The 229,429-nt window shown below is 39.8% G+C and overlaps 35 protein-coding genes and 1 long non-coding RNA gene across 81 annotated transcripts; 14 read left to right on the top strand and 22 right to left on the bottom strand.

Moving 5' to 3' along the window:
• Window positions 1–8,419: 8,419 nt before the first annotated feature.
• LOC111604635 (RAC serine/threonine-protein kinase) lies at window positions 8,420–14,032 on the bottom strand. Of its 4 annotated transcripts, XM_023322775.2 has the most exons (8): window positions 13,936–14,028; window positions 13,629–13,875; window positions 10,711–11,593; window positions 10,451–10,648; window positions 9,499–9,888; window positions 9,194–9,427; window positions 8,990–9,136; window positions 8,420–8,923 (listed from the first exon to the last, which is right to left on the bottom strand). In XM_023322775.2, the coding sequence occupies exons 3-8, from the start codon at window positions 11,236–11,238 to the stop codon at window positions 8,840–8,842; spliced, it is 1,581 nt and encodes a 526-aa protein (XP_023178543.1). In that variant the 5' UTR covers window positions 11,239–11,593; window positions 13,629–13,875; window positions 13,936–14,028; the 3' UTR covers window positions 8,420–8,839. The 4 variants fall into 4 exon arrangements, with proteins under 4 accessions (XP_023178543.1, XP_023178545.1, XP_023178541.1 ...); XM_023322777.2 differs by lacking the exon at window positions 13,629–13,875 and having other exon boundaries at window positions 13,936–14,032; XM_023322773.2 differs by having other exon boundaries at window positions 13,629–14,028.
• Window positions 14,033–14,793: 761 nt separating this feature from the next.
• Window positions 14,794–48,769, top strand: LOC111604637 (unconventional myosin-XVIIIa). Of its 6 annotated transcripts, none has more exons than XR_003944138.1 (19): window positions 14,794–14,927; window positions 16,357–16,841; window positions 16,900–17,694; window positions 17,764–17,907; window positions 24,441–24,845; window positions 24,944–25,130; window positions 26,119–26,187; window positions 26,442–26,608; window positions 26,673–27,580; window positions 27,640–28,243; window positions 28,309–28,503; window positions 39,712–39,846; window positions 39,904–40,131; window positions 44,097–44,462; window positions 44,526–44,804; window positions 46,362–47,320; window positions 47,382–47,765; window positions 47,825–48,123; window positions 48,465–48,546. XR_003944138.1 is itself a non-coding variant. In XM_030222898.1 (19 exons), exons 2-19 carry the CDS (start codon window positions 16,392–16,394, stop codon window positions 48,655–48,657), a joined length of 6,627 nt encoding a protein of 2,208 aa, XP_030078758.1. In that variant the 5' UTR covers window positions 14,794–14,927; window positions 16,357–16,391; the 3' UTR covers window positions 48,658–48,769. The 6 variants fall into 6 exon arrangements, 5 of the variants coding, with proteins under 5 accessions (XP_030078758.1, XP_030078759.1, XP_023178548.2 ...); XM_030222898.1 differs by having other exon boundaries at window positions 47,825–47,983; window positions 48,465–48,769; XM_030222899.1 differs by lacking the exon at window positions 26,119–26,187 and having other exon boundaries at window positions 47,825–47,983; window positions 48,465–48,769.
• On the bottom strand, window positions 29,376–30,735 carry LOC111604630 (lipase member H). The gene is made up of 3 exons (XM_023322761.2): window positions 30,661–30,735; window positions 30,352–30,578; window positions 29,376–30,289 (listed from the first exon to the last, which is right to left on the bottom strand). Exons 1-3 carry the CDS (start codon window positions 30,733–30,735, stop codon window positions 29,446–29,448), a joined length of 1,146 nt encoding a protein of 381 aa, XP_023178529.2. The 3' UTR covers window positions 29,376–29,445.
• A 1,638-nt stretch (window positions 48,770–50,407) lies between the features above and the next one.
• On the top strand, window positions 50,408–57,305 carry LOC111604647 (NACHT and WD repeat domain-containing protein 2). The gene is made up of 14 exons (XM_023322803.2): window positions 50,408–50,585; window positions 50,655–51,064; window positions 51,125–51,269; window positions 51,333–51,558; window positions 51,614–52,055; window positions 52,151–52,351; window positions 53,206–53,792; window positions 53,882–54,143; window positions 54,207–54,599; window positions 54,653–54,966; window positions 55,017–55,120; window positions 55,183–56,295; window positions 56,362–56,561; window positions 56,616–57,305. The coding sequence occupies exons 1-14, from the start codon at window positions 50,483–50,485 to the stop codon at window positions 57,297–57,299; spliced, it is 5,184 nt and encodes a 1,727-aa protein (XP_023178571.2). The 5' UTR covers window positions 50,408–50,482; the 3' UTR covers window positions 57,300–57,305.
• A 64-nt stretch (window positions 57,306–57,369) lies between these two features.
• LOC111604646 (protein mini spindles) lies at window positions 57,370–68,841 on the bottom strand. Of its 10 annotated transcripts, none has more exons than XM_023322792.2 (17): window positions 68,716–68,836; window positions 66,494–67,256; window positions 66,359–66,435; window positions 66,194–66,301; window positions 65,346–65,665; window positions 62,768–65,289; window positions 62,045–62,282; window positions 61,464–61,984; window positions 60,726–60,827; window positions 60,024–60,440; window positions 59,781–59,970; window positions 59,470–59,723; window positions 59,067–59,397; window positions 58,816–59,004; window positions 58,619–58,757; window positions 58,327–58,529; window positions 57,370–58,223 (listed from the first exon to the last, which is right to left on the bottom strand). In XM_023322792.2, the coding sequence occupies exons 2-17, from the start codon at window positions 67,180–67,182 to the stop codon at window positions 58,143–58,145; spliced, it is 6,381 nt and encodes a 2,126-aa protein (XP_023178560.2). In that variant the 5' UTR covers window positions 67,183–67,256; window positions 68,716–68,836; the 3' UTR covers window positions 57,370–58,142. The 10 variants fall into 10 exon arrangements, with proteins under 10 accessions (XP_023178560.2, XP_023178562.2, XP_023178561.2 ...); XM_023322794.2 differs by having other exon boundaries at window positions 58,327–58,505; XM_023322793.2 differs by lacking the exon at window positions 68,716–68,836 and adding an exon at window positions 68,485–68,646.
• Window positions 68,842–68,959: 118 nt separating this feature from the next.
• On the bottom strand, window positions 68,960–69,887 carry LOC111604640 (methyltransferase-like protein 23). Its single transcript, XM_023322786.2, has 2 exons — window positions 69,651–69,887; window positions 68,960–69,580 (listed from the first exon to the last, which is right to left on the bottom strand). Exons 1-2 carry the CDS (start codon window positions 69,786–69,788, stop codon window positions 68,984–68,986), a joined length of 735 nt encoding a protein of 244 aa, XP_023178554.1. The 5' UTR covers window positions 69,789–69,887; the 3' UTR covers window positions 68,960–68,983.
• A 452-nt stretch (window positions 69,888–70,339) lies between these two features.
• Window positions 70,340–73,616, top strand: LOC111604649 (inhibitor of nuclear factor kappa-B kinase subunit beta). The gene is made up of 6 exons (XM_030222834.1): window positions 70,340–70,550; window positions 70,879–71,145; window positions 71,471–72,672; window positions 72,727–72,908; window positions 72,976–73,362; window positions 73,426–73,616. The coding sequence occupies exons 1-6, from the start codon at window positions 70,421–70,423 to the stop codon at window positions 73,457–73,459; spliced, it is 2,202 nt and encodes a 733-aa protein (XP_030078694.1). The 5' UTR covers window positions 70,340–70,420; the 3' UTR covers window positions 73,460–73,616.
• A 749-nt stretch (window positions 73,617–74,365) lies between these two features.
• On the top strand, window positions 74,366–75,409 carry LOC111604632 (protein takeout). Its single transcript, XM_023322769.2, has 3 exons — window positions 74,366–74,514; window positions 74,570–74,944; window positions 75,003–75,409. The coding sequence occupies exons 1-3, from the start codon at window positions 74,427–74,429 to the stop codon at window positions 75,311–75,313; spliced, it is 774 nt and encodes a 257-aa protein (XP_023178537.2). The 5' UTR covers window positions 74,366–74,426; the 3' UTR covers window positions 75,314–75,409.
• Window positions 75,410–75,517: 108 nt separating this feature from the next.
• On the bottom strand, window positions 75,518–78,010 carry LOC111604648 (protein takeout). The gene is made up of 3 exons (XM_030222780.1): window positions 78,007–78,010; window positions 76,028–76,316; window positions 75,518–75,956 (listed from the first exon to the last, which is right to left on the bottom strand). Exons 1-3 carry the CDS (start codon window positions 78,008–78,010, stop codon window positions 75,518–75,520), a joined length of 732 nt encoding a protein of 243 aa, XP_030078640.1.
• A 1,903-nt stretch (window positions 78,011–79,913) lies between these two features.
• On the bottom strand, window positions 79,914–94,672 carry LOC111604623 (GATA-binding factor A). Of its 3 annotated transcripts, none has more exons than XM_023322751.2 (4): window positions 85,439–85,849; window positions 81,453–82,040; window positions 81,111–81,381; window positions 79,914–80,770 (listed from the first exon to the last, which is right to left on the bottom strand). In XM_023322751.2, the coding sequence occupies exons 1-4, from the start codon at window positions 85,463–85,465 to the stop codon at window positions 80,106–80,108; spliced, it is 1,551 nt and encodes a 516-aa protein (XP_023178519.1). In that variant the 5' UTR covers window positions 85,466–85,849; the 3' UTR covers window positions 79,914–80,105. The 3 variants fall into 3 exon arrangements, with proteins under 3 accessions (XP_023178519.1, XP_023178518.1, XP_023178520.1); XM_023322750.2 differs by having other exon boundaries at window positions 79,917–80,770; window positions 81,444–82,040; XM_023322752.2 differs by lacking the exon at window positions 85,439–85,849 and adding an exon at window positions 94,304–94,672 and having other exon boundaries at window positions 79,918–80,770; window positions 81,444–82,040.
• A 9,864-nt stretch (window positions 94,673–104,536) lies between these two features.
• On the bottom strand, window positions 104,537–112,888 carry LOC111604621 (box A-binding factor). Of its 2 annotated transcripts, none has more exons than XM_023322749.2 (6): window positions 112,713–112,888; window positions 106,966–107,339; window positions 106,028–106,901; window positions 105,460–105,967; window positions 104,812–105,172; window positions 104,537–104,748 (listed from the first exon to the last, which is right to left on the bottom strand). In XM_023322749.2, exons 2-6 carry the CDS (start codon window positions 107,337–107,339, stop codon window positions 104,652–104,654), a joined length of 2,214 nt encoding a protein of 737 aa, XP_023178517.2. In that variant the 5' UTR covers window positions 112,713–112,888; the 3' UTR covers window positions 104,537–104,651. The 2 variants fall into 2 exon arrangements, with proteins under 2 accessions (XP_023178517.2, XP_023178516.2); XM_023322748.2 differs by lacking the exon at window positions 112,713–112,888 and adding an exon at window positions 111,266–111,749.
• LOC111604626 lies at window positions 111,393–113,515 on the top strand. The gene is made up of 3 exons (XR_002751761.1): window positions 111,393–111,429; window positions 113,054–113,179; window positions 113,247–113,515. It is a non-coding gene; the product is annotated as an uncharacterized LOC111604626 (long non-coding RNA).
• Window positions 113,516–119,831: 6,316 nt separating this feature from the next.
• On the bottom strand, window positions 119,832–144,847 carry LOC111604620 (box A-binding factor). Of its 6 annotated transcripts, none has more exons than XM_023322745.2 (7): window positions 133,416–135,548; window positions 127,373–127,790; window positions 127,071–127,296; window positions 125,168–125,376; window positions 124,246–124,410; window positions 124,017–124,176; window positions 119,832–120,987 (listed from the first exon to the last, which is right to left on the bottom strand). In XM_023322745.2, the coding sequence occupies exons 1-7, from the start codon at window positions 135,386–135,388 to the stop codon at window positions 120,878–120,880; spliced, it is 3,261 nt and encodes a 1,086-aa protein (XP_023178513.2). In that variant the 5' UTR covers window positions 135,389–135,548; the 3' UTR covers window positions 119,832–120,877. The 6 variants fall into 6 exon arrangements, with proteins under 6 accessions (XP_023178513.2, XP_023178515.2, XP_023178510.2 ...); XM_023322747.2 differs by lacking the exons at window positions 119,832–120,987; window positions 133,416–135,548 and adding exons at window positions 122,586–123,880; window positions 144,223–144,847; XM_023322742.2 differs by lacking the exons at window positions 119,832–120,987; window positions 125,168–125,376 and adding exons at window positions 122,586–123,880; window positions 125,820–125,992.
• Window positions 144,848–147,461: 2,614 nt separating this feature from the next.
• LOC111604624 (diamine acetyltransferase 2) lies at window positions 147,462–148,861 on the top strand. 2 transcript variants are annotated; one of them, XM_023322753.2, is made up of 5 exons: window positions 147,462–147,537; window positions 147,770–148,054; window positions 148,123–148,174; window positions 148,232–148,307; window positions 148,513–148,861. In XM_023322753.2, exons 2-5 carry the CDS (start codon window positions 147,980–147,982, stop codon window positions 148,823–148,825), a joined length of 516 nt encoding a protein of 171 aa, XP_023178521.1. In that variant the 5' UTR covers window positions 147,462–147,537; window positions 147,770–147,979; the 3' UTR covers window positions 148,826–148,861. The 2 variants fall into 2 exon arrangements, with proteins under 2 accessions (XP_023178521.1, XP_023178522.1); XM_023322754.2 differs by lacking the exon at window positions 148,232–148,307 and having other exon boundaries at window positions 148,513–148,721.
• LOC111599768 (trafficking protein particle complex subunit 10) lies at window positions 148,830–153,263 on the bottom strand. The gene is made up of 5 exons (XM_030222888.1): window positions 153,161–153,263; window positions 152,881–153,104; window positions 150,152–152,749; window positions 149,754–150,096; window positions 148,830–149,139 (listed from the first exon to the last, which is right to left on the bottom strand). The coding sequence occupies exons 1-5, from the start codon at window positions 153,183–153,185 to the stop codon at window positions 148,910–148,912; spliced, it is 3,420 nt and encodes a 1,139-aa protein (XP_030078748.1). The 5' UTR covers window positions 153,186–153,263; the 3' UTR covers window positions 148,830–148,909.
• Window positions 153,264–153,583: 320 nt separating this feature from the next.
• Window positions 153,584–156,742, top strand: LOC111599765 (small G protein signaling modulator 3 homolog). The gene is made up of 3 exons (XM_023315522.2): window positions 153,584–153,810; window positions 153,886–154,411; window positions 154,467–156,742. The coding sequence occupies exons 1-3, from the start codon at window positions 153,745–153,747 to the stop codon at window positions 156,284–156,286; spliced, it is 2,412 nt and encodes an 803-aa protein (XP_023171290.1). The 5' UTR covers window positions 153,584–153,744; the 3' UTR covers window positions 156,287–156,742.
• A 98-nt stretch (window positions 156,743–156,840) lies between these two features.
• Window positions 156,841–157,659, bottom strand: LOC111599766 (DNA-directed RNA polymerase II subunit RPB7). The gene is made up of 4 exons (XM_030222890.1): window positions 157,566–157,659; window positions 157,190–157,510; window positions 156,994–157,131; window positions 156,841–156,936 (listed from the first exon to the last, which is right to left on the bottom strand). The coding sequence occupies exons 1-4, from the start codon at window positions 157,575–157,577 to the stop codon at window positions 156,886–156,888; spliced, it is 522 nt and encodes a 173-aa protein (XP_030078750.1). The 5' UTR covers window positions 157,578–157,659; the 3' UTR covers window positions 156,841–156,885.
• Window positions 157,660–158,076: 417 nt separating this feature from the next.
• LOC111600268 lies at window positions 158,077–159,815 on the bottom strand. Its single transcript, XM_023316316.2, has 3 exons — window positions 159,471–159,815; window positions 159,216–159,369; window positions 158,077–159,145 (listed from the first exon to the last, which is right to left on the bottom strand). The coding sequence occupies exons 2-3, from the start codon at window positions 159,341–159,343 to the stop codon at window positions 158,191–158,193; spliced, it is 1,083 nt and encodes a 360-aa protein (XP_023172084.2). The 5' UTR covers window positions 159,344–159,369; window positions 159,471–159,815; the 3' UTR covers window positions 158,077–158,190.
• Window positions 159,816–160,344: 529 nt separating this feature from the next.
• On the bottom strand, window positions 160,345–187,408 carry LOC111600296 (exocyst complex component 4). 11 transcript variants are annotated; one of them, XM_030222944.1, is made up of 20 exons: window positions 187,253–187,408; window positions 184,217–184,399; window positions 167,613–167,663; window positions 167,483–167,546; window positions 167,093–167,421; window positions 166,951–167,022; window positions 166,755–166,763; window positions 166,534–166,539; window positions 166,154–166,266; window positions 165,931–166,093; window positions 165,671–165,866; window positions 164,241–164,341; window positions 163,601–163,941; window positions 162,793–163,546; window positions 162,599–162,723; window positions 162,219–162,530; window positions 161,755–162,156; window positions 161,088–161,691; window positions 160,823–161,029; window positions 160,345–160,766 (listed from the first exon to the last, which is right to left on the bottom strand). In XM_030222944.1, the coding sequence occupies exons 2-20, from the start codon at window positions 184,307–184,309 to the stop codon at window positions 160,590–160,592; spliced, it is 4,119 nt and encodes a 1,372-aa protein (XP_030078804.1). In that variant the 5' UTR covers window positions 184,310–184,399; window positions 187,253–187,408; the 3' UTR covers window positions 160,345–160,589. The 11 variants fall into 11 exon arrangements, with proteins under 11 accessions (XP_030078804.1, XP_030078803.1, XP_030078808.1 ...); XM_030222943.1 differs by lacking the exon at window positions 187,253–187,408 and adding an exon at window positions 184,849–185,057; XM_030222948.1 differs by lacking the exon at window positions 187,253–187,408 and adding an exon at window positions 184,849–185,057 and having other exon boundaries at window positions 184,244–184,399.
• LOC111600297 (protein jagunal) lies at window positions 185,569–187,216 on the top strand. Its single transcript, XM_023316352.2, has 3 exons — window positions 185,569–185,808; window positions 186,180–186,552; window positions 186,617–187,216. The coding sequence occupies exons 1-3, from the start codon at window positions 185,720–185,722 to the stop codon at window positions 186,746–186,748; spliced, it is 594 nt and encodes a 197-aa protein (XP_023172120.1). The 5' UTR covers window positions 185,569–185,719; the 3' UTR covers window positions 186,749–187,216.
• An 858-nt stretch (window positions 187,409–188,266) lies between the features above and the next one.
• LOC111600238 (katanin p60 ATPase-containing subunit A1) lies at window positions 188,267–193,409 on the top strand. 5 transcript variants are annotated; one of them, XM_023316270.2, is made up of 5 exons: window positions 188,267–188,509; window positions 191,198–191,481; window positions 191,532–192,157; window positions 192,442–192,916; window positions 192,988–193,409. In XM_023316270.2, the coding sequence occupies exons 1-5, from the start codon at window positions 188,394–188,396 to the stop codon at window positions 193,311–193,313; spliced, it is 1,827 nt and encodes a 608-aa protein (XP_023172038.1). In that variant the 5' UTR covers window positions 188,267–188,393; the 3' UTR covers window positions 193,314–193,409. The 5 variants fall into 5 exon arrangements, with proteins under 5 accessions (XP_023172038.1, XP_023172039.1, XP_023172036.1 ...); XM_023316271.2 differs by having other exon boundaries at window positions 188,271–188,509; window positions 191,544–192,157; window positions 192,988–193,405; XM_023316268.2 differs by lacking the exon at window positions 188,267–188,509 and adding an exon at window positions 189,264–189,695 and having other exon boundaries at window positions 192,988–193,407.
• A 157-nt stretch (window positions 193,410–193,566) lies between these two features.
• Window positions 193,567–195,458, bottom strand: LOC111600240 (histone acetyltransferase type B catalytic subunit). Its single transcript, XM_023316275.2, has 4 exons — window positions 195,307–195,458; window positions 194,963–195,116; window positions 194,399–194,900; window positions 193,567–194,340 (listed from the first exon to the last, which is right to left on the bottom strand). The coding sequence occupies exons 1-4, from the start codon at window positions 195,382–195,384 to the stop codon at window positions 193,695–193,697; spliced, it is 1,380 nt and encodes a 459-aa protein (XP_023172043.2). The 5' UTR covers window positions 195,385–195,458; the 3' UTR covers window positions 193,567–193,694.
• Window positions 195,459–195,513: 55 nt separating this feature from the next.
• Window positions 195,514–197,550, top strand: LOC111600239 (26S proteasome non-ATPase regulatory subunit 12). The gene is made up of 4 exons (XM_023316274.2): window positions 195,514–195,702; window positions 195,796–196,835; window positions 196,897–197,053; window positions 197,107–197,550. Exons 2-4 carry the CDS (start codon window positions 195,802–195,804, stop codon window positions 197,407–197,409), a joined length of 1,494 nt encoding a protein of 497 aa, XP_023172042.1. The 5' UTR covers window positions 195,514–195,702; window positions 195,796–195,801; the 3' UTR covers window positions 197,410–197,550.
• Window positions 197,551–197,721: 171 nt separating this feature from the next.
• Window positions 197,722–199,125, top strand: LOC111600258 (histone PARylation factor 1-like). The gene has a single exon (XM_023316306.2). It carries the CDS (start codon window positions 197,824–197,826, stop codon window positions 199,114–199,116), a length of 1,293 nt encoding a protein of 430 aa, XP_023172074.2. The 5' UTR covers window positions 197,722–197,823; the 3' UTR covers window positions 199,117–199,125.
• A 79-nt stretch (window positions 199,126–199,204) lies between these two features.
• LOC111600259 lies at window positions 199,205–200,197 on the bottom strand. The gene is made up of 3 exons (XM_023316307.2): window positions 200,004–200,197; window positions 199,508–199,935; window positions 199,205–199,403 (listed from the first exon to the last, which is right to left on the bottom strand). The coding sequence occupies exons 1-3, from the start codon at window positions 200,102–200,104 to the stop codon at window positions 199,225–199,227; spliced, it is 708 nt and encodes a 235-aa protein (XP_023172075.2). The 5' UTR covers window positions 200,105–200,197; the 3' UTR covers window positions 199,205–199,224.
• Window positions 200,198–200,354: 157 nt separating this feature from the next.
• On the top strand, window positions 200,355–201,760 carry LOC111600260 (ARL-6-interacting protein 1 homolog). Of its 2 annotated transcripts, XM_023316309.2 has the most exons (4): window positions 200,355–200,469; window positions 200,526–200,705; window positions 200,812–201,177; window positions 201,238–201,760. In XM_023316309.2, exons 2-4 carry the CDS (start codon window positions 200,682–200,684, stop codon window positions 201,439–201,441), a joined length of 594 nt encoding a protein of 197 aa, XP_023172077.1. In that variant the 5' UTR covers window positions 200,355–200,469; window positions 200,526–200,681; the 3' UTR covers window positions 201,442–201,760. The 2 variants fall into 2 exon arrangements, with proteins under 2 accessions (XP_023172077.1, XP_023172076.1); XM_023316308.2 differs by having other exon boundaries at window positions 200,355–200,705.
• On the bottom strand, window positions 201,658–203,701 carry LOC111600257 (G-patch domain and KOW motifs-containing protein). 2 transcript variants are annotated; one of them, XM_023316304.2, is made up of 3 exons: window positions 203,411–203,696; window positions 202,628–203,352; window positions 201,658–202,554 (listed from the first exon to the last, which is right to left on the bottom strand). In XM_023316304.2, exons 1-3 carry the CDS (start codon window positions 203,554–203,556, stop codon window positions 201,899–201,901), a joined length of 1,527 nt encoding a protein of 508 aa, XP_023172072.2. In that variant the 5' UTR covers window positions 203,557–203,696; the 3' UTR covers window positions 201,658–201,898. The 2 variants fall into 2 exon arrangements, with proteins under 2 accessions (XP_023172072.2, XP_023172073.2); XM_023316305.2 differs by having other exon boundaries at window positions 202,464–202,570; window positions 203,411–203,701.
• Window positions 203,702–203,834: 133 nt separating this feature from the next.
• Window positions 203,835–206,001, top strand: LOC111600277 (T-complex protein 1 subunit gamma). Its single transcript, XM_023316326.2, has 4 exons — window positions 203,835–203,970; window positions 204,029–204,090; window positions 204,207–204,706; window positions 204,768–206,001. The coding sequence occupies exons 1-4, from the start codon at window positions 203,937–203,939 to the stop codon at window positions 205,804–205,806; spliced, it is 1,635 nt and encodes a 544-aa protein (XP_023172094.1). The 5' UTR covers window positions 203,835–203,936; the 3' UTR covers window positions 205,807–206,001.
• A 25-nt stretch (window positions 206,002–206,026) lies between these two features.
• On the bottom strand, window positions 206,027–207,293 carry LOC111600278 (methyltransferase-like protein 4). The gene has a single exon (XM_023316327.2). It carries the CDS (start codon window positions 207,116–207,118, stop codon window positions 206,051–206,053), a length of 1,068 nt encoding a protein of 355 aa, XP_023172095.1. The 5' UTR covers window positions 207,119–207,293; the 3' UTR covers window positions 206,027–206,050.
• A 133-nt stretch (window positions 207,294–207,426) lies between these two features.
• On the bottom strand, window positions 207,427–208,132 carry LOC111600237. The gene is made up of 2 exons (XM_030222779.1): window positions 207,541–208,132; window positions 207,427–207,449 (listed from the first exon to the last, which is right to left on the bottom strand). The coding sequence occupies exons 1-2, from the start codon at window positions 208,130–208,132 to the stop codon at window positions 207,427–207,429; spliced, it is 615 nt and encodes a 204-aa protein (XP_030078639.1).
• Window positions 208,133–208,669: 537 nt separating this feature from the next.
• On the bottom strand, window positions 208,670–209,808 carry LOC115482784. The gene is given in 4 exon segments (XM_030222778.1): window positions 208,670–208,970; window positions 208,972–209,301; window positions 209,303–209,360; window positions 209,793–209,808. Coding segments are annotated over 4 exon segments (705 nt in total).
• A 140-nt stretch (window positions 209,809–209,948) lies between these two features.
• On the bottom strand, window positions 209,949–212,211 carry LOC111600282 (mitochondrial thiamine pyrophosphate carrier). Of its 2 annotated transcripts, XM_023316332.2 has the most exons (4): window positions 211,865–212,211; window positions 211,547–211,796; window positions 210,676–211,347; window positions 209,949–210,608 (listed from the first exon to the last, which is right to left on the bottom strand). In XM_023316332.2, exons 3-4 carry the CDS (start codon window positions 211,224–211,226, stop codon window positions 210,134–210,136), a joined length of 1,026 nt encoding a protein of 341 aa, XP_023172100.1. In that variant the 5' UTR covers window positions 211,227–211,347; window positions 211,547–211,796; window positions 211,865–212,211; the 3' UTR covers window positions 209,949–210,133. The 2 variants fall into 2 exon arrangements, with proteins under 2 accessions (XP_023172100.1, XP_023172101.1); XM_023316333.2 differs by lacking the exon at window positions 211,547–211,796.
• A 93-nt stretch (window positions 212,212–212,304) lies between these two features.
• LOC111600281 (arrestin domain-containing protein 1) lies at window positions 212,305–214,773 on the bottom strand. Its single transcript, XM_023316331.2, has 4 exons — window positions 214,513–214,773; window positions 213,406–213,773; window positions 212,809–213,346; window positions 212,305–212,745 (listed from the first exon to the last, which is right to left on the bottom strand). Exons 1-4 carry the CDS (start codon window positions 214,622–214,624, stop codon window positions 212,372–212,374), a joined length of 1,392 nt encoding a protein of 463 aa, XP_023172099.2. The 5' UTR covers window positions 214,625–214,773; the 3' UTR covers window positions 212,305–212,371.
• A 346-nt stretch (window positions 214,774–215,119) lies between these two features.
• LOC111600246 (arrestin domain-containing protein 17) lies at window positions 215,120–226,766 on the top strand. Its single transcript, XM_023316285.2, has 4 exons — window positions 215,120–215,506; window positions 224,118–224,649; window positions 225,313–226,151; window positions 226,213–226,766. Exons 1-4 carry the CDS (start codon window positions 215,392–215,394, stop codon window positions 226,269–226,271), a joined length of 1,545 nt encoding a protein of 514 aa, XP_023172053.2. The 5' UTR covers window positions 215,120–215,391; the 3' UTR covers window positions 226,272–226,766.
• LOC111600247 (GTP:AMP phosphotransferase AK3, mitochondrial) lies at window positions 216,777–218,821 on the bottom strand. 3 transcript variants are annotated; one of them, XM_023316287.2, is made up of 2 exons: window positions 218,497–218,821; window positions 216,777–217,802 (listed from the first exon to the last, which is right to left on the bottom strand). In XM_023316287.2, the coding sequence occupies exon 2, from the start codon at window positions 217,768–217,770 to the stop codon at window positions 217,117–217,119; it is 654 nt and encodes a 217-aa protein (XP_023172055.1). In that variant the 5' UTR covers window positions 217,771–217,802; window positions 218,497–218,821; the 3' UTR covers window positions 216,777–217,116. The 3 variants fall into 3 exon arrangements, with proteins under 3 accessions (XP_023172055.1, XP_023172056.1, XP_023172054.1); XM_023316288.2 differs by having other exon boundaries at window positions 218,595–218,821; XM_023316286.2 differs by having other exon boundaries at window positions 218,599–218,820.
• Window positions 219,509–223,538, bottom strand: LOC111600245 (tetratricopeptide repeat protein 14 homolog). Its single transcript, XM_023316284.2, has 7 exons — window positions 223,445–223,538; window positions 222,757–223,299; window positions 222,484–222,695; window positions 222,206–222,424; window positions 221,474–221,994; window positions 221,114–221,414; window positions 219,509–220,801 (listed from the first exon to the last, which is right to left on the bottom strand). The coding sequence occupies exons 2-7, from the start codon at window positions 223,237–223,239 to the stop codon at window positions 219,706–219,708; spliced, it is 2,832 nt and encodes a 943-aa protein (XP_023172052.2). The 5' UTR covers window positions 223,240–223,299; window positions 223,445–223,538; the 3' UTR covers window positions 219,509–219,705.
• Window positions 226,767–229,429: the final 2,663 nt, after the last annotated feature.

Here is a 229,429-nt window from a genome sequence, read left to right as displayed (position 1 = left end):
CTGGACATATAAGTCCGTTTTGGATCACCAGAAATAGAGTCAATAACAATTAGAACCTGAAAAAAGTGTTTCTATCTGAAACTTTACTTCTGTAAACTCTGATTTAATTATACGTATTCGGGTTTTGGATCGTTAAAAGTTCATAGAATTGGCAATGATATATGGGCTATTGAACTTAAACAATCAATCAGAACACTTAATGATTTCATTTTTGAATCATCACCAATTCTTTAAATATTTTATTTAATTTTAAAATTAAGTTGATGACATTTTCTATGTTGTTCAATAAATATACCATACGCTTTAATTCATTTTGATAAAAGTGCAAAAAAAAGTTCTTAAAAATGTACAAAAAAAGTTAAGAAATTAGTACATTGCACACAGCCCTATAAGAATGCATTACCCTCTTAAAAATAAACTTAAAATTTACATATATATGTGCAGCGTGTTGCCAATGAAGAAATTAACATGTTGCCGCAGACTGCAGTTATGTGTGCCCTAAAACAAGCAACAAGCGAGCGAACAGGTAGAAAAGAGAGAAAAAAATAGTGGGCAAGACACATTTAAGAAATGCGCCCAAAATATGCCGAGAACAAGGAAATGTTTACTTTGGGCAGTTAAAATGCCAGGTCCGAGTGACCGGGTCCAATAATTGCGGCCCAGAGAGAAGGTCCACTTGGCAGTTGGCAGTTGGCAGTTGGTTGTACGCATAAATTTAGCCTTAATTGGCTTTAATATTATGTTGTCAGTAAAAAGGAAATCAGCAAACGCCAATCAAAAGCAACATCAGCGACGGCAACGGCAACGACGACGACGAGGACAATCAGGATGGGCATCTGAATCTGTGTAAAGGGCCGCGGACAGAGAGAGGCTTAGCAAGTTGCCAAATGTGGCACGTTTTTGAATGTTGCGGTGTTGAGCTTAATCAGCGGCTTCCACGCAATTACCAAAAAAAAAGCCAGAAACACAAAGAAATAAAAATAAAACACTGTGCAAGAAATATGTGAAAGCAAAGAACTGGCCCTTCCATGTGAAGCCGCGGCATGGTCACTCAACAATGTCCAGCAAGCATGTCAATGCGCCGAGCCCAGCATTTGGGTCTTTTGGGGCTTTTTGGCGCATTAACAGCTAGGGCGAGAGCCACGAACACGGGTTCGAATTCAGCTTTGCGGTTCAATGCCACCCAAAGCGAAGTGCAATAAAAACAAACTGCCAAATTTGCAACAGCAACAACAATAAGTGAAGAAAACGTTTATAAAGCAATTACCAACACTGCTCGGTTTCAAACCATATGCAAGCTACCTCGATGTGTGTGCGTGTGTGAGTATATAGCATGCTAGAGATGCTTACGTGATATATTAAATAAATAATATAATTAATAAATCTGAGAAACATCGAATGTTTTTACTAAATAAATATTCCAATTAAACATTTATACATTATACATATTAAAATACAAGCTTTGAGTAGAGATAAAACAATTACAAAACTTATATTATATTTGTGTATGACAATTTTGTATTTAAAAAAAAAGAACAATAAATAAGAGTTGATACTAGAAAGGAAACCAAACTTGTAGCAAACTTTAATCAATATATATTATTAAATACATTATTTTCATATATTTTATATATAAAATAGGAACACATATATTACAATATATAAATATTACAATATGCAAATAGATTAAATATTGGTGTTTGCTGTTTATTTTGCTCACGCACGAAGCGCTCATCTCTCATGCCGTGTGGAGTCTGTGCTGCTCAGAAATGAACTGTATGTATGACCATGACTGTGGATAGGCCTAGTCTGACCATGTGGCAGTAACAGCATCAAAAGTTCATTATACGCGCCCGCGAATCGTGACATTGCATAATGGACCGCTGCAAGTGGCCAAGCGGACATGCAAGGCGCCGCCTCCGTCGCCGGGCCCCTGTCTTTGCGGCAGTCAAAGGTGGTGTGTACACATATATATATATATATATATATATATATATATGTATACATATGTACATGTTACGGCAGTGCCACACCTACAGGGGCAGAGAGAATATAACGTCGACAAGGTAAGCTGCAGGAAAATTGATTCTTTAACTAACGGAGCGCTGTCTGGCGCAGCTCATCAGCATCAGCATCAACATCGTCAGCAAACAGTCAGGCGACTACAGCTACCTCATTTATTGGCCATGGTCACGGTCACATATGCCTTCCAGTTGCCCAAATCCGTCACAGCCGGCTTCATGTCTTAACGCTGTCCAGTCTGCAATTAGAAACCTGGCAAATGTTTACCCTCCTCTTGCACCCCTTCCACATTTTTAAGGTGTGTTCACCGTTGCTTTGTGGCAAAGCCTCGGACTACATCTAAAACTCCCAACCCATTCCATTCCATTCACAGCACCACAGCGCATTGTCGGCCAAATGCTTTAGTTACCACAAAAAAGAATAAGATGAGGAGAAAAAAAAATGTGTTTGAGCATTTTTCTTTTTTAGGTTATCTCGCATGGAGCATGGACTCGTATAGCTGCATATAACTCCTACATGCTTCTCTTTTTGTCATACTTATAATAAAGGCGTTCCGTTCTGCGCTCAGAAAATGTCCAGCGTCTCTATTTGGCTAGTTATTGCAGTTGTTGTTGCTGGCGCATTGTGCAGCAAGTTGGTCAGCGGTGTCGGCCCAAATGTGAGTAGAACTACGAGCTGTTGCAATGTTGACCCGTTTTCCGAACTGGACCACAGTCACATGGGACATATGGGGCAAGGGGCAATCGGTCTGCCCCGTTGCAACTGGCGTTGACATGTGCAGCCAAGCTTATCCGCCAGTTGTTAACCACATTCATATCCCCAAAAACATATTCACAATTGTGGTCAAAGTTGAAAATGTTCGCCCAGGCAAAGTGAATGCTTTAGATAATCAAAAGCTGCTACCGAACGAGAAATGCATAAAGTTTATAATAATAAAGAAATCAATTGGCTACGATCAGCTCACTTGAAAGTGCTATAAAATGTTATAGAAAGTTGAATTGGGTTAGTTAGATAAGATATGGCAAAGCGAACAGACCGCACTCAAAACTGAAAAAATATTGTTGCTCAATAAGTGTATACCCATTTGAAACTATATTTAAGTTAAAACAAATTACAACAATTTTGAAAAGATAAATAAAGTTTTTTTAAGCAAGCCCAATTGTCATAGGTGATAGAATTAAAAGGCGGGAAAGGAACTCAGATTGATATATTAAATATATATAAAAATATAGAGGACTCCCAATCCAGGCAGATTTGCTGTTTAAAACAAACAGGTGTTTAAGCACAGATGAAGTGTCTCAGCTTTACTGTCTGATATAGAAATAGTTAGAGAGTTAGAAAATAGGTTTCGACATAATATGCTAAATGTAACAGACTCAACGGTAATCTCTAAAGAGACACTCAGCAGCTGGATACAGGATACTACGCATTTGGCCAATTGAAACGCACGACTTTCCCCACAGCCCATGGAAATCGTTTCGAGCACGTTCGTCTTTAAAGTTCCCATTGATTGGCAATTGGCGGCGTCGAACAGCTCAATCAACATCATGTTTCAACCTTAAAAGCCATAAACAAAATTGCAGCGAAATCTGCCAACAACTAAATACCTCGGAAAACAAATAATAATTGTCTGAACCAAGTCAACAAATCTCTGTACACCGAAAAGGAGTAACGCAGCAATCAGAGACAACAATGCAATAACGTTTAGACGATGACGATCCACAAAGCAACAGCAGCAGCAGCAGCACCACCACCACCACCAGCAATGGCAGCCGAAGCAGCAGGGTACGCAGCGATCAATCAATCAATCATTTTCACTCAAATGCCGCTGTCGATGTCTTGCCCTATAGATTTCATTATGGTCATAACCATAACCCATAAACACTGAGACTCCCGCCAAGCACTGAGAGACATTTCGTATATATCAGCTGCTCGACGCATGCACTAAGAAAAATAACAAACGAATATATTGAAAAACGAAGTTGAATAAGTATTTAAATAATTTTTTTAATATTATTTTTAAATCCGTATAAAATCTAGGATAACATGTAATTTTATCAAATATAATTATATCGACATTTTTCTAAGTGTATTCATGGACTCTCCCTCTCTGTCTGGCTGCTGTGCAATTAAATAAACGAAAGTTTTCATTAATTTCGATTGCAGCGACTGCAAGAGACGACACTAAGGCCAACGCTGAGGATGGAGGACGGAGGATGGAGCTGAGGCTGGAGCTGCCCCCTCGCTGCGCTCTTTAAACAATTCCAATTCATTAGCGACGCTTTTGGGCCTGGTTGTCAAACATGCCTCATGCGCTCCCAAGCCCGTTGCTGGGTATCTAGTCTTGGCCAGACTCAAAGCAACAGTTCAAGACTGGCTCTGGCTCTGGCTCTGGGCTTGCGTCTGGGGCGTGCTCTCGTGCTGTTCATAATGTCTGATGGATGTGACGTGCTTTGATGTATTTCACTTTTTAGTCAGCCAACGGTTGGTTTGGAAGGCAGGAGCGGCCGCTCGAGCTGTTAACTGCCAGCACAGCACAGCACAGCACAGCACAGCACACACATACGAGCACGGGTTTCTACTGCTCAGTCGCAGTTCCAGTGATGCAGCAGTTGATGCTGCTGTTGCCGCAGATGCTGCTGTTGTGCTGACCATTTTCTAGTTTGAAGACATTTTCACATCGCTATAAAGCAAACAGCTTGAACAAGAGGTGAAAATAGAAAAATCGTTTCGCAAATGAAAAGCGCGAAAAACGCATTACAAACACAGAAAACGAGATGCGGTTACCGTGTCCCCCCTTCCTCCTCACCATCTTCCCGCTTACCCAAACCTTAAATCTCTGCTGGTAATACACTTGACGAAGGGTATAATAACTTTGTCATAACTGCCTTTGCAGACAAGCTCAGTGAAAGTTAGAATCAACATAGTTTTACAAAAAAAAGTATGCAAAATAAATCATAGAATTCATAATTATTATTGTATAATTAATTTAATATTCTAATCTAAAAATTTTTGTAAGCAACTAGAAATAGGATCAAAATATTAAAAATAATAGAAAATACAAATATGAGAAAAAACACAAAAAAAAGTTTATAATTTCAAGGAAAAGGCCAAGTTAATACTAATGAACCTTGTCACACTTGCATAACAATTGTGTAAGAGTATTAATTATTCGGCTTGCTGGTGTTTCGCTTCTCTTAGACATTTCATTGGTTGCCATCCGTCAAACACGTTGCAGTATCAAAAGGGAAAGCACTAATCTCGCTTTGCCAAGTGCGCCTTTCAAGGGCCTGGCCTGCGCTGGGCCTGGCCTCTGAAGGATGCACTGCGTCCGGCTTAAGACCAAGCCCCAGTTCAATTATACTCATACTATATAGATTGATTTACTTTCGCTTTCATCATTTGGCAATTTTAATTTGGATTTATTTTTTACTGGCGCAAGTGTTAAAAATTAATAGCTTCATGTCACAGATAATATATCCGCCTGCCATTGCGACACACATTCTGTCTCTGTCTACATACACATTTGCAACACATACATTCGTGTGTGTGTGTGTGTGTGTGGCTTTACACACATCGCTGTTTGCTCGTTTGGGGAAAGCGACGGCGGCGGCTCTGTGGCCTCCAAGATTGTGTTGCAATTAATCATCAGACAAAACGCATTGTTCGCGGACGCACACACAACATATAAGGCGCTCAACGCACTCCCCCTGCCGCCTACTATGGGCGCGCTCCCGAATATTTAAAGTCGGTCAAGTCGCCGCATTTTCTGGGCTTGGACAGCGCATTCAACGCACTCATAGTTAACTCGACTCAATTTGCAATTTGCAGCCTGATGAAACAAGGAATTAAATTTTTTCTGCGTGACTCCAATTCCGGAATAGGTGTGTCAACTAGTTTGTAGTTTGTGGCAAGGTTTATTTAATCAAAAGCTTACTTAAACAGCAACAAACTGTTAAATTATTTTTGGGGTTTTGGTAGTTTTCATTTACAATTCCAATGTTTGTCCCTAGATTTGGTTCTAATATTGTTCTACATTTACATGGTTTCTACATTACAAAAATTATTATGAATAAAAACACAGAGAACATATCTCTCAAAGGCTTTGTTTTTTTCTATCAAATATCTGTTATATGTAAATTTTATTTATGCATTTAAATTATAATTGTTCTTCACATGGTTACATATGTACATACACATGTATATGGTATATGTATTTATATAAATATATATAAATGTGTGTGTGTATTATGTATGCATGTATGCGTAAGCGCGTATAAATTAATCATATCATATTTATGTAGATCGTATATTATCTACAAGTTCCTGTTCAGTTGTTGCTCTTGTTTTATAAACATATATATTTTATATTTATTTATCTTGTTTACATTATATAAATAAGCTTACTGTAATCATTAAAACTGTGCGAAATTCCCAATGTTTCGCTTATCAAAAATTACATCTAATCAAGATTATGTTTTTTTGGGGGGTTTTCAATATATCTTTTTTCATTTTTGGATTTTACAATAAAAAAAATGAACAATTTCGTTTGCTCGAACTGACAAGAAATTTAGTCGAGTTTCAAACCATTTGGTAGAACACATCGTAGTTAACAGTACTTGCATAAAAGACCAAAATCAAAATTGTTATACAACTGATCGAAAACAATATTTGTATTCTTCTCTCTTCTTTTCCTCTACTGGTTTGTGAGATGGCAAATGGAAATGCTGTAATAGTGGGCTGTGGACTGTGTTAGAATAGTTCAGTTCCCCATGGATTGGGGGTAGAGGGGATATTTTCTTCTAGATATTACCTAAATGTCTATGCTGCATCTAAATGATTTCGACTTCTCAATATTTCGATACGTTTTTTATATTTTATATTGTAATATATTTTAAAAGCTTGCCGTTTTGATGGCATTGGCAGATTTCAGTTGATTGTTTGGTCAGCTATTTATTTGCATTTTCAGTTGTTTGCTTGAGTCAAAGGATATGTATGCATATACATCATACATATAACATAATCCGTAACTCAAAACAAATATGTAACTGCAAAATTTGAATTGTGGAAATCGTTGTGTAGTCGTTTCTAATAAGCTTTGCTTATGAAAAGTTCAACTATAAGCTGCATATTTGATCCGTAATGGATCGTCTATCCTGATATTAGCTACCTATTTTTCTTTATTTTCTTTTTGATGTATCGAGTAAAAGTTACTCGATTCTCGATTTGATTCTAATTCGATTCTTCAAACTAATTGCCTTAAGCAAAAAGATTGAAGCCTACGCATGAAATTGTATACAATATACCTTACTAACGTATACCTTAATATGATCTGATGCAACTATCGTTTAGAACCTAGTACTTTCTCAACAAGTAATCAACTACTGCATTCGACACATTATGTATTTTATAAGCTAAACTCTAACTCACCTGTCGGATCTGTTCAATTTATCAGATGGATTTATGAGTTTACTTTATTCGCTTCGCCGGTTCTTTGGCATAATTATTTCTAGTTTAATTTAGTTTTGTTTTATTTTATTTCGTTTTACGTTTTTATTTAAGAAAATAGGGTTCGTATTTAAATCTTATGCTTTTGTTCTTTATATTTCAATTGATAAGTTTTTGTTTATTTATGTATTTATGATAAGTTTTTGTTTATTTATGCTTTCATTGTATATAGAGGAGATTATACTTTTATTGTAGATATTGTATTTAGTTGCAATGCCCGAAAATTATCCATTTTATTTTTACTTTTTATTTACATGTTTAATTCAATAGTTTCATGCTTTTATAAAAAAATATCAAATTTTATTTACTTTTATTTTGGTTTTAAGTATGAATTCTTTTTTAGTGGCATCTGATAGCTATTCACAACATTTCATGCTTAATGCTGTTTTATCAACTCTGCAAGGCCGACATACTCTTTATGACAAACATTTTTAGGCTTTTTTTTCAAATTCAAAAATGGAAATTTTGGTTTTTTTCTTTTTTTACATTTTGGTTAAAAAATTGATTTTGTTTCATATAAATATGTACAAATATTTGTGTAAAAAAGCATATGCAATATATAAATTTCTTTCTTATTCTTGTTTTAATAATTTTCTTAAATATTATTGGCGCACCTGCAGTTGAAATTTTGTTTTACGTTTATATTTATAGCTTTTAGTAGTTGTTTTTATTGTTGTGTTCAGCTCTTGCATAAAGCGGAGCACATCAGAGGCAACTTTACCATTGAATATAACTCGAATATGTTTTTGTTTTTTGCTTCTTTGGAGTATAATTAATGCGTTTCTTGTATGTATAGTATTGGTTATGTGTGTGTATTGGTGTGGGAGTGTGTATTTCGATATCTTGCTGCAGGTTTATAAACTTTTTTTACTTATATGCTAGTAGTGTATTGAATTTTGTGTATTCTTTTCATCTCTTTTCTGTTTCGCTTGATAAATGTTATACTTGCATTTAAAAATTAACTAATCATTTTAAGCGTTATGCTTAAAATGGTATATTTAAATGTATGTATAAGTATAAATTTATGTTGTATACTATATATTTTTTATATATCGCGCTCAACGTTCTCTTATCTCCGCTTGCTTTTTGCTTCAGCTATTTTTATTGTAAGAAAAATAAGTTACTATCATTCAATGTGTTATTATTGGTGTATAAACTTAGCGGTACAAATTTATTTCGGTTTTGCTCGCAATTTTACCCATTTCTATATAACTAAGTATATTACGGGTGATCATAGGTGATGAAGCAGAATTTGATGTATTTTTATTATGTATGCATGTGTTGTATGTGTGTGTTTGTTAAACTTGTTCTATTGCATCGATGTGAGACTTGTGGAAGTACTTATGTGCGACGACGTGCCCAATGTGGAGGCCATATCTCCTTGATAGCTAAACTGTAAATTGGAGATGAAATATTAATTTAATATTTAATTTAACAAATTATACAAAGCCCAATTTACCTGCGGAAAAAGTGGCTCTTCGGCTATAGAGCCTAATGGTCCCGTGGGATCCGGCGGCGTTAATTCAACGCTCTCGCCTGTAAACTCTTCGTCAAAATATCGAGTGTCTGTATCTGATGTGACTTGAGGCTTGAAAGGCGGCGTTATCTGTGTGAATAGAATTGTTAGTCAATTTTCGATTAAGCGAGTTACGAAAGCTTATACCTTTTTCTGCACCAGATCTGTCCAATTAATACTCGCAAAGAATGGATGCGCTTGTATTTCCTTAACATCATCCTGCCCTCCACCTAAACGATTTCTAGGATCCTTAGCCAAGAGACCAGATAATAGACTTTTTGCTTCATCCGTTATATTTCGAGGAAATTTCACATCCTCTAACAATATCAACGTGAAGAGCACATCGTGATCCCGATTGTAGAATGGTAGCCGTCCACAGATCTGAAAATTAAAGAAATATAAATACCTTTAGAGATCTGTATATTTAACATTCAATGTAGTCTCTTGCTCACCATCTCATACATAACCACACCGGTGCCCCACCAATCCACCGCGCGCCCATAATCATTATCGTCTAATACTTCAGGCGCTAAATATTCCGGTGTGCCACAAAACGTTTTTGTTGTACGACCGTAAGTGATGTCCTCTTTGCACAGCCCAAAGTCCGCTACCTTAATGTGACCATCTTTGTCCAGCAAAAGATTCTCCAGCTTTAAGTCACGATAAATTATACCCTGCGAATGCAAATATCCCAGCGCTGATATTATTTCGGCGCCATAAAAACGTGTTCGCTCCTCTGTAAAGATGCGCTCATGACTCAAATGCCAAAATAGCTCCCCACCATTCACATATTGCATAACAAAACAGAGACGGTCATTGGTTTGAAACGAATATTTCAGTGACTACAAAATAGAGAACAAGAAACAGTTACATTAGATACATTAATGATTAAGTCAACTTTTAAAATGATCCATACCTAAAAACAAATACGTATAAAATCGAAATTACAGTGCACTTTTCGGTTTGACACCTAGTTTTATTAAAAAATAATTTTCTCTATATAAATAAAAAATATTTGAATGCTATAGTTATCAACGACTGTAATTAAATAAACTAGTAGATGTATTATGCAAATAGGCAATATGTTTTTTTTTCATTATAGCCAACAATATATTACTTTCAATATAATAATTTTGAAGTAATCTGTTAAAAGATTTCTCAATGAAATCTATATATACACAAACGTATAGTGAATCTTATATTTTTACTGTCTTTTTCCTTTCATATTTTACGCTTAAGCTTTGCTTTCATAAGAAACACTAAAATCACAATTCATATTCAGCTGTCAAAAGCACTTTCATGGCAAACAAATCAAAGCGGGGAATTTCCCTAGTTAAAGACTTAAGATTTCGGTTTCACGCTGACGTAAAATTGTTAAATGTTATGAAGTAGGTTAACACTTACAATCAGGAACGGATGATTTGTTGACTTTAGCACACGACTTTCGGTTAGTGTGTGCGCGACCTCATCCTTTTGTATGATGACCTCCTTTTTGAGAATTTTGATTGCGTACAATTTGGCTGTAGCCTTCTCACGGCAGAGAATCACCTTACCGAAGGTGCCCTTGCCAAGCACCTTGAGGAACTCAAAATTCTCAAGTGTCTAAATGAAATAAGAATGAATATATATATATGGATATGGGAATCTGTATCCTGTGTACATACCACTTTCTTAACGCCGCTGCTGTTTCGTGTGGTTCCCTGCACTGAGAACTGCTCGGATAGTTCCACCTCTGCTATGCCGGCCATATCCACATCTCCCATGTCGGTTTGGGCTGATGGCGACATTGCCGTTTCGCCCACTTCGCACAGCCTGCTGGCCACATTACGTATAGCTTCCGTCCAGGCCTGTCGTTCAACTTCCGATTCGACGGCAAATGTGCGCTCGATTACTGTCGCAAAATGCAGGCCGCGTATAATGAATGTAAAGGGCTTCGGCCGATCGACGGCCATTATTTGACAGCCACGAACGGTAAACTTATTGAGCAGCTGGTCCGTCTGTGTATAATCTACGGGCCTGCTGCGATAACCCATCAGAGAGCCGTTGTCGCGTAGCACGAAATAACGTTGGCGCCAAGTCTTGATGTGCTCGCCGCGTTTCTGCAACCAACCCTCACGCACGATCTTTGGGTGGACCGTAACGAAGGGTTCAACGAGGCTGGTGGGCGATGTGCCCGTTACTGTCAAGGACATGATGGCTTCTGTTGCCGTCACTACTGGATACTGAGCGCCAGGCACTTCGTTGTTAAGCAGTGCGTCGCTCAGTTCCGACACGTTGCAATTATTTATGTTGTTGCTACTGCTGCTGCCGTTGCTGTTGTTGTTGCTGGCGTTGCTATTACTGTTGTTTCTGTTCAAGTTGAAGCCTAAACGACTGCCAGGGATCGTTAAAGTCGTTGGTGTTGGCGTTATTGAGGCAGATCTAGTTGCGGCGCTGGCAACCACAGTCGATCTCCTCTGCAGCGCAAATGGTAGGTAATTCGTGTTGAGGCTGTTTCCAGTTCCGGGTGCGCCGAGCTAACCAATTCCACACACTCCAGTCCAGGTTCTACAATGAGGGCACTTGTTAAAAAAGACGGGTATAAATAGTGCAACAAAATACTAATATTTCTTAGCATTTTTGCGATGCATAATGCAAATTTTTTTATAGAGATGGGAGCGTGAAAATACTTAGAAAGTCCCACGCAATTCCCAATGAATATAATAATTATAACAAACATTATAAAATTAATGACTACTAGATTTTAAATCAATAGGAAACCTTTCATCTATTTTAATTTTGACTGTTTTTCGAGCCCAAAAAGTTCAATACGCACCCATCTCTAAAATGCACATACATATGTGCACATATATTTATATATGTTTGTGCATATGCATATTTTGTTATTGTCTTTTGGCGTGTTTATGGCAAATTGCACAGCCCTTTGCTGCTGTTGTTGCTCGCGTTGTTATTGTTATTATTGTTGGCGCTTGCGTCAGCAGCTGCAGTAAAAGCAGCTGCAAAACTTATTAAAATAGGATCGATCGTTCAAAAAAATAATAATAATAAAAAGCAGAAAATCGAGCATTTGCAGCATTTCCGTAAGCCGAAGGGCTGTCGCGACGACGACGGCGACCGCCCTGGTGCTCTCTTCCACTGCTTCTCTCTCTCTCTCTCTCTCTCTCCCTCTTTCTTACACTTAGTCATTGCGCGCCCCACACGTAGAGGCGCCAGCACATTGGCAGCGCGGCTGTTGCAATTGTTCTTGCGGTTATTATTGTTGTTTCTTTTGCCGTTTTAGCTTCAAACAAAATTCCGCAAAGCGGGCAGCAGCAGCAGCGATACGAGCAAAATTTTTCGCGATTGCATTTACCGCGAAATTAAATCAAAACAAGTCGTCGGAGCGCGGCTGTTCATGAACTTACACGCATACATACATACATATGTATGTGTACGAATATATTTACATACATATGTATGCATACGTGCCAGTGCTTGCATGTATTCATGCATATATATATGCTTGCATGTATCGCACAGTGTGTCTGTGTGGCCCGCTGGTTGAGATCGCAGCGAGCGATAAAGGTGCGAGGGGCACGCGTGCATGTGTGTGTCAGAGAGTGCGGCAACGATCGCAGCTGAAAAAAATATATTCATTTGCAATTTGCGAAAATGTCAACTCCGTGCCTTGGCGGTCGCTGCCGGCTGTACAAATTTCGCTATCTAAAACTGTAAACAAATGTACATAAAATATAATCGACAAAATACACGCACACAAACACATACACACATATTTGCTTGTGTGTCTGCAATGCAAAGTGCGAGGCCGCGTCAAAAGGAAAGTGTGTGGGCCGGCCGGGAAAGTTGGCGGGCGAGACGTGAACATGTCTCGACAGACAATATGTACACAGTATCGTTTCTTTCTATTTGCCAGAGTACGTGTGTAGGTCGGCGCATCAAGTGATCAGCAGCGACAGAAAAAAAAAAACTGCACACCGATTCGGAACAGATTCACTCACTAAACCGAACCAGTTGCAAACCAGTTCAATGACACAGTTCAGGCACACATACATATTTGCATGTACATTGCTTAAGCATACATATTTACGATTTAATGACAAGAATTTTTTACAATATTAGTTACGATTACCCTTTCATATTGTTGTAAATTCTAACAAGAATAATATAAGCTTGCGCACGCGCCTAAACAATGGCTCAAACCGGCAAACCGAACCGCAAGCAAAAGTTTTTGAGTTTGCAGCCTTGTCAGCAACATGTCTAGACACTAATACAGTTATCAAATGCATATATATACATACACACGCACGCACACATATGTCGATTTATACGTGCATATACATACATGCACGCAAACATACAGCCCCACAAAGATAGATTACCATCGGGGGCAGACAACACCATTCACGTCGACGTCGACGTCGACGTCGGCGTCCGCGTTGACGACGGCGACTATGACTACAACGACGACGACGAAAATTTGTTAAGCGAGCGAGCGAGCAACAATAACAAAGGCCATGGCTGTTTAGCGGTATTTGGCATAAAACACTTGCATTTGAAATGCCACTAATAATTTGGAACCCACCTAATCGTGCAAAAGAACCGACTTTTGCATTTGAGTTTTACTCTTTTTCACAAATGTAAAAGGCAGACTCTGCTGCAGAATGGTGACGGTGACGGCAGCGACACTCACGTATGTTGTTTTTGTTTCTGTTGTGTGTTAACGGGTGAGTGTGTTGTGAGTGCTTGTGTGTGTGTGAGGTTTCAGACACACACAGTTCAATACGGATTCGCCACAAAATTGTTGAACTGATCGAATGTTGTCTTTTGTCCTGGTGCGCATAATATATATATGTTGAAATATTATATTTTTCATAAACACACGCACTCACACTTAATTTTCCATGTACATGCACCGTTTGGTTTTTACGCTTCACTTTTTTATTCTTGCGATATACGAATCATTTTGTGGTGGTCGGTCGAAAAGCCTACGGTGGCCGGCCGATATGATTCATAGCAACACTTGAAGTATTAGTGCTAGGATGACAATCAATTTTTTGAACGACTATATTCAATTGTATTGTTTTTTTCATGGAAGAGTCAAGTTTTTCTTGTGAAATATATTTATATATATATATGTTTATATTCATTAATTTCATGTATCAGCATGGACTCAACCGACAATGACTTCAGTGATCCATCCAAAAAGCAAAATATTTTCCCTCACTTAGGGACAGTCGAAGAGCACCAGATGGATTCAAAATATCCTAATTATACGAGTATATAAATGTCTGGTGGTCAATCATTTTTCTTAGAGAAGCGTTTGCAAAGGAAGCCAACATTTTTCGATTCAGGAGATTATCAGATGGCCAAGCAAAATGGGAACACTTCGAAAAACATATTCCATTCAATTGGGGTGACCATTCCAACTCCGGACACCGTTTCAGTACGTAAAACATATTATTCAAACGAGAGTAATATTTCTTCCTGGAAGACTTCTTCCTGAATCTCAAACTTTCTACTAACAAATATCTAAATTATTTTGATTTTAATATGTAATTAAATAATAATTAATAGTTTAATAAAAATATTTAATTCAAAATCACTGAATGAAATTAAATTTATCTGCAGGGGAAAACATTTTGCGTCTTCCAACACTGCTACAATATTTTTGTTTGCTTAGCTATTGTGTACACATTGGCCTTAAATTGAACATCGATATGTGTTTAAATATTGGTCCACCACTAAAACGCAGTTAGGTGCACACTGGCCGATCGGTTGTGGTCGTCGGTACGGTAAAATTTTGTAATTATTAGAATTTAAATCCAAAGGCATTTGCTTATGCCAAACGCGTAATTGTGCGCATTGCTTAAATAGCAAATAGGTAAAAGCCAGAATTCTTTAAGCGATCATAATACTGTTTGTTTTGTGTGTGTGTGTGAGTGCTTATCAAAAGAGACATAGAAAACTGCAAAAACAAAGGTGTTATTGACTTCGCTAGTGGCAGGCAGCTTTCTTTTTTGCTTCTGGCTCGTATCGCATTCCAGTTCCACCCTCTGTCTATTGGTTTTTTGCTGAATGGGCACAAATTGTATTGTATAAATAATTAGACTCAAGCTGAGGCCATTAAATTAAGCAACATTAAACAGCTAAATATGAAATGCAATCGAGTCTGGGGCAATCAATACAAACACAAAAACAAACTCAACTGCAAATACAACTGCAATAACAACGGGCCCCTTAAGTATCAAATGTATTTGTCTCTGTTTGAACGTATGTGTGTGTGCGTGAAAACAAAACAAAAATTGTATACAATATGGAAAAAGAAAGCGCATAATTGAATAAATAATAACAAATGGGGGCGAGCCTCAATGACAAAAAGCCACCGTTGGCATCAAAGCGAAATGCAAGATTAACAAAAATATGCATGCTTGACGCATTGTTTACGAGATTTTGCAATTTCATGCAAACGCAAACTCATACACACACACACGTGTAGACGTGCAAAAAACAGTTAACTGTTGTGGTTGTGTGCGGGTGCATTGGTATCAGGGTTTCTTTGCAGTGAAAGAAAAGAAAAGAGAGTAACCAAGAAAAATGCGAAACTAACCGCAATGCAAGGGGCCGTGGCTGGCCGGGACAGGGCAGGGCAAATTAAATTAGCAGCAGAGAACAAAAATGTGCAAAACTGTTGGGCACGCCCTTGAACTTGCGACATTCGCAACCCCCTCTGCCCGATAGGTACTTATCTGTAAACCGGCTCAAAGCCCGAAGTCTGCTTCGACGAGTGTTTAAAAATTCGATTTCAATTCAATTATTACTTAAGTATCTTCTTTTTTTATCTATCTGCTATCTTATCAACAAATTGCTTAAATTGATTTTAAGTAGTTTATCAATTATTTTTGAAGTGCGAACCCTGCAGTTCTTATCATACATTTACTCAAGGTACATTTGCTCAGCAATGGTACATTATAGATGTACCATTTGCATGTATTGAATAGCTAGAAAAGTGTTCGTTTTTTCATTATTGCTACGTGAAGTATATATATATATATATTTTCTCAAAATTTAATTCATTTTGTCTTTTGCAACTGGCTTTTTAAATTGAGTTGGCACATTTGGTACATTTGTGGCTAATGTAATTATCTTTAAATTTAATTGTACACAGTTGGCTTTCTTATACAAATGTTATCTCTGCTATGTGTAAAATGAGGGAAAAGCAATTTGTGGGGCTCTAAACGGCGCTGAGAGTGTGAATACATATTTAGCTACAAAGCTCATTTTTATGGTTTGATTACATTTATATCCCTAAGGACTTACATTCAAAAACACACACGAACAAATAAGGATGTTCAACTTTATGAAGAAGAGCGCGGGCGATGAGGAAAAGGAGCGTCGCAAGCGCGAAAAAAAACTGCGCAAAGAGGCTAAAGGCGGCAGCGGGGGCGGGGTAACTGGCAGCATGAGCACCGATGAGCTGCTGCGTCTGGAGGAAGTGCGTCGATCGCTCAAGATACGTGGCCGCCGCAAGGAGAAGGAAAAACTGCCAAGTGGGATAACAGCCGACTACAGTGCAGATTTCTTTGCGGCCCTTAATGCCGATGCAGCTAGCAGCAACGGGAATGGGAATGGCACTGGTAGTGGAAATGGCGGGCCAGAGCAGGATCGTGGCAATGAGGAAATTGTAGCATCTGTGATGACACACATCGAGAGTCGAAGCGCCGCCAACGGAGCTGGCATGGCCATTAATTTGAACTACGGCGAGGTTACACATTCCCTACTCTCAAGTGGACTGAAGGTGAGAATGCTTAGTCGAAGTTGATGCTTCTTAAATATAATTACTATTATACTGACAGAATCGATTTTTACCGCCGGTGCCGCCGAAGCCGCCCAAGCGTGGTATTTTGAAGGGTTCGCGCAGCAACATGACCAACGTTCATGAGGAGATTGTCTTCACCGGTGGCGGCACGCCCGAAATGCTGATGCGCAACACCATGCAAAATGAGCAACTGTTTGAGGGCAACCGTGGCGGCGGCAGCGGTGGCTCCAATTCCAGCCAACACGGCACATCCTTCACCTCCGTGGAGAGCCTGCGCAGCGATGGCGAACATGCACCACAGCAGCGTGCCATGACCCTGCCGGCGAATGCTCGCTATGGTGCACCACAGACGCCCACGCAGACTGCCCATTTGCATGTGCTGACATCACCATCGCCGAGTGCAGACAGTCTCACAGATACCACAAACTCCTCCTTTGCCACGCCTCCATTTTCTATGAGTCCTGTGGGCGAATCGCAGGGCATCGATCGCTGGGCCCGTGTGCACGCATTTGAGGATGTGCAGTTGCCGTTGCCTCCAGTACAGCTGGTGCAGCTGCCGCCGCCCCGGCAGTTGGTCATAAAACGGCAGAAATCACCGCGACATGACTTCGGTTTCAGCCTGCGAAAAGCCATATGCTTGGACCGCACCGAATCGCTGATGTCGCCCATCTTTCGACCGGTCATATTTGCGGAACCTGGTGCCGGGGGTGGTGCCACGGGCCTGCTGCCTGGCGATCGTTTGATCAAAGTCAATGGCACACCAGTGGGCGATTTATCTCGCGAGATTATCATAGAGATGATACGCAACAGTGGTGATGCTGTTACCGTCGAGGTGCGTAACACACGTGGCAATTTCAAGACATCCACACTAAATAGCTCTCCTTGTCTTTTACACATCTAGGTGCAACCAGTGGCTGAGCTGGTGGAGCTGAGCAAGCGCTGCATGGCGCCCAGCACGGCCACCGTTGAAGAGATCGATCATTCCATTAACAACGGCAACTGTAACACTCTTCGCCGCAGCGCCAGCAAACGCTTCAAGCGTCAGGTAAGACCACAAGTCAGATTCCCATCTTAATCCATTAGCAACGCAGTGATTAATGAAATTTGTTGTCTGGAACAGACGCAAAATCATAATCTTTCGTAATTGTTCATTAATCAGGTAATTTTTATAAACAATTAAACAGCGCACATGGAACTAGTGTCCAAGGTCGCAATAGGATTTTAAAAATTCTTAGTGGGATTTAAATTGAATTGTTAATAGGAATGATCTAAATTATCTATAGTAGAGAGGACTATCTAACAAGCCTTATTTTCTCCACATATAAAAATTGGAAATATCGTTTATTTTTATGAATTTCACAGTAATATACTATTATATGAAGATGGATTAAACATTAAGCATGTAAATATATATCTACTGTTATTGTTATAGTTATTGACAAGGCAATTCTTATTGAGGCTGGTCAGGAATTGGGTTCCTCTTGAATAGTTGAGCAACAGCTGTTAAAAATTCGTATGCTTTCTATAAGTTTATGCCAATTTAACAGATTAGTTATCTAATAACAAATTCTGAACTGTTTGACATATTTTCCTTATAAACTATAGAAATTCGATATTAATTATAACAATCAATGAAGACTTGCCCTTATATTCAAATTAGTTCCTTCATTATAAGGCTATTTTCATAAATCTTTGGATATGTCTTTGGATATGTCTTGCATTACTGGGAGCTTAGGGCCAGTCAAACCTCCATATATATCTATTATCGGATATTTAAAAGAAAACTAGGTAAAAGAATCGGTAAAAACATATGTATACAAAGTTTCCTGCCCAAGGCATCTACCTAACGTCTACAATCTCATAAAGTTTCTATAGGATCAGTGTATGGGAAATAAAGCTTTTTGATATTTATATAAATAAACCAAATAAATTCTTACTAAAGATGGTATTTCTCTTCTTCTTTTTTATTTTAATTTGATCTTTAATATTAGTTTAAATTATCCATGAATATTGATCGATGTTTGCTATTTTAAAAACATTCTTTTTAAATTGAAAACTTTGTAAGCTTTTAAGAAGATTTCAATTATGTTCTTAAATTCTTGACTTTAACTTATTGCATATGACATACAGAAAGAATTCAAATGCGACATATTATGAATATATATGTTCGGAATAGCTGCAACTAATTTCTAGGGTATTTTGTTTTCAATTACCCAAAGATTCAGGTTTTTTACCAGAAATAAGAAGATGAACAAGTTTGTTCAATGCGGGAATCCCATCGGAGTGGTCAACGTATCTAAAATAAAAGCATGCAAATATTGGCTCACTAAAGTAAACATTTCAAGTTAACTTAGAGGGGTTAAGAGTTTCAGAAGCGTATGATGATGATGGTATAATGATGAGGATCGGGAAATGAAAGTAAAGAAAAATATTCGAGTAACTTAAATGTATTTATATATATTTATATTTATATCAATATACATGTAATTTTCTTGACCAATTTGTCTATATGCAGGGTAACTACCTGTCGAGCAATTCCAATTGTAATTGCAGTTGAAATTCTTATTAACTTGTTGACTTTAGCCGCAGCTAGAAACGTGTTTGACATTTTTCACTGTGTTTATCTCTTGCAAATGTGTTGTAAAATTGTCAGCACCTGAGCGATCAATCGCTTGAAATTCCAGGCCCAGCCCGTTCCAGCTATATGCCTAGTCTCATTCCAATTGGAACATAGTTGTTGTTGTTGTGTTGCTGTGTTGTTGCTGTCTGGCTGAGTTCAGAAAGGCGTCGACATATTTGAGCGCCTTACTCACTTCATTCAGCAGACGAAAATAAAACGATTTGGCAACACTGTTGAGAAAAAAACTCGAACTGCATTTTAGTAAACATCATTAACAACATGCTGCACAGCTCCCCTTTGCTTCCAACTCGACAACACGAACAGCCGAGCCGTAGACAAGCAGCGAACATGGACGAAGACGTTGACGTCGACGTCAATATCAACATCGGCAGCAACAGTAACGGCAGCAGCTGCAGCTGTGTGCATTTTTCTACACCCACTTTGGACTGCGTCGGCTGCCTACACAAATAGCTGACGTCGTGACGTCGCAGTCGCCGTCGACGTCGACGTCTGTGGCGTTGCGCTGCGCTGCTTGCGTTTTGTTGCTTTTGTTTTTGTCGAGTTTTCGTTGTTGTTGCTTGCTTCGTTGTCGCTGTCGTTGGAGCTGGGCCGTCAGTACGCTGCAAACTCTGCCCAAGTTCGGTACGGAAATTGAAACGCGAGACACCCACTGTGAAATTTCTATGCGGGATTACAGCAACAACATAATTAACACCAACAATAGCAACAACAACGTCAACAATTCTTGTCATTCAAGCTGTCGTTAATAGTTAATTCATAACTCGCATTTGATTCGCGTTCGTGACTCGAGTCTTGCATTTCAATCAATCAATCAAACGGCGATCGCACGATGATTGGCCATTTTCAGCCAGTTCAATTGTCTCTAATGTCAAAACGCTAAGTGCCTGAACTCACACAGCCACATACATACACGCACACAAAGAGGCACAACAAGATTGTTCAGTCTGTGGTGCGACTAACGTTTCCAAGGTTTTGGGCGCGCTCCAGTTTCGCACTTATTTCCCGTTTCACGTTTGTGCGTCTCTGGCCCGGTCTGTGTGGGTCTGGTCATGCTCCAAGCTCTGCTGGCTGCTGGCCATGACAATTGTTTGCATTTGACTTACGATCTAAGTACCAAGTGATCACATAACTCGCACACAAGCAAACAAACACGCTCGCACTCATATTTTTATCATGTTTCTCAAGCCGAAAAACTTCGAGCAAACACTGCGTGGCGGCATTGTGCCTGCTGTGCCGGCAGCACCTGGCTCCGGCCTAAATCCATCCTTTCATCGTGGGTGCACGGGCAAGGCACATGCCTGCGGCACGAATAAGGCACAAAAAACAAGCGGCGTGCTAACTAAAACAAAAGCCACGCCAAAGGCGCAACGTAAGAATAGTATTAGCTCGGAAACGATCAGTGAAAGCGGCTCAGAGAACTCCAGCAGCTGGCCATCCACATCGTTGGCCACTGTTCCACCCACACCGCCACCACCCAAGCCGCCGCGTTTGGCAGCCACTAGGCAAGGAGTCAAGGAGACAACTGCTACAGCTGCTACTGCTGCTGTTACCAGCATCGAGCGGAATTCGATTCGCACGCGCAGCTTTCGCCAGAATGGCAAGATCAATACAACGCCAAGCACAACAACAACAATAATAAACGCACCAACGGCAACGATAACAACAACAACATCTGCTAATGCTGCAGCAACAACATTGATACGGCCGCCGTGGAACAGCTCCGCGATAGCGGTATCCAAATATGTAGCAGCAGCAGCTGCTGCAGCGCCACCTTCGCCTGTGCCCCATATACGCAGTTCTTATCGGCGGCGACGCGATGCCCAAAACGCTGCTCAGCAGTGGCCACTCATCTGGGCCAACTCACTGGCCTGCAACTACAAAAACTATGATGCAAGCATTAAGCAAAAGGTGCGCATAATATAATTACACTTGACTACAAAAAAAACCAAACGAAATGCGTGAAATTGTTTACTAATTATATATTTGAAAGAAAAAAATATTGGGCCACAAAATACTATTATTCTGATCGCAAGACTTCGATAATCTTACAAACCTAGATCTAGATCCTATAAAAACTAAATAACCAAAAATTAGCCGGCGTTGCACGGAGCAACAGACTTAGAAATTGCTTGAGACAACTTTTTGTTGAGGGCTAAATTTTGGAAAATTAATAGATTACAAATATCTAATATGTATTTGGTTTTTTTAGAACGTCAATATTACATCTCTGACCTAAAAAAAACCTTCTTTAAAATTCTAGGCCTTCTAACCTTTTTATATATCTTTTTATAAAGTTAAAGATCAACTATATAGAATATCTTTTTGCATACAATAAAGATTTTTGAATATTTCTTTATGAACATGTTTAGGTGGATATATCTTTTTATCTGACCAAAAATTGAAAAGCTACAGCGTAATTCTTTTTATAGATTTAAAAATATTCCTTACATATCAGATTATGCGAAGCATAAAGGAAATCCTTGTTTTTTATTGGCGAAAAGGATTACACTACTATAAACTTTTCTTATAATAAATTCACTATAGTTTTAGTCAATCTTATACATTGGAGAGTATGCATATAGGTTTATAAATATATTACTATTTCGACATACATAAACAATTTAGTTACCCACATAATTCATACCTTATTTTTGCTCGTCTTGCATAGCACCCATATGTTATTCTCGTTGTGCATCCAGTCGATTTTCGCTGGAAAAAGTGCGACCTAAATACTTGCTTACTTATATTCATGGAAGGTGTCTACATATATTCGCGAAGGTGGCGCATTTGTCATTTGGGTGTGTGTAGTTAAAAGCTTAAGGTGCGGTTGCACTTATAGCAAAACTTAAAAATTATCGAGTCATAACTGTGTGCTTACATATTTAAATAGTGTCAGGAGCTGTTGCTGCTGATCTTGCACTAAAATCTAATTGTTTCCGCTCAGTAAAAAGATGCTTAAAAATAAAATAAAATTTTATTTCTCATCTTTGTCGCTTAGTGTTAAAAACTTTCTAGCCCTTTATGACTCGATCGATGAATGGATCGATAGATCGTCGAACCGTGACCCAATGTACGATTCAGTTGTTAGTTATTTTATTATGCTCAGACTGTTGGCCAAGCACACGGGGACTGGGTAAGGAATGGGATTGGGATTGGGGATTGGGACGGTGCGTGGGCAAATGGTCGGCTCATAATTTACGACATGGTCGTCTTGTCGCTGCATTTATGGTTTTATGGCTCACTACGCAGACAACGTCGAGCGATGGACGCGCTGCCCTGTCGAGCGGAAGTATTCATTTACGTCGCTCGCTTTGTTGTTCTTGTCTCTCGCTCTCTCTGTGGGCTTCAGCTTGGACAGTTGCATGCCACAAAATAAACGATAGTTTTTAGATATCAAATCTTAACATTGAGTTGCGTTTGGTAAACCTTAGTCAGAGCTTAATTGACAGCCCGCCCTATGTTCTCGTTCCCTTTGCTCTCTGTTTTGCTTTTCGCGCTCTCTGCTCTTTGTCTCATAGCTCGCCATGCCCTATACATGTTAATTAGTCAGGTCTGTCTGCACATTCCTTGTCTAATTTGTACATCTCATCAACTTAAACGGTGGCGGGTTCATTGAACCGCAGCTGCCCCACCAATCGACGACTGCAGCTATTGATTGACAGTGGACAGACGCTTGTCAGCCCATTTGTTTATAATACTATATATATATATATATATATATATATATATATAAGTAGATGTGTATACAAATGTGGGTGCTGTTTGAGATTGGCTAAACATAAAATTATTATTAGATGAAGTTTTTGAAAAATCGTTTGTTCATACTCAAGATTTGATCCGATAGTGATTTTTGAAATTTGCAATTACATTTGAAGTTGATTTATTTATTATTTAGGTTTTTTTGTGAGATTTAAGTACACCCCATATATAGTTTTTAAAGAGCATTATTGAATATCTGACTGATCAGTGAGTTCAAGGTAATTTTCGCTAGAGTTTATTTTTAATCTCATCCAGTTTACTTCCAAACTTATTTTTTTTTTATAATTTTGGCTTAGTTATAGTTATACATACTGGTCTATATTCATCATTTGCACCAGTCAGGCATCGAAACATTTCTAATTGACATTAATGAATCCTAAAATTTATTTCCTGCTTTAAAAATATTGAAATCGGTATGAGCTAATTCTCGATCTATTAACAGTGCATAACTGAAAATGACTCCAATTCCGGGCTATTGAACCTAGCACAATATTTTCATAATTACGCCACAAAGTACGATTGCAACAACTGCAAGCTAATGCAAAGTTGTATAGATAGAGAGGGGAGCGGGTGGTGTGTGCTGAGGAGATGCGGCAGATGCATAGATAGCAGCGTACAAAAAGTAAACTGCGTCGGCAGCAACGAGTAAATGCCATTTATAGCTCCAAATGTGAACTGAACGTGTTGGCACCGCCAACGAAACGCTGCTGGCGACGTTGGCGAGTTGCATAACTCAGCCGCGCATCCACGGCTATGGCGAAGTAACATCAGCAGCAGCAGCAGCAGCAGCAACATCAACAGTCACATAGAGCATGTCTAGCCCACTAGCATTTGCATGGGAATGGGATTCGGATGGAGGGGAAATGGGAAAAGGGGCGGGCACTGGGTCTGGGCCTCGCTCTATGGGCTGTTAGTCTGGGCAACTAATTAGGATTTAGAAACATCAAATTTAGAAATGCACCAAAATAAAACGGAAAAACGAAAAGCTGACGTTGCGCTTAGGTGAACTGAATCCAACGGAGCTGAAGTACCATAATAAATGGAATAAATGCGTGAAAATGCGTGTGCCCAAAAATAGACAGAAATAGTACATAAAATATCACTTGAAGTTGCGCCCCACCAAATTGTTGACCCCGATATTCTTTGATATTCAGTAAATATATGCTTATATTTTGCAGAGTCGGCACGAGAATGGTACGGGTGGCATTATTGGCATAAACGATAGCGATGTGGACATAGTCGATGAAGCCGCACAGCCGGAACGTGTGTGGCTGGTGCATCGCGGTGGCTTTACTGCAGCGATCCGTCTGCCGCCCAGCGAAACGGCGTATGAGGAGCACAAGTTGAACGTGCGATTGCTGCATAATGGCGAACAGTTGACCGTGGATGAGGATGACATCGAAAAGCAGAACATCCCCGCATTGGATTTGGCTGAGGACATCTGCGAGCTGAAGTATCTGAACGAGGCGTCCGTGCTGCACTGCCTCCGACAGCGATATGCCAGCAATCTGATACACACTAAGGCGGGGCCCACGCTGCTCGTGGTCAATCCAATGGCACCGCTGTCGCTCTACTCTGAGAAGGTGAGACTGGTCTGGTTTTCGGGCTGTACTGGTTTGATTTGATTTGTTCGGCTTATTTATTATCTTGGTGTCTTTCTTGTCTGTTTGCTTGCTTGTAGGTTGTATCCATGTTTCGCGGTTGCAAAACGGAGGACATGCCGCCCCACGTCTACTCGCTAGCCCAGACCGCCTACAGGAGTTTGGTTGAAACGCGACGCGATCAAAGTCTAATATTCATGGGTCGTTCTGGTTCTGGCAAGACCACAAGCTTTAAGCATGCGCTCAACTACTTGGCGTTGGCTGCTGGTATGTCTAGACACTGTTGTTGTTATTGTTGTAGTTGTATCTGTCGCTGGTGTGTTGGTGTTTGTAGTTGTTGTAGTTATTGTCGCTGTTGGCTGGCCCCGTTTGGGCCACACCAAAAATCCAATCTGCCGTTCGATTAGCGCATTTGCATTTTGTATAAAGCGCAGCTGCAATTTGTCAAACCATTTCTCATTGTTCTATCATTGCAAAATGGTATAATTTGCGTTTTTCATGACGTAGGTTATACCATATACGACAAATCCTAAACGCAACTCTTATCAAATTGATCTTGAGTTGAAAGACAGCTACATTTGTAATCCATTTATCTGATTCTCGGCAAAAAGTATAATAAATCTTGGCATTCTTAGTGTTCAAACTTTTATATCTATTCTAGATCAAATTATATAGTTTCAGTTAAACAGCTTAATTCAGTAGGTTATGAGATATGTCAAAAAATTGTATTGTGTTCATATTTGATTTTAATGAAGCTTAAACTACGCTATATTTATATATACGCATTGCACCTGGTTTAAATAGCGCTAAACTTCAACATAAATGTATGTAATATACTTAATATAATAAAAGAGGCTGTATAATATGCAATTAAAAAGACGTAAGATGATATTCAAGTATAAAATGTCAAAATAACTTAAAAACAACTAAAAGCATGGAAATTCATATTAAAAGTTTTCCAAAATATGTTTCAGAATCTTTACTTTACTCTTGCTTGCTTCCCTTCCTTTATATTATTTTTTAACCTTTAAAAGGTTTAAGAACCGATCGAATGTATTATGAACTGGTGAAAATGAAGAAGGTAGAAGGCAAAGCCATCGGTCCGCTTCATCATAAATGTATAAGAAAGTATTTCAAATAGTAGATGCGTTTACTTTGGCCAATACACACATCTAGACTTCATTATTGCGCTTTGAAATGTTTATTAAGAAAGTGCATCTGGAAAAAAGGTTATTAAACAATTAATTTCCTATAGCAAAACTAATAAACCCAGTCGAAGCCCAGCCGTTGCGCAAAGTGCTCAGAGAGCGGAGCGACTGCTCACGTGAGTGTGTATGTATGTGTTGAATAGAAAAAGCGTAGAATGATGAAATATCAGCTTTAGTGTATCTTCTAGTCGGTCACTCCCGACGATAGCCCTGTAACTTGTATTTTTTCTCTTGGTAAAAGTTAAGATGTCACTTAAAAGAAATTTTTAATATTACTTAAATATCAATTATTATCAATATAGATTAAGCACAAAGTTCACATCTGTCAATTCGAAGTCTTAATAAATACTGTTATTAATTTGTTGTGTAGGTGCGTACAATAATTTTATTAATGCGGAAAAAGTGAGTGCATTGTGCACAATTTTGGAAGCCTTTGGTAATACGAGAACATGTCTGAACTCGAATGCGACGCGTATGACGCAGCTGCTCAGCTTGGATTTCGATCAGACTGGTCAAATAGCATCAGCATCTTTACAGGTAAACTGAACTAAGGTCACGTATAATTTTAATTGTCCCACTCACGCCTATTGGTTGGTTGCAGGTGCTGCTACCGGAACGACAACGTGCGGGACGGCGACTATCGCAAGAGCACAGCTTTCACATTATGACGCGGCTGTTGGCTGGAGCTGCAGGTCTGCTGCAGAAAGAATTGCATTTAGAGAACATCTCGTCGGAAGACAGCCATCCGTTCATATCGCTTTCGCAACGATTGGAAGATCGTCATCGGGCAGCCAATGACTTTTTGCGTACAGTGCAGGCTTTCGAGACTCTAAACATCGATGCCAAGGCTGTGCGGGGAATCTGGAGTATACTGGCTGCTATTTATCATCTGGGCATTGCGGGCATTACTCGAATGGGCACTGGAGCAACGGCTCGAACGCAGTTTGCCAATCCGACAGCAGCACGCAAGGCCGCTAGCCTATTAGGCGTCAATCTGGAGGATTTATCGGCAGCCGCTTTTGGTCTTACCCAACCCAATATGGGCGCAAGCTTGAGTCCTTCTAAGTCGCCCACCTCGGATGGGGGCCAGGAGTGGGCCTGGGAATGTCTCGAAGCGCTCGTCATTGGCCTCTACTCAGAAGCTCTGGCCGCTGTGGTGGCTCTGATAAATCGACAGATCTGCACTTCAGCCCATACTATTGCTTCAATAATGTTGATCGATACACCAGGCTTCCAAAATCCAGCCAGTTGTGGTCAACAACTGGGTGCCACTCTGGCAGATTTGCGTCACAACTATCTGCAGGAGCGACTCCAAATGCTTTTTCATCACACAACACTGGTAGCGCCACGGGATCGCTATGCCCAGGAACTGGTGGAGATCGAAATGGATCATGCCTCCGATTGTCATCCGGGTCCGCTGATATCACTGATTGACAAGGCTCCGCAGAATCATGTGGTGCGATCTTCACAGCGCGATTTGCGCGAGCATGATCGTCGCGGTTTGCTCTGGTGGGTATTTTTAGTAATATTTGCGATAACAATAATCTATTTAAGTGCTTAAATTGCAGGCTATTGGATGAGGAGGCCATCTATCCGAACTCGAACGACGACACATTCCTAGAGCGTTTGTTCTCGCATTACGGTGATCGTGAACATCACACTTTGTTACGCAAATGTGCCGGACAGCGTCAGTTTGTGCTGCATCATCTGCAGGGCACCAATCCGGTGCTCTATGCCGTCGATGGCTGGGTGCGAAACAGTCGCGAGCATCCTGGCATAAGGAACGCCGTGTCGCTGCTGCAGGACAGCAGTCGTGAAGAGATAAATCGTCTTTATATTGGCTCACTGACACGCGGCTCTGGTGCCATGGTGTTTTGCGGCTCGTTCGCAGGCCTGGAGGGTACACAGTCGTTGCGTCGCGTTTCCAGCATACGGCGTTCCTTCACTACGGCAGGCGTTAAACGTAACTCAATTATGCTGCAGGTGAAGTTCACCGTGGATGGCATAATTGACACGTTGCGTCGCACGGGCACTCACTTTGTGCACTGCTATTTGCTACAACACAATGCGGGAAAGCATGCCAAATTTACGGCGAATGGGTCGCCCAGCACGGCGTTAGTTCAGCCGGCTACCGAGGAGGAGCTGGTCAATGTGCCACTGTTAAGGAGTCAGGTGGATTAACGATATATAACAAACTCTCGCAGCAGGTACTCATGTATATTTATGTCTGCTTTCAGCTACGTGGCTCACAAGTTTTAGAGGCGGCTCGTCTGCATCGTCTGGGCTTCCCCGAATCTGTGCCATTACTAGAGTTTGTGCGTCGCTTCGGATTACTAGCCGGCGACTTGGCTAGCAATAAAGATATTACCGTGGAACAAATACTCGCTGTCAACGAACTGGACGTAGCCAGTTATCGCATAGGACCAAGTCAAGTGAGTTCAATACATATTGTCTATTTTGCTGAGTCAATTGTATATAAATTATTGCAAATGAGAGGGGCTCGACTAGCAGAAACTTGAATTTTATAAACAAGCTGTGATGTTTACAACTATTATTTTTTAATGATGCTAACGGAAAATATTGTTTATTGAACAATTTCTCTATCATTAAGAGATGCTTAAAAATCATTAGCACCATTTAGGAATTAGTTTTTGCTTTAAAAAAGGGAAAATCAATTAGCGTTTATTTAGATAAATGTATTAATATAGTTATACGAATAATAAGACAAGGTATTACTTAAATTTAAGGTTTAAAAACATTAGATATTTTTGTTGCTAATGAAATCTTTTGTTCAAATTTGTTAGTTTAATTTTATCTTTAAAAATCTATAAATTCTGATGTTGAATTGTGCCATGATTTGATCGATTCGGCTATTCGTGGTGATCCATAAATCCTAAAACAGCTCGCACAACGCATCAGCAATAAACTTCTATTTCATTTAGTTTCCATAAAAACAATCGTTAAAACTATCTAGTTTAATTTGCATTAACACAAACTTCTGAAGATCAAGTTCAATAGGGGTAAATAAATTAGCTTTTATTTATGTGATAAGTAACTTGCCATTTGTATTTTAGTCGGTTTAAAAAAAAAACAGAATTCTGCTTTCAATCAGTATGAACCGCACTAAATGTGCCGACTAAAAATGGATTTCATTACATATGTCATTATTTTTTTTTCGACTTGTTATTGTAATTGCGGTAAATTGCAATATTTTTGGTATCCGAAACAGGTTTATTTGGAGAGTGCAGTCTGAGTCTCTTATATATTAATTTAATATTTATGCATATCTCGTTTGAGTCCCGAAATCTTATAGGATAGATTTATAGCCTAAGGATCACTTTTTGGTTATTCGCCTCTGTTGCTCCTGTCTGCATTTAAGCAAATATTCGTCGCGTTTCCCTAATAGTTGACATTTTAGGTGGTTGCATGTGAACTAGGCCATCGGCGGTGCCATAAGGCGGCTGCCGTAGTGTGCTGACGTAAAAGACTCCCTTTTTGGGCTGAGCTGGCTCGCCACCCATGTATGAATCGGCGGGACATGCAACCGCACTGAACTTGGTGTATTTGGCGCTGTTGTTGCAGCCGCAAGTGAACTTTCGTACGCTCTTCAGTGAGTTGCAGCGTACCGCTCCAAAGAGCTTAGGCCGGCGCACAGACTCTACAAAATAGAAGAGGGAAGCAAAATGGTCGCAGCTAATGTCAAATTCTGTGGCAGTTGCGTTTGGGCAGTGCGGTTGGCCAAGGCCCCAGTTGGGAAAGATTGCTGCTTGGCTGAGCTCAGTGCCCTGCGGATTGCCGAGCAGCTCCAGATCCGTGTGTATAGACTCTACATAAATGGCATCCGTGGGTGCCAGGCGCTCAGTGGGTCCCAGGCCGAGTTGTGAAAGACCCGCTGGATCCAGCGCAAAGATGGCGCCCAGACGCGCCGGGCTCAGATGCTTGCCCGTTAGCCCGGCTATGTGGCTGCCTGCACTATGGCCCACCAAATAGATCTGTTCATAGGGCACGCCCGCACTGCTATGGAGAAAGTGCAGAAATTTCGCAACACTGGCAGCAATCGAACGCAACTGCTTGGACACGCGAGAGTAGTTAATGTCCATAGCCTGGTAGCTCCAGTCCATGATGATCACATTGTAGTTGCCGCGCGACAAATACGCATCCTTAATGGCAGCATTGTAACAGGTGGTGCTCTTGCCCGTCCAGCCGTGTATGGCGACTCTGTGTTCATTTGCAAAGTCCAAATATTATATTGGATACGCGAAATTCACACTTTACTCTACCTGACTGGCCATTTGCCATTGAAGTTTGATTTCCTTAGCAGCTGTACATTCCCTGAACGCAGAATTTGACGCTCTTGTGGATTGCGCGGCGTATAGAGATCGTACTGTAAAAGGTTGGCCTGGCTAACGCGTTCTGACGGGTTTGTCAAACGTCTTAAGCTCGTTTTAACCAAGCCCTCCAAGACGTCGCTTATTGCAATTTCGCACTTGCCGCGCTCATAAGCAAACAGACGTTGGCCAGCGGCAACCTCTAAAAGAAATACCACAGATTACGGATAAGATCTTAAAAACAATTGTCATTAAAATTGCAAAATCACTGGCCGACTCACTTCCCACTGGCAGCAGCAGCAACAACACTAATGGAATGCTATACAACAACTGCATTGCGTATAATAAATATGAAATTTAATAAAATTAAATTAAATTTAATTTAATTAAAATACCGATTCAAGCTTAAGGCGAGCGCGACAATTAATTAATGGACACGAAAATTTGACTCGGCTCACTAAAAATCTCACACCGTATATTTTTGAGCGACGCCAACACCTCCGACACGTTACAAGTTCTGAGCGAAATTCTAAACGGACGCCGAGTTAAATACATTGTAGCATAAAGCTAAGCACAGAGTGAGCCGAGGATCGGTGGGCGCCGATCGTATAAGCTGAACAGGGAGCCGGCCGGCCAGTCGGTTAAGAATTTCAACCTCAGCCCGGTCACTGTCATGACAAGCGCCCATTTAAGTTGCAAACTCGTTGAATTTTGAGAAGTTGCTGCTGCAGCAGCAGTAGCAACAATTGCAGATGCAACTAAGTGCAAGTAAATACTTAAGTACTCGTCTATATGCAGTGGGTTCTGGTGCTCAATTAACTTGCCAGCCACTTCCGTTGTCTAGCTCGACTAACTTCAGATGACTGCTCATTCTGATTGGCCACTTCTTATTGGCGTTCAAATCTTAAATTTAGCAACTCGCATTGCACAATGGGTCGATAGGCTTTCACTGTCTAGAGTCGAGGGGAAATGTTAGTTCATTAGCCTCGCCAACGTATTCATTAATGCGTGGCATAATTATGTATATTAACACAAAGTATATATATTTGAATTTGAAATAAGCTTGCGTTCAGGTTTTTTCTTCTTCAATTTACAGTTAAAAATTTGAAATTTTCTTTTGTGAATTGACTAATTTTAATTAGCCAATTATCGCGTTACTTTCGACGCAGAAGTGTTAAGCAATTCGAATTTGCATAAGACATAACTAATCGATCAATTTATTTAATCACAGATTTATTTAGTTATATATTTATATTTATTTAGTTGATATATTCTAGATATTTGATCAAAGTATTTATTAAGAGACGCATTAATACCTAGTTCAAATTTAACCTACTTTTCAAGCTGTTGTCAGTCGGTATTGGGTGTATACTTTCTGTAATACATTCAAAATTGGACGAAGTCATCGATTTTTTCTGTGCCATTTCTCATGGTCCGATTCAAACGCAGAATCTTTGTTAACTGGCCTAACTAAGTAATTATGCACACAAACAAAATTCATGAGCTGAGTCGTTGATCTTTGCTACAGCAAACTACTAACTTTTGCCACTGGGCTGCCTTTCTCAACTGATATTTATTGTGTGTGATCTTGTAGAATTGACGTTTACTATAAACGACTCTTCGTTATTATTTATAACAACTTGAACACATGTACTTATAGTCGCATTCGGGGTTCGGGTTCAGCAACAATTTTAAAATGTCTGTTTTCTAAACCATTTAGCAGGTCTTTCGTGTCGTAGCATAAGAGTGCGAGATGGTTTTATGTTTTGGCTTACGACACTTGAACGTTTGACTCCAGCATTTGAATCTCTTCCTCTTTGTTATTGCTGTTGTCACTTTTCGTAACGAGCACATTTAACAGATCGTTCAACTCGCTCTACACATGTTACACAGTTTATTGACAGGATTTACGTATGAAATCAACTGATGTGAGTTCATTATACGAGATGAGACTCAAACAGTATTGATCATATTGTTGTAATAAACGCATATGAATAAAGTGTTAAAGTTACACTGAAAGTATTCGAAATTCGACTTATGTTGTGCTTACGAACTACACATAAAACTAAAATAAACTTTACGTCGATGCTTTATCTATTAAAATCAAAAAGACCTTGTGCTCTTAACATGTGTATTCAACCAGCCCAAGTGTGCGGTGTGTCACGACAGTCGTACAGGGTATCTACTTGTCAATCAGCTAAATGTGACATACTTTTATACACAGTATTGTTATTGTGTCACGAAAGCTTTTATTAATAACAAAAGTTTTTAGTGTCTTGTGAAAATATTTTTATATCTTAGTCCACAAAGAAATAAGCACTCTTCAGTTATTTAATTTTTGCATACTATATTTATTTTGTTTATGTTCGAATTGTTGTGTTTATGTTATAAAAATAATCTGCATATTTTTGTAATTGCATTAAAAGCCAGCGAAACATTTCTTATCCGATACACAGTTAAATCGACACTTAAATTTTTTATCTGTAAACGTGTATGTGTGTGTTCTCATAAAGTTAATGATTCTTTTAACAGATCTTTAAGCAGCCTTTCCCTGTAAGTTATTACCTGTGCAGCATAAGTATGTGTAATTTGGCCGACAAGCATTGATTTAAATCAATTTAAAAATGTAAGCACAGCACATTCCATGTATTAAGGTCTGTTTACTTTTAGTTAAGATTAGGCATACTTTTTAGCTGTACTCCCAAAATGTCAAATTAGTCAAAATGTGATTGACTTGAAAGACCAGTTGTGCTATTAATCAACAGCTATAATTTAAAATCAAGTTAGAAATGCAAATGTCTTGAAAAGTGGAAAGAGTAAATCAAGTTCTTAGTATTTTGTATTTAAATTGGTGGGAAAGAGGAAGAATAATTACTTTTATTTTATATATAAATGATGGTTAAGATTAATATTAATTGTTTTTAACAATTTGTTTTTTTTACCAAGTGATATCTCATTCTTACATCGGTATGAAGAATTCCTTTAAGACAAACGTTTAATAAACTTAAATTAGTCTGCAATTAAGAAATAAATTTAAAAAAATTGAATTCTTCACTAATTAGCACATTTATTTTATGTGTACATTTTCACTTCCCCTATATAATTATCATTTTCACTTTCTATCAATTTTTACTTTCAATTGTTTGTGTAGATCTAATTTTCAGCAATTACGATATTTATTTCTTCGTATCATTCGATTTGGCCACTTCGCCACGTTTTGAAATTTTTCGTAAAGTGTTTCTATACAGCTGGACTTGGGTATGGCTCGCAATGCTTCGTAAAGGTATTACTTACTAGGGCTAGTTAGTTGACTGGTTGGCTGGTTTTTGATTTCCTGTTCTCATGCAACTGTGAATCCCTGCTGAATGCCCGTATTTGCCCACAAAAACTTTTGACGTCACATGTTGCAAGTCCACATTTTTTTTCTTCGGATTCTCAGCTCTGCTGCGATGACGCTGACAACTTTCACGGTCAAGTTCATCTGTGGAAGCTCTCGCTTCCATTGTGATATAGAATTCCGAGCTCTCGTTGTGTTTTGTTGTTGCGCTTGTAATGAGCTTTCCGAGCTCCGGGCACAGCATCTTGGTCTGATTCTGTCTGCTTGCTCAGTTGGTTTTTACAAATGGAGAACGTCGCAGCTAAGCTGACAAATTATTTTATCGACACATCAACGAAAACGAAATGCGGCTGGACAAATCCGATGTGTGTCTATTGACTGGCAACGAGAGTGGCGGATTAAACAGCTGGTTGGGAGACAGCCACGGCAATATCCACAGTGATTATTGGCCAAACATCATCGTGCAGCTTTGCGGGCAGCGGCATGCGGGACACGATATTTGGCGTCTCTTATTGCTAATCTATGGAATAGGCAGCAGTCTGTGGCTGATCAGACGCAGCGCACGCAGTGTACGTACCAAACCGAATCCACAAAAAAATTCAATTCCAAATCCAAGTCCGAAACTGAGCCCAACCCAATCCAACCGCAGAGCGACGCATGCGTCGTTGACTTTCACCAAAAAATGACGTTGCGTTTGTCGAGCTGCGACCCGCTGCAACCTGCAGACAACACCAGCAACAGCAACAGCAACGACAACGACAGCAACAACCACATTTGTCCAATGCACATTAACATTTTTTCCATGCAAACATTTAAAGTGAAATTTCCCAGCGTTCGCTTTCATTAGAAATGAATCGCAGTCGCCGCAGTCTGAGCTGCTTATAACTTGCGTAATATATTGAAGCGGGTTCTGTCAATCGTTTGGAAATCCAGTGAAAAAAGTTTTGAAATTGGCTGAGTCGAAAAATACACGAAAACTTCATTAGCGATTTGACATGCAAGCGGCGTCTGCCCAAAGGGGGCGTGGCCTTAATTAATTAACGCATTAATCTAAAGCCAGCCAATTGACCCTTTAGGCTAACTCTATGTAAACTCGTTTTCGGTTCGAATTATGAAATAACAATAAACAGGAAGCTGCCTACATGCAATATTCGTAAGAGCTGCTGCAGCCAGCTGTAATGCAGTTAATTAGTTACGAGTCGTGTTTCTTTTAGTAACCAAGCGCCAAACTCTTCCTTCTGTTCTACGAGTTGTTCGTAATCTGATAACTGACCGTAACGAGCGATTTTAATTTGAATAATTAATAATTTACTAGAGCTTTCGGGCATTGACAGCGGCCTGCAATAAGGAAGACACAGCAGGTTCTATAAATCATCGACTCGAAGTCGCTAATACTCAGATACTTTGAGATGCAAGTATACTTTATCACTATGATAACAGGCAATCGACATAGATCGGCGATCGAAAGTTAAGAGGATTATAGATTATAGTAACAATAGAAAAGAACAAATTTGGGCAAGTAAATGAATTTAGTACTCAAATGATGTTGGGCATCAAAAAGTGCTGCCCAGTGGTTAGCTGTGATTCGGAGTGCATATTTAAGAGCTGTCCAGATAGGTATACTTCAATTATATAATACACGCCCAGAACTCTTTCTTTAGCCAAACAAAAAAACGACATTCTTGGTTGTTTGTTGAGTGCGTTGTCTGAGGTTGTGCATGCTTTTGCCCTAGGGCAGTGCAATAACCTTTTCAACTAAACTAGAGGCACAGCAGATTCTATAGCAGAAGCACATATATCAATATTTGTCATTGTCATAAGCTGGTTCAGAGTGTTGCATATTAACATGCTTTACGCTGGCTTTAATGCTCTCTGAAGTCCAATTGCTGACAATGAAAAGTTCAAATCACAACATAAATGAGAAGAGCGACGGCTGCCAATCATTTGTGTTATTTTTCACTTTTCTTTATGTATGTATACATAATGCTAATGATGTTTAAGCTGATGATGATGATTACGATCAAGATGTGTGTGTGTGCGAGTGTGTGAGTGTGTGATTGCTGTAATGTCGCTAATGAGGCGAGCCAACTATAAATCGAGCATTTGAGTACTGAATGAAAAGTGTTTTGTTGGTGCTGGTAATTAGCATCGAACCTGCAGCTGCAACACGTTGCATAGAGCTGGGCTTGCCCCTTGGCTATGCCGTCGTGCCCCCTTTCGCTGTGTATGGCTAACCATGACCGCCGCCAATTACGGTAAGCCGCGACCATGTCCACAGCTCTGTTTGTTGATAAGCCACTTTCGAATGCACAGCGCACTTGGCTGTTGACTGTTTTGCTGCTGCTGCTGTTGCTGGCTGGCTGTTTGGCTTCGTCTGGCGCGGCAAGAAATTCAGTTGCGCCGTTGAGCTCAAAGAGAAAACAACACACGAATTACGCGCCAAGCGCCCAGCAGCTGTGAAAGTGTTGGCTGTGCTGGTGGTCAAGTGGCCGAAGCGCCCACCGTCGATCGAAAGGAAATTTCGCAACAACAAGAGCTATATGCACTTTTACTTGTTGCCAGTCTTTACATCATCATCGCTATCATCATCAATATCACCATTGTCATAATCATAAATAACTTATAATAAATCACTGCTGTCATGTATAAACACACGGTCAAATCAAAGCTGTCCCAGGCACGCAGCACTCCACCTGTGTCAGCTGCCACGCCTCAAAAGCAGGCGCATGGCCTGGGGGCTGGTAAGAAGTTCTTCTCCAACATTCGCCACAAAATCGAGGATAATCTAACGCCTAAGCTGAGCGGCAAGCTCTACTACAAGGGCAGCAAGCATACTCGCTCGATGAGCGCCCTCAGTCTGGTGGACAGCGGCGGCTGTGTGGGCGGCAAGTATACACCGAAGGCAGTAGTGACTCCTGCCGAGACGCCAGCCAGTAACCCGTTGATGACGCTGAGCAGCAGCAGCGTTTGCAGCTATGTGGATAGTGATGAGGAGAGCCACATGAGCTTGAGCCTGAATCTCACACAGCAATCGCTGGAGGATGAGATCTTCGCGGAGCTTGAGAAAGTCGCGCACGATGAGAGCAAACTACATGAAGTACTGCAGAGCTTCGATCAAATATTGCAGGAGTATCCACCGGTGGAGGAGTTAGAGGTGCAGTTGGAACAAACGCAGCCAGTGCCAGTGCCAGTGCTGCTGCCACCGCCGCCCGCTCAGTTCTGCGATCGGCAGCTGCTGTCGAAATCGCACAGCACGCTGAGCATGGCCTCGAGCAGGAGACAAATTTATCAGACTCCTGAGTTGGCCAATTCGATGCTGTTGCGCCGCAGCGACTCCAGCTCGAATCAGCGCTACAATTCGCTGTGCGACATTAGCCAGCTGAGCGGCAGTCGCATACCCATATCCAAGCACTCGAGCCTGCGCTGCCTGGAGAAGGGCAACCAGTCCAATAGCAAAGTTCTGCAGGCGCCGCAGCAACGACAGAAACAGCAGCGCACCAGGTCCATGCTGACATTGAACAGTCGCAACTGCAGCAGAGCCAGCCAGACGGCAGCCAAAGTAAAGCTACAGCCGCCGCCAGTGTCTGTTATGCCACCAAAGCGTGCCAACTCGACGCTGGAGCGCCGCCAGTTGGTAGCTAAGCCGCCGAGGCGTGCCAACTCGACGCTGAAAGCTGTGGCCAGCCGATCGCCCAATGCGCACAGCGATGAACTACTGGTCAAGTGCCTGGCCAAAGGTCATGACCTGCTGCGTCAGGTGGAGAGTCTAAAGGCTGGCAAACCGCGGCCCAGTCGCGGCGTTAACAAGGAGCACACACAGCTAATGCGGCACAAAAAGAAACAGCAGCTGCAGTACGCCAACGAAGAGAAAGTGGGCAAGCCCAAGCTAGAATCGTGCAAGATAATACCACCCAAACTGGGCGAAACCTCTGACAAAAACCACGAGCTGCTGGTCAAAGTGGTGCTACAGCAGCCGCCGAAGCCCATAAAAGCTGCTGAGCATAATTCAAACTCCGACTCAGATGATTCTGGCCACATAAGCAACACGGTTCTGTCATCGGCATCCAACTCCACGAGCAATTCGACTGGAAGCCTATGCGGATCCGAGGGCGATGACGAAGATGTTGAAACAGAGCCAGTGCAGAGCTGCTGTAGGCCCAATAAAATTGCGCAGCTATTGCAAAAATTTGAGGCCAAATCGCAGTGCCCGACGGACGGCAGCCATATGATCACAACGACAACGACGACGACAAAGGTGGCACAGGTGCGGGCGGTGCGCTGCATACAGACGCAGGTGGAGATTTATCCCACTTATACGAAAGAGGTAACTATGCGGCTGCACTAGCCAGCGAGTCCCCAGCAATAATGGTGTCCTACCATATCTTAAATCTAAATACGCTCTGGCTTTATCTATTAGAACTATTTCTTAACTATTAACTGGAATAAATATTGTTTAAAAACAAAAACCTTTACCGCTTATCTTCTGTTCTATATGCAAGTTTAACACCTGGTTTCGGTTCTTTGTTGAGTTTGTTTTTTTTTTAGCTCGTCTCACCTGAGCCCACCACATCTCGATCGTAAAACCCGCATATACAAACACACACAAACACATACAAATACACACACCCATTTTCCCGGTTAGTCGCAATTTCACATTGGTTTACTTTCATTTCTGATCTACGTGCGCTGCATAATTAAAAATTTCGAAATAGTTTCTCGAAAAACGTCGCAAATTCAGAGACACATAGTTGACACGCCCAGCCAAGGTGCGTCCGATTCACCAAGCCCAAGCCAAAGACATTTAGCTAACTAATTTGTAGTCGCAATGGAAGTTCGCGACTATGTCTCAGCTGCATTTGTTTATGAGGTCCGTCTGCCTAATGGAATTGACGCATTTGTTTATTTACAATTTTCTATTTTGTGCTGGCTTTGTATACCCATTGAAAGCCATTGAAAATGATCAAAAAGGGACAAATTGCTTATCTGCTTATGTAAGTAAAAGGCAGACAGAAGGCCGACAGCTGAACGATAAATATTTGGATATATTATGTTATAATTATGTTATTTTAATGATTTACATTCAATTTTACGATTTTTATAAAATCAATGAAATTTTAATCATGAAAGAAAAAGCGTGTTTTATATAATTGAATACATAAAGCAAAGCAAATAATAAAGGGTATTACCTAGTCGTTCAATATTAGGTTAAGCTCTCTTGATTTCTTTCACTTTTATTTTTCGCATCTTACTGCACAGGTGTGCAAATTGCTGTGCTCTGCTCTTGTCCAGCTCTTTGACTCTGCTGCTGTGTCAGCCACCTTGACCTTCACTTCCTTGATTTGATTAAATTTGCTTTGCTTTGTTTTCCCCCATGGAGTCGCAGCTGCCATTAAAATGCTCATACAACATTTTGATAGTACTGAGATCTTAAGTTGGTTTATAAGACCATTTGTTATAAACGTCGCAAATCTGTTTCATTCTCTGCTGCAATCATTGTGACATTTTCTAAGCTGAAAGCAGAAACGAAAAAGAAACTGGCAGCTGTCAAAGCAACTAAAGAATTGAGGCATTACAAAATCGGATAAAAAGCTCTTGCATTTAGTATTAATATCACGTTCTGCAGATTCGTCAGCTGTTAATATCAATCTTAGGAACCACTTGAATTCTGAAAGAAGTTTAACTTAACTTTGACTGTCTATTAAATTGCTCAGCGCAATTTATTATTGCCTGTTTAAGGACATTTCCTGTTGTAGGATTTGAATTAGTAAAATGTGCATATATTTCGAATATCTCATCTCTTGAATTTAATAAAGATTCAAATATTTTATATAATATACTTTTGAGTTTGGTAGTCACTTTTGTGAACATATAATGATATGAAATAGGTCTAAGCTTATGATGAGTACATTATTATATGTGAAACGAATAAATAGTTGTAGAAACTAATAACTTAACGTCGTTAATCCTTTTTGCAGATACTTTTCCGGTCCGGCGTGCTCAATGAGCTGGAAGCAAAGCGAGATGTGCTGCTATCGGATCGCATTATACAGCTGCAATCATTGTGTCGTGGCTATTTGGCACGCAAAAAGATGTCACAGCGACGTGTGCAGGTGAGTTCAATCTCCATGGGATGCTCCATAGGACTTGACTAAGTCTTGGTCTTGCAGGAGCTGGCAGTGCGTTGCATTCAGCGCAATGTTAAAGCCTTTTTGGCCGTGCGCGATTGGCCCTGGTGGCGTTTGCTGGTTCGTGTAACACCTCTACTCAATGTGCATCGCACCGAGGAGCAGCTGAAGATCGCCAATGAGGAGCTGCTCATGCTGCGCGCCAAGCTGGAGAAGATCGAGTACGATCGCAGCGAAGTGAAGAACGAAAATCAGAAATTGGAAGCCAAGGTAAGCGCACTTTCCACCTTTCGCTCGCGCTCTCACTCTCAGTCAGGGCAATTCTTTACGTTAATTTTTAATTAAAATTGCGCAGCCACAGATGACATGACATGTGGCTGCTGCGGCCCACGTTAGGTGAGATGACAATTATCTGGGGCGCCAAGATTTGGGTAGACAAGTGCTGCAAACATTCTGCAGACTGATGCTTCATGTTTTGCCCACTGCTTCTATGAATGATGTGTGCATACAAGTTCTTTGGCTGCACAGTGGAACTAAAGCTGATTTTCTTATTAGCTACAAAGTAATTTTTGTTGTTGTTTAAAGTAGTGAATGAAGTTAAGTCCTATCTTCTATCAGTTGTATTATTCATATTATTCAGAATGAATATATATTTCTCTAAAGATTATCTAACAATTCGGACTACTCCATATCTTCCATAGCATGTGATCATAGTGAATATATCAGGCAAAGTTGAGGTGTTCTCAACGTTTTCACGCTTTAATGCCATTGAAAACTTCTAAACGTCTAAAATGTATTTGGCCAATAGAAAGTGCGCAATGAGTGCATTCGCTGATAGATACGAATGAGTTAAGACTGCGATCTGGCGATATTTCCGCCTCTTGTTTGGTTTATTGTAAAAATATAAATAGCTTCTGGGCAATGCGTGAGTCCATTGAACACTGACTGGGTATACGTATTTACGTACAAACTCGCATCTTTATATATACTTTAAATATGTATATATGTATATATATACACTGGTGTATCTGTGCACTTAAGAATCGTGTGTTGTATGTATTTTTAAATGCTCTGAAAGATCATTAATAATACTTTATAGCGCTACTGTACCCGTGTTGCAACTTCTTTCCATATGTTGGTCATTCATTTCTATAAACGTTGAGCAAATCAACAGTTGTCTCTGCTTATTACATATATTTTCGAGATTATGTCAATATTAAGGCTATTCATGTTGCAATTCTTTTGGCAGACGATCGCTAGCTGTGCCACTCTCTCTCTCTTTGCATCTATCTCTCTGTCTGTCTGAGGCTGCTTAATATTTTGGCAAATAGCGCCTGCCCCGGTGAGCTTTTCTAGTCACGCATCGCCAGTGGCCGCCGTTTCCCAAAGAGATTCGGTTAGTTGCTGAGCAAACGTCGCGACGCGAACGCCGGAGGCGCCCAACACCGAGCCGTGCCGCGAGATCCGTATCCGAATTCGTATGCAAATCAGAATCCGAATCCGAATCCGATACGTTTGCGTGCGTGTGTGCTATAGGAAATCGGTGCCAAGAAAAAAATAAAAACATTGGGAAAACAGCAAGAAACCAAAAAAAAAAAAAGAAAAGAAGAAACATATTGGCAATTTGATGCTTAAGCCAAAATAAATGGGACTTTTGTGATAAATTTAAATATTTGCCAGCAAGCGATCTCAAGTTTTTGACAGCACGTAAAATCTCACAAAGATACCCCCGAACCACACAAAACGATCTATGAAAACGAACTCAAAACGAAATTAACGAATTGGCTCTACAAAATTTGCACACAACCAAAACGAAAACTTCCTCCAAAAAGCCCACTAACCCATTTCTGATTATCGCCTGATTAACACGCATCCAAACCCACTTTTTGATCCCTAACCAATGGCCCCGCTGGCGCCTGTTGATGCAGCCCTTGCTGACAGTGCTGACATTGCAGCGCCGCCAGCAGCCAGTGATGTATTTAAACATCAATTAGAGTCTCATCCGGAGCAGGAGAAGGAGACGTTTATGGCACGCGTTGTGGCCGCAATGAATGGTATTACGAGAAATAACAACAACAGCAGTGGCAGCGGCAGTGGCTCCTCGCTGGGCACACTGAAGCCACCCAAACCCCCAAGCAGTCAGGCACGCAAACAGATACGGCTGTTGCCCAAACAGCGCGAGCAGAGTCCTGTCCAAGTGCTGAGCAATGGGCACAGCAACACCTTAACACGCAACACACACCACAACACCAACAACTACACGCCACGTGCCACAAACTACAACAGCAGCACCTCGCAGTCGCTTTCAACGTCCGGACTGGGTAATTGCCAGCAGCAGACCACTGAAAGCCACTACGAGGTCTCGCTGAAACTGCCTCTCTCAACAGGCACAGGCACGAGTGCAGCGGCAACTGCATCTGCATCCGATGCTGCTGCAGATCGATTGCGTCTGCTGACACGTTCGCCAAGTCCTGCCTATTCGATATCATCGCGTTGCTCCACACAGTCCAGCGTTTCGCGCACCTCGCGGCTGGAGACGCCGCCGCGTCGCGTTTTCCCCCAGACCTACACGAGGGGCAGTGGTTTGGATCCCTATGAGATGCGTCAGCTGGAGAGTTCGCCGGTGGTGTTTGATGCAAATCTGTCATTTGTTTTGGGCTGCCAAAGGCAACCGGTACATCAAACTCTCCGACCGACTCCCTCGTTTGAGGATCCGCGTACCTCGTCGGCTTACCTCAGCGAAAAGATACAAAACTTTCTGAAGCGTACCGACCACGTGCAGGAGGAATGGACAGCTATGGGGCGGCGCACGCGACGCCAAAACAACAACAGCAGCAACGGCAGCATAAATGGAGCTGGGGGCGGCTACAGCAGCCGCTGCAGCACGCCCAGTGGCAGCTCGGCGTACTACGATGATTACGATACCATTTCGCTGATTGAGCGACAGCGTGAGCGCAACAGCATGGAACGCTGCGGCTCGGTAGGACGCACACGCTCCACACAAAACATACTGACCAAGGCGTTCCAGCTGTCCAAACAGCTGCCCCACACGCCAACGTCGCGTGGCAACTCCATGGCCAGAGAGTCATCGGTGGCCACGTCAGTAATGTCCAATGCAATCAATGGCGACGATGACGACGATCGCACCATACGTGAGGAGGATGACAATGAGTTGGATGAGGTAGCTTCTGTTGCTGATGTTAACCTTGAGCTTGCCGCTCATTTGATTTGTGATTTTTCTGTGTGTGTGGGCAGTTGACATCATTTCGAATGATGGCTCCGATCTGCCCAGGTCTTGTCTGTCTTAAGCATATAAATTTAAACGATTCTAAAGTAAACATATGGTTGAAATATTCCAATTCCATGCAACAACGCTGCGGCTGACATTGACAGCGGCATCCTCCGACGTCGACGTCGACGCCGACGCCGACGTCGAGATGTTGCTAAAGTTAGCGGCTCACTTCAGATGCTCAGATCAATCTATTTTTGGAGCACAACAAAAATGCGTGAATCACACAGCACGAATTCTTTAGGTGCTGTAGAACTTGAGGGAATATTCCATAGATACATTTGTTGTTTATGATGATTTAATATTTTATTGGTACTTATAAATCTCTTCTAAAATAGCAGGTGCAAGAGCGGTAGTAATAGCTAAGAGTCAATAGTAAATTCAAATAAATTTTAAAGCAATATATTTCACTATTTGAACTTTGAAGAGGTTTAAGTGCTTGCTTTTAACTTGTCTTTTAGCTTATCCCAGCTATATATGCAACACCTGTTATATATACAACATATATAATTTCATTATAAATATGCATATGTATATTTATATTAAATATATATAAATTTATTATATTCTATGAATATGTGAAGCTAAAATATTTTCAAAAATATAATATATAATAATTATGGTGTCGGCATTTGGCCATTTGGAATTGGTATCATTAACGTATAATATATACTCAGCTTTTAGTTCTCATTGAGAGCTTTCAACGGGTTCCTTTAACCCATTTTTGGGTTGAGGTCATTTGCGGAAACTTAGCAAGCCGATGGACGAAAAAAAAAGATTTTGTGTTTCCACTGTTTACAAATATTCCAAATGGAAACAATATTAAACACGTAAATCGAATATTTTTCATGCGTATTTCTGTAGAATTTTTCTTTGGGAATTTTGTAGAATTTAACACATTGTTATGCCAAACGATTGACTTTTCTCCCCTCTGCTCATCGCGTAGTTATCCGAGCTGACTGTTGATCTGGCGGAGGAGCGCTCCACGGCGCATATTGCCACCGAGCGCTTGGAAGCGGAGACGGCCGAACGCCTAAAGCTCGAAAAGGAGCTCGGAGACAACCAGTCGAAAGTTAAGAACCTGCAGGAGATGAGCGAGAAGCTGGAAATGGAGCTAATATGCGCCAAGTCTGACTTGAATGGCATCTCCGAGGACGAGGATGCCGAACACGAAGAGGGCGCCGGTGGAGTTTACAAGCTAAAATACGAACGCGTGGCCAGGGAACTGGAGTTCACCAAACGCCGACTGCAGACGCAGCATGAGCACGATCTGGAACAGCTGGTCGGGCTCAAGAAGCAATTGGAGAAGAAGGTCTGGACTGTCTATATGCAAACTCTGGGTAATACAATCTGAACTTTTCCATGACACTTTCAGCTTTCCGATGCCTACGAAGAAGTTGAGGAACAACGTCAGGTTGTGGGCCAATGGAAGCGCAAGGCTCAAAAGATGACCAACGAGATGAATGATTTGCGCATGCTGCTCGAGGAGCAAAATGCACGCAACAATTTGCTGGAGAAGAAGCAGCGCAAATTCGATGCCGAGTGCCAATCCCTGCAGGATGCATCGCGCCAGGAGCGGCAGGCCAAGGAGCGCTACGGACGCGAAAAAGATGTGCTCCAAGCTGAGAAATTCACGCTCGAACAAGCACTGGCGGTAAGTAAATGTTGTATATGTAAATAACTTCGGGTATAGCGCAGACAGAATTTTAATAAAATTATATATATAGACAATTTATAGAGGTCAATTGAAAGACAATTGAATTAAGTTATTATAAATTGGTCTTCAAATTCTATTTGATTATTCCTTACGAACACTTCGTGCGTGATAATCAACATGTATCATAAGTAAAGTGTGCGAATGAAAACTTGTACATCTCTAGTTGCGTTCACATAAATGTTGCCAACAAATGTTGCTAAACATTTGAGAATGTAGCGTAGCGCATAGCACGATTCCAGCTGAAGAAAATCGTCTAAAGAAGGCAGTACAAAATAAGTAGGAAACATTTGGTATTCGAGAGCAAGACAGCATGAAAACGCAAGCAGGCAAGCATACAAATCGGTTTTATAATCAGCTCTGGCAACAAGTGGCATTGCCAGTTGTGGCAGTGGCACATTCAACATTTTACGGCAGATACAGATATAGTATGTACATATGTGCAGTATCTGAAGACCTGCCTCTTTGAAAACTCGTTCAGCTTGTTTACCCACGCCACCGGCTGACTAACTCTCTGTCGTCTGCCTGACCGACTGACAGACAGTCTGCCCGTAAGATGCGTGTATACAATGGCAATTCTCAACTACCTGCCCACACCATATGCATGCAACATGCTATACCCTGTCGCATGCTCTTTCTCGTGCATTCTAAGAAGGTTTTCCCTCAGTTGTGCTCAGTTGAGTGCGAACTGAAGAGTGGTTCCGTTTGTCTACCTTAAGAGAATATTCTAGATTTGCCGCTAAATGTGCAACACTTTAAAAGAAGACGTCTTTTCGATCCCATTTAAGTTATTTATTCTTGATCAGTTTTATAAAGATATATGGAAACAACCGTCAAGTGAAAGTTTTACTATTGAGAATCGATAGGAGAAGCATTTTCGCTTGACTTTTAAAGAAGCAATTACTCAGATTTCTGTGAGGGCATTTGAACTTCGACTCGCGTGTTGTTTCGCTTGTTTGTTTTGGGTTCTCATGTTTTTATCGGGCTGTACTGGAGGCAGAGTTTGCGTCACACGTTTCTGCCTCTGCGCTTTGTGGCTTTCTTCAGCGACGATCGACGATAGCTGGCGATGACTGTGACCGGGGCAGTGGCTGCATGAACGTCGACATCGGCGTGCGATAACTGGAGTACGCGCATACAGACGAACGCACATCCATTACAAACCGACCAGTTCCACGAAAAAAAAAAGAAATTAAAAACAACAATAATAATAATCATAATAAGTAGAAGAATTTCGACTGGGGCCGCGTGATAACTGGCCGGACAGAGCTTTGCCCCGTTTTCAGTTATTTTTGTTTTGTAAAGAACCATTTCCATTTCCATATCCGAACGCTTATGTGATATTATTCGGTGTTCAAGTACAGCCATGAGTATCAGTGCCACATGTGCAACGCGACTGATTCAAGTATGTGAATTGTTAAAATGGGGCAAATGGGGCAAATGTTGCGTGACACTTGCTGTATCTATCCAAATATTGAATTGTTGTTTCCTTCGTAGGATACGCGTCTAGATCTGGAGCTGAAGGAAGAGAAATTGGCGTCGTTGCAGCGTGAACTGGAGGAGATGACCTTTGGTGGCGGCACCGAGGAAGAGTTTGCTCAGCTACGACGCTCTAAGAACGAAACGGAACGTCGTGCGAAGGAGCAGGAGGAAGAGCTGGACGAAATGGCTGGACAAATACAGCTGCTGGAGCAGGCCAAGTTGCGCCTAGAGATGACCCTCGAGACCATGCGAAAGGAGGCACGTCGGGAGTCACAGCAACGCGATGAGGAGCTGGAGGAGGTGCGTGGCAATGGCTACAAAAAGATCAAGGCACTTGAATGTCAGTTGGAAACGGAGCACGAGGAGCGTACGTTGCTGTTGCGCGAAAAGCACGAGCTAGAGCGACGGCTGTCGTCAATGGAAGATCGCGATCGTGTAGATCGGGATGCCGAGGAGGCCCTCAATCAAAAATTGCGTCGCGATTTGCGCAAATACAAGGCCTTACTAAAGGATGCGCAAACGCAGCTAGAGCGACAGAAGGCAGATACACCTGGCAAGACGCTCATCCGACAGCTGCGCAATCAGCTAGAAGACGCGGAATCGGCCCGCACGCTTGCCATGAAGGCGCGACAGACAGCTGAAGCTGAGTTGGCCGAGGTGCAAGCGATGTTCGAGGAGTCACATAGGGCTCGCAACGATGCCGAGGAGCGCGCCAATGCTGCACACCGCGATCGAGCTGAGCTGCAAGCGCAGATCGAAGAGAACGAGGAGGAGCTGGGCGAGCTGATGAAGAAGTACAGCGCCACCGTCAAGCAGCTCAATGCGGAACAAGTCAACGTTTCCGAATCGGAATTCAAGCTCACTGAACTCGAAGCAGAGCGCAACAATCTCAAAGAACAGGTGGCCGAGTTGCAGCATAGACTGGACAACGTGGAGAATTTGGGTGATCCTTCCATAGCTGTAATGTCCAAGCGGTCAGTATGATAAACATTTTTAATTCTCAAACATATACATAAAGCTGAAATTCTTTTGCAGTCTTGAAATGCGCACTAAGGAGCTGGAGTCGCGGCTGGAACTGGAGCAGGCGACACGCGCACGCCTTGAGGTGCAAGTGAGCCGGCATAAGGAGTCGTTGGAGAAGCTGCAAAACGAAGTCACCCAGTCGAAGCTGCGCGAAATGCAATCACAAGATGTGCTCAAAAAATCTCAAAAGAGTTTGCGCGACATGCGCGAAGAATATCATTCGCTGTCCAGCCGTGAACAGGAGTCACTGACGCGTCGCAAGGACTTGGAGAAGAAAATGGAAGTCATGGAGTCCGAGGGCATGGCGCTAAAGAACGATTTACGCCTGGCGCTGCAGCGCATTGCAGATCTGCAGCAGGCCATGGAGGAGGAGGGCGAGGAGGAGTTAAGCGAGAGGTAAATAAATTAACGATGTGCCTAATAAAAAGATAAACTAAATGTTTATACATTTGCAGCGAGGATAGTATGAGCTCGGTGGGCTCGATTAGCGATTTGGAGGACCGACTGCGACCCGTGCATGTAAAGCGGAGCTCACAGCAGTCATTAAACGGCCCCACTATCCCACCAAGCACCACACGCACGCTGATCTGTGAAAAGGACGACAACAGCCCTAGGTACGCTGATAACGAAGTCAACTCAAACAGCAGGCAGCACAAGCACTAAGCACCGTAGTCGCATTAGCTCGATAATACTTATGCATATGAATAACTATCACTAGTTAGTTAGCTAGCTAGCTAGCTACTTAGCTTGTAAGGTCTGTTGCTATTTGCCGGCTTATCTAATTAACATAATTACTTCATACATGCAAACTACAAACTACAAACCATGCCAACCACATCCAAAACTGACCCAAAAACAACAAACAAACAACGCCGCCTCCCGCCATCAATGCGATTAAAACAAAACAAAATCATAAAACCACAAAACTCAAAAAATCATAAACCGAATTGCTTTTGTAAATATCTTTATGCAAAACACATCCCGCCTTCCAAAACGTCCATCCAAAACCAAAACAAAACTGCGCCCTCCCTCTCTTGGTGTGCGTGCGTATGCGTGTGTGTGTGCGTGTAAACCATTAGCTTTTTCTTATTATAGAATAACAGTGACGTCGCCATCGTCGCCACATATACACAAACTGGCACTGGCGGCTAAAGCCATACCGGACCAAAAACCGGACACGAAATCTTCAGCATCCGCAGATAAGATTACAACAGCTACAACTGCAGCAGCAGCAGCAGCAGCCGCACCAGCAAAGATCCTACAAAATGGACTCGAAACCGCTGGCTAAAGTATGCCCTAGAAACGTCTCTATGCGTAGCAGTGGCAATTGTACGTGTTTTTTCTCTCTCCCTCTGTAATATTAATTAGTTTTGTTTTTTTATTATTATTTGATTACTGTTTAGTTCAATATGTTTAACTATTTATTATCGAAATATAGCTACATATAAATATAATAAACACAATATGTAATACAGTTTCCATTCGAATGGAATCGTAGTTAATTTAATTTGCGCGACAGTCCCTATAAACGAAAAAGTGATTAACATTTTTATCCTTCCTCAAAAAAGAAAACAAATAACTAACGTTTGATATATATTTAAAGAGAAACGAATACCTATAGCATATAATCCATTTTCCTATAGCCAACTTAAATGAAATTAGTTAAACGCGTTTCAAAATCATAGACGAAGTTTGCATAATAAGCGAAATAATAAACATTTTACTAAACTAAATTCAATTTTCAATACATACACATAACATTACAAACTGGCCAATGATAAATATTTTACATACAGCCGAATGCATCCGATATTCAAGAAACATTCTCCATCTAACTATTAAAAAAAAAAACAGAATAATATATATATTGGAATACGAAACTTTTGCATACTAAAATTATTCACAAAACCCAAAAAAAAAAACTAAAAAATAAAAACAGAAAATGACAAATAAATATATTGTTATAAAACCCATTAAATGTGTTTGCAATGGGAACTATATGAAAGGGTTCAGACGGTGCCAAAGAAAGGAAGTGGAAATGTAGACAGATGTGATCTGAGCTGACCTTATTGACCCAACTATAAATAGTAATCATGATCGTACGGAAATATCTTTTAATGAATTGCTTAAATCATATATAAAAGCTAGTGCTTAAAGCAAACTAGAACTCAACCCTTTAAGATTGCCCCAACTCTGAGGGTTTTAAAAAAGAATTTGCAGGTGCCGTAATCTGATTAGTTGTACCAGGTACCAGGCAAAATTGGTTGCAATTGCTTGACCTAAAAGGTGGGATTTACTCGTCAAATGTCAGCACTATAAATGGCACACATTGAACTCGAAATGTAGTTGAATTGAGCCACCTGCACCACATAGCCATTGATTTATTCGTCTAGGACCGCACGTCTCTAGGTCGAGGCCAATGATTGACAACTTGAAGAAACGTTAAGACATACCCATGCCCTACTGCCCGAGCTAAGGAGTTGAGTGATAGGGAGGGGGTGGCTAGAAAAGTCGCACCCAAAACCGATGGCCCATTAAGTGGCACCGTTTGTCAGCCGCCAACGACTTTGAAAGTTTCAACAACGCCAACGCGAACGTCTGGAAATGTGTGGCAAGCACGCAACTGTCGACGTCACGGTCACTGAGAGCGTCGAGAGTACTTGAAAACACTTGTTGTAGTACGTCGCAAGCAAAACAAAGTACGGCTAACATCAATCAGAACGCAGGCAGATGCCAGTTACAAATATCCCTAATAATAAAACCAAAACAAATGCAACGGCTTTCCAATCAAAACAAAGGCAGGCGCCGGGGCGCAACAGGTGTTGCCCCTGGCTACCACACTACCTACTTGGTTGTCGACTACACCCTGGCGTGTCAGTCGAGCTGAACTCAAAACAACCCGTCAACTAGGCGACTGTCAAATGCGCCACATATCCGTAATCCGTAATATCGACCAAACAGCGGCAAGCCATATAATGTGAACTTTAGACAACTTTCTGGGTCTCCGTTTGGTGCAGACATAGATTGGATTTCAACGTCAGCGGAACGTGTTAAACAAAAGCTGCTCCGGCAGTACCCAATTGCAGTATAATTGATCAAATAATATCCTAACCATGGACGATCGCACTATAGACTCGATATTCTTGGGCTCCCTCAAGTCCCTGCCGCCGGTTAGCTCGAAAATTGTGCGTATTTTTACCAGCTCTACTTTTACGGGTGTGTACAAGCGAAATGTTCTGTAACTTGTGTGTGGGTTCTTATGTAATCGTGTGTATTTCCAAACAGATACTACGATGGAACGGAATACACTGATGGCCAAGTGCTATCCAAGAATCAAGGATTACTGTCGTGAGAAGCATGGACTCGAGTTTCAAGTGGTGGACATGCGTTGGGGTGTTCGAGATGAGGCCACCGACGATCATATGACTACAGAGCTTTGCATGCGGGAGATCAAAAATTGTCAACGCCTATCGATGGGACCCAATTTTATTGTGTTTTTGGGTCAAAAGTACGGCTATCGGCCGATACCCACCTACATAGTCTCCTCGGAGCTGCAACTGATATGCGAGGAGTTGACCTCAATGGGCGTGGATCGTGCTCTCCTCGACTTATGGTATAAGAAGGATAGCAATGCCGTGCCGCCCATTTCAGTTTTACAGCCCATTTCATCGATTTTGATTAATTTCAATAACAAGGTAACTTTTAGTAGCTAAGAGCAAGTGGTCTATTTGACTGACTGACTGACTCTTATACAGCGCGTGCCCAAGCTCCAGGCAGAGGATCAAGCTGTCTGGTGGGATACCCTGAACAAAATGCAAAAGCTGCTGCGCAAGGCTGCCGCCTCACTGGGCGCTAGCAACAAGATGTCTAAGGACGATGTCCACAACTATTTTATGTCGGGTAAGTGGGAGCTATTAGTAGCATAGATCAACTGAATCATGCACTTATGAATTATGCCTTTAGTCACGGAACGTGAGGTGATCAATGGGGTTCTGAATGTGAAGAATACCAAGAACCATTGTCTGGCCTATGTGCGCTACATAAACAACATTAATCTGCAAAACTTGAAGAAGGCCTCGCTCTTTGTGGACATTATCAATCGTAGCTTGGACACGGAGTCGGCGAAATTGTTAGGTGACTTGAGGGACACGCGGCTACCCGCTAAAATCGAGTCAAGCAATGCGCAGAAGTAAATAAAGTGTTTACTAAATTAAATCATAATTAAATAATTCCCTTTTTTTCAGATATACTGTGGAGTGGATTGGCCGCGAGGGTCTGGACATTGAGACGCATGAGGAGTATTTAAATCATTTCATATCGCACTTCTATAAGAATGTTGTTAAGCTCGTGGATAGGGCCATGCGCAAGGAAGACTCCAGTGCACAGGGGCAGATAGTAACTGAGATCCTTCAGCATTTGCATGCTTGTAACAATTCGGTGAAAATCTTTTACGGCCGCGAAGAAAGTTGCGAACGTATCAAGCGCTATATGCTGGGGGATTCAGATAAGCCACTTGTCCTTTTTGGCGACGGAGGTTGTGGGAAAACTTCATTGCTGGCCAAGAGCGCCTCCCTTGTAGCCAGCGAATGGTTCGCCGACAAGCGACCCATCAATGTCATACGCTTCCTAGGCACAACTCCGGATTCGAGTGCCCTGACGGCCACACTCATATCAATATGCCAGCAGGTGATATCAATCCATTATTTTCAGCCGATTAACTTATTCATATCGTGTTTCTACTCAACAACTAATATATGTACATACATATATGAACAACGCAGATATCGTACAACTATATGCTACCCTTTGAGAATATACCAGATGATCTTGTACCCCTAACAGCACATTTTAAGCAATTACTAACTTACGCTAGCCCCAATCAGCCGTTAACTATATACTTAGATTCAGTTGATCAATTGACTGGCACCCAAGATTCAAACAAGGTATCCTGGATACCAACACGTTTGCCAGCCCACTGTAAGGTGAGTGCGAGGACTTATCAGTTGTTCTCCCCACTAAATATCTGTTTCCGATGCATGAACCTTACTATATATATATACTATATTATGCATGGCCTTCTGTAAATACAAACAATTTTTGAATATTATCTAACTCACTTTGTACATGGTTAAAAATTGGAGCTGAATATTATTATAGCATGGATCAAAAAATATCATCATAGATGATGAAACTTGTATTATTTCTTTATTATTTAAACTTCATTTTTGTCACATTTAAAAAAATTAATTGTGGCATAAAGTGAAAAAGCTCATTTTCTAGATAAATAAGATGATATGAAAACATAATACTTGAAGTTATATTCACTAATATTAGTATATTTCTAAGCATTAAAAAGATAGTCGAGAAACGTTTACCGCGTCATTTGCATATTGAAAAATCACTTGCACAGATAATTAAAATTTACCGAAAAGTATCATGCGCCCCTCGTATATAGGTGTTCGATTTTTAATTGATTTACTTGATAGGACTTAGCTTAGTATGCACTGCATGAAAATATATAAAAGAACCAATTTTTTCCTAGATATCTTTCTGTTTTGAGTTTTTGAAAGTTGCATGCTGCCCGTACCCAGGTATATGTATATACATTAACAATTTGAACATTGTTTTTCGAAGCGCTGTAAGTTTTTTCGATTGCTTGACATGTGCGTGCTAAACAATATCACTCGCAAATAAATTACTTTTGACACCCTCACCCAAAACCATTTCCCCCAAAGAAATGCCGTTCTGCATGAGGCATATCAGAAGTATCATTAACAACTAGCCTATCTGCACCGAGTTGTCTTAGATCCAAATGCCATTGGGATTGCTATTCCAGATTATCATATCGTGTGCGAATGAGCCGGCAAATCCGACTGTCTCCCATGAGTACCATGTGCTGTGCAAGATGATTGACGTGGAGGAGAACTTTATAGAGGTGACTGCGCTGGGGGAGGACCTGGCCATGAACGTCATCAAAATGTGGATGAAGACCGCGTGTCGCGATCTTAACAACTACCAGTGGCGTCTGGTGGCCAATGCGATTAGCAAATGCTCCCTGCCCATATTCGTGAAGCTGGTTTTTGCCGAGATATGTCGATGGCGCAGTTATACGCGTCCGCAGGAGACCCATTTGGCCAACACGGTGATGGACTCAATCATGTTGCTCTTTGAGCGTGTGGAAAAGCAACATGGTCGCATCCTGGTCTTTCATGCCCTCGCCTACATAACCGCCTCCAAATCGGGTCTATCCGAAAGCGAGCTCGAGGACTTAATCTCTCTAGATGACAAGGTCTTGGACGATGTCTACCAGTACCATATGCCTCCAGTGCGTCGCATACCCCCGCTGCTATGGACGCGCATCCGAAACGATTTGCCCAACTACTTGAGTGAACGGGAAGCGGATGGCGTCAATGTCATGAACTGGTACAGAAGCCGCGAAATCACCCAACTGCTGATTATGGCTTGAAAATGGGCTTGATATTTACATAATAATTAAAACATCATTTCCACAGGTACCACAGACAATTCAAGGATACAGCCAAGGAGCGCTACTTCAAGAACATGAATATGGCCATATACTTTCATTCAATGATTGCAGATTATTATTTGGGCATTTGGGGTGGTGGCATACCGAAACCCTTCAAATTCACGGAGATACAGAGACATCGTTTTGGTTTAGCTGACAAGGAAGGGTCCGCAGATCGCAAGGTGCCCATACAACCGCTGGTCTTTACCAGTAAGGATGGCCTCTCGAAGCGCTACAACTTGCGCAAGGCAAGTCAAAATATGCTCAACTCATTCTCAATCCTTGCTAAATCCTGATTATTCTCTTTGCAGTTTGGTGAGCTGCCTTTTCATTTTGTGCGCTCTAGAAGATTCAAAGATCTGTTTGAGCACGTGCTCTTCAACTATGAATGGCTGCATGCCAAGCTCTCGAGCTGTCCTTTACAGGCGGTGCTGGCTGACTTCGAAGATGCTTCAAGTAATACAGAGGACAAGGAGTCGAAGCGTGAGCTGATGCTGGTGGCGGATGCTTTACGCTTGGGTGGTGCCATTCTGGCCATATATCCCAATATGCTGGCACCGCAGTTAATTGGACGCCTGCTGCCTGAGATCGGGGGTAATCCTAATATCAAGATGTTGCTACGAGCCTGTGATCGTAGTGGACCCAAGGACTGTGCCTTAATACCAGTCAACCATTGTCTGCACACACCTGGCGGACCACTCAAGGTAAGTACAGCTTATGGATTCTAAGCGTCGCTCATTTCAGTCTCATCTGGCAGTACTCACTGGAAGGTCATCAGTTTGCAGTATTTGCTTTCTGTTTGACCAGCGATATGCGTTACATGGTCTCCATATCCACGCACTTCATCACCTTCGATTTGTCCACATCGGATCTGACGCGAGACGTCAATCCCGGCATTGAAGGCATTATGCAGCAGCTGGTTCTGAGCCCGGACAACAAGTGGGCAGCTGCTTACTCCAACAACAATCAAACGGTGCTGCTCAACATGCTATCCAGCGAGTTTGTGGTGATCAATAGTCCATTTGAGGATGACGACGGACCTGTTAGTGGCTTGTATCTGCTAAATCAGAAGTAGGTCTTCGCAGCTTGGCTGATGGACTCTGTAATTAATTGATTTTTAGTTTGTTTATCATCTGCAAGCTGCGCTGGGCAAAATTTGACATGCGTGGCAATTTGGTTGAAATCTTCGAAGCGCCGGGACAGAATACGGATTGGGAGATATTGTGTAAAGACCTCTTGCAGCTCCTTCCTTGAACATTGAATATATATCTCGAGTGTCACTTGCAGCAATGGAATTCTTCAGTCCACTGGATTATAATGTTGTTTTCTGGTCGGGCTCGATCAATGAAATTCGTTTGCGTTTGGACTCGCATCGCACATCGAATTGCTCCAATTCAGTGCACTTCTTCAGCGCTTTGGTAATGAACAAGGGACGCACTCGCGCCTATGGGTGTGCCAATAAGGATAATTTCGAAGTATCCGTTTATGACTTCATTGAGAATGAGGAAACAGGGGAGGTACACTGGGCTTTTGTCGAGCATCTACCGCGCTATGAGAACGACGAGAAGGAAATGCTGCTGCAGCTGCGCTTGGATCAACATCAGCAGGATCGCATGTTGCTTGGCACCGCTGGCTTAGGCTTTGTCATCTGGGATTTTGGCAGAAAAGAGAAGGACTGTGAGAGAGCGCCCATTTCCGAGGGCGCAATGTATCTGGCTCTTCCGCATGGTGTTAGGAACATCACGACTCGCATCATGCAATCAAATTCTATAATGGTCAGCTCCAAGCTGGACTATGCGGTGGCCGGGGTGCGTAAGAATCTCTATGTCTGGTATCTTCAGAGCGGTCAACTGGCCAAAGTGTTGGATGCTCATTTTGGACGGATCATACAACTGGAGCCGCTGACCATTGGCAATTGGAACAATTTGGTGACTTCCTCTATAGATCGCTCGGTCAAGGTGTGGAACATCAACAACATATTTGAAAAGGTTCACGTCATTGATCGGCATGAGTTGCAAATCGATGATATCAGCCTCTCTGAGGTGGATATGGCCGTGACAGTCACACGCAGCTGCGTTGGTGTGTGGGAGACGCGCTCTGGTCGCCTACTTGCCAAGCTGGCTGACAGTCCGTTGGGCGCCATTGTAACACATGCGGAAATCACTCCAGACGGACGCTACATTATCTCGTCGGAAACGGGCAAGTTTTTGATTTGGAACCGCGTGTCCGAGCAGGTCGTTTATCGCGATGATCAGCCGGGCATACAGCAGATAACGCTCATGGATTATGGCTATAAGGCGCTTACCGTGTCGGTACCCAACATTAATCACAGAGACATTCTAGCAGGATCCGATGAAACGAATCGCCTGACAGCCATAACAACGGTTCGATCGATTCCGGGTAAGTCGCTATCTAATGGTAAAATATTTAACTAAAATAAAAATCCTTTTCATTTGTATCTTCCAGAGGGGACAATTTTGTTTCGCTTTGATTTTCCCATGCGCATGGTAACGGGCATGCCATTTCGCCAATCAGTTATCACAGCTGACAAGGCATATATCATCGTGGTTACTTTGGACAAATCTAATAAGGATTGCTTGGGCGTTTATAGTGCAACAAATGGCGCATTCGTAACAAAAATATTGCTTAAAGGCTGTGCCATTAAGGTGAGTGGATCATGATTAGTTTAGACATTTATCCCATAATTATTGGTATTACAGGAGGTGTTCTCGCTGGTGCCCATGCCTCACAAGGCTAACCAGGTGGCTGTGATTAGCAGCGAGAAGGGCAGCATTATGGACATCAAGAGCAAGAAGCATGTGCGCTCCATTGCCAAATGGGGTGGCAGCCTCACCCGTGATGGTAAATGTGGATTATATGCCCCAACGAGAGGAGGCTTGGAGATGCTGGAGTTGCGCAAAGGCACCACAGTGAAAACCTTCATACCAAAGGTGGCTGAGGGCGTCTTCTCAGTCATTTGCATATTTACGGAGAATGACGAATATGTGGCCTATTATCACAGCGGCAGGAAGACAATTCGCGTATTTCGTACCGCCGACACAGAGATGATTGCTAACTACAGACTACAAGCTGAACTGACAGCCATTAAGAGCAGCAAAGATGGGCGTGCTATTGTGCTGGGCACAGTCGACGGTTGTATGTCAGTGCTGGCCATTGTGGACCCCAAAAACGAAGAAATGATTGAGTACCTAAATGCGCTGCCGTCTCGTGACGAAAACTGGAAGGCCAAACTGGCCAAGATGAAGGCACGCGTAGGCTTCAAGGCGGCCATAAGAGTGGCTACCATTTCCTCACGCTATGCTAAGCCGAAGAATGACGATGGCGACGGGGAGGATGAGGAGCTAACTGAAATAACAGAGGACATTGTGCCTGTGGCGGATTAGATGAAGTATAAATATAACATTTATTGTTGTTTGCATAAATAATGGGCATGTTACAAAAAATTCGTGTGTATGAGAGTGTATGTGAGTGTGTGTGTTAAACTAGACAGGGCTTATGCTAAATAACTGTTAAGACAAACGCCACAGCAACATAGTAAATTGTCCGTTATCTAATTACGAGCTGGCATGTAGTATGTTTCCAACGTTTCAAAAATAGTTATTTAAGTCGCAGAGCTTTTCTGCTCTTTGCTTGGCCAATATCAGTTGGTAGCAGCATAACAAGGTTCATACCATATGTTTTGGGGAAAAAACCAGTTCTCTTTTATTAATACATAAATCTTTAACATGTGGTAATTGCTTTAACTTTTAATTTTCACGCATTTCTAATAGAATGACCGTAAAAGATGCAAGGAACTAACTTAACGAACGACAAATAGAACATGCTGAAATTGTAATCTCAACTCAGGCAATCGAAATTCGAATACACATACCAAAATACATAACTCAGTGCTAATACATAGATAATTTGCTCTTGCAGTTCATATAGTTGGTAGTAAATAATATTAGTAGGATTGGTGTAGTATGCTGTTGTTACTGTTACTGTAGTAGTTGTTATTAACCTGACTTAAGTTTTGCTTCGATTTGTTACTAAACGTTATGATTATACCGAAAATCTATAAGCATATATATTTATGTTAAATAATAAATTGTGTATGTGGTTAATGACGCCCTAGAGAGCTTATCTCGTTGCTGATCGGCATTAATATGTAATATAAATATATAATAATCCATAGCAGAACAAGCTATACACTGCTAACTAAATAGTAAGACGGCTCTCGTTCATATTTATTGGGCATGATTCTCCTTTTTAATCTGCGCCAGTTTGGCCTGTATGTGCTGAAGGCGATTGGGCGACAATTCAGGTTTCTGGCCAAGAAAAGAATTTATTGAATTTTAATTAACTTTGATTTGAACTCAATGTAACATTAAAATTAAATGTTGATTGTTAATGAGTTTTGACGACACTCACCTCTTGTCTGATTAGCGACACTTTCTGTGAGTTCATCGAGTTTAAGCAGAGATTCTCGTCGGCTACCCGGTTGTCAAGCATATTGGAGCCATTGTCCCCGCTTTGCCGCGTGGACATTAAGTTCTGTAAACGGGCCATCCAATAATCCGGATCATGCGCGGTATTTTGGTAGTTGACATCTATGAGATAAGAACGTGTAGCAGCTGCCGATTGATCCAATTCATTTAAATTAGTAGAGGTGCGAGCGGTTAATATACAGATGTCGTGTGTTAGTTGTGGACTTTTAACTAACCTGTACGATTATCAGGCGCCTGTGTAGTGCCAGTATTCTGATTACGTTCTATTTCAGCAAGCCCCTCCTCAATGTACTTGTGGAAAGTGACGCTGGATCCTTGCAGAAAAGTGCTCAAATCTATATCAGGATTTTGCTGCTGCAATGGTCAAAGTTAACTTAATATTAACTCTGGTCAATTCGGTATCCAAACGTACCTTAAAGTCAAAAAGCTTTTGAAGTCCTTGTTGCTTGGTATCCTTGTCTGAGATCAGCTTGAAGATTTGCGATACTGTGTCGTGTGTCTGATGTGATATGCGCTTTCCGTCAACATCTTTAGAAGGGAACTGTTGACGCTGCGGCGAAACACCAGCACCGCCGGAAACCGTGCCATCTTTTTGGAAATTCTAAACAGATTTTTCATAAATTATCGTTGGTATGCATATAATATAAAGTTTTGATTGCATACCTTCAATATACGTATCAAATATGTGTGCAACTCTGAATGTGTCGGTATCTGATTGAGATGCTGTAATATGGCGTTGCCCTTCACCTTAGCCATGTTGTGTATTATCGTTTTTACGGTACGCAGCGGAGTATCCGATGGACGATTCTGCCACCAGGTGCTGGGCAGTGCCAGCATAAATTCATGTACCTCCAAGATGACTGCATCATAGTTAAGCTCGTTGGTTCGTTCCGGTAGCATTTTAATATTACGCCAGATGCATTTCATCAGCAAATCGGTGAATTTGGGCAAACCGGCAACAGGGCAGGTCTCTCTCAACAAGCGTATTAAGGCGCTGCAAGCAAGAAATTAGTAAAGTGCGTAAGTATTTGTTTTTGTATTTTAATTTAGTGTCACGTTTGTATACCAGTATATATTAGTAAAGTTGACTTTGTCTAGAACTTTAAGGCATATGCCATTGATGACTTTGTTGTATTGGCAATCATCCCCGCTGTTTAGCTTTTGATCAGCGAGCAGATGGAGCAGCGCAGACATGAGATTCTTAATACAAGCAATGCTTAGCGTTTTGCCGAGAATGTTAGCATTGAAGAATGTGTACAAAATGGACAGCAAGGGTTGATACACAACCTGTGCCTGTATTATAGGCATCTGCGAGAGATTCTGTAAAAATAATAATGTTTAAAATTATATTGATTTAGTTAAAGCGATACACCTCACCTTCAACTGTGCCAGCACATTTTGGATAAATATTTCCTCGTAATCACGCAACACCGCCTGCTTTTCGGGAGCCTCAATAATCTCTGTTAGTTCATTTATGGCCGCACGGGCCTTAAGCGTGTCTGTGCTGCTAACTGCTTTGATAATTTTCACTAACTGCGGATCATGCTTGGGCAGCACATCAGCCAAGCTGGAAAGAGCAAATTACTGAAGATTCTAGATGCAAAATAACTTGTAGCTTACTTGGGCATATTGTTTTCCAACTGAGTTTGACTTGTTAGATGTTGCTGCATTCGCATTGGACTGCGATAGGGAGAAACGCCGCTAGCCATACTAGGATTTGACTGCGGCGATGTGGTTAGATTTTGCTGTATGTAGCGTGAGCGCGCAATGAGTCGATCGAATTTATCCTGTGGATACTGGAAGCCATCGCGTGTAGGTATAACCTTAATAGGCTCGTAAAGCAGCGATATGTCCACTGTGGGCAGCTCCTTGAATACCATTTGATCGACTCGCACCCAATCCTTTTCGATATCAGCCATCACCTGCGGATCCAAGCCAAATGGGCCACTTGTTCTCTGTTGTGCAACCTGCTGCTGATGCAGTTGCAGCTGCTGCTGCAACTGTAACACCTGCGCAGAAGGTGCCTGATCAAATGTACTGTATAATGTGAAAAATGTTGAATTAGTTTTAATTTTAACATAAATCTATCTGCCCAGCACAGGCATTATTTGAATAGATATAGAATATGGTATGATACTATGATTGCAAATGGAATACATATTGTAAATATCGATACAACAACAAAGGCAAATGTAACTGAGCAAAATGTAGCAATAAACAGAGCACAAGCCAACAGTAATAAACAACATAGTAAGCAAACAACATATAAAGCAAAACAAATTGAGAATATTTCTATATATATAGAAAGGAACGCCACTTTACGCCTGTCGATTCAGCGAATGTAAGTTGCTTTCAGCGCTTGTGGCATTCCGCTCCGCCAGCCTGTTGTTTTGGCCACGCTCATTAAACTCTGGCTGCTGGCAGCTAGGTCACAAAATTAATAGAAAAGAAAATAAGCAAAATCATACAAATAAAAACTAGAGAACTTAAAACAGATTTTAAAAAATAATCACCAGGAATGGAAATTACTAAATATTGAACGACAAGCTTTTATAAAAGCAACTAAATTGAAATGTTTTCAAACTTGTTTTTGTCACAATTGAAATTTTTCTTAGCAATCAGCCACATTTGTTTTTAATATTCTATTATACATTTTCTTTTCATAGTTATAAAAATACGTTTGAATAATAAAAGATTTGTAAATGTCTACTGATTTAGTTTTTAAAAAACCGATATAACTTCGATTTTAATCACTTATTTATTAATTTGCAATATTAATTAACATTTTTTTGAATTTATTTTGCTTTAAAAAAAAAAACCGTTCGCTATTCATTTCTGTCTGTTTAAGTATTCGGTTTTAACTGTCTTTGGTCACTTAATGGAAATCTTTACTTTTTGATAGGAACTCTTTAATACCAAAAAGTATTTTGAAATACTCCAACAAAGAACAAAGCTATTTCCATTCCTGGAAAGCTGCAAACAAAATGTACTCAAGTGATAGCAGCGTTTTAGTAAAGTGCTTGATTGTTGTTTCCGTTCCCTGCTAATATGCACACTTACCCCTCCTCTTCGGGTGGTGGCAACTCTTCACAACCATTGCCCACAGCATCCTCTATCTCTATGCTGTCTTGCTGCACCACCTGCGCTGGTGGCTTTAGACCAGGCGGTATCTCTGCTGGTGCAGCTGGTTTTCTTGTCTTTTTGGCTCGCTTGATACGTTCGTCGAGCATGGATAGATCCTTCTCACTCAGATGTCCAATCAGTTTGTAAATCTTTTCCCCCGCTAAGAAATATGCCATTACAATGCAGTTCAGTGCCGCATTGCGTACTGAGTTGTCACGATCAGAAATTTGACGCGCTATTTCCTTTAGCGCTACCTGCTGCGATGGCTGACAAATGCCTAGTCCATAGTTCTCGATGAGAAAGGTTAACTCGTCAAGGCATTCGGTGCGCTGACGTGCATTTTTAGATTTAAGTCCATCCATCACATACGAAAAGACCTTGGTGAAGGGATATAAAAGGTTTATTTGTCGTAAGACACGACGCACTCCGTTTCGCACAGCATCCTTTGGATCACCAATCTGTTAAAATACAAGCAAAGTTAGAATTGCTGCCGCACTAAAATATGTATATCCCCTCACCTTTAGCAGTAGATGAGGCACAAAGCTGCTTCCCTCATTTTCAGCCATCATATACTCCATTTCGACCAGCATCTGGAACACTTGTCCTAGATACTCGAGACCCTTAATAAGCACAGAAGGGTTCGTATCATAGAAGCGCAACGTTAACCACTTGAGTATTAAGTCAAGATTACAAATCAATGCTTTGCTGTTATTTGGCAAATCCTCGCTCAACTGTTCAATGACTTTCAAATGATAACTGCAATGGACAAAGGAATTTTGATTGATTAGTACAGAACATATAATATTTTTACAATGTTCACAATGCGAGAAAAGTTTAAAATGTATGTAAATAAATATATATTTTACAATGTAGCAAAAAGTTTAGGTTTTTCATTTTTAACTTAATTATTGGTGGATGCCAATACAAGCTATATAATTTAAAATAATATATTATGGGACAGAATTTATGAATTTGAAATTTTAATTTAGAAATTGAAATTTTCCAAATTTAACTGCATCAGTTATAAAAAAATATATACGTACAAAACATAGGCAATATTTTAAAAATTTAAAATAGTTGGTATCTTAAAATTTTTGGTTGGTCTTCTTTTAACCTACGCCAAAGTCGATAACTGTGGATTTAGTATTAGATTCGGTTCGGGTTCCTTTTTGTTGGGATTCAGATGTTGCTATTTAGTAAGACTTAAATGATAATTATGATCATGTGTTAAGTTAACATACCGAAAGTCATCGTGAAACATGTTTGCCATCATTGCCTTATTCACATTAGCCGTGGTCATCTGATCACGAAGCAGTTCTGTAAACTCCTCGCGCGGAGTAGTAAATGTCCATTTGAGAACACGCATTTTTTGCTCATCGATGAGCCGCTGGTTTTTAATGTTGTTCACTGCCAGTAACGGCGACGTATCCACATCCTCCTCTTTTTTACGAGAAGCAGTGGTGGTTGAAGCTTTATCGCTAGAGGCGCTAGCTGCTTTAGTTGCATTTTGTTTTAGGGCAGCGGCACCACCGCCACCACTGCGCACCACCTTCTTTGTTTCTTCTGGGATGGGCGCTTGCTGTTTGCCTTTGGGAAGCGGCTTGACGGGTAAATTAGGTCGAGCCTTCTCCAAAGCGGCTAATATGTCCTTCTTTGATGCTGGCTTTTGTTTATCTAGTGCGCGAGCCATCGCCTCGTAACCCAAATGAATCATGATGGCTAGGACAGCTTCGTTTGCGTTTTTACGCACTTCCGCATTGCGATCACAGATGTGCGCATACAAATGTGGCACCATTGAGGTAAGTTCTTCCTTGGATATCGATTTGGGCGGCAGAAGTGGCATCTTTTCGGCCAACCATGCCCACAACTCAGACTTTAGCAGCGGCGAACCACTTTTTAAGGCGTCGGCAATCATTTCGTTCTCAAAGAACTCCTTGTAACCGCCTTGTTCGCCAAAGCTATTCATACAATTAAGGCCTGCAGCACGAACAAAACTTTTGTTGTCGCCTAGGGCATGCAAAAAGCCAGGAAAAAGTACACGTACATGACTACGACAGCCGGCGCCCATCGCTGTTGAAAGTTGCTCGCAAATGGAGAGCGCAGTTTGAGCTATTTTCGCATTAGAGTCGAGAAGACGATGTGCGAGCGCTGGCGCCAAGTCCCCAATGGTTGGCTTAATCAACTTGGATTCATTAATGATGGCCTGCAGCTTGGTGAGACCCTCATTCCGTGTTTTCCAATCCTTGTCGGACATTTCTTTTAGCAGCGATTCTGTTATTTGGCTCGATATGTCCACACGCGGCAGCAGATCGGCCAAATTCATGGGTTCCGGTGACGCTCTGCAGTTAGCATCTTCATCCTCGTCATCGTCCAAATTAGTATTACTACGTACTACGCCACGCACAGGCCTGGGCGGCTTCTCGCCCAAATTCTTATTGAATTCGACCAGAATTTGCGATTTAAGCGCTGGCTTCTCGCCATCGAAGAAAACCATCAATGAGTTCCCCATGTACATTGTCATGGTACCCACCAGCTGGATAGCGGCGCCGCGAACTGTTGGATTCGTGCTCTGTACACCCTTGCGCACATCATCGATTAGCATTTTTGGCTGTAGCTTAAAGCCAAATTCCACTATGGCCTTGTTAATCCAGTTAAAGGCCTCTGACTGTACTTTAGGTGACTTTTGCTCAAGGGAAAAGCTTAGCACTTTGCTAACGACATGCTCCAGTTTGGTTGCTTCGGATAAGGCGGTAAGAGCATCGGAAGCTGACCCACCGTTCTTGGCATCAGCCAGTTTCTCTGTTATTTCATTGACTACATGGTCTACCGTGATGGCTGTTAGTGGAAAGTTTTCGGCCACACTTCGTATCGCGTCCAACTTAAGCTTGAGCACTTGAAAGTTCATCTCCTTGAGTCCAGGTTTGCGTCCGCTAATAGTTCGCACCAAAGTTTGAGATAAGCCCGGTTGCTGGGCATCATAGCTGGGAATTTGCAATATTAATTGTTCCATAGCCGCTAGGCGATTTTTCCAGTTGCTGTCGGACAACCCATTTAGAACATCAGGTGGGAGTAGCACATCTGCTTTTTCTTGTACTTCTTCAGGCGTCAATTCACGTTCTGAAATTGTGGATTTGCTACTAGCTGCTCTGGATGTACCTGCAGACGCTGCGCCTGTTGCTCCTGTTCCTGTTTTTTTTACAGTCTTTCGAGCACCTGAGGTCGCGGGTCGCGTCACTTGTTTCGGTTCTGTAGTGCCACCGATTGGCTTGGTTGTAGCGGCTGCTACTTTAGTGGTCGGCGCCGTGGCGGGACGTGCTTCTTTTTTAGGTGCAGCTACTTTTATTTTAATCTCGGCTTTGTCGTGGCACTCTTTAATTTTGGTCATCTTGAGCGCATCTACATCGAGAAGCAATGGCGTAAGCGTCTTCTCGCTCATCAATTTCATAAGAGTGCCTAGTGCCTCAGCGCTGCTGTCGCGCACTGTGGGATCAGATTCGTTCAACGTTTTGACCAAAGAAGTGGTCAGTAGCTTGACAAGTTTTTTGTTTAATGCTGTCGGCTGGGTGCGACAAAGTGCACGCGCCAAGAACAATGCCGTCTCAGACTTGACGTTGGGATTCTTGTTGTTCAGTGCTTCCACGATGTGTTCCTGTTGTGCCTCCAGCGTTGTCGATGAATAAATTGAATCCATTGCCTCACGAAGTGCGGTTACCACGTTAGGCTTTTTTTCCTTAAATTTCTCCAACAGTGCCGGTACGCAAGCCTTTAAAAAATGTGGGATTGAGCAAAACGCTATGTTAGACAGTTGGCTTCACTCACCGTTGCGTAGTTGGAAAAACGCTTTGAGAGACCTTTTGCCAGCATGGCCATACATTTGCCAGCTAAGGCCACAAGTACCACATTTGAATCCTTAGAAATAACCTTCTTCAATGCACTGACCAGAGCGCCATATTCACCACCCTCTAACTTTGGATTTTCTGTGAGCAGCTTTTCCAATGCATCCAGCGACTCTTTACGCAAAGTCCATTTTTTCTCATCCAGTTTGTCATAAAAATCTTTAGGCATTTTGGACAGTATATCAACAGGATCAATAAGATCCATTGGATCCAAATCCTCAACCCCAGCTTCGCCATCTTCATCTGTATAAAAAATAGGAAAAACATTTTCATATAATTTAATATGAGATTAATATTAAAAAATAATACATTTCTTTGCTTTGTTTTATGTTCACGTTAGGTCGAAAGTTTTTTTACTATTAAATTTTTGTTATATATTTATAAAAATCTTATTAACAATATGAATAAATATGTGAATCAATACGAATTATGGTTTCAAAGGTGTCCATATTGGAACAAACGATATTGTTCCGCCATAAGGCGGAATCAAAATAAAATACCAGTTGCAATAATTTCGTTATACTTTCATATTAAATTTGTGTAAAATAGGTTATTTGTTTTCTGTTTAACAAAAAATGATACTATATTGTATCTGAAATATAATACATTTGATTATTCCTGTTGATAAAACAGCACAAATAAAAATAAGGTGAAAAGCGTTTAAAGTGAAACAATAATTTTAGAAAAGCAAATACGGTTAAAGCAAGACGATTACTCATAGACCTACGACTAGTAATAAATGAAATGATTATGAAGAAGTCGAAAATATACCTAGTAGGGGCGTGAATGCATACTTCGGTGACCCAAAAATAAATGTTTCTTTGATTACTTGCTTACAATATTTCTTGACTGATTTTCGGTTGGTTGGTGTTATATTTTCTGCTTATAGGTTTATATAGTAGACTTAAAAATATGTATGCTAAACTGCGTTTTTACCATCATACGTATCCTCAACGCTGGCAGCGGCTTCGTCAGCTATCTTTGCCTGTTTTTCCTGTTGCGATTTAAGGTATCTGCGAAGAAATATGATTTAGTTGTGGACAACTGACTTCTTAAGAGACAACTACTCACCTGGTTGGCTCAGCGCGCTCACTTTTTACTTTATCAAACTCGTCCTCCAACTCCTTAACGGTTACTTGTGGCAATGAAGCAATATGTGTCTTCATAACAGCACCTATCCAGCGATAACTTTCAACGGCCAACTGTTTGGTTTCGTCACGGACTGCCTTGTCGCGATCGGCCATGAGCGGAGCCAACTTCTTAATAAATTGCTTAATGCCTATTACCTTGGAGCCGAATTCTCGCATAGCTTGTGTTGTAGCTGCCACGCAGGCGGCCACAATTTTAGGATTTTTATGATCCATCCCCTTTACGAGTTCCTCTACCACCGCCTCGTGCTTCTCGATCTCCACATACATAAGTGTGACCTGTACAGAGAGTTCCTTTGTCTTGGTCTTGGGTGCGGCAATACATTTCTGAACAATGCCCGACATCACATCGCCAACAGTGCGCCCAGCTAAGCTGCTGTTCTCCACAAATATAAGAGCTGCCTCCAGACCCTTTTCCTGAGCAAGAGCATTTGAATCGACAACCATTTTCTTGATAAGACCCGCATATTTTGACCACTCGGGCGACTTCTCGTCATCCAGTTCGCGAAAAACTTTAGCTGCCTCCTCGTAGCCATCGACACGTGCCTTCCACAGTTTGTGTACGCAACGCTCTTCAATAGGTAGTTTTTTGTATTCGGTATCCTCGGCCATTTCTGTCTGTCTGTCTATGTATGGTTGATATCCAAGACTTGGTTAAGGGTTTAGCTTAACGAACACGCTACTAGCTGGAAGCGAAACAATCGATTTATATAAAAATACTGTTGAGAACGTTTTGTTCAAAGGTGAAATTGAAAATCAAAAGCAAATCTAACTCAATCGAGCAGAACTTCGCTCTCTGATGACGATGTTAATGTTTTAAAATTGAGCTTAATTGTGGATGAAATGCTTAGCCAAGGAATGCAGCCGATACGCTTGAAAGGCACTATTTGGAGAAGCGACAAATTTAAATAGGTCGCATGGCCATATTTAGAATTTGGCTTCATTAATGCTGCTAAATGATATTCGTATGGCATAAACACATTTATTTTTAACAATCGCAAGGATTGAGCACCGGGTACGCGCCCATGATGAACTCATACACCCATACACTAGTATATGAACAAACAGCAGCGCGACATTTCATAAATCAGACATGAAAATAACAGTTTCTCCCCTTAATAAATAAAACCTTTCGATGCACAGACACGCAACTATAGATACCGTAGAGTATTTAACGGTCGTGAATGTAGTTTACTCTTTGTCGGCGAGCGTCGCCAAGCCGAATCTTTCTCTCGTTTCATCGCACTCTGTTCTTGCTACGAGAGTATTACCTAGTGGAACGCTCGCGGTTTCGAATTAACGGATCAATCATATGTTTCTTAAAAAGCGTCATGCGTCAACTACATACCGTCGCCTACAGTTTTTTCTTGCAGACTATTAAATTTTTTTTTATAAATTTGAATTATATTTATATTTTTCTTAGGATATGGCCGAAACGCTACTTGGAGATGCAACGAAAACATAGCTATAGTTAATTTTATCATATTTAGAATGTTTCTTCATTAATGCTTACAGCTTTACAGCTTACATACATTTTTTAATTTAACAATCGCAATACGCATACGAGAAAAACGACGTCAATGCCTTTTACCCTTTTCGGCGACCGGAGCCATGCAGTGGATTTCGCTTGTTTCACAGTTTGCTCTTGAGTGACGCTTGCTCACTCTCTCATATTTTCGAATTAACGGATCAATCATAACAGCAAATGTTTCTCAAAAAGCGTCGTGCGTCAACAAAATGCCGTCGCTTACCGTTTCTTTTCACAGCTAATTAAATTTAGTTTTATTAATTTAAAGTAGCTCAAATTATATTGCCCTATACAACAAGCTACAATTAACGCCCACAACAGCAACAGCAAAACAACAGCAAATCTGCTTTCATATGAGCCTTATTAAATTCCATTGCAGCACTCACCATTAACGTAAAGCAAAATCCCATAGGGCGCACACAGCTGGGCAGCTGGCGCAACGTAATGCAATAACTTCGATTTTTCACAGGCGCATAGAAGGCAAGCCAATACACATACACATACTCGCACAAACCCACACACACACAAAAAGCCACTGACACACGGCTTTGTACGACACTAAGCGAAAACGAATTTCCAAGCTGGTGCGGTAACAACAATACTTTATACCAACCAACCTTTTAATGCTTTATCCCACTATTTTACAAAATAATATATTTTATTGTACGTCTTGAAAATAAATAATAAAACTGTGCACGACTTTTAAACGGCGACAGCGACGCTCGCTGTCTGTGAAATACTGTTGGACGTTTTAGTGTGAATGACAGTGGCGCATTTACTTACAGCAGTGCTCTGCTAAATGGAGGAGCAGCTCTGTTATAAATAACTGTAAAGAACAATATGAAGAACTTTTAGTTGATTTTTTGTTTTTTGCTTCTTTATTTATTACTCCGGTTCGTTTAGTGTTATCTCCAGCAGGTGTATCGTATGTCCACCCATAAATTCAAGCAAATCCACTCCGGACTGCTTACCAATATCATCCATATTGATGGTCGAAGCATGCAGCTTCCATTTCTTGAGCAATGCTTCGATGCACCAATCCGCGCTTCGTTCCTGGTAGGTGAATATGAATTTAGCACCACGATTTCGCTCTAAAAGGAACGCCACCGTAACAATTATGTCCTCAAAGACGCTGGGATCATAGAAGCAATCAGCAGCTATGATTAAGTCCAGAACAGGCAGCCGAAATACGCTGTTCAATAACAGTCCCCAACTGAGACCAACGACATCAATGTCCACACCTGGTTGCAGTTGATTGGTGAGGCAGGACTTCTGTATGTGTGCTAGGGATTTGGGAAGAATGCAATTGTCGCTGAGTACCACCCGGGCACCGCACTTGGCGGCCACTATACCGGGCAGTGCAGTTCCAGCTCCCAGTTCCAGTATCCGCTTGCACATAAGTGTTTGCCGTCGTTCCCACAGAAAATGGGCGAGAATTGGAGCACAAGGCCAGGTATAGAATGAGTAAGCTCCCTGCAGGATCTAAACTTAAACATTGGTTTAATTGAATAATAGATGTTCTTGGCAACACTTTAGGTAATTTTTTATGTACCTCAGGTATTTTGATTTCCAAGCGATCCTCGGGTGCATCGGCGCCACCTCCAAATACAAACTTGCGAATGTGCTCAGCACTGGCTGTCGCAGTTACAATATCATTTTCGTCACTGCTGCCGTTCATGTGAAAACGCATTTTAACACAAACGTGTACTTTAAAGGGTAACTTTTATTCATAAATAATTATTTAAGAATAAACAATTTTTGTTTACAACCTGTTGGCCTACTTTTTAGAGATGAGCAATAACACGTGAATTAATTATCGTGTATTAGTCACTTCGTTCATTCGTTGTTACTCCTAAGTAACACTTACACAAATGTAGTAGGAGTATGCCATACAAAACGGACACGCTCTATATATATGTAATGTTTGTCTACAAAATATTATAAACCAAGTTTTCCGCTTTTACTAAACAATTATTTGCATCTTACAGTAAATTATAACATTTTAAAAATATTTTTAATGAATTTACTAACAGAAAAATAATTTAAATTTTACTCAATTTAATTATCTATGCTAAAAATAAATACACGTTTTTAATCATATGCATTTCTATTTACTCATTTCATTATCTTGTGATTCAGAATCATTTCACTTGAGCCCTCAACACTGTAACACTTAATTTTGAATATCGCCCGTCTCTAGATACAATCGATATAATTGTTAAAATATTAGTCGAAGTGACGCCTATCGATCTTAACCTGCTGGAAATGGGTTGTTGCTATTAATATATTTTCGAAGAAGTCTTTAAATTTTTAGTAATTTATATGATAAAAACTACCGGCATGCCTTCAAACTCGTCGTGTGTTGATGGGTGGGAGCTAAAAGGACATCTGGGACAAGGTGGCTTTGGCGAAGTGCGGCATTGGAAAAACCGCAGAACAAACCAGGAAATAGGTATGCAATTAAAACATGACTACGTGCTGCGTAAAACATATATAGTATAGTTTTCTATATATATATTTATATATATATACATATATATACACGAATGCCCTAATATGCATACATACATAGAAGTGCAAGCCAATTCTTAGAATTTGCTGATTCAAGAAGTTGTTTGTTTACTTTAAATTGTCTTTGTGTGTGTGAGCTGAATGTAAGTAAAAATACATATCTACACCAAACGTTATGAATAAAAAAACAGATTTTGATTCCGTTTAATTTGGCGTCCAATCTCAAATTGAAATGATTTAAGAAATGTTTGTTTTTTTTTTTTAAACAGCCACTAAGCACATAAAGCATGACATACAGCATAAGATAAGCGTTGATCAGCAGGAAACTATGAAAAATCGCTGGCTTCAGGAATTTGAATGGTCGCGCAAATTTAATAAACCCTTCATTGTTGCCGGCATTGAACTGGGCAACGATTCTAAGTCATTTGTCGCGTACTTGAATGGAAATCACATTTGGAGCCTGCCAGTTATAATACTCGAGTATTGTAATGGAGGGGATGTACGAAAACTTTTGGAAAAGCCTCAAAATGCAAACGGTGAGCAGGAATGATAGTTTTGTAAACAGCTTAATTAATTTCCAGATTCCACAATTCCCTAAACGACATTATACGTCTAATGTCAAATGATTTTCAATAATTATTTTTTTTGTTTTAAATTTTAAATCTGATAATTTTTAGTGGTTTTATTTGAAAGTTCATAAAAAAATATTTAATACAAATCCATTAAACAGCTAAGTCAAGTCAGCTAAGAAAATATCGGAGTAACTTTCTGGGTTGCAATCTATAAAAAACAATGATTACAGAATATCACTTGGGTTTTATAACCGATTAGATTTTAGTACAAATATTTGAATTATTTTAGGCCTGCCAGAATTTGAGGTACGCGAGATTTTGTTTGCTCTTCGACAAGCGATAGACTTTTTACACAGCAACTGCAAAATCTGTCATCGTGATCTAAAGCCAGATAATATAGTAATACATCGTTCGGGCAATGGTCGCAAAATTTTCAAGCTAACTGATTTTGGCCTGGCACGCGATACGCCAGAGAAGACGATCCAGCAAAGCATCGTTGGCACAAGGCATTATTATGCACCCGAGGTGGTGGACACAGGCAAGTACAAGGAGACGGTGGACTACTGGTCAATGGGTGTGATTGCTTACGAGGTGGCAACTGGTGAATTGCCTTTCATACCCCACCAAACAGTTTTCAATATTCATATCAATATTGAACAAAAGAAACGTGATTGTATTGCCATAACAGAGGATTGGAAGAACCCGAATCGCTTCCTCTTTCATACCAATATTCCGATCGGCCACCATTTGAGCCAACCGTGGTTGGCGAAATTTGTAAAGTGGCTGCGCCTAGCGTTCGACTACAATCATTCAAAGCGCGGCGGCTTAGCGGCAACTGATGAAGTACAAGATGGAGTTACAGGACCTGCAATTTTCACACAGATCGATCGTATGCTGCAGACGAAGGTGCTGACAGTTTTTGCTGCGAGTATTTATAAACTTCTTGAATACGAATTGACGCCCGACATGACATTGCAGCAATTGGCAAAGCTAATTGAACGAGACACCAAATTTGAAATAAATACGATTTATTTTGTGCTACCTACGGGTCACCCACACAAGCGTCTGACAGCACAAACCACACCCATGGATCTCTATGTGGACGATTGGCGGGATACTAGCGAGGAATCGCGGAATCCACCAGTCATGCTCTACATTTTTAACGTAATGGAAAAGTTAAAATTTGAGCCGCCCACACCAAATATTCCCGATATGCTACAGCATTTCCTTAGCAAATGTGATATTAAGTTAGAAAAGTGGTTGGCTAGGCGTATCATATTGGAAATGCATTATATGCTTAGCACAGAGCAAGCACTCGTTAAAATGCTGCTTTGTGGGTGTAAAGAATACGCCCTCACTCTGGAACACGAAATTCTCGAATGTCAGACCATCATTAAAAATTTAGAAAGGCAAAAGGACAAAAGCTGTGGTGTCATAGAACAGTTCCATGCTCTGATAGCTGCTGCAAAAGAGCAGAACAAATTTCAATTGGTAAGTAGCAAAAAAAAAGTTTATTTTAGATTTTTAATACTCAAACTCTTGTAGGCTGATAACCAAGAATGGCAATCCAAATTGATGAATGTTGTCCGAAAACATGGTGAAATCGTCAATTCCATTGAAAGCATCGTCCATCATTATGAATCCACATTGCGTACAGTACGGAGAGATGCAATAAAGGCCAGTGAAGAGATCAATGACAAGATGCTAAAGACTGATATTTACAAGATGTACGTAGAAGTTATTTTTATTAGTTTTATTAACACCAGCATTCAAAAATTCTTATCATTGTTACAGCAAGACTTTTCAGCTGCTTCTCGGTGCCGATACCACAACTTGCTCAGATATGCAAAATATTTCCATTGAATTTGCTCAAGCTCGCTATGCCTTTCTCACGGATGAAAGCATAAAACAATTACGCATGACCATAAATGGGACACATTTTCGCTTTAGAAAGATTGCAAGTGTTACTCAAAATGCCGTAGAAAATCTAAATGCTGTTCAGGGGGAGTTGTTGCAACTGGAATTGGAAATGTTGCCACCGCCGGCCATATTTCAGCTGAATAATGCGATGAGCCGGATGAGTTTTCATGTCGATAATATTCAAGCACCAGCTAGTTTGGATCCTTTCGATAGTTTGTCCACCGATAATATTATCTCCCAGGCGATGGCCATCAGCCAATTGTGCGTAAATTAAATTCGAGATTATGTTTTTCACCGACTAATTTCTTTAATGTATTTTTTCAGAATGGATCATGAAATGGACATAGAACACAATTAAATTTGAATGCCTTCCAGATTACTGCTTGATATTTAGTGAATATATTGTTTTATCACTTTAATTTAGCATTTTATGACTGTAAGCTCGGAGCTATTTTTTACAGCTTAAAATTTAATCAATTATGTTTTTCGCTGTTATTGCTTTTGTAAAGCAACGTTAAATTACTTCACTATTTAATTACGTGTATAATGCGTTTTATGTTAATGTTTCTGTTTACTTTTTATAATGTGGATTAAGTATTTACTTAAAGATTTAATTCAACTCATCATATTTGTTTTACAAAAATATATATTATTATGTTTATGCCTTAGATATTCCTTTGTTTTTTTTGATTGATTTTTTTATGAAACATGATATTCTCGAATTAATTATATTTCTCCACAGGGCGCACAGAAATTTCTATTATAATAATAAGCTGAAGGTCTGTTTGGATTTGTATATATCAGAAGTTTCTCAGAAAAGAACTGGCTGTGTATCAAGCTACTTTTAAATGTAATGTAGGATTTGATTGTTTAATTAATTTATATAATTTTATTTATATATATATATATATATATATATATATATATAAATACTTATCCAGTTTAGGAGTTGCATCTACAGAAATTGAAGAAACGAATGTTATATTAAATAACTGATTTCATCTTATGTTTAATTTTATTATATATTATACTGTCTTATATACTTATATGTTTATGTTAATGAAACTGCTACTAAATAATTTAAAACTAAGCGTTATTAAGAAGTACATAAGGGCAACTCGATCGGAAAACATCTGTGTTGGTACGGCTTTGCAAATTTGCTTAGGATTGCAATGTCACGGAAAATTGCAGTCTGGCAGAATTGAATGCGTCAGCTTTTGGCCAGTTGTTCTCAGCTATAAAAACAGTGGAACAGTGGCTGAAATCCACAGAACACGCTCGAGACCAGTGAGAGGTACACGTACAGCAATCAACGCAGTCGACAAATGGAAAGTAAAGTATTCATTACGCTATTGCTGGTGGGCCTGGTAATCCAAACGCTAGCTAAGCCGAAAGGAAAGTCGAGTAAATTACGTAAGTATCTAGTATATATACGTATTGCATACATAGTGATTGAAGTCGTATGCAGCTGGGTTTCTCAAGGTTTGCTATCGCGACTCACCGGACTTGAATACCTGTGCTCGTGAGTCCTTCGAATCACTGGAGCCGCGTTTAATGGATGGCATACCCGAGCTATATATACCGCCCATGGAGCCGCTGCGTATTCCCGAGATTAAAATGGATCAGGATTCCGGAGCCATTTATTTGCATTCGGTGTACAAGAATGTTAAGATATCGGGCATATCCAAGCATACGCTACATAATCTATCCATCGTTCCCAGCCAGTTGAAGTTCGCGCTAGCGATTACATTTCCCACACTAAAGCTGGAATCAGAATATAGCATAAAAGGCAAGATCATGATGATGCCTATGCTCGGAGATGGAAACTGTGAAGTCGAGCTGAGTATGTTACATCAAACAATTGTAATGTTAACTGTTTCTAATACATTTGAATTTACTAGCGAATATCACAATGGCCACCGAGTTGTTTGGCGAGGAGTACACGAAGAATGGCGCCATCCATTTACGAATCAAAGACATAGAGGTCAAATACGAACTCGAAAATGTTCATATGCAGCTGGATAATCTTTTTAATGGCGACAAGGCGCTCGGACAACGTATGAACGATTTTCTCAACGAGAACTGGAAATCCCTGTCGGACGAAGTGCGTCCACTGATGATCAAAGCATTGGTGGATATTCTACGCGCATCCATAGACAAATTGTTCGAAGCTTTCAGCTACGATGAGCTTCTGCCTTCTTTGAAAATGTGAAGGTTCAATTTTAAATTTAAATAGAGTATAGATTTAATCATAGGTAGGCAGTAGAAACATATAACTACAGGCAGTAACAAAAATGAATGCAAAAAATAAATTATATATTATTTTAATATGATATATATATTTAAATACGAATATTCAAATATATATATTATATTTATAACACAATCTACGTAACTCATTTCACGGCAATCACTCTCAGAGCAGCCACAGCTTGGTGGGCATCTTTGAGAAGACATTGTTCCACAGGCCGTGAAAAATATCGGCTAGTCCCAGCTCCAGATCGGGGCGCAGCTCTGCTATAACTTCGTTACCGTTTTGATTGAGAAATGCATTAATAGACGCGGCCAAAATCTCATTGCCATTGAATAGATTCTTTAGGTGAATACGCATGGCGCCCACCTGAAAGCTGACTTTCATCTCATCAATGTGTATAATCTCATCGCCAGTTTGGGTTTCGTTATGCAGAGATATCTTCGTATAGACGGCCGTATGCACATTCTTTAAGGCCATAGCCACATCGCCATTGCCAACCAGAGGCAGCAACAATATGTTGCCCTTCAGATTGTATTTGGCTCTTATTCGCAGCCGCGGCAGTTCCAACTCAAAGTTTAGCTGCCGTCGCGCCAGATCCAAGCTAAGCAGAATATATAAGCATTCGATATACACTAAACATACGAATAAGAGTATTAATTTCAATTTAGTTACCTGGCACTGCGCACTGTCGCATTGGAGGGTCCGCGTATGACTAGATTCTGAAAGCCGCCGGCCAGAACTAAATTGCCGCTGCCCTTCGAAACGGACACCTGGTCAATGTTTAATGGCTCGAAGCTCTTCACTCCAATCTCTGGTATTCCGGCAGCCAAAGCTGGAAAGCAGCCCTCGAACAGTTTTCGGAAACATTTGTTCTCATTGGGACTAGATCGCTTACAGGTCTGTAGCCAGGACGCTGGGCAAAGCAATATAAAAATGCGTTCGAATATTATTAGATTCGGTTCTGCTTACTTAGAAGAATATAACTTGTTAATGTACGTTGGTCTTAAATGAATATTTAATTAAAATACATATTGATTTTAAGTAGTCTTTAGCATTCTTATATAAATAATAAAAATATGAGTAATCATACGAATTTATTTTAAAATCTGACAGGAATATTTAAGAGAGCTTTGATAGTTAATTAAAAATGTATATACCCATAATATGAATACAAGTTATCAGCTTTAAAATAATTCTTTAATGTTCGACTAGTTAAACGAAAGGCAAATATAAAAGATATATTACGAACTTATAAGCTAGATTTGTTTTCTTTTTTAATATACATTTATACATATATATATATATTTTTTTTTTTTAAATACAAAAATATTCTTGATTTGTTATTTTTGCTATTTTTATTATTATAATTTATAAGTTTTAATTTTCTGTTTAATTTTGGTTGCAAATAATATATTATACCCAAAATATTTTGGATTTATCACTTCCGGCCTCGAAGTAATTTTGTTTATTTCTTGTTTTGAGTGAATACCGATTCAAGCTTTATTCCATTTTTGGCAAACTTACGTCTCTCCTGCAGTGGCGGTTTATTGTTTAATATTTCCCGTGTATAGGCATTTGCACTTGGTATTAGATAAATGATAACACATAAGCTCCAACTCGCTGTGTAAAACATGTCTGACCACTAAATATCCTTGTTTAAACAGCTTCTTTTATTGGGCAGCTCGCGTAATCGAGATTTGAAAAATTTGTCCGTTGTGCGCGACCGTTGTCGACGGCGTTTCAAACCGAATTGCTGCGGCAGCCACGTGAAATGTTGTACGAAACCATGACATTAGTTTTGAGTGTGTATGTGTGTGTGCGCTACCACTTTTCGAATACTTTTTGTTTACATTTGCGCTTGTCCTAAAGATGCCGCAACCCGTTGCTGCAGCAGCAGCCCAAAGTAGTAACCAAAACTTGAAATCGTACTCTAGCTCCGAGACACACCCGTTTACTCCCGCTTACAACCGCTAACAAGCGCTTACACCCACTTTCCAACTGATCGTTGCAAATGACGACAATGAAGAAATGTCGCTAAATAACTTTAATGCCCTGCAGTTGGTTAAATGCTTGATTGGTTTATGATCAGCAACAGCAAAAATGATATCAAGTTTATTTTATTATTATATTATATATTTTTTGTTCAGTTCATTTAACTAATATATAATTATATAATTATATAATAATTATATAATATAATTTTCTATATTTTTATCAACATATAATTATCGTGAGTCCCATATCTCTGCTAATATGACTGTAGTCGAGTCACTTGGGCCTCAACCAGATATGCATTTAATCAAGCATTTGTTGCTTTGATATATGGATTTTTATTTTGTTTTGGATCGTACTTTCGTTCATTGCGTATACGCCACCAACTTGTTTTCTTCGTTGTTTCCATTGCGCCACACACTGTCGCTCGTCCGCCCGCTCCACTTGCTTTTGCCGCCTGGGCCCTGGAACAGCTTCACTGAAGTTGTTCACCTGTTGACTACTTCTGGTATTACGCATACAACGCAGCAAAGGGGCTTCATTGTCATGGCTGTTGGTTTAGCTTGGTTGCAATTTAGCTCGGTTGGCTGTCTGTGCTTCATCGCCTCTGCGTCCAGTTGCAAGTCTTTTGTTATGCAGTCACTTCACATTAGCATTACCCATATTGTGCGCGATCATTTGGCTTTATCTCTGCCGATGCTTAAGATAAAAGGTTGTCGTTTAAAAAAGCATTAATATGCATATACTGTGTGTGTGAGTGCGACTTTTTTCTTTTTCACTAATTATATTGTTGCATGTGCAGACCCAGACCCCCTGGCAAGGTTGCGATTGCGACAGTAGAGAGGCTAGTTTATATATACGTTTCTTTCCCAAACATTCACCATTATATCAGCATCTCTTCTCTGCTCTTTACATACTTCATCGCGTGCGGAAATTACCAAATTAACCGACTGTTGTAACAAAAATAAAAAACTATTTTTTATTAATTTTGTTTTTATTTTTGTGTACAGCCTCCGTTGCGTTATTGCTGCTAGCATTTATTGTCGCTTCCTCTCCGACTGCCCCAACGAATATGGCATTAAGCTCACGGGAACCGAAGTAAAATATATAAATAAAAATAATCCCGTTTATTATATAACTTTTCTTTATGACTAAAACATGTCCCTGGCTGTCTGTATGATGTGAACCGAGTTGCTGCCTTGAGTCTTGGTTCTGCTTTTACATTTAAATAAATATATATAATATAAAGATCTTTTTTTTAATATACCAGAACAGCTACCAGTTAGACTTACTTTATTGATGTTTTAACAAATTTACATATTTTATTTTTAATTCTCTTTAAGCTTTTCTGTTTCTGTTTTGCTTGTTGACGAATATTCTTATATTTCAGCTAACAGCTGCATAGCTATTCACGTAACTTTTCGACTTGCTCCCTTATTTTTGCAATGCCAAATTGACCTACTCACATAATACTCACTATAAACGAACCGATGAAGATGTAAGTAAGTCCAAACAAACCCAAATACACTTAGGCAAAGCACATGTTTACTTGGGTTCAATAGCTTCACCTGATTCCACTTTAATTAGTTATTTATATGCAATGTGTGTGACTGCAATGTAATCTGAAGTACCGTCGACTTATAGAGGCGACATTGACCGATTAAAGCGTCATAAAGCATAGTGTAAAATGTTTTTGCTTCTTTTTTACAATATTAAACGATTTCGATGGGATTTTCCTAAATAACCTAAAATGCAAGATTGTACTAAATACTAAACGCTCGTTTTTAATATAATATTATGATATAAATAAATTGACTTTGAAAGGATTTATGTATGAGAGACATTCGAAGAAAATTTCTTTTAGCGAGCTATTTATAAATATTTTTTCTGTGTTAAAGCTGGAATACATAAAATATTCAAAAAATTAGGGAACATAGTATATAATATATAATATTTAATATGTAATAATAATCAGTATATCAACTATTTTATTTGATTTAATTATTGAAAATACATGGCAAATAAAATTGATTTATGAAACGAGAAATTTTGAAATTTTTGTAATTTTCACAAATATTTTGCACATGACTTTTAATATAATGATTGTAATAATTATAAATATATAGTCAAAAAATGATACACGAGTATATAGCATAACAAAAGCTTTTATTAGTATTTTTTTGATTTATTGAAACCTAAAATATTTCTATTTATTTTTGTGCATACTTCGAAGAGGCCCCAGAAGTCGTATGATTTTTTGTGAAACATACTTTTCAGCGCACATTAAAATATACTCAACATTAACGCTGGCAAATGTGATCATATCGTAGTTGATCGCAATAAAACACAATTCCCAGAGCGAATATATATTTAAGTTAATTTTTATTTAAATGGTAATATGCAAGGACTTATGCGTAATATACTAATCGTATAGCTAAATGATCTATGATTGGATGTGCTTTATGTTTCATATGGATAATTTAGGCTAATTAGAGACAGAGAATAATGCAAACACTTTACAATTGTTACATAATAGCTAAACCTTAGTCTATTTGGATACTTAAATGAAACGGAACGAAGCTATAAACAAATATTTGTACAAAACTTTCGTGCAGTTATTTACAGGCATTACATAAAAGAACTAATTGCAACTGATTTAAACCTAATTCAAAGTCTTTTCAATATGATTCCAACGAAGCTCCAACGATGGTGTCTGCTGTGCGCTGTGTGGGTAAGAGATCACAGAGATCGCTTTCGTTCAGGATGTGGCCATCAGCTTGGCTGCCTGGATGACATTGTGCTGATGATGATACCCGGCCAGATCGCCGCTCGCCCCACCGGCCATTGCCGAGGAGGCAGCACCGCCCAAGGCACCAAACGAGGCGCCAAAGTAACAGTTGTTCACATAGTCATAATTGGTGGCACTTGCCTCTGTCTTCACGCCGTATGCCGCAGCTGCTGCTGCTGCGTGTAGATGATGATGCGCTGCTGTGGCATGGTGGCCATGCGAGCTGCTGGTCAAATGATGGTGTTGATAGTGCGGCGAGGGCGTGCCGTTGCTTAGTGTGGGCGTGTCTGCCGCATTACTGCTGTGCGTCGTATACGCAGAGGCAGCGGAACTGCTGCCGGGTGTATACAACTGCGAGCTGGCTGCATGCAACTGCCTTGCACTTAATTGCGATTGGTGGCCGAGTTGCTGATGCTGGTGTTGTTGCTGCTGCTGCTGTTGTTGCTGCTGTTGTTGCTGCTGCTGCTGTTGCTGCTGTTGCTGCAGGGCATAATGTGGAAAGCATTGCTGATGCGACGCCACCGGCTGCTGCTGCGGCTGCTGGCTAAGGTGCTGCCCCATAAGGCTGCTGGTCTTCATATCCGTGTGAAGCTTGCTCAGACTGTGGCGTTCCAGGCTAAGCGTGGGCTTGAGATCTGCAAGGCACGGAGAAAGCGAAATAAGCAATTAGATATATATAAATATATATTTCTGACCCATAAGCTCAAGTAATCAATAATTCAATTTGGTCTTGCAGTAGAGAAAGATAGAGTTCTAGAACTACAGAAGCTAGCCTCGGTCTTTTTGGTCTAAGTGAAAGCTTTAGGCTTGTATTAGGTCTGGTGGAAGGGGGTTTCATTCAAGTCAATCAAAGTCCAACATAGGCGTAGAACAAGACTTTCTAAAAAATACTAGCACCTTGATGGTCCGGACATTATGTACTTTCTACTCATTGGCTGTGCTTCAGTGTAAAACACTTTTGTTTGCTTTGCTTACCATGCTCCTCCTTGCACTCCTTGATGGTCTCTGTGGTTGAGCCCGATCCCGAATTAGAGCCCGCAGTGGAGCCGCTGCCTGTTTTCTTGGGCTTCCGCTTGCGGGTCTGAATGCCGTCCTTGCGCATAGCCAGCGGCCGATTGACGCCGTGCAGTTTGAAGTAGAGTCCACAGGCATTGCACACTGGCTCGCCGTCGTTGTTTCGTCTCCAGAGTGTGGTCGTGCGTGTGCCACAGTTTGTGCAGCACAGTCCTAGGCGACGTGTAGCGGTCTGTTGGAGACATGTAGGGATTAGTATGGCCATTGGCTGACAATGGAGCTGTGGCTACTCACTGCACTCACCAGTCGCTTGCTGGGCTTTATCAATGGCCGGTTCATGCCGTTCATCTTGTGATATAGGCCGCAAGCGTTGCAGAGATAGTGGCCGGTGCCGTCACGTCTCCAAAGCGGCGTGGAGATGGCACCGCAGTTGACGCACTCGCGCCCCTCGCCAAACTGAAAGTCCATGGCGCTCTCGTAAGGAGAGGAGCGCTGAAAGCCAGTTGGATCGTAGGCACTACGCCAGGGTGCCATCATAACCGCGTTTTGTGTATAGAACTGTGCCGGTAGCTGCGCATGCGCCGATCCAAAGCTATCCGTTGTCCAGGCGTTCTGGGCCGCTGCAGCACTGCCGAAATGCGCCGCCACGTGATTGTATTGCCGATTGGAGGGCACATAGACGGGCGCATTGACCGCTTGCTGATGATGATAGCCAGAGACGCCGGCGGCTCCTCCAGCTGCAGCCAAATCCGTATAGGCGGCAGCCGCAGCAGCGCTGCTGCTGTGATACATCTTGGAGCTGGCAGCGACGGCGGCCACCTGCAGCTGCACGTTGTGGTAGTCGCCGCTCAACTGCGGATAGTCACGCGTTGATTGTTGATCCGAGGTCGACTGCAAAACAGATGCCCACAAAAAACAACAAATTAGATCAAAGTAATAAATACTCCTCTCCTTCTCAGCTTCTTTCTTGCTCACTCTTTCTTCCTATCTCTCACTCTCTATCAACTGCCGGGCCAACTGGCTTTTTCTCTAACTCAATGCCACTCCCTCGCTCTTTGCTGTGCTTGGTCTCCCAGGTGCAGCTGCCATTGGGCGACACCCCGTTGCGAGTAGCCATTTTGGTTGCTGCTTCTTGCTGCAGTTCTTTTAGCTCTGCTGGGCTCCCTCTGCCGGCAACACACACACACAATGCGCTCTCTCTCTCTCTCTCTCTCTTTCGAACCCTCTCTCTACCTCTCAGAACTCGTTTTCTCAACGGCGCCCTTTCAGTCCATCTCATCTTAAATGAATGGCGCGCTGCATCTTTTGTGACTCGTCTTTGTATCTTTGTGCATTTGCAGCACTTACAACTGAGTTTCATGTGGTAAGCATGCGTAGGCTGCTCAGTTTTTTCTTTTCAAATATATATCAACATTAACATATATATATATGCTATATGTACGTGGGCATTCGACGTAGTTTTTCTTAATGATGGCCATAAGTATTATATGGGATGCATTATATCCATTATCAATAATATTAATCATAATTTTATTGGCACAAAAACCGGTTAGGGTGTGTCTTGATTGTTTGCGTGTAGAAGTTTTAACAGCACTATAGCTTTAACTATTTTGAGAGTCTTTAAATAGCACAGACAACTAAACTAATTACCATAGCTAAACAGAGAAGTTGGGGGTCAGTTTGGAAAGCCATGTATACGAGTCTACAAATTTATTGCAACTTTTAACGAACTTAAAGCTTAACAAATTGTTGCACAATGCTGTTACTGAATGAGAATTCGCATTGCTAAATTTTATGTTTACGAGATTGTAAGAGGAAGAGAATAAGAGAGGTCGTTCGAACAAGGCTTGAACATAAAAGCCAGCTTTTCAGTTTCTTACTATACTATTCATACTATTTGGACCACTCTCAACTTTTTAGCATTTCAATTTATTTCGAAACAATTATAATTTTATTTCAATTACAGTTCAAAACCAAAAGATAATTTCCCTCATCACCTCCAAAGTTCCAAAATCTTTCGTCCCATTTTGTAGAGCTTTACAAGTTATTTCTTAAAAGAACATTTTACTTCAAACAAATGCAACATTCAACATTTTTGCACCACATGAAATGTCTTCAAGTGCCGTTGGCTGATTTTCAATACATTTTCCGCATAGTCTTTCACTTTTGTTATTGTTATTGTTGCTTTACAAAAGGTTCAATAACCAAAAGGCAAACAAATATAGAAATCTGTTTTTCACATCAAAATCAATTAAGGCGCCAATTTCATATATTTGCTGTACTTATTTATATATAGATATATATATATGCATATACCGAAACACATTTGACGTCTTTATCTTATCCCAGAATATTAATGCGATGATGTATGAAAATTTAATTTCAGTTTGCGCTTTCAATCTTCGCTGATTCCACAAATCAAGCCACATATGGCTGCTGGTCCGAGGGTATGAGAATTTAGATGCCATCGCGAAGTAAATCTTATATCATTTTTCATAAACATCTCAATTGGACTTTATATAACATATTACTTAACATGAGAAAATGGCCACTACAGAAACATTTGTAGCCGGCGGCAATTTCTGTTTTCTTGCATCAAAAAAAGTTTTGATTAAAAACTTTTTTGCAAAAGCAGAATTTATAAATATAAAGAAATTTCTAAAAATTGTGATTTGTAACAGAATAAGTTAACTAAAATGGGTTGATGGCTAAATCTAATACATTTTATCTACACATACAATGCGCTAGTTTTTAGTTTGCTTCTTAATTATTTCTATCTAATTCAAGAAGGTTAAAGAAAGCCGTTTGCAACACTTCTTTTCATTAGCCACAAGATCAAGTGACGCACATTTTAACACAATTCTCCAAATGCCAACGAAATGTGCAGCGTTCCACAAACGCATTTAAGGGCAGAAGAACAGAATAACAAGAACAACGAGAATTCGAGCCATCAAAGAGTTGACCACGCGTGCATAATGACGTCGCTCCCTTTAGAAGATCAGTCGATCAAAGAGAGCGCCGTCCATTGGCGATACTCGAAGCGGTGCTTCATCAAAGGAGCGGCGACCACACGAAAAATTGTCAACATGTTGCAGCTTCGAATAGCCAGGATCGAGATCCGAATGGGATCAGTGCGCGATCGCAGGCATTTCGAAGTGACTGCAGAGGCGCTTATTAAAATGCGAGCAGAAAAACAAAACTGAAAAAAAAATAAAATAAGACGGAGCAGAAGACTGAAGGTGGAGAGAATTCAAATAAAGAGCAATAAAAAATCAATTTACTAAAAATGAGCCACAAATCGAGGATCAGCAGGTCGCGACGCCGAAGAGGACGATGAGTAGAACGTTAATAATTTGTCACTGCAAATGAAGGAATAAAAACAAACAGAGAAAACCACTTGAGCGGCGGCCAAGTGTAGGAATAAAACCAAAAAAATAACAGAAGAAAAAAACAAACAAGACAACAGCGAGGAGGGGTTCGGTAACACTTAGGATTAAAGCGGCGCTTTAAGTGGTTTTTTATAAGTCTCTCGGCTTAGGCTAAGTTGAAACCGGGTGCGCTCGCTCAGTGGCCGGCAGCGCCAGTCAGCCAGGTCTATGCCAAGTGGATCCTGTTTTAGGTAATTCTCTTCCCCCTTATTCCCCTGCTTCAGCTACACACACTTGACTCATTCATGGATCGTTGCTTTCTCATAACTCTAACTAGCGGATGTCAACTGAAGATCATAGAGTTTAGTTTTCCTGTAAACGTTTGTTCGATGTTATTTATATGCCAAAAGGTGGGCCGATTGCTTAATGATATACTATGTTAAAACAAGAAGGGTCCAATTTTTTATAATTACATATTGTTAATTAATATTTTCAATTTTGTATAAATATTGGTAATTAAGTAATAGAAAAAAAAACAAGAGTGAAATATTTAATATATTAAAAATGCCATCAACGTCTCTGGTAAGTTGGATACAATTTTATAGTTTTGATTTATCAAGGAATATCAAGGAAGCAAAAGTATAAACAAAAAGATTAGTTGACAGTGTATTAATCGAACTCTCATCTATTCAATTTGTTTTTATCTTAGCATTTTGATTAGAGAAGTCGTAAAACAATTAACGTAAATAGATCCAGTTCATAATTTGCCAATTAGTTTCTACAACTAGCTATATCATTTAGCCCAAGCATATACATTTCTAGAATTTAAATACCAGTTTAATTAAATTATGATTTATAGATGGGAAATAAAACGTGTATTCGAGTATGTGAATGGTATAGAATATGAAAAGCTAAACTTACATCGCCATCACTTAGCAAAATTCCCATAATTTATTGGTTTGATTTTTTGCACGATTTTCTGTTTGGCAGCTTGTTTAAGGTTTGATTTATGGTGGCGCGGAATTCAAGTTCAAATTGTATCACACAGAGGCAAAAATACGAAATTAATTGCAACGGACTTGGAACTGCCTGATTTGGTTACATTTATTATTATTATTTATACGGATCGATCGATGGATTGAGTATTTAATGGGCTTTGTTGTAAGCCTTTTGATTAATGCAGCTAATAAGGCAATAAATTTTTCGTATTAATCCAGTTACGAGCACTTAACAGATTTGAGTAATTGTTGCTTTTTTTGTTTATTGTTGTGATTGTTGTGACTGTTGTTGCGGAACGCGAGCACAACGAACCGACTTCCTTGAGGCGTGCAAACAAACTAAAAAACGCCTCAAAGTAAACAAAAACTTAATCCCAAAAATCCAGTTTCAGTTGACGCCGACGCCAACTTCGACTGAGACAGCAGCAGCAGCGGTGGCCGAGAGCAGCGCCACGCAAATTCGAAGAGAAGTCAACGGCAACAACATAAAAAGTCAATTTCATCAATGGGCAGGCAAGGCAGTCCGTCCGTCCGTCCGTCCGTCCGTTCGTACGTCTGTCTGCCTACTCTCTTCCTTCGAGTGTCACTTGCAGGCGTTGCCTTCACACAGACGCCGTGTGCATGCGAGACGACTGACAGAAGAGCGAGATGGAGATGCCGCCGGCTGAGTGACAGGTAAAAATTTGTAGGTGCATTTCAAATGCAGCTACTGCGAAGCCGACTGCGCTGCCGCAGCGAAATTAGTCAATTTGATGTAAGTCTCGAAAAATATGTATTGCCCCGCACTTGAAACCGAAAACAGGTTCGACACTCGAGCTACTTGCTCCTAGCTGAACGGAAGGCACTCAACTGCATGAGCCTGCGTGAAAGTAATCCGCTTGATCGATAGCCGGACCGGGCTTAGCTGCACGGATCGCGCTGACCCCGCTGCACACAGGTCGTAGTGTCACCAGATCGTTAGACCGTACTGTGGGCGTGAGCGAGTGCCCAAAACACTGAACCTATAAGAAAGTGGCCATGACAGAGATCGAGGGACTTAGTTTAATTAATTGACGGTTGTCCGTTTGTCTAGCGCCTAATAAGTATCTATTTATTGTGATGTCGCTAATTGCAAGGGATTCAAAGAATTGAGCAGGCAAATAGTAGTTAGGAGAAAGACTTCTTGCTTTCTCTCCGGAAAAAACGTCACACAAAATGATATATGTATGTGCATTTCAAAGTGGAGAAGAAGCAATTAAGAGACGAAACTGAGTTTTATATATTTTTAAAATATTTATTGGTATTTAAGCCTATTTAAAACCCTTTAAATCCTATAAAAACTAAGCAAATTAAATGCTCAGATCAGTCTTTTTTGTACTACTAATACTCTACATTTTACTTGCCACAAATTTTTCTATAAATGAGCTTTCATCATTATTATATTAGAACTGTTTTCAAATAGTCAATAAATCTATTGATGCAGTTAGTTGAGGCTTATGTTCTTTTAATATTTCGGTTACTCAAACATTTACTAAAGCTCGGAACTTGATAATCTTATTCAAGTCTTATTCTGTTTAATAATACCTGGCACTCTCTATATTTTTTAATAGGCAAATTACCGCTAAGAACTCTGTTGAAATATTATAAATCGTAAGAAGCTTACATATTTATACAGCTTACATATGTAATATTGTTATTTCTTTAGACGAGCGTCTGATGTGCACATTGGCTTTTTAGCCAAATCTAAGCAGAATTTTTTAATCAATCCAAGACCTAATTGTGCAAGCTGTTTTTGTCTGTGATCTATTTTTTATTCTATTGGCTTCTATTGGCCACTTATTCATTGACGATCATCAATTTTACAGATGAACACAAGTGGGCCAAACACCAGTCACAATATTGTTAAAACCTAGGGTTCGGATCATTAATCAAGTGATTTGCCTTAGTTTCTGTTCAGCGGGAATCACATAATTCACCCATCAAAAAAGGTTCGTTGGCAACCTTCCTCCCCAGCTGGATGCTTAACAAATTCTTTCCATTAAAATGCAAAAAGCAAGCAGAGCGAGTGAAAACTGAGGCAAATCAGTCGCAGGAGAGTGAGAGAGTCTGTTGAAGCAGAAGGAACGAAAGATGTCAAAACAAAAAACCGCAAGCCAGACAAGCGCATATTTCAATCGACGCTGACACATCCTGCTGCGCTAATGGACCTTAATTTGTGAACAGCTTTATATATCATGCGCCGGACCGTTAATGTGATCATCCACACGATCTCGTTGACGAGGCGCAGCCACCATATGTAGCGGGATCCGAAGCTGCGGTGATTAAGTTTTATGACGTTTATCGGGCGAATACGTTGAAGGAAAGGCCGCGATACGAGCACAAGCCTTGGCACGCGCTTTCCTGGAACCACAGCTGAAGCCAGTCACAATGGAAAACTCTTCGATTTTCAAAATTTGAATGAAAGTAAAGAAAAGTGTTCAAAGAGTGAGCTGAAAAATCATTGATATGCATATTATTTGACTGATAACAGCCAGACAAATGATAATTGCTCTGGCTCCACTAATCCTGTATACCCTTTCAGCTGCCCTACCCGAAACTAAGGAAAATGTCACCGAAATTTCAAAGTGGCGTCACCGCCAACGTCTATCCCAAGTATTCCATAAGTCCCTTAAGCGCTCTAGTGCATTGCATTTGATTACAATGCCTATTGATCGTCTCATGATTGTCTCACTCTCATTGTCGCTCGATCAATACGCGCTCTCTTTCTCTCCCTGTTGCTGTTGCCATCTCGCGCACTCCTTCGGCAATGATGAAAGAAATCTTTATTGGTTTTTGTAGTGATTTTAAGTGGATTTGTGGTTCGATTCTTAATGGCAAAGTACGCCAGCAGCAACAACAGCAGCAGCAGCAGCAGCAACAGCATCATCCACCTTCAACTCTACTCCGCTCCCAGACCCATGTCTGTTGGTTATATCGATTTTATTCAAATTTGTATGTTTATTTCTTCTTATGCGTAATTATGAGAATCTTTTCAGATGCAGACGTCGCTCTCTTGAGTGTTTTAGGCAGTTTGGAGTTGTAATTATTGCGTTTTTATGTAGCAAATGCATTCGTAGAGTGTATCAAGCGATTTGTGGGGCTTACATGCAGTTACTTTGCATATTGAGAGTTATATATGTATGTCTATGGTAGAAGTGTTAAACTGAGTGAGTGTAAAAAGCTTAGTGCTGCTCTTAAATTGACTATTATATTTCTAATATTCATATGTGTTGATTACAATGGCATACGATGAAGTCTAGTGAAGGATACAATTTAATATCGTTATCATTATAAGCAAATATGTTTAATTCTCTCTTATTAATAGTTCTATACTTGAACAGAGTAATGGAAATATATCTACCATAGAGATATGTTGTATAATAAACTTGTGTGAAGATCATTTATATATTTTACTGATCAATCAAGTCAATGATTTTGCCAACTAGGAACATGCTTTAGTAAATTTTACTTAGTATTTTATTTGCAGGAATGGAGAAAGGGCAAATGACTATCCAAAGGAGACAACCTATTCAAGATTTAAATTTAGCTGAATGCCTTCGATAAGACACCACAATAGAGAATTTCCTGATGGCAATAGGTGCTTTTGCGTATGTGGATATGTGTGTATCTGCATGGCTTATCGCAATGCAATTAGGGCTTTTGCCTGTGCGCCGCAGCTGAAGCAATTACTCATCGCCGTGACACATGACTGCACTGAAGCTATATCCCATACACTTGCAAGGGAGTTGAGTCGCTATCCAAGCGGCACTTGACAACCACTAAAACGCAATTGAAATGCGGCTACTTACACATGCACCAACAACACTGAGACAAAACTCAATTTGAATATTTCAAGTGATAAGCAAACAGCCTTCCCCCAAACAACAACAACTACAACAATAATGGGCGATATAAGCATGCTTGAGCATTTAACTGATTGTTCCAATCGGTGATTTTGTGAGAAGAATAGTGTTAGCCCATAATTCCATTTCATAGCTCATACTCGAATACTTTGTACTGGTATATTTTTCCATGGAGCGGCGCACTTGGCTTATCAACTGCTGAAATGATGGCGGAAATGGTGCTCTATTGTTGTTGTTGTTGTTGTTGGTTTTTGTTTAGAAATTGCTGATAATGCTTTAATTTGTATGCATTTTGTTTTATAATTAATTGTGAGTCGTGACAATGTCCTATTTCATGCTGGTACATCATGAGTAAAAGGCGTGCGAAACAAAAGACTTAAGTAACGAACTTGCTCGCAATATCCTTGCTGCCAGCTCTATGAGCTATGAGCTATAAACCCTGGAAATCTCGATTTGACCCTTCCGCTGGCGTCTATATTAAGCAATGCTTTCGCTTGATCTGTGCCGGCAACACGATTGATCTCAGACGCTATCTCTCCTCTCTCTCCTCCTCCCCTGGCTCGTTCGACCACACCGGCAGCAGCAGTGACAAGTTTTCGGCACGCGGGCAGACAAATTCCAACTCCATGCCTTTGCTGCAACAGGAATTCAAATGTGGCTTGGCCATATGTATATATGTCTTTTTGTGTGTCTGTCTGGCTGTCCATGCCCAAAGCTTTTAAGTGTCTTGGCGTCGGCGCGGCTTATGCCGTCTCTGTATCTACCACAGCCTTCGTCTCTCGGCGTCGTTTCATTCGTGACATTTACATTTGTGAGAGCATTGTCGGAGACATGGCCAGAGACGCGGTAACAATTAATAGCTGTGGAAAACTCTACATTCGTGTATTTGATTGCTTGGCGCTGACTGTGAAAAGATCTCGCCTAATTTTCCCTTGTCTTTAATTAATTAATTACAATCGTAATAATTTACTAAAAAAGAGTAGAAAACTTTTGAAAGTCGTGGCTTCCACGATTTCGATTTTTATGACTTTTGGCGCCAGTATTTAGATGGGGAATACTCTGATAAATCAGAAATATAAAAATTCTGCTTTTCTGGATTTTTTATCGCACGTTATGAAACCCAAGCTCAAGATTTACTCATTTGCTTATCGTTAAGCCTATAGGCCAGCTGCTTCCTTTCTACTAACGATAACAGCTTTGATTTTGTTTTGTGCCTTTCAGTTCCACTTGGAATTGTGTTCCTGATAAGTGAAACATAGTGAAATCGGTATGAATAATGCTAGCTTATCGCAGAAAGCACGATAGACGGCTTAATATATGGGCATATATGCTGCAGCCAATAATATTGAGTATACATTATTTGTATACAATATAAAAAAGTATGAAAATAAAAAATAGGCATAAGCATTAAGCTTTAAGCATATGAATCTTAATAATTTTAAGCAATAAAAATAATGGTTGATCGGATCGAAAATTCAACTATATATATAAACCACATAGAATCAATGATATTATGCAATGGTTTCCTTGGAAGAGCAGCTTGACTCTCTGAAATCCGCTACACAGCAAGCCACTCAGACTTCTGACGCCGAGCAATTTCTATTAGCTCGATACTCGAGGTCCGTGTCCAGGTCGAGTTCCTGTCTGTCAACCAAAAACCTCACGTGCAATTAAACTACGCCGCGTAACGCACGACATGACTTCTGTCTGCCCCTGCCGTTGTCCCTGGACCTGGTCCTGCTCCTGGCTCTCGTCCTCATCGGGTCAATGGGTCTTGGCCTCTACGTATTTCCTATTGGGCTGCCAGTCCATGTTCTTGCCCCGTTGACCTGCTTAGTGTGCAATTCGCACATACATATATCATTGACTGCTACGTTCAGCTTGTTATTTTCGAATTGCGTGCTTATATTTAATGTTTCTGTTGTGCTACCTGCATTAGTGAGTGAATGTGTGTGTGTGTGTAGGCTTGAAGTAGTTTCGAGCGAGTGTTAAAAGTTGCATAATTACGTTTGTTGCACTTTGCTGAGGGTTGAGCTGAACAGGGTTGCCAGGCAGCTTTTTAGTGAACTCTTACGATTGTTTATTTTTATTTATATTTACAAATACAAAAATGTATATATATATTTATGTATATATCATAATTTATTAGACTCTTGTTGCGATATTTTTTATATATTATATATATATTTTATTTTATTAATATATTTAAAAAATATCGCAAGTAGAGTTTAATAAATTACGATCTATTTTAACGTTAATTAATTTCTAGCTTTTCATCTAGATATAATATAATATAGATACGATAATGTTCAAAATAGTGCATATATGTTTGATACAGTTGGCAGCCCTATGCGTAACCCAATGACCTTTCCAGTTGTCTTGCTAAACGATTTTGGTCAAGATTTATGATGCAATTGCCTAAAAGGCAAACTATTGGCTTGGCTTGCCTTATTGTTGAGAAGCCGATTTTAGTTTTATTGCCTTTTGGTCTCATAAAAGTGTCATAAATTAAAAGGCGCTTAACTACGCACACACACACATATATAAATAGATATATATGTAGCATGCAACCTGTGCCACTGGTCACACGCAGAGTTTTGGACTCTCTTTTGGGCTATGCTGGCACAGTTTCGATTGCCTTTTGGTCCGTTTTTATGGTCAAAACACAGGCACACACTTGGCCCAGCTCGTTTATACTTCCAGCTAATGACTTTATTGGCCTTTTTGCAATGCACTTGAAGTGGAAACTGCAGTCATGTTGTGTCATTGTTGGCTTATGGCAATGTTCTGCTGTACCAAGCCATTGAGCCAGCATTGTTGTCGACTGTCTGTTGTTGTGCTTGGTGGCGCCAGCATTTAATTGCTAAGAGAAATGGCACTTGTCGCGCATGTGCCGAGATTCGGGCCCTAGACAAGAGTGAAAGTGTAGCAAGAGTTAAGAGCAGGCGTGTAATTGAGATAGGGCTCGACCAGTCCAAGGTTACAGCTGAACGATTGCAACTGGTGGCAAGCTCTTCTTCGTTCTGAGTGGCATAACAATTGTAGTAATGAAAACTAATTAACCTGCATAAGTTCTAAATAATTTATGAAGCGCATTTAACAACAGCTCGAGCTTATCAGCAGCTTACACATTGCTCTAATTTATGTGCATGTCATTAATGTTCGCTTGATGAATAATCATCAGTGTTTTCTATGCGCCAAGTTTCGAGCTTAAGTCTTTTGTTGACTTGTGGCTGGACTGACTTCTGGTTATCTGCAATGAAATTGTGCGAATAAATACATATGTATATGTACGTAGCCCAACTACTGTGTGTACTGTATGTAATTGTTGTATGAAATGTGATGAAAGTTGCATGCCAACTTTCCGGTTTGACGCTGTTTCGCACTTGGCCATAGTCGCCAAGTAATTGCTCATAAAAATGGCAAGGGAATAATGTATTTTGTTATCTCTGCAATACAGGTGATATTGGCCCCGACTTTCAGACAGTGAATGGCATATTCGGATGGAAATCCCTATGTAAAATGTCGCTGAAATACTGCGGACAAATTTATGGAATTGCTTACAAATATTCACATGGGAATTTATTGTATTGTTTTATCCATACTTTGAACAAAATACAATAGCTGACAACCAGCCAAATGCATAAATTTGCGATTGAAATTCAATAAAAAAACGTATAAAAAGCGAAATTAATTTGTTGTACAAGTCATAATTGAAATTAATTTAGCTCCAAATTTTTTTGAGGCTTCCAATTTGTTTTGCTTTGTTCTCGCCAACAATTTCAATTTATGGCTGCATTTCATTGATTTTTATTTTGTATTTTTACTCGTTCTCATTATAGCCTTAGAGTAGGTATTCAAAATGTTATCACTTAATGTGTAAATAAATATGGCAGATTATTGAGCTCTTGACATCGTTTGAGTAAGTTTCTGTTACGTACTTAAAACTAGTTTGGCTGTTAGAATATTATAATCTAAATACAATAGCTTATGTATACAGAAGCGTATTACAGATATGTACGTAGCCCTTTCTTACGATTCACTAAGGTTGATTTGAGTTTTCTAATTATTCAATTAAAGTTAAGCTCTCATATTTGCTCGGATTTCACATTTGTCAAGCATTAAATAAGACCTCAAAAGCCTGACTTGATCACTAACTAAGTTGATCTATAAACATAAAAGCTTAAATTTATGCGTTGCCCATTCGAAAATTAGTTTATTGAATCTAATTGAATTTGCTGCGCTGCTAGATTGCAACTTAATTGAAGTGATTCATGTACTAGATCAATAGCAAATGTGCGAGAATATCAATTACAAATTAAATTCTTAACTGCGTAACTAATTTTATAGCTCATAGATCGCATTTGAGACTGGCATATAGTAACTTAATCAATTAGTATTACATATTTGACACGGCCCATGTGAGCAATGAAAATGCATGCCTATAAAGCTATTAGTGTAACTATTTTTATTATTAACAATGGTTATTGTTACACTTGCGACTTTGGTATTTGTCTAAGAGAGTATGAGTCTTGGTTTCTACCCTCGTTTCTTGCTTTCAAGTTCAGTTCCTCATTTACCAAGGACTATATGGAATAAATATATATTTTCTAATTGAATCCATTTGGAAGAGCTCCCGGAGCTCCCAGAGCTCCCCTTTACTCATATAGTATTGATTCAAGTAACTAAATGCTTTATACTTTTCCTAATTGCTATTAAAGAAGACAGGCTTAAATGGATCTGTATCTAATTTCGTTGAAATCAATTTGTTTATAGCAATTTTATGCATCATATACAATTTTTATATCATTTGGTTAAATACCTCAAACTTGTCCGATTACATCAATGCCAAATATAAGCAAGGGCTTGACTGTCATAAAAGTTTTACGAATATATTGTCAACTTACTTAGCTTTATAATGCCGAGTCTCGTTCCAATTGATGCCGTTGATTTGTTATTTGTTGTATGCAAATGAGGCAACGTATATCAAGTGGGTTATTATTCTTTATAGCCTTTTTTGTGTATTTTTGTTATACGAATTTTAATTGCTTTTAAAACGCATTCATTGTCTCACAGAAAACGTTTTGTTCACTTTGCTAAACTATGCGATTTATATTAAAATGCGAGTGCACATAAATTTAAGCAAATGCCGTTTTTTAGTGCGTGCGCTATGACATAAATGACACGACACTTACAGATACACAGATACAGATAGAGATGCAGATACAGATATCAGTAACAGATACGGCTGCATAAACGGATACAAATACAAGTGTGTTTAGCGATACGCTGCACAGTTTAAAGATACATCATTTGCATAACGCTGGCGAAAATGATGGAAACAGAAAATAATTAGCATAACACACACCAACACTCACACTAACAAAGGCACAAGCGCATTAAACACATAATTAACAATAGAAATTTATCAGATAAGGCGACACGCAAATCGCGATGAATAGAGTTTACCAACAAGCAACAACTGTGCGAATTAGCAAATGGCTATTATTATTCAATTGGCTATTATAATACGCTTTGAATTATTTACACACAATTCACAATTTGCGACGGCTTTTCAACGCATTCACAATTTCACGCCGCATGCGGCAATTCTGCATTTTCGCGTATAAACGTTCAAAAATCAACTGAATTCACGACTCGAATTGCCAAAGTTTTGGCACTACAGCGCGCTCCTGTTGTTATTGTTGATGTTGTTTTCTGATTGGAATGGGGAAGCACACATGGGGCAACAAGATGGAGCGAGCAAGCGAACGCACGAGGTCTTGTGGTGAGCTTCCGGTTGGACGTACGCTGTGAGCGCGACTGTCGCGCCGTGGCTGCCAGTGGCTGCCGCAGTGGGCAAACAAACGAGTTTCCTTTAACGTCACACACAAGCACACACACACACGCACACATATGCATGCACACGCTATCGCGCTACGTCAGTGGGTGTTGCCTTTGTGGCGTTCGTTCGGTCTCTTTCTATCGCGTTCGTTTCTTCGCTCACGCGGTCGCTCGCTCGCTCTCGCTCGCGGGCGCTCGTAATCAAATTGTAGCCATATTAAAGTTTGCTTGATTTGCTGTTTAGATATTTGTGTGTTGTGCGCTGTGTATAGATGAGTGTGTATGAGTGTAGTTGAGCGTATGTTTGCGTGTGTATTGCGCTCTTGGGACTGCCCACTTTCATGCTCTGTGTTTCTCGGCTGTCGTGGCGTATGCGCAACATTTTGAATTATGTGCGCTCGCCATAATTATAACAATTTATCATAAAACACACGGCCGACCTAATAATCATTAATGTTAATATAAAATCTGTAAATTAACCATATTTGCTGCAAAAAATGCGTTGATATTTTATGTGCATTTAATTTTTTTTTATTTATCGTTGCAACTGCAGCTTATGAAATACTCGTGTATAAGTCTAATTGATAATTCTCACACCTACTTATCACGTGCATATTTAAGTAGAGCCATAATTAAATTGACTGTAAACACAAATAATTTATTTATTCGTAAGACTTGCAATCTTATTTAATTGAGCGGTCATGTCGCAGTTTTAATATACTTGATAACTATCTGCTAATAGTTTTTGATGTAATTCAATTGCTTACTTTATAAAATGCAAGTGCATTAAATAAATAAGTTATTGACAATGCTGCAAAATTTTGGCCTGGTTCGGTGCACGTTTTACGGTTTTGGTATGATAAGTCAAGGGGCATAAGCTTAGGCTAGGTGATTGGTAGAAACTCAGCCTGAACCTATTGCAAATGAGAATTAAATATAAAATAGATTTCCTCATATTTATGTATATACAGAGGATGACTGCCCGAATCCTCCAACTATATGTTTCTTTGAATAGAAATGAAAGCCTAGGTTAATCAGCTTTATTATTCTATCTGAGCAACCGTTCATCGGAATATCTGCTCATCCACCCATCCGTATTAGTAAACACGTCGATCTCAGAATCCAAACGAATTGAGTCTTGAAATTTGTAAAAATTTTACAATAAATAATGCGATATACCACATATTAAATGATATATTGAGATCATTTGGTAAAGGCCTCAGAAAGACGAAGACGATTTTTCCTATAAATATAAGCTTTATATCACAATATAATGCTTATTCCAATATATATATTTGTGTGAGTGAACTTGCAAACTATCTCTGAGCGGTGTCTCCTAGTCGAGCACTCTCGATAAGAGGCTTCTTACTTGTTTCGTAATATATTTGATTCATCTTTTGCTTCGAATATTTATTTACAGACAAATTTAAAAAATTTAACATATAATGAATATAATTAAGATTACTATTTAGTTAACTATGCTTTGTAATATTGTTTCCCTCAAAAGTGATTCAGTTCGGGTTTCTTTCAGCTAACTGTTTGATTTTATGCCTCGATTCCTAATACAGATTAATATTTAATCTAAAGTTCGACTCGTATACTGACTGACCTAGTATGTGTTAAAGTTACACCCTATGTTGATTGGTAGTGCAATAAATATATATTAAGTTTCGGCTAAGACTCTATTGTATTTATAAGCTTGTCTTATTTTAAAAGTATTAAGCCATATCACCCCATAAAGGTTATCTTTAAAGCTCTTTGACCCGTTGCTTTTTCTTTTAATTATATTATGGTTTCTCAACTGGTTAAAAGACTAGTATTTAATCTAATTAAAATGATACGAGCGATAAAAGGTAGACTACATTATAAAAGAGAATAATAGTTATAACATTAAATATCCTGATTAAACCTGATACCTTCACTGGCTTAATTAATGCAAAATAACCATCTCTCTCTCATCACATCAGGTACTTGTACAACAGTATAAAAAGCATCTACACACCTTGACAACAAAAAATTATGCTTCCTGCTTAATTAATAGCGCCGTGCAGCTAAAAATGTGTGCAATTAAATGTAGAATTTTATACACAACAGATTGATAAATGAGTGGTGGAGCGATAAGAGAAATCACTGGGCACAGTTGACAGTGTCTGCAGCAAGTTCAATTACCACAAATTACATTTATTAAATGAAAAGAAACCGAGTGACGATAAACCCCAATTATTTATAGGCGCAGCCAAAATGCGAGACGCCACAAATGTGACAAATACAAAAGAAACAAGATGTCCAAAAAAAAACAAAACAAAACTGCCTCATAAAAGAGACAAACGCCACACGACAACCCAATGTGGCTACCTGTTCGAAAAGCAGGCTCGAGTGTGTGTGTATATATAATTTTTATGGGAAAACTATATATAGGAAAATCTAACAAGCTCGAAATGAAATGGACTCGAAATGCGTGTGCGATACGCAGCCGGCCATAAAATGCCACAAACATGCAACAAAATTTATGCGAAACTTTAATGAAACGCAGACGGGCAGCAATGTTTTATACCAATATACACTCATGTACATACAAGCAAACACACACACACACTCAATTACACACGCAAGCATATATATGCAATGCATACATGTTGGGCTGGCCAATGAACGCGTCGCGTTGCATGACTCCACCTCAAAATGGGGACTCAAAAAGATTGCCCCGCACACGCAACGGGATGAAGTGCACGAAACAAGTTTCTCATGTGGCAAGCAGGCGAGGTCCGTGCCACAAAGGGACGTCGCGGCGTCCTGCTTGATTGCCAGGCGCGATAAATGCCGCGAGCGCGTGTTACCAAACTCGTGGTCTGCTGGCTCCTGGCTCTGGTTCTGGCTCTGGCTTTGACTCTGTCTTTGCCTCAATCGCTGCCTCTGGCTGTGACTCTCCGACTGGAATAGGAACTGGATCTCGGGTGACTGTGGCATATGACAGAGGAGGTGGCACAAGTAACTGCGCCAAAAGTGGTAGAATTTGTAATGGTGGCTAGTGTGGCAAGCAAGAGCTCAATCGCAAAGCAGTGGCGCCGTATTAAAAGGGGATTTATAAAATAAAGCTCATAATTATAGAAGAGTTTGAAATATTAATAAATTTCTTTTATGCAGCAATTTATTAATATATTATATACATTATTAACATTTTAATATCTATATATTTATTATTAATAGAATCTTGAATTTAATAAATAAAACTTTAGTTGTATTATGATTATTATTTTCACTTATTATTTTATAAAAAATTTATTTTAAAATTATATAAAAAAAATTTTGTGTTGTCCCCCTAAAAATGATTTTAGACACGTCTTTTGTGAACATGCCTCCTGTGGCGGCAAGTAAGTCGCCTTTATGGCGCCCGGGCACAAAAAAAATGGGCTGTGCTGGGCTGGTCACTGACTGGTTCTCTTCGCTTAGCCAGCCAGTCCCCTTCGACCTGCTCCGATCACCGCGGAGGTTGTCGTTTCTTGACCCATAGGCCAGTGCGGCATGACAGTTTTTTAGGCTTTATCCATGGCACTGCCATTGCAATTAATTTTGGCATTTTGACATTTACGCTTTTTGTTTGGCGCTATCTCAAGCATACGCAAATACTTTCTGTTCAGGTATGCTGACGGTCGATAAGACATTTTGTGTATATCATTTGCAATGGAATTTTCTCACGTTAAGGGCTTTCGGAAGTTGGCCAACGCGGCGCCACTACCCATACCCCAAAGACCTTTTAATTACAGACAGAGACAAGTCCTGTAGTCTACCCATAACTCGTCTAACAACTTTGTCAACGCGGCAGCATTTGAACAATTTATGCTGTCGATGAACTAATGAAAAGCCCAACGAGATACTCTAGCACTTAATTGAAGAGTATCCCAGTCATAGAGCTCGGCAATGGCTGCTCTCTCTATATTTGCCCAGGCACTTCGGTACGAGCTGAGTTATCTGAAACATGAAGTGGGTGCCGCACAAAGTATCCATATCTGCGACTCAACAACTTTGTAGCCTTAATTGTTGTTGACAAATTGCAGTTATTGAAATTTGGTTTGGCTTAGGTCACATAAAACGTATTAAAATTCCTTTTAATGTCCGACGCTGTTTGCGGAGTAATAAAGACTTAAAACTTTCTGAAGCAAGAATATCGCTATAGGAATCAACGTTAATGCAGCAAGCTCTCAATAACTTAAATACATCAAATTGTTTATTTGCATATAGGAAGCTTGTAACATTTTTTAGTAGAGTTCAAGTCTCAACAAAGTACAGCTTGATCATGTATATATGTATCATGGATGTAGATATCATGTATGTATTTAACAAATAACTCGATTTTGGGTTCGTAAACCTGATGACTTCGTCTTCAACTTATGAAAAACCGTATACATAAGAAGATGTTCCTGTAGTTATACTTTTTTAAATATAACTACAGGAACATCTTATTTATAAATTTATAAAAATTTTAAATAAAATAATTTGACCAAATGTTGTTCTTTATACAATTTAAAATTATTTCCATAAAGGAATATAAATCTGATGATATATAATAAAATAATGAACAGCACTATAATATTAGATTTTAGATTTAATTCAGCGAAACCATTTATAAAATTAAATCGAGTACAAATCATGTATTGCATTTTTTAATTGTAGTCCGTTTCGATATATGTCCTGGCATGACAACATAAACAAATCCTGAGACTGATACCACTAATTATTCCAATTGGATACACAATCGTCGTGCATGTTCGGCCATCTGCAGTGACAAAATAAAACTTGGAGCTCACAAATGGCCTAGAGGCAATATCTGACAAGCAGACCAGTCCGACCGTCCGATCTGATGTTGGTTCTTTCTCCCGTCTGCACTTAACCTCATCCCCGCACCAGCTGAGGTGACATTTAAAAGCTGCAAGTGCATTAGTGTGAAACAAGGATTGAGGCGCCGTCTAAATTACAGTGCCAGCCAAACACACACGCACAGATGGAAAGATATACACACACATGGCACCGTGATCAATATCAAGTACCATTTTCAACGCTTCCTTTGGCGCCACATTTCTGTTGTGGAAGTGGAATGGAACCTTTTCTCAGCTGCGATCATTTTGCCCATGTGCGTTTCGAAGATGCAAACAAAAAGTCCGCAGCTCCGACGATAAGCAAAGACACAGAAATATGCGCAGAGTGCTACAGGCTCCAGACTGCAGAGTTCCAGAGATCGTGCGGCTATCCTGCCAGCCAGCTGAACTCTTTTTGGGTTCGGTTGTCTCTTAGTTTTTTTTCTGTTGCCTTGTGTTTCTGTTTCGATAAGCGCCGCATCTTCAATCTTCCTCTACGACGGCGGCGGCGTCTGCATTTCGTTGCCCAAAGAGCCCATCATCATCATCAGTGATATGCTTTACGCCGCAGAGTATCCATTAGTTGAATCGCCGTTGCCATTGCCGTCGCCTTCGCCGTCGTCGTCTCGCATTGGGCAACGCAGATAATGTGATTTTGGGTTCGACCCAAGAACGAGAAATGGAACGAGACGCGCGTGAGTTGTGATAAGCAGCAGAGACAAGGGAATACCTTGCCTCATCGTTCCCGCTTCCCTAACCTGTCGCTGCTCTGAGCCAATCTCATTTTGTATTCCGTGTGAATTCGTGGAATTTCGATATTTTTCCCTAGAACTCGAACGATTGCGTGTGTGTTTCAGTTGACTTGGCTCTCGTGACGTCATCTGGCCAGGCTTTGAATTGGATGCACACTGTTGTAGACCGACTAAGTGGGCGTCATCTCAAGGTAGAAAGTTGTAAGTATGCTCATTTATACGCTAAAGCTGACAGTTTCCATAAAAAGTCATTTGAAATATGAACGAAATGAACGAACGAACATATTTATTTTCTTTTATTTACATACACAATGTATGTAATTTTATCCTTTTATCGATTGGAAGCCGAATTGAAAAAAAAATTAAGAACACACATATATCGAAATAGAATTTGGGTACTATTTTATTATTAAAATAAAAAAGCTCTTTTTATAAATTGTGGATATAAACTTAAATTTTTGTCTATAAATTGAGCTTTACCGATCATGATTTCTTTCGTCCTATCGCTCTTTCTCTCTCTCTCTCTCTCTTCAATTTGTCTACTGCTCTCTCACTCTATGAACTGGCAGCCTTCAATAGTCAGCGGCGGCGTCTACCTATCTTCTTTTATCTATTTTAACTACGCGTTGTTAAAGCGCATTTTCGTGTCGTTTGTCGATTTGTAATGCCGGACAACGATGATGGCAACTGGGATGGGATGGAGTTGAGTTGCAGTTGAGCCACTACGGTCACAACCGAGCAGCCAACCAGCCAACCAACCACCACCACCATCAACAACAGGCTAAGCTCTCACTCGCTCTTTCTCTTCCTCTGGGCAGCGGCTTTGGCGCTTTGAAGTTGCCTAAGTGGCGCCTGGATGCCCGCTTGGTTCGTGGCGGGTTCAAAAGGCCGCCTTAGTTGGTGGTCAACAACAGCACATGGCTCAACATGCTTCATCTGGCTAATTAAATGCAGCTCGTCGGACAGTTTGGACACTTTATGTTGGCTTTTATCGCGGCCACAGCTCCACAGCTGGTATCTCGCCCAAGTCTATCTAAACAATAAACAAACGCATCAGCTATTTATTATTATTATAAAATTGTGTGTGTGCTCATGAGCAAGTGCTTGAAATGCATTGCAATTAGCTTAATAAAAATTCAAATGCATGCACAGCCACAGAGATTAGCAAAGTGTTGCTACTCCCCCCACAGCCCGCTCTCGTTGGCTCTCTCTCTCTCCGGCTATCTCTGTAGTCTGGTCTCAATTGGCTCTACGTATAACAGTTGTACGTCTGTCATAATTTCTGCGATAGTGTCACCCGGCACAAGTGCGCCATGGGCTACGCAACTGACAGCGATGTGGTTGGGGCTGCGGCTGGGGATCTGGCTGTGCTTGGGGCTGTGGTGGAGGGTGAGGTGGTGTGTGAAAAATGGCGCCCCGCAGTCGTATCTTGTCGCTTGTCACATTGAATTATTATTTTATGGTCGGCTTGCTCGTTTTTTGCAGTTCTAGAATTGCAATTGGCCAAGAAGCCGAACTGGTTCGCTGGTAGCAGCAGCCGCATTACTGCAGCACGCTAATGTTTTAATTTGTTGCAGCTGAGCGGACCTGAGCCAAACAGGTGTGGCACCTATTCGAGACTATTGACTGAAAATGCTTCTCCAGAAGGAACTTTTAGTATAATATTTAACAGACAAGGATAACCGCACTAAACCTCTTAGTTCTTCTTGAAACCTTTTCTGAATATGTAAAGACTTTGATCGGATATTTGTGTGCTCACCCAGTCCAGGTGCAGCATCGGACTGTCAAGCAATTCTCATTTAGCATTAGTCTTTGTTTGAAGTGCTTATTCTTATCTTGGTTACATCAGCGATGCACGTAGACTGAGCTAAGATAGAAGCCCCCCTGACTGTTTTAACAAAATGTTTCGCAACTCCCACTCAGGGCAAACAAATAGCTTCTTCTGCGAGGTCCAGCACTACCAAGCACAACGCTGCGAAGCGCATAATTTGTGCAAACACATTCCAAAAGAGTCGCCGCTGGAGTCGGTGCTGGTGCCGCTACTGCGCATTGCGGTCTCTCGTCCGTCTCATTACTCATTCAAGCACTCGCATTCGCATACAGTCGCCGTCTTCCCTCTAGTTGCCAGCCGTGCAGCTCTGATCAGAGTCGGGGCTTAAGATACTTGGAGCGCCGGCCAGCGAACGCTAATAAAAGCGGTCGTAAAACAAGTTTGCCTAATTGATCGAGCGTACGCCAAAAACAAAAAACAAAAAAAAGATATGAGAATGGAACAGAGGGGCGAGGTAGGGAAGAAGCCCAAAGGCCAAAGAAAATCAGACAAAGGCAACGACTGGAACTGGAATTGGAACTGCAGCCGAGACCGATCCACGATCCACGATCCACGGTACATGTTCACATCAAGGCGTTAATATTATACCAAGCTTGCTCGGTTCGCAATCGGCCTGGAATTTTTGCCATACCATCGACGACACTTCAAAGGCAGCGCCACTTGGCGGTGGCGTTACTCCGCGGCGGACAGGCTTTTAAGCGATGACACCAAATCGCTATTTAGACACAGTCCGAGAGCTCGAGCCAGAGCGAAGCTGGGCTTTCTTTGAAGCCTTTTTACTTGTTAAGATTTTATGGTCTGCTGTGCTCCTCTGTGGAGGTCATTAAAATTAATTTGGATCAATTTGGCGAGCTGCCAAATTGTTGACAATGAAAAATAACAGGCTATCCAGCGAAGAGTAGAGTCATCAAACTCTTGAGTGGCCTGCGTTTACAACTTATTTATTTATGTAAAAACTAGATCTTACATATACAAAATCGTAGACATTTGTATGATTCTGTACTAAATTAGCTCTAAAGTGTTAAGATCCATTTATATACGTATCATACAAATATAATATTGTTGGTGTGTAATAGACCCTAAGTAGTGCCCACAAATCATTTCGAATAATTTGTAGCAAGTAGTTGGCTAAGGTGGCGGAAGACAATGAACTAGTTGCCTTGCAAATGGTGATATTATTCCAATTAGAAACAAATTAATATAGCGCATTTATAATCACCTAAACCCAAAGTTTATTCTAGGTTCATTTGTTTCAATATTATACACTTTTAATGTTTTGAACTTGTTCATTTATAACTAGTTCGTTTATAACTGGCTGAAACTAAACTTTATTCATTTGTAAGCTTATTTGTTCTCATATTAAACGCGTTCAATGATTTGGAACTAGTTCATTTTATTTTTTAGAACAGTTAGATTAAGCGCTAATGCAAATGATTATGAAAAGAAACTAGTTCAGTTTAAATTCAAACTAAGCTAATTGAAATGAAATATAAAACATTTACATATTTTCTCATTTGACAAAACGTTTAACAAACTGGAACTAGTTTTTTCATATTAATTATTTTTTAAATTAAGTTGAAAAAGCCATTTATATAAATCGGTACTAGTTCTTTTAATATACAAAAAGTTGTTAAGGATATTGCTTTTAAAGTTCTAAGTTTTTAAATTAACTATCCATGGACTCAAACAAAATCCTGTGTTTTTTTATAGAAATAAATATCTAGTTAGATAAATCTTTCATAAAGCTACTCAAAATTGAGCTCTATCAGATAAAGATTTGGTATAAAACCAATTATCTGCAATCTGAAACCGAATCGCATTAGGAACTGAAATTTGTTCTTTTCTCGAAATAATTTCACCATTTGCAACATTTTTTAACTGGGACTTGGGCATTTCTTGGCTAAATTTGGCTTATATAAATAATTGGTCACTATCGACATTTTGGTAAAGTTTACTTTAGCTTAAATCGTATGGCTTAGTTATTCGATGAACGTTCCGGCAGACCTGTGCGCGTTATGACAGTTGGAGTCAGCTCGCTATTGGAGCTGCGCCCACTTTCGATTGGAGGAACACTGTGAGCAAAGGAGTATAGATTAATTATAATAAAAATGGGCCCTTGCATCAGTTTAACTTACGATTGAGCAATCTGACGGTTCAGTGTGCTTGAATTGGGCAGATGTGGTGAATGGCTCTGTGATGGAGGCTGTTGCTGTTGCTGCTGCTGCTGCTGCTGTTGTTGCTGCTGTTGTTGTTGTTGCTGCTGGCTATAAGGCGAGTGGCTCTCGCTAGTCACATGGTGACGGGACATGTTCAAGGTGCCATCCGAAGTCGGCACCGTGGGTATCGCAATGGCCACCACATGTGCTCGGCCGGCGGGGCCAGTTGTGGACATATCGTGGAGCTCAGGGCTGGTATTCTGTTGGCTACCTAACAATCCCACCTGGGATGGATAGAGCGGGCTGCCACTCACCATTAGGTTAACTCCCTGTGACATGCCTGTGTAATTTCATACAATAATTTCATTAATAATTTGTTGTAAATCTTTAAAAAGAATTCTAAAATTATTTTCTTAAAAGCCTCTTATTATCCATAAATTAAAATAAAAATAAAAAATGGAAATAAAGACGTCGCCAAAATTAACTTGTAATTAACTTATAATTGGGCGCGCACGACTAGGAGATACTCTCAATCCAACTGTTCCAGCACACCTGAGCACGTGCACGGACTATGCTATTTACTTAATTGTTTCGATAGATGAGAATAGCCAATCAAACTTGACTTACTTGGCAGTGCTCGATGAGGCATAGGACCTCCATTGTTCTTTGGCTTTCGCTTACGCTTCTGTATACCCTCCTTCTTCATGGTGAGCGGGCGGTTCATGTTATGCAGCTTGAAATAGAGCCCGCAGGCATTGCAGACGGGGTTGCCCTCGTTGTTGCGTCGCCAAAGCGTCGTCGAGTTGGTTTGACAGTTGGCGCAGATGACGCCGCTGCGACGGTTGTTGGGTGCGGCGGCTGCCTTTGGCTTTTGGCGCTGTGGTACATGGCGAACCGCCTGTGTCCGAACATAGCTGGTGCAATTTTGACAATTGGGCCAGTCCGAGCCTTTGCGCATAAATGGCGTCTGGCAGGTCTCGCACTTGATCTCCTGCAAGCTGAGCGAAGTAGGGGGCGTCGCATTGGTCGCTGACATGCTGGGATCGTAGTTACTAATGCTGCCAGCTGGCGCCCAATGGCCAGCGCCCATGTTGGCCGTGGAATAGTCATCAATAACCTGTGGAGGATAGTTCGACTGAACGTTGAACAAGGAGTTAAGCTAAAATCAGTGTCTAATGCTAGGTGTCCTACTTACAAATGAAACATTTTGATATTCGGTACCGGGGGTAGTCCAGAGGCCGGTGTCGGTGACATTCGTGCCATCCAGGAAGGATATGGTTTGATACGGCCCGGCAGCCGTTTGCCTCAACGGATTCAAGTTTGGATCGCCTTTGGTTATAAACTGAGCTGTGCCCGGCACACTGTAAATGGTGTTGCCCTGCTGCAGTGTAGCCGCATAGCTGTTGCTGCTGTATGTCGAGTTGGGTGGAAACGCATAGGCATTGCCTAAATCCGCATAGGTCTTTGATTCGTTCGCCTGCACGTTGGCATCGACAACAGGCGCATCATAATACAGATTCGCACCAGGCGCCTCTGCATCGCCGCTGGCGGTGGCAAAGCGTCCGTCCTCGGTCACATAGCGCACGTGCGGGTGGCCAACAGCTGCCGCGGCAGCAGCTACCGCGTGCTGGTGCTGCTGCTGCTGTTGCTGCTGCTGTTGCTGCTGTTGTTGCTGGTGATGATGCTGCAGTGCAGCCTCACTGACACCAATGGCATCACCGTAAATCACGCCATTTGGAGTTGGGCATTGCTGCTGCGGCTGGTGCGCGTGTTGCTGCTGCTGCTGCTGCAGTTGCTGCTCGCCGGGCACATCGCTCTTCTCGATGGTCTCTATTTTGATAGGAGCCACGTCATCGTTGGCGCAAATAATCTGTCCCGAGGGATAGGCATACAGCGTTCCGGGTGGTGCATTGGCCACCTGCTCGCCCACCTCGGCAACATTCCGCGGCGCCATTTGAATATAATGTGGGGAGTGGTGCGCTCCACGCTGATACTCAATGTGGGTTTCCGAGCTGGCGCTGTTGCTATTGTTGGCGCTGTGTTCGCTCTCGCGCGTCTCATTCAACTCGCTGCGGGCGCAAACCAATTTTAACTTTACAGAATATGTTAAATGATAAACTGCTGTTTACTTACAGTGTTCCTGCTGTAGTAAGTATGCGTCGTTGTTGCGAACGCGGTGCTACGACATACTGCTGTTGCTGGTGCTGCTGCTGTTGCTGTTGCTGCTGCTCATCTGAGTCACTGGATTGACTGCTCGCCTGTACCAGGACGCCAACAGCTGTAGGTGGCTGTTGCTGCTGCTCTTGCTGATCCTCCAGCACGCTGTTCGCCTGTGGATCGCTGCCGTTGCTGGGCTCAATTTTGATTTTATCCAGCAATTGCAGCTGTTGTTTGCTGAGCACTTGTTGCTGTTGCTGTTGCTGCAGTTGTTGCTGCTGCTGCTGTTGTTGTTGTTGCTGCTGCTGTTGATGCTGTTGCTGTTGCTGCGGCGTTGTCTGCACTTCCATCTGCAATGACCAAAGCGCAAATGATGAATGAACAACCTGTTGACAGCTTGTTGTGAAAAGTGTGGCTCCAGTTCCGGCCACACAATGCGAACTTGGCCGGCCGCCTCTATTTCCGCCACAATAAGTCAAACAAGCGCAAAAACCAAAACCCAAGAGCAGCAACTCAGACCCAAAGCAAACAATGGCAAATGTTTAAAGGTGCCGCCCAGCTGAGCTCAACACATGGCTCACAACTCAATTTGTCGCCTACAAATCATAAAATACAAAATTCGAGTACAACTACGGACCGACTTGCGTTCTCCGGGCCTCCGCTCGAACCTCTCTGTTTGCTGTCTGCCTACTCATCGGTATTGTGCCAACACACACCACACACAACTCACCAAACGCCACACACTTTTCCCAATTACAATGCAACAAGCTGTGGCTTTTTTGTTTACTCTCAGAACTCAGTTTCAGTTTCGTTTTCGGTCTTGGCCGGAAATAAAATTTAACAATTTCGCGTCAAAAATAAAAAAAAAGGAAAACGAAACAAAAAACAAGTCTTACATGAAAACTATAAAAATATAAACCCGTTGCTCCGATCTTAACGTACGTCAGTTTGCTTGGTTTATGACCTCATTTGGTGGGGGTGGCGCAGCTGAGTGTCAACACTTGGCGATCGTCATTGTCACCTGATTCATGACGGTGCTTTGCGGGCCTAACTGTGCTTTACTCCTCACGCTTAACGAGTTCCATAAAATTTCAAAGCTTTTAGGCGCGTTTTTATGTCACTTCGGGGAAAGTCCCAAGTACAATGAGCACTAAGAACACTATATTTATATATGTATATAGTATATACATAAAAATCGTTCAGGGCTGCCCGCACATAAACTTAATATTCGAATAAAAAGTCATTGAGCAAAAAAATTGGATACATTTACGAAAATACTTCAGCTTTAGTTAATAACTTTGGAATAGCTAACTAATAAATTCGCATAAAAAATATATATATATATATTTAATCTGAATATTTTATATATTATTTATTTATTTTTTAGTTAAATAAAAAATTAATTTATCTATCTAGAAGTAAAAGTTAAAATTAAAGGATATTTTTGGAGAATACATGTAATATAATTGATGATATATGTTAAAGCTAAAGGCACAAATAATTTCGAGGTAAATGCAATGAAAATTAAATAAATTATATTATTTGATTAATAACGTTTATCTAATATCAAATATTTTTTTAGATTTCTGTGACATTTCGTTTAATTGATGTTAAGCTATTTGTTAAGTCTGTATTGAGTCAATATGCAAACACGGTCAAATGCAGGCATTTTCAACAAATTTATTTATGAAATTCCACTAAAATAAATACAAATTTTGCTTTACTTGACATATATGATCGATTTTCGTAGAATTACAAACGTTTTTCAAAATGTTTCATAATCAATGATTCGGGGTATCAAAGTCTCATTGTTAACTTATTAAAATGAAATATTGGTGCTTATATTTAATATTAATTAAATATGCGTCATATATATTTATATATACATACACAATATAGAATGATATATATTAAGGAAAGCTAAGAAAATATCAAACAAAGAAAACTAAATTTTTATAGCCGATACCAAAAAGTTTCAGCTGAGCGCTTCAACGAAGTGTGTAAATGAAAAAAAAAAACGAAAGTTCAATGAATCTCATACGGAGATAATATAATGTAAAAATGATTATTTTTAATCTAGGATGTGCGATTTGATACCCGCATACGATATGCTTTATTCACGTGCCAATGTTTGCGCTTATGTAGCACAATGTGTGTGCATACATATGAAACAGAAAGTTTAGTTAAGATACTGCTACCAAACGACAATATCTTATCCGTTAACTGCTATCAGCATGCAATCAGCTGTTCCAACTGCTGCTGCTGCTGCTGTTGGTGCTGCTGGAGCTGGGAGGTCAGCTCGCCTTGATAGGATACGTCATCGATAGACATGGAGAGACATGGAGATACATAACTTAAGCGGTATGCGATTTGCCGAGTATTTGCTCGGCTTTCGTCAAGAGTTCGTCATGGGTGCGGATACACATTTATGAATGAAATCTGTGCAGTCACACCTACAATGCTTTTTTTTATCTATATAAACAAAAGATATTGGCTTTATGCATAGTCGCACCTCTTTTCGCTTTCGTTGGCAAGAGGCGTGGCGAAAGTCAAGAGCTTGGCGCTGCAATTCAATGCGTGAGCTATATAGGTAAATTATAGCTATTAATTGAAGGGCCTTCTGTAATGCCTGCTTCTAATTCAATGTACTGACTTTTTATATAGTTCGGCAGATAAGATGACCGTTGCCAGCTGCATTTACAACTCCATTAAAATGCCGTCAACTGTAGTAAATGGCGTAAGCCGCTTTGACCCTTGAGCTTATCAGAACTCAACGTCAACTGTCAACTGGCGACGCGTGTCTAATAAAACTATCTGAGTGCGAGTATCTAACCCTGCCCTGCATCGACTATCGCAATCAATTGCTGCCGCCGATGCCGCCATTGACCAACTGTTAACTGCTCCTCGATTGCGATTGGCTGACTCTGCAGCACTTCCGCTGCAGATTAGACGCAACCCCCATGGCACTAAGGGTTGGCAATTATTTCATTCATAAGGCATTTCACTTCCACATCTGATGATGGGCTCATCCCTTGCCTGGCCCCGAGCTCAATGCGAGGCGATAAGATTCACATAAATTTCACATTACTTTAGGTCTAAAACTAAAAAAAAAAAAATATATATATATGTATATATATAAAATTGACCTTTTCATGAATGAAACAACTGCGCGTGCTGTGCCGAGCTCGGAGCTAGGTCCACTTTTCCGCTATCCTCGATTTCTCGATGTGTGCGTGTTTTTTTAAGGTATTTTAACGCCAATTTCGCTCTTGGCTTCATAAAGATAAAACATCTTTCCACATTTGACTTTTTTAATGCATTTCGATACAAAAAAAACCTATTTAAAGGCTCGAATTGAGCTCAGTCGACTGAGTAATGCCCGCTCATTTAAGTCATCAGCACACTCTTCTCTTTATATACATGAAAAATCTAGTTCATTAACTGTTTAGGCCACATACAAATATATATTGTCTTCGAGCTCAGTCTACCTAACCAATATACTCGTTTCGCTTTATGAACGAGTATACCAAAACGTCGCATTTGTGGATCTGCCTGCAAGCAGGCTGATGAGTCATTCATTATAAATCAATTTGGCTTATCTCAGTGACAATTTTCTTTGTCTGTCTCTTAAGAATAAAAAAAAAATTCAAGAACAAAATCTGTTAGTCTGGCCTGCCTGCCCCTGTTTTGAGTCAAGCAAAATGGTTAAAGTCGATTGAATAACAATAATTCTTAGCGATATTCAACTTTTACTCAAATAATTTTTTATATCCAACAGCTTTTATAAACTGCGATCGACATATACGGCAGCCACTTGGAAACTACGCTCAACTCATTAAGTTAAATACACTCTATAATTTATTTATGACAAAAACATAAAAGGTTTATAGTTTATGCTGCGGCTCATTGGTTGATTATCGATATAACGAACCGATGTGAGAAACCCAGGGAAACTTTTTATGGCTGCTCCCAAGTCTTTAGCTGCATTGTAAAAATATATTGGGGTTTTAGATGGACTAATTTCAAATGAACTGAACTTTTTGAACTCAAATTTTATTTGAGTTAATTTTTCACGTTGGATCTAGATTTGACAACTGGCAACAAAATATATAAAATATATATGTTTTTAGGAAAATTTAACTTTATATGGAGAGCGAGGTGCACATTTGGGACTTAATTAAATGTGGGAAAATGAATTATTTTTGTGACATTTCACTTTATTATTTTGGTTAAACTTGGTTTTTTTTAAATATTTATTTGTCGTCTTTATACGAACCTTCAACTGCATCTTGATATCGACTATGTCAACACTTTTGCAAACCATCAAAATGTTCGTTGTTTTTACTTTTCGCTTTCCCGTCAACTGTTGTTTAGTTTTATCTAAGTTTCGTTTCGTTTTATCACTTGATTTTTTGTTTTAAAAAATTATCACATACACGGGTAAGTGTTCTCTGTTCTTTCTATGTTACGGAAACACCTGTTACAAAAGCGCGCGCATCGACAATGTGTCTATCAATTGTTAAATGTCATTCAGATTTAGGCTGAAAATTGTGCGCAATTGTTGTGTGGGCGAAATTAGAAGTGCGGGCTTTTGGCATCCGTAGAGCGTTTTTCGTTGTTTCCCGCGCGGCATTTAATAATAATAATAAGTGCTATTTTTTCGAGACCAACTCGAGCCCGGGCTGATGGCGACGACAACACCGACAACACCGACAGCACCGATACCAACACCGATGTCGACTTCGACGTGGACGCAACGCATTGCGGTGCCTGCTCCGTTTAGCACCTTTACCACAGTGCCCAATTATAAAACACACACAGACGCAGTTTGCAGCGCTTCTCTGCGATGTATATAGCATATAGCACATATTCGGTTCTATATCTGTGTGTGTGTGTGAGTTGCTGTGTGTGTTTGTGTGCAAGTTATGATTTATTTCTATACTATTGCTGCGCTCTGGTTGTAGCTGTCGTGCTCTGGTATTGGTTATCTTATCGCCCAGCGATAAGCCTGCAAATGTATGTGCCTGTGTCTGTGTGTACCTCTGTGTGAGTGTATGTGTGTACAGCAAACAATAACAGGCCACGGTGACAACGTCAGCGATAAGTATCTTATAGATACAAATTGCGCATGCGTGCTCAGCCAAAAACCAAATTAAAAGCCAGCCCAGCCACTTGTAGTATAGGTACTTAAGGAACACAGCTCAAGTTTCTCCTGCGCCTCCTGCCTGCTCCCTCCCATTTTGTATTTAGATTCGAGTGCAGGCCGCGTTGTTCAGCCAGCCTTCTGTCGATTGTGCAATTCTAGCCCATTTTCTAATTGCAGTCGTAAAACACTATTCCGGCAAACTCATAAACCGTATGGCAAGTTAGTCAACACTTTGCGCCACAAGTTGGCCTGGCTCTAGGCACCTGTCCGGCGTGATGGCGCAGGCAGAGTTGTGGGAAGCTCTGCTCCACTTCATGAGTGTCTCAAGTGTCGTAGCAAATGGCAATTGACAACAACAAGTGTTGTGTGTTGGACATATGAGTACATGCACATACTATTTTTATAACTACTATAAACTCAAGCTCGTGCCTTAGCATGCATAGCAAACACACGTGGTTGAGTATCAGGCTTACTGGAATTACAATACATGTTACTAAGTTAAGCGATCAGTATTATTAAAATTGTTAGATGTTAGACTATGGCTATGGATGGCAATGGAAATGTGAATTGCACTTACTGTGAGCTGTGTATATTCCTGAGATGTGTCTTGGCCAAATTGTGAATTAACGTTGAATATACGTAAGAAATATATTTGAAATTCATGTGTTAAAGCATCGACAGTGCAGCTCCTCTTACGCTTAATATTGTTTTATTTAAGTTTTATTTTTTCAAATTATATTATTTATTAAGCAAAAGCTAACTAAGTTTCTCAGTATTTAAGGCAACTTCCAACCCACGAACTTGATTCATGAAGAAGAGTTCTTTCACAAAAAAAACTAAATTTATATTTAAGAATATTAAAATATTACAATAATGCAACTATTTTGCACATACAGTTTATTTCGTATGAGATTTTAGTCCTTTCCAGATGAAACGTAATCGTGGTCTCATGCCGGACTGTTCTGAAACCTGTTTGCAGTCTGGATTTTTTCGCTTATTGCACAATGTATCCATAGAAAGATCTTTTGTATGCTTAACGTTAAGGTAAATTTACGTACATACGTATATTTACCAAAAAGCGGGTCTTGACAATATCATAAATTGTTTATAGTTGCAGCCATAAAGCAAGCAGATATATGACGGTCTTAAACATGCCCACAAGAGAGTAGAGCAGAGCGAGGGAAGGGCGTGCACATATATTAAATTGGATGAAAAATTAACTGGCGATGTTTATGCTTTTATATCGCTGCAAATTTCGGTTTACCCAATAGACACTATATTTGTATAATACATAAGTCTAATATCGTCTACAATGGCAGTGGCTGATAAAATGTAATTGTTGCGACTTGGGCAAACATAAATCATGGGGCAAATCTTAAAAGGCACAGCCCAAACAAAAGTATCTAATAGTTTGCCTGTTTAAAGTAGCCACACTTGAGGCACATTCAAGATATGAGGCTGCAGCGTGTCGCAGAATATCAGCACGGTGATTAATAACAAATGCAAAATGTAACTCAAAAGCTGACAAGCTGACAGCGTTCATCCGTTGCGCCCCTTGGCCAACTGAACTGAAGTGGTTACAAATGGCGCAACATGAATTCAACATTACGACTCTCTCTGAAAAGGTGCAGGGGTACGCCGAGCGCCGTACTCGCACTCGTCGCACTCTGAATACGAGAGACCGTCCAGCCAGTCGATGGGTAAGTCGTGCAATTAATACCCCAACATTGATGATACAAGCCGCCTAGCTTAAAATATTGAAGCCCAAATTTATGGCCATAAGACGCAAGACTTATTGGCGGCACAAACTAAGGAATTTATGGTGGTGAAATCTTTCGCTGGCTTTTCTGACCAACAGCCCCCAAAAGCAGCCACGAATATAGTGTACAGTATATAGAGTGGTGTTCCTATCTTTCCAATAATCACACTTTGCCACCCTTCAACTTGTCCATGCAGTTTCAAGTGCTTGGCGCTCTGCGAAATGAAAACGAAATTCAGTTATCAGCACTTCTTCAATTTTTGACAGTATCGGCGATCAGACTAAAAGAAACTTAATTTATATATATATATATATATATATATATATATATATATATATATATATATATATATATATATATATATATATATGCGCAATTGGCTGACTTGTTTTTACCATTCGTTTCTAATTTTGTTTTCATTTTGTTGTTGCTTTTGGGTCGGCTGATAAAGAACTCCAAGGAAATTAAACGTTAAAAATGCCAACAAAGGCGCGCCATAGTTTTAATTACTTACTTATAATTTGAAAATTGGGAACAGCAACAAAATGTTCATTTCGTTTTATTTTTTTTCATTAAATCCATGTCCGGGCTGCAACCACCGCTGATGAAGAACTACCCACCCATAAAGGCCTGGGCTTTGTGGCGTGGTTCAATCAAATAAAAATGAAAATTTTGTAATGGCGGTTGTTGTTGTTGGCGGTGTTCGGTTTGGTGAAAGTAAATTGAGTTCAAGTAATTTCTATTAACCTGCTCGACTCTCTGGCCATTAATCATCTAAAGCACGCAACACTACCAACCACCAAGCTGCAAGGAATGATGCATCACTAAGCTAACAAAGAAATAGAGCAAAGTTGGCTCCGTTTATTGGCTTTATCAGTATTAAGAGAATATGAATCAACAGGGTTATAGCTCTGCTTTTTTGCAGGTGCAGAGCAAAGCTCTGAGGCAATTTTTTTCTAAACAGAGACGTTTGAAATTTAAATAAGCTACATGATCTGGATCTGCATCAACTGAGGTTTAGTAACTATAAGCTCAATTTTCTGTTCCAGTCGTACATGGCCAGATTGGATTCTTTTATTATATAACTGCACTAAGTGTTTCATAAGAAAAAAGCTGTTTAAATGAAAAAGTTTTCACAAAAAGTATTAAATATTTAATATTCAAACAAAGGTAATTTCAGCCAAGACTCAGTGATTACTTATGACGTATACTGAGTCTTTATTTATTAATCAACGATGTGATTTGCTATTTTCAAAAATAAAAAAAGTCTCGTTTTGTAACAGTGGTCCAAGCAACGCACAAGACGAGAAAATTATTTATTATTCATACGCACAGTAGTACATCTAACTTTATATTAGTATACCAAAGAACATTTTAAAAAATTAATATTAATGTATAATAATTTAAAAGGAAATAAGTCAAACTCATTTATTTATATATTTATCATATGGCACATATTGAAAAGGTATATAAAAAGACTTAATGTCCCCAATAACAACATAAGTGGAAAAAGTGGTCTCTGTTTCATTTGGTTTGTCGCTTGGCAACGCCAATTGCCGTTTGCCTTCTTTATACACACCTTTGTTTACCAATATGCCCAGACGTGACTCATCATAATAACTGACAATCCATAATAATCCGTTGTCTTTGCTGTTGGTGCTGTTGTTGTTGTTGCTGCTGCTGTCATTGCTGTTGGCCTTTGTGGCGAAGGTTCAACAGCAACAGCGACAGCGACAGCGACGCCATTAACAATCATGGCTACTGGCTCTGGGGTTGAACGGGGCTTCTGTTGCGGGTTGGTTGTTTTGGTAGCCAAACAAGTCGCCACCGACAGACCCTCAGATATGATGAACAATATTAATTACTTATGAGCCGAACACATAAAATCACAAAATATTGATATATATCAGTAAGTTTATATATGTACATATATATATATATATATATATATATATATATATATATGTATATGTGTGTGGTTATATTTTTCTTTGTTTTGTGTAACCCGATTAAATTTATGGAATTGTTTATAAGAGCTTCACTTGCACTTGATATTGTATTTTAGACCATACCACTTCAGCAGCCGATATTGGACGTGAAATTAAAAAACGAAACATTTTGTGGTAGCAATAAATTTGTTAAAGAATGATACCGTAAGTATTGCGTCGAACCCGTGTCACTTTTCCGCGTAACCTGAGTAAGTGTTTTACGGGTCTGTTAACTTTGCTCGTTACCCCCAATGGCATATTGTGCACAACTGATTGTTCCTATCAACAAAGTGATTTTTCCTATCGTCGTCGCATATAATACACCTCTATATAAATAAATATATGTATATATATATAGTAAACATATCGAATATCTGAGAATAGATAGTGGCCTTAGATAAGTTAACGTATCTTAACAGAGATTTCGAGCCACACTCACTCACTCACAGCGCGGGGCAACAGGCCCCCAAATATGTAAGAGAGAGCGAAACCCATTCAGAGACAGCTGCTCCTTAACCTACTCCAATGGGAGTCAGTCCGTGCGATATCTGGTTGGGCTCTGTCAACATCTAAGGCTTACCTGATGGCCACCAGGTGTGAGCTGTAATCGCAGTTCATTTGCTTAACCGATAATGCGTGCGCCTCGTGACGTTGCCAATTTCTTGCTTCGGTGACCTAGCTAGATAAAAGTATCTAATCTTGGCTTTTCAGCAATATATATGTATATAATATACATATAAATACCATCACATGCACATAATATGCCTCTGTATTTATAAGATAATGAAGATTTGCTATCAATTTGTCACTGCAGTTGTTGTTGTTGTTACTGCTGCTGGCAGTAGGATATCGGTATCAGTTTTTTTTTTTTGGGGTATCTGTTAGGTTTCCCCAGCGCCTGGCATTCTGATTGCTTTGGGTTTGGGCTGGCTGCGCTTCTGGTTCTGGTTGGGTTTTGGTTTCTGGTGCTGGTCTCTGTCGCCTGTTGCTCTGTATCAGTATATCAGTGTTTGAACTGATAATGTCCCAAGATAATAAGCGATAATAATTTGAATTTTTCAGTAATTCCTTAAGTTTGGACGACCAACGGCATGGAATCTAATCACAGTTGGTGAGTGTAACTGGGATTTTCAACATGGAAACATTGTTATTTTCGAACCGCGCGTGCTCAATATTAAAATAAAACACAAAAAACACCTACCCATAAATATAGTTATATATCCTAAATATTTATGTGCTATTTATTTGCCTGCAATGTGAATTCAATTCGCAATTAAAGTCCCGACAAAAAGTGATTTACATTAAAGTAATTTATTTAAGACATAAATTCAGTAAAGTGCATGGATAAATTGTTGCTTATAAATTTAAACAGTGAAGTTTCGGGAATATCATAAATACACTTAAAAAATAATTTAATTTTCATTATAATACTTCTAAGCGGTTCGCCTTTACTCCATGTTTAATATTAATTTATTATTCATAAATTGCAATTGGCCTTAAAAGGTTCAAATTCCAGACAGTCAAATAATATATTTTTTTTATACATATTTACATATATATATATATATATATATATATATATATATATATATATATATATATATCAGAGATCATACTCCAGCAGCACTGAACGCAGAAGTAGCCGATGAAATAAATCAACAATTTGTGGCATGCCGATAAGATAACAATGCGCATTTACTCAACCAATTTCCTAGAAGTATTTCAGTTTAATACCTTTTTGCAAAAGAAAAAAAAGTCGAAAAAACTCTCATAAAACTCACGTAAAAGCTATATTTGATTAAAGATACACACTTTTGAAAAGATTTGCTTGAAGTTTGATTGGATAACAAAAGCATTTAACATATGGCACAAGCGTGCCAGCTACAATTCGCGTTAATTTCATAAAATTAAATAAAGCTTACAAAAATTTAAGATAAAATATTTATGTATTTTACATATAACTTATTTCAATAAATTCAACTGTATGTTTTTTTAACATCAAAATAATTTAAACATATGCAAAAATTTATTTAAATCTAATAATAAATATTAAATAAATTTTTCATATAGCATAATTGAAAGAAAGAACAAAAAAATTTGCTTATGAGAAATTCGGAAGTCGCTAAATTAATGTTAAAAGCTTTTAGCAGAAAATTTCTAAAATCCTTATCTATATTATATTTGGTCTGACATTTCATAATATAATACTAAGATAAATATTAATTAATATATTTATAGTTAGATAGATTGACTTAGCCAATTTGATAGCAAATGTATAGCTAGATCTACTGAAAAATCTGTTCTGATCAAGAATATATAATATATTTATAAGGTCTCAAAGCACATCTGCTAGGTTATGTAAGGTTTGACTTCTACAAGCATTCTTACTTCCTAAAATCGAAAATTATTTGATCTTTAAACATATGTGGGACATTGGCTAAGACAGGCGAGCAGACAACATGCTAAATTCGTTGTAGCTAAAGGAGTAAAAGATAAAACAACACGACACTCAGCGTTGTAATGTTGTATGTGAAGTATTTAAGCCGAGCAATATATGGTTCATGTCGAAAGTCTCTCCTCATTGAAGTTCAAATTCTGCCAAGACAGTGACTGCAAGACGACGTTGATGACAGTTCAGCGTGTCTACATATTTTCATTTGAGTCGATGAGGTTCGTCTGCCAGCCCCCTGCCTCTGGCCTGATGTGTCTGTTGGCATGTCAGCTCGCCGTTCTGTCATTGCGTCGACAGTCTCGCTCGCTGCTACGACTGCTTCTACTTTATTTCATTATCTTAAGTACACAATTTGAAGTACAAACGTCAGTTGGCGATAAGGCCAAGAAAGACATCAGACAGGCAACTCAACGACAGCAACAACAATCAGAGCAATGAAATGTTGCTCTAAATGCAAACTGTTTGCATTACCATTCAAAGACCCGGAATTGTTTTTCCACCTAGACTCGACTGAAACGCTGGCAGCCAAATTGAGCTGTGCATTTTCTACCAAGAATTCCAAACGCAGCAAAACAAACAGTTGTCAACATTGAATTAGGCACACCGCAGGCTGGAAAGCAAGCTTGGCTTTCCTGTGTTTCTTGCTATCAGATACCTTTTATGTACCTGCACCTCTTATGTGGCAGGCGAACTCCATGCCCATTTCTTGTACTTTCTGCATATGGTAAATAACATTATCAAATCATATTATCTTATTTATAAGCATTATCGTTGCCGCGCAGATACAGATTGCCTATCTATGGCAATGGGCATGTAAAAAATAATATCTTACCGTGCGGTTATTTCGTTGCTCGCACAGTAAGTTTTGCACTTTCCATTTAAACGCGCACCGACGCGTCGTGTCCCTCCGTCCAACTCCGTCTCTGGCTTCACTTAACCCACATAATAATTATTATTTTATATTTATTATTATAATGTGTGTGTGTGTATGCGACAACATCATAAAGTGACAACGCAACCGTCGCAAGTCTGAGGAAAATATACCGTTCTAATAAAACACAAAAGCAGTAACAAAAAAAAAAAGCATAAACTGTGCCATAAAAAGCTGAATGTCGTAAATTACGAGCTGTGTGTGTTTCGGTACATATACTATTTGCAGTGCCTGTACATACCCAAACGAGTGCGCAAATGTCAACTTGTGCTGACAGCAAAAATGTTCAAACTTAATGAAAAACAACTGTTGTTGTTTGAGAAGAAACATTTCACAGGATTTTAATTAAAATATAAGTCTCCAAAAATATCATCTCTAAATGCTTACCACCATTTGAACAGAAATTAATCAACTATAAATTGAATTGCCATGGAGATGCTTCTGTGACAAATAAGAAAGTAAAATAAAAACAAATTCACGCAGCTATGAAAAACTGAGCTTAAAATAATAATAATATGATTTTTTCAAGTGCTTAAACTTGATCTATTTTTAATTTTTAGTTTTTTTGTTTTTTTAACAAGTTAATGTAAATGTAATTTGTTATGCTAAAATGAAGCGCTAATAGAGCTAAATAGAAACTAAATTGTATTTGCTTTAAGCTTTATGGGTTTTGTATGAGCCACCCTTGTGCCATTTTATGAAGCAGCAAAACAAAAGGCAACAATTGTTAGCATTACGCTGCATTACACATACATGCGAGCATGCACACACTCAAGCACACACATACACATATATACACAATCAATTCCTCATGCTTGCACTATGTACAGCGGCCGTTGCCGTTGCTGTTGTTGTTGCTTTTCGTTTTACGCGTGTGGCAACAACAACTGCGCCGCCATTTTGAAATCAAGATGGCGACAACGATAAAGCTTCCCAGTACTTGGCGCGCTGTCGTTGTTGTTGCTGTCGCGTTTTTTATTGCTTTATTACGCGTATTCCCCCGCTGTCATCGTTTGTTGCGCAAATTCTCAAGTGCTGCCACATGCATTGAAGTGGAACTCCCATTAAAGAGATCTAACAGCCCAACTAACTGATCCCACAGCTAAACAGTTACTAAAGCCCATACACACAGATAGAGGCAGCATTAACAATTGGCTTGCAATATCATCGCATGGCAAGCAGAAATGAAAGCATTTAAACTATATCTTATCGTGCCTATGTATATACACATATGATATCATGTAAGACGACTTCTTGTATTCCATATATACATACATATGTCTGTGGCACTATCATCCCACTATCTGGGCAAAAACATTGATAGCAACCATGACCCAGCCCCAGTTCTTAGTGAAAGTTTTGCACTGCAACGATTTTAGTTTAGTTTCATTTGAAATATACAAATGTCCGAAACTAGTTAAGCAATATGCTAGTAATATGATTATCAAATGTCCTATGTCAATGTTGACTTTGTCCCTCGAATGTTTTATAAGTTGAACTTATTAGAGTACCGCTGCCAGGTGACGCCTTATCAGCTATCAATCAAGCTCTGCACCGCCTGCCTGCAATGCTTCCATTCCCATATTCAGTCTCAGGGCCTACATTTGAACGTTAACAGCTCCAAAGGTTTTCCCCCATGAGCGACTTTGGTACAGTCACGTAGCCAGCATTCTCTCTCCCTCTCGCTCTCGCCCACAACTGACTCTTTGGAACGCGCGACTCTAATAAAAAATAAATGAACAAAACGTACTCAAAGTATAATCACAAAAATAGAGCAAAAATCAAATATAAAGAGAGAGAGAGAGAGGGAGAGAGTGAGAGATAGAGACAGAAGCACAAAACTATGAGAAGAGAGAGCAGCAACAGTAAGCGAGAATACCAAAGTTTATCTTATCAGAAAAAAATGTCGCTTTCGTAAATGGTGGCATATAAAACAAATATTATATATCCCCAACCCCATAAACATGTATATAGAAAAGTCATAGTTGAAATTGCAACTGAATAGAAAACGTATTTGACACAACCCTTATTATTTAAATTTATATTTGTGTTAATTTTAATACTATAATTAATAAAGAATTTTACAACTCAATATGATCATTTTATAAATGATTAATTTTGAAAATTTTAATTTGCTAAAGAATCATGCAATAAACAAAATTTCTATATTTTAAGTTATACTACTTGCCATTTTGAGCTAGAAGATATTTGGAATATCACGAACTCCGGTAGCAATATTATATATGTGATTTAATTGTGGATCTTCTTAAAAATTTTTAAAATTATAATCTAATTTTGAAAGTATATCAAATTTATCTAATCAATAAGAACGTTTTTTCCAGCATTCGTATTGAAATAATATTTATTATAGGAAGCTTCATAATTATAAAATATTGTTTTAAGATAAGTAAATAGACTTATAGGATTGCCTTAAAATCAAATTGGCGAAGTTATTTATAACAGCCCAAGAGTATGTAACACATTTTATAAACTATTCTTAGTTGCAATAACATGAGACTCAATGTGCGTTTACATTCTGTTAGCTCATTATTGCGTTCTTAATACGCATGGTGGCTGTTCGATAACATATATTTCGATAGGTTTTATCTTAACTTTAAAAATTAAACATTGTTTGTCAATGTAATGTTTACAGAATATTTGAAATACAAGTTCAGTTTACCCCAATGATAACTATTGTTAACCAGTATTGTACAAATGTTTTATTTTTCCAAATAATAAATTGATTTTCATTTCTTTTAAAATGAGAAAAATCTTTGCTTTGGATACTTGTTGTTTATTTGTTCAAAAATAATAATATTAATATTGCAAAAAGAAGTAAAAAGTTAATTGAAACTAAAACTTAATTTGGCATATATCGTATGTGTAAAACGTATAAATTATTAACTAAAATTGCATGAGATTATTATTTTATTTCTGATATATTTCGTTATTGCTGATGCATAAAAATAACTTAAAAAACTATTTGGAATTTGATGGTAAGAAATCTCAAGAGTTATTCATATTCATAAGAGAAAATAGTATTGGGGGTATATAATAACAAAAATTCAACGACAAATTAATTTTATGCTGCTGAAGACATTTCGCTAAAAAAATTAAACTAAATTTTACAATAACAAAACTCGAGTAGTTGGGGCCTTTCTATATCTTATGGAAATGTCACATCAATTTTCTTAAATGTATATACAAAACGTGTGTGAGTGTGTCAGTGTGTGTGTGTGTTTTGTGGTAGTGTTGTGGTGTCACAAATTCTTAGAGAACTTTTGGTATACGCAATTCGAATGCCTAGGCTAAAAATGGATTTAAATTTCTTTGGGAGCTGTGAGATTTATGTATAACAAGAATATCTTTGGTCAGGTCTGTTCAGAATCGGCTGGCATTATTCCATTTTAACAATTGTCTCGCGCTCAACGCCATATTTGCGTCCGAATTCATGCAGTTGCTGCTGTGCGGCTGCGTGAAGCGCATAGCTGGTAATATGGTGCTCGTGTTGGCTAAGTGCAACATTTTGCTGCAGTGCGTGTTGCTGTTGATGCTGCTGTTGTTGCTGCTGCTGGCGGTGATATGCGGCCAATTCGTAGTGCTCATCGATGGACGTTGAGCGGCTGAGCAACATTTCATCGTGTTGCTGATGTTGCTGCTGCTGTTGATGTTGCTGGTGTTGTTGGTGGTGATCCAACTGCTCCAGCTTTATGATAGCCGGCTGCTCCTCCTCGGCTAGATGGCTCATATAGTAGGGCGACGAGGTGCGACCACTCAGTGCCGACTTACACAAGGGCATCTCCGTCGGACCAAGCGCCTGCTGCTGATACGGATTTTGCAGGCTAATAATGTTGCTGTTGGTGCTGCTGTTGCTCAGTGAGGATAGTGCGTTCGATGCCGTGGTCTGTGTTATTGTTGTGGTGGCAGCTAATTGCTTGCTGCTGGTGGTGGTGTTGGTGGTGCTGTTGGTGGCCGCCTCCGATTTGATCGCTGTGCTGATTGCCGCCGCCGCCGCTGCTGCTGCAGCTGCTGCTGCCGCCGTAATGGAGTTCGGCATCAGGTGTATAAGTTGCTGTTGGGCCAGCAATTGATGATCGCTGCTGCTGCTGCTGTTGCTCAATTGTTGAGCTTGCAGATATTTCTGTATAATTTGTTTGTTATTTTCATTGCTATTATTGTTATGATTAAATAATGAACTGTTGTTATTGTTGTTGTTGTTGTTGCTGCTGCTATTGCTGCTATTATGAAGCTGCGTGGGAGATGGCGTAGAGAAAATGGACTGTGACATGGCTGATGTGGGCGTGCTAGGTGAATGCTGCATGCTGCATGATTGCTGCTGCTGCTGTTGCTGTTGCTGCTGCATATTAATGGGTGACATTTGATAGGTTGGTGAAGACGACATGTCCAGGCCAGCGCATAGCTGCTGTTGCTGTTGTTGCTGCTGCTGCTGCTGTCGCTGTTGATGTTGGGATGCAGCATTGGGTGATAATGAGGAGGATGCCATGCTATGCGGCGAGCTGGCCGCTGATGAATGTAGCTCAGTGTTTAGTTGTTGCTGTTGTTGTAGCTGTTGTTGCTGCGATGCGTATGTCATATATGCAATTGGTTTGATATCTAATGAGATCACCGAGAGAGGAGAGAGAGAGAGAGAGAGAAAGCAGACATCACAAATTAGGCATGCGTGTAACACATAGTGAGAGAGCGAGAGCGCGCGGGCGAGACGAAATACGTATTGAAGCCATCAACTCACCTCCATCAGTGACATCCATTTGCTGCTGGTTATGTGCCTCCAGTTGCATGTTTACATTATGGCAGGCATTGGCATTGCTGGCCACGATTCCTGCTGCCTGCGAGGCTCTCATCTTCTTCAACTTTTCGCTTTTAGTGCCCTTTGGCTTGCGCTTGCGTTTCTATTGACGGGGCAGGATGAGGTAAGGATTAGTTTCAAGTTCTTCCGTCACAGACCAGCAACAACTCACCTGTATGGTGTCCTTCTTCATGGTCAACGGACGGACCACACTGTGAAGCTTGAAGTAAAGGCCGCAGGCATTGCAGACGGGCTCGCCGCCAGGATTACGACGCCAGAGCGATGTGTAGCTCGTCTGGCAGTTGGAGCAGGACATGCCAGCACGTCGGGAGGCGCTCTGTGAAAGTTTTTTAAAGAAATTTTAAAAGGTCAGTGTTTGTATGTGTGTGTTAATGTGTTTGTATGTGTCAGTGTGTGTGTGTGTTTAATGAGTTGTTGGAGGTGTGGAACTTTTCTTGCTTTTGATGTGGAACAATATTTTTTTTTATAAAAAAGGGAATTTTTTGCTCAACCAACTAAATAAACCAAACTATTTAAAAGTTGTTACGGATAAAAATATATAAAAAATACAGAATTTCTAGTAGTAGTAAAAATATCAATGACAAGTCGAGCTTAATAAAATAGTTAACTAAGAGAGACTAGCTCAAGAAATGGCCACAATCATTCAATATTTGATTTATATTTTATTAATTATAAAACCAAAATACCAATTTATTTATTTTTTTTACATAATAAATAATAAATCAAATATAAGCAGATATCTTCGTATCTCTTTGTACAAGTTGAAATGTTAAGTTAAATTTAGTAAAGTAGAATCATTATATGCACTCTATAGCTACGGGAAAGAGCTCTATAAGCAAGCTAGTTAGGGTATTATTGTTAGTCTTGGTAGGTTAAGGTATTATTGCATGTAGATCTATAACTACTCTTTGGATTTTCAATTATTTGATTGACAATATTTGCTATTTGACATGTTAGTGGCAGGCTTTAGTTGATTGGCTTGGTTTGGTTTGGTTTGCTTTGGCTTGGCTTGGTTTGGTTTGGTTTGTTTGATTTGGTTGGGTTTGACTATTCGTAATTAATGGACGACCTACCAAGCGTCTCGAATTAGCGCGACTAACTTGCTCGTCGAGCGCCGTTGAAGTCACTGAGGACGTCGTCGCCGACGTTGAGCCTGCGCTAGCGCCGACGCCAGCGCCGACGCCGGCAGCGCTGTTGGCATTTGTAGAGCTTTTACTGCGGCTACCGGCGGTCACATTAAATGGGAAGGTCTTATAGAAATCCCCGCCTGATTCAGCGGCCACTGTAATAAGGCAATTAGAATTTGTTTGTAATGAAGAAAAGCGTTTGTTGTTGTAAGTTTTAGTTTGGTTTTTTTGTTTTTGTTTTTTTTTAATATTTGTTGTTTTTTTTCAGTCGTACAAAACTAAATTGCGCTTGACTAATATAATAAATTCAATTAATTTTCTCTTTATGCATTTCTTAGTTCCATTTCTTTAGTTTATGCTTTCGGATTTTGTTCAATGATAGAAGCGAGAACTGCAGTCTGGCTGGCGGATTTCTATAAGTTCTTAGAGCCCATTATTTAAGAGCGCTCTGTAGTTAGAAAAATTTTGTTCCACACAAAAGCAAATATTCAGTTTGTTGTTGTTGTTGTTGTAGTAGTTGTTGTTTGAGTTAGTAATACTTGTAATTGATTTTGTTGTAGTTGTAGTAGTTGTTGTAGTTGCTGTTGTTGACATTTACCAATCTTCTAGGCTGTTTAATTAACGGCCGATTCATGCCGTTCATTTTATGATACAGGCCGCACGCATTGCATAAATAGTGTCCCGTGTTATCGCGGCGCCACAATGGGGTCGAAATCGCACCACAATTCACACATTCTCGCCCCTCAGTGAAAAAATCGGCATCGAGCAATGCTTTGGAAATTCAAGTATAGAAAAATCGAAATTTGTATTGAAATTTTTTTGTTTTTGTTTTTTTTTGTATTTCTTTTCATATTGTTGTTGTTGTTGTTGTAAATATGTGTGGGTGTGTGAGAAACGCTTTGAGTTGCATTTTATTGTTTATATAAAAAAATTAGTATTTATTGTTATATTTGATTTATATTGTTGTTGTTTATTTTATGTGTTGTTTTTTTTTCTTTTTTCATTTTTTTTCAAGAGTTGATAAAAATTAATTGAATTTATTATACGTTATACTTAGCAATAGAAATGTATGTGTAAAAATACTTAAATAAAATATAATTTAATTGGATAAACTAAGGAAATACCTACCCTGCTCTAAAATCAATACTCAAATGATATTGATCTATATAAACTATTGTGTGAATTTAATCTTTGCCTGAATTAATAATATTCAAGGTCACAATTTTCGTGATTTAGCTAGATAATATATTGAATATATGACATATATTTATATTAATGACAATCGTTTCAAAATATTGTATCTGTTCTGAGCACTTTTATATCTCTAAACGAAAAATCAAATAAATAAATAAAAACCTGAATATAATAAAATTTGTTGAAATGATCTTAACTCTGCGTGAACTGAACTTCTATTTTAGACTAAGAGAAATATATTCTATATAGAGAAATATATTCTTTGGGCTGTAAGTTGAATAAACTTGATCAAAAGATCATGAATCTATATGAATATCCTTTTCAAAAATACATGTAATTTGAACATATATAAACTCTGCATGTATATGTTGATATATATATTTAAATGTGGACTGGCTGAGAGAGTTTTCAGTAATTGGGCTGCCAAAGTATTTGAAAGCGAAGAGATGAACAGTTGGCAGCAAATTTCTTTACTCAACTTGGATTTACACAGGCTAAGCAAATAACTGACCTATATATATATATATGGAAATTGTAAGCAACTGTTTGAGTGTGAAATTCTACCTAATGCCAGACGGCAGCCGATTATGTGGTATATTGGGATTCCTTTGAATACGTATGTATATATAGATATATATGTGAGTGTTAGACTTACTTGCTGTTAGCGATGCCGAGGCGGACAGATGAGTGGCATTGGCTAGGAAGCGCGCAGGATCAACAGCGCTGACAGCACTGTCGACGGCGGCTGCTGCAGCCGCTGCCGCAGAGACGGCACGTCCGTTGCGTATCACATTGGTCACCGCTGCGCCACCCAGCTGCCCCTGGCCGGTGGTTGTGGGCGCGTAGCTAATTGGTTCGTAATGAGCATTCCAGGCATCGCCCTGTACCAGCAAAAGAAAGCAAAGTAGCGAGTATTAAAAAAATGTTGGAGCAGACGCCGCCAGCCTTGATACTTACGTGTGTGCGATAATTGCCCAGCGATGCGTATCCAGCCCGTTCGGCCCCACTGCCAGAGCCATTGGCCACGCCGTTGCCATAGCCAGCACCACCGCTGGCCGGTGCAATACGCTGGAAGGCGGGCAAAGTGCCACCACCGCCGTTGCCATTGCCGCTGTGACTGCTCTTGGGTGAGCCGTAGCCATCGTCCAGTAGCGTCGAGCTGCCAGTGTGGTGCAGACCCGCTGGGCCAGGACTGCTGCTCGTTGAGTTGTGATGCTGATGGTGCTGTTGCTGTTGTTGCTGATGCTGCTGTTGCTGGTGTTGATGATGTTGTTGCTGCAGCTGGGCGTGTGTGTGGGTGGGCGAGGCAATTGTTTGCATGCCGTACTGCATGCCATTGGCGGCCGAGGCGAGTAAAGGACTTGCATAGACAGAGCTGCAACGGGAAATAAACATTAATAAATATATAGGAACATGTTAATGTTCGTCTTGATGTTCAAATTAAAAATAGTATATTTTTGTATATTTTACCTATAGCAGTAGTTCTTTAAATACATATTATTATAGTTGGAGAAGAACATGTTGGGGCTGTATATTATTCTTGCTTTTTTATATTTTTTAATTGAAAAATTTCTTACAGCGCGCTTAAAAACGCACACTTGACATATGTGCGCGTTTTACGGGCGTTTTTTAACAGCTGATACTCTTTATGTTACTGTTAAAGCTATGCTAACTGCTGGCGTTGCTGTTGCTGGTACTGTTAAGGCACGGCTTATGTAAAATTAAACTGTTAATAACATTGCATTGCATTGTTTAACAGAGCACTGTTGTCGTTGTTGTTACTGTTGCTTTTGCTAGACCACCAGCGTTAACTTTTGGCATGTTTATAAGGAGCTGTATGTGTGGGTGTATGTGAGAGTGCGAATGTATGTGTGTTGGTGTACCCATAAAAGTTTTAATTAAAAATAAAAGTGTTTCAGCTTTTCAGCTTTTGTTTATGCGACTCGAATTCCCTACGAGAATCTGCTCCAACGGTAGCCTGTGCAAATATTTTCGGTACACTTGGCCGCTTGTGTCGCCTCTTCTTAATTTTTTTTATATTTGACGTTTATTGTGGCATAAACAAAGCAGCGTGGCAGGCAAAAATTGCGAACTGGACAAAGTCAGTTGTGACTGACTTGCAAGTCTTTGTGGCAGATCGGAAGTTCTTGTGGCAGAAGCGTGGCAGCAACACAAAATAGCTGATAGTGAGAACTTAAACGAGGATGAAATCCTTTACACACAAACACACACACATATACAATTAATTAAAAACGTAAATTTTTTTTTTATTTTGAACATAAAAATGAAAGAATATCAATCATTAATATTTTCTACTGTCATTTACGGCCCTTTTATGACTGAGAACTCAAATACTATTATTATGGTTATTATTGTTATTATTATTTATTTCGATTTGTGTTTTCGACAGGAAAACTTCTTTGCAACACATAAGTACACACATATATATTTAATATATATTTTTCTTTTAATTTATTTTTTATTTTTTGAAATGTTTGCAAAGCCAAAATACACTCAACTGGTCAGACGATACAACAACCGAAACGGGGCACGCGCGTTTGCATAATGAATTGAGTCGGGTTTAGTTTTATGCCAGTTGCAGTTGACGCTTTTTTCGCTCTGCCGACGTCGCTGCCAAGCTAGCTTATTGTTGCTGTTCTTGGTGCAGCTTTGAGCCAACAAGTAGTCAGTGCTAAATATCTAAACAAGATGCGCTTTCCGTTGGTAACCTATACAGCCTTATATTATACATTGTTATTGCATATACAACAAGAGCAGATTGTAAATGCCAGAAAAAATGCAGAAGCAACAACAGCTTTAACAATAAACAAAATATCAGCATTGAAATAATGATACACACTCTAAGTTCATAAAAGACTAGCTGCCTCAAAAGTAGTTATAAATATAAGTATTGCAAATCTTTTCAATATATATAGCATTTTATATAGCATTTACATTTAAATAACTGAAATGATATTATCATATTGATTGAAAAATGTAAGCTCAAAATTCTAGTGGTTTCAAGAACCAATGTATTTATAGTAATCCATTAAAGAGCTTACTCTTACAACGTCAAAGATAGATAATGGAATTGATTTCTAAAATATTATTGCCAATACTTTTCAGATTATTTTCATTGTCATTATAATAACTTAAATGAATAATAGTGATATTTATGGAAATGAACTTCGATTCTTTTTATAATTCATAGAGTTTTTTGTAACGAAAATGTTTGGTCAATTGTTATACAAGCAATAGAAAATGCAATAGATTTCTAAGAAGTTATTTAAAATATTAATAAATTGTTATTAGGCATGTAAGTACTCATGTAATTATATTAAGCCCATACTGCACTGCCAAATGGTGTCAGTTCTTGACATTTCTTGCAATATTTACTAAATGCTATAATCCAAGCCAGTTAGGTCGCTGCCGACTTAAAGCTAGATGCACACGCGCAGCGATAGCAATAACAATACAAGTATTATAAAAAAGCATGACAAATCTTGGAATATAACAATTACAATTGCCCGTATATTATATATATGCATATGGACAAGTATATATGAAGCTTGAGATGTCGCACGCTGTTTGGAAACGTTCTCGGCACATAGGAAGTGGCAAGACAATAAAAATGCACGATATTACTTTATCACTGTTCAGTTAAATGTTGCTGCTGCATATATATATTATATATGTATATATGTTTACGTTGTGGCTGTTTGCTGCAGGTGAGTATTTTGCGCAGACTTCTTGTTTTCTTGTGGAATATGTGAGCTAACCATATCTCGTATCTTCTTCTGGTTTCTGCCGCAACAAACTAACCAAAAGTCACATACGCGCGCTCGTCACCCAGCTCCACTCCGTCCGGTTTCTTCCGCCAGCCCAAATGCTATGAATTAAGAGATTGAGCGCCCAAGCGAAATATATTTCCAGATTTAAGCCCCAAAAAAAGAACCTAATCAAATGGCACATGAGGGGGGCGAGATATACGATATTCGATATACGATATACGATAATACGATAAACAGCTATAAAAATATTGTATTTTTTCAGCAAATACTATTAGTAATAGACTTTATAGTGGAAAAACTGAATAACTCCGTGAATAACTCCGTGAATAACTCCGTGAATAATTATGAATCTTTTAAAAATAAGAGACAAAGAGAAAGAGAGAAATTCCTAAACATTTTCCACTGCGAAAACAAGACTCAAATATCAGTTAAGACAGTAAGAGTTAAGTTAAGATTTGGAGAATATTACTAAACTCTTACTTTTTGGCATATTTGAGGTAACGTTAAATATAACTATTTACTGTGAAACCTAGGGTATTAATCTGTCAATTGATCTCAAGTGTCATTGACTCTTTTTATTTATATCTCAGTTTAGATAACTTAATTAAACTTCTGTTAGGCTCGCCTATTGGTGTTCCAAATAAATATAGTTCTTTAGAGTCTAAACGAGGCTTTAGTCTAGAAACCAGAAATAGCCAATTTATTTGTATATAAAGGCTTCACATAGAAGCCTAAACCAGGCTTTATTGACAATTTGTGTAAAATTTGATATGTATACGAGTGCTAAGTAGTAGTTAACTTATGTATAGAGTTATATATAAATATATATATATATATCTTATATAGGTTTGCCATGTACAATTTGTTATGGCTAGTTTCGTGTAATTGTGTGTATGCAAAACACGTTTTCCAATTAAGACTTTGCAAAGAGAAAAGCTAAAATGCAAAAATATTGAGAAGCACAAAACAAAGTTAATCGGGCGAGCGCATTGTGCGGGTCCAGGGAGTTTTTTGCTGAAGCTCCGCCGAATATTAGAGGCTCGTCGGCAGGGTTGCTAGCGTAGCGCAGGCAAGCACACTCTGCTGACTCAGTGGCCCCTGCGACTACCCTACGAAGTTGAGCCAAATGTGTTTTTGTAGTTTTGAAGCTGTGTCATTTACAGTTTTCTATGTCAGAAGGCGGCTTTGAATTACGCCGTCCAGAGCCGCATAGAGGTGCTGCACATTGAGTATCCTCCTCTCTCTCTGTCCCTCTCTTTCTCTCTCTTTCCCTGTCACACACACGCACACGTAGGCAGTTTGCAACCGAATATGCAGAACAAGTTGAAAAAATGCGCTTTCATTGCATATTTGTTATATTTGTTGAGTGCAGGTTTTTAGTCAAACGCTCGTTTGTTGCCACCTAATGCGGGTCATGCCCCCTTTGGCATATGCCACATTCGAAGAGTGTGTGGCACGTGCGCACACGTGTTGCAGCCAACCAGCATGACTACAAGCTCTCTTTCCCAGTTTCGGGCCACTTTCTGTGGGCCGCAGTTAGTCAACCTAGGCAAAAGTCCAACATGTGCGACACCCCCAATTCATGATTCAATCGAGAGACAGAGACGCGACGCATTAGGGAGAAAAAAAATGAGTGTATGTGTCTGTGCAACCCGGGGGCAGTCTCATGAGTCAGCAATACGGCTCAAACGCTGCCCCAACGTCAGTAATAACCGCAATTAACACACTGCATGATATTTTTGGTTTTGTTTACGAAATCGGAGCTAACGTTTACAATATTTTGCTTGCCTTCGGATTTTATTTTTTCGCTTTTCTGAAGGAAGCTCTGAATGGCTCGAAGGCGCGTCTCTGAAAATCCATAATGTGAAATTGTAAACGGATTGTGTATAAAAAATACGTGCAAATAAAAAGTTTTGCTCTGACTTTGTTTATTTTGATCGAGCTGAAGGTACTTCAAGAAGACAACTCTTAAATTTAATTCATTTAATTAATTAAAAAATTTATCAAAATAGCAATGTGCAAGAAATATATGAAAATGAGTTCATTATTAAAATGAATTTGTAAACTAAGACTGCAGAAAAATTATATGATATGACCACATATCATATTATTGTGTATCTCTAAAATAAATAATTAATAATAATAAGAAAAATAATAATAAAATACTTGTCACTAGCTGCATTCACCGATTTGATAAAACTTCACTTCTGCCTGTGAATAATCCTTGCATAAATTAATAAAATTAAAATTTCGATTGGCGTTTTCATTGGAAAGGCTTTAATATTCACTCGATTATTGGGATATATAATTATGTATATATATGTATGTATATATATATATATATATAAATATATTTATATATTTATAGCTTTATTACTTTAACCTGCCCCACTAACTGCTTATAAGTATGTAGGTGTATGTATGTCTGTAATGCGGTTCAAGAGTTCTGCGTAGCAATGCGAAAATGTGCATGACAAAAAAACGAAAAACAACTGTATAAAAACAAATGTAGAAACACATTCCAAAGTCAGTTAAAGCAGGCAACTGGGTGCGAGACGCCCCACTGTAAGATGCAACATGGAACAGATTTTTTGCCTGCCCAACGGAATGCATATTTCTAAATACATATATATATCTATATATATGTTTATATATATATGTATTTATATATTTATTAAATACATATAATATATAAGCTGTATACATAGAATGCAAACCACCTGGGAATGCCATAAGCGAATGTATTAGAAGTCGTCTCTTGCTAAAGCAACACACATATATATATATAAATATATATATATATCCCTTCCATATATATAAGTATTACTCGGAGTGGAAGGGGGATCTGGAGTGAAGTCTACGGGCAGGCAGGCAAGCAACAAGTGCAACAATTGTGACATTTGTGCTGTTGTTATTATTACCTATGACGAGTATAAAGAAACGTAACACAAAATCAAAGTCAGAATAGTAAAATAAAAATAAAAAAACAACATGAATCAGAAACCGATGACAACAACAACACCAACAGCAACAACCATTGTTGATCATGACTTTTGGCTGTGCGAGTCGTCGATGCGGCGCTGCGTTTTTCGCCGAAAGGCACGTGCGAGGCGGCAGCGAATAATGAGCTCATTTTGGGGGGCGAGAGAGAGAGAGAGATAGGGAGAGAGTGAGAGCCACAGGGAGATGGAGCTGATATGGGGACTCACCTGCTTTGCAGCACAGGGCTGAGCTCTGTGGTAAAGTAGCTGCCATGGTCCGGTGAGATGCTGCCGTAGCTGTCGCGATGCAGGCCGCTGCTGGGTTGTGCGCTTGTTAGCTGTGTGAAACTCTGCAGCGTTGCCACGTCACTGGCATGTGCGGCGAGCGTGTGGGAGGGCGATGGTGAATCGCCACCCACCGAGCTGGCCGAATTGTTGTGATGATGGTGTTGCTGATGATGTTGCTGGTGCAGATGCTGTTGTTGCTGATGTAGATGTTGTTGATGTTGCTGTTGCATCAATTGATCGTGCGTCATAGAGTAAATGGTTGGGTTGGCCTCCTTCAGCACGTGCAGATCGGAAACAGCGGTGAGCATGTGATAGCTGGAGCTATGATTATCGTCGAAACACTCGTCCTTCAGTGTATCCTGAATGACCTCATCAATGTTTGGCGTTGTGTGTGTTGTGTGCGCTATTACCGAGTTGGCGGCTGCTGCTGCCACAGCGGCAACATGTTGCTGCAACTGATGTTGCTCGTGTGTGGTGGGCGTGACACTGCTGCCCACCCCGCCGCCACCGCCGCCTCCATAAACGCTATAAAGCGCAAAATTGTTGCGCATTATGGAGTCCGTGCTGCTGCTGCTGTTACTAATGTGCTGTTGCTGCTGCTGCAGCTGCTGTTCGTATAAATGGGTATGATGATAGGGTAAATGCGCCAGCAATTGCTGCGAGGCAGCCAATGCATAAAACTCGCTTTTATCCTGATGTGTTGCTGCTGCCGCCGCTGCTGCTGCTGCTGTTGCACTGTTGCTAGTTAAGTCGTAGGCACAATTATTGTAGGCCAACCAATTGGCGTGTTGCTGCTGTTGCTCCTGCTGCTGTTGCTGCTGGTGTTGTGTTAGCAGTTGCTGTTGCAGAAACTGTTGCTGCTCATAGATTTGCTGTTGCTCTGCTTGTTGCTGTTGCTGCTGCTGCTGTTGTTGTTGATGTTGCTGCTGTTGCTGATGAGCATAGTTAGCTATAATCACCGAGTTGTTTAGGCCACGATAATGTAGCGGCAATTCGGCTGTTGTTGCTGTTGTTAATGTTGCTGTTGCAGTTTGTTCTTGCTCATTTGATTCACTTTTGATTTTGTTGTCAACACTTTCACTCGCGTCGTTTTGCTGATTACTATTTATCACTACTACCGGCAAAATTTCAGCGTTTGTTGTTGTTGTTGTTGTTGCGTTTTCATCACTTATCTCACTTTTGCACTTATCAACGATTTTGTAATATTTATCGCCTGTTCTTATTGTTATTGTTGCTGCTGTGTCTAGCTTCGTTTCGCTTTCGGTTTTGGGCTCGACTTTATCTTGATTGTTATTAGCCGTCTCGCCTGCAGCAAGTTTAGTATTTGTGACGTCACAAGTGTTCGGCTGCTGTTGCTCTTGCCTTACGCTGTTCCCATCATAAACTAAAATATTTGCGATTGTTGTTGTCACTGCTGATGTAGCTGTTGCTGTTGGTGTTGTTGCGGTAGTAACCGTTTGCTTCGCTGTTTCTCTGGCAACTGATGTGTGAGCCTTCGACTCAAATGTCGACGATAAATTCGCTGTGGCAAGCGGCGACAACGACGACGTCGACGTCGCTGCTTGTTGCTGTTGTTGTTGTTGCCGCTGCTGCTGCTGCTTGTGCGCGTCGCCGCTGTCGCCGTTCTCCTGCGCCGATAATGTCGTCTCTTTCACAGCGACCGCCTGTTGCGCTTGGCCGTATGCTATGGCTGTGGCTGGGGTTGTGGTCGTGGCTGTGACAGTGGCTGTGGCTGCTGCTGCATTTGATCCTGTTGCCTTGTCGCCGCCCGCACCCTTTTGCACTGATTGCTTCTTGGCATTGACCAGCGCTTTGGTGATCTTCATTTTGGCAGCACTCGCCAACAAATTGCTGGGCAGCCTAGGAATGGCACTGTTCTTGTCCTTCTCCTTTGTCTTGCTAGTTTTTGTCATGTTAGCCAACTTCCACAGTTGTCACAGTACAGTGTGCACAGTGTAAGCTACGCTAGGCCTAAAGCTTATTCAGTGTATTAAAACTTTGCAAGGCAAGCGCGCTCGCCTAGAAGTTTTCAATGATCCGCGCTGATCAACGTACGTGTCCGAGTCCGGCGCGTTTTTCATACAAACTGAGCTCGACACACGCTTAATTTCGAAACGAACAAAAATCATACAAAAAAGTGTTTTTAAAACGACACTACACAAATTCAAATACATAAATATATATATATATATATTAATATGTATAGATGTATATATATATATATATATATATATAAATTAAGTGTGTGGATGGAATAAGCACAAAAGCAAATCCCAAACTCTCTCGCCTTTAGAGTGCTCTCCCCACACTTGCTTTTGCCTCCATTCATACAATTACATTTTGTGCTTTGCACTTTGCCTTTGCTCTACATGCCGTTATATTATAATCATAATCATTATGCATGTTTCTGTTTTCTGTGTACAGCTTCTAACGCCTGCGCGCGACAGCAACAACAGCAGCAGCAGCAGCGGCCACACCAGCCACAATAATTACGAACTACACTTGGCGCTCACTTTGACACTCTTACTCGCTCGCTCTGTCCCTCTATCTCTCTCTTTGGAGCTTACTTCAGTGCTCACCGTTTTCGTTCGCGCTCTCTTCGAACATCGCTCTTGTTGTTGGTTTGGCTGCAATAATACTGCCTGCTGACAACCGACCTTATCGCACATTCGTCCATACCGTAGGCCGCTTTGTCATTTCTTTCAGCTGTCTCTCTCTCGCTCTCCCTCTCTCTCGCTCACACAGCAGCAGTTTTAAGCAACGCCTCTCAAACACAACACAGCGCACAGGGGAGGCAGACCAAAGCCGGGCCTGCTGCTAAGGCATATTTGTTATTGTGCTGTTTAAGTGTAGTTCTTTTGTTGTTGTTGCTTTTAATGTCGTTGTTGTGGTTGGCTGTTGCCAGCGTAAATTTCATTTAATATGTATATACATATATACATGCCTATGTACTTGTACACATATACATATGTGCATTGCATTTCGTCCCATTTGTATTGTATAAGTTAAGCATTTAAAATAAAATAAATTCTTAAAGAGATTTAACAAAGTTTTATAAGCTTAAATAATGCAATTTCGAAAGTAAAACGCTTTTCTCAGTTCATAATTAAGTTGCATGCATTTCAGTGTTTATTAAGTAAAAATATGTAAGTGTCATTTATTTGTTTAAAAATATTACAGAATTTATTATACTTCTATAATTGCAGTGATAATTTTTGATTTTCTCCCTTCAAATAAATTTAGTTAATAAAATATAAAGTTTATTTGCAAGAATGTTGCTAAAATAATGGCCAAACAATAATAATAATAAACAATAATAAAATTAATTATTTGTACATTTTATTAATTTAGAGGGAAATTTAGTTTTAAAGATTAAAATAAACTAAAGATACATAAAACTTACGACCAAAATACATCAAAATACGTTATTATTTAATATTTTAAATAGGGAAATTTAAGCAAAGTATAAATCTATTCTTTTCCGAGTAGAAGTTATCAGAACCTTTACAGGAGTTTAATTTTGCAGTATAATAAAGATATTATAACCAGAAGTATATATAAAGATATAACACTTAGGCAGGTATTTGTATGAATGGAAATTGGAAATCTTCAGCACTTAGTCATTAATTTCGCTTTGGCCAATAGCTATGAAACATTTCATGGCAACTCTTTTAAATTGTGCGTAAAATTGTAATTTGTGTAACAAGGGCGAGAATCTAAAATCGAAATTTTGTAAAAATTTAAACAACATGCGTATATGGAATAATTTTCATGCCTAAACAGGACAGAAACATAAAATCGAGTTACGTACGAGACGCGTGTTGAATTTCATAGGCTATGCTAAGAGAGGAGCTGCAGCCGGGGCGAAAGGCGCCGTGAGAAAATTAAGAAAATATAGAAAGAAAAAGGAAAACTGTAGGAAAGCCGCACATTCACTTGTGCCAGTGTCTTTTGCCAATTCCCGAGACGACGCGCCAAAATATTGTCGAAAAGTCATAAAAATTATATTGGACGACGACGTTGCGTCTATGTACTTGAGCCCAGTTCTAATGGCTGATTAAAATATTGTTATATTTGAACCAGGACGAGCAGGAGAGTCGTAAAAGATCTCCGAATTTTTAATGACATTTTTATCGTTATTTGAATAGGCGGCACCAACGATCTGTTTGGACATTTCGACAACATTTTTACGAGGCTCAACTAAAAGTAGGCGACTTCTCAAGTGGGTCGTCGGCTGTCTCTGATTTCAGTTAACCTTTGTGGCAATTTAAAAATCATATATGAATAAAAATTCAAATATAAAAAAAATGGAAAAAAGTGAAACATTTCAGACTGATAAGAGATGCGATCGATCGTAAGGCTCTCACTAAGGCCTGAAATACAAGCCACAGGCCGACGTACGATTCTTGTTTACACTCAGTTCTATGAACGCTTCTACATACCTATTACATTATATACTCTATATATGTACATATATACATACACGTAAACATAATTCATATATATATATGTGTACATAATTTTTTTAACGTTCTGCCTCATTAACAAATTTTCAATTTTTTATAAATCACATTTGCGCGCACTTTTTTCATTTTCAATATTGAGCTCGCTGTGCTGCATGTGTATGTGATTTATATGGAACTTTAACCTTAACCTCGCTTAGACGTCACATTTCTTAACACGCGTTTCAAGCATGTCCAGGCTAAAACATTAATTTAACTGGCACAGCTTAAAATTTAAATATTTTTTATTTATTTTTAAACAGTATTTAACTGGAAATATATAAAGCAATTAGAAATGTTTCGCACGGCATCTGCCTAATTCTTAAAATATTTCAACTGAGTTAACTAAATCCTGATTACAGTACCAGTTAGAAGTCTGGGCTGGAAACTATTGTTTAATATTAAATATTGCATAAATAATTATATATTCATTATCCAGTTCGAATTTTGCTTTATGTTTCAGGTTATCTACTTAATATAATCAGGTTTCCTTATAACAACTAAACTTTAATTTAAAATTTATATTCTAACTTTATGACTATTTCAAGTGTTCTATAGCGCATCAACTTTGCCCACATGTAGCACTGAAAGTTCTCACATTAGACAGCAAAAACTTTTGACCCCTTTAAGACTCCATAGTGTATGCCCAACTGGAAAATGTCATGCTTTGTTTCTTCTGATAAGGTGTATAAGCCTTATAAACCAAATGCATTGGGCACAAATGCTAATAGCAGTAAATGGCCTTAAAAAGAACTAGCTGCATGTAAATTGTAACCACAAGCGTTCAAGCAAACAAGTCAGGGTTAAAGACATAAGCATGTACACTATATATTCAAATATATGGGTATATATTCCTGATGTCTATTTAGATTGAGAGGAGTTGCATGTCAACAAACAAATTTGTGATCAGTGCAGTTTCCAAGCTTCCATAAATCATCAATGAGCCGTGGAAAATGTCAAGCAGCACAAGTGCGAGATGCTAATGATGTGATTTATTACTGATCTGCGAGCTGTATCCCAGAAGGATAATAGTGCTTGCTCTTTACGTGTGTTCGTCGGGTTGTGTGCGTGTGTTTTAGGTGCTGCCTTTCACACTTGAATTGCAACTGGCAATGGGCCGCATCGTAGAGAAGTCCATCTTAAAAATATCAGATCCCATGTTTAGGGCGAAAACAAGTTAGAAATACACGAATATTTAATGCCCTTCTAGACCCATGAAAGTAGTACAATTAAAACAATTGAATTTCAGATTACCCGTCATATATTAATATTTATACTGATACTATATGAATTAAAACTTGGTTCAATTTCAAATTAGTCTTAAAAACTAAAAAAAAAAAACAAAATGTATTTATAAACAAAAGGATATAATAAGGAAAAATCCTCGTTTTTTTATTAAAAACTCTAAGGTTTACCTATGATATAAATGATAGCTATATAATTCGATAGATTCATGTCGGGATATGTCCAGCAAGAAGAAAAGCAGAAGATATTCTTGTGTCGGCCGTTATTGCTGCCGATGTTATTCCACTGCGTTACATATTTCATGACAATTTGTGTACACTCTGAAAGTGTATAATAACTTGGAAACACAAATATAATGAGTTTTTTATAACCACAGCATATAAAACCCAAATAAGGTTCAAATTAAGCGAGCAATATACATTTTGTACATTTAGTTCGTATATGTTTGTATATCCCATGAGACTCTGTACATATTCTGAAAAAGAATATCCATATATATATATTTATGTATGTGTGGCGCACACTTAAGCCCTTGGCTTAACATTATTTTGACATATTTATGGTGCCCAAAAATGGGTTTGCCTGGAGCACTAACAAGTGCCAACTAGACAGACCCAAAGAAGTATCTCACATATCATCGTCGCTGATGTATTTATGCATTTTTAATATTCGGAGTATAGGCAGCATTCACGTAGTCTCCTCATAAATATTATCCCAGCCTGCCTGGTAATCGAATATCCCAAATATTTCGCACTTGAGCCGTGGCAATAGCCCAGATCCGAGGCCATTATCAGCATCGTTATCTGGTAGGAATATAATGGCTATTAGTTCTACTGGTGTACGCCCTTTGATAATATCAATTAAAATGTTCTCAGTCAAGTGGCTTGCGGTGTAGCTGCTGTGAGCTCGCAACGGATCTTTTATCTGGTCAACTTTATGACCCGCAAGAAAATGCCCTTAAACACGCTTTTTAATTGCAGCACTTCTTTTCGGCTTGTCTCTTATTGTGATAAGAATATCTATTGAATAATTGAATAAATCTGAAGCTGGCAATTGCTTTTAATGTTGTTCGGTTGACGATATCCAAACTTAATGTGAAAATAAATAACAATGATAAATAATTGAAATAATAAATAATCGCAAGCCAAAATATTTAATAAAATTGTAAAATAATATTTCTACATTGTTATTTCTCAGCGATTTCCATCTCTGGTTCCCATATGGTTGCCGGTCATTTCCGCAAATATCGTGAAGCAACTAAGAAAGCAAATTTTTACAAATTACCCCACCTATTTGGCTAATTTATAAGACAAACAACGAAATCCAGGTATCTGCGCTGATCATTAAATACAAATAAACACTCTGTGACTTGATGCAATATTACTTAGCTTGGCACTCAAGCACATCTTTGCTGCACATTTCGCCTCTGAGGAGTTTTTCCCACAGTCTAAGTAAACAGCACTTGAACCTATTTAAATAGACGTCATATCAAAAACTGTCGAAAAGCCACGATCAAACCAACTGATCAGCGCTAATCGAGCAGCCATTGCCAAGGGTCAAGGTAGAGCCAGGTAGGGTCTTGGCCCAGGTAGACAGCCGGCAATTTGTCGAACGATAAACAAATGGAAATGGAAACACGCGCCGACAAGATCACAACTGATCGTGACAAGAAAAGGACGACATTGCCAAGATCGTCGTCCAATTGTTGTTTGTTATGCGTGTGTCTTATGGATGGCCAACAGATCTAGGTACCTAACATACTATATGAAAGGACTCTGCGCTTCTGCCAGCCAAAGCAAATAAACAAAATGGTCATAAATTTGTTTTGGCTGGCAGCGTCAAGCACAACAATTGTTGCTTCTTTTGTTAGGTTATATAATTTTGAAAACATATTTTCCCTACTCTGTCCCTTCCCTGGCGCTGTCTAATTAGGGCGTCTACTTAACTATGGTTTTTTAATCAAGTGTTTACTTAATGCTCTTTTAACTGTCGGTTAGTAAACGAATGAATATAATTTGGAAACCAACTGGCCGTCCGTCTCATGGCCTCTTCTAAGCCTAATTTTTACAACTTTGTGTGAAAAAGTGAAAAAAGCCTTGATTTTTTATCATCTATAAGTAACCTATAGTGAAAAACGTAATTTTTTTGAATTTTATTTTTTTATATTATATGATGCTGAAAATGGTACAATACTTTTTAGAAAATACTTAAAATAAAACTATAACATAAACATGAAAAATCAATTAGCATATTTCTAGATAAAGACTTTAAATTAAACTGCAATGTTCTTCAATTCCCCTATAATAATATAATTTGAAAAGCCTCAGTTTTGACCACGTGCCAAACAGTCAGATGCGTAGGCCGACTTTTCGAATTTCCACATTAAAAACCAATTAGTAAAGTGTAAGGAAACTGGAATAAAAATTTCATTCATCGGCTGGCAGGAAATTCCCAAACGGAATTTATGAATGAAACCCAGAGAAATGGTCCTAAAACTCAGCTCAATCTCATTAATTTTTATGCGACTAACATTTGGCAGCGAAAGTAAGTTAGGTTGGGTAATTAAACGTGGTATACAATGCAGGTTGTCTGGACGGTCGCTGGTCTGGGTCTGGGTGTGCGTCAACGTCTTGGTCATATCCTGTTAAACACATTACGAACAGGTAGAGTCCAACAGGTACTTCAGTCCAGAGCAGAGACACGCGCTGTTGCCTCCAAATAGAGCAGCAATTGTTGGCCGTAGGTGCGGTCCCTAAGGTAGGGCCACTGGGTCTATCTGCCGAACTGGCCATGGATCCTAGATATTGGCTGGAATTGTGGATTGAGTGCTCTAGGTGAGTGCTTGTGGCAATCAACGCAAATACTCATAAGCAGAAATGTATCTTTGTATCTTGTGTCTTGTCTGTGTGTCGTTGTTTGCTTGCTTGTTGTTTGTCTTTCGGAATTTCACAAAATTCCTTTTATACGCTACAATTTTTATGTTTAATCTAAGTGTGTACACGAACATGTGTCTTCGTTCCTCTTTCCGTGATTCGGTTTCGGTTTGGGCTTATTTATTTTATTTTACTTATTCATTGTTTTTTGTTGTTTTTTTGCGGTATTTGTTGTCGCGGTTTTCTTCCATTGTTCTTAAACAAACGCATTTTATGCGGCTCTTCTGTTTGCAGTGCATTTTACAAGAATATGTCATCAGACAACTGCACGTGTTGCTCTTTGCATAGAGCTCAAGTGATTCAGGTCCGTGCTGCTTTGCATATTTCCGAATCAAAATTGAGCAGCTCTTTATCGTTGTCTCGACTCATCAACTAAACGACAATTGCAACTTTATATACAATTATCCAGATAGATCGAAAATTACTAAATAAAATAGTATTACTTTCTCTATCTAGCAATTATGAGTAAATGTATATATAGATACACATTTAATTAATAAATTATAATTGAACATTTAATTTTATTCAAAGATTCACATTTATTATATTATAATTTAAATATCTATTTATTGCTTGCTTAGAAATAATTTTCATATATATTTTGTTCTATTTTATTGTTTTATTTTTGCCCAAAAAAGGCAATTTGCATATTTATTTATTTTCTTAGGATCGAAGTTTGCCCTCATATTTTTAATTTAAATGTGATTTATAAAAGGTGTTAATGGAAAAGATAAAAATATGTTCAAACGTTGAATAATAGGGCAATTGGGGTAACAGAAACTTCGATCTTTATAGTTAGCTGTTTGGGCTTTCAGTAATAGTAAAATACATTTTGTACTAATGCGTATTACCAATGACCCGAAACTTGACAGGAAGTTGCACGACTTTGCTCAGTACCCCTATGTATATATATGTAAATACACATATATGTAGTTATTTGTATACAGTTAATAACTCTCTTGCATATAAATGTATGTATATATTTCTCTCTCTCTCTATATATATATATATATATATATATATATATATATATATATATATATATATATATTTATATTGATATGTATATATATATTTATATTTCTTTTGTTTTCAAATTCTTGTGAGGCAACTTCGCATATTTTTTCCTGAATATATTTTTATTTTGTTTCTCGTTTTTGTTCATATATAATGTACATTTTACTGTGGTTGCTGTTGCTGTTACTGTAGGGGTCTATTGATAAGACCCGTCATTGCCCGTCGACCGCGTACACACATTCATAATGTGACATACATATGCACGACTCGAGGCACCGCAGTTTCTGCTATGGTGGCACAACTCTGCTCCGAAACACTTACACATGCCCACCCAACGTATATAGCGTACTTATATGTAAATACATATGTACGTACGTATACATATACCGTGTACATACGTTTGTGGAGCACTTGTTCAGCGACAGCGACCCCAAAACCTACCCCCGTGCCCATACACAATGTAGCCACTGGCCCCTCTACCAAGCAATGAAACCGCCTCCGTCTTTGCCTCTGCCTGCGCCTTAGCCCGCGCCTGCGCCTGCGCCTCTGCCTCGGCCTGCACTTGCTCCATGTTGTTCGGAGCCATCGTCGCTACGCGTTTGAGTTCGTTGTTCGTCATGCTAGCTTCATGTGATCGTCATATTTCTTCCTCTTTTTCAAATATACAATTATATACTTATAGTTATTTAGTATGCACAGTCTATATGCTATGCTACTTATTTAATGCTCCAAGTTCTAGGGCACTAGTAACTAACACTACTGAAAATATAAAAAGTATATATCCGTATTACTTAATTATTATATATGTACATACATGTATATAATGTGCTTATATGTACATATGTATCTAAAAAACGTAGTTATTATAATTAGAATAGCAATCTTTAGACGTTTCATTCCGAAACAAAGGATCAGCATTTGAGAGGAAAGAAAAATTATCTAATCATTTACTTGTAAAAATAAGAGTTTCCTTCTTGGAAATATTGCTAGATTTATGTATTTTCTATATTGTATATAGTATAGTTAAATGAAATCCATTGAAGCACTCACCATACAACACGTGCGTCATTATGACGCGTGCAAAGCCCAGTTGGGAATAACTCGATCGATTGGATAGTAATCCACGGTTAGGATCAGATCCGTTGCGCTCATTATGAGGGGCGTTCGAGTAGACACATGTGGTCTATGGCTGATGATGAGCTCGAAGATCGGGCATCGAGCATCGGGCATCTGGTATACACACACTTACACGCACGGTGGTTGAGTCGCATGTTAAGCAAGCGTTAAATTTGTAATTTGTTAGCGCGTTTGCGTTTGGGCTCGTTTTGACATTTTCGTAGGCGTCAACCTTGTTTATGCGACCACATAAATGTGTCACAGACAACTCTTTTGGGGTATTCCGGGCGCCCCTTGGGCTGTTGTTTAAACTCCGTCACGTTTTGTGGTCAAATATTTTTACCAAAGGATTTTCCATGCGCCGGCGCAACAATTTTCCATAACGAGATTTCGCGCTAAAAATGTTTGCCTTGTTGCACGCCCACCGGCAGTCGGCGTGATTATCACCCGGCACGGCCCACAGGAAACGAGAGACGGAAGATGGAAGACGGCACCCGCATCTGTCCGACCGATCGGAGCTGAAGCGATCCGAGCGGCGACTTACTACTACAACTTTTCAAATGCTACTCGTGAGACTCAGAGCCCGGTTCCACCAAAGCAATACGAGTAAAATATTCTTGATTAAAACTTATCAGAGCACATTTCATATCACCTTTTCAAAAACGCAACACACAACAAAAACAACAACATCAACAACAACCAGCAACAGTCAACACCCAATGAGTAACGCTCGTCAGCTCGGTAGCTACTTTATTATCGGAGCAAACGGTCGAACTCGTTCCCCGATTCCCCGATTTCCCTTCTTCACATTCCCTGCTGCCACGGTGAGTGTAGTTTGGCTGCCTCTCCGATTGGACAACCGCAAGATATGGCTATCTGAGCCGGCACATTATGCCACCCAGCCCCACAGACGCCACAGAGCAAAAAGAGAGTGAGAGTGAGAGCGAGAGAGAGAGAGAAGGAGAGAGACGGGGACCAAACCCGATTTGATTAAGTTGCATCACGCGTCGGTCGCGCGACTATACTTATCGGGCCAACTGTATGTCTCTCCCTATATACATATAAGTCACGTATGTGTGCGCGATTATGCCTCCATATATCCTTATCAATATTTCTATACGTTTGGAAAGGTTTTGTTTTGGTGACGATGACAACGGAAACTTGGGAAACACCGCCAACACTGATTGCCACTATCTGAGATGTTCATGTAAAAGCGAAAGATTGCAGCATTTACGGAAGGAAGATCTAATTGCAAATAGTTATATGACTTAATTAATAATTATTTTCCTATAAAAATCGCTTTTGTGGTGGTGGCTCTGCTATCTGTTCAAAAATTGTTTTACCGAATGTCTGGCAAACCATAAACTAATATATAATTCATATTTTTGGTAAGATTAAATATGAATATAAAATTATTATTATAAACAAATTAACACATACAGTAAAAATATTTTTTTAGGTATTATTATATATATATATATATATTGTATTTTGCATAATTAAATTCTGACCTCTGAGGCTTGTATACATGTGTACATACAAGAAAAAGATCCGGCTTCTGATCATGCTTAGAAACTTAATAAATCATATGTTTTATTTATAAAACATCAACAGCTTTTATTACAAAATTATCTATGAAATTATGAAATCAGTTAAGAATTAGGTAAATATTCGTTAAAGTGTAGAAAGGGCATACCCAAAAACTTATGATGACTAATTTCAAATTTGTTGCTTGTAGCATAAAAATCAAGAAACGCACCAGAATGTCTGGGTATCTGCAAAATTCAAAATACAAAGTAAATAATACAAATAAATAAGTAAACAACATGAATAGAACGATAAACGGAATGAGAAAGGGAAGCTACTTTGCCATATACAAAACGCCGCTCGCCGTGACGTCACAGTAACTGATAAAAAGAAAGAAAAACACATACACACACGCAAAGAAAAGAAACACATATTGCAAGCTGTGATAAGGAGCAGAGAGTAGCCGAGATTGTCAAACAATGGGTAGAAAAGTCAGATAAGAAGGTAAACAACCTGCATGCAAAAACTTTAAGCAGGCGCCGTGGTCAGCCTAGAAAGAGAGAAAAAAGGGCCCGGATCATAAGGCGATAATAATGTGTGGGTGTGGGTGTGGCAGCGGCCTATCGAAGGGAATAGACGGCAATAACAACGACCAAAGCCCGGAAGACGTACTACGGGCAAAAGATAAAAACCAAATGCTGTAGACGCCAGACGCCAGACTCCCGACTTAAGACTCGGACAACATAAAGGTCATATAGTACAGCCATTGGAAACTGAAATATACATAAATACATATATGTATATAATAAATATGTGCATATGCAAACGCCAGAGCTAAGAACATGGCTGCTCCCGAAGTAAATGCCCGTCGACTTAGTTTATCAGCGTTTTCTTTCTTTTGTTTGGCTTTGTTGCATTGTTTTGCCTTTTGGGTGCCCAGCGATAATTTAATTTAAATATAAAATATTAATGCTCATTTAAAAAGAATTAAAAGCGGGAATTACAATAAGCGAAACGACAACCAGATAAGCCGAGTCGAGCAACAACAACAATAAATCAGTTGGAAAATACCAAAGAAATTGAAAAATGCGCCGAGGCTAAAGCTTGAAGATCGGTTCGCATTGACGACATAAATAACCTACTATATATGATATGTATATATATATACATATGCATATATATATACATATATATATATATATAATCTTTAGCCGCATCATCGTGACGGTGTCGTTGAAGATAAGTAAGAAGATTTCAAAAATAAAACCAAACGAAAAAAACTAAACAAAAAATTGAAAAGTAAAAAAAAAATAAAAATTATTGAAATATGTAAAACGCCTCTAGAGGTTTGCTATGGGGTCAATTGTGTTTATTAGCTGTGCTCCATGCTCATAAGTAATGTTCGACTGCTGATAAGATAGAGCCAAGCATTCAGCTCTGGGAGGAGCAACAGGCAACTAACTATAAACTCAAATAGATTGAAATTGTATGTGCTGCACTGAGTTCAGCTGGAATTGTACTTTTTAGAGGTCCTCGTTTTTACTGTAAAATGTTTTATTTTGTATTTTTGCAGAAATTTTTGTTTAAAATTATATATTCAAAAGCATATATAATTTATAATTGATTGGAATTAAAGCTTTGGCTATAGAGTATTATTTATTATTACATTTTAACACAGTTTAATATTCCACTTTACCTGTAACTGGCAATAATATTATAAGCGTAAGTATGTATATATTTAAAAATAAATGAAGAATTTGTATGTATTGTTTATAAATAAATAACTCATTTTTATAAATATATATATTTCATATGCTCAACTACATTTATAATATTTTTGTCATCCGAAAAGAGAAATTTTTAATATTATATAAATGTATTTTCCTTTCAAAAAAATATTCATAATTCAATCAATATTTAAATTAGTTTTTTATCATTGACTTTTTATTATTAGGATTTCCTTGCATTTTTGGAACTAGTTCAGTGAAAGTGAGATTTGTAAAAGACGACAACTCCGTTCCGTTGTTTAAGTTTATAAACCATATGATAAGGCCGCTACACTTGAGATTTTAGATAAGCTCATTTGCCGGCAACGCAAACACATAGAACACCGATTAGTTTTCATAGAACCACGTTACGGATCAGTCTTTAAGCTTACAGCAGCATGTCGCAGAAGGATAATTTTACATTTCGTAGGGCTGAAAAAACGGATATGAAAGCAGTGATCGAAATGATACAAGTAAAGTGTATTTAACTAAATATATTTAATAAATACAATATTGAAAAGTTAACTGAACTCTACCCAAGGAACTGGCCGACTTTGAACGCATGAGCGATGGCCCCCAGCTGAGCGAGCAGGGTGAGTAGAAAATTAGAGAATAATTTGTCACCTTGTTGATTGTTTGCCCACATGCAGATCTGATACGTGATTCGGGCTTAGATGGCGGTCACGAATATTGTCAAATCTATGTGCTTACGGACAATGCCACAAAGTAAATGAGGACAAATAAATGTTAAGACGAGAGATCATTGGCTAGCCAGGCGTCAAGCTGAAAGACGCAACGCAAATGTTTACTGATCAAACCAAATAGGCAAATGGGAAATCTGTTTGGCAAACATTTGTGCTCGCTGTTTGACTCGGCAATCGGATAACATTTTGACGGCATTAAATCAACATTTTAACATTTCTTTCAACAGCTCCAGCATTGGCTATGCGATCTGCTTCTACTCGTACTCCACCTGGCAAGGCCGTTCCCTATTTCTTGAGGACCTCTATGTGCGTCCAGCTCATCGTGGGCAGGGCACCGGTGCACGAATCTTTCGGGAGGTAGCCGCAATTGCGGTTCGATTGAGCTGCCGACGATTGGACTTTCATGTGCTTAGTTGGAATCCGGCGTGTGAATTTTATAATCGCCTAGGCGCAACGAATTTAACCAAATCTGAATGCTGGCAGTTTTACCGTGTAGAGGAACAACAGTTGGCAAAGCTAGCTAAAGAATTAAACAGTTAACGAGTTGGATCTTAACTTGATCTGTCTATTATTATGTTGCGCTTATTAACAATAAATAATACTTTGTTATATTTATTTGGCTGTTCACTGGTCACCGCTGACACTCGCTATGACATGGATCTGCATGCTTTTGGTTGAGTTGTACACCTGGCCGGGGGGAAACGGATGTACCCTGGAATGGGCATCTGATTTATTTTTGCCACCCGCTGTATACTTGGACAGTCGTATACTGGGCATGGGAAGAAAGCCCGTGCTTAACGGCATAACATCCAGCGATATCGAATGGCAGTCCACATCCTTCATCGATACAACGCCTGAAAAATTATTAAATGAAAATTATTAGAATATCATAAAGTGAATCACAAAAATGCAAGCATAAATTTGTCGTCGATATGGGCCAATAATTGCTTAACTGTAGGGAAAGCAAATTTCGGTTAAACCGAAGTTTAAATTTACTACTAAAAGAACGTCTAAAAGTTTACCTATTATGACTACTCTCTCATAAAATTATATTATAACTAGTTTTGAATAAGTAACATCAGTTATTTAAATCTGAACATTCTATGAGAGCTGTTAATGTTTAGTGTAAATTTAAATTTAAGTAATGGATTTAATATTTCGAAAACAATATTAATTTATAATGAAATATAATATATGAAGGATTATTTAAATTTCATTTAAAGAAGTGACTGAGATACCTCAAATAATATGAGTGCCTACTTGTAGTAAGCTTTCAGACGTTCGATTATTTTCGAATGCTTTAATGTTGGGTTAATAGATCTAAATGATCGCCACTACGTGTGTTCATAAACCAAAAAACTTACCCATGTCTTAATATGCATTTAAGTGTATATCACGTGTCGGGAAATTAGAATTAAATAATAAGCGAATGGAATAATCCAGTTAAAGGAGATAAATAACGACTTACCAGCAGAACGCCCACATACGGCCCACAGATTCTGATCATTAAGCACCTCGTACATTAGATCAACATATGGGTTCTCATTGATTTTAGTTATCTTTATATTCAAATTGCAAACAGTGCGCAGGCGACAGAGTTCGTTCGGCTCAAGCTGTGCCTGCAGCTTGAAAAGCGTTGAATAGTCAACCAGATCGAAGGCACAGCCATAATTCCGCCAAACCTGCGGCTGAGATGGAGTGGCATACTTGACCACAAAGTGCACCTTGACGATGGGTAGTTCGTGCTCCGCTTTCAGAGGCTCTACTTGTATCTCATACAGATATGTGACCGTCAACGATTTATAAATTTCCTAAAATTGCAAGAAATGGATAAATAACATTTTTTAAACTGTTTTGCTGACTTACAATTGGGGTCTGCGACTCAGGATTGAGATCGAGCAGCCGCACGCCGGCTACATCACACTTCACCTTGGCGTTCTGCAGCAGTAGCCGTGCATCCAGACCCTTCATAATGACTTGCAGGAACTTTTGTGTGCCGCACGTGTGCAGCCGGCACGTCGCCTCCATGGCGGGCTGAAATTCAATGGGTATTTGAATATCAGTGCGCGACCAGGGACAACTGAGCGTTATATGATGCTCGTGATGTTTTCCCACTTTACGACCAGGCATATCGGTAAGCACCTCAAGCGGTATGCAACGCTCCTCGAAAGATTTGAATTGAAGCAAAGGAAACTGCAAAACATTGTCGAAGTTGGCATCGCTATTGCTGAGCGTCCCATCTGATTCGAGAGCCTGTCGTACGCGTAAATTCTTGGAGCAGCGCAATGTGATCTTTGCATCTGCTGGAAAGATGAAACTGCCGCCGGCAACATTCAAATTAATGGGCTGTATAATGCCCGCAATAAGTGTCTTGAACTCCAGCGAGGCGCTTGCTGGCTTGGTGCATATCTCGAAGCTAGGTGGCTGTAAACTCAACGGCAATTGCTCCGAGAGAAACTCTAGACTGGACATGCTAATGCATAACTGCTTAAACTGCCAACGTCCAACACGAGTTGCCTTACCCTTTAACTCGATTAGATTGATGCCCGGCTGCAGGGCAGTGTTCTCAATCTGCACGATGTTGGTGAAGTCAGCCTGAACGCTGGGCGAGAGTTTGCGCTTGGTGCTGCTGGTGCGTCGTACCGGTTGTTTTGTTTTCGGCGTGTCACAAACGACCGAGGCACAGTTCAACGTATTGTCCTGCTTATGGAAGAGCTGTAAAGACACCTTTAGCTGCGATCCAGAATCTTTCAGAGCTACTTCCTGCATGCCGTCCTCCAAATAGTTTGCTAAATGCAGCTCATAACAAAGCTTTATGCATTCAACTACAATCTCACGCGGATAAAGACTTTCCAACTTTAGTTGCACCAGCAGGTGGTCATCTTGTATAATTGTCTTTGAATTAAGCACTTCGATGTCTAGCGTGCGAAAATGATCCTCCAGCACGCAGTAGTTGGCATTCTCAATGGACGGCTGCGCCGATAAAGTTGTGTCCAGCGATTTCAACGACTTGAGGAACTCGTCAAAATAGAAGGTGCGCACGAGAATTTCCAGTTCGGCACAGCACGATATGGAGCTGCAGGTTTTGGTGTAGGCCAACGAATCCCCCATCTTTCGATAACAGTTGGCCAGTTCCAACAGCGTCTGTGAGCTAAGCATATGCCAGTTTTCTGCTCTCAATTCTCGCAGTAAGTCCGTAAAGAAACCCACCGCTTTATGCGGCTCATTCAAGGCGCAATAGAATTTACCCAAATCGAGACCAACCAACCGAGCAGATCTTAAGCGTGTCACGTGTTTATAGGTGCTGATTGCTAGCTCCGCCAACTCCAGATAGAGCTTCTGGAATGTTTGATTCGAGCCCAAGGCCTCTTTGAGCTGTTGCGCCGCCGACAACTTAGGTTTTCGATTCGGCGAACGATCACGCAGTTGCGGCATAGCCTGCAGGAACTGTTGCTGCTGCTGTGGTGGTGCATCACCAATGCCCGATGAAAGCTGCACCACAATGTGCAACTGCTCAGAAGTTGGCGTGCAGCCTGGCAATAAGCCACACAGTTTACCCAGCTCATACAGCTTGTCCTTGGCCAGATTCCAAATCGGTGCGCAGTGCTGGAAACACGTCACTTCATTAGGTTCCATCGCCTGTTCACAAAGCTGCAGCACTTCCAGAGCGCAGACAAACTCCCAGCAGCTCAGCGCTCCCTCCTGGCAGTCTAGTTTGATATACTCCACCTCACGCAACGTGGAGAAAAGGAAACCTAGTAAACGTTTCGCTATTTCCGGTATATTATTGCATGTGAGCAATAAATAGGCTTGTCTCTCAAACAAATAGTTACGGAATTCCAATAGTGAGACTCCCTCATTCCGTATTTTCTGACGCATCTCGAACTTGTCCACGCGGCTTAAGCAGATGCCATGAAACGCTGTAAGCGGACGCTTGAAATACGCCAGCCATTGTTGCTTCTCATTGAAGCCCGTGTGCGTGATAAACTGTGAGAACATGGCATCCAGTTCATCATATTGTATTAGTGCTTCTGTCGGAAGTTCCAATTTCTCAAATATCAGTGCCAGATCCTCCTGCATAAAGAAATATTGACGAAAGTCCCAATCATCCTGATTGCGTTTTTCTCGCTTGCTCCGTATTAACTCCTCGTATTTGGCTATATTGCGATTGTAACTGGCGAGCATTAGGAAGCGAATGCGTTGCACCAAGCAGCGAAAAGATTCCGTCGATTTCTGCTCAAACTTAGCTGGATTCAATACGGAAATGCAACGATCATCGTTTTTACTACCAAAATCTAAGCGTATTTTATCCAGCACCGTGGTACGTGGCAATAAGTTCTTCGTTTTGCGCATGTCCAGCGTCTCCACCAACAAGATCATCCAATCGGATATACCATAGCTGTTTAGCAGCTTAAGCCACGATTCAATTTCCTCTCTTATCGTTGCCTTGTATGTATCAATGTCCTACAAAAAATACGAAATAAAAGAAATCTATGTAAAAACTCGCTTTACTGAATGATGATACACAAATCTTGCTCACTTATCCGCCTCATAAACATCCCCAATCACACAGTCACACCCACATACATACTTACATTACACTCTGTAACAAAGATGTGCAATATGGGGTGTTCAAGTATGCTCCATTCTCCAAGCTTATATCGCTCCAGTGGTTCGATACTGAACTGCTGAGTTTGAGCCTCCAAGCGAACATGTTTGGTTGGTCTTTGGAAGGTGCGTCGCCATTCGCAAGTATCCAATGGGATCGCATTTAGTATTTGCGCTTCAAGCGATCGGAAAAGCGGAAATGAGCCAGAATCTGTAAAGAGCCACATTTAAGTTTAATCAATTGTATTACAGAAGCACACTACTTACATGTTATAATTGGCTTTATCTGCATTCTAAAGTCAATTTATTAATAGTTTATTTTCATTTGGCGACAGCACAAAGCAAACAGTCAACGTACAACACGATAACAGCTGATATCGCTGCAAGAGTAACATATGTTTTTGGCATGAAACTTAACATTTCGTTTAATTTTAATTAACAGCCAACGGTAATTCTGCAGTAATTGCTTCTTTCAGCAATGGTACGAGAAATTAACGATCAATAGTTAGCATAAAAATTATGTAATGATTAAAAGCAAGATTATTATCAAGATTATTATGAATGCGCGAGCGCCGAACTTTAACTAAATTTGAATTTAACAGTTGATTTTTAACAGTAAAATTAGATAACAGCTTCATGGTAATATTAGTGTCGTTAGACTGTTGTCAATTATATATCGATACTCTAAATTCATCGAACAGCTGACAACGGGCGAAAGTTGAGGTATTGTTAGGGACAATGCAATACAAGTGTATAAAACTAATTAAGTTTTACGAATAAACAATCAAAAAACACGTACATATTAAGATAGTTTAATGTTTAAGTGAACAGACAGTTTGCAATTACGAACTATGGATATGGCTAGAAGCATATTTGGTCGCGACCACGAGGGTTACGTAGGCCGTGAAGAACATACGGTAACATTTCAATTGAGATGATAGATTGCTTATCAAACTAATTAAAATTGCTCATTTTCCACGCTGCGAACACAGCGTAAAATGCAGACCTTGAGCTCTGACGATGACATAGGGGAACTGCCAACTATGATGGAAGAACTGAGCGTTGCTGATGGCTTACGTCCAAACCCTGGCGGACCCTTTTCAGCCTTGACACCTTCAATGTGGCCACAGGAACTGCTAGCTAAGCTGGGAGGCGAATCGGAACTTGCAGCAGCGGGGCCAAACGATCAGCCCGACTACCGCTTTGATGAGTTTGGCTTTCGCGTTGAGGAAGAGGATGGCCCAGAACAAAGCTCAAATAAACTGCTCAGCATACCTTTTGTTGAAGATGCACAGCAGCGTTTGCAGTGGATCGCACACCTGGAATTCGCCCACAACAAAGAGGTCAACGAACTGAGCTGGGAGCATGTCGACCAACTGTTGCAGCGTACGGAAAAACTACGCAAAATGGTGCAGAATGGTATTCCACATAGTCTGCGGCCACAAATGTGGATGCGTCTATCCGGTGCGCTCTCCAAAAAACAAAAAAGCGAAACGAGCTATCAGGAAATTGTCAAGGGTTAGTAATACGTTAGGCAAGCAAACAGACTAATACATCTTCTCCTACTTCACAGCTTCCAGCAACGATCAGTTAATGACATCGAAGCAAATTGAAAAGGATTTATTGCGCATATTGCCTACAAATGCGTGTTTTAGCCATCCAAATGGAACGGGTATACCACGATTGCGTCGGATCCTGCGCGGCATTGCGTGGCTATTTCCGGATATTGGTTACTGCCAGGGCACCGGCGTTATTGTCGCTTGTCTGCTGCTGTTCATGGAGGAGGAGAATGCATTTTGGATGATGGTTACCATTGTAGAGGATCTGCTCCCGGCATCGTACTACAGCTCAACGTTACTTGGCATTCAAGCAGATCAGCGTGTGATGCAAACATTAATAGCCAACTATTTATCCAGCGTAGATGAATCACTTAAGCGGCACGACATTGATTTGTCACTCATAACACTCCACTGGTTCCTCACCCTGTTCGCGAACGTAGTGCATATGAAGATATTGGTGCGCATTTGGGACTGGTTCTTCTACGAGGGCTCAATTGTACTATTCCAACTGACACTGGGTATGCTCAAGGTGAAAGAACAGGATCTCGAGCACTTGGAAAACTCGGCACAAATCTTTAATTCACTATCTATGTGTTGCGAGGTGGATGACGTTGAGGTTCTTTTCCGGCAAGCGCTAGAAGTAGGCGGCTCGTTGAGCCAGACCGTAATCGACACGCATCGGCGTCGCCATCTGGCCTATTTGATGACAGATCAGGGTCATCAGATAGGCAATCCAGAGGTTGCGGCCAATTTGCCTAAACAGCAGCTATCCAGACGTCAAGTACGTAAAAGTAAATCAATACTAGAGGCATTTCTATTTCGTGGAGATCCCGAATCGGATCAGCTAAAGAACAAAAACATACGTCAGACCGAAATACTGGTAGATCTGCGCGAGGCAATTTTAAAAGTGGGACGTCACTTCATTACGATCGAACCAAAACTGGCAGGTCACATTCAACTGACGGCCAACTACAGCAGCGAATCACATGCCAAGGATCACGAAAACTTCATTAACGTTGCCCGCACTCGTAAACGTCGGGCTAAGGCGCTGCACGACTTTGAGCGTCACGATGACGATGAACTGGGCTTCAGACGGAACGACATCATCACTATTATTAGCCAAAAGGACGAGCACTGCTGGGTGGGTGAACTGAACGGCTTGCGTGGCTGGTTTCCAGCGAAGTTTGTGCAGCTGCTAGATGAGCGCAGCAAGTTATATACCTCAGCTGGCGATGATGCAATCTCGGAGACTGTTACAGACCTTGTTCGAGGCACTCTGGCACCAGCTATTAAAGCCTTCCTCGAGCATGGCATGAAGCGACCCACATTCCTAGGCGGTCCCATTCATCCTTGGCTATTCATTGAAGAAGTTTCTTCCCTGGAGGTGGAAAAGGACTTTAAGTCTGTGTACAGTCGTTTGGTTCTCTGCAAAACGTATCGCCTTGATGAAGACGGCAAGGTGTTGACTCCCGAGGAATTGCTCTATCGCTGCGTGCAAGCGATTAATCAAACGCACGATAACGCACATGCCCAAATGGATGTCAAACTGCGATCCCTCATCTGTCTAGGCCTCAACGAGCAGGTGCTGCATCTGTGGCTTGAGGTGCTCTGCGCGTGCCAGGAAGTTGTGCAGAAATGGTATCACACCTGGAGCTTTATTGATTCGCCAGGTTGGGTGCAAATTAAATGCGAATTGCGCATACTCTCACAGTTTGCCTTTAATCTAAATCCCGACTGGGAGTTGCCTCCAAAACGTGGCAAGGAATCGCAGCCACTAAAGGATGGTGTACGCGATATGCTTGTTAAGCATCATTTGTTCTCCTGGGACTTATGAATCGGCTGGTCTGAGGAAACACGTTGCATAACTTTCTACATCCTTTTTATATAAATTTGCATAGCGGTCTTCATTGAGAATGTACAATCATGCACGTTGCCTAAGCCACCTAAGTATTTAATCTGAACAAAAAATCTATGCAGGAACTATGCTTTTATATCTCATTCTTTTATCTATTGTGCAATCTTTTTTAAGAAACTTTCATCTTCGGCGAACCGAAGCAAACATATCCTTGCATATTCTGTGCAGATAACACCTAACAAAGAACGTGTTGCAAGGATATAAAATAAGCTTGTTATAAACCTCTTTGTTGTACGCTTATCCTTATGTTAAGGCATATTTGCATATAAATATAAATATAGTTCTTGCTATTTAATTACTTAAAATTATATCCATCCATATTTTTAGCTCCCACACAAAAAAAACTGCACACACAGAATTGTACTAAATTACAAAATAATGTACCTTTGACTTTAAATCAAATCTTATAAGTATTTATAATATATATACACCTAGATATTTAACAATCTAAAATGCATTTCATTAAAGTTTAATATATATATATACAAATATATAGCAATTGTATACTTTTTCACTTCTTAATTGCAGACCAGACCCAAATAATCATCCATCAGGGTTCCTATAGCAAACTGTGATAAAATGATTAGATATAACAAATATAAACAATTGTGTTACAATCCACTTACAATGCCAGTGGCGTCCACACGCGTGCCCACAATCTTGAGACGTATTTTATCCTCACCAGAGATGACGACATCTTCGTCTTTGGACTTGTAGCAGGGCGGATTTCCATTTGGACAGAATTGCATGTCAGCAGGAATTGACTAAAAAGTGTCATATGTTATTCACAATGGCAATGCAAACAAACTCCCAACAGCTTACATGGTGCGATATAAAACATGACAATGGTCCGATTTCGGCAAACATTCCTACTTTGTTGATCTGCTTGACAACGGCATCGAGGACTTCTCCTTTGAAAGGTCGGAACACTATAGCTTTATATTTTACTGGATATACAACAAAACCTTGGCCTGGCTGTATCACACCGGAGCCGATAAGGTCTATTGTTGTGACTGCTATCACGAAGCCATATTTGCCCGTGCACGTTCCTTCCACCTCCGAGTAGAGTTTTTGCTTCACCGTCTCCAACAACTGAGGGCCAAAGTAACGTGGATGTAGCAGAATCTCGTGTTCGAGCGATATCTATATGGAGAACATTAAGCATATGATGGAACGCAAACTGAGCATTACAACTTACGTGATAAAACATGATTATATTTATTATTATTATTGTTTAGTTATAAATTAAAGAAATTCTGGAATGCCGAAAAAAGACGCAAGCAACAAAACATAAAATGTTATCGATAAATAGTAATGCCGGCATTACATTTCATTATAAATACTGTTATCGCTATCGATTACTGGCAAGAGCAATGCGGAAAACTGTAACAAACATTAAAAGGGCGGGCTTTTCGAATGATAAATATTGTTCATATATTTAATAAGTATACAAAGCATATACGCAGAAGTTTTAATATTTATTTTTATAGTAATCTTAACACTTTAAAAACTGAAAAGAAAAATATATTCACCCATCGCAAGTGTCTTAATATCTTAATCCATACCAAAAGAAAACTTGTATTATACTCTTTTGCTGGCAACATTTCGCAACATTGTTAAATACTGTAACAAAAAGAAAAGTAAAACTTTTAAAAACTACATATTGCACAAATATATTTAAGAAGTCTATAAAATTCATAGGACGCAATTCTTATCGCTATTTAAATTTGTAACTAAACACATTTTAACACATACAAGCATAATAAATAAAAAGTTCTAAACCCATCACAAAGATCACTTAACAGATTACATTTTACGCGGAACTACTCTTCCTTCAAATTTAATTGCAGCTCATGTGCAGCACCTCCTGGCCGAAAGATGCTCACATAGGCTGATTTAAATCCAAATTTCCAAATGGCTATGGTTGGCAAGTAGTACATAAAGAGATCCAATACCCAAACTCGGAAATTAAAATACCAGCGCACAATTTGGTACTTGTGCAAGTAAGTAACAATAAACAGACCATAACTAACTATAAAACGATCCCACCAATTAAGATCATAATAGTATGACTTTTGCTGCGGATCAGGCTGCTCGCCTGCAGGATAATCAAAGCTGTAGTACTCATAACCCTTAACGTACGCCAGACGCTTGGTCAAGTAAATATTTGCTCCGACCGAAAGCATAGGATTTGCATGCCAAAGCCCATGAACTAGTGCTTCGGTCATTTGATGAAATTCCTCACTAGTGTGCTCTAGCGCCGGCCTATATACTTTATGCATAACAATATTTAAACGCTCCCTGGATTCTTCCCAGCTGTTTCCACAAATATTGTAACAATCCTTAATTCCCAGCAAATAACCCAGCACACGCCACATATGCGATGTGGCCTCAAGAAAATCGTCATCTTCAAGTGATATACGATGCGCACCCAGCGTTATAAAGCCAATGAATCCAAATTGTGTCAAGGCCAAATCCTTTTGTGTTATCTGACCGCAACTTCGTCGCTGGCAAGCCTTGCTTGAGCGAGAATGTGCCTGCCTCACAGCCGCAATGCTCGTCCACAGTTTGCTGGACCTATCATCAATCGAGTGGAAATACCAGGCGTGCACATGGAAAATAGTGCGTAAATAACGGCGATAGGCACTAAGGGTATTCGATGATTGTCGCGTGCAGATTAGCACACGGAGTATCGATGGAATGGCAAGAACCGCAATTAATCCAGCCAACATGCCCGAGGTCATCACAAAGCGATATTTCCTAAAGTACCCCTGGCCCCTGTTTATGGGCAGTTTATAATTAGATATTTACAGAAAGTTTGATTGATTTGTGTCGAAACACCACTCACCGCTTGAATAGCTGCTCATCATACCATGGCGGCAGGTCCAATTTTGCTCCGCTATCGCCTTCTTTGCTGCCATTTGTTAAAAGGTTCTGTAAATAATTCTCAGCACGTTCATTACTGCCATTCGACATGGTGTCGATTTCGTGTGTACGTGCCACTGAAATAGTTGAAACCAAAGTAAAGCAGACATCATCAATGCATACAACAACCAGCAAAAGAGAAAGTTATTTAAAAGCCACATTTTTCACATGAACTTACAGACGCGTAGTATCTGGACGACGTTGTTTACTTTGCGTTGCTTACAAAAGCAAACAAAATTTTTGTACACTTTTCACAATCTGCAAAATGTACACTTTGGGCAATTGAAGTGTCCGCAATTGAGCAATTGATGCGCGCAAGCTGGCTTCAGTAACACTGATTGGTACGATCAATTTTAATAATATACGACCGGTTTGTGAGCTCTGTAACTCTGAATATAGGTGTGAGTGCACGTGAGTAATTACAGCTAAACGCGCCAACTGTTCAAAATTTTAGCGATAAGCTAAACTATTAAATTTTTATGCAAACAAACTTTGGAAGAGTTGCCATCTGATTCACATTTTACAAAAGTATGTTCGCATATTATACCATAGATTTTGCTATCGAAGTTTTTATGATTACAATAATAATAATCGATTCTGAAAACCTTCAGTACATAATCTATAGTTTTCGTTTGTTTTTTAAGGTATTTCATAAAAATGGTTTTGAAATAAAGCAATTTAATAAATTATGTAATTAATGATATTTATATATATATGAACTAAACTCATTAAATACACATTATAAAAAATTTAGTGAATTACTAACTTACTAAGACATACTACGCTAGATAAATTCTCATAAATTGTAGATTATATTATAGCATATACTATTAGACTATCAAGTATTGCTATAGATTTAACTACACCTCAACATACCTAAATATCTTATTTGAATTTAAGTTATTCGAATTGTATCATTAACAGTTGAATATGCTCTGTTAATGTTAAGTGCAGAAGCGCTATTCCTGTTAATGTACAATTAACTGAACTGCTAATTTACCTTGTCGACTAAACAGTTTAATTTAAAATTTCATTATCGTTGTAACATTTCATTTTATTGTGTATAAGCCATATTACAATATTGTTCATGAATTTTAGAATATAAGTATATAAAGGACTATATCGCAACACCAAGTGCATGCCAACATGTTCAAAACATTTATAATCAATTTGGACTTAACACTAAGCATACTCTTTGCACTTACACATTTAAAACTATTATTGTTGCATGTGTGAGTTGGCAACCAAGGCGCAAGTATATAAAAAAGAAAACTTGGTCTCCAATTACTTGTAACTATTATACAACAACACCCTTGGATGGCTTGGCGCCCAGTATATCGGATAGTTTTTGCTGATACGTAGCCAATAAATTGACGTCGGTTATGCCACACGCCTTGCAGGATAATTGCAATGCATTCAGCAATTGCATCTCTGAGAATTGTGTGCCGCGTTCCAGCAACGCATTTAGTATTTCCTGCGAGCAACAATTGATATTAATATATTATCTATTTAATTACTACACACCCTTACATCTGGTTCCATGCAGAGCAGCTCATAAAAATGTTTCGCTTGATCCAAGGCAATCTCTCTAGACGCAGTAATGTTGCTCAGCGTTTGCTGCAGCGCAATCGAATTGCGACACATGCGTTGCACTGTAATCTGATCAATATGTTCCAAGTAGTTGGAAGCCTGTATAAGTATGCGTGCTGCCAGATGAGCTAACCCCTCAAAAATGTACTAGAAAGAGAAAACGGATGAGCTAGACAGCCGTTTGCAGCAAGGGTATAATTATTACCCTTGTTTTGCGTGGATGTAGCGTAGCACTGAATGCCTCATCCATTTCGGACAAACGTTTCGTCAACACTAAGACCTGACGATCAGGCTCCAGTATATCGTCCTTAGATCCCACATAGCTGTTGGTTCTGACGCTCGACTTGGATCGCAAATAGTGAAAGCATTGCACTCGAACCTCCAGGTGCAGTACTAATAGACACGTGTTGGCCAGTTCATCGAATTCTAAGGCCAAATTAGTCATCACCTTAATAGTGCCATCCTTGATGGCTACGTTTGCCGCGCACTCGGCCGTTGCTGTAGTCATGCCATTGACCAAGGGACGTCTCAGCTCATTGGCAAATTCTGAGACACGACACGAAAACCATTCCATGCTCTCCTGCAATATTGCCAGCTCCTTAAGGACGCTTATGTCAGCCAGAATTTCCTGCTGTGTTATGCCGCCTTCACCCAAATTGCTTGTTAGCATTTCGGCCTCACGTACATTGCGTTGCTGCACTTGCAGTGGACTTTCCTCCTCAGATGGCTCAAAGTTTCCACGTTGCAATTTGCGCGTGTGCCTAGCGCGTTGGCTGGACGTCTTTAGATCCGTCCAATTGGGCAGAGTTCTGAAAGAAATGAAAACAAAAATATACTAAATGCATTGTTATCCCAATAAGTAAAAATTTTACTTTAAGAAACGACTTATGTCTTCGTCCTTTAGCCAAGCCACACTATATATGCGTTTGTCTTCTGAATCCGGCTGCACAATACCCCTGTAGGCTGTCTGGCATATCTCGCGATAGGCCTTGAGAAGCGCACACACCATCTTTAGCAGCTCCTCCGAGTAGCATGGCAAATCTTCAATTAAATTCTTTGTCTCCAACAGACGACGCTCCACCATAACAGTGGACTGAAGTAGGGGTCGACTTAAATTTAGACTCTTCATCTCCTCGGGCGTTACAATGGCACGCCAGGCATCCTGATTTTTTGACAGTGACTCGATAGTCAACTGCAAATTTCGATTGTGACCCTTGGATAGGAATGTATCCTTTATATAATTATCCACGAAATCATGCAGACTGCAGGGTTGACTAAAATACATAAAAGTGATGCATTAGCTTTGAACGGGATGTGTTATAATTTGTGAGCTTACCCTGGCTTACATTTCATAAAGTTCTCAATCTCCTGTATATAGCCCATTAATGGCAAATACACCTTGGTGATCACATTCTGATCGGGCGTACATATTAACAGCTTTTCTCGCGGTTTCTTCTCATGTGGCAGCAGACCTGTCATAGATCCCTTGCCGCTGCCTAGATGATTAACACCCAAATTGTCATCCACTGATGTATCCGATGCATTACGTCGATGCTCCTTGAAAGGCTCATTCGTACTGTTGCTATTGTTGCCCACATTTCCGACAATGTGCGATGACTTGTCAAACTTGAACATTGCCTTTTTCGTGCTAGCAATGAAAAAAGAAAATGCGGTTACAATTATTTTGTTTTTAAATAATACAAAGGAACTACTAACCTTGGAACTTTCCGCCTTAGGAAATAAGAGTTAATATTGTTTATGGGTTCCACAAAGCCTGTTTGCGCGCCCTCATCTGCCGATGAATTTTGTATATCTAAATAGTCCGTGAGCAACAGTTGTAGCTGACAAAAAAATATATATATTACTATACAAATGAAATGTACATATGTATATTAAATAATGACGCATACCACTGACTGAGCTTGCGCCCAATAGTCGGTCAGATCGTAAGGCTGTGGTCCCACGACCGTATACTTTTGACCCACAGCCAGGTAGTTCTTCAGCAGCAGCGTATGCGTCTGGGCAATAGCTTTGAACTGCTTGAATATGATATCCAGAAGATTAAGCAGCGGGTTGCTATCACCTGCACCACCTTGTAATGCACCACCAGCTGCCAATTGATGTGTGGTCTGTCGCACCACGTTAAGCAACTCTGTTTGAATTTGGACTCGCAGAGTTTCCAACGAATCCGGCACCTTGTGCAGCATGCCAAAACATTCCACAATAATGGCAATAAAGTAATTCATGCTCAGTTCCGGATCGATAAGATCCGCATCCTCTATGATCTCCGCCTTATCTAGATCAAAACCTTGAGCCATTTCACTTAATGCTTTGCGTACACGTGCATTGGCCTCAATCCGATCTGTTGAGCGCCGAGCGCCAATGCCACGAGTAAAACTGGAATTCAACCGACTCGAGTTGCTGCGCTGAAACGCCTCATTGGCAGAGTTCTTATACACCTGCGTCACTAGCTCCTCGTGAAGACGCTGATAGAGCTGTTGCCGGCGCGTTTGTAAATCGGTACGAAGATCGGCCAATCCCTCAACGCCAGCCAACGGGCCACTGAGCGTGCCTAAAGCATCTGTCAGCGCTTTGCTGGCATGCAAATACTGACGCTTCGCCGTAAAGCTGACCACACGTTGAGGCACTTTTCGTAGCTCCTGACTGTAAAACAAAGCGAGTTGAGAATCGCATTTCACTAGAATATTTCCTACTCACATCTGCTCTAACATCTCGAGCACATACTTGTGCTGCACAGCATCCGTCCACATCTTTTTAAGTTCATCGCGACGGCATTGCAACAGCCGCTTGCAGGCACCCAAATTCTCCTTGACTGCATGGATGCGCTCCCGACTGGCAGTCACCTCTGTGGACACTTGGCTAAATAGTGGCAGTACTTGGGTCAGCTGTTGATCGTGGCGTGAAACGAGTTCGTTTAAACGCAAATCCGAACGTTTGAATTCCTGTTCGATTTTCTGCTTCTCCTTTTGACGCTCTTCGGTCGTCTCGCTGAAGCCCAACGATTTGATGACGTTGACGAGAAAGCCACAGCCGGCGGACTGGAATAACAAAAACAAACGCACCAAGCGTACACGCCCAGCACAATTATAATACGCGACTTCGTTATTATGAAATATCAAAGAGGGCGTGCAACAACAACAATGACTACAACACAACAACAACTACAATGTAAGTCCGCATCTGAGATGGTGGCGTCATCGGCTTCATTACCAAGTGACATTTATGGACAGAAATATGTTGCACCAAAGTCTTTGTAAAGATCGTGCCTAATTAAACCTATTACAGTCGGTTTTTATGAGCTTATAAGCTTTTTTAGCGATGCCTTAAATAAATGTACCTCATCCTTTCCATATTTAACGCCTCTGGGCGGCTTTGTTGGCGGCGGCGCGTCCATGCAGATGTGATTAAGTTTAAAGTTACCCGAGAACGTACTTCCTACTGTAAAATTAATTGATTTTAGTTCTTTTTATTATTTTATAACATTTTGTGTTGCAAATGTTTTATTCTTCATTAAATGAGTTGCTAAAATTCACTGATATGGCAGCCCTCTGCCAGTGTGACCCCAAATGTGTAAAACAGAATTTACGTGTCGTTAGTAAACATGTTGCTAAGTGAGTAAAAAAATTATCAGCAGCATGTTTCTATATCAGACGACTCTGTTACGCGCTGGATTGATCGAGATTTTCGATTAGTATCGAAAATTGTTTTCAAAAAAATGTTAAACCGTAAAAAGAAAGTGTCATTTGCTATTCCCATTTAAAAAACGAAAACCCCTGATTACATTAAATTAACAGTTGAGTTGTTTCGAACTTTCAACTTTATTGTTTTACTTTTTGCTACATCTTTATTAAAGTGCGTGAATTATTTTTGATTTTGATGTCTAAAGCATTTGCATCACACTAAAAAGCCAATATTGCTACATGAAATCTCTACAAGCGTAGCGACTACAACTTGTATTTTTTATTTCTTTCGTTCATTGCTTTAATAATTTGATTAAACACATATTATAATATATTTCGTTTTGGTGCCTGATTGGATTCATAAATACTTTCGATAATCAGCAAATCGCTGTGGTGCTTTTAACTTACACTATATATCAATTGTATATATAAATATATACTTTTTGTTAGTTATTTTAAGCAGTATTCGTCGACTGCCTGACAATACATGTTTCGAAAATATTGTGAAAACAAGTTTAAAATCTGGGAGTGTTGTAGTTTTTCTCACTTGCGTTGTTTCGTTTGCTTAGGTACAATACTAATCGGAGGTATTACAATAGATGATTGCTTGTACTCGTATGTGTGTGTGTGTGTGTGTGCATGTGTTTACGTATGTGTATAAGAAATATTTTATGACAAATTTGTCGAACAATTCAAGCTTAGAGAGATATGATTCGTTTTACATTTGGTTTCAAAGGTGGGTCATTGGGAATTATTTAATACTAATCTTCTGAATCTTGAGGAATTATTCGCTTTCCTTTTATATATATTTATACTTTTGATAATTAAGACGTTTACTAATTAAAATTTGGCATAAAATTCATGTTGCCCAATTGGCTAAAAGGTAATACGATTGCATCATGTAGTGATTGGTTGGCCTCTAAATTTGACAAAGTTTAACAGTTTCGCTTACTAAGTTAAGTAATTAATTTAAATATGCGTAATGTTTAACGTAGTTACACGACGACACGTTCGACCTGTTGCTGTTGCCCTCTCGCTTGTGTGTAACTGTGTTTGGTTTGGGTTTACTCCTTTTTGGGCGACTCACTGTTCATAATGCTCAGGCGGCGTATGTTGGGCTTGTCGTAGTCCTCCATGGAAATGCCCCGTGATAGACGACGCTCGAAGGAACCAGAGCTGGCAGTAGAGAAGGACCGCCCACGATCTACGCCGGGCATGACGATCGATGTTAGCAAACCTTGACCCTTGCAGAACAGCAGTATCGATTGGGCTACCTTCGAGGGCTGCAATGCGAAGGCAAAAAGTCGTTTTATTTCTGAAACTATTCGATCTTGGCAAGTAACTCACAGCATCCGCCAAGACATCGCCAGCGCGTTCAATCTTCAGAATGGTCACACGCTCTTTCTCCACGTCGCGATGCAACTTCTCGACCATCGAGGCATACGGACTGAGCATGCCCGTAATTAAAATGACATCAACTTTGCAACCTTTCAGTGTCAGGTCCTTGCGACTGCAAATTGCAAACATTACTCAAGTATACAAAAATTGCAATCAGTTCGAGTTCACACACTTCATGAATGCCTTGACGTAGAGCCCGATATTCTTGCTGTTTAGCGAGCGGTGCAAACGCTTCTGATATTCGGCTACGATTTTCTCCTTGTCTGGATTGTCGCCAACGATTTGCTATGTGTATAATTGGTTACGAATCGTATTGTTTGTTTTTTTTTGTTGTACAGTGTGGGTAAGCAGAACGTTAGCATTAGAAAATATTCAACCCGGCGGCAGCACGCAACAACGCTACAATACTAAGCTGACAGCTGCAAAACTCAAAACATGCAACACAACAAAGCATGCAAACACATACGATGGACTGACTATAAAAATATTTAAATGTGTATAGGAATTTGGATTTTTCATGTTGCCCGATTTGTTGTTTGAGGTTCTACATACCGTGGTCTAAAAGAGAAATAATAAAAGAATAAACAAACATTAATTTTCATGCGATTTACAAAGACCTAAGGCTGATTGATGTTCGAGCGAATTTGTATAAAGCCGAAGCATTTGGAGACTATATATAGCTATGTAATTAAGAGAGAGTTGTATTTCAAATGACGCGCTACTAAGGAGAGCTGAGAGAGACTTGGGTTAAAGTAGACTGCAAAACTGTTTACCTCCATGACCTGTGTGCCAAGTTAACAGTTCATAACATAAAATAGACAAAAAATAATATAAAGTAAATACAACATAAGAGACAGTTATTAAACAACCACAACAGACACAGTCACGCACGCACACAGAAACATCCATACACACATAAGAGGACACACTTAGTGGCAGTGGGAGGCAATTGTGGCAACGATTACTCACATGTCCAAATTTGTGATACATTAGAAAGCTCTCAGCCGATTGGGCAACCTCGTCGCTTTTCCAGCTAATGAACTGTAAATGCGAAAGGGCATGACATAAATTAATTGCCAATCCATGCGAAGCCAAAGACCACAACCCGCACCTTGCTCTTGAAGGACTGCAGGACGCTTGCAGCACTGCCCGTGGCGTTGATCAGGATAAGGCCCAGCGCCCGGCTGGGATGGGCAAGGCCGAAACGGGCCAGCACGTTGGCACCGGCACCCTCGCCCAGGCCAATTACATATTTCACATGTAGATAATCCAGCACCGTAACCAAATCCTCGCCCAGCGACTGCAGCGAGGGGAAGGGAAAATTGTCAGCCAGAGCATCCGCATTGTCGGCATGGCCGGGCACATCGACGTGTATGAAACAAGAGCGCTCCTTGATTTCCGTCATGCATGGGCTGCTTACGAATTCCTGAAACGAATTATCTGCCATATGTGGCGTATGAGTAATATCTCAATTAATTGCATATTTCTGCTAACTACATACGATTGCAGCCCAGATCATGCACGGTTATGAAAACGGCGCGTTTCTCCTGCTGCGACAAGTCGCCCTGCGAATAGAAAGCAATTAAAGACTTGCAAATATTTATTTAAAAAAGAAATTTAAATAGTTTTACCTGCACAATAACTGTCAAATCGCCGCATTTCTCCGTGCTAATATTGTATTTCTGTCGAGCAGAGAGAGAGAAAAGAGCGAATTAAACATTAATGAAATAAAGCGCTGCTTGGTTAAAGCGTTAAGCCGAAACTCGCAAAGCAAAACGCAAAAGCAGCTGAAAGGCAAACAAAAACCATATTCGCATTGCCATTAAAACAAGCTCATGCGTGAAATATGACTGGCATGAAATGACCAAAAAGCAGAAGCAAAAGCGGGAATCTGTCGATACTGAAGTCTAAATGCACTAACCAAATGATATGGGCCCTATCTAAAGCCATATTTTAATAAGCGAATCAATTTCTATGACTCTAGAGTATAGGTTAGATGAACAGGAATTTGGCTGCTTCCTATTAACATATAAATTACTTAATACTGAATGAATGCATTCACTTTTCAAAATGAAAGTTCAGCTATTCAAACAAGTTGAACGCATGCGAGCGCCGCTTTGAAGTAGGCAACGGAAATTGTGCAGCGATGGAAAACCGCAAAAATAAATTAAAACAAATTAGATGCATTTGAAAAGTGAGCTGCGTATAATTTCTTTTTTCCATTGTATGAGCTCGCTTGCCTTAATAATATGATATATAACAAGAGAAATTATGGTTTCAGCAAGCCTTAATGAGAATTGCTATGTAAAAGTTATAGCCGCTGGCATTTAGCCTTTAAAGTCAGCTAATGGGTATCGTAAAATCTATAAATTACTTAAGTTGAAGGCAAATAAATATACTGGGCCAACACCCTGAACAGGGCGTCGAATCCTTTACGGAGACCCACAAACACCTAGACACACCCACACACACACACCTAATGGCCAAGCACTTATTGAAATTGAATGAAACTATAAAAGTGTCAAAAGACCAGAGCAAAGAGCATTGTGGCTATCACTCGTTTCTAGGGCCTCTCCAGTTGAATATCTTTTGGCTCGCACAATTTGCCTTAGCTCCCTAATGTGGTCCAAATTGATTTTGTGGGCCAATGGCAAATAGACAGCGAGGTAAACAAATGAGTCGTATGCAAATGCAGCATCATCAACTTTTAATAGCCCATATACCCGTGTACACCTATCCATGGTCAGGGTAGCAAAATAGATGGACTTGCTATAAAATGCAGAAGTTAGCCAAGACGCAGCGCTGCAGCACATCCTGTTTGCGAAATACCAATAAAAAGTTGCGTTTTGCAAATTAAAAACATAAATAAAACATGCAGAGGTTGGCGCTGGCGACTGCCGCTATAAATTTGCATAATTGTCCGGCCTGCGGCCAATAAAAAACGGCCCAGAGCGCACATAAAGTCTGACTCAGATGCTGGCTTAATGCAACTGAATGTTAACAAGCATTGTGCATAATGCCACTGCCAGGTCACGCCTCTAAGGCAAAGCGCCGAGAGCTGGGCAAACAAACAAAACAACGCAAATAATGTCGTTGACTATGCAGCTCGAAATGGAATTAGTGCTGCGAATGACGTGTGCCACGAGGTCTGCAATGCCAACCAAGAATTATTGTTGCATAAACAAAAGAAAACATGGAAACTGCGCGCATTGTCGTCACAAATCAATTGCAGTTAATTGAGCGTTTCAGATGGCAGAGAGAATCGCACTGAGCGCTTTAGCAGCCAGTTATAAAACTGACTGCTATGACATTATATTGCAGGCTTATTGCTACGAAACGGGCTAAGCAAGCTTATGTTGAATAACCAAAGATGTTGCTGCTCTCTGATCTAGTTATAGAAACTACTTGCTATGCAAATACTGCAAATACAAATAATGAAAGGTAAAGAAAATAATAATGCATTTACATTTAAGTCGATCAGTTAATTGATACAAAATAAACATTAATGCAAGACGAAAGCTGTCTGCTATAATAAAATGACAAAGCTGCTTGCTACAGCCACAAACACCCACTTGCGTTTTGACTATACGTGAGTGCCGCCTGCTATAACACCCACTAAGCAATACTATCAACATATTTCAAGTAAATATATATTTATCCCACACCCAAAACCAACAACTTAGTTATGTTTAGTCTGCAAATCAACATAAGCTTACGTAGTACAACGAAAAGCTCTGATAAAATAAACCCAACCCCGCGATAATGCCATAAAAAACGTTTATAAATAATGAAATTGACAATAAATTGTGCAGGGCGCTGAGGTACGAGCACCTGCCGCTTGACTGACTGCACTTTACGACCTGCCAATGCTGCGTCGATGCTGCCACCTCCAACTTGGCTGCGTCATAAAACGGCACGAGATGTCAAGACGACGTCAGTTGTTATCGTTGAGGTTGACGCATTGCTTGATTGATTGATGTTGCGGCTGCTAAGTGGCTATCGCACAGAGAAAGCGAAAGGCGAAAAGTGAAAGAGTGAAAGACCCCCTCAACCGCACATGGCACATACGTAATGTGCAAAACTTTTGCTGCCAAGTGAGACATAATGAGGTGTCGCTGGATATTTTGTTTTCGTGTTCTTTTCGCCCTGGGGCTTTGATTCGAAATTGCAATTGTTCACTTATAGTAGTGTGCTTTTTGCCTCGGGCGTCTGGCTCTTATTGCGTTTTTCAACAGAATATTTTCATCAATCAATTACAACAAAAGAATAAAATAAAGCACTTGGCTCAATCGTTTGATTTATATTTCCTTCTTCTAGAAATGTGTGTTGGGGCTTTCTTGTTTTTTCTTGTATGCACATATAGAAAACAATTCCGAATGCTTGTTAACATTTATTCTCATTGCTGTAGGGCGCGCATTTTAATTGACTTTTCCATGGGTCAATGTTTTGGAATTGTTTGCCTTGCACTTGTGCTTCATTTAATTGAAATACACTAGTTCGTTCTTTTACATATTGATTTGACGAGACCTCGCTTAATTGGCATACGCTTCATTAGATACCAAAAGAATCGTTAATTGGGGCATGCCACACGCTAAGCGTAGGTGTGGGAAAGCTTTCAGCTCGCTGCACTGGCAGAGTAATTTGTAATTTTGTTGCTTTGACTAACAGTTTGAAATAGAAATATTGAGTGTGCTAATATGTTGGGAAGCAACGAGGGAAATTAGAGCACTATATACTACTGAGAGAGGCAAAGACTCGAACATCAAATGAATGATAAAGTTCATTAGTCATTAGTCATTAGTCATTAGTCATTAGTCATTAGTCATTAGTCATTAGTCATTAGTCATTAGTCATTAGTCATTAGTCATTAGTCATTAGTCATTAGTCATTAGTCTTAGTCATTAGTCATTAGTCATTAGTCATTAGTCATTAGATTAGTCATTAGTCATTAGTCATTAGTCATTAGTCATTAGTCATTAGTCATTAGTCATTAGTCATTAGTCATTAGTCTTAGTCATTAGTCTTTCATTAGTCATTAGTCATTAGTCATTAGTCATTAGTCATTAGTCATTAGTCATTAGTCATTAGTCATTAGTCATTAGTCATTAGTCATTAGTCATTAGTCATTAGTCATTAGTCATTAGTCATTAGTCATTAGTCATTAGTCATTAGTCATTAGTCATTAGTCATTAGTCATTAGTCATTAGTCATTAGTCATTAGTCATTAGTCATTAGTCATTAGTCATTAGTCATTAGTCATTAATTATTAAGGTAAAATACTTGCAATTGTAGAATCAAATTTAAATTTAACCAATACTCTTTCGTTTATATAAAAGAATTTTTTGGACACAAGGTTAAATCCTATTTAGCCTTGTTCTGAGGCTTTAATATGTATATTGCATATACGAAATTGAATCCAGACACATACAGCAATAATAGCTCTTAATGCATTACATGACACAAATCTCAGCCAGCCAACCATTGGGCTGCCAGTTAAATCGGAAATCTGACCACGTTACCGACCCACATGTCATAGGCACGGAGGTGGGGCTATCCGATTACGACATTTAAATGTCGGCTTGCTCCGGTAATGATGCAGAATCACGGTAAATGGGCAAAAGGGCTGCGCGAGTTGTCGGCAGAAAACGAGGGATATGAAAACGTTGGCAAAAAAAAAAAAAATAAATAAAAAACAACTGATGGCAGCGTCAACGTCTCACAGGATAAAGGAACAAAATAGAAAAAAAATGATATAAACATGCAAGCCAGGCATCCAGGCAGCAATGGCATTTGCTGCCAAGAGTCGAGGCATCAGCAACGAGGTCAATGAGTTGACACGCAAACACGCAAACACGCAAACACACAAACACACACACACACACACATATTTGCTGAAAGGCAATGGCTCTACTACACATGGCAGCCACGCCCACAATGCCCGCAGCCATATCGCATGAGCAAGTGATATAGTTTTATGCATGTTTGCCAGGCATTCAAGCATCGTCACGGCAACAAAAGGCAACGTTTAGTGGTGCAGCATAACATATGCAGATGCAGATGCAGACACAGATGCATATGCATGTTGTAGGGTTTTCGGAAAACTAAATGCATGTGAAGCGGCAGCAACTGTTGCAGCTGCAGCAACTGTTGTTGCATGTTGATAGCTCAAAATGAATAAAAATCTCCATGCAAAACAAGCGAACCAAACCAGAGACTCAAAAGTTTTTGGAACATGAAAACGCAATTGGTATTATATCTTCTTACTCATATATATGTATATATATTTCAAAGCTCTTTCTCTCTATCTCTCTTGTTGATTTTATGTCAGCTGCAAGAAACTTTACCTTGACCAAAAAGTATGCAACAAAATTGTAGTTTCCTTCTGCTTGACACGCAAATTTATAAGCTCTGCAACTTTTATGTTGGCTATGAAAACTGACGGCAAAAGTTGTTGATTTCCAGACAGCAAATTGATATTGATAAGCAAATAGCATATAACTTGAGAATTGTTACATAAGCCAGTGCCCAGTGGCACTCAGCAGAAAAATAACTGCGGTTAGTTAGAAGTTTCTGTGTGTCTGTCCGTTCGCTGCAGTCAAGGACATTCTGTGCAGCCCACAGCTAAAAGCTGCGCCATGATCCGCTGAAGTGCTCTAGGAAAAGCAATGCTTGCTAACAGCAACTGCAACACTTAAACGTAAAGTTTATCTAACAAAGTGCTGGTTACTAAATTCTCGACTCAGTTTAGTAGTCGCTTGTTGTCAGCCGCTCTTCAGCAAGCCCAGTCTAATCAACGCTTTCTGTATCTAACTCAATCCCTGGGCTTATATTAAGTTACATTTATTGCATTCATAATTTAAACGTCAGTTTGTTCTCGCTCGCTGTCCTTTTTTTGTATTTTCTTCTCGGTCTAACTAACTGAGCTAACAAATGCTATTTGTTTGTTTATGGCTAACACCAAAGTTTGTTCGTTTTTGTCCACTTCATCATGACCAAAATGTATTCAAGCGTAAATGGATTTTCGGTTCATAACCACATACACAAACACACACATATACACACACATATATATATATATACACACACATATATGCACACTTGTACACGGAGATACACTTCGGAGCACGTTGATATCCCAAAGCGCTTGCCACATCCGCAAAAATAAAACAAGTTTGCTGCTCTCAGTATTATGATCGAGTACTTGATACCCTGTAATTTAATACTAGTTCCGATTCTTTAGTTAGCGAACTACAATGCTTCTTCTTTCTGTTTCTGTTGAGAGACAGAATAGCGCTCAGCAGCTGCAGGCAGTACGCTCTGCTCCCATTCTTTTCACTGCCCACAGGGTAACCTTTGATGTCAGCTAGTCGACCCTCGGCTGCTTCATCTGTGTAAAGGCACTCATCTTTGTATGGTTAAGTGCTGTCATGTGTCGCCTGCCAATACACGGACATCCAGCCGGATGTGTCTGTTTGCTCATCAAATTGATGTTAGACGTTTGATATGGCAGAACGCATTGCGTAAATACCTGCCCATACATCTCGCAGGTGTGCAAAATGCAAATTCAGTAATTGCCGTATTTGTTGTTCGATTCGTTATTTCGATTTTCCATTTGTAAAACGTGTGATTGATTAAATATCATATCAAATGTAAATACATATATTGGTGGTTTTACAAATTTTCTGGTAATTTGCACCTTTCATGCAGCAAGCATGACAACCATTAGTTTTAATTAATATTTAAATAGCTGCCATGAGCACATTGCAAATTCAGAGCACACTAATTGGCCCACGAGCAGCTATTAGGCATCAAATAATTCGTGTAATTTAATAATGTCAAATTAATCACCTATGAATGCTCTAAGGATATGGTGATTATCGTTTAAGCCTGAAGTTCTCATATATTTTTTATACTTTCGAAATGTAAATAAATAAATAATGAATCGAGCTTTTAATTTAATTATTTTAATTACATTCCATAGCTCAAAATTTAATTAAAAAATTACAATTGAATGGTTTCGCTACGAACTAGCATATAAAATTCCCTGTCACAATTTGATATTCAAATTAGTTAATCGGGCCATGACTTTATGCAGCAAGCAAACAAACCAGAGGATACAAATTTAAAATTTATGATTAATTTGAGCAAATTATGGCTGTACGAGAGAAGCAAGTTCGCTTTTTAAACAAATGATAGGATAGGTTTTAGTTTATTCTATATTCAATGACAAAATGCATTTGGGAATATGACCCAGCACATTAGGCATACTGCAGCCTCAAATTACAATACAATTCGCTTACTATTCACAGTTCATGAAATATTTAACTAACATGCTCTGTTAGGTAAGTACTCTGTCCAAGCTCAATCACCTTGAAATTTTCATTTTTCTGTTCACAATAAGTGCGCACTGCACTCACACCACACCTAAGGTCGCTTTTGATTCTCTCAGTAAATTGGGTTTCTACTTAGCTGAGCGTAACCTAAACAATCTTTAGCACTGTCAGCTTGTAAATCACTTCCAGATCACTAAGCTGCAAGGCACAAACTTCAGTTTCGCTTCCACACAGGCGGATATTAATTTTAACTTAAAAGTCTATGCCATTATTTTCATTAACTGTCGCTGCTTAGCTGGACATTATGAGAGGACCATAGAATGTCACGTAAGCGAGCTGCTAATTGAAAATTATCCTTCCCCTGCTATGCCGTGGAGATTTTGAAATCCTATTAGAAATTATGGCGCCTTTCATTATAGGCGTCGCCTCGCAAAGTTCAAACTCACGTAATTCCTGATATATTTAGATGCTTCGACACGCACAGTGGGCAGTAGAGACTTTGAGCCCTTGGCGAGATGTTGGGAACTGCGCAATAAGAGACGTACGCAAAAGTACGTGAAATATGCTCGGAAAAATCTTTTGTCAATCATAAAGCGAAAAAGTGGCGTCCAAAGTTTTGGCCCGCCAACTTGAGGCGGAGTTGAGAACCACATTACCACATTAGGTAAGTTTTTAATAGACAAAAACCGCCAATTAAAGGTTATTTAAGTTTTTTAAGCAGCCTGCAGACAGTCAAGCTGGAGCTGGAGGGCACGGCTGTAGGGCTGTTTGTCTTATGCGGCGTATACGCAACGTTGCCTTGAAAACTTTGACACTTTGCCAATGGCAAAGTTTAACGTCGGCATTATAATGAAAATATTCACAATGTTGTTGGCAAATGGCACAAAGCACCAGCACAAGCAGCAACATGTAGATATATGCATGCGGCAGCAACCAACGAGCAGCTGTGTTCCCATATCATGTGTCTTCATGATGGCGTATGTGTAATATTTACTGGGAAGCCAAGTCAATTGGCTCTAATGGAACTAAAAAGTTCGTTAAAAATGCAATTAAAGCAATGATTTCAGTTCAAATAACCAACAACAAATGTTAAAAGTAAAAAATAAATAAAAACAACTTTGAAAACTGGATGCGAATAAATAAAAGCAAAGAAATTGTCTTGGGTTCATTTCTCTGCGCATTCCTCACAAGCAAAACTATTTGTACGCGTACAAATAAAGAAAATTCTCTTAAGCTAAGGTCCCACATAATACCCAGGCACACCCACACATGCCACACATGGGACGGCATGGCATTTTTTAGACTGCTTTGGCAATTTGATGTAATGAAAGTTTATTCAATGCACAAGGCCATAAACTTGGCCAACTGATGCCCCACAGTCAATCCAAAGGGCAGCCAAACAAGTGAAAGGCCTGATTAAACGCAGGGCAGAGCCATAAAGAGGTTGCTCTCTGATCGCTCTACCATATTCGCTTGCCGTGTAAGTCAACAAATTACACAACAAAATTGGCAGAATATATATTTTGTGCCTTTCTGTTTCTCTCCCCCCTCTCTTCTGCTGCTGTTGCTGCAATAACGAGACGCATGTAAATGGAAGATATTTGATTATGTGTGTGCGAGTTTAGCTTGTGTGTATCTGTGAATGTGTGGGTGTATATGTATATATATATACATGTATATATATGTATATATAGAGCAACCCGCGGCGCTATGCACATATTCTACAGAACGCATAAAAAATAAATGAAAAATATAAAAAGAGATGCAAAATAAAAATAACACTATAGATGCCCTATAATATTATAAATAATTTGTATAAAACAAAATGACTATATATTTAATTTTATCACAAATAACACAAATTCTTTATATAAAATTCTTATTAAATTTATATAGCAATATCAAAGTAGACTGAATAGTTTCTTCTTGTTTAAAGTGCAATATTTAACTGTTATTTGACAAAATTAAATGAGATAAGCGTTTTAAGCAATAATACTTAACATATTTTTCTTTAATCTACTTTATCAAATATTATGATTAAAACGTAAAACTGGATAATCCAAATGACTCCAGGGTCAAAAGTGGAATTTTTCTTAATTAATTTTGCATTCTTCTAAGAACAAAAGAGCCAAAGTCGGCATTTGAATAAAACAACAGCTCAACGGAATGTGAAAACAACGGAGAAAGAAACAGAAAAAAAATGAAAGAAAAAATATATATAAATGGAATCCCACCAAATTGGAGCACGCAAAAGAGAAACTCGACTCGTAGCATGTTATTATCTGAGGAAAACGGATATAAGTTTGGGTTGTCAGCATATTCGAAATTGGAATTGAATGCGGACGTAGAGGCAGACGCCACGGGGCATGCAACATTTGCGCTTGGTTAAGCCAACAAAGAAAAAATATACGTTGCATACTTTCTCGCTGCTGATTCAGTTAAACACAGGCCAAGCTAGCACAATAGAGTGCGGCAGGAAGGAGGCAAGAGCTGAGCGAGATTTCCATTAAAGTGGGCAAACAATGCTGTAGTGAGATACGCGCAATATATCTTTAGTTAGAAATTGAAAACTAAATAATTAAATCAGAAATACGTATACACGATATAGTTCATAAATTTATATCCAGAGAGAAGCCCTAAACAAGAAAATCCTCTTGCAGTTGACGCCAAATTAGGCTGGCGAGACATTGAAACAAATGCAGCATCATTAGTTTGTGTTACGCCTAATTACCCAGTCCCCAATTCCTGCAGTACAGTGCGAGCTGACTTGCAACAATTATGGCAGGCCGTAAATAAGAAACTTAATAAACGGCCAGCAGCTATACTTGTTGGCAAGTTGAGCACCTCAATTTATTTGGACTGCCAGATGCCAACGCAAATGGCACGTAAAATGACTGTGTTAACGGTAATGGCCACACAACAGCACACACAATGCACACACACATAACGGTAACAATTACAGTTACAGTTATAATCGCACGCACACACACACGCACACGCATGCACAGCGACAATTATGCAATTTTTATGAGTCGCACGACAAAAATTATGCCATGTCCTTTGAGAGGCTAACATGACAGCACCCAAAAGGCACCAGGCAGCAAACACCAAACGCACACACAGACACACACATGTACAAACAACATGCAAGGTCATATGACTGGAGCGGACTTTTGTCCCCTTTTGCATGTGTGCAGCTTGTGTGGCTGCAGTTGAGCCCAGGCTTAGAGCTGAGCATCACAAATGCGCGCCAGACCATGCCAGTTGGATCTCAAAGTCACTTAGCTTTTTGGCAATATGACATTGCAGGTGGTTGAAAAATTGCATATGTCAGGGCAGATGCCATTGCTAACACATAATTAAGCACACATGGAAACAGCATCAGTAGTGACTATGCAGTTGCTCAAATGAGCCCATAACTTACGCTAATCTTCTCAGCAGCTCCCACTGCTCGATGCTGCGGTGTCACCGGCTTGGACATGGCCGCCTACAATAGAAATTCACAACACACTTGTTTCGAAACACGAACAACAACGGGGCTAACACACAAACGTTTTCGGATTTGCGTGTACCAGGCGCTCAGGCTCAATTGGCAGCGAATTCGCAAAATGAACAGTTACTTTCTCTCTACGGACAGCTTCCTTGCCGCTGCAAGCGTTTTTCGATTTCAACGATTCGAGCGTTCGACAACGACTGCTGCTGCCGTTGCCGCTTGGGCCTTATCAGCCCAGCTTGGATGCGATGACGCCGCCGGAAGGGACACGAAGCGACAACGACGACGACGCAGACACGAAGCATCGCCGCGACCGCTACGAAGCTGCTAGCAAAACAAAATACCTAAAAGGTGTTATGGGAATGGTAGTAATCGTTGGTTCTGATGCATGTGTACGTGTGCGTGTGCGTGTGTGTATGTGTGTCCGTAATGGTAATGGTACAGCATCCCAAGATGTTGCGACGCAAAATAAGGCATTAAATTTTGTTGTGCGGGGGCGTCAGAATGCTGCTGTAGGGCGCTCAGTTAGCAGCCAGGCAGGCAGGTGGGCTGTGTCAGTTCCCATAGCGTTGCCAGATAGTTTTACATGAGCCATTAGCTGTTTTTGTATTAATAGGTTCTAGCAGAAACTGCGTAAAATATAAGTTATTTTTTGTATAACAAATTTTTTAATATAGTAAATATATAGTATATATATATATATAATAGTGTAAGAAAGCTTGTTAGTGATGCGCGACAATCGATATCAAAAAGCGTAATCGAATTTAAAAACACATTCAAAAAGCCAATCACACTAAAAAGAAACAAAATTATTAAGCCTATTAAATGCATATATATATATAAGTGCTATTTTATTATTGAAACTGGTAGTAAACATAAGAAAAAGCATTTTCATATAAGCTATAGCTATCGGAAATTCAAGATTTTAAACTGAGATACGCATTAATCATATACAATTTTAGTTAAGCTAACTAAAAGTTTTCATTAATTTAATGAATCTATCACTGACGATCTTGATTAATATTCACTTTAATCAATTGCTTTTTATTACTTTAGCTAGCTGGCAACGCTATGACGCCCACGCCAAATGCTTAAGCACATAGCTAAATTTCGTTGCCTACTTGCGAGCGCCATCCGCTTTTCGACACCCACGCATTATACATGTACTCTTCAGCTATGTTTGTGTGTATGTGTGTGTGTGTGTGCGTGAATTCGTGTGGGTTTTATATACAAGATTGCTTTTGTTTTCGCTTTCGCTCTCAGATGCATTGTTTTGCCGTCTCTTTAGGGACCGGGCCGCCAACATTGTTGTTGTCCGTTCTAAGCGCCTTTTTGTTTTGATGCGCTAATTTGCCAGCTGGCAGAAAAGGAAGAAAAGGAAGAAACCCGCCATTCGCCCTTCGCCATTCATTTATCCAGCTAACAGCTAATACCACCCAAATGCCATTTACGCCACAGAGCGGCATGAAATATGCGCATTTGATATTTGCGTGGCGTAGGTCAAGCCGCCAGAAAGCCAAAACACCCTTAACTCCCACTCAGGCACACAACAACACAACAATGTCGGTCGCGTTCGAGAGTACATTTTACTGAACATGCATAGCCCACATAGCAAAATAGTTCAACTATTAGCATCTGCATATTAAATATATATAAATAAAGAGCACAACCAGAGCGTAACTTCCAGCCATGAAACAATGCGAGCAAAATAATGAAGATGTGAATACGAATGCGAATATGTGAATATGAGATGCTGCTCACGTTCAACCGTGAATATCACGGCTGTCAATGAGCACGGCCATAAGTCTGATGAGTTTCGCTTTTTTTCTTCAATTTTTTGTCACTGACACAGCAGAAAAATTTTGTTGAAAATGCTGCATAAAACATGCGACACACTCGCATAATCCCTGGGTTGGGTTGCATTAAAATTCAAATTTCGACAGCAAACTTTAATGTGAATATAATGCGACATCTTTTTTTGGCAACTCATGGATTTTGAATAAAATTAGTTAACATAGTTAAAAACCTATTAATAATTGCATAGTACCTAAAGAAAATATTAATGAATCTATTATACTTCTTATTACATTCTTTTTAAATATAAAAAGGCTTATTCTTACTCTTCAGATTTAATTTACAACACAAACCTATTTAGAACACTTTCCGATATTTTCTCCAGTGAATTTATTTATCAGCATGTCCCGTCAACTGTTACTTCTATAGCCGATAGAAATCTTTAATCATTGAGTCACTTAAGAGTTGTTTTTGTTTTCCATTTAAGTTGAGTCAATTAACCGAAACTCAATCACAATCTCATTTAGAAGAACTTATCCAGCTTTCTTTTCTTCTAAATGGTTTTGTTTAACACTTTTGCATTATGTGGCACTTATTTACATAGCCATTCAGAGACTAGAGACAATGGGCCACGCCCTCGCTGGCACAGCTGGTGTCAAGCAGCCGCCTTTGGCAAGTGGCTTACGGACTTTTCAATTGTTTGGCAGCTTTTGCGCCTTAAAGCATGCACCACACAGAGCTCATAGCAAAGTTTTCTGCCATTGTTTGTTGGCTTTTTGTTGCTTTGACTTATTGTCACGCCCACGAAGCACCCGACGCTTAAGTAACGCGTCTTTTCTATGTATTTTGTTTTGCAGTTGTTTAGCTGTAGTTGTTCTTGTTTATTTGCTTTGCACACCTGCCTGGGTAATTGTAGCCAACATTGTTTTTCTTGTTATAGTTGCCGTTGCTGCTGTTAGTGTATTGTTTGTTTGTGTGCTCTGGCGTCTGTTGTTGTGGTTGTACTTTCACTTTTTATATACCCTGTGCAAATAGCAAACGGATTAAGACTGGGTATAACAAGCAACGCTGTTGACCTTAGTTCATATTCTTTGCAAAGTCATCAGGGGAAATAGTTTTTCACACATCTATCTGTCCGTCTGTCAGACTATAATGAGTCGCAGCAGAGAGCATGATACAGCATATGTATATAATATAAATGTTTCAAATTTATTTAGTTTTGCTATACACTTTATAGCCTAGCCCATAGCTGCAGGTGAAATATATTTAATAATAAACTACACAGTATTTGCGATTCGTTCAATTTCGACATTCTTCACTGTACTTTCAATTTATTTGTCTGTCTCGCTTTGTATGCTTTTTTACACGCCTTGTGCCTCGCCTCTCCTATTAACCACTTTCATTTTTTTGTTGCGCTCCTTTAATTAAATTGAAATTAAGACTTTACATTAGCGCCTTAACTCGTTGCCTCTGCGTTTTTCCATAGCTGATAAACATGTTGTGCAATAAATGGCCAACAACGAGGCGTATACGCAATGAGCTCGCGTAATCCTCCTTCTCACTCACACCTCGCATTATGTGATTTACATTCGCTGCGAGCTTTGGCAAAGCCAGTAGCCATAGCAACATACGTTAAAGTTGCAAATTAAAGCAATTACAAGCAACACAATCAAAACCAAAATGAATTTTCTACGCAGCGAAGCTACCCATTGAGAGACATGTTGAAAGTTGTTATATTATTTTGCTGTGAGCATAGAAAAACAGGTTTACAACCTCACATGGAAAAGTTTCAGCTTCTGCTTATACAATTTGATTTAAAATAAAATTGGATTTCTAGATAACTTTTGATATTTATTCAAACTTCGCCGCAGCAATTGCTGAGCTTGAAATGTAATCTTCATATTAATTTAATCAAAATACCAAAAAGCCTACTTATTATTATTATTATTAACATGCTAAACTTGAGACGCTCAACGATAGCATGAATGGAATTTAAAGCTTTTAGATGTGACCCCAGGACGAATTCAAGTATTTGGCTTCCAATACGAAATAACTTATAAACAAGCACGCCAAATTCTCAGACACACAAGACCAAGCAGCAGTCGGCATCAGAGCAGAGGGCACTTTAAGCTCTGACGACAATACAAACACACGTGCCAGGACAGTGAAAGATATATATAAATATATAAAAAAAAAACAAAAAGAGCAAACAAATTTCAAGTACGAACTCTCCGACCTTGCTGCAAATATTTTTTTGGCAGCCAATCAAGTTACGAGGCCTGTGTATCCTACTGCTTTTCTCTCTCTCACTTTCTGTCTCTGTCTCCCTCTCTCTCTCCTCTATCTTTCCATTCCGTACGTTGTTTTAACGCAATGTTTACGCACGCATTTATTTATGTTGCACTTTATTAGCTTTTTATCGTTCATTTATTTTGTTCCTCACATTCTTCTTTGTTTTTTTGGTTTGCCCAAATGCCTCGGTTTCTCATTCTACCAATTTTCATTATTTGCTTTGCTACTTTCGATAAGATATAAAGACATTACCGGCGCTCCGTGATAAGAGCGCGAGCAATGCTCGAATAACTCTGAGCCCAGTTAATGCAAATTGATTGATACCTTATTACATATACGAATAGGGGACGGTCTTTCTCTACAGCTAATGGCTACTTTTCTATTACAATCTATTAATCGTAAGCTTTAATCGTTCATATTGATCATCTTGCCAAGGCTGACCAAAACCCTAAGCCAAAGAACATAAATTACAAAATGGAAAACTAACAAACATTTCCTTAATTTTTTAAAAGATATATTCATATATGTTTACAGATTGCATTATCTAACAAATATATTACTATGAAATACAATATATATGAAATATAGGTTTTCTTTATAGACAATTTGTTGAACATGTAGACAAATCTACATATTAGTAGCTATAAAATTAATATTATTTTTGTATTAATTAATAATCATTATTAATGAATTATATATTTTATTAAAAATATAAGACTACTAATTTTTTTATTAACAAATTATAATCATTATTAAATAAATGTATTCCTTTTATTTTTGTTTATCTTTATATACAAGCACATATATTTTTTAAACTAATGTAACTTCCACATATCTATATAAGAACTTTAAGAACTGCCCTCGCCTGTCTAATCATTACGCACACCATTTGGCGTTCAATTAAAATTTCTGTTGCAACAAAACAAATTAAATGGTCGGTCAATGGCCATCTGTATACACAAAAATGTATGTACGTATGTATGGTGTGCATGTTTGTATATGTATGTGTATGTATGTGTATTCATGCATGGATGTGTGTATGTATGAATTCATGAATGAACGAATGCATGTATATAATTTTGCATATATGTATGTATGTAAATATGTAAATATGTAAGTATGTAAATATGTAAATATGTAAATAAGTAAATATGTAAGTATGTAAGTATGCAAGTATGTAAGTATGTAAGTATGTAAGTATGTAAGTATGTAAGTATTTAAGTATGTAAGTATGTATGTATGTATATATGCATATATGTGCAGTTATATGTATGAATATATTTATGTATGTGTGTATGTGTGTATGTGTGTATGTGTGTATGTGTGTATGTGTGTATGTGTGCATGTGTGTCTATTTACTTCGTTTGCTTCGCCCGCTTAATTAATGCTGCGGCTTTGTGTGTACACATATGTATAAAAAAATAGTTATATGCGAGTATGTGAATACATCGATGTAACTATTTGTTGCTGTCTTCACTCAATTGATGTCACTGCAAAAGCATCTCGGTCTGATAAAGACACATTCGCTATGCACAATTATAGAGCCAATTTCGCGAGCTGCTTAATTTAAAAGATTTATTTTTAGCCCAAGCATGCATCGACGTTTTAATGGCATAATTATCCACATCTCAGGCTATTAGATAGAAAAACACGGTCATTAGCCAAGAAGCAATCTGCATTGCGCCAAAATTAAAAAAGACCCTGGAGTAATTGAGAAACAAAGAATCAATTGAAGAGGCACAACTGTTTCCTAATAGTACGAATAAAGACACAACAAGAGAAGCAAAGACTTTTCCTGTTAGTGAACATGTCGAGTCCTTGATCTTGATACGTTTAGTACGCTTCACTAATTAATGGTGCAATAAATCGCATCCAAGTGCTAACACACACATATTATATATACGAAATATATATGCATGTTTGTTTGGCTAGCCATATATTATAAGAGATTAATTGACAGAGCATGCCAAAGCCAGGGCAGCGAGCCAAGTCAAATAAGCACGTCTGCACGGGTCTAAAATCGTAATGCCTTACACCCACGCCGTAATGTCTAATCAAATAAATATTGATATCGAATATATGTACAAATAATATATATACATGGATATACACATAGCAGCGACAAAGTGTAGCGATTCCAGTTCGATCATTTTGTAAAATTTTTTAAATTTAATTACGCATTGAAAGAGTTAATTGTGTAGGTCGCAATAATTGGGCAACTCGTGTTTAATTAACAAACTGCAAATTAAAACAAACAGCAAAGAGCAGAAAGCAAAAACCAATTGTTTTGTCTCACGCATTTTGGTCACTTGATACCGATTACCTCATATATGGTATTCAAAACTCTCACCCTCTCCACCAAACTCTCGGCCCGGCGCGCAAACGAGGCGCGTTTCTCGGCGGCAAGGGCGGACATGTTTGGATTTTGAATATAGATATGGATACACTATCTTTGGATTCGATACGATATAAATTATTTTAATTTAACTGAATACACGAAGGGCAGCTGCAAAGAGAAAAACAGTAATTCCAGATTTTAGTTATTTAGCACAGTTTGCAATAGTTAGTAGTTAACCGGTATCTAAATCATATCATATGATCGATGACATTTATAATTTATAATTTTAAGGCATGCACTGTAAAAAGCACACATACTCAACATAGCTTATTGTCTCAATATTTAATATTTATTCTATTTACAAACAGCGATAGCTGTTGCCAAAATCGAAACAATGAAAAAGTATCTACAACAATGACAGGCGGATGTGAGGGCAGCTGCAAGATATTTGTACAAAAATAATTTCAAATTTGGGCAGAATATCAACAGGCAAATTGAGCACGAGCACACAAGAAGAAATATTATAAAATATGCGCACACATTAATTTTCGAAAATGCAAAATATGCTAAGGGCGTCATTGTTGAATGTTAACGAAAATTATATAAACATATATTACCGTTAAACGAAGCACATAGATACTAAGACACAAACGAGTAAGGGCCACTCAGCTGCCTATCTCAGCATAAAATATTAGGCTATAGTTGTCAATAACTGGCATTAAAAGTTTGCGTTTATTGTCAAAAGTGAATGTAAACTCCGTTGCCGATCGCATGCGCCTCGCGTCAAGACGTTGTGCTAAAGAATACCGCCGTGGAACTGATGACACTTTAACGGCTGAATCGACTTTTGTAGCCCAATCGAGCAAAGAGCTCCGATAAAGAGCATATAGAACTGTAGCGAATTGTCATGAAAGAGCAACACAAAATGTAAAAATAAGCAGGCATTTGGTTGTAGTATTTTATTTTTAAATATGCGCTTGTTGCACTCTTCATTGTTGGCTTTTCGTGCATTGATTTATGGATTGAAATGCAACAAAAACAACAGGTGGTAGTGACGCAGTTGACTGACCAAATTAGTTCCAGGTTCAATGTATAAAGTCACCCACTTACGAAATTTAAACTCAATAAAGCATACATTTGCATACCAAAGTGCACTTAATTATGCTAATTCTAAAGATAAAAAACAGCAAAGAATTACAGTAAATATTTTGCGTTACATTTTTAAATCCAATACCGTTGTACAGCACTAACAGCGACTATTGGCCGACCGCCACAATTTACTGAAAACTGTGTATGTAGTAGAATTTTGCACAGCGAAATTAATTTGATTGTTAGCCAGCACTTCTTTTGTGTCATCAACATCATAATCGACCCACCGCCACAACTTATCGTCTGAGCGAATGTTGTGAGAAGTGCTTTGAAGACAGTTAAATTTTGTTTAAGCAGTTAAAATTTCCTGTAAAAACGGCATCAAATTGACGAACCGAAATGGCAACTCGCGGCGGTCCAATGGTCGCGGGCACCGACGGCAACGACTTCGAGTTTAGGCAGAAAGTGGCCAACACATATCAAATTAGGTTAATAACACTTTCTAAAATCTTGGCAAAATTATCTAATTACTTGCAAGTAGCTGCACCTCTGCATTGCCAAAAACCCAAAAGGTCATGATATCACCATTGACGGCAATCAACCTGCAACTCCTGCTGCAGACGGTGGTGCACCAGTCAGACAGTCAGCCAGCCAGGCAGCACCCGCAGAGTGGGTGGGCAAAGTGCCAGCTAGACAGTCAGCATGTGTGCCTGTTTACAAAAGCAACAACAACTGCAACAACATTGTTTGTGTACATATTTTGGATAGCTAAAGGCCAAAGCCTACTAAACAAAAGAAAAAACGAACTAACGAGACAAATACTTATACAAATGAAACATCATTTTTTCCCTACTTGCAGCTTGTTGAACAAATCGCGCCTTAAATACTGCATTTTCTTTCATGCCCTGCTGTTCTTTGTCATGCTGGCCAAGTTGACGTCGGACATATTGGATCGCTTGGACATTTTTGTGCTAGAAATTGAAGAGTTGGAGGTGCCGCCGCCGCTATGGTGGGAATACGTTTGGGCTGCTTCGCTTCTCACCTCATTTATCGGCCTCTCAGCGTCCCGCGGCAACAAGGTTCGCGATATGCAAAAGTACATTATTGCAATTTTAGTAATGGCTGTGCTGCCGCTTGTCTATTGTTTTGCCTATTACTTTGCCGACGTTTGGGAGTTTGTGACCATGGACAAGTCTGTTGAACTCGACGAGACGGACATTTTGCTATGGCGCGTAAGCAAACTATCTGAAAAAAACTCCCATAAACGAAAATTAAATTTTTCTGCTTCTCTTTTAGGGTTTTCCCTATGGAGTATTCTGGTATGGATTTTGTTTTGTAGGCTTTCAGATACACGGGTTCACATTGTACTTCGCGTTCAATCTAGTCAAAGCCTGGAAGGCACGCACAGCGACACGCAAATTTCAGTAAATCAATTGAGTCATGGAAATATTTAAACTATATACTCGCCAAATTAGTAAAACGACAAAGCAAGAAGCTGTAAGGCTAGTTGTAAATAATTTGAAAAAAAAGAATAAAATCTATCTCTCTAGTGCACAAAAGCAAAACATAAATAATATTAAAGCAGCTGTTAGATTAACGCACATTTTTAGTACAGTCAAGAAATAATATTTTCAGACAAAAAGCAAAATACCAACGTTAAAGTTATTGTTAAAGTTAAAACGTTCAAGCGTTACTTACATACATTACAAATGATAAATCTATAAAGAATTACCTATATACATACGATACACATGCAACCTTATAAAGTCGAGTCGACAACAATGCAACTGAAGCCACCAAATTTCCCAAGACAAAAAGGAAACAAAACAACTACAAGATATAAAGTTAATATTCTTTTTTGTGGTCTACTTACATTTCGACGTGCCTCGTGTTTGTTAGAAACGGTTTAATATATAATTATAAAATACTTACGTTTATATTAATATATATACGATGAATGAGTACATTTGAAACTATTAGGTTTTAAACAAATATATCGAAATGTTTTTATTGCGTTTATGTTTTTGATTATTTTAACTTCATATTGTAAAATGCACATGCATATAATTTATTGCCTTTTTATGTATGTGTGTAATTTGTTTTTGTAAACTGCCCAAGAAAAATACATGTATATTTTACGATTTAACAATTTTACGATTATTTATGTGCAATTTGACTTTTTAAGCAAAGTCAAAGTTTTCAACAACAACAAATTTGTAAAACAAATGTGAAATGCTTATAAGAATTTCACGAATTTAAAAACTGTTTTTCGAATGGTCATTTACTATCAGAATTTATAAGTAGTTTTTTAAAAATCAATCAATAAAGATGCATATATATTTGTTCTTCTGAGTGGGTTAAAAAATAAATGTATAAGGAAATTTATTTAAATCGAGCACACAAATCGAATAATCTTTTTGAATGAGGTATAGCAAAATTTCTTAACAGGCATGACTAATTGGTATTCTATGAGCATAACTTATTTATGTTCAGTTAAACAAAGAAATATATATCTCATTCACCTAAAGTATGCAACAAAAGCTTAAACACTTAGGACGGCTGCTCAAAACGAGAACATGTAACATATTGAATTCTATATAGTTGGCTCTGAAGGCACGCCACCTGTAATGGTCGAAGGTGCATAGCAGAATGCAAACCCACAAACCTCCCCAAATGTTCACCACTGTTACCAGCTGACTTTGGCCCAAACATTCAGAACTGCTGACCAGCAAACATTGCGCCCAGTTAGTGGCCATTTGTGCAGCGCGTCGTGACGTCGTGCCGCTGCAATTTACCAAATTGCGCAACTCACACAGCTGAGAGAAGAGAGTAACAAAAAAACAACAAGAGCGCCGCAGCGAATGAGAGCTATGTCTGCTGGCACACAGCATCCGCAGCATCGTCAAGCATTTCCGTTCGCTCTCAGCACATTTTGACATCGCCTGTAGCAACAGCAGACGCAAAAATTTTTCAACACTTTTAGGCCAAAAGTAAACAAGTGAAAAAAAAAACAAAATTTAAAAAAAAATTAAAATATCTACTTCTGGAAATACGTTAAAATTCAAATTCAACGATGCGCGGCGAGGAGACCTACAGACGCACCACACGCGAAAAGATTGTTCTGCGTGGCAATACCACCATCCGGACCGTGGACTCCACTTCCACTTATTTGCCTATGATGGGTGCAGGGTGAGTAAGCAGACCGTAAATCTTCCATTACTCGAATGTTAGAGGCGTGCCGGGCCAATTCAACGTGCCTTGACTGCATTTTTTTCTCACTCACTCTCTCTACGCGTATTGATTTTTATCTCTGGCAGCTGATTTGTCTATAAGTAGATATACATATAATGTATAAAAGTGACCTTCGTTTGTTTGATCTGCTGCTGAGCTTAAGTTCAATTGTTGACAAGACTCTCCAAGCAAATATGTTCTATATATACTTCATATGTACATACAAAAACTTAAATTTTATGATATGCTGGGGTTTGAGCTCGCTATTTAAGCTGCATGCAAGCGCGCCATTAAAGCCGGCATAAACAAACGACTAATTATTATAAAAAATATTGTAATTGTAAGATTCTATTCCATGTAAATGTGAGCGAGTGTGCGTATGTATGTATGTATGTGTGTGTGATTGAGCTGGTCGCAGAAATCGATGGCTTCTTTTGCTTGAGTTTGAGTCGACTTGGGCTAGCGTGCGTTGACCATTGGGCGCTCAGGTGGAGGCAATAACTGAGCAACAAAAACTCAAAGCAATACTTCCTTTAACCTCATTTCATATGCACACACACAAGCACAAACCGCACATACAACTGCCCAGAAACTACCCGCCAAACAAATACTGAGCTAGCTTCTTTTGTTGTGGACGAAAGCGTCGTCCGTTGTCCAGTTTTGTGGTCAGTTGGGCTACAACCCTTGAAGCCGACACGTCGAGCGTCGCACGACATCATAGTATTTTTAAATTTTCCGTCAGGCTTAGGCGTTGCTCGAAAATTTGTTATAAACCCTTCAAATTTCTAGTGTACTTGATTAAGCCATTGTCATTGCTGTTGCCGTGGCCGGCAACCATGTTCAATACGAATGCACAAAATTGGTTTGGCATGGGCCAATCGGTTGATGCAACTCCAACTGGCGGTCACAGTAATCATTTGCCCAACAACAGCAGCAATAACAACAATAACAATGGACTACAATCACAATCGTTTATGCGTCAACGTACGCTGACCAGCTCTAATCCGGCACTGGAGCAGCGCAATGCATTGGCAATCCGCCCGCAATCTCCGCCCAATATTCAAGTAGAGTATGAAGTGGCCATGCCTTTCATGTCCGGCTACAGACACACACCATATCATTCGCTATGGGACTTGCATCAGTGGTAAATATTTATACTGTACGAGCTTGGCACAAAGTCAGACTTCAAATTTGTTTCTGTATTAAGTGACTCTTCCATTTACGTCTGGCTTTTTTTGTTATAGTAAGAGCTTGGAAATTATTTTATATTTAGGCCTCAACTGCAAAATTAAATGGATATTAAGCAACAGTTCTATCCAAACTTTGTTTAGCACCTTTCAAATCCTTTAACCAAACTTAATATCCAAAATGCTCGACTTATAATCTTAGCATAAAAAATTCTTCATTTCGAAATTCATATTAAAAATTGAATATTACTTCAGTATAACAAATTGATTTGCAAAAAGACGTAAGTTTCCCAGTCCTTAACCTACTATCAGACGCCTTGCTGACCCGACTTGACGTTTTTGCCACTCATAATTGCCATTGGCTGTTATTTGCATAAATTGACGGTTCCTTGGGTTGCTTTTCTTTGTAACTGAAATTAACATAAACACCTTTTGCGGTGACATGCATTCACCGTAGCTAGCTCATAAAAACAACGAATACGACTAGAGAGGAAGAGAGCTGCCTGAGCTATCACCTAATCTAGATACCTGTTTTTGTCCATTATTTTCCTAGGCAATTTTTAGCCTTGTGCTGGTTTTTCCATCAATCAAGCGTATTATTTAAGGCTGAGTATTGAGTATTCAAGCTGAGTACTCAGTATCTAAACGTTATAGAAATTACTATATATAAATATAAATAGGTCAACTAGGCGGATCAGCCGCTTAATGATTCCACAAGCGCAAAGGTTGGCCCAGTTAAGCAGCTAATCAATTACAAATCTCTGGCTCTGGAACGTGGCTGGCTGTTCGCAGCCATATCAGAAACATTAACCCAATTGTTTATGACCGCGCAATAAGACCACATCCGGTCCAGTGGGTGTCAAAGAAATATGGCTGACTGCAGCCAACTTAATTAGTTAGCAGAACGATATAGAAAATATTGTAGCATACTTTTCAGCGTGCGGGAATTTTTGTTGATAAAGGCAGCAATAGAACAAAATGTCGCAACATGTATTGGTAAACGAATTACAGTTAACAATGATGACGCATGTGAATGTCAACAATAACAATTGTCGCCGGCACGTCAATAACCTGGGTGGCATTCCATCGCCCAAGTTTAATGAACTCTCAACTGTTTTGCATATGCCTGTATATATGTGTATGTATATGTATGACGGGCGCGCGCTTTAGCCACACGAACTTTAACTTCCTAGAAATAACTCAGCACTCTATGTGCATGTTTGTCTGTGTTTGTGTGTGTGTGTGTGTGCAGAGTAAACGACTCAAATGTTGCTATACTAGACTAGACTAGACAAAGTTTGACTGGACTGGAATCGGCGCACGCAAAGGACTTGTTGTCGCCAGCTGATAAGCCAAACAAATGACCTTTGCTAAGCATGCGGCCAAGTTGAACGTGCAGGGCCAATGGCGTGCACCATTTATCATATATCCTCATATTCTTTAACCCCCTTTTCTGCAGCTCATCGACGCCACCAGCCAGCTTATCTCATATGGCGCGTATGATGGACTCATTAATCCTGGACTCGCTATCACCATATGCCTTCACCAAAATCACCACCACAAGCCGACCCTCACGCAATAGCAACAATAGCTTAAAGAAGCCTTCGGCCGAGAATGTGCAGCATACACCTGTCGTCAATCCTCATCGACCCATCAACAATCTGGGCCCCAATGCACCCAATGGCTTAGGCATAGGAGGCGCGGTGCCAGTGCGGAACAAGCAGCAACGTTTGCCCATACAAGGTTTGTTCCAGAAGTGTACCTTTGCTTGCTCACCCAACAATTAAACACAGTCTATGATACAGAGGTTGCCCCGCAGCCGCGCTCCGGCCAGACAGCAATGCCGTTTCCCTCACAGCAGCAGCAGGATTCTCGCTGGGTATCCTCGTTGCGGCGACGTGATCCTGAGCTGCAGCCAACGCTTCCATCTATCGGCAACAATTTGAACAGCAACAATCTGAGTCAGAGTCATCATGGCAGCGCTGGCAATGTGGGCATGCCAGCGAGCAACACGAGTAGTAACGCGGGCATTGGTCTACGGCTGAGTCGCCCTGGCAGGGCGTCCGCTCTGACGGCAGCTGTGCGCAAGAGTCGATCAGTGGAACGATTGCGAGCCCGCAAGTTGAGCACCAATACGCAACTGACACTTAAGCAAAGGCCGGTGAAGAAGAACTCATTGGATGACAACTCTAATTCTGATGATCAGGATGCGACCACATCACTGGAGGATAATTCACATGCACAATCGACCACACACAATACACCCAGATGTTCGCCGAAGATAAAGATCAAGCATTTCTCACCGTTAGGCTATGAGGCCCACCTGGTCGATACACTGGAGAAGGACATACTGCAGCGACATCCGTGCATCAAATGGACTGAAGTGGCGGGTCTCAATGCGGCCAAGACCATATTGCAGGTGAAATTGATTGAGTATATTCAAAGTTAAGGTCGTTCACCTAGTAGAAGGTGTAGATTCGATTTTTTTTTTACCCCGGAGCATATAAACTAACAGTATATATAGACTAACTTACTGACCAGACACTTGAACACACACCTTACAATGTTTCTATACTCGTTCATTAAGTTACGGGGGTATATTGGTTTTGACCAATATCCCTCTTGTTGTCTGTTCCGTCTGTCTAAGCATCGAATTTGAAGATAAACTAAATGAATTATTTGTTTTTATATTTTTTTTTGCAGGAGGCCGTAGTTCTACCCATTATAATGCCCGAGTTCTTTAAGGGAATCCGCCGGCCATGGCGCGGAGTCCTAATGGTCGGTCCTCCAGGCACGGGCAAAACCATGCTGGCTAAAGCCGTGGCCACAGAGTGCGGTACAACTTTTTTCAACGTGTCCTCATCCACACTTACATCCAAGTACCGTGGCGAGAGCGAGAAGCTGGTGCGTCTGCTTTTCGAGATGGCGCGTTTCTATGCGCCAAGCACCATATTCATTGATGAAATCGATGCGCTGTGCGCATCTCGTGGCAGCGACTCTGAGCATGAGGCTAGCCGACGCTTTAAAGCAGAGCTGCTCATCCAAATGGATGGCCTAAATGCTACCTTGCATGATAATAAGGTCATCATGGTGCTCGCGGCGACAAATCATCCGTGGGACATTGACGAAGCCTTTCGCCGACGTTTCGAGAAGCGCATCTACATACCGCTGCCCAACGGTAAGAAGTCTCTAGATGGGACACCCATATTCATACCCATACATAGTGTAATATTTTCATTTTTTTTGCAGAGGAGACACGCGCGGCGTTGTTGCAACTCTGTCTTAAAGATGTATCGCTGTCGTCGGACTTGAATACGGCACTCATTGGTGATGAACTGCAGGGCTATTCCGGGTCGGACATTAGTAATGTGTGCCGCGATGCCTCGATGATGGCCATGCGACGGCTCATCTCCGGCCGCACGCCGCAAGAAATCAAGCAAATTCGCCGCGAGGATGTGGATCAGCCGATTACCCTGCAAGACTTTAAAGATGCACAACAACGCACCAAGAAATCTGTTTCGGCTGACGATGTGGCACGTTTCGAGAAATGGATGGAGGAATACGGCTCCTGCTAGTTGTACGATCTTTGTGCTGTTGCAGCACCAAATTTATAAAGTCCCCTTCTCCGCACACCCATACGTATGTACTTCCAATTCGCAATTTCTTTTATACTGTAAAAACTATATGTATCGTTGATATATAGCTATATAATAAACATGTTTTTACATATTTAATTGCTCAAAATCCCACACCCCAAACTGCACTTCATGGACACACACAAACGCATACGCATATGTATGTAATTTTTTAATATATATATATTTATTCGAAAGAATCCTACTATAGGCTTATAGCAACAAATTGTATTTTGTAATCAACATATTTAGAACGGAAAAACGTAATAAATTAATCAAACACCCAACGGCATTCTTTTTATTTATGTATATCTCATAAGTCTAGGCCCGTAGTTTATCAATTGTATTTTTGTAATCCTGTTCAATGACAACATACTCCTCCTGCAGCTGTTCCATGCGCTGTTTTACATTGGGCAAACGTGCGCGCAACATTTCCGTATCCATTTTATAGCGTTCCATCTTTTGAAGATCTTTCAGTTGTTTGTAGTAAACGGCATTAAGGCGTTTCTTAACTTCTAGCCGATAGGCTTTATATTCCTTTTCATCATGTATGTTGGTATAGTACAGGCGCAACAATTCATAGACCTTACGCACCTGGCGTGGATTCAATTTTAAGGCCTCACGTGCCTCTCTCACCATTTCCTTATTGAAACCTTTCTTGATTATATCGCGGGCAAAACATTTAAGCGTTAGACACAGGCGTGCGTCCACAAAATTGCGCAATCGCTGAAAATCCTCTGATGGATCCTCAACCGTTATGTCTACCACATTTTTCTGGCTCTGATAGAACTTGTATATGGTTTCTACTAGCTGTGTGGCCAGACCCATCTTCTGGAAAGGCGGCAGAATGAGCATTTGGCTAATTCGAGGACGCTTATTTTGCGGATATGCATAATACTCATAGACAGTGGTGTAGCCAGCAGTTGCATACTGGTACTCACCATCCTTATTCTTATATTTCTCATAGCTGAAATAAGAAAAAAATTTGACTAACAAAAAAATATTGTATACGAAATTCTAATTACCAGATAAAATAACACCACTGAGCATCATCGGTGTCTATGTAGGAGGCAGCGTCAACAAACCACAATATAAAAGTTTGCAGACGCGTAAAGAACTTTAGAAATGAGGAAGATTTGTAGTCGCATTGGTAGATCTCGAAGAGTCGAACACTGCCATCATTGGCGCGCTGGATGTATTCACTGAGTTTCTCTCCAAATGGTTGAAACTTGTCGGCCTTGTCTAGCGTCTTGAGAAACTCATCCAGATTAATGAAATAGCAGCCGTCTGGCAGACTTTGAGCAATTGTGGCCACCACGTCGTCGGCCTTGATTTCCCCGCCAGATATTTCATTGACTCGTTTCTCATACTCGATGCCCAAATAGATATGCAACGGACCAGCCGTATACAGAACGCGCACGTGCAAGCCCTCATACCCAAATATGGTCTCCGACTCACCAAATATCTGATGTGCCATGGCGGGGTGAAATATTAAGGCATCATTGTTAATGTCCGCCTTGTCGCGTACTGCAGTCAGGTAATTGACAACTGTAATTCGACATAATTATATTATATAATGTTTAACTTACTCAGCTTGAACTCAACCGTATCAAGCGCGTCTAGCACCAGATCCTGATATTCCTGAATTTGTGCCATTTTGCTGCTTGTCTTTCGGATGCCCCTCAAATTGGCGCGCAAAATGTGGTTGTAGTTGTAGCGTCGTAAGAGCAAACGCGTGCGGCACTGTGCAAGGATTTAATTACGAATATCGTAACGTTGTCTCTTGGCAAAAAAGGAATTTACATGCACTTTTCATAAAACAAACGCTCAATCGTTATTGTATTTAGCGAATTTCCTTCGCGGCTTAACAAAGGCTGAATCGTAAGTGTTGTGCAGTGTAGCTAAACTGCAACACCAGGGATGCACAACTTACCGTATGTTTGCGCGATTTGCGTCTTTTAGTATATTTGGTCTTGCTTTGCAGAAGCCGTTTCCTTTTACCAGTTGACATTCTATATCCCCAAATTGTAAATTATATACGTTTTACATTTATTTAACAAATTTTTAATCAATCTAGTTTTGAAGTTTGTTTCAATTTAAAATTGCATTGTTTGTCAGACACTGTTCAACACTGCTATCACGCGCAGCCAACTTAACATCATTTGTAAGCAAATTTGTGCAGGGTTTTAATCGAAATTCACCGCATTTATTTGCTTCTGCTTAAATAAAGTATTCCAATTACAACAACCGCAAATAAGGCGGCAAACAGTTAAGTTTTCTTCGTTTAACAACCATAAATACGATCCACTTTAGTTCAACGTAATAAAATGTGAGTATCAGCCCTAAAAAAAGTTGCCTTGTCATACCATTTACAACAACATCAACAAAAATCCTAACTAGTGCAATTTCTTTTTATTTGAAGCTCATAATGGATACCTATTTATTCGATGGCGGACGCATTACCAAAATGGAGGTGGACTATGAACCTGCCTGCAATGAGAAAATTCCGATGGCCAAGGAGTTGGCCAAGAAGAATCCCGACGCCTTTCATGAAGCGATCGAAATGATGCTTCAGCTGGAGAAACAAACACGTCTGGGTGCTGACATGGTATCCTGCTCACGGGTGCTCGTGGCCATCTGCCAGATATGCCTCCAGGCAGGTAACTGGAATGCATTAAACGAGTATGTATCACTTTTGGTGCGTCGCCGTTCTCAACTGAAGCAGGCGGTGGTCAAGATGATCCAGGAATGCTGTACATATGTGGACAAGACGCCCGATAAGGAGACCAAGCTAAAGCTGATAGATACGCTGCGTTCCGTAACCGAAGGCAAAATCTATGTAGAAATTGAACGTGCACGTTTAACTAAAATTTTGGCAGACATTAAGGAAGCTGATGGCGATGTGTCAGCTGCAGCTGCAGTCATGGAAGAGCTGCAAGTGGAAACCTATGGCTCAATGGATAAGCGTGAAAAGGTCGAGCTCATATTAGAGCAAATGCGCCTGTGTCTGCTGAAGGAGGACTTTGTGTCCACCCAGATTATTGCAAAGAAAATCAGTATCAAATTTTTTGATGATCCGGCACAACATGATCTTAAGTTAAAATTCTATAATCTAATGATACAACTCAATCGAGATACATCATTTCTGAATACATCTCGTCACTATCAAGCTATTGCGGAACCGCCACGTAAAAAGACACCATCAGCCGTAGAGTCATCTACTGGAGATGAAAAGAAAAAGAGTGACGATAAAAAGACAAAAGAGGAGGATGATAAAAAATCAGAAGCCGATTTGGCTGTTGAGCCAGAAATTGAACTGACAGATGCGCAGAAAAAGGAGCTCACAGACAAGCTGGTCTGCGCTGTGCTCTACTGCGTACTTGCTCCCTTTGACAACGAGCAGAGTGATATGATGGCGCATTTATCAAAGAACAAGAAACTGGAGGATGTCCTTGCCTACAAGTAATAATGCCTTACTATGAGTCACTAATATATAACACTAACTTATTTTTTTATCTTAAAGGGAAATACTGCGTCTGTTCATGTCGAAGGAGCTTATAAATTTTGATACGTTCAATGCGGACTTTGGCACGGTCTTGGCCGAGAACGATATGTTCAAAGATAACAGCAAGCATGGCAAGAAATGCATCACTGAGTTAAAGGACCGATTGATAGAGCACGTACGTTGTTTTAAAAGTATTAAGTTAACCTATTAATTTGCCCTATACTTTAGAACATACGTATCATAGCGATGTATTACTCACGACTGCATTTGACGCGTATGAGTGAACTGTTGAATTTACCCACAAATCGCTGTGAGGAGTATCTATCCAAATTGGCAAACAGTGACACAATACGTGTGAAGATTGATAGACCGGCTGGCATTATCTATTTTACAACAAAGAAGAGTGCTTCGGATATTTTGAACAATTGGGCAACCGATGTAAATCAGCTGATGTCCCTTGTCAACAAAACATGTCATTTGATTAATAAGGAGGAATGCGTCTACTCAGTTATGTGTGCCGTCGAAGAATAATAGCATTTTAAGTTTATTGTATTTTCTTTTTGAAGCATCTGCCCATAAACATACATTTATTGTAATACCAACTAACCAACTACAAATTAATTACTTTGCAAAAGTTTGTATTCATAGAATGAAATACAATAATTAAAACAAGCTCACCATTTAAATACATGTGCCAATATTTAGAATTATTGGAAAGCTGTTTGCATATATGTATATCGGCTTGCCACCATTGTAGTGATTGAAACTTATTTTACTACTGCTATCGACATATCGATCAATCATGATGCAAGCAACTGCTACAACCCTGTTTGACCTCTTGCGGTTGGTATTTTGTAGATAACAAGAAGAAGAATAAGCTTTTAGTATTGTTTTTATTGTTGTTGCATTTATACATTAAATTGAAGAATTTCGAGAGATTGCAAAATGCCAAAGGCAAACTGTAAATACTGGGACAAATGCTACCAGCGAAATGAGGCACACTTAGAGAAATATAATCACCCAACCAAGCAAATAGAAACCCAAAAATTGGCGCCAAAACGCAGAGCAACTTCCGAGGAGGAAGATAAAAACAGTGCAAATACGAGCAGCAAAATGGAGTCACCAGAGGTGGAAAAAAATTTGGGAAGTTATGAGTCGGAGACGGCTGAGTTGCACAAGGAAGCAATGAACAATATTGCGGGAAAGAATTATATGGAAATACTAGAAAAGCGCATACGTTTGTCGGTACAGCAAGAGTACGATAATCTCTGCGCGAGCAATGAATTTATTCGACACAAATTTCTGGTAGAAATGCCGGAAGATTTTTACGAGTTCTGGAAATTCATAAACTCAATAAAGAAGGATGTCACCAATGCCGCAGCACTGCAGCATATGGAATCGGTACTTCAGTTGCAGTTGGTCGGTCCTTTCGAGTTTTTGGCTGGTAAATTTCACAAAGCCAAAATAGGTGAACCAGGAGACTACTTGCGACATTGGCGTTTCTATTATGATCCGCCCGAGTTTCAAACCGTATTTGTTCGTCAAGGCACAGGTATACACTATGGCTACTGGCGCGATGTGCCACAGGACAAAGAGCGACTGATGCTGGCACGCAATGATGCGACACGCAGCTGTGAGTTTGAATTTGTGGCTGGCAACATATTTGATGCGTTCCTCCACTATTTGCAGCATGATTATGTGGGCACGCCATTCACAACAGGCCAAGTGGCTGCCATCAAGAAAGCAACGAAACAGTATATCAGTGATAACTCGCTGGAATTGTCGCAGCTTGAAATTTTGAAGACTGAACGGAATAAGCGTGTAGTGACCAAATCATTTCATCGGGCTGGTATTGTGGTGCCCTACGAGCGCAAGTCGCAGCAAGGCTATCGGCCGCTTATGGTCAGCGATGCAGAACTTAAGAAAATTTTGGCTTTGTTTGAGCGAAAAGATCTGAACGATGGAAGCGATAATGCCAAACAGGCAGTGCTTGAGAAATTACAGCCATTGGCTAATGCGGCAAACATTGCTGTGGACGAATGTGATTTTGGCACGGCCTTGGAGCTGGGGCTTGATTTGTTTAGCAGTGGTCACAAAGAGTTGCATATGTTGGCCTCTTCGCTGTTGGTGCCCGCCTATTCGTTGCTCTCGCGGCCACAGTTTATAGCTATTGCAAAGGCGCACATGGAACGACGCAGCAAAGAACTCAATTTGAGCATATTCGAAGTATTAAAGTAATCTACCCTTGTACTGGTTTGCAAATTAATTGTGATGTTTGATTTTCATTTGCAACCCCAACCTTTTATTTAAATAAAAACAACCACCTAACACTTATGTTCATTTTGTTTACATATACAAGTAGGAGCTATCCTTGGCTGGTGGTAAATAACGTTCAATGCACGGTACGCCCATCTTCTGTAGCAGCTTCAGCACAGGTTGTGCAGCAATTACATCCAGGGGCAGTTTGTCTGTGTATATAACGTAAGAGCTGACAGGTAATTCCATCTGATTACGCCAGCTGGCAACTGCAAAAATCGTAGGGAAATATATATTAATACATTTACCGAGGAATACCGAGGAATTCGCCGAAACTTAAATCTGATTTTTCATGATAAACTCAAACACTTACTGCCTGCTGCCACTCCAGCTATAAAGTTGGGTGCTTCTAGCTCGCTCAAAGTTTTATCATCTCCCTTGCCACCAATGCTGTGCACAATAGCTACATATTCGCAGTATCTGTCAATCTCCTCGCTTTTGTAGTCCACCTTGGGCTTTATGGTGATGGTTAATACGCGCTTTGCTAGTTGTGCGTAAGGTATTAGTAGCTCTGTAATTTCGCCACTGCTGGTCAGATCCTCCTCCAGCGTGGCTATCAGCTGTCCTTTTGAGGCATTCCAATGCAAAGTGGAACTTTTTGCTGGTATCTCACAAATGAGTTTTGCATCGTCAAGCAACGCACCCCTGCTGAACTCTGTTACGAATGGACCCTCGAGAAGCACTAACAGATCACTGGCAAATGGTGTTTCATCTGTTCCATCCATAAATTTGAGTTGCGACCTGTTAAAGACATATACATATTAAATCAGTGAAAGCATGTTATAAACAATCAAGAACTGCAAACTCACTTTGGGGCCGGCTCAATGCTTTCGAATTCGTCCTCCTCGCAGTCATCCCAGAACGCGCGGGAAGACGGAATTCTTACTTCGCCAAAGCCTGGACAACTCATTGTGTTATTAATAAATTGAAAATTGGGATTCTAATGAAAAACAAGAAAACGTTGACAATTGTATCGTTTTTTTTTTCAAGTCATTTTCAAAAGTATCGCATGGGCATACTTAGTTGGTGTATCTTCTCTAAAAATATTTTAAAGTAGCAGTTGCTTTTGCTATTAAATATTTTTAAGAAATTAAATCATTTAAAGTAGTTCTTGATCAGTTTTAAATAGTTCTTATTGACATTTACAGCTCACACACTCTCCTATTTTTAGTAAAATTACAACTAGTTTTTAAAATATTCCGGTAACATTTTAATAATTACACGCATACTGCTCAAATTCATTAGCTTTTATCAGTGTCACCCAATTTGTCTCAAGTATATCGATATATTGTACTGCCATACCTGTGTGTCAAAACGATATTTTTCTTTAGCGAACGTCGCTATCGATGCTTTTTACATCCTTACTGGAAGCTTGCACAAACAAATTGATTTTTCTTCCAAACTAACTATAACTCCACTGTATCGAATAAATATATATACGAGAAAACTAAGGCGTGGAAACGTTTTATCAAATCCGACAAACAAAGATGACAACATCTCAAGTTGACCAGGTAAGCGAGGACCCGTTATTCCAACTGATTCCTTTGCACTTTTGTAATACGCACACGCAAAGAAATTGCCGCCATCATGAAAAGTAAAATTTTCATTAATTTACAGAAGCGTGCCCTAATCAAACTAAAGCACGACCTGGAACCATTTCGCAATGCCATTGTAAGCGGATATGGTGTTCTTACTTGGGAAAAACAATACTATGCCGGCGTCGTCTTTGGCGCCATCAGTATCATGTATCTGTTGCTATGGTATATGGATTTGTCCTTTATAACTCTATTCTCCTTGCTGGCCTTACTGGCATTCTTTATGGACTTTGTTATTCCGATGCTGTCACGGTTGGTTGCCAATGGTGGGAATTGGGATGGCGAACAGGAGGCCAAATTTGAAGACGTTTGCGGACAGTTGTATAAAATTAAATCAAGCATTGTCGATTGGTATGATTATCTGTTCAAGGAGCGCAAGCCAACAATGGTAATCACTTTGTACATATAGATCTAGACAAGAAATTTTATTGTAAACATCTTTTCATAGGTTGTGATCATAATAAGCATGGCTCTACTGGCTCTGGCCTGGATTGGTGCCATCATTAATAATCTATTGTTAATGTATTGTGCTACGGTACTGGTAGCTATGTGGCCGGGCTTGAATGAAAAAGATGTTTTCAAGTCCCTTATCCAGAAAGTTTCTAAGATAATTAATGATAAAATTCAATATGGCAAAAAGAAGCTTCAGTAAACCGCTAATTTTTGTTTATTAAATTATTATATGGACTATTAAATAAATATCATCAAACCCAGATACACACAATCCCTCATATTCGACCAAAAAGCACATATTCGAATATATAAAACTAAGTCATTTACTTGCCATCTCACACAACCTAATCAATAAATATAGTATATCGTAATATATAAGTATGCAATGGGCATATTGAAAGTATTATCATTCATATAACTAGCAAAAATTCATAAACATAAAGCATTTTGGTAACCTATACATCACCACATTTCTAACTCTAAGTTTGTATGGGCCCCAAAGTTTCTCAAAGAAAGACATTTTTGTGATTGAGTTGATTGAAATTTAATGATAATCCCACATAAGCATGAAAAACTATGCGTCTTCTGCTAATACATAAATGTTTAAAATAAATTTTCGAATGAATCAACAATTGTGTAACCTGAGTTTCTTTGTACTATTTCGTACGCCCATCACGCGATCGAGACCGGGTGCGGGAACGAGCATGTTTACTCTTTTTAGTTTTCTTTTTTTGATGACGTCGTCGTGTCCTTTCGTCCGTGCTGCTATCGCTATCCTCGCTAGTACTTGAGGAACGGCGATTTCGGTGCGATTTACTTTTTGTTTTCTTTGACTTCCTTTTCTTGGATTTACTGTTGCTGTTCCCAGTTTTTGACTTCCTTTTGTACTTGCGCTCGTAAGCGGAATCAGAATCACTTTCTGTTGATTCGTCTGTATCGTCGGCTTCGTCTGAGCTGCTTTGCTGGCGTCTTCGACTACCTGATTTAGATGTGCTGCTACTTGTGAGAGAATCCTGACCACGGTCTTGGTAACGACTACTTCTGCTGGATTCATCTCTTCCCCGCTCTTCTGTCCTATAAGGATTACGTTCCTCTCTTTTGAAGGATGTGCTGCATTTGTCTATGTAGTCTTTGTCTTTTTTACAAGACTTCCGTTCTTCGTCTTTTGTTCTATGCATTTTGCGTTCCTCCTCTCGTTGTCTATTCCGACTGTCCGTCTTTACACTGATTCTCTCTGTTGACTTTTCCCGCTTTATAATTATTTGGCCATGCTCGTTTTCGTGCTTTTTAAACTCTTCATATTTGGCTGTATCTGCAAATAATGGGAACTAATATTAATTTTATTTCACTTAGTCTGTGCTTAGTTTTATGTAGTTACCACTTACTTATGCACTTGCCATACTGTGAATATTCTTTGCGAGAGACGGGCTGGCAAAGAAACTCATTAAATGCTTCTTTGTTACCTCCAATTGCCATTTTAACAATCACACGACCAGCATGATCGTCAAAGCCCTCAATCTGTCCATACTGATCTTTTTGCTTGCCACCTAAGATGCGCACATAAGCTTGTTTCTTAATTTCCAATATTTCATTTCTCTCGGGCTGCACCAGCAACGCTTTTGGTTTCAAAGCTTTGTCAGCGCCTAAGCCCATGCCTTTGGGTCGCAAAAATGGAGCCTCATCTACCGGAACAGCGCCCTTTTTCTTAGGCGGCGGATCCACCCAGCCCATACCGCGTAGCATCGCCAGACCAAATTGCTGTATAGGTATTGAGTCATAGTCATCTAAGGTTGCTTCTTTGGCACCATCCAGCGGCAACTCATCAGCTTTTAAAGCCGGTAATACAAGCTTTTCACTATCCATTACATCGTTGCCATTTTCGTTCGCAGCGGCTTCAAGCAGTTCGCGTGCGGCTCTTTGCTCTAAGTTGACAGTCTCACCATTAGTAGTTACTTCAGCTATAGATTGGGGTTCGGCATTGGACTCTTCGGGGTCTACGTCTTCTTCGCCCATCAAAACAGCGCGACGTTTCATTAGACTTGCCAACGCAGTGGAAGTTTTCTGAATAGTGGGCATTTGTATGACAAGTGGCGCAACTTCTTGTTTTTCACTAGAAACATTGAATAAACAATAAGTTTTACATTGTATTACAAATATTGTTTACTTACGCGACAAGCTTTATTTCCTTGCCTTCGAGGCATTTTATTAGCTCTACTTTGTTTTCTTCTTTTGTCGCTTTGCTGGGTAATATATTTGGCTTTTTAGCCACCTTGCTAAAACCAAAGGATATCTTTTTTGTATCCATGGCGTGCATTTTACACAAAACGTTTATAAACAATAATGCAACAGCTGCGATTATAGTGTTGCCAATGTGTGTAATGATATCGACTAGCTATCGATATAGAGTCAGCAATTTGGCGCTGCCCAATTAAAATATTTCTGTCTTGCAACATTTTAATTTTAAATAATACATAATTTGTGTAGGTGCTGTCTGAATAATAATATTTATTAATATTGATCAATAATTAAACACTAACAAAAATATGTGTTATCGAATCTTCTCGAATCGTGTGTCAGCGTTTCTAACCTCAAAAATAAATGTCACTCATTCTCTTTCAAACAGCGGCAACAGCAAAACGCGAGGCACGAGTTCTATTATTTTCCCTTTGAAATTAATTAAAAATATCAATAATCATGTTTGGTGGACAGCAACCAATACTCGTGTTGAGTAAGCGTTAAATTTGCATTGAACTAAGTTAATATACTAACTTATTCTTATCGTTAAGGTCAAAACACAAAAAGAGAATCGGGCCGCAAAGTGCAGTTGGAGAATATTCAAGCCGGAAAGGTATGTGTGTGAGTGAGATCGTATGTGTGTAATGCTTGTGACTCACATGTCTCATGCGGCTGTCGTGCAATTTTGGCCATCTGTTTACAAGATTGTAAAATTATTAATAATTTCAGGCTATTGCTGATGTGATACGCACATGCTTGGGTCCCCAGGCCATGCTTAAAATGCTTATGGATCCAATGGGCGGAATCGTGATGACCAACGATGGCAATGCAATATTGCGTGAAATTACTGTGCAGCATCCTGCGGCCAAGAGCATGATTGAGATTGCTCGCACACAGGATGAGGAGGTTGGTGATGGTACCACCTCTGTAATTGTCCTGGCTGGGGAGATGCTAGCCGCTGCCGAACCATTCCTGCAACAGCAAATCCACCCAACAGTGATAATTCGTGCCTATCGGGAAGCGCTCGAAGACATTGTTAATCATTTGCAGTCTGATTTGAGTGTCCAGTTGGATGTCAAGGATAAAGCTAAAATGGCTGATGTCGTTAAGGCCTGCGTTGGCACCAAATTCATAGGCAAGTGGTCTGATATGGCTGTTAAGATTGCTTTGGATGCTGTTGAGACTGTTACGTTGAATGAGAATGGACGATTGGAGGTGGACATTAAGCGGTATGTAGTTGAAGTAGAAGGATCTGGAGTAAACATTTATTTTATTTCATAATTTCGATAGCTATGCAAAGGTGGAGAAGATTCCCGGTGGTGCTATCGAAGACTCCTGTGTGCTGAGGGGTGTTATGCTCAACAAGGACGTGACCCATCCCAAAATGCGTCGCTACATAGAGAATCCACGCATTGTGCTGTTGGATTGCTCACTGGAATACAAAAAGGGCGAGAGCCAGACAAACGTTGAAATCATTGGCGAACAGGACTTTACGCGCATGCTGCAAATAGAAGAAGAGTTTGTACAGCGCGTCTGTGCTGATATAATTGCCGTCAAACCGGATCTGGTGTTTACCGAAAAGGGTGTATCTGATCTGGCGCAGCATTATTTACTAAAGGCGGGCATTACTGCTATTCGTCGTCTACGCAAAACGGACAACTTGCGTATTGCTCGCGCCTGCGGTGCTACCATTGTAAACCGAACTGAGGAGCTGACGGAGAAGGATGTCGGCACTGGTGCCGGACTATTTGAGATCAAGAAAATTGGTGACGAGTATTTCACGTTTGTCACACAATGCAAGGAACCCAAGGCCTGCACCATATTGCTGCGAGGCGCCAGCAAGGACATACTCAATGAAACTGAGCGTAATCTGCAGGATGCTCTGCACGTGGCACGCAATCTTGTCCTTGAGCCACGTCTTGTAGCTGGCGGTGGTGCTGTCGAAATGGCAGCCTCCCAGCTGCTAACACGTAAGCAAGTAAAAGGACCCTACACTGCCGTAGCGCATGCTTTAGAAATTATACCACGCACACTTGCCCAGAATTGCGGCGCCAATACTATTCGCGCGTTGACCGCCCTGCGTGCCAAGCACGCCTCCCACACTGGCGCTGGAGTCTGTGCTTGGGGCATTGATGGCGAATCTGGTGAAATTGTTGACATGAATGAGAAAAACATTTGGGAGCCACTTGCCGTCAAGTTGCAGACCTACAAAACTGCAGTGGAGACTGCTATTCTTCTGCTGCGTATCGATGATATTGTATCTGGATCAAAGAAGCGTGGCGGCAACGAACCAACTAATCCGGCAGCCATGGCTCAGGGTCATGAGTAGGCAAAGAACAACCAATACATGTGTATTAATAATTCTTAATATTTTAATACTTAATTTAACACAAACAAAATCAACACACACACACTACACAAATGTCTAACATTTCGCCAGCTCCTTCACATACAAAATTATTGTTGCATTTTCTCTCATTAACAGTACACAAATAAATACGATAAAACAAAAATAATTCAGAAATCCTGCGGTCGGTATCTAACACAAAAAAAATCAATGTTAAATTTTTGTATCATTGACTTTTCTTTATTATTTGGTCATACAACCGATCATCCATTAGCTTCAGTACCTCCAAGCCAATAGACGTGAATTGAGGCTGCAAATAGCGAGCGAACAACTCCAAGCAATTGGGCTCAACTTGATCTTGTTCAAGCTGCAAATGTGGACGCAACCAATCCAGCAAAGGCGGTTTGTGTGAGTGCACAATGCTTGGCACGCTGAGCAGCAGTTCAGTTTGTGTCAAATTTGTGGCATATGTCACATCACTCCGCGCATGGCAAGCCAAATAAAGTTGCTCATACGGCTGTTTTTGTGTGGCATCCGTTTGATTTAATTTGCCAATGAGTCTATTCGCCGTATTCAGCTTGTACCATCGCAGTTTATGTAGTAAACGTAATTGCCAACGAGGCAGAAGCTCTGTTTCTAGCATCGTCTGATGTATGTTGGAGTTCGTGCACCAAATGGCTACTAATGTACGTTCATGCGTGAGTTGGTTGAGCGGCAACTGTGCCAATTGGTTATTGTCCATCATGGCATAGCCTAGCTCGTGTTTGGCGCGTTTTATACGACGTATATACTTATTGCGCCAGGGTGGGTCAATCACAATTAAATCATAGCTGGGCAACAGCTGTGGCAATAATGTGGTTAGCTGATCCACATTATGATTGTAAAAGTGGGATGAATGCGGTATGATGAAAGTTCTGGTAGTCTTTTCCTCCTTTTGATACTTTTGAAATTTACTGCTTAGATTACTGCCATACAGCTGAGGCATTTCGTACTCGTCTTCCCAATAGCGTGGCAGTGGTGAAACATTGTCCATTTTGGCCTCGGGCAGATTCTCCATGTACTCGGCAATGTTGTCCACTGATGCATTATGTGCTGCTTCATTCAACTTGCGTTTGCGTTTTCTTTGGTCTTGCTGTGACTTTTCGGTTAATTTTGGATGAAATTGAAACAACTCTGATTTTAGTGCATATATTTCATAGTCAGATACTCCAGCGACGTAGGCTTTATTTATTAATTCCCGGTGATTAAGTAAAATTGCGTGCTTTGTCTCGTGTTTTGATTGTAATTTTTGCATGTTGATCTTTTAAACTTTACAAAGTATCGATATCGTATCGTTTAATCGATTAGTATGCTTTTTATTTTTATACCATCATAAATTAAGTTGTAATAAGTAAATGTTTTCTTCCTTAAAATAGTGATCAATTCGCCAGAGCAGCTCTGCGTGCAACTTACGCCGACCGTTTCGATAATAAAAGTACAAATCTTCGGTAAAGTGCGGCGCACTGTATCGGAGCATAGTATCGATGCCATGTGAAATATCGTAACAGCATATGGGATTAAATTTTTGAGCTCGAGGGAGAATAAACATTGTAGGTAATTTTTCTATATTGAAATTCTTGGGTGCTCTATTTGTTTCAAGATTCATTTTAAATATCTTAACTTTTTCATGATTCAGTTTGGCAGCAAGTCCTTGAATATCTTCTATAAAGCTGTTACCCACGCCCGTTTCTCTCTGCAGTGTAGTATAAAAGCAAATTATTATATCTGCATCATATTCGCCATAAATCAGTTCATTAAAGATGGTCAAGTCTACTTCGGGCACTTGGCATTTATCTTCCAGTTTTAAATGTTGTACCAAAGACTCACTTAATATTTGCTTACAAAATGACTGAAGCTTTCTCAAGCTGGGTTTTTGCGGACCTTGGGCTGTACCAAAGAAATGGACTACCCCAGAAGCAGTAACACCAAAAATCAGTGGGGCTGATTGTGTGGAGAAACTGCTATCACAGCGCTTAATACCCCATGTGTTCAAATTAAATATATATGATGCCCAAATGTCATCAACGAAGAATTCCATTTGCTTGCCAAACAATTCTGGAGCTGCCACTTCATAAATCATATCCAGCCAATGCTTCAGTCTATCCGCATCGTCGGCAAACAAATGCAGAGCTATTAACATTGGCCTCTTTTCCAATTTCAATTTAAGCATACTTTTGCTATCAAGTCGTTTCAGTCGCTCAGCATGGAGCGGCGATAGCCAACTGTTGTAGTTTGGCGGATAAGGTCTATAGCCACATATACATTCCATTTTATTCAATATCTATATCCATTCACATATGTATTCCATTCAATGTAACGAATATGTTTGTTGCCCAACGATACCAACTGTGAACACAGTAAGAGTTAATCATATACTGCTTGATTCATACGAATGTTTCTAGAAGGCTGATGAAATAGGCAGCAGCTTTGAATTTCAGTTGGAAGAATCTAAAAACTTTCGCACAACAGATATCATATGTACATAAAACATAAGTAAATGCACACATACATTATGTTTACATGTGACTCTCATTCTTTTTATCTATCAACATGTAAAATTGTTTGCTTTTGTATCGATTCAAGTATTTGTATGTTAGCGATTTGGATTTCATACATTTTTAACATATTTTCTTAAACGGGTTATCTTGCATCCGAAACTCTCAGCTACAGTTATAAACTATCTCTATTATTTATAAACAACACTAACAACTAAGGTTATTGCCTAAGCCAACATAAAGTTGAACCTGAATATACGTTTTGGTATTTAGGTAAATAAAATAATTAATCCATTATTTTAATCACATTTTTATTTATTCATACAAATAACGTATAAAGTTGAGCTTGTGTTCCGAGACTGTCTCAATTCCAGGTCTCTACCTTGGGCTATATAACGCAGGTAGTCCTGCGTTGTATCTAGGCTGCCCTGGAATTTAGACTCCCAGCCATCTGATCGGTGCGTTGCAAACGCTACAGCAGCTTGAAAACTATCAATCCTCGTCCAACTTGCAACATCTAAGCCTAAGTAATTGTCTGCTTTATTTACAATTACAATCTTCACATCTTCATTGGTCAGCATCTTAGACAGTTTTCGTAGCTTGCCCAATTGCAGAGCTCTGTTCTCTCAGGTAATATAAATTTATTGCCGTCAAATCTAACTTCCGAATATAGCCTAAGACAACAGCCAGAAATAAATTTCTCTGCAGAAACCGCTCACTGAAATCCTTTAAATATTTGTAGCTGAACAACAGCCAGAAATAAATTTCTCTGCAGAAACCGCTCACTGAAATCCTTTAAATATTTGTAGCTGAACAGCATTTGCATGTTATATATGAGACTATTTAGAGTCGAGGTGGTACGTTCGCGCGATAGCTACCGAAATCGTCTATAGTCAACGACTGATGAAGACTGCTTATTGTAGATATATCTTGTAGATTAAACTATGTTTTCTGAATATTCTTCAGATAATTTTTCTATCAAGCTTGTCCATCGATTGAGTTCTTTGTGATGCCGTTCAAAATAGTAATCAGCAAGAATTTGTGAAATATTTTTAGAACATTTCGTAGTTGAACAATTATCATATCGTTAATTCAATTTCCACCTTGCCATCATCACGTAAATGTAGTATATCATTTTACGGGTTTAGGCTAAACAAAAGCAGATAGTAACTGAATGAATGAATCGGAGCATTTAAGTTAATCAGTAAAGCTTTTACAAAATAGCTGAACTAAGCTAATGCTGAGCAGTTAAATACCCTCTCAAATAACAAAAATCTAAATGACTCCCAATTACCTACTCTTATATTTTACATTATATTCATTTATGAACCAGATTTTTTACTATATATTTTTTACTGTATATTTTTTTAAAAATTAAATATATAAACATTCAGATAATGAACAATTTTCAATTTTCAGCGTGAGTTAACAAACCAGTTTTATTGAACATTGTGAAAAATTATATTTCGATTCTTGTGAAACATTAAATACAAATAAGAGCATTTATATTCAGTGTCGAAAAGTCAATTTAAATAAAGACAATAGCACAATTACTATATCATTTATGCATTTGTGCATAACGAATTAGCGCATGGTATTAACTATAAACTATCTTATAAACATAAAACAAACCCGTGCTAATAACTAATTAACAGAGACACTATGCTTAATATCATTTACAGCATTCATTGTAAATTGCATATAAAAAATAGATTCTGTGCTGTGAACTGTTTCACTACTTAATTGTTAAATAGAAAAAGATTGTTCCGTAGCACCTACCAGAAGCGCACCTGTTTTAGCTTGTCGTAAATACTAAAATACAATGCCGTCGTCATGCTAGATTTCAGGAGCGTGGGAGCAACACCTTTGTAGAGACCCCGTACACCCTCCTGCCGCACCGTCAGCTGCAGACAATCCCAAACTCCATTGCACTTTAGTGTTTGTCCGAATGTTTGGCGGTTCTGCTCAAAGCCTTGGATTTGCAGACGCTTTTTAACCAAGTCAAAGGGATAGACAATTGTTTTCGACAGCATGCCCGATGAAGCGCCCAGCATCAAGAGTGTCCAAGTAGGCAGCTTGGTACGATCTTCCACTTCAAAAAAGTTGCATGCCGACTCGCTAAACAAACGATAAGCCATAAAGTTGGTGCCCATCAAGGGGGCGATTTGCAAGAGGGCCGACGATAAGCCTCGATACATGCCGCGGATTCCCTCGTGTCGCACAATGGCAGTGACGGCACGTGTTGCATTTCTGCAAAACGAATCATTATCCATATATATTTATATGAATATGAATATGAAATAGATGTGTAAGTTACCGATATCCTTTGCTAGTATCCTGTGCGATAAGGCGTGTCCGTATGACATCTAACGGCGTGGAAATTATAACTGCTGCCGCTCCAGCAGAAGCTCCGCATATGAAATTTGAAAGATGCTGATGATCCTTGAGGTAAGTGGTTTGCTTGGCCAGAAGGCTTAGCTGCTCGTAAGTCCAGAACTGACAAATCCCGTACATAATACTCAGCACTTGGGCGGGATTATGACCCTTCCAGAAGGCCAATAGTCCTTCCTCCCGATAAATGGTGCGCACAGCTTGATGTATGGATGTGTATTTGGAGGAATGCAGTGGAAGGTAACTTTTGGAAGACGGCTGCATTGATGGAACAGCTGCCTTGAACGGCTCCACCTGCAGCTGAAAACGGATTTTGAGTACATCCAGGGGCTGGCAAGTGGAACGCGTTATAGCTGCTGATAGTCCACCGGCAATTATTTGCTGCAGTTGCTCACGTGCGCTGTGCTTGCGCCGCTGACTGACCGTTGGGCTTGTGGGCTTGGTACATGTTGTGCTGCCTGTTACTGCCGGCGTCATATTGATCGCTCTCTATTCGCGCTAGCTCGACCGATGTCAATGAAAGTGCTTGTGAGTGTGCGATTTCACTTTTATTGCTGTGGCTGCGTCTTCGTTTGAGTTTGCGTCTTCAATGGCATGTCTGTAAATCATATAAACAACAACAGCGGAATTAATTTGCTGTTAGACAAACAAAATAGTTTTTGAGCTCTGTCGTCGCTCTACTGAAAAGCAATTCAAGGTGTGCCCGCGCCAATGGGTTTTGCATAGTCACCAAATTATTGCCAAATTAATGTGTGAAATAATGATGCGATACAATTGAGATCAAAGGCCCTACTTACAAGGTGTCATGCCCACTGGAGCACGCTTTAATCGTATCTTTCAACCTGAGTACCCTTATATGGCTGGGATTGTACTTATTTTCAGTTTCTCTACATTCTCCTGCGCGCCAATTTTAACACAGGTTTCAGTTAAACTTGGTACACAGATTCTTTCATTCATTCAGAGATGGGTCACTGTTTATCGTCTTATCAGCAATTTCTCTTTTATTGTTGTTGTGGCTGTTGTCTTGTCTGGTTGGCAGGGCTGATGCTATTGGTCACAAAACAAACATAAAGCCATTGCATTTGATATGCATGCCAGAAAACGGTATTGCTCACCTTACAACTATGCCAAAAATTCAGTTAAGTAGCTCGTCAATATATTCGACTGTTCGCTGTCAGAGTGCAGCGGTAACTGTTGAGCTGCGCGGCCGCACGACGACGACGCTTCTTCATTACAAATTACAAGTAACGGCCATGTTATTGCGTCAAAACTTTCTTTTGCTCAGCGTTTGTGACTGTATGAGAAACAACTGTATGTTGACGCTCGGTGATGTTGCTGCAGTTTATGTGAAAGACTACAAACCGGTTTTGAAACGCTTTTCGGCTACAACTAAATTCAAACAAAACAAAACTTGGCCTTAAGTTACGTCAAGTGCATGCCACAAACAGCTGTTGCCGTGCGAACCAGCTGAAAAATGAAAGTGACACTACTTGAGCTTTTTACCGATATATCGATATTTTTTATTTATTTCAGCGTTGCCACTTGCTGTGTGCCCGCGAGTATCTATTTTAAACTTCATAAAAAGTGCATCTAAAAATATAAATATATAGTTTACACAATAACTACTTCCAACCAATATTGCCAGCAGCATCAGTCGGTGCACTGGGTGTGGGCTGATAGCCCGGCGGTATACTAAATCCGAGTACTTCAAAATTGTTGCCAACAGCTGGCACAGCTGCTGGGGCTTGCACTGGATATGGCGGCGTCTTTTGAACTATTGCCGACGGTTTTCCCACTGGCAAAACTGGATTAGGTGTGTAATGTACTGGTGGTGCAGGCGGTGTATCCTCGGCCTTTGGGTAAAGACTGGGCAAAGACGATTTACCACTATTGCCACCGGCTGGCTGACCATTGAGTATGTAAACTGGATAGCGTGGCTTATATGTGTTGGACTCAAAGTGTTCTGTGCACACGTCCTCTTGGAAATTCGGTGCAGCTAAGGATAAAGGTCAAGGAATAATTTAAAAATAGCTACATTTTATGTACAGATGCTGCTTACTCATTGTCTGATAGGGGCCGTTTGTGCTCGGTGCCTGTGCCTTCTGGCCTGGTCCCTTGTCGTCTGCACTGCCCTGCAATGGCACTGTTCCAATGACCAGTGGAAAGTCCACAACCATATCTCCGCCGCCATGTAAGCGGAATGTCTTGGCTATAAAACGAAGTGTGTAATTCACTCGAATCGGGTCTCGTTCGCTCATTGTTGTCGGAGTTGTGGGCGGCACCAATAAAAACTCATCGAATTGTGCCTTATTATTCTTATCCACCTCGCCACAGTGCTTATCGGCAATGCGTGTCTCCGTGGTTTTCAATTGGTCCTTATCGCCCGCTTTGCCGCGATAGATGACGTTCTTGAATAGACGCACTTTCACATCCTGGCACTGAACGTCTGCTTGATTGTCCAGCACAATGTGAAAGTGGATCTTCTGGCCAGGCACATAGGCGCTGTATGAGGTGCTGACATCCATTACCATGGGCTTATTATTGCCAAATATGGAGCCCCACCAAAACGTTTTCTCCTCGATTCGCTTCAACGGTTGCTAAAAGGTGCGGACTAGGATTAGTTAATTTATGGCATCCCATTTCATGATAAACATACCAAATGCTCGCGCTTTACGTTCAAATCGTTGGGCAGTATGACCGTAAAGCACTGCTTGAATATATTATTATATCGCACCGCTCGATCTATGGTCAAGGTCACCTCATGCTTTATCTGTCCGTGTGTGCCATTGAAAGAGGTCGGCGTTTGGGGAGGTATAGTGGCTTGAAAGGGAAAGACATACTTGCCCTGGGGCAGCTCCAGCTGCGATCCTCCGCTCTGGCCATACACATACTTATCGCTGCTATAGAAGATCTCCGTGGTGGTATATGTTTCGAGTGATTTAACCGGCTTGCCATCAGCACCAGTCTTTTCGACACTCTCCTGCCAACGCGTCTCCACGAAACCATTCACGGTTATATAGATGGCTGCAAGAGAAGCAAAAGAGAGTAAATTGTGGGCATTGAGTAATTGGACTTAATTTCTTTGTAATACTATTAAGCTGCATGCAATGTGGGCGAAGCACAGATCAAGCTACGTTTCAGTCGAATTCAATTGTGTTTAATTCGTTTTTGTCTGAACTGCCCTGACTTTTTATAGAATCAAATTATATTCGAAAACCAGTCTAAAACCAGCATAATTTTGCTATCATTTATTGCGCTTAATTTTAGACGGCCAGCGGAAATACTGAAACTTACTTTTGCTATAACTATTCAAGTTCTTAGCTCTGTTATTTCAATTTTCATGATGCCTTAGCGAATTGTTCATTTACAAATCAAAGTACACCACTAGCCGAGCCGACTCAAATGCCCAATGCCTATAACAAACATCAAGCATATGTATAATTCCAAGAAAAACTAGTTTTTTTTTACTTTATACTCTCGCTACAATATTAAATAACCGACACATAATCATATATATATATATATATATATGTATTTGTGAACATTAGCTGCCGGCACAATACACAAGATATACACACATAGCAAAGGCAGCGAAACAATAATAACAAAAACAACTATGACGGCTTGAATACTAATGTAGCGTCTGCACCAGGCCCCAGGCCAAAGACGTAGACCCAGAGCATTTTATCTGCGGAGTAGGGGCAACATGACGTCATGCTAGCCACAATGAAATAATATATGCGTATTTAAGCAAAGAACTTACAACGTATGGTTTTGGGTCGCTCTGTAATGAGTTCTGCTGTGCCAGATACGATCTGACCAGCATAGTAGACACCCAGGACGTTATCGAAGCTAAAATTCACTTTGCTGCTCATCCTTTCGTGACCTTGGTAACAACAGGCGTTACCTTTTCTGTTGGAATGTTTATAATTTTATTGACTGTGGCAAGCGACCCGGAACACAATTTAGCAGGCGAGGGCACAATCACCAACTGATGCGTTGCGTCCACGACCACGACCACTGAACGCGAGCAGTTACAAATTAATACTAAAGCAGAATCCGATTAATAAATTATCATATGCTTTAACGCTTAGAGTGCGAATTGTGTGCGTGCGCTATTCTTTGTATAAACGGGTATTTACCCGATAAGAAACTATAGTTCTGCGATTAAGTACTAATTTTGGTTAAGAGCAAAATATAGAAATGAATTGTTTCTTTGCAAAAATGAGTGGCTTATCTAATTTTTAAATGTAAACTTTTAGCGCGTCACCTGTGTACCTGGTGGCAACGCTATGCCAGTTTAAAATCAGCTGATTTGTTAATGTTATCGTTAATCGGTATCGTTTGGTAAGGTAAAACAAAAGCAACAACGTTTCTAGTTACTTTTCTTGAATTATTAAAAATATTTGCCGTGATTAATTTAATTGAAACGGACCATAGTGCTCGTAAATGAAATTAACGTCCTACCCTACATTGTCAGTTGAAGTGTTGTGCTCAACTTATCACATTGGATAAAAAGAATATAGTGTTGTAGTTGTAGTTGTGCACAGTGATACCAAAGAGGCCGCTCAAATGTGGCCTTTTATATGTTATTTTTGGATGAGTATTTAATGAGAGCAGCTGAAGTAGCAGCAGCAGCAGCATGGAAAGCGAGCGACTATGCATTCGACTGGACAATCCAGAACGCATTTTTTATGCCGGCCAGGTCATTCGTGGCGAGATTTGGATGAATCTCAACAAGCGTACCAAAATACGAGGTAAATTTACATTGTTATTGCTCTTATTCATTATTTCGCAAGCGGGGCTTGCTTCATATATGAGTCAGGCCCTGTTAGACCACAATTTGCGGTCAGTAGTGAAGTTTTCTGACTTTGTTGTGTCCATTGTCATCATAGTTTCGTTATGGCCGCATTGGCATAAACAAAGAAGATGTTTTACTGCAGCACAACCGAAAACCGTCAGTTAGTCAAAGCCATTTTTTATTTTTACGTATAATTGCACTTGGATTGTGATTGTAAATTCTTTCAATTCAGCATTATTCATCGATAGGTGCTCAATTGCCTGCATTCGGCAATTGCTCTTCTTGTTTGTGGGGTCATTTGTTTCAGGAAATGTTACGCGCGGGTTCATTTAGAGAGCGGCGCGCAGGGTGCAGATGTAGTGTACTAGTAAGCGTTCTCCCTCTATATGTCCGTGTGGGTATGTGTGTGCTAAAAATGCCGTAATAATGAAGAGAGCTTTTTCTCTGAATACAGTGCAGGCTAGAAAAATGTATATGACTTAAAGCAACATTTCTTACCAAAATTTCTGTGCATTGAAGTAGTAAGTGAATGTAATCGGAAGAAGTCAAGCGCCCCGCGATTTGCAACAGAACAAAAACATTACATTTATCTATTCGTATACACTTATAATTTACGCCAATATATGTGGTATCACTATAAAGAAGTTATTACTGCAATTATTTTGGCAGCTGCTTTCATCAAAGCAGTAGTTAGCCTAGTTTGCTGTTTTTGTTTGTTATTGTCATCAGCTTAATCGGTCGCATTCTTCTGTTTAGACTTTACAAAATATCATTAAAAAATAAAACTAACCCACACAAATCGTAGTTAATCTTTCAACGCAAGCAAAGAGATGAATACAGAGCACTATGGCTTCTATTTGCTTGGTTAACTTCATTATTATATACTCGATTTGTCTCTGTTGTGTGTGTTTGCGTGAGAGAGAGAGTTCGAGAGCGCCACACTTAACAGCTGCTGTACCCTACACGGCAACAATCAAGGCGTTTGAGTGTGGCGCATAAATGAAGCCACACAAGCTTTAATGTTTCTAATATCTAAAAATAGTATTTTGCCATATCTATTATGGCTCCATGTGCAAATCACCAAGTACATTATCAATGAGCATTTTTACAAAACAAAAAAGAACGATTTATTATCAGAGCACCTACTTGAAAGCGTTTATACAAGTACATATATTTAAGTATAAGTATATGTATATATATATAATATTCATATCAAAGCAAAACATTTTTATTAGGGGAATGTTTTGGATGGGTTATATAGCTCATAATCAGTGTATACACATGTGTATGGCAAAGGAAATATACATTTGGACACATTTATTTTTTTTGATTCGTTTTTACTTTGTAAGGCTTCGAAATTACATTTGATGAGTTACAATGAACCGTAAACCCCCTCCTTAAAGGCCCCACTCTAACGCACACATAATAGATATATTTAATATATATGTTAGACCTTAATTGAACACATCTTACTTCTCGTTAGCAACAGTTGCCTATCAATAATGAATAAATTTGTGCAGTTAATTGAACTGTTTGTTTCGTTGTTTTCTTAATGCCCTACTACTCTTAACCCATGTTGACTTTATCCTTGAGAAAGCGCTCGACGCGAGGCCAGATCTCCTTGGTTTCGCGTCCCTTGAAACTGGTTACAAGATCACGTTCAGCATACCAGGCTAGCACGGGACCCATGAGCTCATCGTAGAGTTGCAAACGCTTAGACACCACCTCCGGTTTGTCGTCCTCTCGTTGGGTAAGCGGTTCACCGGTCACATCATCCTTACCCGCTATCTTGGGATCGTTGAAACCTATATTGTAGACACGCCCCGATGGAGCGTGTATCCAGCGATGCTTTACACGCTCAATGATTACATCATGTGGAATGTCCAAGTTGATAACAGCATCGATTTGTTCACGTGCCGACAATATATCGGCTTGGGCACTGTTGCGTGGAAAACCATCCAAAATGTAGGACTTGTTGCCGACTTCGGTGATACGGGCGATCATTGTCTTCGTCACAATCTCATCTGGCACCAACTGGCCGGAGGCAATATACTGTTGTGCCTTCTTGCCCAGATCGGTATTTTTGATGATATTCTGACGTAGAATATCTCCCGAGGCGATGTGGAGAAACCCAAAAGTCTTGACAATACGATCCGAGATGGTGCCTTTTCCAGAGCCGGGAGCGCCGATTATCACAGCACGAAAGATTTTCGTATACATAATGAATTAATTATATTTTTAATGAGCGTTCGCTGAAAAAAGAAAAGAAATGAGTTTACTTGCATGCTTATTATTTGTCTTTTTTGGTAATGCCTCAAGAGAACTACTGTGTTTTCTTGTTATAATTGAATAATATTTTTCTTCTCGAGTCTCGATATTAATAGGTAAAATAAATAAAATTTGTAAAGCTACCTGGAAACTGTTCACAACGTTAAATTCTTACTAATTTGTTTATCAAGCGAGGTGTTAAGAATATATTTTCTGTTCACTTCTTATATAAATACAATATTAGTACATTAGCTGGCTTAAATATTATTTTAGACATTAGATAACCCTTACTATTTAATAACAAATCATAAATGTGCTAATCTTTATTTTGTTTTTCGGTCTGACGTACGTATGGCCTTTGCGTGCCCATAAGTCTCCACATGGCAACCACAGTGTAGCGCATACACAACAACAACTACAAGCGTGGCTTTTTTTCAAGTTCTTTGTCTTGTAGTTGTTGTTTTTATTGTGTCTAGCTATTCTTGTTGTTGTGGTGGGTGCGCTCTTATCGTTCAAAGTCCAAATAAAAGCCCATGTCGCCGCGTGTTGATTTGCTCGGTACCTTAATTTTATTTTCGCAATTATCTTGCATTTTTGCTCTTCACGTTCTTTCGCATTTCGTATTGGATGAAAATTAAACACTTATGTAAATTAGGAATGCTTCCTTATTTTACTTACTTAAATATTGTTTTTAAATTTTAGATTTTGTTATAATATTCACTAAATGTATTTCACTACCTGTTACGCTTGATTATTCGAATTTAATTTAAACTCACGTACTAATTATAATAATTTGTTGCGTATTATTCTAAATCAAAGTCTTGTGCGCTAACAAATATACACACAAACATAGGCACACAATCAGACACACACATTCCCCCACAGATGTGGGTATCAAAATCTGCTTCTGCTGCTGCCGGCAGGCAAATATCAACTGAATTCGAAAGGGGGTACACGCTTTATCTCGGGCTCGGTTTGAACTTCGTTTTGTGTCCAGACTTTTTATGCGCGTTGCTTATACGATTTTCTGTTAGGCGACTGCAATAACTGTGGTGCACTAATACATCAAAAGTCTACGCCACTCTCGCGCTCTTTGTTGTTTTGGGTGCTATATGTATGAGTGCATAAGAGAGCGCAGCCGGTTTGAGCAATCACAGTTTGTTTGTTGTGGTTGTAAGAGTTCGTGAGAGGAGCGCAGCACGCGTTGTTATTAATAGAAATAATATGTGAACAGTAAGCTAAGAATACAATAAAATGTATCAACTGTTGATATCGGTAACGATTCTCAGACATACCCTCTAAACAAATACTGAAAGGCATATACGCGAATTGACAATGTTATTTTAAACATAATTGCTACAATACGAATTCAGTAGTATTTCTACGCTTAAGTCGAAGTTATCGAATGATATGAAGTATACAGAGTATTTAGTAGAAGATCGAAAATTAAAAAATCAGTTGAATTACATAAAGAAAAAAATAATCAAGTATTGATGTTAAAAATATATTTTTAAATTTAATATATAACACTTAACATAAATTCCGAAAAGTTCACATTCGAGCGTCCATGTCTCTGTATTAAAAAAGAAATATTTGTTTTATTAAAAAAAATTACCTTTGCTGTTATCTATAAATGACACTATAAAGAAGATGACTTTTAACCCGTTTAACTTTATATCGAGACATATTACAATAATTCATTGTAGGATTTCCTCTTTATTTGTAAAGCATGCAGACCATGCAACAAATTTGCTTTATAAGCAACTTTATTTTGGTGTCCATGGTTGAGTTTAAGGTGATATCAATTACATTTTGAGTGGTTATTAAGCATACATAGAACTACGTAGAAAGAAACACTTAACACTAGATGTGCCAGAACTTTAATATTTAGGCCTTGTCACTGGGTGTGTTTGTGACTTTCTTTTTCAGTATATCCCTGTCGCTTTCAATAATGCCTTGTTTGCGTTCCTTTTGTGCTTCTTTGATCATTTCGTCCACCTCTTCAATGGTGGGTCCATCGCCAGGTGGGCTTACGCTCCGTGTAGGACTAAAACGTCGACCATTATTGCGGTTGTCGAACTGCCAGCGATTTTGAAAACGTCCGCGGCCACGCCCCCGACCGCGCGGCGTAAAACGCATGGGCTGATGGCGCCGTGGACTATAGGTGCGTGATCGCGAGCGAGTGCGTCGATAGCGTGCAGTTGGCGACGGTGTGCGACGTGGCACAAACGGCGAGGGCGTGCGACGTGGCACATATGACGACGGTGAACGACGAGGCACAAATGGCGACGGCGTGCGTCGTGCTCGACCATAGGAACGTGAGCGGGAACGACGATTCCCAAAGCGTTGCTTAAATCCACGTCCTCTATATCGTTGTCCTCCAGCACCACCTCCTCCTCCACCGTAACGTGCGGGCGAATAACTACGACTACGACTCCGACTCTGGCTACGACTACGTGTGCGTCGTCTTCTTGATCTCGAGTAGCGCGAGCGACTTCGACTTCTGCTCCGACTGCGAGAACGAGAGTTGCCGCCGCGTCGTCGGGATGAGCGTCGGTCACGTGAGCGGCTTCTAGTGCGTCGTCTAGGCGAACGACTGCGACTGCGACTCTGTGAATGGGAGCTGAGCGGCGTGGCTAAACGTAGCAAGCCAAATTTGTCCATCTGCAGGGGACGCTTCTTAATTTGAAAAGAGAGTTTCTGTTGCTGTTGTTGTTGTTGTTGCATATGAAACTTGGGCGCTGGCGGTGGTTGCTCATCATCCAAAGTAGCCGCTGCAGCGGCAGCGTATTTTGAAGTGCTTGGACCCATCATTAGGTTGTAACTTCCTGCCGACGTTGATGCTGATGCCGCAGGCTGTTTGCGCATTGTAGTGGGTGCAGATGGAGGCGGTGGTGGGGGCGTTTCTGAGCGTTCTTTTTGCTTGAAATAGTTTTGCAACTGGGCCTTTAGCTGGGCATCACTACTGCTGCTGCTCATGAGCCTGCAAAGGTTTTTAAAAAGAAAGAACAAGTAAAATGTGCACAACAATGGAAAGCGACTCACTTAGCATACTTATTATTCCGGCTAATTCGTCATGCATGGGAGAGCGCAAGGATAAAATCAATTTGCTTGCGGACACTTAAAGCGGATCAATGATCAGATTATAAACGGGTCTATAATAACTATGATTGCCATAATCAAGAAAATTTCTATAGCGCTCATTAAAACCTTGTAAATGAATTATAAATTGATAGCCAATAGCCCTTTACAAATCTGTGCTTTGACCCGCTTAACAAGTGATACACGCAGTTACCTGAACGCCGCGGCATAGTCAATTTTCTTGAGCATTTCGAGTGCGGCTTCTGTATTTGTCAGAGTCTCGATTTCATCAGCAGATTTTGACTTAGATTTTTTATTTTCCTTGCGTTCTTTGTCTTTGTCCTTCTTCTTTTTGCCCTTCTTTTTAGATTTCTTGTGTTTACTAGCCTCGCGCAACAGTCGTCGCACACTGTTCATAGTGTCGTCGTCGTCCAACTTAAACTCGTTAGCTGATAGGGAATCACTAACGGCATGCTTGTCCTGCTCTATGGTCAAATGGGAGCGCGATTTGACAGCTAAAATATACAAAAGGTTGGTTGAAGTAAATTCTGGTAGTCAAATGTCTGACACTTACGCCGCTCTTCGCTCTCGTTTTCGTTGTCACTAGCACTAGAGGAACTGGACTCGTCCGAGGAGGCAATGTTGACGGTAGCGTCCGCAGTGTTGGGTAAATTGAGCATTTCGGTGCTATGCTGCATGGTCATTAAATTGGAGCTGGGGCCAAGTACAGATGCCCGGGTTTGCTGCAGTGCATCAAGGGATATGCGTGCCTGCTCATGCTGTGGCAATAGATTTAGACAATCGCTGTAGGCCTTGATGGCATCCGGTATGCGATTCTCCTCCTCATAGCTGCGTCCGAGTGCCACCAGGGTTTCGCCCATATATTTACGCGCATTCACATGGTACTTATTCAAAATTAGCGCCTTTTCAAAGTCATTCAGACCCTTCAAGAAGCTGCCACGATTCGCGTACAGTGCACCGCGCGCTACTAAGCCTTCGACATTGCGCGGATCAATGTTCAGGGCTTTGTTCAGGCACTGAAAGGCCTCAACTTGTTGACCATTCTTAAAGTGCTCAATGCCATCAGCCACGGAGCTGATGTATTTTGCGAGTTTGTATGTGTGGTTGTGTGAGTGTTAGCATTGGATATACGGACAATTATACATACATATGTTGATGCATGTGCTACTATAAGGACAACCAATTCACGGCTGGCCGCTCGCTTTATCAGCTACTCAATATATATATAGTTTATAAATAGCATTTATCAGCGATCAGCCGTGATTTTGGTTCCCTCAACACTTACCGGAATGCCCACTGTGAGGCCTGTTTCTGTCGCAGCTCCAAGGCATACTCAGATTCGGGAAAGCCATGTTTAATGTTGCTCATTAATGTAAGATTCTCATTGGGCTGGAGTCCATTTAATTGAAAAAGCACATCACAATTAGGATTCTCAAATTCCAGCGCTGCATTCAACTGATCTTCGTAGTGTGGTGCGTTTCCTGGCTCTAGATTACGTATTTGACTAATCACAAAGCATAAAATGTTAGTTGAATGGAAATGGTATCAGGCAAATTCACATACCGATAGTATTTTGGTAAATCTGTCAGATCGCATAGGCCCAGCTTAAGATCAGATGTCTTATTGTACACACCCAACATGCCCAGAGTCAAGCGTTCCACATCAGCCGAAACGCTGCAAACTTCGCAACGCAGAAAATCGTTAATTGAAAATGAATGTTGATTTCCTTGTTTGTCTAATGGCAATGGACCCCAATGATCCTGCATGATGATGGCCTAAAGTAAAGGGTATTCACTCAGATGAATTCAATGTTGTAAGACATTCTTAGTAACCAACCTTAATGGGTATATCCGCTAGATAGAAGTGCATTGGCTCTGCTGTGCACAAAGGCTTGACTATAATCCGGTTTGCATTCGTTATAACCTTTTGCACTGAGGCAAACACAATGTCTCCCTGCTTCAGTGCGCCCATACGATATGCCCAGGCTTTTCGTTTGTCCTTCGGGTTCAAATAGAACTCGATGGGGGGCTGCGGTGCATAGCAGTTGCTCATTTGCGCTAGCCATGATTCCTCCATCACATTGCCCACCAGCTGTCGGTCATACAGATCTGATGCTTTTCTTGCCAAAAACTGATGAATTTTCAAACGTTTAGCACGCTCCTGAAATGTAAAATACTTCTGTCGCTCCTGGTAGACGCTGTAGTTTGGCTGTGTAAGATTTAGCCGGCGTAAATCCTCGACGCCCCGCTCATCATCCCAGATTTTCTGCAATGGCTGGCCATGGTAGCATAGAGCACGTGATATATAGTTGGCATTCATATTGTCAACCGGTAGTCGTCAGTTCCTACTCCATTACAATTTTCACTGTCTGGTATTGTCCTGCCGTGAAAAATAAATATATTTGGTAAAAATGGCATGAAGAAGATTATTGTTGTGTGAATACGCCTCCCAGTGCTACTTTATAATGATCTTGATATTTATGGCTGCAGCACATGTTTTGCGCGTTTGTTTTTATTGTAATTACTTGCGTGTTTAAGCTCAGACAATTTAATTAAATGGCTTGATATATATTTTTCAATGCCCGATGAAAAATCGTGTTTTCTGTTCGCGAACTACGTGGCAACTCTGGCATTTCTTTTTTGATACTCCATAAAAGCTATCGATATGCATGAGTGGTGTCACGCTAATTGAAATTAAATTAAAAAAAATTACTTTTTCTAAACACATAGTTGCTTTCTGTTTAAAGATAAATAAATAACAATGTTAATATTTAAATATAGATGTAAATATTAAAGAAATAATATTAAATCATTGTTAAAAACAGTTTAGTTGGAATATATTTTTTAGTCAATACAAAAACCATTATCGTTACATTAGGTGGCAGCACCGTCAGCTGTTTCAAATATTTAAAACAATTATACGAATCAATAATAAATGTGTTGTGCAAAAAATATAGAGCTGCACATTTGTCAAGCAATTGAATCAAATTATAAAGTATAATTGCATGGAAGCTCAAGTGCAAAGCTAATATGATTTCAGTTGCTGGCCAAATACGTTAGTCAAGACACAAACCAAACAATTAGTTGGCAACGCCGTTTCTTGTCTAATTCTTGGAAAATACGACAGATGTCGCTATTGTACATGTTTAAATTTTCATAACTGCTAAAATGTTTTTGTTTCTCAATTTTTTTTCGCAGCTGTAAAAATCCAAGTGACTGGCAAAGGTAAATGCAAATGGATGGAAATCTTGCGCAAAAACTCCAACAACAATGAATATACGCGCAGTCTCTTTTACACCAGCAAAGAGATCTACGAGCATAGTGAAACGCCTCTCCCCGAATTCGAACCGCGCGGCCTCGAACTGTCGGCAGGCGAGCACACTTTCAACTTTAATGTCGCGCTAGGTCGTGAGCTGCCCTCGAGCTTCCGCGGTAGCTATGGCAGCATCAAGTACAAGATGCGTGTCCTCATTCAAAGACCCTGGACCTTTGATGAGCGACACACCATACCGTTTACGGTTGTGAAGAATATGCCTTTGCCGTCGACATATCGCAGCAATCCCACTCCGTTGGAGAAGCAAATCACCAAGACAATTAGCCTATTTGGCACACGACCCATTACCATGTTGGCCCTGCTACCCGAGGACTTCGCCGTGCGCGGCGAACCGTTGCGGATCTGTGTGACCGTCACGAATAACAGCACAACGAATGTGGAGAAGCTGCGCTTCAAGTGAGTCGTGGTTAAATTGCCTGTCAAAATTGTAACCTGCAGACTTAATGTGTTGTCATTGCGCATGTTATTTTGAGTTTTTTAGTGGATACTTTCAATTCTTCTTCAATTTCAAATTTTCCAATTTTCCAATTTTCAAGCTCTAAGTCAGTTTTCATTCAAGATTTAAGTGGCAGAACGCGAACGATGAAACGAGTGCGTCTCAGTTGGAAGTTTCTTCGGCTATCTTACTTAACTATGTTAGACAAGAGACTATCTTAGTTTAAGCTTATTTTGGCAGAGAGAAAACCAAATTTCCATTGAACCATATTTAGTCTGCATTGTCAGATCCGTTAGCTGTATTTAAGGCTAAGAAGAGACAAGCCTGAGGACAACTGTGTTACAGTTAGCACAAAATTCTTAGATTCAGTCTAGCAATTCTTCTATATCCAAAGTGAATAAAGGCTGCTGCCAGAAATAAGACTATAGACGTAAAGATTGCAAAGAATGTCATCAGGCATACACGAATCCCATTTATTACCCTCTTTCTTATTATGCCCACAGTCGGCACTTACTGCGCTGTGTAAGCCTATGTGTATATATTTTATATATACATATATATATATATATATTTTATATATGTCCATATATGATAATAATATTATTCCAATTGTCTTTCATTAGCATACTACAGTACGTCACTTACTACAGTCATGTACCATTGCGTGTGCAGAAGGTCGAATGCATTGCGATTGCCAGCAAGGAGACGGGTGCGGTGGGCAAGAAGAGCGAACGCAGCTTTGCCCATGAGCTGTTGATGCCGGACACGGCACAGCCAACGGATGAGCAGTTCAGCGGCGTCATAACCATATCCTATGAGCTGCGCGTTGAGGCTGTCTTGCGAGGTTTCTTTAAGAATTTGGTGCTTAACTTGCCGTTCAAGGTATATTCTCAGGATGTTTCCGCCAGGCTGGGCTCGGTGCGTCCATCGCTGCCGCCACGTCCCGACAATGGCCCACCGGGTATTGATGAGGTTGCGGCAAACGCCGCTGTTGCTCCTGGCAATCCTTTCGATCCACCTGTTCCTATATCTGTGTATCCAGCGCTAGACTCTTCCATTGGCTCGCCATCGCATTCGTCGATGTACAGTGAATGCAGTTCCTTGAACTCCACCACCTCGGATTCCACGCTTAGTCCGGCCGTTGGTGGTGTGGAGCTGTCCTACACATCCGGCTCACAATCATCGCAGTTTGGCAGCCCCTCGACCCGTGCCAGCGTGCGCAGCAGCTCCAATGTGCCCTACATGCCTTATACTTCCAGCCCACTGATGGTGCAATCGTATCCACCTCCACATCTGCCCCCGTATCCATTGCCCGAGTCGCCGCAGTATACGCTGCTCGCCCTGACGCCTCCGCCAGCACAGCCACCATCTGGAGCCGGCGGCTATAGCCAACTGCCATCCACGTCGGCGGCATCTGGATCATATCCGCAGACACGCCAACACGCCGGCGCGCACGCATTGCGTAAGACTTACTACATGATAACATTTGGATTATATTTCATTTATTCCTTACTCGTTTGCAGCTCCCTCCTATGACGAGCTCTTTGGCAGCGCCAATGCACCGCCGGAATCGCCGAAGTAGCTGACGAATCGCTCCCACATATTGTTCATGCCGCCCAGTTATATCTAAGCTTTGCCTAGAAATGCATCAGGATTACTTTAGAGTGCTTGCAACCACATATGCCTAAATAAACATAATCTGGAGTTGTGTATCTCAAAAACTAAATGTTACAAGAAACGTATCTCGAACGAGCAAGCGAAACATTGCCATCAACTTTGCACACGAAATATTTACAATACTCATCATTGTAAAGCATTGCTTGGGAGTGAAGGATATGTATAAATATATTGACATATATATTTATGGATAATTACATTAACATTTAACTTATGGTTAAGATTTGCGTAAGATATTTAAATGAAAATTTTCACAAAATAATCAGCAATTACTTGGCCTTTGTGTACTTGTTTAGACACCTTTAAAGTGACGCCAATTTTGTGTTCGCACCTTTGTAAAAGGCGTATCGAATATTTCTGACCTACCGAATAATTAGCTTATTGGCTTGAAATCATATTCTAAATAATTGAAGAAATTATTAGACTTAAAGCAATGTATTCGAATATTTAACATTAGCTAAACGAATTTTACACAAAAATATCGTTAACTTAAAGTATGTCTGAAACATCAAAAAGAATTTCATTTATTTTATTATTTTTATACCTTTTTTGTAAGCACAAGTTTATTTTTATATTCTTTATTTTTTATGACAGCCAACTGTTTTCTGGAAGTCGAGTCATTTTGCTTTCAGCTATTTATTTTTGATATGTCATCTAAATGTAAATACTCCAAAGAACAAATTTCAATTACTCTTTTTCTTTAAGTCACCTAATTATTTATCATTTGTTGCTTTTCTTATTTATTTTCCGCACCACATTTTCATTTTATGATCTATTCGAAAATGCTAAGCCAATGCAAAGTGCATTGCTGAAAAGCTTTAAAGTCTTATGGAATCGTTCGTGTACTCATCGTTAATCGATAAAATATCGATGAATAACTCTGCATACCATTTTCTCATGCAAAGCAAATATTTTTAGTCGTAAGTTGCACAAAGCAAAGCGTAACATAATTAATTTGTTTAAGGTGCTTTACATTATTATTCAGCGAATATTTTTGGAGCATTTTTATTGCTGTTTTTTATACATATATCTTTTAAATTATAATCATAAAGAATCCAATAAAATGTTATTCTTGAAATACAAATGCTACTAATTTTTGAAGGTATACAGGTACCTTGAACCCTGCTGGGAGCGGCTCTTTTACACATACATAGCAAATAACACACAAGACTCGCATTTTCAGATAGTTCAATTTACGTATAGATGTTAGCACTTTCCGAAGCACAACTTTAGGGCGAGGTATCCAAAATCTAATATACAAAATCTGTACATTATTTTTAATAAATCGGATCTTTTGTGGTATCCAAGATACTTTTAAAAAACGAAATCAAATTATCGTTTTTTATCGATAAGAATAATGGGAAAATAAGATTTTGAGTGATTTTCTTATGTGTAGTAATAATAAGAAATTTAAATATTTAACGGCCCCAAGAAACCCGTCAAGGGGTCGTGCGAAGTGTTGCCATGTGATTCACTAGCTAGGCTGCTAAGCTGACCACCTGCGGAAGAAGCTACCTGTACTACAAAGGTACGTGTTAAATTACAATTTCTAGTGCTTGACGGGGGCACAGTGCGTTACGCCGCACTATCCCTAGCCCTCTACTTTGCTACCAGACCCTTCCAACGATTTGTAGGACAAACGTGTGCGGCTTTTCCAACAAGCAACGGAAGTGTTAAGTCAGTTGTAATTGTTTTCCTACTTTTTGTTGCGAGTCAAACAACAAGAACGACGACAATTTAGTTTCTCTCCACCTGCTGCTGCTTCTGCTGCTTTTTTTCGTAGTCTGAGTAACCATAAATTATATTTCTTATAGGGTATGTGTATGCATTAGAGCCATGGGGTGCGTCTGCATGGGTAGCATGCATAAACAAAATTGTTAAATAATAGCGACATTTAGCGGAAGTGTAATGACTTTTATTCCGAGACCCGCAGCGCTTGTCGCACTCGAGATCTCGGCGCTGCTTTCATGTCAAATTATAGAGGTGTTAAGGGTCGACTCTCGACTCAAACGGCACGAGGCACAAAGCACGACCCACGAGGCATAAGACATGGATCCCATTGGCTCCTGCCACTCTCCCTGAGCGACTCGACTGACCAGCTTTTTAATGTCATAATACTTCTTGTTGCGCCTTGCCTTGTTCGTCCAACTCGAGAAATGTAATTTGAAATAGCACAACTTGTCCCTTATGCCACGTAGACACTCAAGCACACTTTTGATATTCTGATTTTGGCATTAAAAACGTGATACTAACTGATATTAAGTATACGCCACATGTGACCAACAGCTGCAACATGGCCATCGCACGAAAAGCTTAATAGAAACTTGACCACAAATTGAATTTGCATCTAAATTAAGCAGTTAGGATACATAAATAATGTGAATGGTAAACTAATGCTTTTTAACTGTTATTTTTTAAATCTATTTTCTGTATTTGAAAAATAAAGATAGTCAGTTGAAGGATATATAATTCTTCTAAAAGCCTATTCAAATTATTTGTCTCTCTTGGTCCTCTGTCTTCTTTTTATCTCCTCTTTGTTTTTTTCTAGTTCTTTCTATCTTTATCTATCAGATTCGCTGGTTCGTCTTTCTTTTTCTCTGTCCCTCTCTGCTGATCTCTCTATCTCTTATTCCTTCTTTTTGGCTCTCTCGCTTTCTTCTCTTTCTATCTTTAGTTCGTCTTATTGTCTCTCTCTTCCACCTTCTCTGTCTTCCTCTCTCTCTCTCTCTGCGCTCTTTTCCTCTCTGTCTTTTGCGCCATCACTCTCTCTCTCCCTCAACTCTTCTCTCTACGCTTTCTCTATGTCTTTTTTTCTATCTTCTCGTACTGTCTCTCTTCTACATTCTCCATTTCTTGCTTCTCTATATCCCTCCCTCTTCTTTCTTCCTCGCTCCCTCCCTCTCTCTCTCTCTCTCCGTGTTTCTTTTTCTCTGGCTATTGCTCACGCTCTCGCTCTCCTTCTCCCTTGTTCACTTTGCTACTCTGGTTAGGTATATTTTGTTTTTAAAATAATACATTTTAATATTTATCAATAATCTCAACAATGAGTTAATAAAAAGTAAA

The sequence above is a fragment of the Drosophila hydei genome, unplaced genomic scaffold (assembly GCF_003285905.1).
Source record: "Drosophila hydei strain 15085-1641.00,03,60 unplaced genomic scaffold, DhydRS2 tig00000063-arrow-pilon, whole genome shotgun sequence".
In the NCBI taxonomy this organism is placed as follows: Eukaryota; Metazoa; Arthropoda; class Insecta; order Diptera; family Drosophilidae; genus Drosophila; species Drosophila hydei.
This window is presented reverse-complemented; position numbering and strand designations above follow the sequence as displayed.

Bases quoted from the DNA above. Each gene is read 5' to 3' on its own strand.
- LOC111604635 (XM_023322777.2), bottom strand. From the start codon at position 11,238: ATGTCCTTGACAGTAACGGGCACATCGCCCACCAGCCTCGTTGAACCC. The intron at 9,137-9,193 runs GTATAAGCTTTC...CTATTCACACAG, and splicing joins CAGATCTGGTGCAGAAAAAG to ATAACGCCGCCTTTCAAGCC. The intron at 8,924-8,989 runs GTAAATTGGGCT...TCCAATTTACAG, and splicing joins AAGAGCCACTTTTTCCGCAG to TTTAGCTATCAAGGAGATAT.
- LOC111604637 (XM_030222898.1), top strand. From the start codon at position 16,392: ATGTTCAACTTTATGAAGAAGAGCGCGGGCGATGAGGAAAAGGAGCGT. The intron at 17,695-17,763 runs GTGCGTAACACA...TTACACATCTAG, and splicing joins GTGATGCTGTTACCGTCGAG to GTGCAACCAGTGGCTGAGCT. The intron at 28,504-39,711 runs GTGAGTTCAATA...TCCTTTTTGCAG, and splicing joins ATCGCATAGGACCAAGTCAA to ATACTTTTCCGGTCCGGCGT.
- LOC111604630 (XM_023322761.2), bottom strand. From the start codon at position 30,735: ATGCAGTTGTTGTATAGCATTCCATTAGTGTTGTTGCTGCTGCTGCCA. The intron at 30,579-30,660 runs GCAATTTTAATG...GGCCAACGTCTG, and splicing joins GTGAGTCGGCCAGTGATTTT to TTTGCTTATGAGCGCGGCAA. The intron at 30,290-30,351 runs GTAGAGTAAAGT...AAATGAACACAG, and splicing joins AATGGCAAATGGCCAGTCAG to AGTCGCCATACACGGCTGGA.
- LOC111604647 (XM_023322803.2), top strand. From the start codon at position 50,483: ATGGACGATCGCACTATAGACTCGATATTCTTGGGCTCCCTCAAGTCC. The intron at 51,065-51,124 runs GTAACTTTTAGT...ACTCTTATACAG, and splicing joins TGATTAATTTCAATAACAAG to CGCGTGCCCAAGCTCCAGGC. The intron at 54,144-54,206 runs GCAAGTCAAAAT...TTCTCTTTGCAG, and splicing joins AGCGCTACAACTTGCGCAAG to TTTGGTGAGCTGCCTTTTCA.
- LOC111604646 (XM_023322792.2), bottom strand. From the start codon at position 67,182: ATGGCCGAGGATACCGAATACAAAAAACTACCTATTGAAGAGCGTTGC. The intron at 65,666-66,193 runs GTATATTTTCGA...TTTTTTATACAG, and splicing joins TGCATTCACGCCCCTACTAG to ATGAAGATGGCGAAGCTGGG. The intron at 58,758-58,815 runs GTACGTTTGGAT...TGACCATTGCAG, and splicing joins AAAAGCTTTTTGACTTTAAG to CAGCAAAATCCTGATATAGA.
- LOC111604640 (XM_023322786.2), bottom strand. From the start codon at position 69,788: ATGCGTTTTCACATGAACGGCAGCAGTGACGAAAATGATATTGTAACT. The intron at 69,581-69,650 runs GTACATAAAAAA...GTTTAAGTTTAG, and splicing joins TGGAAATCAAAATACCTGAG to ATCCTGCAGGGAGCTTACTC.
- LOC111604649 (XM_030222834.1), top strand. From the start codon at position 70,421: ATGATAAAAACTACCGGCATGCCTTCAAACTCGTCGTGTGTTGATGGG. The intron at 72,909-72,975 runs GTACGTAGAAGT...TCATTGTTACAG, and splicing joins AAGACTGATATTTACAAGAT to CAAGACTTTTCAGCTGCTTC. The intron at 73,363-73,425 runs GTGCGTAAATTA...GTATTTTTTCAG, and splicing joins GCGATGGCCATCAGCCAATT to AATGGATCATGAAATGGACA.
- LOC111604632 (XM_023322769.2), top strand. From the start codon at position 74,427: ATGGAAAGTAAAGTATTCATTACGCTATTGCTGGTGGGCCTGGTAATC. The intron at 74,515-74,569 runs GTAAGTATCTAG...AGTCGTATGCAG, and splicing joins AGGAAAGTCGAGTAAATTAC to CTGGGTTTCTCAAGGTTTGC. The intron at 74,945-75,002 runs GTATGTTACATC...TGAATTTACTAG, and splicing joins AAACTGTGAAGTCGAGCTGA to CGAATATCACAATGGCCACC.
- LOC111604648 (XM_030222780.1), bottom strand. The intron at 75,957-76,027 runs GTAACTAAATTG...TATTCTGCTTAG, and splicing joins GCGACAGTGCGCAGTGCCAG to CTTGGATCTGGCGCGACGGC.
- LOC111604623 (XM_023322750.2), bottom strand. From the start codon at position 85,465: ATGGGAATTTTGCTAAGTGATGGCGAT. The intron at 82,041-85,438 runs GTAAGTTTAGCT...TCTGTTTTGCAG, and splicing joins TTTTGCTAAGTGATGGCGAT to TCGACCTCGGATCAACAATC. The intron at 81,382-81,443 runs GTGAGTAGCCAC...TGTCTCCAACAG, and splicing joins GCAAGCGACTGGTGAGTGCA to ACCGCTACACGTCGCCTAGG.
- LOC111604621 (XM_023322748.2), bottom strand. From the start codon at position 111,313: ATGGTTTGCAAAAGTGTTGACATAGTCGATATCAAGATGCAGTTGAAG. The intron at 105,968-106,027 runs GTAAGTAGGACA...TTCAACGTTCAG, and splicing joins AATATCAAAATGTTTCATTT to TCGAACTATCCTCCACAGGT. The intron at 104,749-104,811 runs GTAAGTTAAACT...CTTTGCTCACAG, and splicing joins AACCGTCAGATTGCTCAATC to TGTTCCTCCAATCGAAAGTG.
- LOC111604620 (XM_023322741.2), bottom strand. From the start codon at position 135,388: ATGACAAAAACTAGCAAGACAAAGGAGAAGGACAAGAACAGTGCCATT. The intron at 127,791-133,415 runs GTGAGTCCCCAT...TTCCCGTTGCAG, and splicing joins AGCCCTGTGCTGCAAAGCAG to CTCTGTCTATGCAAGTCCTT. The intron at 127,297-127,372 runs GTAAGTATCAAG...TTGCTGGTACAG, and splicing joins TGGGCAATTATCGCACACAC to GGCGATGCCTGGAATGCTCA.
- LOC111604624 (XM_023322753.2), top strand. From the start codon at position 147,980: ATGTCGCAGAAGGATAATTTTACATTTCGTAGGGCTGAAAAAACGGAT. The intron at 148,055-148,122 runs GTAAAGTGTATT...ACTCTACCCAAG, and splicing joins CAGTGATCGAAATGATACAA to GAACTGGCCGACTTTGAACG. The intron at 148,308-148,512 runs GTAAATGAGGAC...TTCTTTCAACAG, and splicing joins CTTACGGACAATGCCACAAA to CTCCAGCATTGGCTATGCGA.
- LOC111599768 (XM_030222888.1), bottom strand. From the start codon at position 153,185: ATGCAGATAAAGCCAATTATAACAT. The intron at 153,105-153,160 runs GTAAGTAGTGTG...GGCTCTTTACAG, and splicing joins GATAAAGCCAATTATAACAT to ATTCTGGCTCATTTCCGCTT. The intron at 149,140-149,753 runs GTAAGTCGTTAT...ATAATTTTTCAG, and splicing joins CGTATGTGGGCGTTCTGCTG to GCGTTGTATCGATGAAGGAT.
- LOC111599765 (XM_023315522.2), top strand. From the start codon at position 153,745: ATGGATATGGCTAGAAGCATATTTGGTCGCGACCACGAGGGTTACGTA. The intron at 153,811-153,885 runs GTAACATTTCAA...CTGCGAACACAG, and splicing joins TAGGCCGTGAAGAACATACG to CGTAAAATGCAGACCTTGAG. The intron at 154,412-154,466 runs GTTAGTAATACG...CCTACTTCACAG, and splicing joins CTATCAGGAAATTGTCAAGG to CTTCCAGCAACGATCAGTTA.
- LOC111599766 (XM_030222890.1), bottom strand. The intron at 157,132-157,189 runs GTAAGCTGTTGG...GACACTTTTTAG, and splicing joins CATGTTTTATATCGCACCAT to TCAATTCCTGCTGACATGCA. The intron at 156,937-156,993 runs GTAAGTGGATTG...ATTTTATCACAG, and splicing joins GTGTGGACGCCACTGGCATT to TTTGCTATAGGAACCCTGAT.
- LOC111600268 (XM_023316316.2), bottom strand. From the start codon at position 159,343: ATGTCGAATGGCAGTAATGAACGTGCTGAGAATTATTTACAGAACCTT. The intron at 159,146-159,215 runs GTGAGTGGTGTT...GCCCATAAACAG, and splicing joins GATGAGCAGCTATTCAAGCG to GGGCCAGGGGTACTTTAGGA.
- LOC111600296 (XM_030222944.1), bottom strand. From the start codon at position 184,309: ATGTCCGCCCTTGCCGCCGAGAAACGCGCCTCGTTTGCGCGCCGGGCC. The intron at 167,664-184,216 runs GTAATCGGTATC...TCTGCTCGACAG, and splicing joins TTTTGAATACCATATATGAG to AAATACAATATTAGCACGGA. The intron at 161,692-161,754 runs GTAAAATTTTTA...CATTTCTTTCAG, and splicing joins GACATAAGTCGTTTCTTAAA to AACTCTGCCCAATTGGACGG.
- LOC111600297 (XM_023316352.2), top strand. From the start codon at position 185,720: ATGGCAACTCGCGGCGGTCCAATGGTCGCGGGCACCGACGGCAACGAC. The intron at 185,809-186,179 runs GTTAATAACACT...CCCTACTTGCAG, and splicing joins GCCAACACATATCAAATTAG to CTTGTTGAACAAATCGCGCC. The intron at 186,553-186,616 runs GTAAGCAAACTA...CTTCTCTTTTAG, and splicing joins CGGACATTTTGCTATGGCGC to GGTTTTCCCTATGGAGTATT.
- LOC111600238 (XM_023316268.2), top strand. From the start codon at position 189,388: ATGTTCAATACGAATGCACAAAATTGGTTTGGCATGGGCCAATCGGTT. The intron at 189,696-191,197 runs GTAAATATTTAT...CCTTTTCTGCAG, and splicing joins CTATGGGACTTGCATCAGTG to CTCATCGACGCCACCAGCCA. The intron at 191,482-191,531 runs GTTTGTTCCAGA...AATTAAACACAG, and splicing joins GCAACGTTTGCCCATACAAG to TCTATGATACAGAGGTTGCC.
- LOC111600240 (XM_023316275.2), bottom strand. From the start codon at position 195,384: ATGTCAACTGGTAAAAGGAAACGGCTTCTGCAAAGCAAGACCAAATAT. The intron at 195,117-195,306 runs GTAAGTTGTGCA...ATCCTTGCACAG, and splicing joins GCAAATCGCGCAAACATACG to TGCCGCACGCGTTTGCTCTT. The intron at 194,901-194,962 runs GTAAGTTAAACA...ACCTGACTGCAG, and splicing joins TACGGTTGAGTTCAAGCTGA to TACGCGACAAGGCGGACATT.
- LOC111600239 (XM_023316274.2), top strand. From the start codon at position 195,802: ATGGATACCTATTTATTCGATGGCGGACGCATTACCAAAATGGAGGTG. The intron at 196,836-196,896 runs GTAATAATGCCT...TTTATCTTAAAG, and splicing joins GAGGATGTCCTTGCCTACAA to GGAAATACTGCGTCTGTTCA. The intron at 197,054-197,106 runs GTACGTTGTTTT...CCTATACTTTAG, and splicing joins AGGACCGATTGATAGAGCAC to AACATACGTATCATAGCGAT.
- LOC111600258 (XM_023316306.2), top strand. From the start codon at position 197,824: ATGCCAAAGGCAAACTGTAAATACTGGGACAAATGCTACCAGCGAAAT.
- LOC111600259 (XM_023316307.2), bottom strand. From the start codon at position 200,104: ATGAGTTGTCCAGGCTTTGGCGAAGTAAGAATTCCGTCTTCCCGCGCG. The intron at 199,936-200,003 runs GTGAGTTTGCAG...TGTCTTTAACAG, and splicing joins AGCATTGAGCCGGCCCCAAA to GTCGCAACTCAAATTTATGG. The intron at 199,404-199,507 runs GTAAGTGTTTGA...CGATTTTTGCAG, and splicing joins AGCTGGAGTGGCAGCAGGCA to TTGCCAGCTGGCGTAATCAG.
- LOC111600260 (XM_023316309.2), top strand. From the start codon at position 200,682: ATGACAACATCTCAAGTTGACCAG. The intron at 200,706-200,811 runs GTAAGCGAGGAC...ATTAATTTACAG, and splicing joins CAACATCTCAAGTTGACCAG to AAGCGTGCCCTAATCAAACT. The intron at 201,178-201,237 runs GTAATCACTTTG...ATCTTTTCATAG, and splicing joins AGGAGCGCAAGCCAACAATG to GTTGTGATCATAATAAGCAT.
- LOC111600257 (XM_023316304.2), bottom strand. From the start codon at position 203,556: ATGCACGCCATGGATACAAAAAAGATATCCTTTGGTTTTAGCAAGGTG. The intron at 203,353-203,410 runs GTAAGTAAACAA...CAATGTTTCTAG, and splicing joins AAGGAAATAAAGCTTGTCGC to TGAAAAACAAGAAGTTGCGC. The intron at 202,555-202,627 runs GTAAGTGGTAAC...CATTATTTGCAG, and splicing joins ACAGTATGGCAAGTGCATAA to ATACAGCCAAATATGAAGAG.
- LOC111600277 (XM_023316326.2), top strand. From the start codon at position 203,937: ATGTTTGGTGGACAGCAACCAATACTCGTGTTGA. The intron at 203,971-204,028 runs GTAAGCGTTAAA...CTTATCGTTAAG, and splicing joins GCAACCAATACTCGTGTTGA to GTCAAAACACAAAAAGAGAA. The intron at 204,091-204,206 runs GTATGTGTGTGA...TAATAATTTCAG, and splicing joins AGAATATTCAAGCCGGAAAG to GCTATTGCTGATGTGATACG.
- LOC111600278 (XM_023316327.2), bottom strand. From the start codon at position 207,118: ATGCAAAAATTACAATCAAAACACGAGACAAAGCACGCAATTTTACTT.
- LOC111600237 (XM_030222779.1), bottom strand. From the start codon at position 208,132: ATGGAATGTATATGTGGCTATAGACCTTATCCGCCAAACTACAACAGT. The intron at 207,450-207,540 runs GTAACAGCTTTA...TGAAACAAATAG, and splicing joins GCAGAGAGAAACGGGCGTGG to AGCACCCAAGAATTTCAATA.
- LOC111600282 (XM_023316332.2), bottom strand. From the start codon at position 211,226: ATGACGCCGGCAGTAACAGGCAGCACAACATGTACCAAGCCCACAAGC. The intron at 210,609-210,675 runs GTAACTTACACA...TTCGTTTTGCAG, and splicing joins GATACTAGCAAAGGATATCG to AAATGCAACACGTGCCGTCA.
- LOC111600281 (XM_023316331.2), bottom strand. From the start codon at position 214,624: ATGAGCAGCAAAGTGAATTTTAGCTTCGATAACGTCCTGGGTGTCTAC. The intron at 213,774-214,512 runs GTAAGTTCTTTG...CTTCTCTTGCAG, and splicing joins GCGACCCAAAACCATACGTT to CCATCTATATAACCGTGAAT. The intron at 212,746-212,808 runs GTAAGCAGCATC...CTTTATCCTTAG, and splicing joins CGGCCCCTATCAGACAATGA to CTGCACCGAATTTCCAAGAG.
- LOC111600246 (XM_023316285.2), top strand. From the start codon at position 215,392: ATGGAAAGCGAGCGACTATGCATTCGACTGGACAATCCAGAACGCATT. The intron at 215,507-224,117 runs GTAAATTTACAT...TTTTTTTCGCAG, and splicing joins CAAGCGTACCAAAATACGAG to CTGTAAAAATCCAAGTGACT. The intron at 226,152-226,212 runs GTAAGACTTACT...ACTCGTTTGCAG, and splicing joins CGCCGGCGCGCACGCATTGC to CTCCCTCCTATGACGAGCTC.
- LOC111600247 (XM_023316287.2), bottom strand. From the start codon at position 217,770: ATGTATACGAAAATCTTTCGTGCTGTGATAATCGGCGCTCCCGGCTCT.
- LOC111600245 (XM_023316284.2), bottom strand. From the start codon at position 223,239: ATGAATGCCAACTATATATCACGTGCTCTATGCTACCATGGCCAGCCA. The intron at 221,995-222,205 runs GTAAGTGTTGAG...AAAATACATCAG, and splicing joins GCCTCACAGTGGGCATTCCG to CTCCGTGGCTGATGGCATTG. The intron at 220,802-221,113 runs GTAACTGCGTGT...AAACCTTTGCAG, and splicing joins GACTATGCCGCGGCGTTCAG to GCTCATGAGCAGCAGCAGTA.